Below are 288358 nucleotides of genomic sequence, written 5' to 3' on the forward strand. Positions count from 1 at the left end.
TTTTTAGCGATACCATCTGTCGCTCTCTTTTAGCGAGACCGTCTCCTAACGTAAAATTATTTCTCTTTAGCATGAATGGTTCTTTCTACAATACAAACGAAAGATCATATTTATAGACATAATCCCTATTTACTCTGAATTCCATCCTAAATTCATTTAATAGCCATGCTAAATTAAAGAGACTTATTTTAACCAAAACCAAAAACGGACTGTAGAGGCTATACAAGATCCCCTACCCAAGATGGCGACCGCAATTTTAATTCAGACGGCGCCAGGCACGGGTCGAAGGAAACGGGAGGATGCTACTGCAACAACCTAAATATGCAGGTAATCCGCTGCACTTCCATTCCTATCACTGAAAGTAGATATAAATTAAGAAAGTATGATGCGTATCATATTGCACATACTCTAAAAGAAATAAGATCCTTCGGCTAAAAGTAATACACACGTATATCTACGTCTCTCTATCCCCTGTAGTACCATCCGAGTTACTAATCTACGCGGATGAATACGAGAACTCTATCAAAAAAGAACAATTTCGGGCACCAGATACAACTGCCCCTAGTAATACACGAGTCAAAGACAACTTCTAACAAGAAAAGGTAAGCTAATTAAGAAGCTAACAGAGAATCCACCACAAACATCAGATAGAAGGATAATTGAAAAGTCTATGCTTAATTCAACTCCACCTATGGTTCTCCTCCAGGCCTCTCTCCGAGATCGGCCATCTTAAACACTACTGTTGCCCTCCCTCTCTGCATAAGAAAGACGACTTTTTTGCGGAGTATCAATCCTAATTACAAGGAACGACCACTAAAGAATTAAAGCCTCATGAGAAGAGGTAAGCCTCACTTGTTACTACCTTTGTGCACTGCAGTTTCTAGGAGTAGTGCTCCCATGTCAGTGTGCCGAATCTAAAACGCAAATTACTTTTGCAGGTCGTAACGTAACTCATCATTGAGTTAAGAATAGACCTAGGAGACCACCATCCTGCTTTACTCAGGAATCCAGTCTCCCCAAGAACCACTCGCCCTGACAAGACTAGGTAAATAATTAACCTAGCCATGTCTGATAAAATGAAATTATCTGAGAATCTTAAGGATTAATTATACCTCCCTTTCTCTTGTTTTCTGTTTCATATCAACAGTCGCAGAAAGAACATTGAAATTTGTTATGCAACACCATCAACAGGATTGACTATCTAACGATATATGCATTAAAACACTTTCTCTTGATGTTTTTACTGTAATTAAAGATCTAGATTCAGTGACACCACTCCTGAAGAAAGTTCCAAGAAAGATCAGAGAACTGAAACATGTCGAGTTTTTTCCATCTAGTTTATCATCTACTAGCTTGATGAAATAACCGCTCCATAATAGGGCCAGATGATCAGTGCAAGATAGTAATTCACCCTCTGCATAGATCAATATATCCATCAACAGCTACTAGATATTTGTTATCAAATGATATAAATTGATGTGTCACGACTATATTGTCTGTTTTTAGACAGCATATGAATGTTTTAGTGTACCAAATGAATGGGATTGACCCATCATTTTTTAAATCTGAAATGTATTTTTCTAATATTATTGAATATTAAAAGATTACTTTAAATGTACCACTTACATATCGATTTAATGAATAATGACTGTAAACTGTTGATATGAGCTAACTACCTCTTCTGTTTTGCAATATTGACCAATCCCCAATAAAAGGTAGAGCTACTACCAAGGTAGTACTATTGGGATTCCCCCTATAGATGTATATCACTTTTTTTTGGTCCACCAAATTCAGAGATCAGAGATGAAGTCAAGGATTTACCTCCAGCATTAATCTGGAGACAGATCAACCAAGTTACTTCCAAAAACATTCGGATTTAACAAGGCACAAGTAAAGCTCATGGTAAATTTGCTAAAAACCCCATGGAATACTTCAGAAATGGGGATTAACACCACCATACCACAACTCATGATATGGTGCAAAATCCACCATACTGAGTGGTGGTAACTGTAATTGAGTTTGTCAGTTTTAAAAAAAAAAAATCTTGAAATGACCACCAAACTTGTAGTAAGGCCCTATAAAACTTTAAAAAAGACAGTCAACGCCACATGATGTGGACAAAAAGTTGCTGGTGTAACGGTACCACGGTCCGCGGTTTTCTAGATTCAATGATTACATATACACGTATCATAAGTCTAATGTTAAATAAAATCCTCTAACTTGGTATTACGGTTAAAGAAGTTTGGTCTATTAGATTGATCATTTAGTATTTTTTGTTGTAGATTTGTAATGCACACATCCCGAGGAAATGCATCTGGGCGCACATGAAACCGTCAATTCAAGCGACATATAGAACAACTAAGCAAAGATGTATGTTTCAAAGTTTTTCCTGAAAAAGGTTAGTGAGACAGAATTATGCAAGTCAGGGGGAAGCGAGTTCCAGAGCCGTGGACCCATTGAGGAAAAACGTCAGTCGCCCCATAAGGTCGACCTGGAGGGAGGAACTGACAACACGCCTTGTCCCTAGGATCAAAGGGAAAGGGTGTTGCAATATTGCATGATTTGGGCAGTCAGGTAGCATGGGAAAAGGCGATGGATGCACTTAAACATGCACTTAAACACCATGCAAAGTACCTTGAACAGTATTCTCTGATGTACCAGGAGCCAATGAAGGCTCTGCCGATAGTGAGAGAATGAAGATTTCCTAGGTAAGGTGAACATTTGTCTGGCCACTGAATTCTGGGCAATGTAATCACTCCAATTGATATTTAGGAATGCCCAGAAGTAAGGCATTACAGTAATCTAGCCTCGAGTTAGTAAGTGCACTGACTACCATGGGACGATCAACGATTGCGATTAGAGGCAACAAAGGCTTTAAAAGTGTTAATTGAAAAAATACTGCTTTGACACTTCTATTCTTGTTGGTTGACATGAAGATTACAGCTTAGGTCAAATTGCCAGATGCATCCCAAGTTCTTAATTTTCAAGGAAAATGTGACCCGAGCTCCAAAGAGAGCTGGACATGGGACCGATTTTCAGTAGATTGGCTAAATGTTTACTAGAATCAAAAATGATAGCTTCTGTTTTTATAGGATTCAATTGAAATTTATGTTCAAGCATCCAATTTTTTATATGATTGCCACAGTCTAAGACATGCGTAATTGCTTCAGCTGGTTGATAACCCCAGACATATATTTGAGTGCTGTCTGTATATGAGTAGATTTGGAGTTGGTAATGAGAAAAGATGCTCAAAAGAGGATGAATATAAACATTAAACAGCAGTGGAGAAAGGTAGGAGCCCTGGGGCACCCCACATTGAACAGGTAAGGAATCTGATGCAAAGGCACTGAGTTTGACATGCTGGGTACTATTGGATAGAAAGGAGTGGAACCATTTCAATGTATCATTCGACACCAAGGCGACCAATGATAATCTAGAGACAGGAATGTCGAAGTTCACTTTGTAGCATGCTGCCGATAGGTCCAACATGACAAGCATGCTGACCTCATCTTCATCAGTGGCCTTTAGTAGGTCATCCCAGTTGGTAACAAGCACCGATTCAGTACCATGACTTTGTCTGGATCCCGATTGCTAGGTTTCAGGAATGTGATGTGTTTCTAGGAAGTTTTGAAACTGTGAAGTAACAACACATTCCAATATTTTGGCTAGCCAAAAAAGGCCTGCTAGTGGACGATAATTGGCCAGCTTGTATGACATAGAGATGGCTTCTTCAAGATTGGAGTAATAAACAATTTATTTTAGTGCTAAAGGAACATGACCCTGAGACAGAGAGCTCAGGGCATGTATCTTGGCTAGGTATATTCTAGATCTTTTACTAGTTAGATAGCAATATATCATAATTTGCTTATACAATTTATATTCACAATTGTGTTGAATCAGAAATTGTGAAAGACCTGGAGTGTGCAAAAGTGGAGGACAGACAACCCCTAGTTGGTAAGGAGCAATGAGGTGTAGTTGTTCTAGTCTCTTCAGCTTCTTCATGGTTCAATTTTTCAATTCAAGGTGAGATTAGATGTTTCAGAAAGATTACGTCCATGTGGCATGATGGAACCAATCTAATGATCATTCACCCTACTCATAAATTGTGTGTTTTTAATGTCCCACTTTACTGTACATTTCTAACCCGTTAAATCCTTTGATCCATTAATCATTTATTAACATTTTGTATATAGTTTATATATATATATCTGTTGCAATTCCAAATAAGACAAATAAGACACAAATAAAACGTAAATAGGATTTAAGTAAGACGATTCATATTACTAATAAAAAATGCTCATTTCAATGTAAAAATAGTACGATTAACATATTTTGTATAAGGGGTTAAGGGGCTAAGGATGCGGCTGTTGTTGGGCATGTGTGGGAGCCAAGCAACGATGAGGGCGCTAGGACCCAGGAAACCTAAACATCTGCCACTGAAAGGGCTGCCTCCCAAGCCCTTGTCAAAGCCCACACTAAGGGTGCACATGTTGTTGGCCTTGTGCAGGAGACAAGTTGGGGCGAAGGAGCTAGGACCCAGGAAACATCAACACCTGCCATTGAAAAGGGCCGCTTCCCAAGCCCTTGGGAAAGCCCGTGCTAAGGGCGCGGCTGTTATTAAGCGTTGTTTGCTGGAGTAAGCACAGCATGTGGAGAACTGAAAGTGATCATCTGTCCTCTCTCTGCTTGAGCTGGTGATATATCCTGACATTAAATATACATAATTGTGATGGAACAAATTTTCCGACAAGTGGTACACGCGGCTTGTAAAGTCTCTGAGATCAGTCCAGAGTAGCGGGGGTGTCAGACTAAGGTCACCCCTTGAGCTATTGTGCGTGCCCTGCCTGGATGTCTTCAAGATCACCATTGTGATCGTGTTTGCATTTGTATTTGACCGCTTGCAAACCCGGGATCTGCTGCTCTGCTTGTTTTAATTGGTTTGTGACGTGTGGCCCTGAATGCAATCTGCCCAGGACTGGGAATAACAAGCCTGTTGCACATCTTGATAATAGGCGAGTGGGGAGTAAGCCCTTGGCTGCCGCCGGCTGCCACTTGTGCCCTGGACGTACTTGACTTTCGTGCATCATTTATTTTATGACAGATTGCTGTTGGTCACCATTACCACTATTTTCTTTCAGAATGCTTTTCAGGCAAGCTCCACAAGGGGACAAGGAAAAGCCCAGTGCGGTTACACTCATTTAATACTTTATTTGGAAGCAGCTAGTGAAGACTGTATACTACACATTACGGACAGAGCACTGCTGCTCTGCCTCAATAATTTGTCGTAATTTTAACTGGAGCGTTTGTCCAACCTAATTGATGGTCATTGGTAATTTAATGATGCTTCAATACCTTTGTAATCTTAACCTTGTTCTGAACTTGTGCTACAGCTCATTGGAGTTTGCATACTGGATCTACATGTATGTATTTGCCTTGATGTACAAAGGTAAAAGTGAGGTTTTATATATGTTTTAATGTATTGGCTGTAGCTTCCATCTTTGAACCTAAGACTTGAACTTTATAGCTTATTTAAGGTTCACTCTCGCCTCTCTTTCCCCCCTGCAAGCTACCTTAGTTATAGTAATATTTGTCTATTTGTAACCAGGGTGTGAAGAGTAGGTGTATTTTAAGATGGCCATGATGAAGGCAAATACTAGCTTTTGTGTCAGGGCACATGACTAAGAAAAAGACTAATGATTTCGTGAAGCTAATGTTATCACAGGTGAAATAGCAGATCTGTTATCTGACTTAAATGCACCTAAAAGTAAATGTAACCATGATGCAAACGTTTCTCTAGAGAGAAAGGCTGCATCTAACAGCCCTGTTTTATTCAACCAGGAGGCCATGTTGAATTCAGGATTATGCCCCCTATAGAGACTGCAAAGTTCTCGAAAGGGAAAATACAAAGGACGAACATAAGTACGAGTAGGGACAAGGGTAAAGGAATAAACCTGCATGATACTTCATTGGATAAATATGAAATAAACAGGCCAGTAGTTCAAGAAGGGGGGTCAAATACAGCACCTGTAGTGTTACATCAGGTGGCTATTCAGAATGGCCATGTTCAAAAGGAGGCAGGATTTTGGCACTGGCCAGCTTCATGTAATATTGCTTTTTTTTGGGGGGGGTTCCGTGCCCCAACCTCCCCAGAATCCCAAAACACACCCTAACCTAACCCTAGCCCTAACCCTTGGCCCACCCCTTACCCTAATTCTAACCCTTGCCCTACCCCTTACACTAAACCTAACCCTAAATATAACCCTTGCCCTACCCCTTACCCTACATCTAACCCTTGCCCTACCAAATACCCTAACCCTAATTTTAAATTTAAAAAATCCATCGAATTTCCATCGAATTTTATTCAATGAAAATGCATTTCGATGAAAAGTATTTTCATTGAATAAAATGCCATGAAAAGGTCTTATATGCCTTGGATTTCGATGAAAAGTCCAGATATCGAAGCAAACACACAGTCTACAATTGACCTAACTGACAGGCGAATAACACAGGCTAACGAAATTAACCTTGGAGATAATCATACAGATAACACAAGTGGCCCCACAATGTGTAAGTCTAATATAGAGCAAATGATACATGGAAGGTTATTAAAGGGGAATGCCCTAGATTGTACCCAGTCCTGAAAATGGGATGCAATCCTACACAAATTCGTTTTTTTAAAGGTGATGGTCCTAGAGATTTACAGGGATATGAATGTGTTACATGAGAGCATTTCACTGGTGGAAATTAATAGGAATAGAAGTGACGCTTAAGACAATCATAGAGTAAATAACATCTCCAAAAAGACAAACATAATAGATAATTCAGCCAACAACAACATGATAAGGAGGTTAGAACTGATGAGGGTAGCACACGGAAGACTTACCCTGATTCAGCTAATGGTAATAGAATAGAAGGGTCTAGGCTTACACCACCTGGGCACTTATCCCCACACAATCCTGGCCTTCCTAATAATAATGTACATTCTGATCCAAGGAGGGCAATTATACATCACAATAAAAGACAGCAGGTCTGATTCAGAAGGCCGTTTTAAATGGGAATGCCCCACTATAAAAGGCTTTGTAAATCGGGGCCAGCCTTATGGAGAAAATAGACTCCATAGTGTTTTCAATACCGATTTACGTGGAGTAATCAAGGTCTTGCGCAATGTATTTTGAACAAGAATGGAATCCCATGCTGGGGGGTGATACATTTACCAGTATAGAGTGCTGAAACTAGCGGCACATGGGAAAGTATTCCCGTCCAGACAAATTAATGTATATTTTGAATTAGACACATTAGAGGTTGTCTCTCAATTATACATGAACATATTATAAATTGTAAAAGAATCGTCTTCCCCTTGCAGCCTCAAGAAGATTATATACAAATTGAGCTAAAAGATCAAAAACTTGACCAAGGTCTCTATTCAATTGAATACAACACTTTTTCATCATCAGCTACTGGCAATATTGTGAGACTTTCACCACCATTTAGATCAGGTGTTCGTTGTCAGGTAGTTCCTGATATCAGTCACATTTCTAATCATAGGTCTAATCCATGCAACACCATTGCTTCATGTACCTATAGAAATAATTTAGGGAACAATGATTCACAATACTAGCAGGATAAGACTCAGCATCCCGTGGGGATTGGTAATGCTCACTCAGCCTCAACAGAACAACAGACCTGGGCGAGGTTGATGGACTATCTGCCCCAGGGAGCAGCCTCATAAACCATGGGAGAGAGTCTATAGACTCTATAACCCTATTTGGCAAGCCCACACATAAGGTAGCTCCCCCGATAGGGCTTAATAATTCACTAGCTCTGCGTATTATATAATAGAACATAGCGGGAGTGAGCAAAAACCTGGCCGGCAAAGAATTGAATGTTTATGTAAGGAACCATCATATAATTTCTTTACAAGAAATATGGGCATTTAATACAGCCCCCTTCACGGCTTTGATACCAATTCTATACCTATGGTGCAAGGTAAAAGGGGTAGACGGAGTGGAGGTTTTCTAACTTGGGTAGACTCTTCTATTAATTGCAAAAAGCGTCCAATACAGGAAAGCCTGATGTACAAAAGTTACAGCTTGAAGGTGCCTCTGGTCCACTCACTATGCTATTGAATATATATAATTGTACATATGTTGAAAGAAGCATGAAGGCAATGAATGTGATCATGAAAAGGATAGCAGTGGCAATGAATAAATCAAAGGGACTGCTGCATGTTATACTAATGAGGGACTTTAACGCGCAAATTGAACCATTAATACTACTTGAAGGAGTAATGGAGGAGGAATATCTAGCATTTGGAATCCCGTAACTTAAAGCCCCACCCCGTAAAAGAACTCAGAAATATGCGTTGGAGATAGCTAGGGATTTATTTTGCTCAGGAATGCTGGCATGCAACGGTAGGTGATGTAATGATCAGCCAGCCAAACCCACATTTGCCATACAGAGCAGACTACATTCTTTTTTTTTGTCAAATCTAACATTGGCACCACATAGTGTCCTTCAGTGCAGTCAAACAGCACACGAGTGATCATCAGCTCCTTAGCGCTTAACTAAGGTTGGAAGGAGGCCCCAGATGAAGTGATAGGAAATGCACGACGTACTTTAAAACAGACAGAATTTTAGGGAAATGAACGTCCATCCAAATTGTATGTAGATGTACTAGAACCTCTAGAGCACTTGATAGCACTTGGCATTGCAGATTATAGGGAAACATTATCATTGTTTCATGCCGACGACATGGTTCTAATCGCTTGCACCCCTAGAGCCCTACAAAGTCTGGTGGATGTTTACACCCACTTTATGGTTTCACATGGGCTTTCTGTTAATTCAAAAAAATCTGCAGTCATGGCATGTAAGAGCTCGGGAGACAGACACCTTAAAATGCGCAAGATATGGAGTGGAGGTAAACCCATTCCGAGGGTCACTAGTTTTGACTACCTGGGAATTTGTTTTAAGGAGAATTGGCGAGGGTTGGGCCATGTTGATAAGCAGTGTCTGAGGATGAGGCAGGCCCTTGGGCATCTGTCACGCTTTCAACATAACTGTGTGAGGCGCCCAATTAAACTTCTCTTAGAAGTATACAAGGCTAAAAAAAACTGCTACTAACTACGGGGTTGCACTGTGGGTCATGGAAAGGATCCACAAAATTGAAAACGTGGAGAATGCCTTCTTTAAAAAACTTCTTGGATTGCCGGAGTCTGCCTCAAACTATGGGACACATTTGGAACTAGGATGCCCCCATATTGCTGATGAGTGGTTATTGGCTCCGGTCTCGCATTGGTTGGCATTATGGGCAAATCAGAAAGCAGTTCTCTCACATAAGATTTCAAGAGCCCTCCTAAGCAGCTCAGCAGTAAAGAAAATCCCATGGCTTAGGTATATTCAGAAATGCATCAGACAGTTAAACGGCGCCAACCTAGTTTGCCCACCAAACACCTTGACCCCATGTATGGTCAGGGCACAAAAGCAACTGTTCAAAACCATTTTGGTGGCAAATAGGGAGTCTGCTGCCTTACGCATTGTTGCAAACAGAGGCATATTGTGTATGCAACAACAGATGCTATTCAGCCATATCTAATCCATAGTGATAATCCTGTAGACCGCTGGGCTTTGACTCGAGCACGGTTTGATTGCTTATGGTTAGGGGCACAAACTAAAAGCTGAACAGATAGTGTGCAATCTACAGCTTGCCCCTTTTGTCAGTGGCCGGCGGAGGATCCCCTACACTTTTTATTGTTCTGCCCACATTATATAGACTTAAGACAGAGAACACTTTTGCCACTACTCAGATCGGCCGGCATGTTTCAGGCTAAGCCTGCCTTATGTTATTTGCTGTCGGCAGCTACGATTCCAGTGGCCTGGGGTATGGTGGATTATTTGAGACGGGCCTGGTATCAGAGATCCAAAACCGTGGCACAGAATTTGATTGAGCTCTGAAATTTTTATCGTAATGAATTGTTTGGCTGCTCTCTGTGGATATTACCTGATTTACACACATGCACATTTTAAATCTGTTTGTATTGTTTGTAAATGTATACTCTAGATATTTTTAATACGTTGAATTGACTTTTGTAATGTATGCATTTTTTATTCTGTTGATGGTTTATGGATAATTCGTTTCCGAATAAACTTTTATGATGATGATTATCGATTGTCAGGGGAATGTCAAGTCTGCACACAACCAAACCAAGAAAAGTGGTACCTAAAAAGGCACTATAAAAGGTATGAATCAGAAGGTAGCAGGAAAAAGAGGGGACTAGTGACCACATTAAAGACAGGAAGGGAAAATTAACTATTGAAACTTCAATCCTTGATGAAAGATTATAAAACCCTAATTGCCAATAAGAAAAAGGACTATGCTAAGAACAATTGAGAGACACTCCTCCAGGCAGCCATAGACAAAGATAACATAATATTTTGGAAAATCATCACTAACGGGAGGGTGAAAGCCAGGAACATGCTACATTGTGCCAGGAGCATGCTACATTGTGCCATAACAGAAAATACCTGGGTGGAACCTTTTAAGGCTCTCTATCAAGTTACCAATACTGGCAAAAGTGAACAGTTCAGGATGGGCCACATGGAAAACTATTCTTCATTCCTAACTTTCTCATTGGAGGAAGTACATGTGGCTATTTTAAATCAAAAAAGGGGAAAAGGTCCGGGGCCGGAAAAAGATTCCGGTGGATATCTATAGAACTGAAAGAGATATCTGGGCCCCCAGACTGTCACCTGCTTAACAGTGTCACTATACTAGGGGAATTCCCAAACCCATGCAAACTGTAGGACAATTTCTTTGCAGGACTCCACCAGGAAAACATATGCAAGGGCAGTATTGCAACACCTGCTACAGTGGGTGGCGGCGGAGAACATTATAAGTCACCATCAGGCTGGATTTAAACAGGTATTGGGAACAATTGACAAGAGTTTCTGTCTTTTTATCCTAGTACAAAAATATGCCATTCCCAGAAAAATAAACATCTATGTTGTATCTGTAGATTTATAGACAGCATTTGATGGGGTATCTAGGCCCAGACCATGGGAAAGTTTAGTCGAGTCAAAGAACCCTGCATTGTTAAACACCATTTTATCGGTTTACAATGAGAATAAGTCAGTTGTTAGGGGAACCGTGAGGGTGACACTACTGCCACTTTTGATATTAATAGAGGGGTTAGACAGGGGTAAGTGCTGGTGCAGACACTATTTTATTTTTGATAAATACATTTGTCACCCAACTGTCTCTAACTGCTACTGATGAACCCAGAATGGGAACTGATAAGATACCCATCCTGCTAAATGCAGATGGTGCAATTCTAATTTCAATGTCTCCAATTGGCTTAAAGAAGAAAGTTAACATATTTTATGACAATTGCAATAAACATTGAGAAAGCAAATAGAATGATTTTTAGACCCAATTGAAGAACAGAAATGCCTACATTGAATATTTCCATTGAAGGAAGTGCAATCACCCATGTGGATAAAGGAAGTTTTCTCCTGGCTATCTTGCTTCAATAGTTTAAATAATCTTGTTGACACTGTGTTAGTGCGATACAAGTTTCGCTTTAATTGGTAATAGTGTTGGATTGTTTCTCATATTACAATGATAAGTGTAAATTACACTAAGGGCAATTGTGCCCCTTGTTTGTCAGCCGACACGTGTTTCGACACAAAGGGTCTTTATCAAGGCTATTGTCAAAGTTCTTGAGCCCCCTGTTGGGTCCTGGTACTAAGTTGGTACTGTCTTGTTGGCAGACCTGGCTCCTGTTGGGCCCTGTTTGATGCAGTTATTCTGGTCCGTTGCGGAGGAGAACACGTGTCGGCTGACAAGCAAGGCACAACAAGATCATTTATACTATTGAAGCAAGATAGCCAGGAGAAAACTTCCTTTATCTACTTGACAACCTAGGGTACTGGCTAAACCCTTACTACTCCTGTGATCTTGCCACACCAGATCAACTTCTTAGACTCAACAATAGCGGAGCATAGCACAGGCTGCCTCCACATCTAGAGCCAAACCAGACCCTATCACCCATGTGGATAGTTTCACTACTTGGACGTTGAGTTCACAAGTGATTGCACATGGACAACCCACCATGAAAAAGCCAATGTCTAATATGTTAGAGGATGTAACGCAATAACCTTCTTTCATTCGAGCTGTGGAGGCAGTGCTTTTACTGCAGCTCTTGAAGTGTATGATAAGCGAATTGAGCCAGCAATCTTATATGGCACACAGATGTGGGGTTCCCAACATCCTCCAAGACTGGCTGCAGCAGAGCAAACCTTTTTAAAATGGGCATTGCGCCTCCCATCCGACTCTTCTAGGCAATATGTTGCTAAATGAACTTGGCCAAAAATGTATGAAGGATAAGGTATTAATAAGAATCACACTCTACTGGGTTTGACTTTGGTCATCACCACATTTGCAGATAGCCATCCCATGGTGTAGCCATGTTAAACAGACATTTAGAAACGTAGGTCTCATGGATTTCTGGTCCAAGAGAGATCATATAGTTGGGAATACAAAAACCATCATAAAAGGGGCACGCTAGGAAAAGACCTTAACAGAGCTGTTAACCAGAAGTACAAACTCGAGGTGGAAGTATGAATATGGGTCCCACAAACCTACCCTGGGGAAAGAAACATATGCAGATTTTATTGACCATTCTTATGTTAGGCCTTTGTACATGAAATTCCAATTTGGAATCCTGATGAGAACAACTCTTTTGAATAAATGGATCTTGAGACCTGTGATCTCTGTTTAATATACTCAAGAACCCAAGGAATCCTTGGCACATTTTGTATTCTCCTGTACTGGTTATGACTGATTAAGATAATTTTATCTAAAACCCTTATTAAGAGAGAGGAACATCAGGACAGTAAGCAATGCAATTGTTCTTTGCAAATACACTGTGGATGACTTAGTCATGGCAAGGGTAAACAAGTACATCCATAAAGGAGAGAAGTACTTAAATGCCCAGAAATATACCACTAGGGAAAACAATATAAATGTTCATTTAATGTAAATACCATTTAAGTGGCTGTTTAGGAAGTCTTTCTTAATGCTTGCGAATTTATTCTAAATACTCAATGCGTAAATGTAGCTCTCAGTGAATTTTGCATTTCAATTATACTGTGTAGTGGTGTATTATTAATACTCAGTAAGCAAATGTATTAAGATCGAAAGACAGAGATTCATAAATGTAATTTTGCAGGTTGCCTGTTCATATGATGATGTTTTAAACTAAATTTGAATGTATTCTTATTGTTTTATTGTGAAATATTTATATTCTTGCATTTGCTGTAAGACTTACTGTCGAATAAAGCAAAGTAAAGTCAAAGTAAAAACTATAAGTGGTTAATTAAATTAATTTATTGAATTCCACCATAGAATTCATAACAATATTGTCAAGCTGTACAAATCTGAACAATGTATCAGTTGCTAAATCTTGCCCAGCACGGTTTGAATATGTAACACAGCAGTGATGATTAAAGATTTGTGTCTTCCTTTTAATATCCCTTCACAAAAGCAGGAGGTTTGGACGGTGTCTACATCATGAACACATTTACAGAAATAATAGACTTGAATGTATGCCAAATTATTATACTCTACAACTAGGTGCTTCAGGGACACTACCTTTCCTGCTTTTTTGCAAAAGTGACAAGACCTAACTATAAGGTCTGACTTACTTCTAGCCTGTAGCAGCTCCTTTGTTGGTATAAGGTTGAACCCTAGCCCTATGAAGAAAGTTCTGCAAATGTATATTTGGTGATTGGGTTAAATAACAAGATAACAGGTTCAATTTCTTTTCATCATAGCATAATTGATGAAACAACTTATATTTAAAGTATTGATCCAGTACTCCAGGAAATACCATGTCCTCATGGATAGGGGTTTGGGGATTGGTAATTAGGTCTTCTTTAGTTGCACGTATCCTATCCAGAGTAGTGGAGCAGTGCCAAATCCAAAATTAAGGATCAGGCAAGAGCTGTGCCTTGCCAACATAAATACCTCTAAATATAGAGAATTAGGCTCAGGTGTTAGGATCTTGGCATAAAGGGTCAAAGTTTTACATTCTACCATTGTCTAAATTGAGGTAAGAGCCAATTCAGATCTGATTGCAGCAATGCAGACACTTTGTGGTAACTTCAATACATGGCACCAGACTTTTCCCTCAACTTTGTCCCAGGAAATGTTGACGTCTTTAAATTCTGCTCCATGCGCCAGAGCAGGAATACACTTTGCCATATAAAATGTTATGACGGGTAAATATTAGAATTTTCTATATTTCCAATTTAAGTTGCCCACCTGTGCCACAAAGACTTCAGCTTGTGAGAACACCACTTGAATGACAGTATTTTTATTTTATTTGAAAGCCAATGTATTTCCACATGCCACCTTCCTCAATTCATTATTGTTAAAGTACCATTTGAACAAATCAAGGTTTCCCCTTTTTATGTAATCAGATTTATTTGGGGGGGGTCATTTCAAGGTACAAGTCCTCAATGTAGTCAGCAAAGTGATTAATTCAGAGTTGCAACCCAGTCAGGGTCTGATCTATCAGATTTTTTGGGGTGATTAATTTCAAGGTCTAGGTCCTTAATGTAGTCGGTAAGGTTATTGAGTGCCGCAACCCAACCGGGCGCTGATCTAATAAAATAAAATCATCAGCTTAAGCAAGATGTTGAATTTGCAATGTGCCCAAATGAGGAGGGACATGTTTTGTGTGTTTAATGTTGCTGGGGACATCTGCCATACATAAATTCAAAAAGACTGGGGCTAGAACACAACCTTGGTTCAGGCCTTTGTCTGTCTGGATGGTGGCAGTTAGAGCGCCTTCGCTGTACAATCTAATTTGGACCTGATTCGAAGACATAGCTGCGTTAATTTATCTAACAGGTGAGCAGGACATCCCCAGGCTTTCAGTCTGGTCCACAATTTTCCTCGGTTGACCTTGTCAAAGGCCATGGTTAGATCGATTAGGGCCATAGAAAGCAGTTTTTTAATCCAATATTACATGTTTTTTTTGTTAATAAGTAGGCAATTAGGCCATTTAAGGAGGTGCCCAACCTTTCCCTGAAATATGAATATTTCCTGTCTAGAATTTCAAAATCTTTTAGCCATGTTTCTAATTTGCCTAATATAATTGATGTCAACGTTTTGCTGGAAACATCCAGTAATGATATGATATGATATGATATGATATGGTATTTGTAACGCGCCTATACACAAGTGTTTCAAGGCGCGACGAGGCAGGGAGGGAGGGAAACAAGGGGAAGACAGACAAACGATCCTACTAGGCCAGGTGTCATTCAGATCGCGCAAGTGCAGAGGTAAGGGGAAAAGGAGAAAGTGCAGGGGGAGGAGGTGGGGGGGAAGTGCAGTACAAGGTAAGTAGCGTAATAAAATAATAAATAATAAATAAAAGGGCCAGCTGGTGGCAAGTGCGAGGTAAGTGCAGAGCAAGTGCTGGGAAGGGGGCTGTAGGGATACAGTGACAGTCCCACAGTGCAGGGGGAGCCAGGGAGGCAGTGCAAGTGGAGAGTGGCTGGGCCCTGGACCGAGGTCACTGAGAGTGGCCCAGATGCAGGTTTAGTGCAGAATTCAGTGGGGAGTTAAGCAGGTTTAGCAGGGGAGAGGGAGAGAGAAGGCAGAAGCGAAGAGGAAGGTTTTGAGGTGCTTCCGGAACCGGAGATGGTTCTCCTCGAGTTTCAGGGAGGCAGGAAGGCTGTTCCAGAGGGAGGACCCTGCTGCGGAGAGAGATCTACCCCCAGCTTGTTGCTTAGAGAAGCGGCTGACCATGAGGGAGTTGGAGACGGATGAGCGAAGGGCTCGTGAAGGAAGATATTTAGGAAGAGAGAGTTGAAGGTATTTAGGCCCCAAGCCCCAGAAGGCCTTGTGGACAATGCAGAGGGTTTTGAACTTAATCCTCGCAGCCACTGGGAGCCAGTGAAGAGATTTCAGTCCTGGAGAGATACGGTCCCTGGGCTTGAGGCCAAGGACAAGTCTCGCAGTTCTGTTCTGGATAAGTTAATCAATAGTTACTGGGAGTGATATTGTCCTTCTTGTGGATGGGTACGATGTGAGCCATCTGCCAAGTGGACTGAATGTGTTTCGTACAGATGATGCATTCAATTAATTGAAATAGAATATGAGCCCACATCTCTGGCTCACCTATTAAAGTGAGGTTGGATAACCTGTCCAGAGCTGAGATTCTCAAATTCTTAACTTTAGTGATTAGATTAATAATATCTTCTTGTTCAAAAGTAAGAAACCAGTCAGTGTTGCTATGTACGTAATTTGAATGTGGCACTTTTCCCAGGCTCTTAGTATATTTCCCAAAAGCATATATCTTGTTTGGTGATAAGTACTTGTAACATGTATTCAGATTCTCACTGGAATAAAGTGTATGTATAATATGTAACCCAATGTTTGTACTCTTGCTTTATTTGTTGCTGTTTTGTAGCTTGTCTAAACCAAAGAAAGTTCTTTGACAGCATCTCAGGTTTTGCCTGAGTTCTTTTATTTATGGTTTAAGAGTGCATCATACATATGAGGTTGGTTGTGTTAACCTACCAGTTAAAAGTGGGTTTAGGTTGATCTGCTAGGCTTAAGTCTGTCAACTTGCTGGATTGGATACTTGGTAACTCCTTGTTGGCAGTGGGAAAGGCAGATTCTATTCTGTAAATGTTGTATCCTAGCTGTCCCAGATCTGGTGCTTATTCCTAGACAATAGACAAAATTATGTTCGAGGAGAACTGTATGTGGACCAGATCAGTTCAATCATCCTTGGGGAAGATCTCTAGGTCAATATCTTTGGATGTAATTTGTCTAAGACATGGAATCTCATGAAAAATTGAAAGAAATGTCTGCCGTTTTAAAATGGTGAAGATTTGGTTGTAAATATGCTTTCCAACCCAATTACAGATGGGGATGAATAGACTGGACAAACGTCTTGTCGTAATTTCATAGTACATTTAGTAGCTGTGTCCGTCTTGACAAGCAATGTGCTTTTTTTATTCAAAAGGGTGAAAGTGCTCACAAGGTCTTCTTGAATGTTGTTAATCTTCAAAGGCGACACATGTTTTCCTTCTGAGGTACGATAGTGCAAAGTGGTAGAAACCGGTAGCACGAGTGATGGTTCCAATAATTGCAGGCATTCCTCTTCCTCCTATATTGAGTATGTAGAAAAATCTGACATGTTTAACACCTCCTCTTGTGCATGATCCTCCTCTGAATTGCATTTCATCAAGGCACCTTTGGATCCTCAGGAACAGCCGGGTGTGTATTCCGGGTTTCCTTTTTTGTCTCTGTGTCTCTTCCAGAGGTCCACCAACTTAGGCAGCTCGATTTTCAAAGGGTCAGAAGACAACTGAATGGTATTGCATGGCTCATGTTTCTGACTTTTCAGAGGAGATTGATGGCAGAGCAGAATTAGCTTACATAAGAGGGTGCTAGAGAGCCGTCCAAGATGGCTGCTCACTAGAGAGCTCTGCACCGATCCCGAGAATGATCCTGATAAAATAGCTTCATTCTCCCCCGAATCCCCCCCATCGGTCTCGATATCATACCCCAAGTCTCTAACATCTGGCGGATACCAATTTCATCGCCGTCCGCCATTATCCTGGTCAACGCACCGGTGGCAGGGGCGAGGACGTGGTGGCGCGGTGCTTCGGCGGCGGGGTGTTCGACCATCCAGCGTCATCCTCACCCGAGCGACCACCCCCGGATTCAATCAGGGAGCGGGCTGCCGGGCGGGGTGAGCGGCGCCCGGGCCCCCTGGAGGTGGTGCCCACGGCAGGCCAGAAAGCCACGGCCCGAGAACAGCAGGGGCGGCTAAGAACCCACCCGGCCCACCTGCGCCATCGGCCTTCTGGTCGGTCGGGGCGCTGCCGCTCGCCTCCAGCCTACAGAGCCCTCCAGACCCAGCCAGAGAGAGAAGGAACGTATCTGAACACACCAACGGCACCAGGTAGGAGAGACGCCCCCCGGCCTCGGCCGCCCCGCCCCGGGTCTCATCCCCGGCCTACAGATCCCCACACAGCTGCCCCACCCTGCGGGAGAGATGTTCCACAGGCCTCCGACTCCTTGAAATACTAACGGCCCCAACCACAGCCCCATCTCCAGCGAACGATCAGGCAAGAGGCCCACGCGGCTGCTCCATCTACACGGCCCAGGCCCCACCATCTCCAAAACGCCCCGCCGGCGGGGGCCCCGAACGCGGTCAAGCGACCAAAGAACATAGCGGGAAAACTCACCGCTGGGGCCCACACCGCACTGCGACAACTCCTCGGCAGCGGCGACCTCGTGGAAGGCCTCTGCTGTTATTCTGAAACCCGACAATGGGACACGACGACCACAGCGCCACACAACTGTCACCCAAGCCAGACGAGCGGGCCCTTCGCCGCTACACCCAACAAAGTCGGGAATCCATACCAGCATGGGCAAAACTGACAAATTGCAGCGAAAATTGATGTTTGAAACCGAGGCCATACCTAAAACTCCCAAGCGGTTGAATCGAGAGATAGCGCCATCACCAACCTCTCGACATACGAGAAATACTGCTCGATCTCAAAACAGGCATAGGCAACCTCGATGCCAAAATTGACACCCTCTCATCCAAAGTCGACCAAACACAACACCGCCTTGACAAACACGGCGAGAGGCTTGACACCGTTGAACAGAGGGTCTCCGATCTAGAAGACAACACCATGTCCCTGTCCTCCAAAGTGTCATCATTAGAGCACCAAGTAAAAGAAATTGTCGCCAAAAACAAAGACTCAGAAGGGCGCAGCCGCTGCAACAACATTAGACTGGTGGGGATCAGAGAGCAACAAAATCCTGCAAAAATGGAAGACTTCGTGGAACGACTATGCAAAGAAATCTTTTGGAACAACCACCTTCTCACCACTACTTGTGGTTGAAAGAGCTCACAGGATCCCAACCAACCGCCCAATTCCAGGAACGGTACCTCACCCCATGATCGCCAAACTGCTGAATTTCAGAGACCGCGATCTAATACTCAGGTTGGCCAGGGACAAAGGCGACATTCAATTTGATGGCGACAAAATTCAAATCTTCCCCAATTTTTCACCAGCGGTGCAGGCGTCCCGAAGAGCCTTTGATGGAGTTAAACATCGCCTCCGAGAGGAGCAAATTCAATATTCAATGCTTTTCCCAGACAAATTACGCATCCTCCATGCTGAAAAAACGCAATTCTTCACGTCACCAGAAGAAGCCAACATCTTTCTTGATAATATTGGATGTCGACCATTACGTGAAATGCCTAGACCACGAGGGAGAGTGAGGAATGGGGGCGATCCGCCCTGAAAAGCACCCCACATTCATCTTGATTTAGGAGATCGGGAAATGAGCAAAAGTCAGTTATATACACCTCGGGATGGGTGTTCTTGGAGGAAAAAAGGGGAGATGGGACACAAGTTGGGGAAAGTGTTCCCAGAAGAAACAAGCTAAGAGTTTTAGACGTGCACCGACTGGGGCCAAAACCAGCCTCACCCGAACCCAACCGAGAACAATGTCTCCACCTCGGACATACAAATATCTTTCTCGGATCAACATGCACTCCAAAAAAGCGGCCTTAAGTACTCAAAACCACCAAACAGTGATAGAGCAGCAGAAACAACGCAGCAACTCTAAGCAAATTCAAACTAGCTAAATGGAACATTAAAGGAGGCAACCAGCCCTCCAAAACCAGGAAGTTGCTACACTACCTCAGACGTCACAACGTTGATGTGGCTCTCATACAAGAGACGCATCTATGACTGAACTCAGAAAACCACTGGGCGAAAACGTGGGGATGCCACAGATACTTCGCCTCGTTTTCATCATTCGCAAGGGGCGTCGCCATACTCATCAGCAAATCAACAAACTTCAGACTAATTCGGACCCAGAGCGACTCCGAAGGGAGAACACTGCTCGTCCACGGAACCATAGACGGGGAAGAAATAATCATGATCAACTCCTACGGCCCCATCATCGATGGTTCCAACAATTTCGACTGGGTCCAGACCCACATTGCATCAAACAGGGAAGCCACAATAATATGGGGTGGCGATCTGAACACCCCGCTCGATCCTCGTACAGACAAAACACACAAAACAACCACCCCTCGCTCCAAGGCGAGTATGCAAATATCCAAAATATGCAAAGCACACGATCTAATCGACATATGGAGGAGCAAACACTGTTACTCTCAAGAGTTCACCTTTTACTCCTGGGTACACAAATCCAGCTCGAGACTTGATTATATCTTAGTGTCGGCACATAGCAGACTCCAATGGGGCGAATGCCAAATCCTACCCAGGTCCATCTCAGACCACTCAGCGGTCACCTTAGTCTGCACGACATCTCAGAGCGACTTCACCAGGTCCCAATGGAGATTCAAGCCCAGAGCCCTCCAAGATCAACTCTTTGCCGAAGAACTGCGTTCCGAACTGAGCGCATTTCTTGAGACAAACCAAAGCACGGTAGCTTCGCTGGGAACACTCTGGGAGACACTGAAATGTTTTATCAGAGGAGTGTGCCTAACAAAAGAAAATGGAATCCTAACGAGGCTAAGGGAAGAACTAAACACATGCGAAAATAGCCTCAAAACACTTGAGCAATGAGCTACAGTAACAAATACTCCCGGCTTGCTGGCCGCTCTCAAGGCAGAATTGGAATCCTTCAGATCACTAGCAGTTAGAGAAGCCAAATTCCTAGCAAGCCACCACAAAATCCGCCAGTATGGCGAGGGGCAACGACCCGGTGCGTTAGTTGCAAGACTAATCACTGCAGAACGAAAACCCACGACAGTTGAGGCGGTGCATACTGGAAACATCCCACAAATTTTACCAAAACCTATATAACTCCAATTATTCCAGGGAGCCCGCCGAAATAATAGAATACCTAAATACAACTGAACTATATTGGACGAGTGCCGAGCTACGCGAGCCGTTGAATGCACCCATCACCTCAGCGGAGATCCTAGAAGTCATTAAAGAATTACCAAGCACCAAAACCCCAGGACCGGATGGCCTAACAGGTGAATTTTCCAAATTTTCCACAGACATTCTTGCCCCCCTCCTGCTCCAGGTCTTCGAAGAAGCCATAGCCAAAGACCAACTTCCACCAACTCTTTACACGGTGAATATCATTCTCCTACACAAAACAGGTAAACCCAAGGATGATTGCGCCTCCTACAGGCCCATATCGCTAATTAATCTGGATAACAACATTTTTGCAAACATCCTGACTAGGAGGTTGATGCCACTCATGCCCGCAATGGTTCTGGCGGATCAAGCAGGATTCGTTCCAGGTAGAAATGCATCATTCGGCCTCAGAAGAATGTTTGGAGTGATGGAGGCCCTCAACCCAGACAACCAAGCGGTAGCAGTACTTCTCGACGCCGAGAAGGTGTTTGATTCTGTGGAATGGCCCTTCCTATTTGCAATATTAGAACGAATGGGCCTCGGCAAACGATTCATCCAAATGATAGGCCTTCTCTACAAATACCCGACATCTAAAATCAAAGTCGGAAACAAATGCTCCTCCGAAATCCTCTTACGCAGAGGGGCCAGACAGGGCTGCCCACTGTCAGCATTGCTCTTCGCCCTGGTCATGGAACCCCTTGCGTCCGACCTAAGGCTTTATCATCTGCACAGAGGTCTTGCCTTCGGCCCACACAAAATGGTGGTTTCACTTGGCTCCAACGACATAGCACTCTTCCTCCGCGACCCGTATGACAACCTGAATCCGGTGATGTGAGCAGTCCTTAAATTTGGCAACTTTTCAGGACTAAAAATCAATAATGCAAAATCGATAATTTTCCCTCTCACAGAATCAACCAAAGAATTTCAGGACGACTTCGGCTTTCACTGGAAATACTCGAAGGTCCGATATCTGGGGATCCTCATGGCCACAACCAGCACCGACATCATGCAAGACAACTACGAGAAGACACTTGACACTATCCAAACAAAAGTGAACAGACGGAAAATGCTTCCCCTCACACTTTGGGGCAGAGTGTCCCTAGCGAAAATGGTGATCTTCCCTAAATTACTCTATCTCTTTACAAACAACCCCCTACTACTCACGCAAAAATTCTTACAGCGAATCAAGTCCATTCTTCTTGACCTTATCTGGGCTGGCAAGGTTGCCCGAATAGCACACAGCACTATGATCCTGTCCATAATGCAAGGCGGACTGGCTTTACCCGATATAGAAAGTTACTACTGGGCGGCGCAAGCACAGTTCCTGAGCCATTGGTATGCAACACACTTCATCCGGCCACATGTGCAAATCGAAAGAGCTCTGGCAACACCCTATCTTCTCCGTGCAGTCATACTTAACGAACCATCGACACCATTAACGCCAATGAACACAATGGTCACGACGCACACGATTTGGAAAAAAATCGCCAAAAGAAATGGAATCCAAACCAGATATTCTCCCCTCCTTCCGGTGAGAAGTATTCCAGGGATACCATAACATCTGAAAAGGTTTTCCAGCTCTGGACCAAGAAACTGCAAATCCATTCATTGGGTGACCTGTTTCCAAACGGTTTGTTCCTCTCGATTCAGGAAGCTCGAGACAAAGGTGCAAACAACGCCCTCGACGTTTTCATGTACTACCGAACTCGACACGCCATGCAGTCCAGCTTTGCCACGTTCCCGCTCCAACCACCGACCTGGCCACTGCTCCACCGAGTGATTCAAACCCAAGGTGATGGCCGCCTGGTGTCAAATATCTACAAAGCCTAACAGAAAAACTCACTCACTGCTGAAAAGCCCGAACAAGGTGGGAAAGAGCTCTAAACACTACGATACTCGACGAAGACTGGTCATACATACTACGACTCACAAAGAAAGTGGCAATAAACACAAGATATAAACAAATTCATAAACAAATTCACTTCAACTTTGTCCATCAGGTCTACCACACTCCAGCAAGACTTCACGCCCAGAGGACGACAATATCCACCTATTTCTCTCGCTGTGGGCACTCGGAAGCCGACTTTGTCCACCTGGCATGGTCGTGCCCCGAAATAGGAGCGTTCTGGACAGCAGTCCTAGAGAAAATCTCAGCTATAATTGGAGTGCAACTAGAACCTGACCCAACACTGACCATGCTGGGTCTAACCAACCAACTACCAGAACATACCAGAAAACTGGCGAACCTACTTTTAGTCCTGGCACGCAGACAAATAGCTTGCAACTGGGGCAGAGGACCGCCACCAAAACTAAAGCAATGGCTCCAAGATGTCACCTACTGTCAAGCGACTGAAACAAACTACTTACGAACTCTGCCCCTCCACGCACGCCCTCCCGATATCTGGGGCCTCTACATTGCATACCTGTTAAATGCAGATGACGACTCGAGTTTGCAGTCTTCACCTCCAATACAAAACTGCTACGAACAACCAGACACTTCAACAGCATAGCAGCCATGAGTGCCGAACAACAACAACACTAGAACTGATATGAAACTGAACCCGACATTAAGCGGGGATCGTTCTGAGCGAGGGAGGGTGATAAAGGGTCTTGTGACCGGTGAACGGTCTTGTAATGTCTCACTATTTCATTGTTGTAAAATTAATAAAGCAAGTTACAAAAAAAAAGAATTAGCTTCCATAAGTGAAAGGTTTAGTTTGTGCATGGAATATTTCTGATGATTTGACTTTTTTTTACTTCTTTCCCATAGACTTCTTCTGTATCATAGGTTTGTTCTGTTCAATTTATAACGGAACCTCGATTACTGCGGTTGAGGCACAATTTCTCCAAACATCTTGTAACAAGTTCATCAGTTCAGTGCCCTTTGGCAGATGCGTGGATGAACAGAGGTCTTGTTGATTGTGGGACATTGGTACGTTGACCATTGTTTCACTAAGGTTGACTGTTGCCTGGAATTTTAGGTCATTGTTAGATCTTGTTTGTGGACAAATGTATCCTTTCAGAATTATGTTTGTATAACTTCACCAAGGAGTTTAACACAAAGTTGACTGAAAAAACCATAGCTTGGGTAATTGTTTGAGTGTCAACCAAATGTTCCTGTATCGTGGTTGAAGTTAAGGGTGTAGCTGAAGGGTAGTAGGCATAAGAGGATACAGCAAGGGATTAGTATCATTAGTTACAAAATATAGATGAAGATCTGGCCAATGGGTGCACAGAATCAGACAAGGCTTTAATCGTGGATAAGGAAATGTCACTTTCCAAAGGCTTTGGAACCTCTTGAGAAGGTAGTGAGGGCCCCACCTGTAGACAGATGGTCAGAGACAACTAGCCCTCTGCAATCTAAAGATTTACTTATGCTAGGGAGAGTAATTCCCTATCAGTAGGTGATTTCGGGGAATCTGCAACAGCCTGTAAACTTTCTGGGATTTTGATGTGGGTTTTTTGTTTGGGAGTGGTTGATTTGTGTGAGTGAAGGCTAGTGGGTTGTACGACTTCCGAAAATGTGTCAGACAGTACAGGAGAAGTGCTGCTGCAGGCTTGCTTCACAGCTCATATGCAGTAGAAGCTATCAAGTAGGAAAAACAAATGCATGACTCCAGAGATTGGAGAGCGTTGTGTTCCATTTCCAACCCCTTGGCAGTTGGTTATCAGCCCTTTCTCACAGTGCTAGCATCAGTTTATGTTGGTCTCAGCTCAGCAGCGGCTCTCTGCAATATGTCAAATGAACAGCAGTGTGCAGCCTTAACTGGGGCACCTAACTCCAGCTGCGACTGTGATAAATGTGAGGCAGTCACTGTCACTCTGTGAGAGTACTTATCACTCCCAGGTCATATTTTAAGTGCTGCATTCAGCTGACATCAAGACAATGGATGCTGTAGACAGACAACAAGGGCCTGATTCACAGAGCGTTTTCCAATGGGATAGCGTCATTCTAAAATACTTCTGCAAATCAGGCCCCAAGTCTCTAACTGTGGTAACTGTGAGGCGCTCACTGGCACTCTGAGTGACTCAATCATTTGTTTTGCCATTGTGTTAAGATGCAAAATTGAATCCCACAGGATACTGTGTGTGTTTCTTCTGGATAATCCTTGCACATTTCTGTATCATTTTCCCAACTGCACTGCCTATGCGTGTATGATTGCAAAGACATGTCTGATCATAGATTGTATATATGCTTACTAATGAATCCATTCATTAATATACAATTTCGCAATTCATGCTTCCTCGGAATAGCAGCTCATTTTGTCCATAAGAAGATTGCAGACAGAACAGTTTTTAAAGGTGAATACACATTCTACTCAATTTTTTAACTTCTTGAGCCTTCTGTTCCTTTTGGTACATGGTAATACTCTGTGTAGAATATTCAATGTTTCAGATGGAACAGGATTACTTCTTGAGGGAAAAATTGATTTTCAAGCTTTAGATGTTACTGTTATGCAGTTTTTAACATATATTTGGTTTCACCTGCACACACATGTAATCTCCAGATTGAGCAAATGTAGGTTAAGAAGATCAAGGCACGATTGAAAGTCATCTAATACGTCATCTATATTAAGCATTTGCCTGGTTTCTAGGCAGTCTGGTGGCTCTGAAAGGGATGGGTGGGTTAGGATATGAGAAAGGGGTTGGAGAGAGAAGGAATATTCAAGGAAGCTTTTATATTGTTTTGATGCCTGCAGCTTGGAAGTACCCCAAGTGATGCATTCAGGTCCGTTTCTAGGTGTCTTGTGTTGAAAACATCAATGTGTGTGTATGCACCTGCTTGAGGATGCATTGGCCAAGACTGTGATATGTAAATTAATTCAGCTGTTTGATATCTGTTTGATGGATTAATCACTTGTCATGTACAAGTGGCTCAGTTGGTGTCAGAATAGTGTGTTTGAGCCTAGATGCTAAGCATGTAAGTGTGGAGTGGTTAGTGGAGGACTTCATTCGTCGAGTGTGCCCAGGGAGACAAGGGAGTTGGTGTGTATCTTAGCCATATACTTGCATGAGCTGAATAAGAGTGTCATTCACCACTCTGACTCATGTTTGGTTCCACCATTCAACAAACAGGTTCACCTATACTGGAGCAAGTTATGAACCCATGGTCATTCTTGAATTTGGCGGAAACTAATTCCTTTATGCCTGAACACGGGGTCACATTAGTGCAGGTCACTACTTTGCAAGTCATTTTTTCTCTAGGGTGCTGATGGCCTCATACTCATTGCCTTCCACTTCTGCCTCTCTGGTCTAATATCGCAGTTCTGATCCCCCTTGTCCCTCTCCTTCATGGCCCAGCCCATTCTACCTTTTCTGTCCTTTTCTTTCACACTCGTCCTTGCCATTCCTCTGAGCAAGTCCCATGCGCCAACTGCAGCAGAGATCACTTTCCAATGTATCCTCTTATTTCCCTCTGTTTGGTACCCTGCTACCCATGACTTTGTATTCCCATCCCACCATCCCTATCTGGCATGTTACAGTCTCCCCCTCTGCCGTCTTTTCAATGGGCCTGCTCCACTCCCATTCATTGCAACAGAGGCATGGTTCATTTTACCACAAAGTGGTGTCAGCGGCATAATGACAAACTCCCGAAATACATTGTGTTCCAGGCAAATGTTAATTATTTAAAAAATCATAGGTGTATGTTTTAAATTTCCTTTTGCTTGTGTCCAGAAAGGTCTTTAGTGCATTATTACCATCCTCATGTTTTATAGAAGTATATAATGAGTTACTATCTATTGTGGTGAGAATGTCATTGTTGTCCCATAGTAAATGACTCAGTGCCTCATTCCGAGGTTGCGGCATGGTTACCTCCTTACCGCATATCAGGTCCGGGTTCCTCAAATGAGGACTTACCGGGCCATTTCAACCTTGGAGGACCCGGTAATTCCTCATTCGAGGAACCAGGACCCGGTACATCCCCATTCCCATTGGAGCCCCCATAGGGCTCAATGGGAATGGGGAGGGAGCTAACAACAGGCCCATTAAAAACAGGCCCGTTGTTGGCTCACTGGTCTGCTAGCGGGACCCGCTAAGGGCACCTGGCTTTACCAGGTGCCCTTTGTGGGTCCCGCGAGCAGACTCGTAATAGGCTGGTAAGGGGTTAACAGCGACGGCACCATTACCGGCGCCGTTAACCCCTTACCGCCCACCTCATAATGAGGCCCTCAATCTTGCAAAGCCCTCTTTCATATCTTGTAATTAAGTTGGCAATGTTTCCACATAAGGGATCATGGTCACAAAAAAGCTTGTGGACTCACAATGGGTCTGCCTGTATGAGAAATCATTTTTTTAAATCAAAGTGCATGTGGTTGACACAAAAACCGTTTACACAAAAAACATTAAATTATACTATTAGTTAAAAATAAAATGTTTAAGTAATTAAATAAATCAATGTTTTATGCACTTTTGATAGAGTATAAAGCAGTGTACCACAAGAGATTGTAATTTTTAGATATTCCTTCTTTTCATAGTCAATCACTCCTCGATATCACATTGAAAGAGGCAACTTTCCACCTAAAGGACGAATTGGAACAAATAGAGACTGACCCAAAACAGGGAGTCCAACAAAAAGAGTTATTTGAAAAGGAAATGTTGCATTCTCAAGAGAAAAAACATGTACATTCTAGTGTAATTGAAGCTTGCCATTCCTATAGCAAAACACTGGAAGCTAATCAGGTAGCATGTGTGATCTGAGAGAACAATTAGTCCATTATAAGCAGAAAATGATTACTGAAATGGAAAAAAATTAAAGTTATGCCAGGAAGTAAGAGGCCATAAAATGGGCTTACAACCACTCAGCAGACAACTACACGAGACAGCTGCTTTAGGCAGGGGGGACTATCCACTTCTGCAAAAGAACTCATTCAACGTGACTAAAATATCCCATCAACACTAATCAATGTGCACGTTTATCATGCTATGTTCTTCATTTGATCTCAGCAGTGCCTCCAACTTGTTGGGGTAATTTCCCGGTAGTCGGCAGGGCTGTCCGCAGACCTCTGGTGTTGGGGAGGCCCCAACTCCTCCCGCGTCCCAAAGGAGTATGAGACACACACAAGAGCAAAAGGAGTTACGCTGTTTATTGCACAGAAAGGCACAAGTTCTCGGATCACAGGAACCCAGGAAGCGTCTCAACCGTGGTGGGCTTGCAGGCCCTTTTTCTAGCTGTATGACACGGCTACGTGCGTCACCTGGGAAAACTGCCCCCAAAACATAACGCTATCTCGGGTTGACTCCCCGAGTGGTAGAGTCAGTGTAGGCCCATATAGAGGAAAATGTTATTGGTAGAGAAAGGGTCAGGTGGTACGCTTGGGTCGTCCCTAATAGTTGCTAAATGAAAGTTGTTACCAGGAGAAAATTGGTGATTGGCTAAACTATAGTAGCATCAGTGGTTATCCCCTTGTATTCTGATTGGTTCACCCGCGAGCCCCCAACCCTGAGACCATCGCCGTTCCCAGCTCACGGTGTACCTGGTGCTGGCAACAATGTATGACTATGTGTCAGTGGCGGACAATGGACAGGTCTGACTATGGGCTGTTGGGTGTCCCTTTCCCATTGCTGTCGGTGTCTAATTTGTCACTTCATTGTTGCAGTCTGTGTCCCAGACATGAGACCCCAGAGCTTCTCTGGTCCTTGGGGCATGGCATCGTATTAGGTCAGCCTGGTCACATGTGGTGAGACCATGAGTGGAGCAGAATTACGAGTATTTGATTTGTATTTCGGCTCTGAGGAGCGTTTAGCAGAAGCTGATGTAACCTTGGCGCGGGGAGCGCGGCGTGTAGATTGTAACTTCGTGGCCTTGGCTGTGGGCTCTCATCAGGGTTCGTTCTGCATGATCAGCGTCTTGCAGCCTCGTCTGAGCTGCTCCGGCTTGGGGACTCTGGTTTGCGGCCTAGTTCATGGGTGGCGGTATACAGTCCGTAATACGTGGGTTGCAGGGCGACATGGGTTCTTATGCATTAGTCCATATATAGGGCTACATCTTCATACCTTTAGTAGCGAGGAAGCATCTGCAAGCATGTACACAAGCTCGTCTGGCGTTTTGCGTTTCTGCTGTGCTGTAGTTGGCCTATGTGAAAAATAACAATGATGCATATGTGAGTGTGAGTGGTCCTCTACATCATAGTACTGAGTATGTTCTTTGCATGGGTTGGTGTGTGTCTGATCCATGTGTTTGGTGACAAGTGTGTTTTTGTCTGCTGGCTATGTCGTCATGGCATCTCTAACGATGGCGATGTTGGTGGATGATGTCCAATCGAGTTGCTCCATATGGTCAGTGTCAGCTCCACCCGAGGTCCCAGCCCGAGGTTGGGATGACGTGCAGTCTGCCTGGGTGTGTGGGGCATGGCCATGGTGGATCTTGACATCCGGGGCAGCAGTAGGCTGGTCGAACTCCTTACGCGCCAATTGCTTAGGTCGGAAACAGCAAGGAAGGAAACATTTCTTCAATTTTTTTAATGTTCAGCAAATTCTACCAATTTGGCAAAAGATGTGTGTAATTTTATTCTTTTTTAAATGTATTATATCATAATTTCCTTATGCCTGTGCTATTCCTCCAGGGATTTAGCACAATGTGCAGCATTTCACACAGGGAAATATCAGATGATTATCATATTTTGTTTGATAGAGAAAGTAATAATGAAGACCTGATTCTACTGGTGTGATTTGATCACCTCATAAACACAATTAGTACGAGGAAACAAACGCACCAATTGGTGCAATTGCGAGCCTTAACTCATGGTAAACCCACTCACGTCCCTGTGTGTCCCTCGCTCCAGTCTTCATTATCCTTTTTGTTTTCTTTCAGGCCACCATGGAAAGGGAGAAGGCACCAAATGTAGTCCCTTCTCCCTGTTCCATGGTAGCCATTTGTTCTGTTTACTTTTTTTTCCAATGTACTTGAATGGCCACCATTGTAGGGGAAAAGGGGCTATGTGCAGTTTCTTCTCCCCTTCCATGGCAGCCATTTTCTTTGTTTGCTATGGCTGCGGTAATGGACTGCAGTCAAGGGGCATATTGCCATTGGTACCCCGGCCTGTAAGACCAAGGTTCTAATGTTTTTTTTTTTTCCCGGCTGCGAGGCGTGTTGCTTTTCACAGCCGAAAAAAAAAGTAAAACAACTATAAAAAATGGCAGCTGCAGAAAAACATAGTCCGTTTTCTCTTTCCGAGTCAGCCATTTTTTATAGTTGTCTTACTTTTTTTCCAGCTGCTAAAAGCAACACGTCTCGCAGCTGGGAAATAAAACAAAAAAACATTAGAACATTAGTATCCTGGTCTTAAGGGCCGGGGTACTAATTGCATATGCCCATTGATAGCGGGCCATTACTGCATAAGTAATGACCCTGCGGCCTTTGTTAAGGCCCTCACACTGTAACTATGGGCCCCGGGGGCATTACCTTATGCAGTAATGGCTGCTGTCCCAGGGCATATTTCCTAAATCAATTCAAAACTTGTGAAAGCCAAAAATCTGAAAATTAAACAAAAGTCATCCATTGGAATTTGCCAGGAAACATCAAAGCATTCTGCAGAAATGTTCGCTCTGGTATACATTTCTGAAGTGTAGGAAAAGCTAAACGTAGGGTTAATGTATATAGAAGATGGTATACCGGGCTGGAAGGATAGCTCAGGGGCAACACATTTGCGTTGGAAACAAGACAACACATAATGTAATATGTAATAACCAAGATATAAAAGATGAATGGATTAATGAATTCATGAAGTAAATAATGGTAAAATAGATCACCTGCTTTTCGATGTATGTAGAAACTGCACTCACAGGTTTGAATCCCAGGAGGGATATCCCAGCCTATCAGCCCTCAGTGGCCGGTACATTGAATACCAAAAAGGTATTTAAAAAGTCCTGCTTTCTTGATTTGTAACTGATTCATGAGTGGTATGTCTTCAATCACCAACAATAAATAATGTGTTAAATACTAAAGTTCTAAAATCAATCAAAAGACACAAAGTGCACTAAAAAGTTAATAAAAAACTTTCCATTGAGAGACAATATTATAGAAGACTCCGAAGTTATAACTACTTATAACTAAGGTAATTGTTTGTAGTATGAACAGTAAAACCTAGTTACTCTGACGCTCCCAAGAGAAATTCATCACACTTTTGAAAATCTAACAATCCATTCATTTTCTGACAGTTTTAGGGACATAAAACAAGAGAAATGTACAGAATGAAACACTGACAAGAGATGTAAAGAACTCAGCAAAAAAAGTGCACGTGAGGAAATATGCTGTCAAAGGGCATCATTACCAGCTTGGCAGTAATGTGGTGCACTATAGCCAAACCTGATACTGTTATTGCCACTTGGTCCAGTGAGGTTTCCGTAGAACTACAAGTGGTGGTAAATCCCCATCACACATTCTGCCGGATTTACCAGCAGCGGAATTACTGCACAGCAAATGCACCTTTTTTGGAGATAATGTGGTGGGTTAACCTCCAGCAACGAGCTGAAGATGATTCAACAATTCTGGTCCAAATACTGGTGGATTTACTGCACAGTGGTAGATCCACCAAAACCTAAATTGTGGTGGTGCAGGAAAAACTGTGGTAAGTCTGTTACTTCCAAAAACAGTCACCACCACTTTTTTCCTGCATTGTCAAACTTGTAAAAAGGCCCTTTTAAAGTGCGGCAACTGAACCAAAAACTTGATATGACAAGTTTGTCACAGCTGATGATAGGCTATATCATTTATAGACACAGACATGCACACTGACGTTTTGGAGAAAAGGCAGAGACAATGCTGACAAATTTTAAGATTGCATGAATGCTAACAATGAGACATTGGCAAAGTTACGTTATGCTGATACATATTGTGCACTGCTGCCATTTCCATGTAATCCACCTGCTCATACTCTCAAAGTAATGCAGGATCAAAGAGAACCCATCACTTAAATATGCACTGGATACCTCAGTCCAAGTGGGTGTGCATTGTTCACATTTGTGGTTACTGGCTCTGAAGCGCCATATCCAATCTGTTCATATTTTAATGTGATACTGTAATATTGATTTGGAATTCTAAATGAGCCCTTTTCTTTAAACACTTATTTCCTCTTTATTTTATGCTTTTTCAAGTGTTCAGAGTAATTCCATATATGCAAACCTCACTAAGTGGGCTGAAGAGGGTGGAGGAAAGTAATGGGTGCTATACATGTGTATGCATGAACAGACAATGGCAAGCATAAGGTGGAAAGGTTTGGCTGCAGCGTATGCAGACACATGCCTTACGGTGTGCAACTAGGGGATTGGGGTATCGTCCCGGGAGGACAGCTCAATGGCAACTTGTTCTCCTTGTAAGCAAGATGACACGAAGCAACAAAGGTTCGATCCCGGGTCTACGCTTATAAATACGCAACTAAGAATAGAAAAAAAAACAATTACACAACTAAAAAACAATTCCTGTAACAGCGCCTCGATGCCCACGAGCTGTGTGAGGGCTTTAAAAATGCAAACAATAAATGAATAAATAAATGAAAAATAAAATAAACTATATGTGGCCAAGTCTGCAAATTTCCTTCTAAGAAGATGTCTATTCCACCCCTCGGATGCATGCCATTGTCGATACAGGATCAGTGTACATCTAATAGCCCCTTGATAATTTTTTGTAAGTGTTTTGGCAGAACTTAGTTTTGCAGATGGCTGACAAATCCAGAATTTGGAGTTGGGTAAATAAACATAATGTAACCTCAGCTTTGTAGATAATGTAAACAGCGTTTTCTGTGATATGCTGGGGCAACAAAAAAAAAAAACTCTGAGCATCTGATGGGCCTTTGCTATTATTAGGACTCCCCTACATCATTGAAGAACATAAACTTTCATTAATATTAAGAACGGTTTGTTAGTTTTCTTTGAGAACATTTGTGCACATTTTTCAATGAAGACCAACGGATTCAACTTCACAAATGAGCTTTTATAATGGCAAACCCACCATGACTGTAACGAAAGATGACCCTCGATTATACTCACAAGTTGTCTGCGTTCCCTTACGTACAAAAATGTCTTATGATTGTCTGATAAGGATCTTATCAGAATGTTATGCGATCATACATGGATCTTACTTCAAACTAATAAGATTCATAAGAATTCAATAAGTATTTTGGTGTCATTTAAGTTCCTATTAAATTGTTATTTTTGTTCTGAAAGTCCCATTAGTTTCGCACAAGTTTAAGGCATTTTTGTATGGGGTGCCTATTGAACACTAAGCCTTGGCAAGGGGATCCAGGCTGTAAAGTTTGGCCAGCTAGATTACCCTCTCTATATAAGGACCTTGCTTCTGGGGGTCTTCAACATTCACTGGGAATCTTTCAAGAGGGAAGAGTTTGATGCCGCCGCTTGAGGTTTGGGAGCTGAATGGTTTTACTTTAGGCAGGGCTTTAAGGGATTTATTTTATTGGTGAATTTATGCCCTATGAACAGAATCAAATTGTATGTGTTTCTTTCTGCAAATATCCTTTAAATTAATTAAGCAAAAAACCCAGATGTTCAGAATCATTACTGAGTCAGGTAATGTCCTAGGGCTGAGTTTGCTTGAACATTAATGTTAGCCCTGGGGCATTTCCAACTTAGTTAATGCCCGCCAGTCTGAGATGTTTCTTGTTATTAGCAACCCGGAATACTTTCCTGGGATGCTAACAGTAGCTTTTTTTTAAGTTGAGAAAAGGCATGGTGTTTCTCAACTTCAAAAAAATGCAAAACAAGATGGCTGCTTGGTGTTTCTGGTGCCGGCAAAGGAAATGGAATCTGTACGTAAGTGGTGTGGGAGCTGGAAGGGGGAGGGGTTGAGGGAGGTGGCAATTGTAGGTGGGGAATGGGGGAGGGGCACATGAAGCATTCACCTGCATCTGGGCATTGAAGATGGAAGCCTGCTTCTTCTGAGGAGGCTCAGAACACAGTATGTACCATAATGTAAAGCCCCCCGTTCCAAGTTTCCTGATTGGCTGGAAGACCTTCCTCCCCCCCCCCCCCGGCTGAGGTGCTAATTACGCATATTTCATAGAATGGCAGATTAGGTAATCCTTGCTAGGGTTTTGGCATATTCTTTGAAACAGATTTTACTTTGTCTTCCAGGCCCATAATATCTTGCTGCATATTTTGTGCTGGGGCAGTTCACATGAGGGCCCACAGATGATGTTACCATAATAAGTGACGTGACCACATGCATGTCTTTTAAATGTATTACACTACTTTAAGGGAAAAGGGAACATAGTTTGCAGCCTATTCTGGAAAATAAATGTGCAGGGCCTTCCTAAATGCTCATGCATTTGCGTGTGTGGTTGTGTGAAGCAATACACCACCTGCCTGGATTTAGGAGGAATTTGCTCTGGGTCGGCCTGATCGAACCTACACCGACACATCACTTGCTTTAGTGTAATAGCTCACATGATCATATGCATTTCTTTCCTTATTACCGCACCTGAAAGGTAAAGCAAAATGTTTTTGGGGTGTACAAGAAAAACATGTTTTTCCTTACCGCTTATGCAATGACATTAGTGGCAGAATGATTTGGTGCCTATGTGAAGGAGGAATTAGCACTGGGGAGGTTTCATTTTGAATTTTCAACAGTTGAAACCACATGCAAGATCACACAGCACAGCACTGCACTGCCAATAGAATCAGGACTGTCTGCGTGAGTTGTATAAGGCAATACGCAGCTCCAAGTAAAATACCCAGTGCTTAAAGTGGGCCGGGGCCTGCCGGGGCCGGGCCCCGGCAGTCTCCAAAAAGTGGGACTGAGCCGGGGCCCTGCCGGGGCCCCCGTCCAACCGCAACATTGGCGGAATGCATTATCCCGTCGCGGCCGCAGCCGCGACGGGAGATGCGCCTGCCATGAAGTCAGGCGAGCTGACAGAAGTGGCAGCCAGCCACAGCGACGCTGTGACTGGCTGCCACTTCTGTCAGTCATAGTAACTGCCTTTGGTGACCCCTCGCGCGAGAGGTCACCAGAGGCAGTTACTGTCCCTTCGTTTCCCCAGGTCGCCGAGGCGTCTTTAACCCTCAGCGAACCTGGGGATTCCTCGACGTTTATAAAAGATGGCTTTGAAAGTACACATTTCAAGCCATCTTTTATAAAGCTTTGTCGACGGACAATTTTGTCCGTAGTCAAAGCTTTATAAAAGATGGCTTGAATTGTGTACTTTCAAAGCCATCTTTTATAAACCCGAAATCTTTAAGAAAAAAGATGGCCTGAAAACTAGGCAAACCGTAGGGTATGCACACAAATATATGTTAATGTTATATATTTGTGTGCGTACCTTACTATGGTTTGTGTACTTTGCAAGCCATCTTTTATAAACGTAGAAATATGTTACATATCTCTATGTTTAGAAAAGATGGCTTGCATAGTACACAAACCATAGTAAGGTACGCACACAAATATATAACATTTATATATATTTGTGTGTATACCCTACGATTTGCCTTCTTTTTAAGCCACGCCCCTTCCACAAGCCACGCCCCCAAATGAGGGCCCCCCCTCGATTTCTTACCCCACTTAAAGCCCTGAAAATACCCTGAATGCAAGTGGCAAATGTGGTAGGGGAAGAGGAAGGAATGGAAATGCTGCATGGTTTACAATTGACCCTCTGCCACTGATATTATTAGGGATGGGCAGCAGAATACACAGTGTCATTTGGCAGACAGATGCAGCAGCATGTCTACAGTGGCTACAATCACATGGATGGCTATTAGTCCTTCTAATCTCATCATTGTCTTGGCTGTATGTGAAACCTCACTTTTGCCCGCTCATCTCATCTTCCTTATTATCTAAGGCTAGCATAAATTGGAATACTTCCCATCCTCACATGTTGAAACAGACCATGATGCATGCCTTCATTTTACAGGAGTTTGGTATGGTGCCATCAGTGTATCTGTTTCAGAAGGGCATGTGATTATGGGGTGGGTGGTTGGAGTTGTAGCTGTTTACAGTGGGTCAGGGGCCATGGTCAATGGCCCATATTAGAGGTGCAGAACATGCGCAGTCTGGCAGGCCCACTTTATCTACATCCACAGACTCATTAATCAAATGAGTAAATCAAATGCAATCCAACAGGGATCCAAACTCATAATTATGATGTAATTCAAACACACGCACATTTCAAACATTAAAGAGATACACATCAGATGGCTTTTTCAGTGATATATTAGCATCCTCAATAAAACAGTATTTTCAAACTTTCAGAGAGAGAATGTATTCAGACAAATCAGAAGAAATTCAACACACACATTCACGATAAAGCGCTGTCCATCTCAATTAACACAAAGTGGAAAATTATAGTGATAGAAGAAATATTCGCCAACTTCTTTCATGCTCCTGATGCCTTTCAGATATTCAGAAATATCCTTTTTCAAAGGTAACTAACGCTGTCCTCCTCTAATCAAATAAATTCCCATATTATCCATAATGTTCTCATTAGAAATCATGCATCCATCACACAAATCACAAAGACCAACCTTCAATTAACAAATATTTCATTCAAGTACAACAATACCTGTGAACAAATAAGAAAGTTAATGTCAGGTTCTAAATCACACAGAACCCCCTCTACCATTGTTGTCCTAGCAAATACAAAGAACTTAAACGAAACGAAAAAAACAAAAACACTCACTGCACCAAGTCAAAAACTTTTTTTTAAATGTATTTATTAGCATACAGTGTAAATACATACAAACTTTTACTATACAAATCTACCGCTTTTCTAATCACAGAGAAGCCATCATCCTAAGAGTTATTTCATTGTCCATTTACCTTAACTCTTTGGCCTGGCTGTGAATATAGTCCTCAGTTACATAAAGTTTGCAAAATGTTTCCTTTATCACATTCCTATATGGCTTCCAGTTTTTATTAGCATTATTTCCAAGAAGCTGCCCAACAATCTAGTTATCTTTTGGTTTGGTTTATCATGTAGTGCTTCCCACCATAATTTAGAATCCAATCCACACACTGGTACTAACACCTCATGTAGTAACTTTATTCTTTCCGATGTTAGTTCTTCACAGAATAAAGCTAAATTGCGCAAAGTTTCCTCTTCTTTATGACGTAAGCGACAGATGCCATCTTTAACCATTCCATATTTTAATCATTTCTCCTTTGTTCACAAGATGTTAAGTTTAAAATGCAATATCAGGTCTCTATGCCGAGGATTAGCACTCTTGTTCAAATACGTTGACAGAATTCCAGCACAATTTGTTATTTTTGTTGTCGGATTATGTCTTTTAGACAATGCTCGAGTTTACTCTGACTGCGACCAATCAACTGAAAATAGCAACTTTTTTACTCCCTTCAGTTTTTCACACAGACTGCATATAGTAGACGCTATATTAAACAGGATCTCGTGGCATTTATTTCTCCATTCCTCCAATGGCCAGAAAGCTGTTTTTCCCATTTCTGCCTTCAATATTTTATATTGCGAGGGACAGTCAGGTCATTCTATTTTCTTATATGTTGATAGAGCTTTCCATACAACGTGTACATGAAGAGAACGAAGACCCAGCTCATGTCTGATCACACTCATAGGTACCGCATTGGGTAGACTTAGGGTTCGCCGCCAGAATCTTGCCTCAAGACTATCCCAGGTTTCCCATGGTATTCTTAACCCGGTGTTCACCTGCATGCTTTATTGAGGGCGTTACTTTAGCCTTATAGAATTCCATCAATGGTTTTGCTGTAAATTTGCAGTATTTCTTTTTCATTAACAGAGCTTGGGCAATCAACCTGGTCCATCTTTACTTGTAAGTGCTCTATCCATGGCTTATCCCCCTAGTCGGCACTGATTATGGCTCCCAAGTATTTGGTACTTTCTTTTACTGGTATGGGGATTTCTCCCAGGCAATATTTGAAAGTTTTTTTTTGCCTTTGCTTGTGGTTTTTTTATAACCAGAATCTCCGATTTTTCAGCATTTTTTGTTTATTGCTGTTGACATATTTTTCTAGTTCATTAAGTTTTCTTTGTAATCCTATTGCTGTCAAATCTAGCAGGATTACATTGTCTGCATACAACAGATGACCAATGGCATTACCGGCTAGTCTTGATGAGCAGGATCTAAGTGGCTGCAAATTATCTCCCATATCTAGTATGTAAAAGTTATATAATATGGCTGCCAAGGGGCACCCTTGTTTAAGACCTTTAGGTGTACTTAACAGCTCACTGAGAGCACCCTTTGGTCTAGGTGAAACTGTATACTCGTCCCAGTATAAAGTGCCTTGATGGCTACTATGAGATCAGCTGAACATCCTTTGTCGTGCATTTTTTTACCATAGAATTTGGCGATCAACTCGGTCAAAAGTTGTTGCCATTTCAGTACAGGCTGTGTAGAGCTTTTGATTTTTCATCACAGTCTTCATTTTAAGTAGATTTCTTAGTAACAAATTCAATACACAATTTACTCTCTCGACGAAGCCCGCTTGCCTGATGTCTATGATTCCACTCTCTATCAGCCACTCTTTGAATCTCTTCAATATGATGCCCGCATATAGTTTTCCCAGCACATCCAGTACCGATATGGGGCGATAATTTTCTGTTTTTTTTCTATCGTCCCGCTTATAAACAGGTATTGCTATTGCCTTTTTCCAGGATTCTGGGACCGGCATGTTTTGTTTATTTTTGTAAACAAGGAAAAACGCATGTCTGCCCACAGCTCTGGTGCTTGTTTTAGCATTAGGTTCGTCAGGCCATCTGGGCCCGGGGCTAGCGATGTACTAGCCCTATTAATTAGGGCCAATATTTCCTGTTTCTCAAAAGATATTTTCCATGAGTTTCCTTCGGAATCCACATACTTCTCAGAGTTATTTTTCTGCCCATATATGTTGCGGAAATACTCTAGCCATTGGGCTTCATTAATTGGATTCATTTGTTCAGAACCTTGCAAACTTAAGTTCTTGTTTATTAAAAGCCAAAAATATTTTGAGTTTTTGTTATTCAGTGCCATGACCATTTGTCCAGAGTACTTTAGATATAAATTTGCCTGATGTAATTTTACCCAGTGTTGATAGTTTCTTTTTAATTCTTTTCTCATCATTATTGCTTCAAGGACCTTCATTCCCCTGATTATCCTCAGATATTTTGCTAATTTCTGTTTCTTTTTAACAAGCTCCTCATTGTAATAATGCAATCTTGTCACTTTGGTCGATCCATTCTGCCGACTTGACACTCTAAAAACTGACAAGCAACTCTCATATTCCACACTAAAGTGTGATGACATATGCCACGTAGCTATGGCATTCTCTAGTAATGGTAACTTTTGCGCAGTCAGTTTTAGGCGATTCAAACCCTTGTTAGAAACAACCAGGTGAGATCATATTTTTTTGGTTTTGCTACCTTGCTGTTGACTGTTTAATGTTCTACATTTGAGAAGTAGTATACTATGGTCGCTCTTTGATGATGGAACTATCAATAATGACATTATTGAATTATGTGTTTCCAAGTCCACAAAGAAGTAGTCCAAAGTTGCAGTGGCATTATAATAGGACCATGTTTTAGCTCCTTGCAAATCACCTGGTACTGTACCATTTACTATATGCAGGTCTCTGGATTTCATCTCTGTCATCCATCTTTTTGTTCTATTCTTTTGTTGTTTCTTATGTGATGTGCTGGTAGGTCTTCTCCTCTTATCTTCGTGCAACATTCTATATTCAAGTCACCACATAGTATTATCTGAGGCATGATGAATTCCGCTCTCAGCTCATCGATGTTCACTGTTACGTGCTCCAGAAAATTATCTCCATCTTTTGCTTTGATATTCCAGCACAAGTGAAAGAATATTCGGGTTTTATTAACTTTGAATCCCAGTTGTTCTTCTTGGATTATAGTTATCTGTATAAGTGGTGATGGTGTTATCACACGCACAACTTTGTCCCTCAAGTTGTTTTTTATTAAAGTCAATAAGCCCGCTGATGGTCTCCCTTTTTGTCCTTTGTAAGCTTTATTTAAGAAGCTGGTGCAAACACTTTTACAAACTGATAAGTGTACGTCATCTCTTACACTCTATATATTTTGAAAGGTAACTTGCAAGGAGTAATGATTACATATATATATATATATATATATATACATAAGAAAATAAATCTTTGTTTAAGCATTCATCCATAACAGCAGTTTTTGCAACAGACAATTAATTATATGGCAGCGTTTGAGGCGCAGCTAATATCAGCAATGGTTGGCGTGCGTATCCACCGCTTCGGCAACACTTGTCATTGCACAGCACATGTAATCATGTCTATATTGGGTACCCTGTGTTACTGCGGCTTATATATAGACCAATAGTATTTCGTGCACTTTTCCTGGCCGCATAGCTGCGACTACCAGGCATTTTGATTGAAACTGTCACAGAAACAACAAGTGTTGTCGGGGGAATGGGAGAGGGGAGGGGAGGTGAAGAGGACATTAGGAGAGTGGGGGGTGCTGGCAGAGTTGTTGGGTGTACTTGGTGAGGGCCTGGGAGTGTAGGAAATCATTTATTATTATTCACAGTTTTTCCGAATAGCTGCGGTTATAAATAAAACAGCTCCATGGGTTGTAACTATACCTCCATGTATACAGCGAGCGGGCAGTCGCACAAAGACACGTTAACATGTCTCGACAGCTCATCGGCTGCTGTACTAAACATGGTTATATGAATAGCCCAGTGTATAGAGCCATACCTTTTCTGTGCAATAATTATATTATTTTGTGGATGTAAAAGCACCTATTTTGACTTGTGGATCTGATTGTATGCCTGCAGGTTTACCCTTGTCTTATTTGAAATGTTAAAGGTTAGCAAGGTTTGTTTCTTTGTTAGTAAAAAATGTGCATGTATCCGCAGCTTCAAGACAATGTTTATAGCTGTGTCTGAGTAGCATAGCCACGGCTATCAAAGATGGCTGGGGGAAAAAAGTTGTCTATGTGTTTCAGTGTTTGTAATTGTTTGGTGTTACTGTTGTACTTGTGTACATGTCTGTGATAGGCTGCAGTGAAAATGATCTAGTGCTCTTTTTGCGGTATTTTGATCGAACAACTCACACTGTGCAAATGCTGAGTGTGTGGCTGATGTGAAAGTGTCAGTAAATATATACATATTTAAAGGTTCATTTGCAGTGTTGTGTGTCGGCTATATTAACCACTGCTTTTCAATGCCATTTATTGTCGCTATGTTTCACATGCACACATCAAGTGACAGTTAATTGTAGCATATATGTGTTTAGAAAGTGCATTCTTTTAAAGTTTATAGAATTTGCAAAATGTTACTGCTGCCTTTTTGTTGTTTTGAAAAGAGGTCTGTTTGATCATTTGAAAACATTTCTGTTTTTTTCCTTATCCTGCAGTCTATGTTATTGTATGGTTATCCATAAGAGAAAATAGATTGCATTTCTTTCTTTCACCATAGGGTGGCCGGAGGGGGTGCAGGGAAGAGGAGTAAAGCTCGTAGAGAGGGAGGAAAGGGAAAATGCAAGTTAATAAGGAAGACGATTAGAATGAAAAGACAGTGGGGAGGGCAAGAGAATGGGGAGAGTTTCAATTTCAGGATGAGAGTAGGAAAATGCAGCAAAGCAGGGTCAACCCTCAAGTAGCAGGGAGCACAAGCAGGACTACCAGTACACAACAGTTGAGAGACAAGAACAGGCAGTATTAGGTATAAGTAATGTCAGGTAGGAAGCAGGCATATTGGGAAGGCAAAATATAAAAGGTAGGAAGCTACAGCAGCAAGCATTAGGTGAAAACAAATATACAAGAGCAGAGCAGGCAGAGGCAAGAACAGGGTGAAGAGAGACAAAGGGAGTAGGCCTGAGCAGAAACATATGCTGCCTATGGCAGAGGACGGAACCGGAGGGTGCTGAGCAGCTGTATGATATGTGAGGCTGATATCAGTCAGTTAGGGGACCAGGCAACTGTCTGAGAGGTGTTGGAGAGAGTGAAACTGGAGGCAGTGTTAGCAAGTCAGAGTGGAGGAATACGGGTCCATCAAATAAATGAGGTCTTTTCAACGGTAGAAGAAAGCCCAGTTAAGAGGGTGGTGGAACAGAATTGGAATGAGGGGGGAGTCCGTGGGATGGGCAAGAGATTGGGAATGCCTCAACACAGGGACTAGGAGGGAAACACCAGGTATTTGTTACCAGTAGACAGTGGCAACAACAACAAGGAGCACAATCGTTAAAGCCAATCCTTGAAGCGAGGAGCCACATTAAGAAAGCAGCAACGGGAAGGCAAAAAAGGTCCGTTTTTAAGCAAATAACTTACTGCACAAATATTACATGACACTCAAGAGCTCAGACCCATGGATATAACACTGCGGACTAGCCGATTCACAAGTACAGAATACACGTTGCAAGAGTATTCAACAATGAGGGCAGAGTCCAGGTAGGCCAAGGCATGTAATGGCAACAAAGTGAAAAGAATATGTGCAGATAGGTAGACTGCAGTGGCAAGAGAAATGTCATTGTTTTTGAAGGTGTAGGTGTCACACAAGAGCAGCCTGGTTGATGGAGTCAGAGGTATTTGATTCAGAGAAAACTGCTCTGGCATAAGGTTGAAGCAGAAAAGGTGGAACAGAATTGGAATGAGGGGGGAGTCCGTGGGATGGGCAAGAGATTGGGAATGCCTCAACACAGGTACTAGGAGGGAAACACCAGGTATTTGTTACCAGTAGACAGTGGCAACAACAACAAGGAGCACAATCGTTAAAGCCAATCCTTGAAGCGAGGAGCCACATTAAGAAAGCAGCAGCGGGAAGGCAAAAAAGGTAAGTGTTTAAGCAAATAACTTACTGCACAAATATTACATGACACTCAAGAGCTCAGCCCCATGGATATAACACTGCGGACTAGCCGATTCACAAGTACAGAATACACGTTGCAAGAGTATTCAACAATGAGGGCAGAGTCCAGGTAGGCCAAGGCATGGAATGGCAACAAAGTGAAAAGAATATGTGCAGATAGGTAGGCTGCAGTGGCAAGAGAAATGTCATTGTTTTTGAAGGTGTAGGTGTCACACAAGAGCAGCCTGGTTGATGGAGTCACAGGTATTTGATTCAGAGAAAACTGCTCTGGCTTAAGGTTGAAGCAGAAAAGAGAGACTCTGGTAGTATAGATGGCATGCGGGATAGGGATTCAGGGCTAAGCGAAAAGTAAGGGAGTGGCTCGATGACAAGACAAGGACAGCCTGGCTCAAGATAGGGTGAGAAGCCGTGCAGGCCAGAGCCAGGAGAAGGAATGAGGGCAAGGAATGGAGCAGCAAGGATCGGCTGTTAGAAGACAACAGGGCCAAGGGGGAGGCTTTGTGGTCGTGCCGTAGGAAAGGACAAGGCAAGTGTGTGGCGGCAGCACTTACCATGCAGGTATTGTTGTCGCTGGTTCTGTGAACAAAACACATGGTGGAAGGCTTGATCGAGGCCGGCAAGGTGGAAGGCAAGGCAGAGGGAGGAGGGAAAAGGGGGTTGGTGGCACAGCATTCTGGCCACAGCCAGACAGGCCAGACAGGGAAGAAGGCCTTTGTGTTGGGCCTCAGTAGGGGCCGGCTTCACCTGCCATCTTCCATAGGTGGAGTTTAACAAGGCATCAGGACACCAATCGAGTGAATCTGGAGGCAGGCAATCAGGGTTGCCTGCCTGGGTTAAACATAAATGGCAAAGGTGGGGGCCATTTTAAAGGGATTAAAGACCCAAGCCACGATGTTAGAAGGTGGTAGTGGCCACAAGCCCAGCAGGGTTTACTTTGGTGCTGTATCTGCTCCTTTACATAGCCAGATGTACACACAGGGCATGATTGTTGCTGCACCCGTTTCTGTGCTGATGGTGGTGGGAGCGAGGCCTCCAAGCCCCTAAACTGAGGAACACAACTAGGCCAGACAAGGAAGAGGGCCTTGGTGTTGGGCCATAGTCGGTGCCGGCTCCCATAGGTGGTGTTTAACAAGGGATCAGTCGCCCAATTGAGTGAATGTTGAGGCGGGCAGTTAGGGTTGCCAGCCTAGGTGAAACAAACACAGCATCAGTTGCTGTGCTGATGGTGGTGGGAGCGAGGCCTCTGAGCCGCTTAGCTGAGTTTAGTAGTTTAGTAGACAAACGTGTACTCATAAAGAACATAGGAATGGTCTCAGCTGTTGTTATGTAAAAGATACCCAAAATGTTTTTCAAGGTGGGAATTGCTGATAGAAAAAGAGGCAAACTATAGTCCTTGGCAGCACAATGTCAGCTCAAATATAAAAGTTGCATCATGGGGTTTGTTCTGCCTGCTCTCTTTTAGATTAAGTGTAGGGCTTTTAAACATTCCCTTAAATATAAAAGAGGTTGTAAGCATGACCTATTTAAATGCAAGCTTTTATCATACCGAATAGTTGTAATCTCCAGTCTAGGCTTCTTTGAAATAGAATGGTTGCAGCATGGCCTTTAGCACTGTTAAACGTGCCTTTCTGGTAAGGGGTTAGGAAAGTGTTAAATACTTTTCAGGTTGAAATCTTGGGAGTTTGGTGGGCTAGAAGAGCAAGATAATTTATCACACAGAGAATAGGGACATTGTGACCAGTAGTATTACAGCCATCTTCATTCTTTATGCTGTTATTCATTGATGTTCCTTTTATGGCTGTTTTAGAAGAGTATTTATGTATGTAGTAATTATATTTGTTGGTTTACAGCATTGCTGAATTATGCAAACCAAGTGATGTGAAGAACGTGCTAGGATGAAAGTTTGTTTGAACAGAAGCAATATTTTGCTGAATTATATTTGTTACTGAGAAATCTTATTCTTAGTGACATTTTACATAAACATAAAGAATAAACTCGCACAATGCAAACTGTTCTGTACTTTCTTGTGGCTGCTTCTCTTCAGCATCTTTCTTCAGTATTTCCTCATCTGTGGGATAATTTTCTTTTAGCCAGTCCATGTAGATGTCCATTGTGGGATGAGAGTAATAAACACTGTCTGTCACCTCACCTGTTACAATGTACAATGGAGAACATTACCTGAAGAAAGAGGTGGGATTCTCTGCATTTACTTTCTGATTGGTTCTTTATTGTTTCTATAGTGGGGAGCTGGCAATATGATTTTAAGTACCTCAGCTGCTCTTTAGCTATTAGACTTATAAAACAGTGTCCTTTTTTGAGTGGTGTGTATAGGTAGCAATAATACTGGTGATTATATTGCCTCATTATCTTAATTAGCTACTCATCTAGAGCTAATTAGCATATTTTAATATTACATGAAAGCCCTTTGAACATGTTGTTGTTTTTGGAGATCTTCGACAGTTAACACCAGTCAAAGGCCAACCCATATTCAGAATTTTAGGTTACAAAGAATCCTGTATCACCCATGGCAGCACAGGTAACGCTAATCTATGGCACCAGTTTTAATACAAATAACTTGTTCAAAACATGCATAAGGATAAAAATTCAGCATATGCGTACATTCTAAAGAGCATAACAATTGGTGTATTTCTGAACATGCAAAATCATCTATAAAAAGTAGACTGTTAAATGAACTGTATGGACAAAAAATATCAGGGCCTGATATAATCCAAAACTTAAAGAGAAGAACATCACAATGCATGTGTTTATTGGCATCCCTGGCAAACTGTGCCAATTTAATGACAAAATGTTCAGAAAGGATATTGCAGCCATAGTCCACATCAGCTGCAAAGAAAAATGAGAAGTGTGTGCCATGACACTCCCTGTGTGTTAAGAAGCAACAGCAGGTTTCAATATCCTAGAAAAATCTGTATCAAACACAGCTGCAATGGAAAAGGTATTAACACTTTGTCTAAACTGCAGAGTAATACTAAGATGCAACCGTGACACAGAGCAAACTTCAGTTCATGGAGCCATTAAATATTTAGAATTTGATTATGCAAAACTAGGCTTGTAGTTACCTAAGTGCTTAGTGTAGGTGGTGTACCAATGAACAAAGTAAATACTATTTAATGTGTGTACAAATATTTATTTTGAGATATTTGAGATAAGTGAGTGGATGTTTTTTTGTCTCTTCAATGAGAAGTTTTCCTCTACACAATGATTAATATGTACAACCTTAATTGGTTGAATACTAGGAATACATTCAGCATTCAAATAGCACTACTATAAAAAAAAAACTACACTAGTTGTTTATTTCTATTATGAAATGTATTGCAGTGTCTTTTACAGATGTACAATTGATTCAACAGAGAAGGTGAGGCATTTATAAACATTCATAGAGAAATAAGGTAAACCAGCTTAACTTCGCACCCCCTGTTGCGCAGCATATGACCACTAATTACTTGTTCTATCAGATCACAGTTGACATCACAGATCACATCACTGATACTATCACTGGTGACAGCAATAATTACATTGTATATGACAGATTACATTGATAAAAGTTTTACATATTACAACATTTATAAGTTATCTCATAAACACTTTGATTTTCATAATAACAATTTAGCCCGTTGGCCTGGACAATGCAAAGGCTGTGGTCACTGGCCATCACTGGTGATTGATTGGTGTTGTAAAATATATAGTGAGCATGGTGTTAAGCCATACCTAGTGTTCCATTACTGTTTTACAATATACACTGTGCTAGGTTGAAAGCCATAGCCACTGGCCATAGCTAAGGCCATGACTAGTGGCCATTAATATTTTCGGATGTATAGACTAATGACTGGTTAGTGTTGTAAAATATACAGGCGGCACAGACATAGACCATGTCTAGTGGCACGTTAGGATTTTAAAATATGTAGTGGGCATAGCCAAAGGATTTAGTCAATAGCAATGGTCAAAGGCCATGACTAGTGGCCGATTTGCATTTTAGAATAAACAGTGGGCACGGCAAAAGGCTGTGGAACTGGACAGTATTGTGCTGAAGGCCATGGCTAGTGGCTGGTTTGTGTATATAATATACAGTATACATGGCTGAAGGCTGTAGCCACTGGTGAAAGCCAAAGGCTATGATTGGTGGCCTATTAGTGTTTTGAAATATACTATGGGCACAGCCAAAGGCCGTGACTGACGCCCATTAATGTGTTAAAATATATTTGGCTATGTACACTGAAAATGGCTGAGGGCCATGCTTAGTGCCGGTTACTGTTGTAATGTAATTAGTGATGTCATTAGTGGTTATCTGTGATGTCATTATTGTGGTTGTAAACTGCGCAACAGGGGGTGTGAAGTTAAGGTTGCTTTAGTTAAACTTTAGGGGTTTTGTTGTGTTAAGTTCTCACCTTAACATCCCTGCACTGCAACTAAAGTTTTTTCCCTTGATATATATATGAGTGTGATTGTATGGTTGATGTATATGAATGAGTTGAATGGCGGGTTGGTGAAAGGATGGATTGGGGAATTTGGATGAATTGGTGCATTGCACAGGCACTCAGAGGTCTGTCTGCAGACATCCTCCTCTGCGTGCCCTGCAGCATTATGTGACAGTGCATTAAATTGGTGAGAGATGGGTTATTAGCTGTGTTACTGCCCCTGGTAAAACACAGAAGAGACAAATGTGGTGAGGAAGTAGAAGCTCCCACTGCAGATGTGTGCCAAGCAGTTCACGGACATTCTGCCTGTCGTTTGTTGAAAATAATTGACTTTCGGGGAGTGCATGGAACCAAAAATAGCAAAGCAACAATGTTCATAAGCGCCTCCGCATGAGATAACCAAGCAAGTCTAGCTAGTGAACTCCATATTCCCTGGGGGGATTGTGGCAAATCTCCTGCAGGATCAATTTGGGAAAAATGTGGGGGGAGAACTGTTTTCCATATATAGTTAACACAACGCAAGTTCACTAAGAGGTTGTGTTGGTGAACCAATTAAATATGTAATGCATACATTATGTGTGTGTTATTGTTAGTAACAGTGAATGGGTATGTGTGCTAGTTTGTGGAGGACTTTGTGTATGTTTGGGCAATTCTGTGTTCGTGCATGAGTGTGAAAGTGTGTGTAGGTGAGTGCCCATGCAGACATTGAGTGTGTGTGTGTTTTTTTTTGCGTGTAGGAATCAAAATAAACAATTGATGAACCAGGGCTAAAATCACCTTCTGGATATCAGGGATCATCCAGTAAGCAGTAGCTACTTCTCGTGATCAAAGACCTACTACATATCATGCCACAAATATAAAATCGAGATCCAATCTATGACTTTATGAACATAATAAATTGTTCATTATTCTTTAAATGTCTTTGAGTTGTGCCCTAACGCTCCTTCATAGCCATTTCTACAAACACAGAGTTAAGTTCTCACCTTAACATCCCTGCACTGCAACTAAAGTTTTTTCCCTGGATATATATATGAGTGTGATTGTACGGTTGATGTATATGAATGAGTTGAATGGCGGGTTGGTGAAAGGATGGATTGGGGAATTTGGATGAATTGGTGCATTGCACAGGCACTCAGAAGTCTGTCTGCAGACATCCTCCTCTGCGTGCCCTGCAGCATTATGTGACAGTGCATTAAATTGGTGAGAGATGGGTTATTAGCATGTGTTACTGCCCCTGGTAAAACACAGAAGAGACAAATATGGTGAGGAAGTAGAGGCTCCCACTGCAGGTGTGTGCCCAGCAGTTCACTGACATGCTGCCTGCCGTTTGTTGAAAATAATTGACTTTCAGGGAGTGCATGGAACCAAAAATAGCAAAGCAACAATGTTCATAACTGCCTTCTCATGAGATAACCAAGCAAGTCTAGCTAGTGAACTCCATATTCCGTGTGGGGATTGTGGCGAATCTCCTGCAGGAAAAATTTGGGGAAAATGTGGGGGGAAAACTGCATTTTCCAGAACAGTTCTCCAAATATAGTTAACACGACGTAAGTTCATCAAGAGGTTGTGTTGGTGAACCAATTAAATATGTCATGCATACATTACGTGTGTGTTGTTATTGTTAGTAACAGTGAATGGGTATGTGTGCTAGTTTGTAGAGGACTTTGTGTATGTTTGGGCAATTCTGTGTTCGTGCATGAGTGTGCAAGTGTGTGTAGGTGAGTGCCCATGCAGACATTGAGTGTGTGTGTTTTTTTTGCGTGTAGGAATCAAAATAAACAATTGATGAACCAGGGCTAAAATCACCTTCTGGATATCAGGGGACATCCAGTAAGCAGTAGCTACTTCTCGTGATCAAAGACCTACTACATATCATGCCACAAATATAAAATCGAGATCCAATCTATGACTTTATGAACATAATAAATTGTTCACTTTGAGTTGTGCCTTAACGCTCCTTCATAGCCATTTCTACAAACACAGAGTAAAGCCGTATGTGAACGCTGGTTTGGAACCATTTAGACTGCTGGGGAGCTCCTGGTAGCTGTTGATCTCAAGATAACCGGGCTCATCTACAAGCAGGAGATAAACATCTACCAGCTTTCAACAATTTTGAATCGTAAGAGTGTATGTTTTTGTATTGAGATTTATATTTTGTGTACATAGGAGTATATTTGCATATGAGTGTATGAGTGTTTGTGCATACGCTTGGCAGAATTTCACATTTTCTGGACCTCAAAAGGCGGTGCAAAAGACAGGCATATACATGTTATGCCTGACTAGCTCCACCTCAATAAAACACAGGGTTGTATGCCAGCATGGCATTATCAAATGAAGGCAGACCCATCAGTTCAATTTAAACTTTTAAAAATAAATTAGGTCCACTATGTGTACAAGTGTGTTTTTATATGTTCATACTTGTGAGTTAACCTGTATGTATAAATAGGCATTATTGTATGTGTGTGACATATACTCCACTAGGTGACCTGAATGTTGGTGTTACAATGCATTCTCACGATATACCATTTCCTTTCTTCATGCTTGCTCCATCTTCGAAAACAAACCTTGACATTTTATTGCAGGCGTACTATCAAGGTATTCCTATAACATCTAGCATGTTTTAGCACATGCTAAAAGCAGGAAGATTCCACAGGAAACCATTGTAAATGCCTCTGTCTAACATAACCTGTGGAAGGCATTTACGAACTATGAAGTGCAAAATGGGGTTACAGAGATTTCAATCGTTTAACACTTGCTCTGCACATGGTAATGAAAATGATGAAAATTGCGTGGAGGGGACTATTTAACATTAAACTGCAATTGTAAGCAGTTCCTTCTGTGCAATTTTGATTTTTTGTGTACAAGTGTTCGTTTATGTATGTATATGAATAGGGAGGGCCTGCATCTGTAAATAGGTGCTTGTGTGCACATTTGACATATGCGCCATAAGGTGGCTATCACATTGGTGCTAGAACGCATTCGCAAAGTTCTGGTGGCATTTGTTAATCACTCGCTCCTTTCAGTGATTCAAGATTAGTGATGCTGGTCAGTTTCTACTGTGGGGGGGGACTACATATCTCCCTGAACATCCAAGCATAGCACAGCTGCCCTAAAGAATTTAGGAGCATTCGGGGTGTTGAGGGCTTCTTGCTTTCATAATGGGTTAACAGGGTGTATTTTATACCACAATTGTTGGGAAAATGGGGTGAAACGCAAAACAATCAAAAAGGGAAACAATCAATGTACAATTATTTCTTTATGGTGGTAACACATGAAATAGATGTCAGGTCATCAAAATTACGCAGAAGCATTTTATAACATTTTCATGATGCCTTTGTTCACGATATATAGCAGCATTGACAAAGCAAGTCAATTTCATGATGCTAATCCAACAGCCCTTCATCTGACCTCTTAGAGGTCACTATAGTGGAATTATTGAGCATACCTCGTTCCTAGCAACCAAAATTAATGAAACGTTGCAGTGATTTTCTTTTCTACACTTTGTTTGAGATTGTATATTTTTCTGTCCTTATTCCAATGTTATCGAGATTTGTGTTACAGGAGTACATGTAATGTTAAAATATGCACTAATGATGTCTTTGCACACTGTACACACTTTGAAGATTGAGCTTTTCTATATATGCTACCCTTTATGTATGCCGATGTAACAATGATTTGTACTGAGCAAACAATGACAAAATAATTATTTTAAAAAAACAATTTACCAGCCCAACTAATAAAAGCTGTGTAAATTGTACCAAAACACTGTCAGTGAATGTTCATGTTGACAACAGCAGATAAAAAGGAACCTTGCTCAGGAGATGAATGGAATGACTAATGAAAGCCCTCTATAGAGAAATGGTTACACAAATTAAAGAATAACTCACATAAACTAATGTGAGCTACCAAATATATGTGGCAGGACGCCCCCAATGTTTCATCGTCCCACAGTATTGTGGGATGTATTTACCCATGCATCCGAGCACTACCTCAAAACTGTGCAGTACTGACCTGGAAAACATCATGATGGCCAGAGCTTCCCAGAAAATGCACAGGGAAATGCATGAAGAATAGGCTGCCACTCATTTTTACCGATGTTATGGGCACAGAAGGACACTGCCTAAAACCACCATTGGACTACCCACACAGTAGTCTGAAACCATTGGGAATGGCAATGCTGATTGCCAAAAGCAAACCCATAACTGTTGGGAATTCATTTTCTTAAATCCCAAAAAGGGGTGCAGTACCAGTACTCACCACTATCAGAAAGCCGGCGTTTTAAAACCACCAGATTTTACTTTTTGTAGAAAACTGAATAAATGAACCCAAAACAGGCCAAAGAAAGACTTACTGAGAGGTGGATACAATGTAAAGTTATATTCTGAAGTGACTTGAAGGTTTATAACAAGACTGGCTGCGCTGTGGATTTCAGCAGTTTAAGTAAATTTGGACTGAAAGACACTAAAAAAAATCTAAATGTTTAAATTGACTGAGTGACCTACTTTTGAGTGTCACATAGGTTGCAATTGTTTAAATGTCATAGTTTTAAACTTAGAATCAGCCTTCTAGCTGCATATGTGAAAATGTTTAGTTTTATTTGAATGCAGAAACTGGGGAACAGAAATGACAGCTTAAAGAGATTCCAATTTGCCTGGCAACTACCCCCATCAGGAGTGAAACTTGAGTCACAGCTGTGTTCCCAGGCCTAGCTGCCCTTTTGCTGCTCACACCAAAAGGGATATGACACTTCCCTGATTGAATTACCTGGGCTCTGCAGGAAATTGAACAAAGCCCTGTCCTGACTCAGGCAAATGTTTTATTGCAGATGTCGTAAAACAGCTTCCTCTTGGCAGAAGCTGGGAGTGGCAGGGTCTCTGAGCTTGGCAGAAACTGGAAAGACTGGTTTCTGTACCATGTGACCTGAAAAGACACACCTCTATAGCCAGAATATGGTTTTAGAAAAAGATGAATAACTCATAGTACGGACATGTGAAAATTTTATAAATGACACCATAATTCTTGTGATTTTTCTGCCCACATTTTAAGAGGTTTTTCGAACCGGTGGCATGTTCAGGGGGGTTTTAGCGGAAAAGAGGATATTACTCAAAATGTGTGCATGTGAAAAATCTGACACTTCATCAATTAATGTCCATACTCCTTGCGCACATGTGTGTAAATTTGGGGTAATGTCCGGAATTGCAAACCAGTTAAAAAGTGCAAAATATTGCCATTTCTGAATGCATCTCCCAGGAAGAGCAGAGTTTGAACAGGAGATACCTCCTGTGATATGTGAGGGGTGCATATGATTTTAAAACAATATGTACCTCTGCAAATATGTATTTGGTTCAAATCTAGATTTGTGTGTAAATTGACAGGAGGAGTGGACTTTCTGCAGGCTGTAAAATGACATCACTCTGACACAACTTAGCTCCCCCAATCAAGTGAGAAATGGAAGTTTGACCAATTAGAAGCTGAGAGAGAGGTAGGGTCAGTGATGCTAGAACACACCCACATTCTAAACACATAAAAGCAGAGAGACAGGACAGATAGGGACATTCATTTCCATCTGCAGCGGGACGCTCTGCCGGAAAATCCATACTTTACCTCCATCAATCTCCAGAGAAAGCTGTGCAGAAAGATCCAGACTTTAAATCCCTCAATCTTCAGAATCCAGAGAGAGAGCAGACCCAGATCACTGTGAAGTGCAGAGACCAGAGTCCCGTCTAAAACCTGACCAGATCCATGGCGAGGCCCATTTCACTCAAGAATATAGTGTGAGTACCTAGAAACTGTGCAGAACCAATCTCCTAGTTAAAATAATATAATTCAATCTAGTTTAATCTAAGTAGAACTGTCTCCTAACTGTCACCTGTCATTTGCATAGCTGTCACCTGTCATTTTCTAGTTGCAAGCTGCACTTGTCTTTTTGAACTTTAAAATTTCAAATCTGAAAAACGACCTTTATTTAATCGCTCATATCTCCGTGACCGTTTGTGCTAGAGACTTGCATCTGGAAGCTGAGATCCTAGGCTTTCCTAGGACCCCAAAATGATAGTGATAGTCCTTGTAGTTCCTCTGTAATCGCGCCAGACGCATCCGCGAATTTTGCCGCGATTTGAAAATTTCTCCACTTGCAAAAAGATAGCTGCTTTTGCTTTCCTCTGAAAAAAAATCGTTTGCCTCATAAAAACTATCCCTGCATCACTGCTAGAGTGAGCCTGAGCTAATATTAACTTGATTTCACTCACCCTGAACCTCTAAAGGGAATTAAAAGCATTTTAGCATATTATTTTCTTCATTTCCAGCACATTTAAAAGCATTTTGCCTGTGTTTTCAACTTCTGTAGTCTAAGTTGCTGGGTGAACTGAATTACATTTGAATTGCATTTCTGAGAACTGTGTGCTTCCTTCCATTTCCTTGCATTGCATAAAAGGGGGGGGTGAATTGCCAGAGAAAAGTGATTACATTGTTTTGTTGAAATCATATTGAGTATTTTCTATACTGCATTTCATTCATTCAACCTTGCATTTCCTTGAACCCTATAAAACATTCTCTTCCACATTATTCTTCTGTCCCTATTTACCAGTGTGCTATCTTATCCATTTCATGTCAACTCCTTAGTGATTATAAAGAAGTGTGCTAGTGCCAGATTCTCCGTTGTTAATCTTTATCATATCAGATTAAGTGTGATATTCAATTATTAATTTATTATAAAGTGTGATAGATATATATTGCTTTACTTCTCAAATAAACCTTTTAATTTGCAAAACAGAACTACTTCTTCGCTCAGTGGGGTCAGGAGGATTCCAAGAAAGGGGTGTTATATAGGGGTAGTCATCCAGAACGCATGAACTGGACATAAAGATATATCAATAAGGGTTTTCATTCAGTATTCTAGACTAGGCGTTGACTTGGCTGTAGTGCTGAATTGAATCCTCTTACAGTATATGTTAGCATAAGCACTGTAAATATGTTTCATGATGCAGAACACAAACTAAATGCCATCACTTTCATGAATTTGGGTCAAAATATATACTGACATTGCCATAGTTGATTACTTTCATTTAGCTATACCCAGAATACATGCCACAATATGTAGGGTAACTCACTTTCATGAAACTGCACCCAAGATATATGCCAACATTTCCAGGGAAAATCATATTTTCATAAACTGTGCTATGATACATGCCAGCATTGCCAATATGAATCACATTCCTGATGTTGCACCCACAATACATGCCAGCATGGTCATTGTATATAACTTTGATGCGGCTCTTGCAGTGTCCTGCCCTGCAAAACAAGCACATTCACTATTCAGTGCTTGCAGAGACACTTTCACTCAGTCACATTGACAAACATATACACACACACTCACACACATATAAACCGTTTCAAACAAACTCTTTTACAAACACACACATTTCATAACATTCAAAGTACACTGGCATGCATGCATACAAACTGTTTAGAGTTATGTTTGTATATGATCCAATGCTTCAGGCTTCTTTCTTGCTTGCCTGTCTGGCAAGGCAGCATGCTGGATTCACCATCACAACAGCAAGCAGAGTTGTGGAAAGAAGAACCTGAGTGGCAGCAAAGCAAAAGCTATAAGTATTTTTCGATGTGTGCAAAAAAAGGAAACCATAGCGTACACATATTACTGGACCATTAGAAATAATAATTACATATGAGGAACCTGTATAGGTAAGCATGTTGACCTTAGCAGTGTGTTTTGCAATGTTGAGTCACACATCATTTGCCCTGTAGTTCCCCTTAATTACGTTTCGTTCCTTACATACCTAGTAGTTATTTCAAATTGGCCAAATCTATGTGTAAACTATTATTTACACACATAGACAATGTCCAATGTATATAGTTAAACGACTTCCATGCAGCCTGTCAGATGGAAGTCTGAACAGTGTTGAAGAGTTTGTGAGGAGGAAGAGTATGGGCAGTTTGAATTTTGCTTGATGGTAAATTCAACCTAGGACAAGATAAAGGAACAGATTCACAAAAATTGGGCATCTAAAAATACCTCGGAGTGCACGTTTTTTTGATGACTGATTTTTGGAAATTAGAACACCACTTTATTTATGAATGTGATGTGCACATTTTCTGGCGAGCTCTGCACCTATACAAATAATGCGCAACCTAACCATCTTGCATATTTTAGTGCCGGTGCACATTTCATAGTCACATGCCCATTTAAAGGCCTGTCATTGTGACGTGTCTAAAAAACATTTTAAAAAGAAAATACCCTTGTATCCAGGGTGCAACCGCTATGCCTATTCTAGAGCAATGCAGAGGGATGTTCAACCTTTGCTTACATTTTAGACATGCATTTTCGATTGAGGTAGCCCGCGAGACAAGGGCGCGGGTGTTGGGCTCCCGCCTCTGCATACTGTTGCATTTTTGCCCAGGAGTGCCTGTGGTCTCCCAGCGTACCGTTTAACAAGGAAAGTGGGGAGGATTCCGAACAGCTAAGGTGAGGAGAAGCGATAGGGCGGGTGGTCCATTTAAACTGCCTGTACTAATGTTGAGGGACAATCCCTGTCTCTACCCATTATTCAACCACGTCAACAACAACTGCAATGGACTGCATGGTTGTCCCCCCACTCCATCCACTCAAAGCTTCCCGATGTTCAACCAAACAAAGAGGAATATCTTAACTGTTAAAAGGAAAATCTTGGCGCTGCCTCTTGCTCCAGGTGCCTATCAGTTAATAAAAGCAATTAACCATTTTGTGGGCAGTACTATGGATGTTATGGGGTATAATGCGACTGATCTACATGAAGAGGTCAAACATTGCACCATCTTGGAGGAGCTAGCAAGTCAAGGAGACCCCGACTATTGTATGGTGAACACAGTGGATTATGAGCCAGCTCTTGTTACCTTTATAGCCACAGGATCCGATTGTGCTTTAGCTCGAAACCCTCTTACTTCTCCTAGCCCGAGGGAGTTGTGGACCCAAACTGGTTAATGGTTGGGCGCAAACGATTGTGTACCAAAGGATGCAGTGCCTGGTTCCCTGTTGAAGTGGGAGCAGGGGGCAGGGGTCTCGCCACTCAGGACCACCCCACCCACTCCATAAACAAGTGAGACCAAAGCCCCTAACAACGAGGCGCAGGGCATGTGTGCCGAAAAGGGTCACCAGTCGAAAGCCAAATTCTTCTCCATACCAGCCCTTTAGAATACTGGTCTTCCACACCACATCCCTGGCTAAAGTCAGTGAGTATCCCCCAGTGGCCTGCAAATGCAACCTGGTCCTAACTGTACTGGCAGGCACAAAGAAGCTGCTATTGTCCATTCTGGAAAATTGTCAGGGAGGCAGAGCTATGGGGGAGCGACAACTAAGCATGGAGGACTTTACAAGGCCCCCCGAGCCAGTTTCTGTGAAACCTCATAGCATCCAGTGAACTGATTCAAAACCAAAGGAAATTACTGTTGCCAGTATTTCTCTGCCAGAGAAAGGGCCCTTGCTGCAGGCCGAGCCCTCCAATCACCCTGAAATCTCCAACCAGCAGCACAAGCTTGTTCATTCTTTTCTGTGGGCTGTGCATGGGCAGGCAGATTGGGGTTCGAGAAGTACATCATGGGGTGGCAATCAAGGTGGAAGTACAGGCCATGCAGCAATAATATAGGACTCTACAATATTAGTTCTAGGGGTTTCAGTTCTCACAAAACTCGAGTGCAGACGTACAATCAGACAAACTTTTTTTCACAGAATATAGATATAGATAATATAAATTGGATACATGTTAACTAGGATTCCCTTAGTTTATATATATATATATATATACATATATATCAGTGAAAAAACTTTGTTAAAGGGACGTTATGGTTCCAAGTAAAACCGAAAAAACCCTTGAAATTCGCCTGTTATGGTAAGCTAAGCAACCATAACTCGCGCCACCACCGTGCACTGCTAACACTAACACCCAGGACATCAAAGATGACATCACAAATGTTTCAGTTTTTTATTTTTTTAAAAACAATGTAGGTGTCCGCGGACAGCGCGGGTGTTCTGGAATGTTCGTAAATAAACGAAAATGGAGGTTTCCTGAAGAACACTATACCTGTCCGTGGTGTTCGCTAGCAAGTTGAAACTGTTCTAAGAACACACGCGGTGTCCTGAAATGTTTGTAATTAAACGAAAATGGAGGTGTCCTAAAGAACACTATACCTGTCCATACTGTTCACTAGCAAGTTGAAAATGTTCTAAGAACACACGCGGTGTCCTGAAATGTTCGTAATTAAACGAAAATGGAGGTGTCCTGAAGAACACTATACCTGTCCGTACTGTTCGCTAGCAAGTTGAAACTGTTCTAGAACACACGCAATGTCCTGAAATGTTCGTAAATAAACTAAAATGGAGGTGTTCTGAAGAACACTATATCTGTCCATGGTGTTCGCTAGCAAGTTGAAACTGTTCTAAGAACACACGCGGTGTCCTGAAATGTTCGTAATTAAACGGAAATGGAGGTGTCCTAAAGAACACTATACCTGTCCGTACTGTTCGCTAGCAAGTTGAAACTGTTCTAAGAACCCAATTGGTGTCCTGAAATGTTCGTAATTAAACGAAAATGGAGGTGTCCTAAAGAACACTATACCTGTCCGTACTGTTCGCTAGCAAGTTGAAACTGTTCTAAGAACCCAATTGGTGTTCTAAAATGTTCGTAATTGAACGAAAATGGAGGTGCCCTAAAGAACACTATACCTGTCTGTACTGTTCGTTAGCAAGTTGAAACTGTTCTAAGAACACAATTGATGTCCTGAAATGTTCGTAATCAAACGAAAATGGAAGTGGCCTAAAGAACACTGTATCTGCCCATAGTATTCGCTAGCAAGTTTAAACTGTTCTAGAACACACGCGATGTCCAGAAATGTTCGTTTGATGTGTGACGCACTTTTAATTAATTCAGGACCCGAACAGTGTCCGTAGAACATCAACGCGCATGCGCAAACCAATGTCCGTGCATTTGGTGTCCTGCAGACAGGAGCTTCCTTCGCGGACATGTTCGCGAAGGGATCATGTTACCGCACCAACGCTAATCGCGTGTTCTGAATGCGGACACTGTTCGTGTCCCCGAACAAATTAAAAGTACATTTTCAAGTAATCCACAATATTTTTCCATAAAAACTCATCATGGCACAAGTCCCACATAGTAATCCTGAGTTTCTACATACCTTTTGAAACTTTTTGAACCCTTTTTTGTGTTTGATCTGTCCGCGGACAGCGCGCCTGTCCGCAAACCGCATACAAGCACCCCTATAAAAGACCATGCCCTAGATCTTATTCTCATTGTGTTTCTGGCTATTGTTGAGAGCACAGCTTTTTCTCCTGCAACTTGCAGATTACACCATCGAGATGGCATACCTGGCTGCAGTACTGCCACCTGGTGCTGCACCTACTTAAGCACCACCCCCACCCCCTCCACCACCACCACCTTCCCAAGGGCCTGAAGAGGGGAACAGGAGTGAGGATGCAGAGAAGGAAGAAGAGGATGATGAGAATGAGGTAGAGGAAATCCCTACTACCCACACGAGGCTTGAGTCTTGGGTGTGGCGGTTGTTTACCATTCATGGAAATGGTCCTAAGGCTCATGCGAACCGTGTCACCTGCAATGAGTGCAAAATGATACTCAGTCACGGGAGGCACGGTTCGTACAGCTTTGGGACCACGACCACGAAGCGACACCTGAGGTCATTTCACTCTGGGGCTATTCGCAAGGTTGTACCTTGCGAAGAACGTAGTAGGATGATTTCCTCTACTTCATCCTCTGTTTCTGATCCTGTCACCACAAGGACCACCTCTGTGGGACAGCCTCTTCCTCAAGCTGCCTCACAGGCCATACAGAATACTGATGACCCTTACCTTTCGAGGGTCACAGTTGTATGTATGTACTGTGACACAGTACTCTGCAGGGGGGAGCGACTTCGCAGTGCTTTTGAGACTATCGTCTCAGAGCATGAGAAGACCTGCTCAGTACCCAAATAAAACCCACTCTACATCTTCCTCTCTCAGCTCGCCCTTTCTTATCCTGTGGTTGGTGTCCCCCTTTTACCCTCCTTTCCCCTCCTCTCCTAGTGTGTTGTGTCTAAAAAACCAAAAAAAATACAAAATTACAAAAATAAAAAAAAAATAAGGCTCTTTTCAGAGCCACCTTTCACAGTTAAAAAATAGAAGTGAAAAGCAGGGCTCTTTGTATTTTTGAGAAGTCTGCGGACAGTTCGCGGACATCAAAAAAATTGGGTTGATACCCTATCATAACCATTGCAATTTTCTCTGGTAGGAAGTGGTGGCTCTTAAAAGAGCCTTTGGGAGGTGTTTGTATGTCAAAAATTATAAATACTTAACACCTACTTCAAAATGGTTGCTGTAAATCTAAAAAACGTCGTAATGCATTTTGTATATTTGTCAAAAAAATTCTGATTGCCAGCATAAGAAAGATGGACTCCATCTCTGCGAAAAATGTATGTACTACGAAACATAATAAGAAAGGCACAAACAGCCTTATTAACATTACGCCTTGCTTTTTCCATTTTCCATTTGTGGACCAAATGAAGAAGAATGAAGCCACATTTGTCTCTGTGCAATCCGTGAAAATATTACTTGAGAATTAGGAAACATGTCCATGACCTTCCCAAGTCCTTCCTTCATAGAACATTGCAAATAAATTCCAGACACATGTCCTAAACTGTTCCCTCCACAATCAATTACAATTATGTCTGGATGTTGCTCTGTCTCCAAAGTAGCACAAAGAGGTAGCAAGCCCAACCACTTCATTCCATGTACTCCATGCCAGTGTACTTCCACATGTGGAAATCCAAGATCTACAGCTACTCCACAGCTTTCTGCATGCACCTTCAACCAATGTATCCATGAATCTCCCAAAATCCAAACAATCTGTTTTCTGAAACACACAGCCATAGCTATCTGTTTTTCTCTCAGCAAAAAGAGTATCTGAGAAACTCTCTCCTGGCACAACACACCCACTAAACTTTCCTGGCCAATCCCTTTCAGTGCTCATTGTCATGTGCATTACTTCTGAACCCAAAAATCCCCGGATGTAACACTGGATGTCCGCGAACTACCGCCATGTCCGTGGACATATCGTAACATGAACAGTCCTTCTACCATTTCCACTTCACTTTCTATGCCATTCCCTCATTGGATGTAGCTAAGAAGTCCCATGACCATCCACCAATCACATTCAAGACCTCTACATCTAACTGCATCATCATAGATCAGCACTGCAAATGTACAGTGAATCTCTATGAGTACAAGTGTCATATCATTGGCAAGCACCATCTACAACAAATACTGTACAAGTCTCCAAGATTTCTACGTGCAGCTCCATGCATATCCAAATGCATGAACACAAACTACAGGTATGCATATTTTCTGCACAATACATGAACACATTTTCAAACTGACTTAATATTTTTGTTTTAATTCTTTATTTATTCAATTACTTTAATTTAATCATAACATTGAGGCACTATTACCTGGAAGAGCTTGCTTACAGAAATAGTGGTATTCAGTGGTACATTAAGAATTTCACAAACATAGTAAAGATATTTTGTTTGCTAAAGTTTGTCATTACAATAACATTTCTACATTAAGAACATATCATATGTATTGAACTTGTACGTATCTTATGTAAATAAGATAGTTTTAATGGTTTTGAGGAAAGCGCTGAGGATTTGAATTAAAAAAATCAATGTCTAAATTAAAAACAGTGCTATATACAAACAAAATTACTAATTTGTTTCTTTTACAATTACAGTGAAGACCATTCTCCTGAAAAGAAGCAACCGAATTTGGAGAACAAAGAACTAAGAATTAACCTGTTCATTTTAGAAAAAAAGTAAGTAGAATATCACAATAATATTTGTATTATTACTGATACACACTGTAAAGTTAATTCATGCTATTTCTGTGCCTAAAAATAGACATTGTGCACCATTCTGTCCAAAAAATCCCATGTCTAAACAACGATTTACAGACAGAATGGCCTACAAATTCCTATTTTTGGACACACAAATTACCCAACTCAACCGCTACAATTTGGATATTATAGAACAAAAAACTGTTTTAATTGTATACATTAGATTTACTATTTGTACTTCTTCACACCACTAGCTTACTTTTTTCTGTCATCTGAACCCCAGTTTAGTAGCATATAAATTCAAGAATACCCATCCCTACTAGTTGTAGTTCCCAATGCACAATCACACACCATTACATACATCTTTAAAATCTTACTCAAACACTCATGGACACAGCACACATAAATTGCAGAACACCCCAACCCATACCTTCTTTATTTTTTTCAACAGACCCTAAAGAATGCCTATCAAAAGTAAAGTCGTAGAAAGCAAAGCAGAAGTAGAGCAAATGAAAATAAAAGTGTCCAACATAGCATCCATATCTAGCGCAATTTGTAAAAGAAGTTGAAAACAAACAGCTAATACAGTCATTTAGTGAAACAAAAGAAGTGTCAAGTGGAAAAACTTTGCCTCCTCTATCAAAATATAAAACAAACCAGAAAACAATTAACAAAAAATCAGCTATCACTACAGATTAAAAAACTGCTTCTATAAATCTTGATAAAGTTCAAAGTAAGCATACCAAGAAAAGTATTTTAGCCAAAATGTTCCATCACAGAGTCCTTCAAAATCTTATAAAAATAGGAGAGAAAACAGGTTCAAGCCTTAAAACCTATCGTAGGAAATTAATCTTAGAAGCATTGATAGATAGTGCAATTCTTCTCAAAAGAAAGTTATTTATTTTAGTGTTAAACAAAATGAAACCACTAACAAAACTAATAACTAAATTACAAAAAAGACTTCTCAATAAATCAAATGTCAACAGAAAGAACTTCTTAAGTATCTGCGGAGGTGAATGGAATCACACTACGAGCACAGAACCATACTTTAATGAAGAAGCGTACAAACAAAAGCAAACAAATACAATTGCCATAGATAGCATTGGTCGAGGTTATGAAAAAGTGAATAATACCATAATAGAACAAGAAGTACTCCTTACAAAAATATGCCCCCTCCATTCATCAGAATCAGAACATCTAGTGTACAAATGACCATGCACGTCAATGTGTAACATTCCCAAACAATTTTTCAAGTCTTTACGCCACTTCCTCAATCAATATGTAAAAAGCAAAGACAAAATCAAAATTAAACTACTGCAAAATATGGATACCTGTCCAATGCGCAAGTACACAGGACTACAAGGACATTCATTGGCCTGCATTACAGGACCTACTTGTAAAACCACCTTCCATGATATCAAAAGGATATCAACACATCATTCAACTATAAGAAATCTAGTTTATAAACTGTACTATGCTAAAAGTCCTGCTTTAGCACTAGCCAATTTAAATAACATTCTTCTACATGGTACAGCAAAAGACCTACTTGAAGAAATTGACTATATCCAGAAAAAATATTTTGGAAATGAAAGCCATTTACAGAATGAAATGGCTTTAAACCAAATTAGCAACAATTCTACACATGGCAACCTTTTACTAAATACATACAAAAAAGAAATACTAAAAGTTAAAAGTACATCAGCTGAAGTACCAAACCATGTGTGTGTATGTTGCCGCAGAACTTTTTTATAAAAGTAACACAAAAACTGTAGACCTACCATACAAAATAGAAGACACGAAGATTTCTAAATGGTTTGAATTAGCTCTCTACCTTGTAGCAGAAAACAAATACGAAATAACTGACCCCTTAATACTTTGCAGTTACTGCACTACAAAACTTGACAACAACCAAACTCCATCACGTGCTATCACAAATAATTTGGAATTATACGCACTACCAAAACCCCTACAACAACTTAATTTATATGAGAGCATCATAATTCAAACAGTGCACCCATTTCAAGCAATAATACGCCTTCAACCAAAAACAGCAAAATTACCTCCCTCTGAATTGGTAAAAGGCATTCGTGGAAAAGTAGTTTATTTACCATTAAATCTAAAAGAAAATGTGCATACTCTAGGAGTGCAACGTCCAATGCAGCAATCTTTAATTATATTAGTAAATGGAGTACCTACAAAAGACAAAAAAATATGGCAACAGCTGGTAGATTTATATAAAGTTAGACAAACCTTCCAATATCTTAAAGAGAATAATGAATATTACAAAGAAATTAATATTGAAGAAAACCTGAAAGATACAACTGAAATAATTCAAGAAACACAAGAAGCTGGTCAATTTGAGCTACTAGATCCTGCTACAATATCAAATACTTTAGACCATTATACAATTAATCCTTTGCACTGTAATGACACCGTACAAGATGTACTGGAAACTTACCAAATGCGTCAAACAAAAGGATCACCAATCAGCATATGGGAAAAAAGTATAGAAGCACGTGCTTTTCCTCTACTCTTTCCTACTGGCAAAGGAGGAAGGTACGATGATAGACCTATTCAAATATCAGCTTCAGAATACCGCTCATTACGGATGTATTCTGAAGACCCCAGATTTAGACAAAATGTGGAATACATATTCCACCTACTCTTTGAAAGTGAACTAGCAACATTATGTTACGGAGATGCACACATATTAAAATCAGGATCACACTTTCAAAATATGACAGCTACACAATTATTACAAAAAGTTCAACAAAAGGATGAGGTTTTACAATCAAATATAACACATCTATTACCAAATATGCGTGGTACTAAAGAGTACTGGTTTCAATGTCATGGAGATGTACGTTGTATGATCAGAAACCTTGGCCCACCCACTTGGTTTGTTACATTAAGTTGTGCAGAATATGCATGGGAGGATTTACATGATTTCCTACGCATATCAAATAAAAACAAAACAAACATAGATATACTAACACCAGGAGAACTTTGTTCTTTGGATCCTGTTAATGTTTCAAGATAGTTTCACCATCGCTTCATTGCTATGATACATTTTATTTGTAATAAAACTGTTCCTCCCCTTTTGGAGAAAAGAATACCAAGCCAGAGGAGCCCCACATATCCACATGCTTTTATGGATTAACAATGCTCCTAAATTTGGTCAAGACAGTGATGCCACTGTTTTACAGTTTATTGAAAAATATGTCACTTCCATCAGAATCCACAAATAGTGATCTTCATCCACAAACTTTACAATTTCAAAGACATAAATGTGGCAAATATTGTCATCGCAAATACAAAAACAAAGGGAAATACTGCACCAAATGCCCATTTGGATTCCCTAGACCAGTTACAAATACAGGTCAAGTGAACAACCTCATGTCTTCAGTTAGACAGAGTGTTAAAGGTAAGTCACCTAAAAATGCATATTACATAAAAAGAAAAGAAGAAGAAAAATATATCAATGATTACAATGCAATCATTGCCCACTTATGGAATGTAAACATAGATGTGCAGTACATTGCAGACAATTCTACTGCAGTTGCACGGTATGTCACAACACACTTGACCAAAGCAGAAAAAACAGAGCTCCAAGACCTCTGGAATGACCTGTCATCAGATAAAACAGTGTCTCAGAATTTATACAGCTTGGGCATAAAAATGCTCTCCCATAAACAATGTGGATAATATGAAGCAGCTGATCATTTAACTGGTACTGCATTTTATGGTAAATCTGAAAATATAGTATGGCTAAGTCTTGGTCCAGCTAAATCTAGAAAAAGAGTTCTAAAATCCTACGAAGATATAGAAACAATAGCTAAACGTGATCCCAACAGCCAAGACATTTTAAAAAACAATGTATTGGACACATACTACCCAAACAGAAGTACTACTTTGGAAACCATGTGTATATACCACATAGCCCAAAACTACACATACAAAAATAATATAAAACCTTATGAAAAAAGGTAAATAGAGAGTGGCAAACTGTGAAGGCAGCTTAGTTTAACTCACTAAACCAAATTTAATTAATCATATCAAATTGTCATTGAAGACTCCTCAACATAAGGAAGTATATTACAAGCTACAACTCTTTAAACCATGGAGAAAAGAAGAAGAAATACTAGAAAACTATGACTCATATGAAGATGCTTTCAACGCAAATGAAAGCACTATAACTGATGTAAACTTTACACAATACAAAACATTGTTGCACAATGAACAGCAACATGAAGAAGAACTGCAGGCCCAACTAGATAAAGACACTCCTGACAGTAGTCAACCTTCTGTAACAGGAAGCCAAGAACCACTGGGAGAACCACTAATAATAAATGAGGCAGAATTAGCTATGATAGAAGTAGAAAACACCATTTGTCAGTATGAAGATAAAGAAGACTTAACTGTACTACAATCAAAACTATACAACGAACAACGTAGCATTTTTGAAGAAGTAACAAAACAAATTGCACATGGTGTACAACATGAAAATAAAGAACGTTCCTGCCATAATTATAAACCTATACTACTGTACGTCAGTGGTGAAGCTGGTTTTGGCAAAACATTCCTAATCAAAATCATCAGTAAGTTCCTACAACAATTGACAAACAACAAACTGTCTGCTGTTGTCACTGCCCCCACAGGTTTAGCTGCCTACAACATTGGTGGTGTCACGTTACACCGATTACTACTATTGCCAGTAGAACACCAGAACAAAATAGACTATTACAAACATTCTGCAGAAGCTGCAATGGAACTACGCAGAGTATTGAAACACATGAAGATGCCACTAATAGATGAAGTGAGCATTGTCTCCAACCTAATGTTGGCTTTGATTCATCTCAGATTACAAGAAGTACTCAAAACAAACTATGAAGAATTCTTTGCAGGAACACACATTATTGTTTTCGGAGATCTTCTTCAATTGACACCAGTAAAAGGTGAGCCTATTTTTAAAACATTTGTACACAAACTCTGCCGTAAAACTGTTGGCAGCATTGGAATTGTCAACCTTTGGCAACCTTTCCAATACAGAGAAGTAACAGTAAACATGCAGCAATCTGCAGATCTCACTTATGCCAACATCTTAAAAAGTATCAGAGTTGGTATACTTTCTAAAGAAGCAGAAGCAATATTGAAAAGCCGACAAATTCATGCACTTTATGGTGATAATGCATGTGCTACAGTTGTTATGGAACAATTAGCCCACAAAAATGTCAATTGTATGGCCTTAATGGAAACTCTTGCAAGCTGTTTAAAATTCAATGAAATAATGTTAAGTAAAGAAATGCAACCAATAATGGAAATTAGCGCCACAGACAAACTAGATGTACATGGTATGGCACTACCCATGTGTGACCAAGCCACAACAAGACTAAATAGTTTACAAAAATCAATCTCAAACACAGCAGGTTTGGAAAAGATATTAAAATTATCCTTAAATTGCAGAGCAATGCTTAAACGTAACCTTGATATGGACCAAGGAGTAGTTAATGGAGCACTGGGTACAGTTGTTGGCTTTCAAACATACCCACTTGACAACAAAATTCAGTTTGTCAACATTCTCTTTGACAAACTTTCAGAAGTAAAAAGGATAGGACGCTCAAGAGCTCGATTCCTTCTCTTCAAAGACATGTATGTACGCAGAGAACAATTAACTCTAACTCTTGCATAAGCAGTCACCATTCATAAATCACAAGGTCTTACCCTAGACAAAGCAATGATAGACATTGGTAACACAGTCTTTAAAGAAGGCATGAGCTACGTAGCACTATCACGCTTACGTACACTTGACGGTCTATTTCTTATCAACTTTGATGCAAGTAAAGTAAACGCTGATATTCCTTGCATTTTAGAATACAATAGACTTCGCTCACTATACACCCCCATCTAAACACATATTCTGTACCACAAAAAGTAAAACGTTCTAAAAGAAAACTAAATCAAACAGAAATGCAACAGGATGTCACTGCTAATCCTCCAAAGAGAGTAAAAGAAACTAAAACTTCATCAAGTACCGCAAACATAAAAGAACCCATTAGGGAAAGTAAACCAGGTACTTCATCAAAGAAGGAAGACAAACAAAAAAAAATCAATCAGATACAGAACTACCTGGTCCATTTAAACTCTCAAATATAGTTGGAGTAAGTTGCTACGCAAACGTGTCAATTAATATTCTATTTCAATTGCCACCAATTGTTGACAACATTTACTTACACAGTACAGACCAATTGTGTTTGCAAATGTTAGTACTTCACAGAAATGCAACAAACAATCCTGATAACACGTATAGTGTTTATGGAATAAGACAACAATTGGACTACTGTGCTGGAATGGTTAAATTCATTATAAACTCACAGGAAGATCCACAAGAATTTCTAATCTACTACAAGTACTGGAAAATAAAAACATACCTATAAATGAAATCTTCCAGATTTCATACATGTGGAAACATACATGCACTCTCTGCAACAATGTGACACGAGAAGAAATCCCCAATGAACGCTTCATATATATAACAATACCTAATTGTGAATCCATTCCATTTCAGCAACTTGTACAAAATGCAAACCATGGTAGATTATGTACTACCAGCAATTTGGATAATCGCTCCACGTTATTAATACAAACACATAGTAAATACGTAATACTAATGCTTCTACGTTACAATGCAGATGGTACCAAAAACAACTGCAAGCTGACTGGATTCACACATGGTCAACTATCACTTGGGAAGAAAACCTTTACAACATTAGGTATAATCTACCACGCAGGAGCCACAACCAATTCAGGGCACTGCACTGCATATATAAAAAAGAAATATGGATGGTTTGAATGTAATGATAGTACCATTACTCCAAAGCAGAGATTACCAGCAAATCTTACAAACGCTTATTTAATGTTCTTAAAACCAAAATTTGATAACTAAACTGTACTTAAACCTTAAGTAAACTTGTAGTAAAAAAATATAAACTGTTAAAATATTCCAAAAGCTATCTAACTGCCCAAAGATTCTACAACAACTAATCAGATAAATGAATACCACTAAATTAGAGCAAAAAATACGCCAATTGGTATCTAACTGTCCCAAAATGTAACAATATCCAAACAGATAAATCAATACCACTAAAATCTATCAAAAAATAGACAGTTAGAATGCCCCTACTGGTATCTAACTGCTCCAAAATACTACAATATCCAAACAAATAATATGTTACTGCTCCAAAAAACTGCAACAAGCCAATGTATAAAGCATTAGCCAGAAACAACAAGTGAACACTGAAATAAAACAAGCAAATAAACTATAGCATAATAGAAAAAGGTTTTTTTTAATCCAACATGGATTTTTTTTTCTCCCACAGACCCAATGATTTTATCAACAAACACAGAAACTGAGCAAATTGCGCAGTACTCTGGTTTGTAATCTACTAAATATGAGGGTCCATAAAAAAAAACAAATGTTGTCATTACAAAATACTAATACTAACATGCTATTTCCTTTTATCGCAGAAATGAACAAGAAATACATGTACTCCAGTTACTAAACCAAACAGTAAGTACATTATAATAAGTACAACCATTGCAGCATATCACACTCATGGTGGCTTATAACTTTGTTCCTTATAAATTTGTTTTTGACTCAAAGTTATAAGCAACTATGAGTGTGATATGTTGCGGTGGTTGTGGGCAGGGCATAGAGTCTTGGGTGCAGGGCCAAATGGCCATGCACCCAAGACTCTATGCCCTGCCCACAACCACCGCAGCATATCTTACCCATAGAGTCAAACATTTCAACTATGGAAACTTTTAATGTCCGTGGACATTATGAGTGTTCTTAGAACACATTCAACTTGCCAGCGAACATTACGGACAGCGTCTTCGAGGCACCCCCTACGAACATTTCAGGACACCGCGACAGTTCTTAGAACACTTTCAACTTGACAACGAACAATACGGACAGCATCCTTAGAACAACCCCATTTTGTTTATTTGCGAACATTTCAGGACATCACAAGTGTTCTTAGAACACAATCGACTTGACAAAGAACACTACGGACAGCGTCCTCAGAACACCCCCATTTTGCTTATTTGTGAACATTTCAGGACATCACGAGTGTTCTTAGAAAACATTCAACTTGCCAGAGAACAATACGGACAGCTCTTCAGGACACCCCCTACGAACATTTCAGGACACCGCAAGTGTCACTTTAAACTTGACAACGAACAATACGGACAGCGTCCTCAGGACACCCCCATTTTGTTTATTTTTGAACATTTCAGGACACCGCGAATGTTCTTAGAACATATTCAACTTGCCATCAAACAATATGGACAGCGTCCTCAGGACACCCCCATTTTGTTTATTTATGAACGTGTCATGACACTACGGGTGTTCTTAGAACACATTCAACTTGCCAGTGAACAATACAGACAGTGTCTTCAGGAAACCCCTACGAACATTTCAGGACACCGCAAGTGTTCTTAGAACACTTTAAACTTGACAACGAACAATACGGACAACATCCTCAGGACACCCCCATTTTGTTTATTTGCGAACATTTCAGTACACCGCGAGTGTTCTTAGACCACATTCAACTTGCCAGAGAACAATACAGACAGCGTCTTCAGGACACCCCCTATGAACATTTCAGGACACCGTGAGTGTTCTTAGAACAGTTTCAGCTTGCTTGCGAACAAAACGGACACTTATTGCGTCCTCAGAACACCCCCCATTTAGTTTATTTAGAACATTTCAGAACAGCTGTTTTGTCCGCTGACAAATTGAACACAACAAGAGTGTCTACCATTTAAAAAAACGCAACATTTAACCTATCTCATACTCTCCCACCCACCCCAAACACTCTTACACACCAGCACACTCTACTAAATACAAATTATAAACCAAGTTTCACCGCTCTGTCCGCGGACGTCCGCGAATCCAAGATTGCGGGCGCTACCGAAAATCTGACATGCACGCTCTGCGTCGTCCAATCAGCGAACACGTCGCATGTCATGTAACATAGAACATACTAAACCCCCTACCTGCGCTAGTGGTTCTGATGTTCGTGGAACATGCACATGTTCGCGGACGGACTCGATCAACATGAACGCTATCCAAAACCTCAGGGGTATCTTACACTGTTGTATCATGCAATAAAAACACTGAACATGTTCAAAAAGCAGAACATAAATACATTTCATTCAATAATAAATAATAAGTGGAAACTGTATATGTAAGACACCAACCGTCCAATTACGTAGCATATGCAACATAATGGAATATACAAAAACAACATAAATATGCTTCCAACAGAATTACCTCACAGAAACTGCACAGCAAAAATCAACAGCACACCTACGCAGCAGTGACATCAAAACCTAGCAAGAAACAACTGAGTACACTACATTTATTTTATATATTTATAAACTTTCTGTATTAAGTACACTAAAACTAATATTTTTTTTTACACAGAAATGTCTAGTACTTTGAAATGGCTGGAAGAACATTTTCCTCGGGAGGAAATGAGTGAAAACAGTGATACTAATGGTAGACACTACACTTCTCTATATAAACCAATTAATAACCATTACTTTATATGTATTTAACACATTTTTTTTAACAGACCATACCGATAAAATAATACAGAAACAGAGACCTTAGAAAATCATCTGCAGCGAATGGAGCAAAAAATGGATCTATTAAAGGAATAGTGCACTCAGAAATATTATTGTCCCGAGGGTTCGGGCATGTATCTTTAAGCATACGTTGATCGCTCATACAAACATTTCCTATGCATCTTACCGTAGTTTTCCTCTTTTTTACACATGCAAAATCAGGCAGCAGGGCGTGCCCATCTTGTGATAATCTTATCCGTTGCTGCATCGCCCAAGGTGGAATGCCCTGGTGGCACTCATTCATATGCCCCGTCCCTGAGGCTGACATCACCAAACCAATTGATATTCTCCGCCTATCTCCAGGACGGTACTGGGCAGCGTAGCCAAACGTGCCCAGATTTCACCTACGTGTTAACGTTAGTTGACGCAGAACCCGGAATATCAACACATATCATTTCACAACACTACACGTCCCAATTTTGGATATAAAACTATACTTTTAAAGGAAATAGCAAAACTGTACAATTTGTAAAGTACATTTATTTCACAATAAACGCTCCGAGAACATCCGGAGATTGCCATATTCAAGCAAATGGGCAATTTTTTTCTTTGTTCTCAATCCACAAATGTTTATCGTGAGTCATGCAGTGTTCCTTTTGGGTATAAGAAGCGCATTGGACACACCGTGAATTGCAAGGCTTGGGCATCATCTTGGTGCTAGGCCACCGTAAACTATGTCAGGTTGCTCCTTAACACTGATACCTCGTAAGAGCATATCAGCCCATGGCAATTATCCCAAAAAAGCATCATTAGGATCTAGCCATTCAAATGTATCTGCCAGTTAAAAAAAACTGTCATTTGGTATCTGGAATTGATGACAATCGCAGAAAGGCAGGAATTAGCTGTTTGAAAACCATAACAGAAATGTGTCTCAGTAGCCGATCTTTATTACAATTTATCATGTTACCAGTAAATTCGCCCCATGTTAAAATTAATGAGGAACACAGATGTGAAACAATGTGAACACAGAGAAAACAACGTGGAAAGTAGTCTACAATTTGCTTCAGAGGTTAGTGCTATGAAGTATGTGCAGCGCGAAATGGGATGCGAAGGCTAACGCTACAATCAGGGAGCAAGCTAAGTGCAAGAAGAACAATATACAGAATTTTAATTGAATATTAGCATTGAATTAGGCGTTTGTGGAACCTGGGGGAACCCAGTGGTGGACTATATGCATCTCGATGTGAGACTGCCCATGTGCCCGGAACAAAGATAGGCACACACAGGTTGTATTTGCGTGTCGTTGCAATATGCCACAAACAACAACCGAGTACAATGTAAGCCAGAAATAACGGTCAGCGAATGATAAGTTGACTCGTTGGTCTATGAAATCGTCAAAAGTAAAACTTACATAATATTGGCAATTTTCATTCTCTCTGCGTAATGCAGAGACACCATTCAGGTCAACAAATTTCATAAAATTAAATTACATGTTCCTTTGTCCAGTTTTGGAATGGTGAACCTTATCATATTTATGATATGATATGATAAGATATGATATGGCATTTGTAACGCGCCTATACACAAGTGTTTCAAGGCGCGACGAGGCAGGGAGGGGGGAACAAGGGGAAGACAGACAACGATCCTACTAGGCCAGGTGTCATTCAGACCGTGCAAGTGCAGGGGTAGGGGGGAGGGAAAAAGTGCAAGGGGAAGGGGGGGGAGTGCAGTACAAATAAGTAGAATAGAAATAAAATAATAAATAAATAGGGCCAGCTGGTGGCAAGTGCAAGGTAAGTGCAGACAAGTGCTAGGGGGGGGGCTGTAGTGAGACAGTCCCGCAGTGCAGGGGTTGCCAGGGAGGCAGTGCAAGTTAAGAGTGACTGGGCCCAGGACCGGGGTCGGTGAGAGTGGCCCAGTTGCAGAATCAGTGCAGTTTTGGTGAAGAATTTAGCAGGGGAGAGGGAGAGAGAAAGCAGAAGTGAAAAGGAAGGTTTTGAGGTGCTTCAGGAACCGGAGATGCTTCTCCTCAAGTTTCAGGGAAGCAGGAAGGCTGTATCAGAGGGAGGCCCCTGCCGCGGAGAGAGATCTACCCCCAGCTCATTGCTTCGAGAAGCGGTTGACCCTGAGGGAGTTGGAGACGGATGAGCGTAGGGCTCGGGAAGGAAGATATTTAGGAAGAGAGAGTTGAAGGTATTTAGGCCCAGGCCCCAGAAGGCCTTGTGGACAATGCAGAGGGTTTTGAACTTAATCCTCGCAGCCACTGGGAGCCAGTGTAGAGATTTCAGTCCTGGAGAGATACAGTCCCTGGGCTTGAGGCCAAGGACAAGTCTCGCAGTTCTGTTCTGGATGAGTTGCAGAGGGCGGAGAGTGGAGGCAGGCAGATTAAGATAGAGGCTGTTACAGTAGTCCAGCTTCGAGAGAACCAGGGCTCGGGAGACAGTGAGCTTCTGGGGGAAGGAGAGGAAGGGAAGAATACCTCTGAGGAGGTGCAGCTGGGTTGCCTCCTTGCTGGCATCGTCGTTCTGCTTTCCCTTTGCACCCTTCTTCCCTTTAGCAGGAGCTTTTTCCTTTGCTGGCGCTACTTTCTTCTGTTTCGGTTCCGCTTTTGGTGGGGCGGGTTTAGACGATAGTCGTGCAGACCTCCTCTTGGGCTCATCCTTGGCAGCATCTGAATCATTGGCCTTTCGCTTGGCCATCCTGGCAGGTCTTGGTGCGGTTTGTAACAGTATTTGACAGTATTATCCCCCTCCCTTCATTAATTCCTTTCAAAACCTTCTCTTTTTTTCAAGGTTGAAAAACAATTGAACCTTAAACTGTGTACGATGCGTGGGTTTGCTCATCTCATCAGCAAAAATTCAAAGCCACTGACCTTCACTCAGAATGGGAGCCAATAGCCCTTCAGACCATAGAGGCATTAGAAATATTTTTGAAAAACATATGAATTGTTTGCTACCATCCACCAATGGTGCGTGAAATTTCTATTGATTTACTTTTTTCCTCTGGAGAACTTTGCACTCTCCCAGTGACTCCACCAGCCAGCCCACACCACCTGTCAGCTAAGCCCATCTCCTCTTCACACAGCAAATCACGTAAACATTTTTTGCAAGGAGTACGTCTCGAGCCCTGACAAAATGTGCTCGTATGAGAATGTCCCAGCAAGCACTGCTGCAACCCCTTCCGGCCAGCCTGCAGTACCATGAACCCATGACCGCAGTTATATATTAGAGGCCTATAAGTTACACACGTGTGTTTGTACTATCCCACTTTGGATCACTAGCGAGGTGAAGTGTGTGGGGCTCTTGCCCCCTTACAAATACAGACACACAGTAAATATGTAATAGTAATACTTTTACGTTATAATGCAGGTGGTACCAAAAACAACTGCAAACTAACTGGATTCACACATTGTCAAGTATCATTTGGTAAGAAAACCTTCACAACAATAGGCATAATGTACCATGCAGGAGCCACAACCAATGCAGGTCACTACACTGCATATATAAAAAAGGATTGTGTGTGGTACACTTTCGGGACCAAGCCGCTACTCCTGCCGCAAATTTGGTGAAAATCCGTCCAGCGGTTTGGGCTGTAGGCGCGACAGAAATGTTTTCTCCATTCAGTATATGGGAAAAAAGAATATTTGGGACCCCCCCAATAACTTTGCCCCCCCTGAACCAACCTCACCAATCTTTGCAAAAACATTCAGAGTGGGCATATACTTTTTTTTGCAAAGTTTGGTGAGAATTCGTCCAGGGGGAGCAAAGGTCTAAGCTGCCCAAAAAGTGCTCTTCCTATGGGTTTAGCAATTTAACAATAACTGCATAGCCTCTACCGCAGGCCATGTAATATATATATATATATATATTCAGTAAAAAAAACTTTCTTAAAGGGACGTTATGGTTAAGTTGCGCTACTAAAAACCTATGAAATTCAGTGAAAAAACTTTGTTAAAGGGACGTTATGGTTCAAAGTAAAACCGAAAAACCCCTGAAATTCGGCAGTTATGGTAAGATAAGCAACCATAACTCGCGCCGCCACCGTGCACTGCTAACACTAACACCCAGGACATCAAAACTGAACTATTGTCCCATATTGCCCTAGGTAGTAATCCAGAAAAAATTACTTGGAAGGATCTTCATTACGGCTTGAACCAAGCGTTCCAAATCAGCCAACAAAGTAGGGGCACTGACGTTACCCAAATGGAAAGCACAATAGTGCAAAACTACCACATGCGGACTGTTCATCATGGCCATATCCTCACAAACTTGTACAATTCCCTGTACATTGCAATCAGGCACAGTGCTCCACACCACCGCCACTCCTTTCACATCAAGGTTCTTTGCAACATGCCTGCATTCAGCGTACTGCTGTAAACCATGCACAAACATATCTCCGAGCACCAACACCCTAACTTTCTCCACTTCTGCCATCTTCACCACACACAGTCTCTTTCAACACAAATCCACAACCTCGACATCTGATTGGCTGATCCATACAGTCTTCTTTCCATGTTGGATTTCCTGGAAAAACCCGGATGTAGCACGCCCTGTCCACGAACAGCCGCGGTGTCCGCGGACGGCGTCCACTTTACTCTCTGTGCCATTCCCTCATTGCATAGAGCTAAGCAATCACACAATATGAATAACGTCCTCAGAAAACCCCCATTTTGTGAATTTTTGAACATTTCAGGACAATTATCATTTCATTATTCAACATATTAACATTACAAATATTATACTTTCATCTTGTTCTCTGCACACAATGCTATGTTTCTCCATTAGTAGATCAGTATACTAGATAGAATCCCATAATACAATGCTATTTATATCAATGCATCGTTCAAAGCACTAATAACGGTATGATATTTATTGCAATATCCTTGACACTTTTTTCGCAACATAATAATAAAAATCCCTAGTACACAAATTCCATGAAAATTACATACACATGTGATGTCATCAGTAATTTCATCAATGACATTTGCGATGTCATATTTGATGTCATGGGTGTTAGTCTTAGCAGTGCACGGTGGTGGCGCGAGTTATTTTTCATAGCTTACCATAACTTGCGATTTTCAGGGGTCTTTCGGCTGTACTTAAAACCATAACGTCCCTTAAACAAACTTTTTTTAATATCACGCAAACAATATACAAACATGGCGTGCAAAAACCAACTTCTCACAGATGGCTTTACACAGAATGTTGCAAAGTAAGAATTTATGCTCGTTCACAGTGAAGGTCAGCTCCTTCCATTTTTTTCTCGGGCCCCGGAAAGGCTCACGAAGCAGACTATAAGGTTGTATTGTGTTTTGACCTTGACAGACAGAGATTGTGATGAAAGACTTCTCTTGAAGGAGTGTTGCTAAAACGTAAGAGAAGATAAGGATGAAATTTCTGAAACGAAACCACTTTTATATATTATATTGCGAAAGATCGTTCGCACATGCGGAGTCGTATTTTGGGACTGCACTACTCGTAGACAATGGACATTGCAATTGTACTGTAAGTAACCCTTTAGATTATTTTATACCAAATATAATTACAATAGCGTAGCATTAAAGACCACTCAAGTTGAACTTGTTCATTGAAAGTGACATAATGTTTTCTACCGCGCACTATCACCGCCTAATTGATCCCCTGTTGTTTAGAGGGCTCTGAAAAAGGCAGATGACACAGGGTGGGTTAATAGAAATAATTTAACCGGTCTATAGGCGGTCAAGTGCTCTACTCGCTGTGCCACTTCGCTGTAGCCTGTCAAATGGCACAGCGAGTACAACGCTCGCTTTGACATCCGTGCCCAGCTTGCTAACGCAAGTTCGAATCCCGGCAAGGCCAAACTCAGCCTTTCATCCTTCCGTGGTCGATAAATGAGCACCACACACTGTGGTTAATAATAAGCACCACTTAGATACCTCACGGTTCTTAGCGCTATATGAATGGGAAAATATTATTATTTTATTATTAACATACTCCGTTGCACTACCTTCGATAGCAAATAGTTTCACGGCCTAATAAATAAAATGATGATTTTTAATGAAGATCGGCTGGTGAAACTAATTTATGTTTTTTAAAACAGGTATGTGGCCCCATTTTGCCTATGTCACGATTTACAGACTCCAGCGGATGGGGTCTTCAACTGCCAGGTGCAGGTCCAAATATGCAACTTCATGACCCTCACCATTTTATGGGACAATCGCCAAGGACCAATATGCCCTTGCACATTACTAGTGGCTACAAACAACATACCAACCAATAGGGTGGTCTAATGGCTCATTTTTGGAGCAACCTTCCGATCATCAGAGCGACCATTTACTGCTTTTATCATAAACCAACAGCCTATCTACCGCAAAGGAACAATGCGTGGCTCCAAATAAACTTTTGCTGATCGACAGCAGAGACAATAGCAAATCGCTGAATATTCGCTAAACTTTTCATGTGAAATAAATGTACTTTACCAAATGTACAATCCTGCTGTTTACTTTTAAACCACAGTTTCATATTCCGAATTGTGGCGCACTGTGTTGTGACATAATATGTGTAGTCTTGAGGGTTCTGTGTAAAGTCACTTAGGACTGGAGAGGACTGAGCGCGTTTGATGACGCACCCTGTAACGTCACGGAGAGAGGCGGGGAATAAGAATGCTTTGATAATATCAGGCTTAGGGGCGGGAGATATGATTTAGTGTCACAAAAGCAAGTCAGCCAGGTCAATAGCACCAGTCATGGGATTATCACATAATATCGGCGCACACCAGCCGGATTTATCGTTTCTTTAGTGGGCAAAAAGTCGGTTGACGCCCATAGGAATTAGTACTATTAGCAGACAAAAGGAGTGGTCTTAAAACACTTTCACCCTGACAACGAACAATACAAACAACGTTCTCAGAACACCCCCATTTTGTGTAATTGCAACCATTTCGGGACACCGCGAGTGTTCTTAGAACACATTCAACTAGACAGATTACAATATGGACAGCGTCCTGAGGACACCCCCAGTTTGTGTATTTATGAACAATTAAGTACACCGCAAGTGTTCATAGCTCATTTTTACCTTCCTTGCGAACAAAAATGACACATACTCCGTCCTCTAAACACCCCACCATTTAGTTTATTTACAAAATGTCAGAACAGCCGTGTTCTCCGCGGACAAATCGAACGCAACATAAACGTCTAGCACATGAAAAAAACAAAACATTGAACCTATCTCATGCTCCCCCACCCTCCCCAAACACTCTTACACACCAACACAGGGCACTAAATACAATTTTTTATCCACGTTTCACCGTGCTGTACGCAGTCGACGGCGAATACAATATGGCGGGGCGCCACAGAAAATCTGATGCGCTCCACGCCCCTCGCCGTCCAATCAGCGAACACGTCACATGTCTGCAGACATGACGCAAGGCCATGGGCCAATCAGGGTGCTGTCCGCGGAGCGAACAGGGAAGTCCGTCTGCGAAGCGAACACAGATATCACTAATTTTTTTGTCTTACATTTTGGTCATTTTTTTAAAAACTACTGGACGGAATTACACCAAATTTGCAAAAGCACGCTTTCGGGACCAGGCCACCGCTCCTGCTGCAAATTTGGTGTAAATCCGTCCAGCGGTTCGGGCTGTAGCCGTGCGCAAAGTTTTTTCCCATTCAGTCTATGGGAAAAAAAAAGTTTTGGGACCCCCCTATAACTTTTCCGCCCCCTCGACGAATCCTCACCAAACTTTGCAAAAAAATTCAGAGTGGGTCATATACTTTTTTTGCAAAGATTGGTGAGGATTAGTCCAGGGGGAGCGAAGTTATAAGTCGCCCAAAAAGTGTTCTTCCTATGGAAACACTAACTTAACCATAACTACATGGCCACTACTGTGGCCATGTAATGTATATATATATATATATATACATATACATATATATATATATATATATATGTTTATATATATGTATATATTTATATATTTATATATTCTGACTCAACTAATCATAGGGAATTAAATAAAAAAACATCAAGGTATGTATAATTTTACTCCGCCATGTTTACAAAACACATAATAGTTAGGAGCATGCATTTTATTACCCACATTCCTAATTTTACCCTCCACCAGCATGCCAACTCTCAAATTCGGAACATTTTCAGATCAGACACAAACTCATATTAGATGGCCATTACAGTTCCCTGAGTCGCAAGGTGGATGAATCAATGAATCACCAAAATTGCCTGGAAACTACCTAAAAAATGACATGTCAGTTAAGGAATTACGACTTATGGTTGCTGAGAAAAAGCCCTAAATGATAAAAGTCCTTTTACATTCATAGCAATTCTTTGGGATATATAAATTGGAGTCCCTCTGTCTTCAGTGCCATTTGCATCTCTGGGCCAGCCTGTGACCAGAGTTTTTTTATTAGTGTCTAGAAGTTGGTTGTTTGAATTCAGCATTTGGTCTTTATTGCAGGCCCTGTTTTCACACCTCCCCCTACATTCCAGATATGCACCAGCCAAGGGATTTGTCCTACAGAGACAACAAGTCTAAATAAAGTTGGTTTCCCAACACCCCTCAGACAGGACTCATTTTATTGCAGTTATGAACAGTTGGGAGGCACAAACCAGGCTTTTAGTCAGGGAGTTCTTTGTGACGTTTGCCCAGCAACAAGCCAAAATGATCTGCCTTGGGCCTAAATTAAATCTTCATGGCAAAAAAGTTGGATTTTTTTATCAGATGTTTGCTGGTATTTGAAGCAAAATATATATTACTTGATGTCACCGTGTGCGTGTGCGAATGTATGCGCCAGCCGCGTGCGCTAAAATCGATTTCCGCGCACAGGGTATTCATGGATTTTAGCCTCCAAAACCAGCCGTGGCGCATAGTGGTGCAGCGACCCTGCAGCAGTGCCAGTTACACTCCCAAGAACGCCCGTAGCGCAAGGAAAAGCCATCAAAATCCCCAATCCAGCGCAAAGGGCTGCGCTAACCCTGGACCAGTTTACAGGGCTGCCAAACAGCAAACGCCAAGCGGGGAACGTGTAAAACTGGGGTTCGCGTGAACTTTCACACAAGATTGGAACAGGGTACGTGTATTACGGTGTTCGCGGGAAGTTTCACACGCGAAAGGGCTTGTGCGAGTGGGGTACGTGTATAACTGGGGTTCGTGGGAAGTTTCACATGCAATTTCAGCAGGGTACGTGTATTATGGGGGTTCGCGGGAAGTCTCACATGCGATTGGATCCGGGTACGTGTATTTCGGGGGTGCGCGGGAAGTCTCACACGCGAAAGGGCCTGTGCGAGTGGGGTACGTGTATAACTGGGGTTTGTGGGAAGTTTCACACGCGATTTCAGCAGGGTACGTGTATTACGGGGATCCGCGGGAAGTCTCACACGCGATTGGATCCGGGTACGTGTATTTCAGGGGTGCATGGGAAGTTTCACATGGGAAAGGGCCTGTGCGAGTGGGGTACATGTATTCCTGGGGTTCGCGTGAAGTTTCACACACGAAAGGGCCCTGTGCATGTGGGGTACATGTATTCCTGGGATTCGCGTGAAGTTTTACACGTGAAAGGGCAACGTCCATGCGTGATACGTCACAGAGGCGCTTACGCGCTAAGGGCCTTTCCTCCAATTACACGCTGACTTGCACATTTTTCACGTGCCAAATCACTCCGTATCAAGCTGGCCACGCATACACACGGAAGACCACGCTCCTGCCCTTTAGGCCATTTTCCTGACCCCAGAGCCCCGAGCACGATCCCACCTGCCATCTGCTGCTGCCTGACTGTCTGCTGCCCACGTACCCTGCTATTTGTTGCCTGCACATCAGCCATCTGCAGATACCATCGCTCCACAGCCCAACCCAAGGACCCAGTTGCCCACCCACTCCTGCCTCTGGGGTTGCCATGTCGGGCACATCTCCATCTGGTACCACTGGCAACCCCCAGCCAGAGAGGCAGAGGGCCACCAGCTTCACTGCCACCGAAGTTGGTGTCCTAGAGGAGCATGTCCTGGGGCATTATGATGCCCTCTTTGGAACATCACGCGCCAACAAGGAAGGACGGGAGAGGATCTGGGACGATGTAGTGGTTGCCATTAACGCGGAGGGGGTGGCAAACCGCGACATCAAGCACGTCAAGAAGCGCTGGAAGGACTTCAGGTCCAGAACCCTCCACAAGGCCCGGCGCCTTGTGGAGGGGGGCCAGGCATGCATGAGTAACATCCAGATGAGGGTTTTGGAACGCGTAGGCCCAGCACTCCACGCCCAGATCCTTCGGAGGCAGACCCGTCTGGAGTTGAGCGGTAAGTGGCCAAGCATTGCTGTGTGAGACAGGGCATGTTGCAGTGTGCTGGTAGTCTGATGCTTGCCTGTATGTGTGACATAGGCCATGTATGGATGTGTGTGTGCAGGGACATCATGGTCATGCATGTGAGACCAGTTATGTGTGAACCACATGGTTGGTGCATGTGTTGTAATGCAACATGGTGAGCTCTATGCGGAATGCACACATGAAAGCATGGCTGTCTCTGTTCCTGGACATGAAGGAGGGGGTGAGGAATGGGTGTTGATGTCATGTACATGTATGGTGCACATGTGTGTGTGTGTGCCTGAGAGGTGTGTGTGACTTTAAAACGCCATGGATGCATGTGACTTTGAAGGCAACATCTTTGTTTACAGGGGCACTTCTACATGGATGTTGATGTTCATTGCAGGCGCCGGGACTGTTTCTGCATGTGTGTTGTGTGCATTCACCCATGTGTTGTGGAATAACAGGATGGAAGTGGCATTTGACAGTGCCACTCATGTGTTATTGCTTCCTGTCTAGGGTATTTTGTACTGTACCCTGATGCTTGTGTTCTATGTCTCCCTCTACTCAGCGTCAAGTGAAGAAGAGGGCGAAGACGGCACTGTGGAGCCGAGCGGCGGGGATGCCTCCACTGGGCGACGACGCAATGCCCAGCCACCCTCCCAGGAATTACCATCATCTGGGACCGAGGGGGCTGGTGCTGTGTCTGCCACAACGGCTGTGGTGGAAGGGCCGGGTGAGCCCCCACAGGGGCTTCCAATGGCCGAAGATGGTGTGGAGACATCCAAGTTGGTGGTCTCCACAGAGGAGGAGGAGCCTGTTACTGAGCCGCCCATGGGGCCTGGTGGGGGTAGTACCACTGGTGCAAGTGGTGCAGTCCAGGGCCAGGGTCAGGAGGCAGCACAGGTCACCGCAGAGGGGCCTGTGCATGTCCCTGTCTTTGACCCTGTGACTGCACCAGCATGCACCAGCAGGGAGTCCCTGTCCCAGGCCCGTCCGCAGGTAGGGGAGAGTGCCATGTCATCTGCCTCTCCACTACCTGCGGACAAGGGGTCCCACGATCGTATGAGCTCCTACATGTGTCGCGCACTCTGGCAGACCTCTCCTCCTCTGTGGAGACTATGCGCCAGTCGTTCTCCACACCGTCTTCCAGCCCAGATTCCACCAAGGCCCCATGTGGTCCTGGCCCGACCAACACAGCCAGCTTGGTGGAGCTCACATCCCTGCCACAGTCGGGAGTCGGCGGCCCAGCAAGGGTGGACACCACAACTGGAGACCAGGTGATGGAGGATGTGCAGGCACCATCAGACACAGCACATGGACAGCAGCAGCAGGAGCAGGATCTAGGTGGGAGCAATGATGACTCGGGGCCATCAACATCAGAGGGGCAGGCATCGGCCAGAGGGCAGGAGGACCCAGGACTGGAAGTGTCTTCTATGTTGCAGCGGTTAGGCCATGCTATAGATGCAGAGCGGCAGCGGGCAGAAGAGGCACGGCTCACGATGGTCAGGGCGGAGAACTCCATGAGGAGGGCCCTGAGGCGGGCCGAGTGCCTCGAGGCAATTCGCAGGGAGTTGGAGGAGAACATGTCGTCATCCATGCGAACCATCGGGGCCATGGAAGAGGACCGCCTCATTGAGCAGGAGTTTGATGATGCCCTGGCCCGGGACATCCAAAAGTGAGCCGTCGGACTAGCCCGCTGCCCTTGTAAATAGTTTTTAGAGATAGGTTTCCTTTTTGTTTTCCTTTTATTTGCGGTCAATGGACAATGCCACCAAAATTTGTATATAGTTATATTTTTAGGTAGTTAGTTAGGTAGGTTTCATTTGTTTGGTTGGGATCATGGACCCTTTACATCCTTGGACAATCGATTGTATATAGTTTCATCATGTATTCAATGGAGATTTTTTTTTACATTTCCTTTGGATTTGCGTTGTTGGAGGGTGACTTTGGACTGTTTTTCTTTCAAATTCTTTTGGATTGGTTATCATTTTCATTCAATCATCTTTTTCACATGCTTTTCATTTCATGTTTCATATTTTGGTATGCTTTCATTTCATTTTTTATTTCATGTACATAATACATTTTCATTTTTTAGTTCCATGTGTGGGATTCGCTCATTGGGTTGATGCATGTGAAAATGTGGGTTTACACAAGCAATGCCAACCAGTGTATGTGTGTGACGGACATGTGTTGATGTACATAGTTAACTTATGGTTTTTGTCATGAGATCAGCATTTCACTGCTGGGGCGTGGGGGTCCCGGGGTGTCGGAATCGAAATAATATTATACCTCCTATCGCATTGTTTGAATGTGTGTTGGCCTACGCAAAATTGTCTAAAACGTGTAAATAGATTATGCGGCAAGGTCTTGACCTTAATGTATTGTGTAAATCGCCATCTTGGATTTAGCCGCCATTTTAGGTTCTCTTGTAGTGTGGAAGTCACCCTGAACATCAAAATGGAGGCCGAATGACATTTCGAGTGGGATTCTGGCCGTTGTGACACCCGCACACATGAATAAGTAATATGCCTGCAGGCCACTTGTTGGGGTCGCGAACTGAGACCTTGTCCTATCCCTGACCTATGTGTAAATGAACAACTGTATCAGCGGAACTGATCAAAATGCATACATTATGGGATCGACCTGGCAACGAACTCTAGGCCTGGTTCTAAGAATGGTTAACCCGCGAGGGGGTTGGCCAGAGCTGGATAAAAAGTATAAAAACCTGAGTATCCCAATGTACGGTCTCTCACACTAACACAGCGAACTACCGTTGATAGTTCGTTCTGTTACTCTGAGGGCCGAATAGCTATCTGTTTGTCAATTGACTTTTGGTAATTGTTGTATCTTTTGAATAAAGCGCTTTGTATGTTCTTTGTAACCTGTGTTGGTGTGTTTCCTTTGGGCTTCCCGGCCTAATATCAATTTTTCTGTTTCCACAGTTGGCGCCCGAATAGGGACCCTTAAGATTGATGCCGGATCATTGAAGGTTGACGCAGACTATCGAACCGGGATCGGACGGTGTGATTCTGTGGGCCCGACCGATCGAGACGCGATACCTCGGCAGCGCTGCACGATCCGATCCTTGGACGATAGTCGTGTGGTCTGACACGGCATCTTGACGAGGGTCCAATTTTGAGGCGGGCAGATTTGCCGAAACCACCAAACACAAGGTAAAATTCGTTAGGTAAGTTCTTTGGTAAACCGTACAGTCCTCCTTAGGATTGGTCAGGTGCAGTCGTGACCCGGCTCTTAATTTAACCCTGACAATTTGAATTTGGCGTATTGTATCTGCAGACACAATTATTGACCAGGTAACACCAATTTTTTGTGAAATGCCTGGGAAATTGTCTAGCTGCTTTAGGGCTCTGTTCCGCAGCGATCGACAATCCTTGGAATTTAGTCGCCCGGCACCACAGGAGGGGTCGCCGGCGTGTACTATGTACTGTAAGTATGGCATTGGAAGTATAGTATTTAATGATATTTGGCACAGACAGACCAGGCATGCCTCCGAATTTCAGTGGCCAATCAACGGTAGTTTAGAGATCCCCCGTATTGAATACTTAGAATCGATCTTGTTAAAGAAAAAGGCTAGAACAGCAGCCTTTGATGTGTTACAGAATTGGAAGAAAGAAGCATTACAGCAGCTTAAAAGTAGGGATAAACATGCACGTCGTCATAAAACAAACGCTGAAAAAGCATTATTATATGATAAAGAAAAGCGGTCAGAATCAGTTAAAAATATGGATAGAGTCTTTTCACTCGGGATCCAGAAAATGTACCCCTCTAAAGATTTCCATGTTTCTGAGGAATTTATTGAGAAGTTATTAAATGAACGCAGGCCTGATGCTTCAGCGCCACCTCTGTATGCTCCTATTTTGGGCGCTCTGCCCATTCCTGCTGTTGCTCCTGTTGTTATTCCTGTTCCCCCTATACAACCTATTGTTCCTAGTCCTTTGGTTGTTGTTCCTCCGCCTATCGCACCGCCCCTTCCCTCTGCACCGATAGTTGCACCTTTATTAAATTTACCTATACCTCCGCTCCCGAGTGGTCCCGTATTGACTGAAGTCGATCCAGGTGCAGGATCAAAGATTGTGACTCGTAGTAATGTTTTTTCAGATAAGAAACAGGAATTGTTTGCATGGACTTAGCATTACATGGAGAAAGGTGATCAAGTTAATGTTTTTTCCACATTATCTAATTTGAATAGTTTTCCCGAGAAAAATGTTTTTATCGAAGGTTTGGGGACTCATTTGTGTGTGATGTGGGGTAGATTACAAAATTCGGATCTTCCACATGGAGTGAGAGATCTGAATGCTTTGGCACTTTCAAGGGACACGGAGCAGAGGGTATATGGACATGTTGAAAAATTGTTTGAGTTTAGGAAAGATTTTGAAAAATCGCGAGATGAGGACGACGAAGATGATAGAATATATGTACAGACACGGTTCCTTCCATGCCGTAGAGCGGCACCTGAGGAAGTACGAATTTGTACCAAAGATGCGGTTCGATGGATCTCGGATTCATCGATACCGCCAGACGAAGTGTATGGCACATATAGTCACTATACAGTAGAAATGCAAAGAAAGGTAATTCAGGTGATGGTACAGCACCTGCAAAAGGAATGTGTAAGGAAGAGGGTTAATTGCCCCATAGAATTATTGGGGATTTGTAAAAGGGCTTTTTCGCCCGACACTTCTACAGCTGCCTTAGCGCTCGACCTGGCTCTATTGCTTAGTAAGCGGCCGGAGGTACCTATATCTCAGTTGCCTATGAGATGAGAGAGGTTCCTCCGACCTTTGTCCCAAAAGTTGAGATCCCCGCCAACGCTGGGACTGGTGCCCCCACTGTGGATATCCCTGCACATTATGTATCGCAATTTGTTCATGTCCCTTTTTCACGACAGGAAGTGAACACAATTAGACAATCAGTTCCCGATATCAGGAAAAACCTGACTGGGTTTTACAAAGAAATAGAGTCCGTTTTACAGTCCTCTGTGTTCACCTTGAGTGACATTGACTTGTTATTCCCTGTACTCCTACCCGTAGATGTATGGAAACAGGTTCGGACAATAGACGATGTGCCGGGGTTGGGAGATACGTGGGCTAATATGATTAGAATTGATGGAGAAAGGCCAGCTGGTGAGAAACCACCACAGGTAATACTTACTTTGCCTGATAGAATTGTTGCAAAACTAAAAACTATAATTCCAGAGAAAAGGATTATTTGGGACAAGCTTACGGCCTGTGTCCAAGGGAAAACTGAAGGCGCCACCGAATTTTTTAATAGATTCGAGCAGGTATTTTCTGACTTCAGTGGACAGGATTTAGGTACAGAGTCGGGGAAGAGGTTGTTCGTGGACAAATTTGTACGTGGATTGTTACCTGACATCCAGTCACAGATTATGTCCTCCGAGAGCGTTTGGCAGGCAAAATCACAATCTGAGGTTTTGCACATGGCTCAGTATTATGAGAACTGTGTTAATAATGAGAAGGAAAAAATTGAAAAGAGAAAGGGAGATTTGAAAACCAAAGTATTATTACAGCAAATTGTTAGAAACCCCAGAGGAGGCACGATGCAGACTAGAGGTCAGTACGTCCCAAAAGGAAATGCTCCTTTGAGTCCTGTGAATATTAATCAATGTGCTTATTGCCGCCAGGAAGGTCATTGGCGAGCACAGTGCCCTGTCCTTCGCCAGAGGTCAAGCAGTGCGTTTGGGGGTATGGGTGGACGACCTAGGGGCCGCCCTGGAGCAGGGGGGCCTGATAGAGGTCAGCTCTTACAAGATCCACAGCAGCCTTTTTCACGGGAAAATCAGACCTCGAGTATGGACTCCAGAAACATATTTGATCACCCTTCTGTTGCCTACCTTTCTGAAGAGCTTCCTTCTGACGAGGCTCTGTTCCATTAGGATTGCCCGAAGCAGGGTTTGGAACGTTCACCTATTCCCGTTAATCAGAAAGGCCCCTACGTTGAATTATTAGTAGGGAATAGGAAACACCAGTTTTTGATTGACAATGGAGCACAGAAGTGCTTCATTGATCATTCTCGGGTTCCAAACATCCCACTGTCAGGGCAAACAAATGTTTCCGTAGGGTTTTCTGGTGTACCAACTGTCTGTCCGGTTTCTGCACCGGTATCCGTTTCTTTGGGTCCCTTCACGGACCATTGTCCTTTTCTTCTCACTTCGAACTGTGGAGAGAATTTGCTGGGGTTGAATTTGTTAAAGAAATTGAAAGCAGTAATTCATTGTTCTTCGGATGGAGTACGGCTAACGGTTTCACCACAGCAACTTCCTAATTCTCAGTTCTTGATTCGACCTTTACCTTCCGAGTTCAGCATTGTCCCGGAATGTTTGTGGGCGGTGGACGACAATGATGTCGGAGTGTTACAGATTGAGCCCGTTAAAAATAGTTCTGAAACATGGGGTGAAACTGCCACTCATCCCGCAGTATAAAATATCAGTCGAAGGCGAACGTGCTTTGAAATGCATTGTCTCCGATTTTGTACATCGTGGGGTGATCGAGGAGATTACAGGTAGTTTGTGTAACAGTCCGATCTTACCCGTATATAAGAAAGGCGACAATGCAATTCCATACCGGTTCATAATTGATCTTCGTGCTATTAACCGAGTGGTCGCCCCACAATTTCCAATTGTGCCTGATGTGACGATCATATTGACAATGATCCCTGCTACGGCTACGCACTTCAGCGTTGTGGATCTAAAAAACACCTTCTTTAGTATTCCTATACATAAAGAAAGCAGATATCTGTTTGCGTTCACCTTGGGGGGACGCTCATTTACATTTACAAGGGCACCCCAAGGGTATACTGAAAGTCCCAGCATATATAGTAGAGCTTTGAAAGAGCAGCTCGACACCCTTGAATTGCCACCGACTTGCACGCTGCTTCAATATGTTGACGATTTGCTTTTGGCTGCAGACTCTGAGAGTGCCTGTAAAGAAGGCACTGTACTGTTGCTTGTTCATCTAGCTAAAAATGGTCACAAAGCTTCGCTAAAAAAATGTCAATATTGTTGTCAGGAGGTTGCCTATCTAGGCTACCTCCTGTCAAAGGAGGGGAGAAGATTGACACCTGAAAGAATACAACACATTTCTGGCATGTCTGTTCCAAATACACAGAAGGAAGTCAGAGCCCTGATAAGTATGGCTTCTTACTGTAGGTTGTGGATCCCGAATTTCGCACTAGTGATAAAACCGATGTTGGCTTTGATGAAGAAGGGCATTTCTCTGCCACTGCCATGGGGATCGGAACATCAACGATCATTTGAGCTTCTCAAAACCGCGCTATGTTCGGCACCGGTTCTGGGTACTCCAAATTATGACAAGGCCTTTGTGCTGTTTGTGCATGAATGTGATGGATGTGCTTTGGCTTTGTTAACACAGGAACACGGAGGGAAGAATAGGCCGTGCGGCTACTACTCCTCCGCCCTTGATCCTGTCGCATGCGCTTTGCCAAGATGTTTGCGCGCTGTCGCTGCTGCTGCCGCGTCTGTAAAACAGAGTGAGGGAATGGTCCTAGGCCATGATTTGATTTTGATGGTACCTCACTCTGTTGATATTCTATTGAACAAAACCCAAACGCAACACCTCACCTCTGCACGGTTAACAAGGTATGAACTAATTCTGTTTGCCCCTCATATTCAAATTAAGAGGTGTTGTGTTCTTAATCCAGCTGAACTCTTACCTTTCCCGCAAAATACTGTTTGCGGTGACGAAGAATTACATGACTGCCTGTATACCACTGAACAAGAAACGAAGGGCAGGATAGATCTCATAGATACTCCTTTGGGTAATGCAGAAGGGGAGCTGTTTTGCGATGGCTCCTGCTTCAAACTCTCGAATGGTACATCTACAGCTGCTTATGCAGTTACTACATTGAGCAAAGTTGTTGAAACTAAGAGAATTTCGCATAACTCTGCGCAGGCCGCAGAGATTATAGCGTTGACCCGAGCTTGTGAACTTTCCCAAGGGCGAAGAGTAAATATCCGTGCTAAGGTCTGTGGCCGTTTGTCCGGCTATAAAATCCGCAAAAGCGTTCCCTTTGCCCACATCATCTATAACTTTCTGATGTGCTGCACATTTTATGATCGCTAACTGTTTAGGGAGTGAAAGTGCCGAAAGTAATTGCACTTTCAAGGGGCCATGCTGGATCTTTCCGACCAGAGCTTTCCAAAGTTGTGAGCCACCCCAAATGCGTACTGACTATCACCCCCACCCCCCAGCAGTACAGGGCACCTGCCAGCAGGCCCCCACTCATGTCCCCTTGCACCCCCACGCTCCAGCAGTGCAGGGCACCTGCCAGCAGGCCCACACTCATGTCCCACTCATGTCCCCCTGCATCCCCACCAGTGCAGGGCACCTGCCAGCAGGCTCCCACTCATGTCCCCCTGCTCCCCCACCCCCCCAGAAGTGCAGGGCACCTGCCAGCACGCCCCCACTCATGTCCCACTCATGTCCCCCGGCACCCCCACCCCCCCAGCAGTGAAATGCTGATCTCATGACACAAACCATAAGTCAACTATGTAAATCAACACATGTCCGTCACACACATACACTGGTTGGCATTGCTTGTGTAAACCCACATTTTCACATGCATCAACCCAATGAGCGAATCCCACACATGGAACTAAAAAATGAAAATGTATAATGTACATGAAATAAAAAATGAAATGAAAGCATACCAAAATATGAAACATGAAATGAAAATCATGTGAAAAAGATGATTGAATGAAAATGATAACCAATCCAAAAAAATTTGAAAGAAATACAGTCCAAAGTCACCCTCCAACGACGCAAATCCAAATGAAATGTAAAAAAAAAATCTCTATTGCTTCATGTTCATAATAAAAAAAAAGAGAAATCAATCCATAGTCCAACTATTTACAATCCATTGTCTGGAAAAAATAAATCCATTGCTTCATGTCCATAATGCAAAAAAAAAAAAAAAAAATGAATACATGATGAAACTATATACAATCCATTGTCCAAGGATGTAAAGGGTCCATGATCCCAACCAAACAAATGAAACCTACCTAACTACCTAAAAATATAACTATACACAAATTTGGGTGCCATTGTCCTTTGACCACAAATAAAAGGAAAACGAAAAGGAAACCTAACTCTAAAAACTATTTACAAGGGCAGCGGGCTAGTCCGACGGCTCACTTTTGGATGTCCCGGGCCAGGGCATCATCGAACGCCTGCTCAATGTCCTGGAGGTGGTCCTCTCCCATGGCTTCTCTTCCAACTCCCTGCGAATTGCCTCGAGGCACTCGGCCTGCCTCAGGGCCCTCTGCATGGAGTTCTCTGCCCTGACCATCGTGAGCCGTGCCTCTTCTGCCCGCTGCCGCTCCGCATCTATAGCATGGCCTAACCGCTGCCTCATGGAAGACACTTCCAGTCCTGGGTCCTCCTGCCCTCTGGCCGATGCCTGACCCTCCGATGACAAAGGCCCCGAGCCATGATGGCTCCCACATTGTTGCTGCTGCTGCTGTGCCTCTGCCTGTGCCCTGGCTCTTGCTGCCTGCACATCCTCCTCCAGCTGGGGTGCAGTTGTTGAGGTGGCCACCCCTGCTGGACGTCCGACTCCCGACTGCGGCAGGGATGTGTCCTCCACCAGCCTGGCCGCAGGGTCAGAGGCAGCTCTACAGGGTACCCAGGTGATACATGGGTCGGAAGATGGCATGGAGGATGACTGGGGCATAAGGGGTTCAGATGAGGAGGGGGTCGGAACAAGGTCCAGAAAACGGAGGAATCCGGCCCTGGTGAGCTGTCCCAGTAGGTCAAGGCGGTCAAAAAGCCATTCGAGAAGACGTGCAGTCTCCTCATGAAAAGACAGCAGGTCAGCTCGCATGGCCCGTTGACGCAAAGCCACCCCACCCAGGACAGGCTCAACCCGGTCCCGGATAGCCACGTCCGCAGGGAGAGGAAGGCCAGTTGTTGTAAGCGGATCCCCTCCATGAAAACGGGTCTGGACGTAGGCATCCCTGCTGGTGCGGGATGATGCAGTCACAGGATTGGGGACAGGATTACACACAGGCACCTCCACGGTGGCCTGTGCTGCCTCCTGTACCTGCCCCTGCACTGCACCACTAGCACCATTGGAATCCCCACGTCCAGACCTCGTGTCTGTCCCTTGCACAGCCTCCTCCTCCACCAAACCCCCCACCAACCTGGATGACTCCGTGCCATCTTCCTCCATCGCACCCTGTGGGGTCTCAGCTGCCCCTTCTGCTGCCGAGGAGTCCAACTCTGACCTCCGCGTCTTGGACCTTCCCTCGGCAGCTGCAGCCTGGGACGCGGCACCGGACTCCTCACTCCCCGACAAGATGACAACCTGGGAGGGGAGCCGGGCCTTGCGTCTCCGGCTGACGGGATGATCCCTGCCGCTGTTCTCCACAGCAACCTCTCCACCCTCTTCTTCAGTTGACGCTGCAGACAGGGAGAGATAAAACACAGGCATCAGGGCACTGTACAATGGAGTGATACACACATGACAGTTGCACATGAGTGGCAATGTTTAACTACAGACACGCATCACACTCCACGACACACATGTCATTTTAACTCGCACACATGAACATTTCAACAGCAATATTGCACCAGGCAGCACCATCCATACACATACAACAGCATGAACAGCCAAATGTGAGCCTGACATCACATGAAACACAAGGAGTGCACTAGACATGCACACATGCCACCACACTTACATGCATGTCTACATCTCCTCCAACTGTTGCAGTGATGAGATCGCCATACATGTCACATCTGCCATTCATCCTTCTACATATCAGTGTCACGTGCATCCATGTTGCATCACAGTTGCACACTTGTCAGATACACATACATGCACATGTACACAGTGCAGATACATGCATTATGAACCAGCATCCATGCCACTACCATGCCAATGTACATACACAGAAATTCAAACATGTGTGCTCCCACACCTGCATTTGCCCAGCATGCTTACCAACACATACACCATCAATGTTTCTCACAACTGAGAGGACTCACATGTGGCAGCCTCACGCCCATGTTCATACACATCCCTACATGGCCCTACATAAACACATATGCAACCTGCACACTACTGGCACACCACGACACGCACAGCGTACTATCAACATGCATGTACACTTACCGCTCGACTCCAGACGGGTCTGCCTCTCAAGGATCTGGACGTAGAGCACTGGGCATATGCGTTCCAAGACCCTCATTTGATGGTTTGACAGCTGGCCCCAGCGCTCCTTTGCATCCGCTGCCTTAGCGAGGCGCCGAGCCTTGTTGAGGGTCCTGGACCTGAAGTCCTCCCAGCGCTTCTTGACATGATGTAAGTCACGGACTGCCACCCCCTCTGCGTTGATGGCAGTCACGATGTCTATCCAGATCCTGGTCTTTCCTTCATTGTCGGAGCGCGAACTTCCTTCTATTGCTACGTGTAGGATGCCATTTCCTTGTACGTGCTTTTCGTGGAGAGCGAATGGGTGAAATCTGTACTTTTTGTCGGTTCACACGCAATTACTTCACAGCGTTTCTAGTTCGTACTCTCTGTTACCTCTGACAGCTCTTTTCTGAATTTTTGTTGGGCCTGTTTCCTCAAACAGAGTTCACTTCTCCTTTTATCCTGTCTCCTCAAACAGCGTACAATTCTTCTTTTGGTGGGGGTGTTGCCAACGCGCATACGCGCATATTTTTCACGTTCTTTTTCCAGGCAGACGGTGAGTTTCGCACGTACTTAGCAACTGTGCTTGCCCCGTGTGTCGCGTTCCCCTTCAGAGGTCATTGTAGGCTGCGTGTATTACACATACGCTTAGTTTTGTGTTTCTGGGTGCCACAGCGTAGTGCAGGTTAATTTTTTCACGCACGTGGTCTATGAAGGGTTGCATGCACGTTAATTTTTGATTTTGGGCTGCCTGTGCGTTGCGTGACCCGTCATCTTCCCCAGGGGTCACAGACAGCCTTGTTAGAGCACTAGGGTACGGATTGCATCTGGTATCCTACCCCTTTGACCCCCAATTGCCCAGGACAATAGTTTACTGCAACTCCCATACACACAAAAACATCAGTGCCATGGTTGGGAGGCGACCAAGCGGTAAGGGAGGCAAAGGTGGCCGACCCTCAAAAGGTGGGCGTGGTGGGCACGGTAGGGGACGTGGCCGGGATTTGCAGGGTGCCCCTATACCCCCATGTGTGGAGAAACAATCAGGGATACCCATGCCCTCCCCATGGTTGAGGGAAACGTGGCTGACACCATCCAAGCTCAGCCCCTGTTGGACCAGCCCATTGTGGCACCTGACCTGGCACAGGATGACTCCGTGGCTGACTTCCAGGTCAGCAAGTCTAGACCACGTGTGGCGGTGCAAGTTGTTGTCACCAAGCCACGTGGATCTGGGGCAGCTATGTCATCTGCTGCCCCAAGTATGCAGGGTGGGGAGGCTGCAGGGGCAGCTGCAGCTCCATCCGCCCCAGCTACGACTCTCCCAGCCAGGACAGTGTCAGTCCTGGTCCATTCAAACTGACGTTCCCCCTGCCAACATTACCCTGCAACCAATGCCTGCATCAAGACCTATGGTCATTGTGCATACCCACACTCCTACTACCCAGTCCACCGGTGATTCTGCCCCTACTGACCAGACCGGTGTAAGCCACTCTGGCTCTGCTCCACCTTTAAAGAAGAGGAAGAAGGTGCTCTGGTACGACAGGCTGAGACCCCAGACACGGCTACACACTCCGGTACCTCAAGGAAGCCTTGCTTTAATGATCCGGAACTTGATGCACTTGTGGCCTATGTGTCGGCACATAGCCACGAAATGGTGGTGACTGCAGGGTGCAAGACCACACCTGGTCAACGTAAGGCACACTGGCAGACCATCGCCGACCGCATAAGTGCCCTTGGATTTGTGAGGCGCACAGCTGATTATTGCTACAAGCGGTGGAATGACCTGAAACGCAGAGCAAAGAACAAGCTGGCCTCAAATCATGCCGCTACTCTGGTGACTTGCAGTGGGTCTCCACAAGAGGACAACAAACTCACTGAACATGAGTCCGTTGCTGGGGCCTTCGTCACAGAGGAACAGATCCAAGGTGTGGGAGGACTACCTGATTATGATGCATTGTCCGGTGAGTGCCCATGCATGTGTGGTAATGCACGTGTATGTTGTTTGGGTGACGGGTTCTTATTGAGTGCCAGGTGAGGGTGTGTGTGTCTGAGTGGTATGAGTCACCCATGTGCTTCATCTAAAACATTCAGCGGCCTTGTATTTGGGTGTGACAGTATCCCTTCTGCCCACAGTAGTAATTTTGCGCAACATTACGGCAGTTGCCCTAGAAGTGGCATCTTCCAACAACATTGTTTGTATTTTTCAGTGTTCGTTCAGGCTGATTGTTTCAATTCTGCCACGTTTGCTACGCATTCCTCATTCCTATTGTCACATTTGTGACATGCTTCTGTCATTGATGAACCCCACATTGGCCCACATGTGTTACCCTGTTAGGTGAATGATTTGACCATTCAGGCTGATTGAGTATTGGCCTGATCACAGACATTTTTGGGGCCTGTTTGAATGTGAAACAACATGATAGTTGTTTCCTGTCATGTTGAAGTGCACAACCATTGATGTGTGTATTGGCCTGCAATTACTGTATTTTTGTACACTGTATGTGTTGCAGTGTGTGGCACATGCCTATTTTGGAACACTATGTAGCATTTTTCATCTCATCATGTCCATCTCACATGGATGGCTGACAGTATTCATTCACTGACATGTGGATGTACTTGTGTAATGTACCATGGCTATTGTACATGCCATCTGTGTGATGGCATGTGTCATGTGTGTGTATTGGACATGCCACTCACAGGCCAATGTGTGATGGCAGTGCTACCCAGCATGCAGCAAATGTGTTGCTCTTCCATCTTGGTGTCATCAGTGTCTGCCTTTTGCCTCCCCTTCCAACGCAGTGACAGTGCATGCATGGGAGGGTTATAGTCATGTGGGACATGTGTAAATCATGTACTGGTTCTGTAGCTTGTCAGGCCTATTTGTGTGCTATGTTGCTAATGCCTGTTTCCATTTTTTGTCTTTAATGTTTTTGCAGGGGATGACACACTTGATGCTGTTGAGGTTGAGGAGATGGTGCAGACCCAGGAGGAATCTCAGGCACGACCGGGCACCAGTGGGGGACGTGGTGTGGTGGTGGGTGAGAACCCAATCTTGCTGCAGACCATTCTGTCGAGGGGTGCCTCTGGGTGCACCTCCCCAGACCTCTATTCAGGTGCTGATTCGGATGATGAGACCTATGTGCCGTCGCAGGTAAGTGTTTCTGGCAGGGATTCTGTTCTGTCCAACCCACCTGCACCAGGGGTAGAACCCTCTATGGGGATGTCAGTGTTGGTAAGTCCGCCTTTGGTGGTTATGGATGCAGGGCCACACTCCACAACATCTGATCCTGTTCCTGGGCCAGCAGATCAGAGGGGGGATGCAGTCCTGCAGCCTCAGGCAGTGCCGGCACTGCAAGGCGCAGATCGCCTTGCCCCAAACAGGTGTGGTGCCCGCCACCGCGGTGGCCATACGCCACCAGGCAATACCGCATGGCAACAATCCATGTACGGTATGGCAACCCAACAGGCAGCATCAGTTGAGATGATGGCTCAAGCAATGGAGAGGATGGCCACTTCCATTGTCCCCCCTGAAAGGCAGATGGAGCAACTACAGCAGGCAACAGACTCCATTTGCCAATCACACAGGGAGGACATGTTGGCATACAACAAGGACAGACGGACGGCACTGGAGATTCTATGCCAATCGATATCAATAGAGTCCCAGGGCCACAGGGAAGCCCTGAGGGTAGGACTCCATCACCTCAGGGAGACTCTTGTTGCCCTTGAGGCTTCCACTAACTTGAGGACAGAACAGCAGCTGGAGCGGCTCACACGTTTGCTCTCAGCTGAGATGCAGGCAACTCGGGAGGAGATCCGGGCATCACGTCAGGTGCTGCATGGAGATCTCCGCACTATAATCCTCCAGAATGAGACCTTCCACACCCGCATGCTTGCTGCCATGGAGGACCAGACCAGGGCTTTGCATGGGCTGCCTCCCATAGCACCACCACCTCCTGTGGCAGCAGCAGAGGGTGATGAGAGTGATAGCAGCAGTTCTCCCACAATGGCATAGCCGTGCAGGCCATGAGCCCATGGAGGTGTTTTTTTTTTCCAACATCCACAGAGGTGGCTGTTGGTGCGCACCCTGTCCTCGGTCCTCCTGGGTGGCCTCCCCCCTCCCCTGCCCCCACAAGGCCATTTTTGATTTTTGATTTTTTTGTTTACATTGTGTTGCCTTGTGTGGCTCCCGTGGACATCCACTGTATTCCAGCTGGGCACATGCAAGCTTGTCCTGAGTTTGGGTTAGATGCTTGGGTTTGTGAGACACACACCTCTCCTGCTTCCTGTTTCCATGGGCTTGCAAAGGGTGTGCCCAAGTGACAGTGACTTACACAGTGACGTTGGACTCCCATGAGCTGTGTGGGCAGTCTGTAGTCAATACTGTGTATACATTCCTAGTGGATATTGTTGTTGTATTGTACACTGCATGGTGTATTGATATGTGCTTGTGCATCCATGTCTTCCTCCGAATTTGCAGATTCATTCCTCATGTCTTCACAAGGACGTCTACTTTGGAGATGGAGTTCATGTTGTAAGCAGTGCACTTACACATTTGCGTGGCAGCAGCACTGTACAGTTGGAAGTGGTCGATGTGCTGGCATAATCAGGTTGTAAGACTATCACTACTTTAACTTAGTACTGCCATGTTTATGCTATGTTTGAGGTTGTGTAGCTGCATTGTATTGTTGGTAAGTATTTGGTCATGTGTGTTGTTAGTTCTACATTACTGGGAGCATTTTGTGTGTGGGCAGTTTCCATTAGGGACACTGTACTTTGACACTTGTGTCATGTTTTGGGGATTGCTTTGTTTGCTCTCACATAGCATGACATGCCATGGTGTGTTGGGTGGCGGTGCTGGGGAGGGGTTGGGTGACATGGCACTGTTGTCATGTTGTATTTTGCAAGGGGGTAATTAATTTAGCAGCATAGAAGTGTGTCTTTTGATGACACAGCATTGGTGGTGTTTGTGTAGGTAGGGATGCACACAATGTAACACCTCCAGGTGACCAATCTCAGGCTGGTATGGTTGTGACAGTTGACTGTCCCTTATGTCATCATCATTGATTGTCAGATGGTATGTGCCAGGGCTGTGTGCACTCCACAGGTGTGTGATTTTAGGTGAAGTAATTAGCCACCAGCTGCATATGGGCTGCCTCACCCCATGCCCTTTCCCCTCCCATGCACAGCGGCCGTGCATGTGCTTGGGGATGTGGGGGCACCACCATGTCCACGGGCAGGCCCCGGCGTGTTGCAACGTTGTGCAGGACACATGCTGCCACTATGATCCTGCACACTACTGGGGAAGCGTATAACAGCTGCCCGCCAGAACGGCCAAGGGAGCGAAAGCGTGACTTGAGCACTCCGAATTTGTGCTCCACTATGCCCCGGGTTGCAATGTGGGCTGTGTTGTATCTTACCTCGGGTGGCGTGGTGGGGTTCCGAATTGGCGTCATCATGTGGGTGCTCAGAGGGTAGGCACTGTCCCCTGGGGATGTGGTGATGGGTATCATTAGTGGGGTTGTGACATTGCTCTGTATCTGACATGCATGCATGTGCACCGAGCAGCCATGTATCGCCATGCCGACCAGCTTCTAGGTCCCGGTTTAGGGTTGACATTCTGTAAATGAAACTGTCGTGGGTGGACCCTGGATAGTTGGCATATACTGAGGTGATGATTCCCTTGGCATCACATACTACCTGGACGTTGATGGAATGCCAGTGCTTCCGGTTTCGGTAGATGTGCTCAGTTGCCCTGGGAGGATGTAGAGCCACATGGGTTCAATCAATGGCACCTAGCAGTTTGGGGAATTGTGCCACCCCGTAAAAATCCTGGACGGCAGCCTGCCTTTCTGCAGGTGTTCTGGGCAGGTATATGTGCCTGCGGACTGATGAGCATGCAGTCATGATGGCCAAGACCTGGTGTAGGCAGCGTGACTGCGTGTCCTGTGACACCCCCCCCCCCACTATAGAAGTTGTCCGCTGAAATGATCCAGTGGCCAAGAAGTGCAGTACATTGAGGACCTTATGAAGTGGGCTGATTGCTTGGGAGCACAGGGTGGGTGATGTGAGGTCATCCTCCCACTCACTGACCAGGTTGAGTATTATGTGAGGTGGAAACCCGTACCTCCCATACACCTGGTCATCAGGCATCCCAAAAAGGCTGGTCCTGGGTGTAAAAATTCTGGGCCTGACTATCCTCCTCCTCCTCCTGCGGTATCCCACGACCGCTGCTGCTAGGAACATTATATTCATCCTGGCGTCTGAGCTTGTTTGTTGTTTGCGCACACTTTTATGCTGCGCGGATCCACGTACGCCTGCTTTCTGCTGGCGTACGTGTTTCCAGATTAGCGTGTCTTTTTTGGCGCACGGATTAGCCCCGTTCGATTCCATGAATACATGTTTTGAACGTGCGTGTGGGCGTTCCACGCCTTTGCCTCCTGTACTTCCGCCGTGACGCCCACATTTTCACGAGTTGTTCCCCATTCTGCGTGTTACGCCCCCTGTTCCTCCTACTTTTGTTGTGTGCGCCGCACTATGTGCGATTTCGCTGTGCGCGTAGCACACGCTGTTTGGAGATGTGTGCGTCAGCGTGCGCCATGCAGAATTTTGGTGCACATCCTGGGGTTTCTACGCTTACGGACTTGACATGAACACATGAATCGCTGTGCGCGGGTTTCGCTGCAATTTTCGCACTGGCACTGCGATTCGCACACTTCCGCACGTTTGCGCCGAAAATTTCAGCGCACATTAATTCCATGAATCGGCCTGCAAGTCTCTTCCATGACATGTTATGGCAGGGCAAATTGGTTCTCATATCTTGCTTTAAACTGTAAACACACTTGCAAAACAGTTTTGGTGTCAGTGTTTGAAAATCTTGTTTTTCATGTGAAAGGACCTTTGAATTACTTCTGCCACTGTGAATTAAAATGTTGTTTTTCCTTCTGCAATGACAGGCCTTATTCACATGGCCCATCCTCATGCTACTTTCAGGAACCCCACAGTCTGCCTTAATGGGTCTGTTTTTTAGTATGAAGGCTGGCAGGTCATTCTTCCAGTGGACCTTTTATTTCTGTTAGCTCGGGCCTTTGATTACACCCCACAAAGCAGACTAAGCTATCTTTCCTTATGTCTGTTAATTCATCTTGTCAATCTTGTCCTTGAAATGTCTTGTTCTAGTTTCAAAATATGTCATTACTGGTGTTCACATCATTCTGTAAATGCCCAAACAAATGGGGTTTACTGTACTTTATAGTAAGACATGTTTAAAATAGCTATCTCACCAGCACATCTCAACCCAATTTTGGTGGAAATGTATCTCAATACACACCTGATAAAACATTCTATTATGCTATCATTTTGCCACTCGGTAGACCCTTGTTACTCAATAAGGGTCAGAGTGCCTGTACCTGCATTGTTTGTCCAGAAAACACCTGTGCATTGGTTGTGATGCAGATGTAGTTTCAGGAACATAGAGATTAAGGTGCTCATCGTTCCCTGTGATGTTGGTGGGCATAAGGTTGAGCATCAGACTCGTATACGTGCCACTGATTGGGAACGAGGGTTTAATTCTGGTAAACTACCCTTTAACTGGGTGCATCCTTCAATCAACTGCACACCAGGTTTCAATCTGCTCCATCTATATGTTGTCACCTTAGACATTCTTATTTATTTCTTTTTTACTGTTTTTCTTTATTTCCTGCAATGTAGCAGCCCTACATGTGTAAAGTCATGTCTTAAAGTATTTCACTTATTCCTTTTTTTTCTAAATTGAATGGCTTTTCTTTGGTATACCCAACTTCTGCAACCTACTAGGATGTAAGCAAAGAACTGCAGTGATTATGTACAGTATGCATAACATTTAACACCTGAGCTTTCATCTGACTAGTTGCACTTCACTCATGTTGCTCTGCTATGCGGGCACAACAACTGAGTATGGCTGGGTATTTGCATTTTTGGTAGTTGAGATTAACTGGAAGAGGCCTAAATTGCTTCAACACTTGTTATGTAGAGAGTACTAAAAGTGCTACAATACACAGTGCACATCTGCATTTGGGCACAGCACTGGAGAATCATGGACAAACAGTGACTCATCTGCACCCACTGCCTCAAATCCTGCCTTTCTCAGTGAACAACTTACGCCATAACTGGGAGAACACTTTAAGTACCTTAAGAACCCTACTCGTTCACACCAGAGTGACTGTAGTATTCAGGACATCAATCAAGTGCACTTTACACTGCCCCTTCATTTCATACTCCAGGCTGATTTTCTGTGGACTATGTAGCAAGAAACATCATTTGTAGCACCCATAAAATAATGTGCACATGTTAACATAGACTGTTTCATGGCACATGGCTGACGGAACACACAACTACTGACACCAGAATAAATATAAAGCGGTGTATTAAACAAAAGTAAAGCATAAGACTTGGGCACGAGAACTGGTTCCGGATGGCTTTAACCAAGCTCATTTGGGAAACATTGTCCTCAGGATTATAAATGGAGGACAACAAACACAAAGATATTTGTAAAGTTCCAGCAAGGAAGTTCTCCTGTTTAAGTTGTTCTGGCATTCTGTCTTTTTCACATCTTTTGGAGAATGCAAGGCCTCCCTGCCTCGCTTGCGACTTTAGGGCATTCTCCCTTTCCCAAGAGTTTTGAAAGTCCTCCCCTTCCTGCACGCTCTCCTCTCTGTCTCCCCCTCACTGTAAGACACCCATTTTCTAGGGCTCATAGAGCTCCTCTCCCTCACTGAAGTGGATCCCACTTTTGAGGTTTAAGGGGGCTCTGCTCCTCCTCACTGGAATACAACCCTCTTCTGGAATCCAGGGGATTCTGCCCTCCTCACTAAAGCAGAAAAAGTAAATTTCTTTTACAACCACAAGGAACTCATCCAAGATCCTATGTTAAGGGCTCCATGGACACAGGCATGAATCATTTACTGGAAGGACTAGAATGTCAATTCAATGAGAACATGTTGGGGCATGTGACATCACATCCCATACACAAACATTCCACTTTGTGAGGCACTTGACATTATTTTGAAAATAATTTACACACATTTACACTGAATTTATAGTAGAACTTTTAAATATTGCCCTATGTACCAGTTATTTAATCTTCAGCAATGAAATATTACTTCAGACGAAGGGCATGGCAATGGGTGAGGCTTTTGCCCACAGCCATTTGTGGAAGTTCGAAAAGATATATTGATAATACATTTTTCATTTGGAATGGTAACTTTGAACACTTGGACGGTTTTATCAATTGGCTTAATGATCTGAACTCCAATCTGGAGTTTGCCTTTACTTCAAATAAGGATAGTTTTCCATTTTCTGGACCTATTAATTGCCAACAAAGAGGGGCATTTATAGCCAAATCTTTTTTTGTAAACTGGTGCAGTGTAACTTGATATTGTTGTATTCCAGTTACTATCCAAAGTCATTATGAGACAATCTTCCATACAGTCAGTTTATCTGCATTATGAGGAACAGTACATTCAAAGACGATTACTACTCACATGCAAATGCACTAATCAATAGACTCAGACAAAGGGACTAACCCATTTAATTATTGAAACGCTTTGCAAAAGGGGAGTGGCACACTAACCGGGTGCACTTACTTAAGCCGAGACAAAAGAACACCAGTAGTTACAGGATTGTTTGTATACCAAACAAATAAAGACAGTTGTTAAGAAACACTGGAATCTGGTTAAGTCTACTAGATATTTGCCACTGCCCCACCTCTTTGCCATTAGAAGGGGTTGAAACATTAGGGACAGATTAGACAATACTAGATTTTGAGTAGACAACACGACTCAAGCAGATACTACTATAATTGAATGCTGTAATATACAGAGGTCTTCTATTGTGTGACACTTTCCTTGTGGCTATTGTGCCATGTGCTGTTTCACGAAGAAAAGCACAGCAATTGCACATATTGACTTGCATTGGGCATTAAGCAATGTTATCTATTAGAACTGTAAGAGGTTTATAAATATCATTCGCTGTCCTTGCTTGAAGGCATATATTGGCATGAATACCTGCAAAGTTTCTATCTGGAATCCTAATCCTATATCAAACATTTTCAATCAAACACTTTCAACCCCCTTGGTTCAACTCTTTGTTGAGCATAACCACTCATATTGTGAATTGTAATGGTCAGTCATAGACGCATTGAAACAGAAAAGACATGATTATTCCATGAAAAAATAGACTTTACAAGCTGGAGAAGACCTTCATTGGCAGACATTGCTAGGATGAACTATTTGGTTTCGAAATATGACTCATGGTATTTCATAAGCAGTTCAGCTCATGCCGAGTTGGGACCTCTAACATGGTCACTGCTGCAGCCCAGAACAAGCTCTAATTACACAGTTAGCAGCCTAGTAAGTCATTACTTTCAATACCATAGATACTGCAGCCGAAGATGAAAAGACTTGTACAGTCTAGTTGTTGCCCAACATGGCCACTGACGTAGCACCACTTGTTAAGACCTGCAGGGTTTCGATGATTCCTAACAGATATACATTTGGAGATACAGTACTTTAACCTTACGTTGATTAGCATCCGAAGCGCCTTGGAGAGCATAGTCATGTACGCAAACCTTTGTATGTAGCGGGAAAGGCACAATTTTCAGGTGCCATGAAAGCAATTATTTTGTTTATGACAGGCTATAGACAGGCACAATATGTTAGTCTGTTTGCTTCTTTAAGAATAATTGTAAAATGCACTGAAAAGGAATGTCGATTTTTATTGCAGGTCATGAAAACACATGCATTAATCAAACACCATTTTTAGGCATGATAACTAATGAGCGAAAACAGAGAATGACTACAAAACACACCATATTGTCATTAGATTGAGATGCTGTGAGGTGTCAGAAATAAATGTCTGACACAAAGTTGTCATGTTTTTTGGTTAAAGACTTTTAATAAACTATAAGGGTTGGGACAGTGCCTCTCTAGCCCTGCTAGGAATTTCCTATCTAAAAACCAAAATCTAAGGAACAGTCAGGAAGTTAGAAATTAAAAGCTGTCCTTGTGTCCAAAAGTTCTATCCACACCGACACACTAAAACAAAAACAACAAAGTGATAAGGGAAATGTCTTCAACCAGATATTCGCAAAAATGTGTTCATAAATAGAATAGCTCCAACTCAAATGTTCTTCAAGGTGGAAAAACCTTCACTTCAGATGGTGATTCGCTTCGCCTGTATTTTACATTGCTTAGACAATGCCTTTGTGTCTAACTATTCCTTATGTCTTTTCTTCGCCCACAATACTTCTGTTCGATTAAAAGTGCTTTATCCTTATCAGTCTTTCTTTAACACAAGATTCATCTTGTTTCAAAGCATTGTCACTCTCAACTGCCAGGTAGACTCTCCAGCCAGGACTTCTCTGATTCTTCCAAATCCTTGGTATAATCTCCTGCCAGGACTTGTTTTGCATCTTCAATTGCCTGGTGTGTTTCTCTTTGCCAGGACTTTTCCCTTGCAATGTCACCTGCCTGGTATTTACTGGCAGGACTTCACTTGAATATTGTCAAATGCCTGCTGGGCTTGTGTCTCATGCTTCATAGTTTCTCTTTAATTTCACATTTTTTTATTTTTTTTATTGTTTAATCAAAATAAGATTTTTACAATATATCTGTCACATTGCATTTAATGTCCTTATCTTAACATCTGAATATTCATTCGTATCATCTGGGCTTGTCGTTTTGCTTCGGCCATAGTCAGCTTGTTGCATCGCTATTGAGTTTGAATAGATCATTCACAATGAACTCTAATATTTTTGCTGTGATTATTTGCCAGCTCGTTCTGTCACCCCCAATAAGCCTGCACCACCAGGTTTGCTCTTCCATCAGTAAGTCATCATGTAATTCGAGCGCGAAGTAACTTTTTCTTATAGTGCATGTCGCCGGGCAGCTCGTCAGGAGATGACAAATGGTTTCTTGCGTTGGAGGCATGGTGTTTTGGCAAAAACGACAATTTGCTGATGCAGATAGACCTCTTATATGCAGGATTTCATTAGTTGGCAAGAGATTTAACCGCGCTCTTAGGATTAGATTTCGTGCCTGTTTGTTCGGAAATCTCTTTAAGAAGCTTTGTAACTCATTTAATTTCCTTGTGTTACCTGGCAGATGGGAGGTGAGTCTTAAAGTGGCAGCTGTTTCGGTGTCCAGGAGCTGGATGTTTTCTTTTTGCCATGTTGTGAGCAATTCGGAGTTGCCTGTGTCCATCTCACGTTTTATCATGTTGTACAGCTCATTGCCGTCTACCATTCTACATTTTCTGTAGAGCAGTAAAGCGTTGCAGTTGACCGTGCATAGCATAGACTGTAGGCTCAACTCACGTCTTATCGCTACACCTGAAGTTGAACTCGGCAGATTCAGCACTTCTTTCCAAAAGGACGCTTCCAATTTGGGCCAGATGTTTTTAGGGATGGTCGGCATGGCCTCGGCGCAGTATGTCATCGCAGGCACCACCTTCATTTTGTAAAAATTAATGGTTGGATGTAAGGAGAATTTTCCAAACTTGCGATCGATTGTTTTGGCTTGTGCAGCTAGTTTCTTGATCTTAGTGAACAACGTGGCTTGCATGTATAGTTCGCCTTTTGTACTGTCAAGATGTACTCCCAGGTATTTGAAGGACTGCACCGTCTCAATTTTTGAGCCTCCAAAGGACCATTTAAGTTTTTGAGTTTTCTTTTTCTTGCTCTGCATTATCAGTACCTTTGTTTTGCTCTTGTTAATTTCCAGGAAGTTTTTTCTTGTGTACTCTTGTAGACTATTGAGTTGACGTTGGAGGCCTATTGGTGTTTGGTCGAATAGGGTGAGATCATCCACGTAAAGAAGTCGTTCTGTTATCGTATTTCCGATTCTTGGAGGAAAAGCGTGCGTAGTAGTTTTGTGCATTTGTAAGTCGCCTATGTAGGCTAGGAACAAGGCTGATGCTAAAGGGCATCCCTGCTTGACTCCTCGGGTAGTTGGAATTTTGTTGGACAGCTCACCATCGCGGCTTAGACGAACTCTCATTGAGGTGTTATGATGCAAAGCTTGGATCGGTGCTAGTATGTCTTCAGGACAATTCCACCCTCTTAATTTCTTCCAGAGGTGGGATCTTTCAATGCGGTCAAACGCTTGCGTGAAGTCAATAAATACGACAAATAGCCGTTGGTTGAGTTGCAATGCTCTACTTTTTAAAATGCTGAACGTAAGATGTTACCCGCTGTTCCAGCGTTTTTTTTAAAGCCCGATTGTAGATGATCATTGCATTTGGCTGATGCCGCCCAGGATTGAAATTTCTTTAACAGAAGTGATCCGAAGACTTTGCCAATGCAGTCGAGCAAAGCTATAGGACGAAAGTTTGCAGGGTCCTTTATGTCTCCTTTTTTATAGATGGGAATTATGGTCGCTGTGGTCCATGATTGAGGCACCGAACTTGACACTACACAGCGTTGAAAGATTTCGCTGATAAAATTAGCCCATTCGATGGGATGAGCTTTAAGCTCGAAGTTGCTGATCCCGTCCGGGCCAGGCGCTCGTGAGTTTTTAATCTTTTTGATGATTTCTAAGATTTCTTCTTTGTCTGATAAGTTGATCCACTTTACTGGGTGAAGCTGGTCCTCCTCTACACATGTTGTTATAACAGATTTAAACACTTCTGCAAAGTGTGCTTCCCAAGTGGATTGTGAGATGTTGCTAGTTATTGTATTTTCCACTGAGTGTTCAGCTGTTTTGAGTAAGGACCAGAAATCTCTTGCATTGTTCGTTATTAGTGCTTTGGTGATGTTTTCTGCATCTAGCTGGTAGAGGTTGTGTCGATGTGAATGTACCGAGGCTTTGTACTCAGATTTTAGGTTTCTTTGTGTCACAAGGCCGTCAACGTTTGTTTGGATTTTGCTTGCAATCCTCATGGCTCTTCTGAACTCTCATCTTCTAGCCACTAAATCGCTGTTATATGTGTGTTTTTTGGTGGCACTAGTGGTCTTCGTACCTGTTCTTATATGCGTATATGCCTTTAACTTAGTGTAGTTTCTGTTGGCTGTACTTTGCCTTTGTATCTTTGTGTTAACTCTTTGATTGCATCTGTACTTAGTTTGAGTCGAGTGCCTCTGGCGTTGTTCTCAATGCCCAAGGCTACTCCAATGGTCTTAACAGGTTGAAATGACCAGCTGGCCTCCAAGGGATTGTGGTCACTGGCTAAGGTATGGCGTACATTGAAGAAGGTGGTAATGCTTAGCAGTGGTTTGGAGACAAAGATGTAATCGATTGTTCCACTCGAATCTGCACGTTCCCAAGTGGGTATTCTGTTAGGTTGATGGAACGCGCTGTCAAGGTTGTACAATTCACGCGAATGCATCAGGTCTAGCCAGGCTTTGCCTCGCTGTTCTGCTGCTGAAGACTGTTTTTTGTGACCAGAGCTTTTTTGAGGGTTGCAGACTACATTTAAATCTCTGCAAATCAGTAGGGAGGACGCTAACAGATTAGTTAGAGCGTCATCAATTACCTGTTCACACATTGTTATGAATCTGTTTTCCCCAATTCCAGCAGGGTTCCAGTATGCGTTGATGATGATTATAGTGTAATCTGTTTGTTTGGCATTGGTCATCTGTTTCCATGTGACAGTTACTGCCAAGAGGGATGAATTTGCAATCAAGGTAGTGTCAATGGAGAGGCCGCAACCTGTGCGGCAGACGATTAAAAGACCAGATGTTGGCCGTCCTAGAAGGCCCTTTTCTGCTGGTGCCAAAATTATTTGGTATCCCTCTATGGTCGGGGGGCTTGTTAGCCAGGTCTCTTGTAGACATATGATGTCATATTTGCCTAGATTGATTTCACCTGGAATTGTTAGGTGCGAATGCCCTCTTGTATTCCATGAACATAATTTCACTTAGTTGTGCAGGTGTTCTTTTTCAAATGTTGCTGTAGGGCTGAGATCCCTATTGTCGGATTGCTATTTTTTCCGATGTGTTGCAAGAGCCTTTGGTAACCAAGCCCAGATCCCTTGTTTATTTTCCGTTGGAGGGCTAATGCACCTTTCCGTAGGGTTATTTTGCACTGTTTGAGAAATGCCTCTTTTTGTTTCACCGATTTTGATCGTTGAATTTGATTCCCTGTCTAAGCCTTGTTCACTTTTGCGAGTTGGCTTCTTATGTTTTTCGATCTTCAAAATTTTGGTGTTGTTCAATCGTTGGTCCTCTGAGTTGTTGTCAGGTTCTGGGACTTTGCGTTGGTCTTTTGCGGCATACTTCCTATCGTGGCTTTGAGCGAGATTGTTTCGCTCGTTTCTGTCATGCGTATTTGTACGTGAAATGTGGGAGTCGTGAGTCCTACTTGTTCTTTGAGCTTTGCTGGTACTACATCCCTGGTTACTTATTGTTTCAATGTTGAAACTGAGCCTGTAAATTTCATTCTCGCTATCATGAATTTGCCTATATATGGTTGAAGAAGCGATATATATCAGCGTTACAGCTTTACGCCTGTCATGCCATGGTTCCACGATAAGCAGATCTTCTGATTTTATGTGCTTCAGTTTATGGGTCTGCTGTAATATCACCAGCACTGTTCTTCTATTTAGCGTGAGTTCCTCCTTGTTTCTGTTTCTTTGTGCCATTTGTACTGTCCACTTTGCCTCTATGCGCTTTGCATTTTGTCATTTGTAGATGTCTGTTCTTGATCTGTAGTGGACTTTTTTCCCACTTAAATCCGCTTCATCTTTGGCCCTTGTGTGAGTGTTGTGTCTACTTCCTCGTGTGCCCACTTCATGCATGTTTTTTTTTCTTTGGACTTGAGCAGTCTGCTTGAGACTCGTGAGTTTTTATTTCTGGTACATTTTGTTGCTTGTCTCTTCGTCCATGTTCTTTCTTGCCCTTACTTATAAGATGTTGAGTATTTTTGGCGCTTCGACATTGCTCTTCCGTTTCCAGCTGTTTTCCTTGACTCTGCGTAGGCACCTTCTTATCTGTTTGTTGCAGCCATTTGTATGATAAACGATTTCGTTTCTCTTCAAGCGTCTCGAAATCTTGTTCAGGCTGCCTCTTGTTATTGTTTTCTTGGTCTGCTGATGTGATGTCACTATCTGAGAACAATGCTGTCTTCTTGTGAGTTAAGCTAAATACAGTCGCAGAGTCATGCACTACGTCATTGTCCGAATACACAATGATATTCATTAGGTTCGCATCTTGTAGAAAGTCTGCTGTTGATTTAGGTGAAGCCAGTGTAGGCTGTTTAGTGTCAAAATGGGTAATTTTAGTGGTTTTAGTGTTAGAGGTTGTGCTGTTAAATATGGTACTGGTTTGTCGAACTTGTGTTTGTTTGTTACTCGGTTTTGTCCTCTGATCAAGGTTCTCAGGAGGCATGTTGTTCGTACATGGCAGAGGTCCTTTATTCCTTGCATTAACTTTGTCAAAGATAAAGTACGCTGCTTCAGGGGCTTTGGTGCTAGCCTTAGTAGTTGTGGTTGTTTTATCCACGACGAGTACCACCGTAGAAGTGTCTTGATTGGCGACTGTGATGCCTGTAGATTCTACTTCAATTCCTGAGTTCTTCGCATTTTGGTCTATAGTGGATTTTGTAGTAAGGTTCGTGGTTAAGTCAATGATGTCGGTTGTTTGTGAACCTGAATTTCTAGTAGCTGCGCTGGTGGCTAACTTGCAGTCGTGTCCTGGTTTCGCAGATAATTTTGTGATAATTCTTTCAATTAGGCTGTTCGCCAGATTATCCAATTTGTTATCATGTGCATTATGCTCATTTTTTGCTGCAATAAATGCTTCAATGTAGGTGACTTTCGTCAGGATCATGGCTATCATAGTTTGGTGATCTTTTGTGGTCTCGTTAAGCGTTTCATAAAGTTTGCAGAATGGATTTAAGGCAATCGTGATGGCAGACATAACACTCAACAGGTCTGTTTTTTTTATGGAGTTCCGAAATAGTTGGCCCAGAGTATGACGCATGGCCTTCTCCTGCGGCCTGATAAAGGTCACTGGATCTTCATGTTGGCGTTTGACATAAGTTGAATGTACTGTTTGGCGTATAAGTGGGATTTAAGCCAGATTGCTGGGTGGCATTTCTCCTTTTATCTAGCTTTTTCGCCTGTTCTTTATCTGTGTCCTCTCGGGGCGCATCGATCAGGGGTTTAATGAGGTTAGATGGTTTCAGAAAACTTTGTTCCACTTTACGCCGCTGTGTTGGAGACGTCAGGTCACTGTGTACAACTTCCCGAACACAGGATTTTTTCTTGTGTTGTTTGTCGTGTGGTGGCAAGGGTTGATCTTGCTGTGAGGAGCTCAGTTCTTCGGTGCTGTCCGTCAGCCGACTTTCCTCTAAGACTGGGCCTGGGATGATTGCATCTTCCGTTGATTCTGGCCGCCCCTCTTTAAAGCTTTCCTTGTTGAAGACGGTGGTGGTTTTAATGTTTTCTATTGAATTTAGTGCGCTCTCAATATGCAGCGGGCAAGGGCTAATTTCCTCGATGGTTACGATATCGGATTTTTCAGCAGAGGAAGAAACTACGAGTACTTTTGCCGGAGTCGGACACGGCGCCACCAGGGGGGATTTTTGCAGAACAGCCATCAAGCTCTGCTTGACAGATCTTTCGTCGTCTATTTTACGGTATTTGGAGCATGATAAATTTTCCTTGACAGCGGCGAGCATTTCATCGTCAGAGATTTCTCTGAAAACTTTGTTTTTTGTTGTTAGATGTGTTTTGAAGAAGTCAGTTAAGATCTGCATTGTGGTTGGTTTCGTTTGTGCTGCATGACTTGATGCAGCTGTCCACCTGACATTTTTTCTTGTTTGTGAAGCTGATCATTTTTGGCCACTGTTTTTGTTTTGGCAGAGGCCATGTTTTTTCTTGTTGGATTTTCTCGCTCTTATTGCCTGCCCGCTGTTTTGTCTCGGTCTCTTTTTGGAGTTAGGCATTGTAGAGCCCTCTAAAGGTATTGGATCTGTCACTCATAGAGCGGGTACAATACAATTATTTAGCTCTTCTAGACTTTCCGCTGCGGCGTGGATCTGTGCCGTTATACTTTGCACTGAGGATTGCTCCGCCCCCTCCTTTCCAGAAGCCAACTTCTCTCCAACTACAGGCGCACTAAAGCTCGCACAATTCTGTGCCAGGGCCGCACCCACAACTGAACCCCCGTCCTCGGAGGGGGAGCCACCTGAGCTCTGCTCCCGGACTCTCTGTGGCCGCCCGCCATCCGGCACAACGCCTACTGCTTTGTCACGCTCCGCCCTCCCTCCGGCCGGCGTGAGCGAGACGATTGCTGAGGCAACGTGTCGCAGCGGCTGGGGCTCCACAACGGTGTCACTGCAATGGGGTGGCACATGAGTGCTGCATGCAAGCGTCCTCGCCCGCACCCCAGATCCTCCAGGTAAATGGAGAGGACACAACGAGGGGCCTAAGTTAGTGTGTGGGCCAACGTTCAAGTCTGCCAATTTCTCATTGACATTCAACTGGTTGATGGTACGTACTGTTTTGCTGCTGGTTGCAGCACTACACTTGTGGCTTGTTATAGAAATGTTCCTGCCATTCGCGGCAGTGGAGGTGCTTTTACCTCCATCGTTTTTAGGGCGTGAGCTTCTAAGGCAGCGCCCATCCTCTTCTTCTAGCCCCGCAATGTCTGCCAAAGTTCTAAGTTGTTGTTTAGCAGCCATTGTTTCGAATCTAGTGGGCTAATGCAATTGTTACACAAATGTCAGGCAGCTTACGTGTGTTATTTTTACTCTCACCGCTTACCGTAATGACTTGCGTGACTTTAGATGGTCGGAGTAGGCGTTGCCATGCGGTAGTTTATGAGGCAATCTCCTTCGCCCTCCGTTACTCGGTGGTCTTCACTGAACAGTCTGTTCTCTGCACACAGAGCGGGAAGTGGCCTGCTTGCAATGTGTTGCTTAGCGCTCCCCAGCGAAAACAGCAAACACACTCTGCTCACTCCGTAATACCACCAATAGCTCACAGTGATAAATGATGTAAATAAGAGCTTGCGAGATCAAAGGAACCTTTTCCCGCAGTCTCCCGTGAATCCGAAGCCAATATATATGATGATTAGATAGAGCACAGCTTCTTACCGTGGTCAGTCGCAGTCCAATGTTGGCATTAGGATGTTAAAGGTTGGGCTCCTGCTCCGCACCTCCGCACAACAGCAAAACAGCAGCTATGAACGGCGTTCGCCCTTTTGCGTTCGGGCTTTTTAATTTCACTTTTACATATATCCTCTTTGGCTTGGTATTTCTGTTATAGGCTTCCCTCCACATCTGCAATCCATACGATCATATGATATTGGGGTATTGTTTGGCTCTCTGCCCTTGTAACTTGCAAACACAATTCTGCTTCTTCTTGCCTCGGTAGTTTTATAATATCCAGTTTCTCATTGGCACGGTCACTGAAGTCCCCAGGGTCCCCACCTGGTCTGGTCTGACTCACTGGTTCTTCACAACATATTTGGTTCCTTTTACGCTTATAAGGCATTCCTCTGCCACCTGCTGCACACTCAGGGCCATTCTGACATCTCTCTGGCTTTTTCCGCAAGGCTTCGCTTCTGCACACCTGTCCCTGGTCAGGCTTCGATAGGGACAACACTGTCTCTGTGAGCTGCTGAACGTCAGTAAATCTTCCAGTGTCTCCACAGACTTTTCTGCCCACCCAGCATGGCTTCCATTCTCCGTGGTTGAGCTTCTCAGCCTAGTCGCACCGGCTCATGTCTCCAGCATTCACTTGCCTCTCTGGGAGATCCAACACCTTCACCTGTGTCCCTGCTTACAGTTTAGTTGCCAATTTTAACGGTCCTACAAAACTGTGGTTTTCCCAAACAACTAGTACATTCAATGGGCTTGAAGCCCTCACTGCTTTGCATCGATTCCTTTATCTTCCTCTTCCCAGTATTTAGGTGATTATGGGAATCGAAGTCCATAGTTGTTACTTGATGCATGATGCTTGGAAAGTTTTGTTTAATGATTTCATACGACAAATCAGTTCTTCTTGAAGGGAAACTAGAACAAGAAAAGGTTCTCTTGGAGCTTTTATCCCTTAAGTCATAAATGGGATCTTGGAAAAAATAGTGTTGGAAAAAGGTTTCTCCACCTTCCCTGAGGGGTGGAACACAGAAATAACAATGTATCAATAAGGTATTGGGCATATGGGTGTTTTCTCCATGGGCAAATGGTGGATATTGCATCAAAGAAAGAAAGGTAGCCCAATGTTAGGGACACTCCCATCCACTGCACACTATTAAGCTGAAAAACAGTCAATACTTTGAGAAAAGTTAAAACAGGATAATGACTTTAACATCTACTTTTCTCCCAAATTGTAGAAATTCAATTAGGAATAGAGTTGTTCAAGAACCAATTCTGACAACAATGTACTATCTGAAATTTGAAGATATATCAAAAGTGAGAGGAAATCAAACCCATACATTTGATAGGTCCATCGTGCTTCGGATAGGTAGATCCCTTTCTACAGGAGCTTACTTTATATAATCTATTGAATGAGAAGTACATGAAAGTAGTTACATAAGGTAGGTATAGTAATGTATGTGACCTTGTATGAGAAAATAAATTGACTTTTAGAAAAAGAGTTTAAGGTATCTGGCTAGTTCAACAATTCGAGTAGTAGAAATCCTCCTCTATAAGGGAAATTAAATGGATATCAGAATTCAAAAATGTGTCACAATTTAAAAAAATGTAAAATTGCAAGAAGATCCCAAAGATGGGCAGTAAATATGTACCTTAAAATACAAATAGGGTGTCTCCAGTGGATATGGGTTAGACATTCAATTGAGAGCTGAAATATTAGGGAAACCAGCATCAGAGTGATATCTGGAGCACACAAGCAAATTCTTGGACTACATGTGGTCTAATCAAAGTAACATACCTTAGTAAAGCAGAGTGGCGCCACCAGGTTGCGGAACACACAATCCTCTCTTGACTGTCAATTATTTGTGATATGACTCCCCCTAGTCATTTCCCCCTGCATCAATGGTCAACTTGACTGTTTTTCCAATTACAAACCTGCCCTAATGTGCTGTGTTGAAAATCCCTTTCTTAATCTGCTTAATGGTCTCGTCACATTCTCTGCTAGATGCATATTTAATGGATATACGTTAAAATGCTGCAGCTGAAAAGTCTGCATTCAATAAATCCAAAGCCGACAAAGTTACAAAATGAAAGAAACGCACGTACACAATACACAGTGCTTTCATGGAGCACCCGGCCTTACCTTAAAAGTACCCACTACCACGTATCCCTGGAACCCCACTTATCTGATCCTCCGCTTCCTCACTCCCATACTTTGATGCTCCCGTCTCTCTGTGGTGGAAGCTTCCCAATCCTGAAGTGGGCTGGGACTTCTGCCATAGGGTCCTTTTTATTCTTTATTATTTTCTTTTTTTGTAATGGTGATGCCATCCTCTTGCCTGAAGAGGAGGACACCCCCACAGCCCCTGAATCCCATTATACTGAACACAGGGAGAGGGGACACCCCTGCATCCCCCATTCTGTATAATGGATTCAACATTTTCTTACATGCTGAATGCTCACACAATGCACATTTGGCATTTGTTTTTCAACATTTTGTGGGATTTGCATTTAATTTCCTCGTTCAAAAACATTCACATAGGGTGTGTGATATCACTAAATCTGTTTGAATGTGTTATAGTACTCAACTAGCCTGATATGATGGCATCCTTTTTTGAGGGTTGTATGAATTCGTAATTGCTATCATGGTAACACGGTTAGCCCTGCAGCCCTTATCACTTATTACATGACACAGATAATCAACTTCTTCCTTCCTGGTTAGCCTCAAACTTTAACCCCATTTCTCTCAACCTGTTTAAAATGGTGTGTAACTTGATGTCATGTTCATTTCCCCCCCTTCCCATGCACCAATATGTCATTGTGGTATACAAATGCCTTTGAGGATCTGCACCTGTTAACTAAGGGGTCTCCCTGGATGTGCTAATGCTCCCTCATTTCCCTGAATCCCTGAAAGGCACTCCAGAACCTGTTCCAGGTTTTGTATCTCTAGACCTGAGGCATCGTCAGAGATGTAGACCTGGATGCCCCATTTCTTTGGGGTGCAGTATTTTGTTATTAGTTGCTGCCTTTGGAGGTTGGGAATAGTACAGGGCTGGTGCTGTCAGTCCTACTCAAAGGCGGACCAGGGACTGAATGTGATGGTTGCACTGTGACTTTGTCACACTATGTTTTTCAACAACATTTGTACAGGAGAAGTCAACTCCTACAACTTGTAGAGCAATATCTTTGCTGACCCATCCCAATGTCTCCATGGAAATTATATGTTATCAATAATGAATGTACTAAAATAAAAACGTAAAGCTCACCTTCTTTTATGGTTCTATATGGGTCATAGCGCGCAGTGTGTTTTGTTCTTGTCTTCCCGTTGCTGTTCCTGCACATTTCCATCAGCCATAAAGAGTTCCTGGTTCAATCAAGAGAGCCTGAAACTTGCAGGACTGGCACTACCCATGAGCATCTTTGTAATGGTGAATGGATTGGGCTGCCCAAGGTGTCACCTATTCCTCAAAAGACACTCTTTATTGGCAAAATCCAAGTAAGCCACCCAAACCAAGCTGTTCCACACAAATCAGCTCTAAAGTGCGAAAGAAGTCAGGTTTGCTGATAAATGATCACATATTTGTTCTATTTCATCACTGTTGTAGAGAGAAAAGAATCAAATTCATAGAACGTGTATTAAAATACGCATATCACATATTTATTGACACACTATTGCGACCATTCCAGACCACTTGTAACACGTGTTTTACTATGGGCTATTGTCATGTAGCAAATATGTGTAAGTACTTCAAACCACAATTTACTGATGCAATTGATTAGCTCAGTCATGCTCAAGGGTTTATAAACCAACTTCAAATGTCGCTTGGGGAGAATCCACAGCATTTCAATTGTATGAAGGTCTGGAGCTTCGGAGGAGCCTGGACTCCTTGATGGTCTTGGAAAGCAATGCATCCTGCAGCCAATCAAGTTTTGGATGATTATCCTGTATTTTCCTGAGATTTGTGGTTTCTGGGGATTAGGGAAAGGGACAATGTGCTCTTTGGTGAAGTATGTCACAATTATCCCTTTAAAGACAAGATACACTCCCTTTTGACATGCCATATTGTTTAGACATTCAAGCATGAAAGGAATATTTTCTGTGCCACCTGACTTCAGTGCGTTTACCCAACAAATAATGTTAACCTTAGGAGGCAAACAAGCAGCTTTCCTTACATTATGTGCAGTGTTAATAAGGATTGGTTATGCACAGGGCATACATGAAAAATGTTGGGCAAGTAATAGGGTCCTGGTGCACATAGTGGGTGGACCGCTTCGTGGTGTAAAAACAGCCTTGCTATTTGTGCAGTGCTGATCTGATATGAATTGTTTGTGAAGAGTGCAATCATTTTGTGTTCTTTTATGTCCTAGGCTGTCACATATAGTTTGTGTTCTGATAAAAATGAACCCGGTGTGTGGGGAGGCTTGCTTAATGTTCGGTAGTTTGGAAACACTGGATACACACAGGACAGAATCGCAGGGCAACTGCAACATTGGACTAACGTAGCAGTCTCCCATCTCCAACCCAGAGATCACTGTGCATGCTAGTTGATTCAATTGATAACCTGAATCATGTAATCAAAATCCCATGCTGGGAGGACAGCAGTGGTTTGGGGTAGGAAACAGTTCTCTCAACATCTACCTTAATTACAGAGTAAACAATTGCACAAAGGTATCTAAAAGTGCAGCAAAAAATACAACAAAGCAAAGTGAAAGTAAATGTTGGTGTTCAGAACTATGCAGAAACCACACAAGAGAATTGACTTCTCATACAGAACCATATGATGAGTCAATTCCAATGAGGAAGAAAGGGGGGGTAAAAATCTCAGAACAATCCTTCCTAACTAGAAACGGTTGGCATTTGTGGGCACTCACACTTACTTCAGCATAGAGTATTGCACCCAACTGCATCACCACACACACTACAGCGCTTCTTCATCCTGGTGTTCAAATATCCTTTTAGTTGGGTGCACTTCCCACAGCGTGATAATATATGGTAGACTATGTGCAGGAATCCCAGAGCGGGATGAGCCATTTATGGATTTTTACAATTGAATACTCTGCTTGGCTCTTTCTCTGTGCCAATGATTTTACATAGTATGTGTCATGATGCCTGCCCCCGGGAAGCCAGTTCAGGCCCAGCAACCCCGGAAGCAGGCATCATGCCATTTGGAGCACCATGGGCGCCAGGCTCATTACAGAAAACCTACCTAATGCAGACCATGCTGCATACTTACCTGGTGCAGACCATGCTGCACGAAGCCACAAGCCAAATGGGGCTTAGGAGGGACTATTTTACCTAAGGGACTACTTTCTTCTTGGGTGGGGGCTGTGGAAGAATACTTACCTGGGACTTCTACCTACGCTATTTAAACCATGCCCAGACAGCCGCACGTGTTTCGCGTTATTCTGCATTCAGCAGCGTAACGCTCACCGTGCCTCCAGCAGCTTCCAGTCTTCAGCCACGCCCGCTTCAGTCCTGGACCACCTGGAAACGAAAAGAAAAAAGGAGAAGAGGTTCAAACTTGAAACCTTACCTGAATTCTTGATCCATCGCACCGTCGATCTTGAAGAAGGAGTCATCGCACGTGCGCCGTCACGCACCTCGTAGCGCCGCGCTGAACTCACCATCCAGTGCAGCTTTTCCTCACTCCATCGCAAACTCTGCATTTCCAAACCGCTCTCCGATATCTAAGGGGACAAGAAAAGCCAGGTGAGCACGGGAATGCAAAAGGGCAATACAAGCTACCCCCAAAGACTTACCGGTTTACCACAGGGGGGTACTCACCTCATCTCAGGTCGGCGCAGTTAACTCTGCATCACTGCCGCAACCCGGCCCCTAAGGGGAAACCACTGGACATTACAAGCTACCCCTCAAAGACTTACCTGATTTACCGCAGGGGGGTACTCACCTCATCTCGGGTCGGCGCAGTTAACTCTGCATCATTGCTGTACCCCGGCCCCTAAAGGGAAAAACACTATAGACTTACCGACTCTCACCAACTGCCATTTGGACTCTTCGTGGTGGTTAAGCCGGCAACCTACAAGGAATCGGAAAGAGTGAAGATCAGACAATTGAACTCTTACAAACTATTGGATTCTAGAGTCAATACTGGAACTCACCAATTCCTCCACGCCAGTGAAGTAACTGGTCGTCTACGCGCCCCTGCGCTCGATGCAGGATGGAGAGCTCATCTTTCCAAACCATCAGGTGAGAATAAGAGGGAACATCGGGAGTGGTCAGTGGGCAGACAAGGGGAGTGGAAGGTGGGTTAACGCTCAAATTACGGGAGGTTAATTCCCTTTCTCCTTTGCAGAAAGATATTCAAACGAGCCGACAAACAAAGTTAAGTGGGGCTGTCCAGTCAGTCATCTCGGCTCTACGTGGCACCAGGCCAGTCCAGATCGACGTCCCCGTGGGAATCAGGTGAGCGTAACAGAATGCAGGACAGAAAAAGTGGGTTCCAAGTACGATTATTTTATGTGGCGAACAAGAAGGAGTCGGACGTGAGTTGGACATTTCCATATTCTTTTATTTAACCAAAATAATAAAAGATCTATCTTGCCCTATGACTATGTTTTTTTTTTTTTTTTGTTGGGAACTAGTAAACAAAGAGACAACAAAAAAGGCCAGTTATAAGAAGGCTTTTGAGAGTCATGCCCAGCTCCCGCTTGTTTATTATTCGTATTCCAGTGAGGATGAAGTGGGCCTGGGAACTTTAAGTGATCACCCATCTTATTGGCTTACCAGAGATGACTGATCACTTAATATCTTTGGTTCGATGGGGGCCCCCTAAGGCGTCTGTCCCCTGAGCCCCAAACATTAGTAAAATCACCCATTGGCACATGTATTCACATTTTCTGAACCTACCCCTTAATGTATTACATTTTAAAGCCCACTGTAGTACTAACACGTGATGTGATCGCCGCTGATGTTCGGTAGCTGTGTATTATGTAATCAGTTGCACAGTGCTGAATAAAATGGACATGACCTTACAAATACGCAAGTATATTTTGGTAATCTCCCCCCTCCGCCCACTTGATTTTAGGTGGCTATGTTGATGAGCTATGTACATGACGCCCATGCCAGCACGGTCTGCCTTTGACCGAGCATCGTTCGTCACACCTGACCTTCTGTCAAGCTGCAGGAAGTTTATTTCCTTAGGATTTTTCCCGGGGTGTAGAGTTAGCCCAATGGCCTACGCAAATCCTGAGACACACAGGTGTCCCACAAAGCTGCTGAAAGAAAGTTATGAAAAAAAGGTGTTTTCCGCTACGAAGGCCCTTTGGACTTCCACGTGTGAACAATGAAAGCAACACGGCAGACTCCAGCAGGATTTATGCAGTGAAAAAATGTCCGTGTGTTGGTTTATTTATTGAAATCGACTCCTCGTATCATTTCCTTTGCCTCTTTCCTGTAACTGTTTTTCTACAATGTACATGCAACCTGCGATTTATTTTCGTTCCCCTCCTTAAGTTTCCTATTAGCGCTCCCTGGGGCCGCATCACTGGTCAGAAAATGCCTGCTCTGCGAGCGCACGGGTTGCATTTGATTTTCGTTTGAGCTTCTCCTTGTTTTAACGTTTTGGAACATATGTGCTTCGTGCTTGATAAGTGGGCAGCTTTATGCCGTAACAACCATGGTTTTATTTGTACCTGCTTACAACATGTCACCGTTTTGAACATTTGAATGCCCGTTTCGGTGTCAGTTTGTTGTTTTGGAAAATGTGCGATTGCATTTAGACTGTTGTCGACTCAATGCTAGTATGTATGGACGGCAACGTGCACAGGGACCTCACATGCGTAGCCTGATGTAGCAGACGGTTACAAGTTGGCGCCCCAAAACAAATGCAAATTCCAAAAAAACAATGTCGAATGTTGGTTTTGACACTTACAATTCACGATGCCTTCATTGGGTCTTGCAGGGACATGCATTGGCACTCTTCCGTGGCTATGCATTCAAAGACACCTTCTTGGCTGGGGCTGGACAGCCGCTCAGTATTTTAAATGGAAGGGGTACGCTCCTGATGTCATTAGTGGGAGAGCAGTCTCATGCACCTGTCCCTAAATCAGTGGTATTCAAACTTGTTGATTGTGAACCCCCGTACAATATTGTTGTTGAGCTCCCCCGTTCGTTAAAATAGTGTTGCCTGACCATCCCAGACACCATAACTTCTTCCCCATTCCTACTCCCCTCCCCCTGTAATCGCATCTTCCTCCCCCACCCGACCTCCCTTACTTCATCCATCTTTCCTTCCCCTGATCTATAACTCTTACATTATCCATGGTAAATTGTTCTGTTTACTGTTTTTGATGGTTTGTTTCATATCTTGTAACTTCATGCTTTTATTAGCCTATGTATTCTTGTTGTTGAAATGTAAAGCGCTTTGGCATAACGCGCTATATAAACTTAATAAGTACAAATACAAATACCATAACTGCTTATATTTTCTATTGAAAGCAGTCACCATACTCCCTTGTTGATGACCCTTGTGACACCCCTCAACCCCCCGCCTCACCGGCCATTCTTCGAGCCCCCCTAGGGCGGCAAGCACCACAGTATAAAAATCACTGCCCTAAATACAGAACTCCATTTCGGAAGCCTGATCCACTAACTGACAGGTTGCTGTTCTATTGTAGACACATAGATATAGACAGGCCGGCTGTCTCTGGCTGGCCCCTTTCTCTGTATTTGCTGCTTGGTCAAATTAAGAGCACACATATAAGCAGCCTCATCAGTAATCATAATGTTATGTTATGTTATGTTACTGTGCATTTATATAGTGCCTTATGTACCATTGGTATGGTCTCAAGGAGCTGGTAGGTTGAACGCCCTCAGGAACCGAAGTTCATGTCAGTAGGGAGAATAGAGAGAGTCAAGAGGTGCGTATGACCACCGGATATGTGTGCAGCTGGTGTGGCATTCGTGTGATAGCTGCTTCTTAGCGGTAGGTGTGGAGGTTGAGGGATCAGGACTATGTGTTCGTTCTGGCAGGTTGTTATCCAGACTGATTTTGGCTGCGTTAGGCCTGAGGACAAACGCCTAGGCTGGAGGGTGTGTAACCAGCAGTGTTTAGTTAGAGTGATGGGGAGTATGTGGCAAATAATGGTATGAGAACAGCTATACCGAATGGTGTCATAGTATCGCTGTGTTCTATTTGAGTGGTGGTGTAAAGAAGAGAGTAAGCGTGGAGATGAGAATATGGTAGTTTAATTAGGTGCTTGAGATCGAGCCCACTCCAATAGTTCCATGTATTCCGTCTGTTCCAAGTACTCCGACTGTTCCACGTAGTCCGACAGTTTCAAGCACTCCAAACTGTTCCTTTCAATGCTCTTTTAAACGTGCTATGCTCTCCAAACCATTCCATGTAGGTCACGCCATTCTATGCGCTCCAATCTGTTACATGCATTCCAATCAGTTTCATGCACTCTAATCCGTTCCATGCACTCGCATCCATTCCATGCACTCGTCGCATCTGTTTCATGCACTCCACTTCATTTCAAGCACTCCAACCCGGAACAAGCACTTCAACCGTTTAATGTACTCCAACCAATTTATGCACTGCTCCTTCATTCGTTCTAGCCACGTTATCCTTTCTTCATGCATCATCCATCCACATACGTCGTCTTCACACGTTCATCCACTTAGCTGGTTCCACCTATTTCACACGTTTCACCCACTTTACTCATTTCACCCACTTCACTGGTTCCACCCACTTCACCGGTTCAGAACACATCACCTGTTCATCCACCTATTTCATCCATTCAACCATTTCACCTGTTCCACCCACTTCACCTATTCTGCATCAGTTCACCCGTTGTATCCACATACATCAGCCGTTCCTTCCACATACCTCACCCGTTCCATCCACATACCTCACCCGTTCCATCCACGTGCTTCATTTGCTCCATCCACATGCTTCACCTGCTCCATACACATACTTCATCCACTCCATACACATGCTTCATCCGTTCTATCCACATACTTCACCCTTTCCATCTACATACTTCACCCTTTCCGTCCACCCTGTTCATCCGTTCCACCCAGTTCATCCGTTCCACCCGGTTCATCCGTTCCATCCACTTCATTCGTTCCACCCAGATCATCCGTTCCACCCAGTTCATCCGTTCCACCCAGTTCACCTGTTCCAATCACATACTTCGCAGGTTCCAACCTCATACTCCTTCCGTTCCAACATTTTTCATTTGATCCATCCACTTCGCCCGTTCCATCCACATGCTTCCATCGACCCTACTTTTGTCCACATACTTCATCCATTCCTTCCTCATACATTACCCGTCTCGTCCATATATAACACCCGTTCTTCCAGATCCATCCTCCGTTCCTACCACCCACTTTACCTGTTTCTTCGCTGTACGACACCCATTCCTTCCAACCCCTTCACCCGTTCCCTCCAGCCACTTCACTCATTCCATCCTCATACATCATCCGTTTGCTCCACACTCGACACCCGCTCCGCACTCGACACCCGCTCCGCATTTGACACCGGCTCCGCTCTCTACACCCGCTCCTCGCTCCGCATTCTACACCCACTCCGCAATCTACACCCGCAGCATACCCTACATCCGCTCAACACACTACATCGGCTCAACACCACCGCACCATCCATCTGCTCAACACCCTAGATCTGCTGAACACCCTACATCTGCTCCACACCTTCACGCCCTACATCTCCTCAACACCCTACATCCGCTCTATTCTATTATCCGCTCACACCCTACATCCGCACCACAACCTATATCTGCACCATGCTCTTATCCACTCTATGCCCTCATCCGCTCTATGCACTCATCTGCTCTACGCACTCATCTGCTCTATGCACTCATCCGCTCTACGCACTCATCCGCAATGCACACTCATCCGCTATGTGCACTCATCGCTATACGCAATCATCTGCTCAGCGCACTCATCCGCTTTACGCGCTTCATCCCACTCCACAGACTTCATCCGCTCCACTCACTTCGTTCATTCATTCTGCATTATCGGTTCAGCCTATGTCACTTGTCGCACGTTCCGTGCTCGCCATCTGTCCCATGCACGACCCCTGTCTCATGTACTTGGATCATCTACTCTTTAGTCAACTATATCAACTTTATTTCTCATGTACACATTGATCCTCTTGTCCATAACATTTATTTCGTCCATTTCATTAATTTCATCCACTTTACTGCACTCGTACAACTTATTCTTTGTATCTACTTTGCAGGTTTGATATATATATATATTTTTTATTTTTTTATACTCATTCTATTTTGTTTGTCCTTTTTAGCTAACCAATAGAGGTTATTAGTTTCCAATTTCTCGCTCGGATCATGATGCTGCATTGTTATTTATGCTCAAGCATTTGGCAAAGTCATTGCGGTGCTGTTATCAAGTTTGAGTTAGTTTGAGTTTGAGGTCGGTTTTTAGGGGAGGAGCCAAGTTTTCAGTAATTTGCGACAATAGGTCTTCAGTCAGTCGGATGTGGGGTGGGAGTGCGTTCCACAACGTGGGAGCCAAGGCTGAGAATGATGATCCGCATAGCCTGACTGAGTTTGTTTTTGGTGTGACTGGGAGGCCATCTGAGCTTGATCTTAGAGTACGTGCAGGGTGATAGGGTTTTAGTTATTTCTTGAAGATATTGAGGTCCGGTTTTATGCAATGCTCAGTGAGAAATGCATAAGGTTTTGAAAGTCACCCTTTGGGCAACCGGAAGCCAGTGCAGAGTTTTGAGGGCTGGGGTGATGTGGTCTCTTGGACCAAGCGCTAGTAGTAGTTTGGCTGCAGCGTTTTGTGCTCTTTGTAGTTTAGTCAGTTGGTATGCGTGGACTCCGAGATAGAGTGGGTTAGCATAGTCCAGTCTTGATATTACAATTGATTGGGCCACAGAGAGTCTGTTGGGAAAGGAGAGGTATGGGAAAATGCATCTAAGAGTTTTAAAGTGGTAGTGGCAGGACTTTGAGACATTGTTGACTTGGCGCGAGAGTGTTAGGTCAGAGTCTAGGGTGCAACCAAGGTTTTTTATAGAATTGGAGGGGGTCGGTGAGTTGCTCATGGCAGATGGCCAGGGTAGTGGGTGTGGAAGAAGTTTGGTGTTGCCACATACCATGATTTCGGTTTTGGAGGGGTTTAGCAGGAGGTGGTTTGTGGTCATCCAGAGCTCTATGTCGAGGAGGCAGGAAGCAAGGTCAGGTTGGCAGTTGGATTTTGAGTTCAGGAGTTTTAGAATTAGTTGAGTGTCATCAGCGTAGTTGTAGCACAGGATGTTGTGTGAATGAATTACTCGTGGGAGGGTGGACATGTAGAGGTTGAACAGGAGGGCTGATAGGAACTCCTGTGTTGGCTGGTCGGGCTTGGGAGGAGTAGGTGGAGAGTAGGGTTATTTGGTTCCTATTTTTGAGGAAGTATGCTATCCATTTGAGAGCAGTTCCACAAATTCCTAGGGAGTGGAGGCGGTCAAGGAGGATTGAGTGGTTAATTTTGTCGAAGGCGGCAGATAGGTCAAGAAGGATTAATGCGGCGCATCCGGCAGAGTCTGCAGTGTTTTTAAGGTCATCCCAGAGAGAGGTTAGGGTGGTTTCAGTTCCGTGTCAGGCTCTGAAACCTGATTGAGCGGGGTCTAGGAGATTGTTGGTTTCGACAAAAGCATTTAGTTGGGAGTAGGCGGTTCAGTCGATGAGTTTGGCAAGGAACCTTGTGTTTGAGGTTTGAGATGGGGCAGTAGTTTTTGGGCTCGAGAGGGTTGAGGGAAGGTTCTTTTATTAGAGGTTTGACATGAACCATTTTGAATGTGTCGGGAAAAATTCCAGAGGCAAGGGAGTCATTTATGATGTTTCTTGCGTGTTCTCCTGTGCAGGTAGATGTGAAAATTTCTTTCAGGGTTGTGGCTGGGCAAGGGTCCAGCGGAGAGCCGGATGGTTTGCGGGCAGAGAGAAGTCTGAGAAATTGGTCAGCTGATATTGGACTAAAGGAGTCGAACGTTGGTTGGGTAGTGGTCGCAGGCGGTGGAATGGCCTGTATAGAGCGTGGGTTGCCTTGTGGGTGTAAGAGAGCTAGTTTGTTGGTTAGAGCGTTTGTTATTTCGAGAGCTGTGGTGTAAATGTGGAGAGAGAGTGAGTCGCACAGCGATTGTGAGGCGGTCGGGGCAGTGGTGGTGCATGATGGTTTGGTGAATTCGGTGATGATTTTGTGAAGTTCTTTGCTGGGGTTTTTACAGTTTAGGATTCGGGAGTTGTAATGAACTTTTTTTGCTTTTCAGATTTTGGCCTTGTACTGATGAAGGTGCCGGGCTAAGGTGGATCTGCTCTGGGGAGTTTTGTCTTTCCGCCATTTGCGTTCTAGGTATTTATATAGTTGTTTACTGGTCTTCAATTCAGATGTGAATCATCTAGGAAAGAGGCCACGGCGGGCTGATTGTTTGCAAGAGGGTGTGAGCCGCATTAGTGAGGTGTTGAGCCATGAGTCAAAGGGGTTGGGGGTTAGTTGATTATTGAGTAGGCAGGTAGGCGGGGGAGACTGGAGGAGTGCGTCGGCTAGGTCAGGAAGGATTATTGTGACAGAGTACCCATATTTGCACATGTGCACAGTACCCATGAAGGTCAAAGAACAGGCCTGATTACAAAGCAGCACAGACACTTCTCTGCACTTCGAACAACACATGTGTTCACCTGGTTCTAAAATGTGTGGAATAGAATAATGATACAAAGGGCATTGAATCTACCTAGACACCATACTGGAAGTGTCTCACAGCCCCCCTCCCCGCATTCCAATAGTGAAGTAAAACAAATACAACTGGTAACAATTGTTAGTCAACTGCTTGTTTTCTGTTCTGTTTTGCTCGCATGCTAACTTTATCAATTCGATCTATGTGCACACTTACTGCATGTTTCTGCCACTAGTGGCTGTACAAATGTATTGGAAAAATATTTGCCCTGGCAATAATTGAATTGCACATGCACATTTGTGGTTTGCAAATGCCCAACTGTACCTTAACTCTGCTCCTGATGATCTGGGTTCTTATCACTCAGTTAAAGCTAGACAGCTGGGGAGAGATAAACTGAGTCTGCTTTTATGTCAATGCTGATAACAAAAAGGAACATATCACATTCAGTTATGGAATTCCCCTAGGAACAGTTTCATCAATGTTTCTGTTACCTTTTGTGAATTAAATAGCAGCCACTGTTTCCTTGCCTTGGACTTCCAGACCTATTGGCCCATAACAGTTGATATAAAAACCTAAGAAGGTCATGGACTGACCTGTTGTGTTTTCTTACAATCACTGTGTAGACACCTTGTCCTGAGTATTCATACATAGAAGTATCAGTATGTCTCAGCCTCTACAATGTTTGTGATAACAAAGCCACATGTTTATAAAGAGTCAATAAAGGTAGCCACATTCCTGGCACAGTAGTAGAACACTGCACTTTGGAAAGACTGTGTCAAAATTATGAAGGACATCTGTGAAAGGCTGGCTTTAGTGCATTATTGCACCTAGATGGATTGATTATTAAGTAGAAACATACTGATGTTACATCTGATAACGTAATGTCAGTTTGCTCTCGGTGGCTATTCACACTGATTAAACTAATCACACTAATTACATAAATGCATATGAGGCCTGATTAACAAAGCATTTTTCAATAGGATGCACCCATTCAAACATGCTTTGTGAAGCAGAGTCATGGTCTTCAGATGTACTCCTATGAAACCACCAGGAAACATTTTCTGTGATTCCATAATGCCTTCATAAATGTTTCTTCACATTTTGCACTCAGAACATCTGCTAGAAGTATACATGGGACCTGCAACCTGTGGCTCTTGTTAGACATATTTTGGGGTTATATGTTTTACTTTGTGGTATTTGTTTTACTATGGTGGTATTTGGTGGTATTTTTATAGTGGCGAGACTGATTTCAGAATACTGCCTAACAATTATTTTTACCAGGGTCACTAACAACAAACAAAATACTGGACTTGATACACTCTGGATAGATAGTTCATGCCATCCTGTGGTACCTTATGTATAATACCACACTACACCCTTTTGGCTGAGTTTCAATAAATTTAAAGCATGCAATTGAAATAATACACATTCATTCAATCTCACTAGATAAACAACTCATGGCAGCTACTTTACTTTGAGATATTTCTTACCACACATCTGCCTCTCCCTAAGCATGTCAAATTAATGGGATTGAATGCGAAATACATAAAATGGGACTAAATTACTTTTTGAATCTGTTTTTTATCATAAAATAGAATTATGAAACTCACACAGAATGACACTTATGCCCACATTGTACTTTACAGTGCAAGTCCATTTCTTCTTGCAATAGCTTTCACCATTTTATCTGTAAAAAAGCCCTGTCAATTGTCCTTCGCCTCGTGAAACTTGGCAAGTCAAATACACTTAAAAAAAATGGCAAATATAAACACATTATTATATGCACATTAAAAATAGAATCTCTAATTCAGCACCTACAATGAAGTGAACTACTTAACCTATGCTACCTGGTGTCATTCACATCACCAGCTCCTCACTTAACTTCATTATTTATTTGGCGGTATTCCTGACTCAGTTTGGCAGGGAAATCTTCTGTCTTTCTGCCTTCCTCACACAGGGTCAATCCAGATAAGAACAGCTTCAGCATCAGACAGAAAATCCCACTAATAATCACACTATCTGCCTCTGTGTGCTTTCCTCATTATACTAGCTGCATTGTGCTTCCTGCTCCAAAACCAAGTTATGTTTTGGCAGAATGGAACTTCACATGTTTCAGCTACCACACAGCGCAAATCCAGCCTGCATGTCTAAAGTCATTTTGTCTTTCCATTTTCAGAGCATCATGCATTTTCATCAGTCTGCATTCAGCTAATTTCATCATTGACTCATGTGCACTAAATGTTATTATGGGATTCAGTTACATGTTGACTGGGGTTGGGTTAATTAGTAGGTTAGGTTATGTTAGTATTATATTCAGTGCAGCTCAATCTATGTTCCTTGGCATCTATTTAATTCTGCGGGAGACTCACACTCTTGAGCCCAGTTATAGGTTTCACACCATAGGCCCCAGTTGAAGTTCAAACCCATGCTAACATGTGAATGCTACAATGGCGAGGCTAAATGTTAAAATTCTGAGTCCATACTCCTACACTCTCCAGATAATTTGAACTGCGACTCCCATGATTCCTCACCATTGACTATTCTGGCTGATGGAAGTTTTAGTTCAAAAATTCTTGTGAGCCAAATGTGCAGATCCATGTGAGTTTATGCAGTTACCATCTGTCTTTACCATTGAGCTTACCATTTGTAGCCATTATACTTAATGCTAATTTTCCACTGAAATGTATTTTCTTTTTTGAGCAGCAGACGTATGAAGGTATTGGCACCATCCTCCCTCATTGTCACTGCCTCAGCTGCCATTGTTCATTGCATGGATGTTAGCATTGTCCTGTTCTGGAGCTCCTATTTTCTGTTAATGTACCATTAGTTTGCAGTGTTCGAACTGAAAGAAATACTCAGGATGGTGCGTGATACATATTTTCTTAATCATCACAGCCTATATTTCCTGTGAAGGGTTTTGACCCATGCTGAATCAATAGACTGGGTAGATGTGGGGATGAGCTGTCGCCGCCCATCATTCCATCCCAGAGTCCAGGAGAACCGCGCAGTTGTGCGCATACTAAAAGCGCCAGGGGTGAAAGGTGGTGCCAAAGGAAAAATAGCAGCACCTGTCAGAGCAAAAGCGCTTTTAAATCACCTCTGTTTCTTTGAGTGCAAGCTCCAAATGTCCATTCCAAACATTGCAAGATAGCTAATACCGGAGACCTTTGTTCAAAAAATCAGTTTTACTGATGTCAAAAATTTGCTGGAATCATGGGCACAAGACCACTCTAAAGATTCAGCCTTCTTGTGGGGGGGGTTCCACATAACCACTCAAATGTAAGGATGACCATCAAAACAATAGCAAAAATCTCCTGTCAAATTCAAGACAACTCAAAAATGGATGCAATACCGGTACTCACCACTATCAGAAAGCCGGCGTTTTAAAACCACCAGACTTTTGTGTAAAACTGAACAGATGAACCCAAACCAGGCCAAGGAAAGACTTGCTGAGAGGTGGATACAATGTAAAACTATATTCTGAAATGACTTGAAGGAAGTAATTATTTAATGTATATGTAAAAATTGTAAGTTTGATTTAAACTGGGAACTAAAGTGACATTTAGCTGAATTCTGCCTGACAACTACCCCCGACAGGAGAACCCTGCTCAGCCACTCTTCCCAGACTTAGCTGCATCCTGCTGCCCCCACCAAAAGGAGATGACACCTCTCTGATTAGATTAGGGGAGGGGCACCTGCAGAAGGTTGAACAAAGCACTGTCCTGGGCTCATGCAAATGTTATATTGGTGGGGTCGCAAAATAGCTTCCTCTTGGGAGAAGTGGGAGGAGAAGTGCCTCTGGGAGCCACCTGAGCTGGAGGCGGGGACAGACAGAAGCTTCCCCCATGTGCTTTGGAACCTAAACCACACCCACCTGGGCCAGAGTATAATTTAAAAAAAAGATGGATAATTCATAGTACGGATTTATCAGAATTATATAAGTAATATCATTATTCTTGTGATTTTTCTGTGCACGGTTTAAGAGGTGTTAGGACCCTGTGGTGTATTCTGGGGGGTTGCTAGCGGAAAATAGGGTCTTACTCCAAATGTCTGCATGTTACAAAATCTGACATTCATCAATTAATGTCCATACTCCTTGCGCACATTTGTGTAATATTGGTAAACCGCCAAAAAGCGCAAAATGTTGTCATTTTTGAATTCAAGCCCCCAGGAAGATCAGAGGCGGACAAGCATGGACCATAAGGAATATATAATGTGTACATGTAATTTCAACAAATTGTGTATCGAGGAAATATGTATTTGAATCAAATATAGATTTGTGGGCAAATTGACCAGGGGAGGATCCTCTGACCCATAAACAGACCTCATCATGATGACAATCCATTTCCTTCCCCCAATCATGGGAGAGGGGAGAATTGGGCCAATGACAAGTAGAGAGGGGCAGGCTTAGCTAGGCCCAGGCACACACCCATTTTCAAAACACATAAAAAGGGCCACTGAAACCCAGTGGGATTCACTTTCCACTTTCTTGCGGGACGCTTTGCCGGGAGACTCCAGACTTCAAATCCATCAACCTCCAGAGACCAGAGATCCAGAGAGACCAGAGATCCAGAGAGACCAGAGATCCAGAGAGACCAGAACTGTGCAGTGCTGAGAGCAGAACCAGAGACCAGACCGCTGTGAGCAGAACCGCCAGAAGTCCCGTCCAACCTGACCAGACCTTGACGGCTTATTTCAAAAATATAGTGTGAGTACTCACTGTGCCAAAACCAATCTTAGTTTAAAATAATCTAATCCAAACTATTTTAGCCTATTAGAACTGCCTCCTAGAATCGTGTCATTCTGTCATCTTTAAAACTGAGAACTGTGTGCTCCTCTTTCCATCTCCTTATATTGCAAAAAGGAGGGGGGGTGAATTGCCAGAGAAAAAGTGATTATCTTATCTTTTGCTAAAATCATATCAAGTTATTTCTGTACTGCATTTTATTCCTCATTGCATTTCCTTGGAACCATCAAGCATTTTCAGCTACCTCGTCCTCTATACTACTCCTAAGTGATATATATCTTGTTAATTTTTCAAATAAACCTTTTAATTTGCAAAACAAACCTACTTCTTGGCTCAGTGGGGTCAGAGGGATTCTAAGAGGGGGTGTTATACAAGGGTTGTCATCCAGAGTACTGAACTGGACATAAAAATACATCAATAAGGGTTTTCCTCCGCATCCCAGACTAGGCATTGACTTAGCTGTAGTGTTGATTGAATGTCGCTTACAAAGTGGGGGCTCGGAGCCGAGATATTCTGGGTTAGATTTACCACTTGTGCAGCTTAATACAGTGTGCCAAGTGACCGGATACACATATCTGGTTAGATCACCACGCTGTGTTACGCTGTAAAGCACTCCTCAAAGGAACGCTCTAAGGAAAAGGTTTGTTTTGCAAAACAAAATACAAACTTCTGTAAGTCAGGAAGGAACTCAATTTCCAGAATGACGACACTGGTAGACATCAAAATAGCTAGAGAGCACTTCTTACATAAGCTATTTGTGAGAGGTGAGTGGACTCATCAGGACCAAATGGTCTGGTTGCAGGCAATCGTGCAGCAGGTCACTGAAACAGGGTCGGATATGTGGAGAGATCAGGGTCCCTTACATGTGGCCCTGAGTGAACTATATATGGCTTCTAAGGCCAAAGATGAACACAATAAGATTGCCAGGATAGCGGCATATTTGTATCTATATATGGGAGCCATGCAGGACAAATGTGCTGAAGGCCAAGATCTGGCAAATAGGCAACAGATGGTGTTAGAAAGGGCCCAATCTGACCTGGCCTCTTCTGAGCAGAGGCTGCAGAGGAGCCAGGAGTCAGAAAATGAGAGTAGACAATACATCATTAAAATGAAGGAGGATATGGATATCCTGCAACAGGAAAAGGCTGACCAGGATACCAGATTTCTGGCCTTGCAGAAGGAGTACCAAGAAGGTTTGGACTCCCTACTACAGAGCCAGAAAAAGCTGGAGCAACAACTGGACTTCAACAGGGCATGCACAGAGCAGGTAGCCACCCTGAAAATTCGATTAGACAGAGAGAAAGAGGAAAGCAATAAATTGATTCTGAAAGACCTGGATACCCAGGCAGAGTTTGATCAGGAGCGCCAGAAAGCTGGTGCCTTCCAAAGGCAAAGGGACGACCTGGCAGCACAGATGCAGGATCTTAGTCAGGAAAGGGTACCTTAGGCCAGGAAGTCTGCCACTTAAAAAGGAAAATGGAAGAAAATCACCTGGCCCTCCAGGGACTGGGTGACCTCCAAAAAGAACACCAGAACTTGTTAGAGTACACCAGGAGGGTGGAGGATGCTCTGGCAAGAAAGGAGCAGGCCAATAGGGACACAGCTCAGGAGGTAACCCTCCTGCAGCAAAGACTGGCCCAGTACTCCAGGACCAATCAGGAGGCACAGAGAGAGAATGAGGCTCTCTGCCAGCACAATGATAGGCTCCAGCAACAGATAGCGATGCAGGAGAGACTGATAGAGTCTAGTAAGGCCTTAACTGAGGAACTGAAAGCGCAGGCTCTTGCATTGCAACAGGGCTCAGGGGCGGATAGAGATGAGGTTTGTTGGGAAAGAGAAACTCCTGAGCATAACCTCAGGAGCCGTAGTGCCAGAGGCCTTCACCTCTACCAGTCCCTGGACTCTGCCACCCCCATGCTCCCTGGCGCACATGAGCACCGGGCCACAGGGATGGCAGATTACTATCCAGCTAAAAGTATGGGGCTCATAGGCCAGTACCACCCAAGAATGGAGGGGCGGGCATCCGGGTATGGGCACCCAAGCGCAGTGCAATTTAGTGGGGAACCCCAGGAGAGTAGGCCCATTAAGGGCATCCTGAAAACCTCTGCCCAGTTAGGTCAGTGGGGGGGTACCCATCAAATCCTGGCAGCAAGGAGGGATCTGAAGACTCCTCTGAGCGTCACAGGATACAGGAGACCAGGTTCCCACATTCTGACAGCCATTCCCAGGCTCGCAGAATCCGGGAAAACCTGGAAGATCAGACGGGCACCTCTGGGAGCAGTACTTCTGAGTCAGAGGATAAATGGACCAGGGTTACCCGAACCAAAAAGGTCAATAAGGCAAAAAGGGCCTTGCTTAAGGACCCATTGAAACAAATAAAGGCAATAAGGAGTGTCATCACGCCTTATCATAAGAACGCCAAGTATTCTGTTTGGGAACACTTGGAGCTCTATGAGCAAATGATGGAGACTTTCCATTTGAAGGACAGCAGTAGCTGCATCCAGTACGTCAAATGGACATTCTCCCCAGAATACTCCAGTTTCTTTGCAGGGCTGGAAGACCAAAACCATTCAAGATGGTCCACGTATAGGACGGCCATCTTGAAACATTTTTCTGTTCACAGAAATCCTCAAGAGGCTCGCAAGGCAGCCTACAATTTGCAATGTGGGGAGGATCAGGCCCCACAAGAATTCGTGCAAGAATTGAAGCGTGCCCTTGCGCAGACCACCAGAAGGGTGCGCACGGACAGCAGAGAATTTGTCAATACTTTTTTCCATGCCTTGCCCAAATACATCATGACCCAGCTAGTGAGAGATTTTCACGAGAAGAGGTCACTAGACTGGGTCATTGAACAGGCTACCCGGATCTATGAGGTGCAGAAGCCCATAGAAAATAAAAATAATGCGCAGAAAAACACCAAAACCAACAGCACCCCTGCTGCTGCCAAGGTGGCAGAGGTAAAGGTTGCCCCCGTTTTAGATTTGGAGATGGTGGGGCCTAAAAACCTGCCTGTACCAAATAACTCTAACACCAGAAGGCCCTCGGGCCAGTCACAGACAGGGAGTCAAGGAGGTAGTACCACAAATGGGGTCCCTCGCTCCCCTGATTATGTAAGACCCCGCTACAAGGGAAACCGACCCATCCTGTGTTATGTGTGGACTCCTCCAGCCCAAGGGGGGGATCCAGCCAAGCACCTGACCCAGGGAACTTCCCTCCTAACGTCCCCCAGGAGGGCAGAAATTCACCAAATCCTGGGCAGAACTTTTTACCCAGGTATCCACCCAATTTCCAGCCCCAAAATCATCCATCCTTCTTTCCCCAATTCCCTGAGCCCAGACAACCTAATCTGGGAGAGGGGAGGCCAAGGGTGGAGGGGTACCCGAATCTTCCCAATCCGGGGTATTACCAGAGAAGGGATAGCTACTCTTCCCGGGATCAGCCCAGGGGAGAGAATATAGAGCCCTGTATCAGCCTGAGCGGGTTTCACAACTTGAGCGCAAGGTCCAAAATATGGCACGAGATCTGGGTCACATACTGAGGGCTCAACAGAACCCTCAGATGAGCATGCCACCGCAGAATGCCCCAAACTCTGGACCTGGTGCTCCAGAACAATGACGGGGGCAGAACCCCGATAACACACCGGTTCCCAGGGAGGAAGCACAAGGGTAAGGGGAGTGTAAAGCTTTGGAGGAAGCTTCCTTCCCAACTTGTAAACAGCCCCTGGAAAACCAGGAACCGGAAACAAAATCTCCTGCCCCTGAAAGCCTGCCTCCCAAGGAGCAGAGAGGAGGTAGGAGAAACAAAGGACCCAAACAGACCCACTTTGTGGAGGAGGTACAGGTCTTTCAATTTGTTGGAGAGGGATCCTCAGAGGATCCTGGGAAAAGGATCTTCTCCTTCAGAGATGGGGGAACTCCTCCCAAGGAAAAATGGGTCCCAAGAGATTCCAATCCAGGCTGGGTAGATGTGGGGATTGAGCTGTCACCGCCCATCATCCTATCCCAGAACCAACAAAACCAAAAACCCCTGGTTCAAACCCATCCTGGTGACTGCCTCCAAAAAGGCTGGGGCGGCCCAGAACCGGAACCAGGGGAACCTAAAACCGAATCAACAGACTGGGTAGATGTGGGGATTGAGCTGCCGCCGCCCATCATTCTACCCCAGAACCAACATTACCAAAATCCCATGGGTCAAACCCATCCTGATGACTGCCTCCAAAAAGGGGGGGCAGCCCAGAACCCGAAACCATTTCCAGTTGCCAACTTTTTCTTTCAGATTCCCAAGGCTCTCCATAGAATTCTGCCCAAATCTCTTCGCTAGCAATGTCCAAAACCAGGAAATTAGCCCACCAGATGTCCAAAAATGTGCATTATCTGTGCCATCTTGAGGAGAAGGAGGGAAGATATTATGCCCCGGTACAAGTACAGGGGCAGGGTACAATTTTGGCACTGGTGGACACTGGATCCCAAGCTACCCTTCTGTCCAAAAGGGCCTTTGATAAACTAAATGCAGGAAGGGGGGAGAATTACCGTATTCCTCTCACCTCTCTTCCTGGACAACTGCAGAACTTTTACGGGAAGGAAATTCCTGGCGAGGGGACTGCAGATTTGGACGTCAAAATTGGGCGACACAAGGTGAAACACCCGGTCATAGTAGTGACTCCAGAGGGCACCCCTTGTATACTAGGGAATGACCTCCTGAGAAGGTTGTCACCCCTAATAGATTGCGTAAACAAGGTCCTCTGGACCCAGACTAGCCGACCAATAAAATTAAAACAGAGTGTCAACCATGTTAGTTTAAATGGCACCTGCCACATGGTTGAACAAAAATCTGACCAAGTAGAATTTCACCTCCAGAACAACCAAATTCCAGATGTGACAGTAATAGCAGTAGGACAACAGACTGGTGATGGGGGGTCCTCTCTATTTCTGAAAATCAACCTTCCTTCCAGTTTAAGGTGGTATTCCACACTGGAAGGAAATACTCTGAAATTCTTTACCAATCCACAATCAGACACTCCCACTCCTATAGTCCAGAAAGATGTGAAATCAGCTCAGAGCCTGGCTGATATTCAGCAAATTGGAGACCAGTTGTTCATCCCTTTTCAGTTAAATGATGGGAAGGACTCTGTTCTCGCTCGATTGGGTGTGAACAACGGTAAGAGCTTCATCAGCGAAGCCATGTTCCGCCAACTCCCAAAAGATGCAGCCATTCCCACATTCAAACTGATAGACGAATGGGAAATGGATCTGGAAACACCCAATTCCAAACATCTCCTGCCAAGCAGGTGTATGCTCAAAATCTCCATTGGCAGCAAGAGCATAGTCCATAATTGTTGGGTCGTGCGAGACGTCACTGCCGCCTTTTACTTAGGCAGTGACATTCTCAATCGCTTTGCCATTAGTTTGGACCTAATAAACTTCAAAGCTTGGTCCCGATTAGCGGATAATCCCATGGGCTTTGATGATCAAGAAAAAGCATTAAGGTCAGCTCAATTGCTACCTTATGCAGTTTAAATTCAGCTTAAAGAGGAAGTCACCATCCCAGAAAGAACCCGACAATTCTCCCTGGAAGTGAAAGTTAAAAGAGGACAAAAATGGCAAAACACTGATGCTTATATTCATCTAAATGCTTCTCTCCAACAGCATGGGTTAGGGGTAAACCCAACACCATTAGTCAACATAGAACATGACACCATTCCAATAGAGGTGGATAACAGCGACTTACAGAGTATTACTCTAGCTGCAGGCACCACTATTGGAATGGCGGTTGATGACCGACATTTCTCCATTGATTTAGCAAATGAATTGTTAGGACAAATCCCCAAGGACTGTTTTGACAGTGACAGTGATGACAATACAACACTAGACAGGATTTTCACCCAGCATGGGGGGAACTTCCTGGTGTACACTTCTTGCCCTTATGGTAAGGAAGATGTGACTTGTGACTTCAGAGGGGACGAGGTGATTTTCCAGGTCCATGAGGGCTGCCTTTCTCACCTGAAGCCTCCAGTCCAAATCAGCACTCTGACCAGGGACTTCTCCACCCAGCTGGAGGAGGCTGCTGAGATAGCCAAACCAGAAGTCTTTCCAGGCTTCAGGCAGATGGTGGAAGAGAGAGTCAACCTAGCTGATGCCTGTGTGACTCTGGAACAGAAGCAAAAGTTGAAACACGTTTTCTTGGATTTCCAAGATCTCTTTGCGGTAGACTCATATGACTGTGGTCGCACCGACATCCACACAACAACAATTCCCACGGACCCTGGCATGACTCCAGTGTTTGTGAAGCAATATCGCTTGCCTCTCGCCTCCATGGAGTCCCTTACTGAAATAATTTGAACCTTGAGTCCCGGGGAATAATCCGTCCAGTCCACAGCACTTTCAATAATCCGGTGCTTGGAATATTGAAGCCAAACGGCCAGTGGAGACTCTGCGCCGACCTTAGGGAGCTCAACAAACGGGTCCATACTTCCCGATGGCCTCTGCCCTACATTTACCAAGGGATGGCCTAGATCCGGGGGTCACAGGTGTTCACTGCAATAGGCCTCACCAATGGATACTGGACCGTGCCTGTCAGTAGGGAGGACCAATACAAACTGGCTTTTACCTTTGGGGGCCAGCAGTACACATGGACCCGGACTACCTTCAGATACCTCAACTCCGGCAATGAATTCAACATTTTCCTACATAAGGCCATGCCCAACCTGGGTGCGAGGGGTAACCTGGCTTATGTAGATGATGTCCTCATCAAAAGTTCATCTGTGGAAGAACACATAGCAGAGATCCGTTATGTTCTGACACAGTTGAGGGCCGCCGGAGCAAAACATTCCTTTCAGAAAGCACAGTGGTGTAGAACCCGTGTTAATTTCTTGGGGCATGAGATTACTCCTCAGGGTCTCTGTCCCCAACAAAAGAAAGAGGAAGCACTTCAGAAACGGAAGGATCCCACAACTCTGCGGGAACTAAGGAGCCTCCTTGGACTGACTAATTACAGCAGAAAGTTCATTGAAGGCTATGCAGAGATAACTAGACCCCTGATTCATCTCTTGAAGGGGGGGTCAAGTGGGAATGGGGTCCAGAACAATCCGAGGCAGTAAGACAACTCGAAAGAAGCCTCTCAGAAGCGCCTTGCCTAGATTACCCTGTCAGAAACAAGGAGTTTTTCCTGGGGACAGAGTTCTCTAATACGTGCTTGACGGCAGTATTATACCAAAAGCATGACAAGGTCAATAAAGTAATCTCCTATGCGAGCAAAACTTTATCCTCTGTGGAGGAAAAATTCAACAATTGTGAGAAGGCACTTCTGACAACGGTGTGGGCATTGAAGAATTACCGCCCGTTCATCCAGGGGGAACACATCATAGTGGAGACTCCACACCAGCCTCTGCAATACCTCCAAAGTGACAGAATCCGGGCAGGAAATGTGAGTAATTCCTGTATTACATCCTGGATTCTGTCAATGCAAGGCTTTCCTGTAGAGGTCAGATATGGCCAAAACAAGAAGAGTACCCTCGCGCAAGGTCTGGCTGACTTGCATGATTGTGCCAGAGAAAACTGTCTCGAGGACGAAAGTCTAAAAATCAAGGACAACATGGAAGCATACCTTAATTCCCCACACTAAGTCTTTGAAGAAGACAAGTGTGAGGGAATGCCCACTGCCTATGTGGATGGATGCTCGTACCATGTTGAGAACAACGGGGAAAAAGAACTGGTGGCCGGCGTAGGGAACGCATGGGTGAACGAGTCCCCAGAACCCTCCGCTGGATACAAAATTGGTCCCCGAAGTAGTCAGGTGGCAGAATTGATGGCTAAACTAGGAGTGAGTATCTAGAACTTTCCAGAACCCATCGCTTAGTTTAAAGTAATCTTATTCAAACCATTTCAACCTGTCCAGAACTGCATAGAAATCATGTGTCCATTCTGTGATTTCAAAGCTGCAAAAGTGTCATCTGTCATTCTGAAATCCTGACTTCATTTCTGAAAATCTACCTCCACAAAAACTTCCCTATCTTTTGAACCGTATGTCCTAGAAGCGAGATTTAACTGTCATCTTAAAGCTAAGAACCTAAGCTTTTCAACAGACGCAAATATTTTTTGCTATTGTAATATTACCCAATACTGATCACTGTTCATATTCCTAAGTGTGCTATCAAATATTAATTTATTCATAAAAGTGTGATATATATATTGTTTAATTTTTCCAATAAACCTTTTAATTTGCAAAACAAACCTACTTCTTGGCTCAGTGAGGTCAGGGGGATTCAAAGAGAGAGCCGTTATATAAGGGTTCATCATCCAGATTTAAGAACTTGACATCAAAATATATGAATAAGGGCTTCTGTTGGGCATACCAGACTAGGCATTGATTTAGTTGGATTGCTGGATTGAAGTCTCTTACAATCTCTTTGCTTTTTTCAAACAAATCTTAAGCTCTACCTCCTTTCCTCTCTTGCTTCTTAAACAAAAAAAAAGAACAAATTGTTTCTCTTCCTTTCTCTCTGTTGATGTATCCTGCATTCATTTATATCATTCTTGATCTATTGTTTTTTAAATTCTTTTATTGTTCAGCACCTTTGTCAAAAGGCACTTTATAAACTTAAAAATATATATAAATACAAATACACACATGGTTTCAAAATGTTAATTCATCCTACAGATTCCTTATATCGGACAAGGAAAACCACCAATAATCCTGCCATGACTGAGTTCAACACTAAGAAGATGACCGCAGAGCTCGAAACTACTCACACTTTCTCTGTAGACTTCAGGCAAAATTCTCAACTCTGGTGGATACTTGATACCAAGCTGTTCTCCTTTCCAAAACAACTACTTTATTTAGGAAGCGGGGAGTCACCAAATTCCCATCATATCTCTTCGCCCATAGCTCCAAAAGATTGATGGGAATGATATTTCTGTCGAAGGGACTGCAGATCTAGAAATAAAAAATGGGTGACATTGTTTGGAAAACCTAGTGATTGTCATGATGCCAGAGGGCACAGCTTGTTTACTGGGGAATGATTTCCTTCCAAGGTTATCTCCTTTGATCGACTGCGTGAACCAGGCCCTCTGGACCCAGACTAATCAGCCTATCAAACTCAAGTGAATTACAAATTATGTACGCTTAAATGGCACATGCCATTTAATTGAGGGATGTAACAATCAAGTGGAATTCCACTTCCAAAACAACCAAGACCCAGAAATCACCACCATCTCTGTAGGAGAACACACTGTCAATGGGAACTCTTCTCAACTATTGAAAATCAGCATTCCTCCCAGGTTCAAGTGGTATTCCACACTGGAAGGGAACACTTTGAATTTGTGTACCAGTCGAAAGTCAGAAGAAACGCCAAATCCCTTGAAAGAGGAAGATGAAAAACCAACTCAAAGTCTGACCGACATTCAGAAAAAGGGCAAACACTTATTTTTCCCCATTTAGATAAATGAGGGGGAGGTGCCAGCACTCACCAGAGTTTGTTTGAGTGATCGGAAAAGCTTCCTCTGCAATGGACTATTCAGGCAACTCCAAAAAGACCAGACCATTCCCACATTCAAATTGATTGATAAATGGGAAGCAGATCTGGAAACACCAAATTCTAAGCATTTCCTGCCTAGCAGGTGTATGCTAAGAATTTCCATTAGTGATAGAACTATAGAACATAATTGTTGGGTCAATAGAGATGTTCCTTCTATGTTTTATAAGGGTAATGGCATTCCCTGTTGATTCACAATTAGCCTAGATCTCATTAACAACAAAGCATGGTCCTGACTGGGGGTTAACCCCATAGGCTTTGACAATCCTGAGTGGGCATTTCGGTCAGCTCACGTGCTGCCCTGTGTGTTTTGATGTTCAAGTGTGAGAAGAGGTCACCATCCCAGGACAGGTGCGACAGTTCATGATTCCCCTCAAAACTAAGAGAGAACAGAACTTAAAACATACATACGCTTATATAACTTTGAATTATCACCTCCAACAACAAAGTATCTATTTATATTCAACACCCCTAGTGAATCTAGAAGATGACACCATTCGAATATTGGTCCATAACAGCAAATCTCAAAGTATCACTTTGAGCGAAGGCACCTCTATTGGAATGGCAGTTATTCATAGTAACCCTGTTCTATTGATTTAGGGAATGAAATTATAGGACACATTCTTAACAACTGTTTCTCCCTCAGCGACGGTATCCCTCCAGAAAATATTTTGACCCACCATGGGTGGGGGGATTTCTTGGTGTACTCTTCATGCCCTTATGCGGTAGAAGAGGTAACCTGTGACATCAAGAAGGATGAGGTGGTGTTCAGAGTCAACCACAACTACCTCAAATCCATGGAACCTCATGTCCAGGTAAACACCATAAAAATAGATATCTCCACCAAGCTGGAGGATTCTGCTGTGATTTCAAAGCCCGAGGTCTTTCCAGGTTTCAGACAGATGGTTAAGGAGTGGATCATTCTAGCTGATGCCTCTGAGAATCAAAAGCAATACAGCTGCTGAATCAGGTATTCCTGGACTTCCAGGATATCTTTTGGATTCTTATGACTGTGGACGTACATGTCTTCATTCAACCACCGTTCAACCACCATAGTCACAGACCCAGCGATGGCTCTAGTATTTGTGAAACAATAACGGTCGCATCCAAGGGGTCACTCACCAAGATTATCGAGAATTTGGAATCCTGTGGGCTAATTCATCTGTTCCACAGTAACTTTAACAACCCGTTACTGGCAAAGCTAAGACCAGATGGGCAATGGAGACACTGTGCAGACCTGAGGGAGTTAAACAAACAGGTCCACATGTCAAGATAGCCTCTTCCCTACATCGATCAGGGTCTGGCGCAGATCCAAGGGTCTAAAGTGTACATTGCCTTGCTTTAACAAACAGCTACTGGATGGTACCCGTGAGTAGGGAAGACCAGTACAAGCTTGCCTTTACCTTTGGGGGCAGCTATATACATGGACCTCAACACCCTTTGGATATATACATTTCAGAAATGAGTTCAATATATTCCTTCATAAGGCCATGATGACTTGAGTGAAAGGGGAAACCTGGCCTATGTAGATAATGTATTGATAAAGAGCTCAACACTGGAAGAACATATCACAGAAATTCCCTATATTCTGGTCCAGTTGCAGGAAGCCGGAGCAAAGTTTTCCTTTCAGAAGCCACAATGGTGTAAGATCAGATTGACCATTTAGCGCACAAAATCATGCCTGAGATTCTCAAACCCCAGGCGAAGAAAGTGGATGTGTTGTTAAACAAAGACCCTACCACTCTGCGAGAATTGAGAAGCCTTCTTGGACTCACTAATTACAATTCACATTTCATTGAAGACTACGCAGAGGTCACTCTGTTAAACTGTATTCATATAATACTGTCTTGTTATGAATATTGGCCTAAACCCATTCACCTTGGACGGAAAACCGCATTTGAAATGCTCCGATTTCTAATCAACTTCGCCGCCATTTTAAGAACCATCCGGCATTTTAATTTTAACTCTTGCTTTATGTCCTAAAATGGTGGATTGTATTTTCAACTGCAGCCGAGCTGAACGACCTTTGAGTTACGTCAACATTTAGGCTGACCAAGAGCAGACTGTTTGTTCTGTGCAAAGAAACCTTGTGACTCGTATGAACTGCAATCCAAGTGTTGTCTGTGCTCATCCTCATATAAACAATGGAACAATGTAGATCAAACTCAAACTGTGTGCTTTGGTTATAACATATTGTGTTCTTAATTGAAACTAGTATGAGCCGGAGACCCAACACTGCCATTGTATCCTTATGGACAAGCAAACTTGTTACATATGTTAGACAATATTGCTATTTTTGTCATATGAACTGGGCACAAACCCTAGCATGTAAATTACTAGTTTGGAGAGGGGCTGGAAAATAATTGGAAAAATATATAAAAGAACCCGCATTAAGATGTCCAGCACTCTCACCCCTCACTGTGTCTGCAGGTACACACTGCAAGGTGTTGGGAGCCAGATAGCTATCTGTTTTGCTGTGAATTCTGTACAGAAATAAAGATATTTGTATCTTTTGACACGTGATTGACGTATTTCATTTTGTGGTACTAAGCCTCGATATTTCTTTGGTCTTTCAATTCAGCCCCTGGTCAATTCATTAACGGCTGGAGTCAAGTTGAAATGGGGTGTGGAACAATCTGAAGCAGTTAAACAACTGAAAAGAAGCCTTTCTCGAGCTCCTTGTTTGCCTTATCTCATTAAGAATAAGGAGTTTGTCTCAGAGACTGGGTTTTAAGATACTTGGCAAACAGCAGTATTGTACCAAAAGGTCAACAAGGTCAACAAAGTTATCTGTTACGCAAGCAAAATGTTGTCCTCTGCGGAGGAAAAATTCAACGATTGTGAAAAGGCACTCCGGGAAACGGTATGGGCATTGAAAAATTACCACCCGTTTATCAAGGGGGAGAACATCATCATAGAGACTCCTCACCAACCCTTGCAGTACTTACAAAGTGACAGGATCAGGGCTGGAAATTTCCAGAATTACTTCCTGGATTCTGTCCACACAAGGCTTTCTTTTGGAGGTCAGGTATGGCCAAAGCAAGAAGAGTCCTCTAGCGCAGGAATTGGAGGACATTCATGATTGTGCTCAATAAAATGGTCTCGAGGATGGAAGTCTAATAACCAAAGACAACATGGAGGCATACCTAACTCCCCCACACAAGGACTATGAAGAAGACTCTTGTCACGGGATACCCACAGTGTATGTGGATGGGTGCTCTTACCATTGGGATCCCTGTGTGAATAATACCCTGGAGCCCTCTGCTGGTTACAAAATAGGACCCCAAAGTTGTCGGGTGGCAGAGTGGATGGCCATTCATCAAGCCAGCCTCACTGCGGGCAACCACCAACTCAAAGAACTGGTGATCATCACTGACTGACTATGTGAGGAATGGCTTTGTGGAACACCTGATCAACTGGAAAAATAGAGGCATGCTTTGTGTTAGCAATAAACCCTTAGCATAATCTGATCCACTCCATTGATGATCTGGTGACCTCTAATGAGATTACCATATATTCAAAAAAGATTACGGGTCATTCCAAAATAGATGGTCCGGATAAGACTGGGAACAACCTGGCTGACCCGTTGGCTAAAACTAGAGCTCCCGAGGGGGATTCATAGATACAGAATCCTTGCTGGGTGAAGTCCAAGTTTCAGTCGTGACCAGGTCTCAAACTCATGCCAACAGTGAACTCTCAACTGCTCAGTGGAGTAAAGATATGTTGGATGCAGATTTGATCACTGCACAAAAAGAGGACCTGATTATTGGAATATTTTATCAACACATTGAAGACCGAGTGAGTTTTCCTCTAACGGAACCGGATTACACCAGAAAAGAGGATCTCCGGGTGTTGATGAAATTTTCCAAAATGTTCCGAATCGAAGACAGTTTGTTGGTAGGGAGATCCCTATCTGGATGTGACCAATGGGTGATTCCCACCTCATTCCGGAGCCTGATGTTAAATTATTCCCATGATGTGGGCACTGCCAGTCACAGGGGTTTACAAAAGACATTAGAAATCTTGGGAGAGGCTGCATACCGGCCACATGTGGGCTAGGTCCCTAACTTATATCTACAGGGGTGTCTGGTGTGTGTACAATTTCAGCAAAATTCCCCCGCAAACAGAGCTCCCCTAAAAAAATGGGGAATGACACTGTCTTGGTCATATTTGCAAGTCTATTTCATCGGGACAGTGATTCGCTCCTCTCAAGGAAACAAGTACAAATTGACTGTTATCTGATTGTTTACAAAGTGTGTAGAATGTCTTCCTGACTCGAATTGTAAGGCAGAGACAACTGCTGCGCTAATGATCAAGCACATATTCTCTCATTTCGGTCTCGCGCAAAGGATTCAGTCGGACCGAGGAAGTCATTTTACCATCTGTGATGTCATCATTGTGATCATAGGCTGTGCAACAGGGGGCACACAGTTAAGGTGGCTTTAGCTGAATTTCAGGGGTTTTGTTGCTTTAAGTTCTCACCTTACCATTCGTGCAACTAAAGTTTTTTCCTTGAATTTCAAGGGTTTTGTTATTCCATAGATGTTTTCTGCACATGGCGAGTGGCCAGGGCGTTTAGCCAGGGTGTTTGTCCATGGCCAGTGGGAACACACTATCAGACCACAAGCCGGCGGGCACGGTCAGTCTATATTTGAAAATACTTGCAAACCATCGCTCAGAGATTTTCACCAATCACAAGCTGATTTTTCCCTGTTTTGACAGGGGTATTGTTATGTAGAAAAGATTGCAGGCTTTGAAAACTCACAATGTTTTTAGGCAATGTGCAGTGATATTAAATTATTTGCCAAGGATCACACAATTTGGTTAAGCAGCATGCTATAAGCCCCTTGTTTTATGGCCGGTCTCTTGGTGACTGTCGTGATATATCACACGACCCCAACTAATCGCATTTAACCAGCACAGAATAGGGAAACAAATGACTGGTACTTTTGCCCCATAGCAAAAATCAAATGCTGGACCCATGAATATACACATAGGAAGTGAACATATATCTTAACGTGAAATATACAAATGTAGTTCAATTGATGTTCCCCTTAGCAGAAAGTGTGCAAGACAAAATAGCAATGGACTTTTTAAAAAAGTAATGAACACCAGAAAAATAACGTGAGAGAGGAAATGTTCAAATAAATATGCTGGCAAAGTATGAAAGGTTTTTGTAGTATCTCTAGGCACAGCCATTCAGTGGTCCACATCTGCATTACTGATACTGACGTAGGGTGGAACCTCAAAAGTTTTAAAATGTGCTAAAACGTGAGAGGTCATCTATTGAGAATGAAGAAGTCCAAACAACCTGCTTAATGGTAGGGTGCTGACTCAGAAAGTTCAGCAATCACATTTTAGTTCACTGTGCCTTATCAGAGGAAAAATATACTTTTGACTAAAATTCATATCCTGCTTCTTGTAACTGCTTTGTGAAGTAGCCCGAGTAATGCTGATGTATCTCTGACTTAATCTTCTCTTTCCTGGATTTATTCCAGGAGTGTGTCCGATTTACTCCCAGTAACTTCTTTGAACTGATAATCTCTCACCCGGAGTAAGCCAAGAGAATGTCCAGTAACTTTATTTTCCTTGTAAATCAACATCTATCCTGAAAATGTTGTATCAATGTAACATTAATGCTGGTGACCTTTTCCAGAAAACACATCCCATTGAAATGCAGACTGTGGCATTTCATTGCTAGTTCTCCGTTGCTTGGGCTTAAGCCATGCCATTTTGAGTTTTGCATTGCAGTGTGACTGCACACACATCTAAAACTGACCTGTGCATAATGTCGCTATGCAGAGTTGTTTTGTGCAATTTATGTTACAGCTATGCTGCTGGTAGATTGCACCTATAATTAGCAATCACACCTGGCACAAGGTTTAGTAAAAGGAATAGGACATACGATTTTGCCCATCCATACCAGAAATATGTTAAGCCTGGCTCAGAGGCTACAACAGGAGCTTGTGAAATTCCATAAAGAACTCACAGATTTACTCCTACAGCATGCCTCTCTAAGTCATTGAAACAGGACCAGCACCCATACGTATCAATGCCAAAGGTTTGCAACCTTTGACTCTTGTAAAGAAAGACATGACCCAAAACCTGTATGACAAAAATAATCCAAAAGGTCAAACAACAACTGCAACACTTTGCAAGTAAAAACTATGTTTAATTATATGCAAAGGTCTCAGGCGGTCATGTATACATGAACTGACACAGAGCTCGTCACACCCCAAGAAGTTACAGGTTATATAGCGGAAAAACCGCATATTAGCATACATAGGTTATAATGTCATCCCATCTCCCTCATCGTTAGCACCTATAGAACATGCACATACCCCCTATAGTCCCTGGATGGATTGGCCACACCTTATCTAAACCCCTTCCCATAACCATGTGGCCCACTGCAGCATCAACATTGAATCCTGGTACATGATTGGCAAACAGGTATATTGATAGATAAATAAATCTTGACCTTCATGTGATGTGCACCCCTCTGGCCCAGGTATGTTCGAAGTAAGACTGGCAAGGCCAACTCTGCTTTGATAAGACAATGGGCCTTCTCATTATACCAGATGCCGCAGTGCACACAAGCTGCACCCTCAAACTTGTACTGAATGTACTGGCATCACCTCTGTTCCTTCTATCCCAAATCACAGTATGTTCCAGACACAGCTCCCCCCTTATTTTGTATTTGTTTTTATTAAGTTTATATAGCACTTTACGCCAAAGCGCTTTACAATACAACAACAAGAATCTCCTTCAGACCCCAGGTGTCCAGTAATGATGTGACGAGGGCACCACTCTTGAGCTTGAATTTCAGGTATGTATTTGCTTTGGTAATGCATCTACTTGTAATTCAAATGGGATGACCACTTCTTGGGTGAGGGCATTAGTGATCTAAATTTTCGCCTGGCCTATTGGCATCACATAAACTTGTGCCCTGTTCTCATGAATGTGTCCTTCCCCACAGCTAATATTTCATTCCCATCACCTTCAGGCTCTGCAGCTGGATACAATTAGCATTGATCTTTGCAACGAGGGTGCCTCTGACCTCGGCTTCTCTTTTAGGGAATGGAAAAGGGATTTGTCTTGGGACTGAGCTAAACAAAGCTCCACATCAGAGCATTTATACTGTTCATTGTGTACTAGGCCTTAAAATCCAATATGGTGGTAATCTTGCCATGTCGATCCACTGACTTTGCTTCTACCACAATACCTTCTCTGACTCCATCTTCCAACTACGTCAGCTCTCTTCTCAGGGAGCCTTGACACACTTGTGTATAGGCACGTTATAAATGCCATATCATATCATATCATATTATTCTCGAACCTCACTAAAAATTTAACTGTGTGTACTACTTCTAAACACAGGGCCTATAACACACTTCCTTATCTATAACCTCTGCAACTGCAACCTTAATACATTTGTTGCTCATTCTGTGTTGCTATATGGTGTATCTATCAGGTGTCAAAACTAACTGCAAGACATACATGCGCCTTCTGAAATACAAAACACATCCTGCTCACACTGGGGCCCTTACTAATAGGTTTTTCTCAGCGTGAATCCTTTGGCGCTGTATGTGCATCCCAACATTCTCCAGATGTTTCTGGACTCAATCACCCTGGGATCGCTACGCCCTTCAGTCGTAGGGAGTGTAGCCAATGTTAAGGGATCATGGGAGTTGTATTGCAAAATATATGTAGAGCCATAGTTTTCCGACCCCTGTGCCCAGCATCCAACTCAATTTGGGTTTATTTAATTGTGGGAGAGTTTGGATCTCTTCTGCCATAAATATGACCACCGATATTAATTAACTTCCACCCATCATTTTTCCTCCTTTGATCCCTGAGTACTGACCCTGTGAAGCAACGGTCAAGTTAGGTGTGGTGGCTTACATCAATAAAGAAATAGCACTTCCAAAATAAAACCATGGAATTCCTTTGACAGCCATTGCAAAGAGCAAACCAGCATGCCCTATGCATTATACAAGTGAATGTAATCTAACGTCCTCTAATCACATCCATCATTCTCGATGCTATGCACACATTTGGAAAGTAATGACACAGCTAAAGAACACAGTTATTAAGTAAATCAAAGGTGATCGATAATAATCAATAGCTTTCTCACAGTGAGTATCTTTCCGGTGACACCAATGGATGGCATCATCTTTTCGCTATCAATGTGAAATGCACCACATGATCATGTATGGCAGTAATTGTAATTTGGCCCTAAAACGCCTTTCGAACATGCATTGCCTAAATTGGGAAATCATATTTTGCTCTGTTCCTGTTTTTTTTCAGTTTTTAAATGTAGAAGTATTGTTTTATGCATTGGATCCCTCTTTAGTAAACATATATCAATATTTAATCTGAGTGATATATATTCGTTTATTTCCAATGAGTGTGCAGAGTCAGAAGGATTGCCAAATGTGTGTTTAATTACACCAAGGTAAGGTCTAATAAGGTTGGCGTCCTTACCAGGGTACAGTCAACTCTCCCTTGCAGATTACTCACTAAAGCAACATTAATTAAATCAATCCAGAACACAAAAAAACGCCTCGTTGATTGAACTTTTCCAGGTCATCTAATGGTGCCTCGCAGCCAAAGGAAGTGGGCTGAGCAAGTTGCAGCTTTCTTCTTTCATTAATTCCAAAGGCAAAGAGGAAGTGACTAATGATGACTAATGAACAATTAGGGAAAGTTGATCGCACAGCTTCAGGTGTTTGATCCTCCAGTGAGGTGTTCAAATATTGAGCTCTTTGTGTCTTCGGAATTCTTGCTGCCATAGTTTTGCAGAGCTCTGTAATTACACTGAAGATGTGAACGTGAAAGGCGACCTGGTTTCTTTCCTGCATTAACAGGAAGTCTGATTGCCATGTTAGCCTGGAGGAGTACAGTCGGATGAAGGTTTGATTGTGTTGTAAAATTTGTACTGCGGTGGGCCTCTGTCGGCGGTGGCTTCTCTGTCTCAACTAACACAGTTTACAAAATCAACAGTTGTCTTCCTGATCATTCTTCCCACTGGACAGGTTGAACACTTGAGGAATGCTGGCTGACACTTAAAACAAACAGTGGCAAAGTCAATAAATAGTGCTTTGTAAATGGAGAGGGTAACACATTTTATTTTTCTTGTGGGGGCTAAACCAACAATGTCTTGTCATCTACATCGTAAAAGTGAAACGTGTTGGCTTTGCCAATGTTTGTTTCCACTTGTCTTTAGCACAATGAACATTATTATGACACTTCCTGCATTTGGCACGGGTGTTCGGATCTGGTTGGATAGCCTGCCTCCCAGATTCAGTGAACTTTCATGGTTGAGAGCTAAGGTTACAGCCAAAAAAAAAAAAAAAAAAACTTTTAATATGGTTTTCCTACGTAAAGAGTAATGTAAACCAAACACAGTCCTGGCTCAGTAATATGTTATGTGCACTATCGCACACGGAACGCTCGTTTAGTTGCGTAGTGCATCCTTTAACACACAATTTAACAGGGTGCTCTTGGTCTCTGTGGTACACAGAAGGCGTAATGTTCTCGCTGTGTCACACTGAACTGTAGTTCTCTTCCTAATTGTCAAGCAAAAGAATCTCAGGGCCTGATTTGCAAAAATGTTTTCAATAGGACTTTCTCATTCAAAAACATCTCTGTGAATCAGGCCCTGAGTATCTTTCACTAATCAGGCTGGCTGTCTCAGGCAGACTCTCGCTCGCACATCGGGCTTTATTTTCTCATCATTTGAAAAATGCACATTATGCTTCCTCTCCCTTATCTAGCAATACCTAGCCCACAAAAACAGTCTCTAACTCTCTCTCTGCATCTGTCTCTCTCTCTCTCTCTCTCTCTCTCTCACACACACACACATAGACATGCCTCACTCTCTCACTCAAACAAACCTGTCTCTCACAGCATGCCCTGAAGAGCCATTCCACTATTGCACTAGCCACTGGTTCCTCGCTCTTTCTGTGACGCACCATTAGGAAGGACAGGACATGCACATTATGTAAAATTCCTTATCATTTGCCAGTTTTCTCCAATCGCTTAAAATATTCATTGACGGAATACACTAATGTTAGTAATTAAAGGTAACATTTCATGACATTCTTTCGCACTTTGAGAGTAAATCCGGTACCCTCCGCTGCCTGTCTTTACACGCACACACCAGGCTCTCTTTCTCACATAATCAATTGTATCTCTCTATGTGACACTTGTGAGGACTTGATACAATCTGTAAGTTATCACACACTCACACAAGCACTCACCAGTGTAGGATCTGGATAATGACCTCAGGCATGGTAGGCAGTACTTTCTGGTTTGAATCGACTCCCCCACTCGGGTTTTCTGGTGCAGGCACTAGTAAGAGCGCACAAGTCTATAATATGCTATTTGAACTGTCCATCTCCAGTGGTCTGAAGGATGTCCCCGGGGAGAGTGGGGAGGGGGTGGGGTGTAGACTCTTTCAAAAGGGATTAAGATGACTATTTTTAATATAAAAAAGGATTCCAGTGACTGCTTTTAATCTTTATATATAAAGCAGAATGTATGTATTTGTGTGTGTATGATTGTCCGGCTATACAAATCCACACCTTTGAACCCACATCTACCAAATTTTGCATGGATTCCTCATTTGTCTGGGGCAAGATGGTAGTTTATGTTTGGATGCAAAAAATTCACCCCGTACATACCCTCATTTACTGATGCTCACCACGATTCACTACAGTAGGTACTAGAAGGAGGCAACAGTTGGAAAAGTGTCTGAAGCAAAATGTTCAATGTGTTGGTTATTCCTTTGAAATGTATTACTAATGTATAAAGTTTGAAAGTATTTATTAAATCATTTTTAAAGGGAATTAAAACAAAATATTTTTATTTTTTTATCACGCCACTGCAAATATGGGAAATCGTGGCGCTGTTACATATGAAACATTAATCTGGTTACAAAGGAAGGCCGGTAATGATTACAGGCAATTTGTTTTACAGGCACATATTTAGTTACATAAACTGGCAGTACAGACAGCAGAACGTTAAGGTACAGTTAATGTCCGTGGGGGGTGAGCGTGGATAGATTATGTGAAAAGTGTGGTTTTAAGGGATTTACGAAAGGAGTACAGAGAGGGTTCAGCTCTGAGAGAGTTGAGGAGGACATTCCAGAACTTGGGTGCTATGTGTGGGAAGCCAATTCCTCCAGCTTTGGCTCTTCTTATGTTAGGTACTTGTAGTTGGTTGTCAAGATGGCTTCTTTTGGGACGGAGGGAAGATTTCCTGGTTATGGTTTCTGATAGATAAGAAGGTGCAGTGTGATTCATGCATTTGTGTGTGAGGGTGAGTATTTTGAAATTAATTCTTTCCTTGACTGGGAGCCAGTGAGCATTTCTTCGGGCCTGTGATACATGGTCAAATTTGGGGATGTGCAGTGCAGCACAGAGCGCATTGTTTTGCACGATTTGGAGCTTGTTTAGGTTTTTGGATGATGTGCCAGCTAGAAGGACGTTGCAATAATCTAGTCTGGCTCCTATGGTGGCTCTAGCGATGGAGAGGCAGTTAGGAGTGGTAAGGTACGGTTTTATGGCATAGATGAGTTTGGTGGTCAGTGCGGATGGAGAGTCTAGCATCTAAGTAGACTCCTAGGGGCTTCACGTGGAGACAGGAATGTTAATGTTGTCAATGGTCATGTGAGAGTAGTCGTGGCTGAGCTTAGATAGCGCTTCGCTGGGAGCTAAGATGATGATCTCTGTTTTGTCGCCGTTAAGGCAAAGACCATTTATCGCCATCCAGGTTTGGATTGTGGTGTAGATGTTGAGGAGAGCTTCTGTGTCTTGGACATAGTCTCCAGTGACGGGGAGGAGAACTTGTGTGTCATCGGCATAGTTTGTGTAAGCTATGCCGAGAAAGTCCAGTAAGTCAAAGAGGGGTTTAGTGAAAAGGTTGTAGAGGATCGGTGCAGTGCATGACCCTTGTGGGACTCCACAGCTTATGGTGGTGGGGGAGCGCTGGCCTGGTTAGAGTACACTTTCATGGCTCTACCTTCTAGAAATGATGTGATCCAAGCAGTTTCTTTGTGGGAGAAGTGGGATGCGTTGAATAAGTGGGATGTGAGGATGCCATGGTCCACTCGGTCAAATTCTGCGGAGAGATCGAGTAGTAGAAGGAGAGCAGGTTTGCCTGTGTCCATTATTTTGGTGATTTGATTCTTTAAATCTAGGAGGGCAGTTTCGGTCCCATGGCCTTTGCGGAATCCCGAATGTCTTCTGCCTAGAATAGCATGGGTTTCCAGGTATTGCTGGATTTGATTATGGGCGGCTTTATCTAGGATTTTGAGGAGGAAGGGTACGGTGGTGATGGGGCAATAGTTTTTGGGGGAGGAGGGATCTAGAGAGGGTTTTTTAGGAGCGGGCGCACCCAGGCTTCTTTTAGGCATTGTGGTATGGTCCCGGAGGAGAAAGAGGCATTGATGAAAGCTGTGATGATAGGGCTAAGTGCTTCTGTGCACTCTTTGATGATGGTGGGTGGGCATATATCCCCTTTGCGTGTGAAGGGTTTGATATTTTTGAGTAGGCTGTAGACTTCTAGCTCTGAGACTTCTCTAAAACAAAGAGGGGTATTTGCGGGAGAGGGTTGTGATGGGGGAGTGATGGGGGCAAGGGGAGGGTGTGGAGGGCTTTATGTTGGGATGCTATTTTGTCTTGGAGCGTTTTAACTTTGTTAAGGAGGGCTGTCTGGATGTCTCTGTACCATGCTTCATCCTTGATGATTTTGTCAGGGCTGGATTCGGGAGTGGTGAGTTCTTTGAATATAGAGAATATTTCTCTAGATTTGGAGCTAGCTTTGGTAATTCTCTGATTATAGGATTCGGATTTGGCTTGGAAAATCGAATTTTTGTAGGTCTGTGAGATTTCTTTGAACTCGTTGAGGGAGGATTGGTTGGGTGTTAGTTGCCAGTTGGATAGGGCTTTTTGTTTCTTGGTGCGCAGAGCAGTGAGTTTTTCTGAAAACCAGGAGTTGGAGTGCATGGATTTTTTTTCTTTTTTATCTTCCAATGGGTCAATTGACTGAATGGCTTGTGTGAGGATATTGTTATAGACGTTAGCGAGAGAGGTGGGGTCTTGGTGAAAATGATGCTTAAGTTCAGGGGTATCAAGAAGAGGAGCGAGGTTGGTAGCACTGAGTTTTTTGGAGTTTCTGACTTTAGTGGGGGGGCTTGAGTAAGGATATTATGTGTGTGGAAGGGTGTGGTTGGAATGGAGAGTTTGATGAGATTGTGATCCGTCCAGGGAAGGGCTAAGATGGAGGTGATGGCTGATGAGCAGTTATGATGTGCTATCTAGTTGATTGTCCGACCTTTGCAGTGAGTTGGTCTAGTGCTTTTGTGTTTGAACCACAGGTGAGAGAGATCTTTGGCTAGGTGTGCGGCAGCCTTATCCTTGGGGCCATTTAATCCAAGGTTAACGTCACCAAGTCGAATGGTTTTAGTGGAGCTTTTCAGGTTGCTACCTAGGATTTGGAGGAGTTGCTTTTGGTAGTCTGGGGGAGAGCCTGGTGGTCTGTATGTGACTATGAAATTAATGGTGCAGTCAGGGGAGAGAGCTAGTTTAGCAGAGAGAAGGACTGCGTTGTTGTCCCATTGTTGGTTACACAGCCTAATGGGAAGGGAGGTTTTATAGATGAGGGTGACGCCCCCACCTTTAGAGGTTTTGCGGTCTTGTCTAAGGATGGTGTAATCCTGAAGGTAGGCGAGGTGTATGGATGGGTTGGATGCTTCATGAAGCCATGTTTTGGAGATGGCTAGTATGTCTAGTTTGTGGGTGATGATGAGGTCATTAATCTCAATAGCATGGGCATAGATGGAGCGAGCATTAATAAGTGCGCATTTTAGGAAAAGATTGGCTGGTGATGGATCATGAGCATTGGTGTTCGGGGTCACCGAGGTGGTGGGTGCGCGTGTGTGTGAGGGAGGATTGGGTGTGGGTGTGGGAGCGGGGTGATGGGGGATGTGTGCGTGGACAGGTAGGTGTGCGTGTGAGAATGTTGTGTGGGTGCGAGAGATAAGCTTGTGGTTCCTGCTGTGAGTGGATGGTGGAGAGCTCCGGAGAGAGGAGGCTGGTTTAGTGCAGGTTCTTAGTCTGAACTGCCTCAAGTGGTGTCCAGGCGGGTTAGAGATGCAGTAGTTAAGTGTGTTGTGTAGTGTTGTGGATGATGCAAAGTGCATGTCTGGTGGTGGTGTGAGGTCTGGGCGTTCAGGGAGCAAGCTGCGGGTGGCCCAGAGAGAGAGAGAGTAATGAGGAAAATGGAGAAAAGGGAGAAGAGGGGTATAGGCGCTGTAAGGTGGGTAGCTGAGGAATGCATTTGTAAACAAGTACTGTATAGGGCTTGTGTAGGACTTGTTGGGCGAGTTCACTAGTATATTATCAGTGGAGCAATCAGTTCCCTAGTATAGTACCAGTGGAGCAATCTGACCACAACATTGTTACAAAAGGAATTTGTTTGCATAGACAAATGTGACACATTAGACCCCACAGGCATGAACAAAGGATTTTACCTTGGGGATTTTCTGTGAAATGGATCACCTAATAAATAATTGATTGTCTGTCTTCGTTTAACAATGTGCATTTTGATGAAATGGTAAGAGAACACCACAGTGTAAAGATAGACAAATCAATACGTTTAGAATGTGGTCTGCACACCACCTTATTGCCAGATTGTCAGCATGATAAGTGGGTTCTTATACAACTGGATTAACAATATATTGTATAGCTATACATTTATTTTAATCAAATAGAATATTTTTCATACATCTTGCTAGACAATTTTGTATGATTCGGAATCTGTATGGCGTAACCATTGAAATCTCTTTATTAACAGGTTGAAGATCTATACTTGGAATATCAGGTCTGAATACATTTGTTAATAGTAGAGAAACACTGGTATATCCATCGAGGGAGCCTGGTATCTCTGTGGTATCAATGCGTTTACCTCTGCTTTAGGCGGAGTTGTACGCCTTTTAGCCTTTTTCCATTGCCATTGCATTACAGGAAGGTGACACTGTCTAGAGCCATGGGTATGAACTTTGCGTAGTGATCTAATCATGCACTTGCGTGATAGCGTCATATATTACGCTTTATATAATAACGGCCATTTTGAAACAAGTCATTTCAAAATGGCCGTTATTATATAAAGCGTAATATATGACGCTATCACGCAAGTGCATGATTAAACCTGCTAGCGTTTTTGAGTCAACACACAATTTGCTGGAAACTTTAACAATTGTAAGTCTTTCTGACCATGTATTTTTCAGATTCGAGGTTCCAACTGCCCTTTGACTCAGAAATAGTGAGATACTACTTGATGGTGCATAGTTAGTTTGTACATGTTTTTTATTTACTATTGCAGTTTGGGCTACTCACGTGAACTATTATTACAAGCAAACCTTGTGCTACCTTAACAACTGAACTCCATGTTATATGACAGTGGATGTAAGCCCCTTTCTCATAGTACAAAAAATCTTTTTTTAAACACCCTGGCCATAGCCAAACTACTCAGAGAAATGGAGACTGTTGATGCCTGGAGACTACTCAATGATAACACGCGAGACTACACCCATTATTCTTCAGTCCACAAAGGATTTTCAAGAATAGATCTCATACTAATCTCTGGAATCATATTCCCCTGCCTCAGCAAAGCAGAAATCCACACTGAGATGATATCGGATCACACCCCAGTCTCGACTACTCTGTCTATTTCAGGACAAAAGCACCCAGTCCAAAGACATTGGAAGATCAATGACTCACTATTATTAGACATTTGTATCAGAACAGAAATCGAAGAAACCATCTCTAACTACTTCCAAGAAAACACGACCGAGGACTCCCCCATCAATATCATCTGGGATGCCATGAAAGCTGTGGTCAGAGGTGCGCTAATCAGCGCAGGAACAGAACAGAGAAGAATCTCAAATATCATTTCGGCCAAACTGGAGGACAAAGTAAAACATCTGGACAATGAACTGAAACGACACTACTCCAGTAAATCAGAAAGAGAGCTGAGGAAAGCGAAAACGGCACTGGAGATGCACTGCGCCGATCGCACAGCCAAATCTCTAGCGTTTACTAGGCAATTTTACTACAGTAGAAGTAATAAGGCAAAAAAAATGGTAGCGCAAAAACTAAAAAAGATCCGCTCCCGGAACAACATCCTGAGTCTAAAGGGGGAAGACGGCCGTCTGCACTACACTGAGGCAGGAAAACTCAAAGTATTACTCAAGCACCATAACTCTATCATGGCAGGGGATCCCACCACACTGGATAATCTTCCAGAATACCTGCGCACTACACCCTCCACTGACCCTTCCCAGCTGGAAGCTTTAGAATCCCATATCACGAGCGAAGAAATCATGGAAGTAATTAAAAACCTAAGAACACCGCACCGGGCCCTGACGGCCTATTAGCGAACTTCTATAAAAAAATTGCCAGAATTTTAGCACCACACATGGCCTCCCTTTTCAATTCTTTCCTACTCTCGAAATCAGTCACCGGCTTAATGGCAGAATCACTTACGGTGTTGCTGCACAAACCCAGGAAAGACCCTAAAATGGCCACCTCATACCGCCCAATCTCACTCCTCAATAACGACAGCAAAATCTTTGCCAAAATACTGGCTACCAGGCTGGGCCCTATCCTACCATCCTTGATCGATCGTGATCAAACGGGCTTTATACCAGGGATAGCGACCCATGATAACATCAGAAGAACGATAAATATCATCGAGAGCGCCCATAGACTACAACTGGGAATGGCGGTCATCTCCTTGGATGTCCACAAAGCCTTCGATTTGGTTGACTGGGGATATATTCGGGCTGTTCTCAAACACCTCGGCTTCGGTCCAAACTTCATCACTTGGGCAATGGCCAACTATCAGTCCCCCACCACGCAATTATGAATCAATGGCTCTAGGTCTGAGACAATCCACATATCCAGAGGCACTAGACAGGGCTGTCCACTCTCACCCCTTATATTCGTTCTATCCATGGAGCCCTTCGCAGCTAAAATCAGACAAAATCCGAGAATAAAAGGGGTATTCGTGGGAGATCAGGAATACAAAAAGCATTATATGCTGATGATGTGTTAGTAACCGCATCCAATCTTGCAGAATCCTTGGGTGCCCTATGGGAGGAGATCACGGCATTCGGGAGGCTATCTGGGTTCAGGGTTAATCTCCATAAATCCACCGACCCTCGCAGTCAACCTATCTAAACAGGAAAGGGCTTCACTCAACCTCCTCATGCCGATCCCATGGTCTTCAGGCCCAATCACTTACCTAGGGGTCCAGATTCCCAATGACCCGCGATACTTATACTCCAGCAATTTCCCGAGCCTGATCAGAGAGCTCCAGGAGGATCTGAAAAGATGGAAACCGCAGGAGATCTCCTGGTTCGGTCGAATTACTGCTGTCAAAATGAACCTACTACCTAGATGGCTATATCACTGCACAGCACTAGCAACCCAGATCCCCGGCCCAGCACTAATGGCGCTACAAAAGAAAATCCAAGAATTCGTATGGGGGGGAAGAAGCCCCGCATCAACAAACGCATAATGATGAGGGGGAGAGCGCAGGGGGAGTTGGGAGGCCCTGACTTGGCTAGATACACCATGGCGGCGCAGCTATCCCACGCATTCGCCTGGGACCTAGAATCAAACCCACCGAAATGGACGAATATCGAGGAAGCCTGGTGCCCTGTCCCACCCCCTGCCCTACCACATCTGCCCAACCTACCAGCCCCATCCACAAGCAGCCCACTAACCGCAACCAGCACTACCACTAGACGCTGGAAGGCCGCGGCCCGCAGATGGGGAATCCGTTGCTCTCTGGGTCCCCTCACCCCCATCTGGTTGAACCCAGACTTTTCTCCAGGCTTGTCCCCGCAGAACTTCCATGCATGGAGGGAGGGCGGCCTACAAACAACCGGTGACTTCATCGAGGCAGGTACGCCCATCACATTTGAGATATGCAAAATTAAATTCGGGATGAATGAGCGAGAGAGATTCCGCTACGCTCAAATCCGACATTGGCTATCTCATAGAGAGACTAGAGAGAAATGCTCCAGAGAACTAACAGCATTGGAATTATCCCTCACAACCCCAACTATCAAAGGCAGAACCTCGACTCTTTACCGACTCCTAGATAGGGCTGACCCATCCACAAAAGAAATGTACATGCTTGAATGGGAAAAGGACCTGGGCAGGGAAATCGATATCGAAAACTGGGGGAAAATCTGAACTAGGCTGCACATAAGTTCGCAATGCATCACAAACAGGGAGGGGGGCTACAAACTTTGCTACAGGTACTATATAATCCCTGCTCAAGTCAACAAGGCCAACCCGAACATCTCTGGTTCATGCTGGCGCGGGTGTGCGACGCTAGGCTCCCTATTTCACATGGTCTGGTCCTGCCCGAAAGCCGAGCGATACTGGTATGAAATAATTAAACACATCAAAGACATCTCTGGCCTATCCATTCCCTGGGACCCTGGAATTACCTTACTGGGCGATACTGGCGAGGGCGCTCTCCCACTCTCGGGCCGCATCCCCCGGATGTGCTCTCACCTCCTGCTAGCGGCGAAAATCGCTATGGCCAGGGTTTGGAAAGATAAAGATCGGCCCTCAGTGGCGCTCTGGTGGGCGAAATGCTGGGACATAGCGGTCGCAGAAAAAATCACTGCAATCCGTTCCGGCTCTCTGAACAGAGCCTTATATATATGGGACCCATTCATGGACTATGCCGCCAGATATCTGGCCCTCACCAGAAGGCCCCAATTAACCAGATGGCTGCAAATGACCCCACTACACTAATCACCAATTAGGGCCCACCAAAACCCCCCCTTGGCTATCCTGAACATTTCGGCCCTCGAATATGATCACTCACCGCACCTAACAAGAGACATTGGCATGCTCCTTGATCAAGATTGTTGTTCTGTTGTTTTGATTCATGATATAATGATGTAATGCTTACCTATGAAAACCCAATAAAATGTTGTTATGAAAAAAAAATGTTCTTCTCTAAGAAGATGTTGATTCCTTGTTTTGAATTTTTCTTCTACCAATTGAAGGGTGACATATGTATGCATCGGATATAAGAGTTCAGTGATCTATTAGAGGAACATTTATTCGGCACCTTTTCCATAGGTAAGGCTGCCATCCATAAATCTTTTTTTTATAACTGATGGATAGTTTGATTTTGGTTTTTAGAATATTCTCTTCTATGTGTGTCTTCACAGTATTTGAGCTTCACTTAAATGTGACACAAGTAATAGAGAAGGTACGATGGGGACTTGATTTGGTCCATAAGGAAGAAATGAAAACTCTCCAATAATCCAGGTGAATAATTACCTATTATCATGGGAGACTGTAAAAGAATGTATTATGTAATATATAATATAATATATCATGAGATTCATTCACTATATATATGTGAACTTACTTTGTAGAACAGGAAGCTAGAACTGTTTAGGAACAGGAAGATAGAACTGTTTAGGAAAACATTGACAAATGATCTCACTTTGCTCCTGTCGAAGGGATAACCCAAAACGCGTTGAGCTTTAACATATTCTTGTTATCACAACACATTTGTTTTCATACATTTTTCTTCCTTTGAATTGTCTTTGAACATAACATCTCATCTAATACTTGAATTGTATAAACGTCCTCACAGACATGAACACTGAATTAATTTCCTTGTGCCAGAGTGGACGCACTCTACCCTGCACCCTAAGTCAAGATAATAGTCAGAGAGATCTGTATGAAATTCATTAACGTAGGAGTGCACAATTGGTGGACTGTCTATTGCAGTCCATTTCCAGCACTGCTATTGCAGGATCTGAATCACAATCTCACATAGCAGGTAGTACTTGTAGTGCAGGTTCATGTGTGGTCTCATCACTCAGGTGCCTGGTCCTGCTTACTAAGAGCAGTGCATGCATTAATAAGTGATCTGCAAACACATAGAACAATGAGATGTGCTGTCTGTGCTAGTGGGGAAGGAATGTGGCAATGAATTAGAGTAGATTCTTTATACTATGCTGTGCTAATGTATGCTACCTCCATGGCATTTCAAACCTCCTCCCTGAGGAAATGTCGCCTAAGTAACTCAAAAGAAAAGGCCCAGGTATTTTCTTACAGAATCAAAACGGGATACCTGCCACTAGATCAGTGCCCATTTTGAATGGTGTGGCTGCTGAAGGTGAATTATAATCGGGCACAGGACAACACCCATATTTAGCTCAATCCGTGATTGGCCATAATGCCTGCTTATAGGATCGGTGTCAAAAGAGACACACCAGTATAATATGATGGTCCTGACCTACCATTCAGAACACACGTGAGTCAACAAGCAGCAGCAGCTCCGCTAGCGGGATCCCTACCTATTTCCGATGCCCAGGAGTGCCCATAATGCCAACATCAGCTGCAACAGTAGCATCCCCAGACAATGTCTTACAGAACCCTCGCAGCTGCGTGGAGTACAGTGAGAGTGAGAAGGCAGCGGGTACTGCTGTGGAACCCTGTACCCATCAGGCCCCTCTGCTGGCACCAAAATCTTCAGCAAAAGATGCACTAGGAGGAACAGATGCCCCGCGCCAAAACGCGTGATGCCCTGAAGACATTCCACCAGGTCATCAGAGGTGATTGAGTGAAATGCACGACAAAGGATGAAAAACACACACACTGTGGAATGCACCTCCAAATAAGAAAGAACATCAGTCTAACAAGCAGTACGGAAACCATACAGTCCTTTTAATGCAACATTCAGCAAATCTCTTGAACCGTTCCATTCTCACCTCCCCATTTTCTGCTGCTGTAACAGAGCATTTCCCATTAACTGGTTATGACTGATGGAGCAGCTGACGGTGTCAGGGCTCTTACAAGTATGTATTTTCATAACCTGTGACAGTGAGCAAAGCCTACTCTGGCCAGACCTCGTTGAAGCACTCTTTGAAAGGCAGTGGTAAGAGAACGGACTCCTCATTCACACGTCTAATTTGTTCAGCTATAGAGTGAGGACACACCTCATTCCAACATTCTGTTTCACTTCCTCTATCCATTGGGCAATCTGAGACGCAGGTAGCCTTGGATCCTTGCATGCCCATCTGTTGTTGAGCACAGCATGTTTCATAGCAGTGACAACCCACAGTATTCATTCCCCACCGCCTCATGGCAATTACACAGAGAGATGACACCAGCTTTTTATTACATTACTCAGAGTTCATTTTCAGGTGATCAATACTCAATCAACAATAATGATTCAGATGAATGGTTGCTGAATATCAGCAATGACACTCCATGTATTGCGTTCGTGTGAAAGGTTCACTTCTGGGCAAATTCGTTCTGGGAGAACAGGTCACTTACAAATGGATTACCTGTGGGGTAACAACATTCTTTCTGACCTGGTCTGCTTCATTTTCAGTAAGTGCTTAGACTGCCCTCTCTTCTGGTGATCCGGGGTAGTCACATTAATCCTGAGGCCAGCTGTCATGGCTCTGCCCCAGGATATGTGGGGGCAGCACCTCTTATTTTGTTGCAGTGGCTGCTTCTTATGTAGAGATCACCCTATAACACTGCCTCGTCGTTCTTCCTCAGCTGCAACTTCTGAGGGAAACAACATGTTCGTCATGAAATATATCACAATATGACTCAAAATGCAGGGAATGGGTGGTAAGGGTCCAAAAGTTATGGCCCGCTAAAGAGGTCGGGTGCAGCTTCTCCCACCCTTAAAAGGGGACCCAGAATGGGAGGGGCTTTGGTGTTCTGATGGAAGGCAAGAATGGACTGCTGCCTAGGGGTCCCTGCTAAGGTGCTCATTCCCCCTAGTCTTCCCCCTGCTGGAGAAATGGGATGCCTGCAATTCCACTACATGAGCATTGTTTTGAGATGTTTTCATGGTTTAGCTGCGGCTTATATCTCTTCCTTTTTCTTTGCCATTCTCCCTATCACTGTCTTTCCTCATCTCTCTTCTTACCAGCCATCCCCACCCCCTTGCGCTCTGTCACACTTCTGTTTCTACTCCGCCATTGCTCCTCAACCTTGGCATACCCTTCACTATTTCATATGCTCTTCCAGTGCCTCTACTCTTACCTCCTTCTTATCTTTGCTTAAACTCATTCAGCCTCATTACAAGTTTGCAGGTCCAGAAACAAAGGTGTCGGTAAACTTGCCGGCACTGTTGTTTCTGAACCGGCAAACTACGAGTTCTGCAGGCAGGTGCCGTCCCCACTGCCAGGTCAGATGTGGCGGGCGGAAAGGCACCCGCTCAAAGACTTCAACGGTAGCACCTGCACCATTACGAATGGTGCCGGTGCTACCGTCTTCCCATTCCCAGTCCTATGGGACTCAATGGGAATGGGAAGTAGCTTTTTCCGATGCCTGGCTTCAGGGACCGCCAGGGCTGTAATGCCCCGGTGGTGCCCCATAGCCAGGCACCGGAATAAATACACAACTGTGGCGCAGCCTGCCATCTTTACCAGCACGGCCACCACCGGAGTTGTAATGAGGCCCATTATCTTATTACATCTAATCGTTAACATGTAATAATTTGTGGATTTACCCCATTTTTCTTGTGTTCTTCGATTGCTCCTACTGTCGTCATTGTGGATACACTCAATACAATAATTCAATTTATATGAAAAAGGAAAAGTTCTTTTACGGGGCATATTACATCGGGACTCCTGGGATTCTGCTTACCCCATCTAGAAACAGACTTCAATGTTCATTCTTTCAAAACTATTGGCTCTTGGAGGTCCCAAAGGAAGATTGAGAGTTTCTCAATTACAGCCAAAGTCATAGCAACGAGGGCAGCATCCAATCATCAGATATTTAAAATATGTAAGTAAAGCACACAATGAAGGAACCTGATCACATCCATCTGGAAATCAAGGTTACATCTAAGGAGACAGGGGCACATAAAATCACCTGACTAATCAATATGTTAGAAACTGAAAGAACAACATAAAACTGAAAGTAAGGTGAAGAGTCTGATCAGATAGCTCAGTAAATTAAAGCGTTGTTGCTAAGATATGAATTCAGATTTCATGTCTGATGTCTGAATTTCATAATGGCTGACACAGCCCTTCATTCTTCCCAGGTCGCAAATTCAAGTATGATTTATTTATTTATTTATTCATTTATTACATTTGTTACACGCCCAGACCTTTAGGTATCACGGCGAGGTTACAGCACAAATTTAGCATATTACACACAATAATTCACATATTACACAGAGCATTTATTAAAAAACATGATTACATTTAGTTATGCACAAGTGGAGGTACCGTTGTGTACAGACGGTACTGGTTACATACAAAATATTTAAACCCGCTCAAAACCTATGTCCTTTCTACTATTTAAATAGCCAAGTTTTGAGTGATTTTTTTAATCCAGTGAGGGAGCCTTCTTCTTTAATGCTGTTGGGGAGGGAGTTCCAATGTTTGGGGGCTAAATACCAGAAGCTGCTGCTTCCTGCTTTGGTATTCTTGTATCGGGGTACCTTTAGAAGACGGAGGTTATTGGACCTTAGTATTCTAGTGAAGACTTTTTTTTGAATGGCAGTGTTTAAGTACTTAGGAGCTGAGTCCTGTTGGCATTTGTAGGTTATGCAGAGTGTCTTAAATACGATTTTTTCTGCAACAGGAAGCCAGTGGTGGTCTTTCCTGATCTTAGATATGTGGTCTGATTTCCTGATGCCTAGAGCTGCTCTTAGGGCTTTATTTTGTATCAGTTGTAATTTTTTTTTTTAATTAGATTTAGAGGTACCTAATAGTAAAACATTACAATAGTTGAGTCGCGAGAGAATCAGTGCTCTAGCCAGGGTAAAGCAATTGGTAGGGGTGAGGAGTTGTCTATTAGTGAAATTAATTTAGCTGTGTATGCTGTGGTGGACGAGAGATTACTGATATGTTTAGTCATAGAAAGATTGGCATCCAAGTAAACTTCTAGAGTTTTTACTTGTTTTGAGACTGGTATGGTGGTACCATCGATGTTGATGGATACATAGTCAGGGTGGAGGGTGCTAATGTTAGATTGAGAGCCCACTATCAAAATGTTGGTCTTCTCATCATTGAGACAAAGGCTATTTAGAGCCATCCAGTTTTGGATGATAGCATAGATTTTATTGATGAGTGAGGTGTCTTGGGTGTAGTTGCCTGAGAGTGGAATGAGGATCTGGGTGGCATCCGCAAAGTTGATGTAGATGACACCCATATCGACTAAGTCTGAGAATAGGAGCTTAGTGTATGCACTGTAAAGTGTGGGTGAAAGGCAGGAGCCTTGTGGCACTCCAATGGGTATGGGGATGGGGTCAGCTGCTTCCTTTCTTATAGTGACTCTAGAAGTTCGGTCAGCTGGGAAGGATTTAATCCACCTGGTTGCATCCGTGGAAAAATTTAAGTCATTAGCTAGGGTAGGACAGAGTTTATCATGATCCACTATGTCGAACGCAGCAAAAAGGTCTAATAGCAGGAGAATACATAGTTTGCCTGAGTCTCTAATGGTGTCCATTTGGATTTTAAGGTCCAGTAGAGCCGTTTCGGTGCTGTGGTTTGGCCTAAATCTGGATTGTCTTGAACCAAGAAGTTGGTTATTTTCTAAATGGGTTTTTACCTGATTATAAGCTATTTTGTCAATGATTTGGAGTAGAAAGGGAACTGTTGTTATTGGCCGGTAACTTGTAGGTACAGTTGGGTCTAGAGGAGGCTTCTTGAGCAACGGGGTGACCCAAGCTTCTTTGATACTAGCTGGGACCAGACTAGATATAAATGAGGCATTAATGAAGTTAGTAATAATGGGTGTGAGAGCAGGGGCGCAGGACTTAACTATGTGGGCTGGGACGGTGTCTCCTTTGCAATTGGAAGCTTTAAGTTTGGAAATAGTTTTGCAAACTATGTCTTGGGAGACTGGAATGAAGGCGAATGGTGGGCTGGTGTTGGTGATGGGGTTAAGCAAGAGTTTGTCATTAGTTGGTTTGCATGCTAGCAAATCCTTTTTGGTGGTGATTTTTGTTTGCAGCAATTTAATTTTGGTTGCTAGAGCATCTTGTATGGTAGTTCGCCATTCTTTGCTTGGTGTAGAGTGGTCGGTAATGGGGGTTGGGTTTTCCAATTCTCTGAGGAGGAGAATAGCTCTTTGGAGTCCAAGGCTGCGTTGTTGATCCATGTATTATAGGCATTTTCTTTGGTTGAAATAATAGCTAACTTATAGTTTTTATTAGCCAGTAAGAAGGCGTTTTTAGAATCAAGTGTTGGATTTTTTCTATAGACATGTTCCAGGGCGTGTTTCTTTCTTCTTAAATCAACAAGGTCATCATTAAACCAGAAACATGACCGTTTATCGGTGCGTTTCGTTTTGGTAGTAAGGGGAGCTATCGCATTGATAGTGGAGGGCAGACTGTTTTTGTAAATGTCCGCTAGGAGACAGGGCTTGTCACTGGTGATTGATGATGCGTGTAGGGCTGTACTCAATATAGGGCTAGTGTTGTCTGGTGTGAGCTTATAAAGATTTCTAGCTTCGTAGGTGTGAGTAGATTTTTGTTTAGTGGGGTGCGGTTCCTCAGATATAATGGTGAATTGAATGTTAAGATGATCTGACCAGCTGAGTGGAGATATGGAATCAATAGCAATGGTGGAGTTATGCGTTAGGATCCAATCTGAGTAGGGGTGTTAATATATTGTGTAAAGCTCATGTCCTTGAGAGCTGAGTGAAGGGCTTTTGCTTTAGTGTCGCGACTATCATTGAATCCTAGATTTATGTCTCCAAGGATGATACACTTGGTATTGGTTTGATAAGTGGGGTGAGCAAGAGAGGTATATTCATTTCTGGATGATTATTAGAGCTGGGTGTTCTTTAGATGACAACGAGGTTGATAGTGGTTTTATCGTTGATAGCTAGCTTGGTTAGAAGTAGTTTGTAACCATCAACACGTTCAATGGGGCATGATCTCAGTTGGAGATTAGTTTTGGCCATAATGGCGACTCTGCCTCCATGGCAGTGAGTCCTGTGTACTCTAAAAATGGTATATTCATCTGGGATAGCAAGTGACAGCAGTGGGCCTGAGGCTTGGTGCAGTCAGGATTCAGTAATGACAAGGAGATCAAGGTGAGAATCAAGTATAAAATTGTGAATTTCTGTTGCGTGTGCTCCCAAGGAGCGGGCATTAATGTGTGCCATTTTGAGGTTGGTAATGGGTTTTTGTTGAGGGATAGTTATTTGGGTGGTTGGCATAGGGCTTAGGGCACAAGGTGGGGCAGGGTTGTTTGGGTACGATTTTAGGCAACTGGAGGCTGAGGGAGCCTGAGGTGTAGGTCTGTCTATGTGAGATAGGATGTGCCGTGGTTTCATGACCATGCCAATGAGTGCGGGATCTTAGCCGGAGGCATCTGGTCTCTCCCAAAATGGGGTAGGAGAGATGGTTTCCAGTAATTGGATGGCTTTGCGTGATCTCTGAGGCAGGTAGCTTGGTGTGAAGGTAGCTAGGGTAAGTAGTGTTGTTGAAGCTAGTGGTGCAGTGGTGAGTGGTGACTGCTGGAAATGGTGGTGTTGTGGGTAAGAAGGGCGTGGGACACATGATTGGAAAGTGCGACGGACAAGCCAGTTTAGACAATCCATTAAGCTACAAAAAGGTTCCCAAGACAAGGCATTCTATTTTGAACAATACAGAAAGGAAACATGATGGTAGTTAACCAAAGTTGCATGTTAAGTATAAGTTGCAGCATTAGTACCATGACTATCATACTATAGCTAATTCTACAACAGTAAGCTCAGGTAGTCACTTTGTGTAAATTACCCATGAAATTGGGTAATTGGGTGTAAATACCCATGAAATTGGGTATTAGTCAAATGTGTTACAGCTCCATGTGCACATAGTTGGTTTAGGAAAGGAGTGATGTTTGTGGTTTACTTTAAACATGGGTAGGTTGGGTAAAGGTAGGAGTAAGAAAGGCAGGCAAGATGGGTTCAAAACATCAGATAGGTGTTTGGCCTTGCCAGGAAGAAATGCTGATGGTAGAACAGGAGCTTGCAAAAATGTGAATTCACACACAAGAATAGGTGCCATTATTTGGTGGTAGGAGCACCACCATCACCTCAAACGTCAGGTCACAAACAATATCACCTAAAAACCTGGCTCTTTTACCACATTTATGTGTGCAAGACCAAAAACAATATTCCAAGCCAAGTTATGGTCTACGGGAGTGAAATAGGGTGAAGGTCCAATTTTAGCCGCACAACACAATGACTTATACTCATCATCCCCTCAAGAACGAATTACTCTTCCTAATGGGGAGTAACAAATGGTTGTAGTAAATATACGTCAATCAATTTCCCAGAAAAAGATGGAAGGCATGCAGGAGAAGTGGAATCTACATATACTCCATTAAGCTTATGTGCACTACAGTAACACAAGAGCTAAGTAACACCTTTGAATACTTGAAAGTCGGTGCTTCTTGAACTCAAATTCCTCATTCATTGCATCATTGGAGGATTGAAACTTGAATTTCAATTCCTTAAAAAAACTCCTTGCCCTAGTTATACTTCTCCACACGCTTGTCCTCATATATTTGTTCTATTTAGAATGAGAAATGAGACATCAAACTGGCCGTGAAATTTCTGGATACAGTGGGGTTTCCGACTTCCCACCCACACTCCTATCTTCAACACTAGTTACTCAGTTCCTAAATCTTGTCATTTCCTACAACACTGAAACTGCCAGCAGGTGGTAAATCTGACCACCTGCTCTTACTAAATAGTTCTCACTCTCCACATTGTTAAATGCCAATAATTGTACCTGCAGAATGTTTCAGGGGACAAAATTGGCACACATACATGTGGCACATGGCACATCAAAAAACATATATCGGGGGATTTTGCAGGACCTGTCTGTACCCATGAAATGAATTCAAAATCAAAAGAAACTGCTTTAATATCGTCTCACAAAATAACCTCTGCTCTGCAGGAGCACAAGGGAGTGTAGTAGTGAAACCAATTGCTCAGCGCTCACTCTTCTCAAACCAAGAGTGATCCCAATCATAAAGCTAAAACAGAAACAGTTAAGAGAAATACCTACTTTGCCATTTGAGGCAAGAGGGATGTGAACGTGATTAAGTAGCAACCCACGCAGCAAAGCACAGCAGTCTAAAATAAAGGGAATATCCAAGGAAGGTTATATACAAATATGTATGTTTTTATTGTAATGTAATGTAAAGAGATGTATAGAGCGCAAGACCACGGCCAAAAAAAGGCATCTGGGCTCTAGCCAAACCAGTAAGAGGGGAGAAAAAGAACACTACAGAGCAAAGAAGAAACACAGACCACTTAAATCAAAAAACTAAAAAGTCGTGAATGCTCTGCAAAATCGAAGATGGTCAGGGAGAGAATGTGTCCCCAAATGGGAGAGAATTCCAAAGAACTGGGGCCAGCACAGGAAAAAGAACGTCCTCCTGCTCGAACTTTGTGAAACCGAGGGATTTCCAGTAAATTGGCTGATGTGGACCATAAGGAGCGCACAGGCCGATACAGGGCCATTTTAGATTGTAGAAAAAAGGGCCCAGTGTGAAAGAAAGCACAATGAACCATACACAGTGTGTTAAACATAATGTGACGCTTAACTGGGAGCCAATGGAGTTTGGCCAACAATTGTGAGGTCGAAGATCAAAATAGGGCCTTTAGCGCCACAAGTGCAGCAGCATTTTGCAGAACTTGTGGACCAAAAAATCAGGTTGTCCCACATAGATCCCATTGGGGTAATCTAGAGCACCTGCAATGGAAGCAGTAACTATGGATGCCCAAAGCTGTAAAGGCACAAAGGGAAGTACCTTCGTCAGAAGTCGCAGTTTGTAAAATCCTGCCTTACACACTGCCGCAATCTATGCCTCTCTATGGCCTGAGGGCAAAAACTTCACCCCTAGTCTCTTAATCGAGAGGCTAGGGGAGGGGCATGGTCTCAGTGAGTCAGGCCCAAAATCACAATGCCATGGGGCATGTGACTCGGCTGGTAGGGGGGCAGCCACCATAAACTCTGGTTTGTTGCCATTGAGTTTCAGCCAATTTTGAAGTGTCCAATGGTCGATCTCTCTAAAGCAGGATCTAAGCCTAATAGGGGGATCAGACACTGAAGTGTTCAGTTTGAAGACCAATTGAGTTTCATCGGTGTAGGTATGAAAATGAACCCCAAACGACTCATTTAAAGTAGCCAGAGGACTCAGGTATAAATTAAGTGAAGAGCCCTGTGGCACCCTGCACTGACTTGCATAGGCAGAGCAAGAAGGCCTGAGAGGGACACAGTTTGTATACAGTCCCTCAGAAAGGAAGAAAAGCAGGCCAAACTGGGCCAGAAAATCCTGCATGTTCCAGACGTTGGAGGTGGATAGTGTTATCAATGGTATAAAACGCAGCAGAGAAGTCAAGGAGAATCAATGCTCCAAACTCCCTGCGGTCTTGGGCCAAAGCAAATTCATCCATAATCGAGACCATGGGCCTCATTCCGAGTTGGGCGGTGAGGGTTAACGGTCACCGGTAAGGAGACTGGTTCCGTTAAACCCTTACTGCCCAATTCCGAGGTCCCTTAGCGGGAGCGGCAAAGAACGTGTGGTCTGACCTCACATCCTTTGCGGGTCCCGCTAAGGGACCAGGGCGCTAATAAAATAATTAGCACCTTCCCATTCCCTATGGGGGCTCAAATGGGAATGGGGAATGGTTGGTTGAATGGAGACTTACTCGGTCCGCACAGGTCGGAATGTCCCGGTAAGTCCCCATTCAACCAGACCGGACCCGGACCTGGTTTTGGAGGCAGCCATGGCGCTAATAGCACCATGGCTACCTCCAAACTCGGAATAAGGCCCCATGACTGATTCAGTACCCCTAAGTGGTCTAAGATCAGACTGCAACGGGTGCAGCCTCTCTTACTCTCCAAAATCCTGGAGAGCTGAGGAGGAATAATATCTTCCATCAGTTTCATCACTACCGGGAGAAGAGAGATTGGGTGGTAGTTAGCGGGTGACAAAGAGGCCAATGAAGGCTTCTTGAGTAAAGGAACAACTATTGCATGTTTCAGAGGAGCCACAATAATCACACACTCAAAATAAATTTGGAACACTGCAGTAAATAGTGAGATTGCATCTACAGGCAATGATTGCACTACCTTCAAAGGAATAGAGTCAGACGATGAGGAACATTTAAGTTTACACAAGGCCAACCAGGTGATCTCATCCAAGATACGATCAAAGCAGGAGACCCTTTCACCACTAGGAAGGGATTGAGGGCAGAACTTAACAGAGCCTAGTCCAGCCGACATAATCAATGTTCTAATCTTTACAATTCTTTCAGCGAAAAAGAGACTAATAGCATCAAAGGGAGCTTGAGAGTGAGAAGGGTCAAACCGGGCAGGAAATGTTTCCAAAAGCTCCTTTGTCACTCTAAACAATTCCCGTGAGGCGCAGGAAGATACATGTGACATTATTTATAATGCTGGCCTCATTACACAGAAATCGACTTTGTCTCTGTTCTAGGTGAGGCCAGATGATCGCGTTTCAGTAAATTGCCTCTCATGTACAATCGTCTGAGCCTCAAAGCCAACACTCCCAGCAAAGTGTTGATGCTATGATACATACAGTGGGGTCCAACAATGCCAAACAGTTATTAATATGTCCAGGTTATCTGACGTGGAAAATGAGGGGACTAATACACAGTGAAATATTGTGCATAAGCGTGGCATAAAGGGAGAGTCTTGTGAAGGGTTACAAGTATTGATGGGTGTTTATAGTCTAGGTTTTGATGGACCAAGAGAAGATTTGGATGACATTAAGGTAGCAGCGCTAGAAATGATTGGTTAAAGCATGATATTAAGCAACAATAGATGAGAAAATTATCTGGAATTAGCTGAGAATATTCTGTAGTTTTTGATGTAGTTACAATTCCTATACTTTGAAAATGAATGTATATATGTAGGTTGGTATTACTGAAGTATGTATGTTTCTAAGTTCAGATGAAATGGAATATTAGGTATTCCTGACAATTATATTGAAATATGGTTATGAAATAGAACTATTCATAATTTATGTGGAGGGGGTAGGGCAGAGTTCTCTCTACAAAGAGTACAGAAGGAAGATACACGTGGGTTGGAAGTGACAAAACCAAGTGGTTTTATGTTTTGTTTTTGTGGTTGTTTGTTGGCTGTCTGTGCGTTTCTATGTTTCTTCACAGTGTGAGTTTTGAGCAGTTCAAACATGGCAAATTCTTGTAAAAATGGCTTGAAGATAGTCTCCTCGAATGGTAATGGTGCAAATTGTCCAAACAAAAGAAAAATGATTGTAAACAGGTTAAACAAGTTGGGGGCAGATATAGACCTACTGCAGGAAACGCATCTACTGGAAACAGAGGCAGATAAACGGAAACAGGGATTGGTAGGAAGGTTTTTTGCTCTGCATTTACCTTAAGCTCTAGAACAGTATGTACACTGATTAGGAAAAACTTGTCAATGTCCGAAATGACATGTAACAAGGACAATGAAGGGAGAATTGTGTCATTATGAATGTACACAATGTTTCATATTGTATTTGCAACATGTATGCACCAAATGGAGGGATGGCACATTCTATGGTTCACAGAAGTTCTTCAGAATTACAAGATCCCATAGGAATATGCTCTTTGAATCAGGCCCTGTGTCTCTCTCGCACAGTTTGTACAGAATGTGAATCAACCTAACCTCATAGTGGGAGGAGATTTTAATATCACACTTGACCCAATGCTGGATAAAAGTGTAAGCACTGTGAGTAATGAGAGTACAATGAAATGAAAGGCCATGGCAGATTTTATGGGAGAGTGCAGACTACAAGATATGTGTATTGAAGTAATCCTCTAGACCGACAATAAACATTTAATTCTGGTTGTCATAAAAAGTACTCATGAATAGATCTGCTCCTGACTTCTGGTTTATGCACAGAGAATTACAAAGAATTACCAAGAGTGGAATACTATTCTGATCTTTGACCATGCCCCACTTTCGCTTAAAATGTCATTATCATTTCCACTAACTAAGACAAGTGACTGGAAAATGAACATCATGCTACTCAATGACATAGAGATACTTGACAAGATAGTGAAAGAAGCAAGGTTTTTTGTGGAGAAAAATTGGACTGAAGATGTAGTGGTGGAATATGTATGGGAGGCATTCAAATGCTACATGAGGGGCACGCTGATTGGCCTTTCAAGTAAAAAGAAGAAAGAAAGGGAGATGGAAGCGAAGAAACTGGGAGAAGAAATTGAAGAACAATGATACATTATACAGTGGATTCTTGCTCTGTTCTTGAATTTAAGAAAAGGAAGCTGGAGAAATTACTTACAGAAAAGGGTTTAAAACAAGATACAACTATTATGACGGAGGAGAAAAACGTGATCATCTTCAAGTTATGGAAAATGAAAAATCAATTAGCGCAATTTAAGGCATGAGCGGAGTTATAACATTTGAGCCAACTCAGATCAACAGAGAGTTCAGAGAATACTGTACAAAACTATACTCATCTGATGTACATATGAACCCTGATGTCATGAAGCAGTATATTGAAAGCTGTAATTTAAAAAGACTAAAGCCGGAGGGTAGATCGAGTTTGGAGGAGGATCTGAACATAGATGAACTTAAAAGAGCCGCATGCCACCTGAACACAGGGAAATGTCTGGGCTTTGACAGTCTACCAACTGAATTATACAAGATTATGCCGGATGAAGTATATGCCCTGATGTTGGCCATGTTGCACTCCTACCTGAACAACGGCTTACTTCCTCCAAACACCAGACACGCCACCATTTCATTATTTCTGGAGCAAGGCAAGCCTTCAATGAATCTGAGTAGCTCCAAACCAATAAGTCTGATTAACACTGATAATAAGATCTTCACAAAGACCTTGGCAACGAGACTTGAGAACCTGTTACCTGAGATCATCGGCCAAGAACATGCAGGTTTTGTTAAAAAGAGACATGCATCCGAGAACATGTGCAGATTGATACTAACCCTGTAAGAAAGCAGGAAATTACCAACAGAGGTGGCAGCATTATCACTGGATGCTGAGAAAGCGTTTGATCGCATTGAATGGGAATACCTCATGGTCACTTTAGAAGGTTTTGGATTGGGAGAAAACATAATTAGGTAGATACAACTGTTGTACTCAAGACGGACAGCAAGTTTGAATACAGATGGACTTTCCTCAGAAAGAGTTGAACTAGGAATAGGAACAAGACAGGGATGTCCACTCTCCCCCCTGCTATTGGCGCTTGCAGTGGAACTATTAGCAGCAAAGATCAGATGAGATCCCTTGATCAGATGGGGTTCATTTTGGAGAGATGTCACAAAAACTTTGGCTATATGCGGACAATATGCTACTTGTGCTACAAAGTATAGACACATTGTTCTCGGCAACCATGAGTAAAATCAACATCTTCCATGAGTACTCCAGATACAAGATAAACGGGTCAAAATGCTGTCAACATCTAAGTAAATATGGCTTCAGCTGGTGCCCGGAGAACATGCAATACCTGGGAATTTGGTTGAAAAAGGAAGTGGATCGTATGATGGATGTTAATTTGTATCACGTTATTGAAAACCTGAAAAATGACTTGCGTAGATAGATGAATTGAGCTTGAGCCTATGGTGGAGAGCTTGATGTAGTCATTCTTGTGGGATGGGAAACAACCTCGCCTAAAGCAATGGAAATTACAAATATCGACTGAGAATGGTGGATTGGCGGTCCCGGATTTTGCAACCTACCACCTGGAATTTGGAGCAAGAAATTTGCTTTCATTCATTGACAACTCATCGGATGTTTGGAGGCAGACAGAAACTTGCAGGTGTGCACCATTGGCACCCATAGTGATACTAACCTCAGAAGATGCAAATGGATGCAAATCGTATGTGCCAATGAAATTCTTGAAGGAATGTTGGAAAGGCCTTATAAAGCAAAGCAATAAAGAAGTCTCCTGCTCTAGTAATTCATTGTTGTGGCTAAATCCTGATATTAAGTTACATGGGAAAACATTGTTTTGGCCCAACTGCTTTTTGAGCGGTATCCAATGGCTGGGCAATCTTTTTGAAGATAGAAAATGGATCACTTTTACCTTGTTGTAAAATAGAGAAGGCTCAGCCTCTGAGGAGAAGCACTACTGGTGTTGTGTGAGCTGAATGTGCTGTGAGCATGTCACTTTCGCACCACTGTTTTTAAGTGTTTACTGCTCTTGTGCATCCAAGTCTTAGGTGCACTTCTGCAATATGTGTGTTGCAATGAAACACATGTGCCAACATAGGTGGGACATATGTCAACTGAAGTCTGCAGAGTACACCAATTTGTTAAGACGGTCTCAAAAAGTCCAAAACATACTCAGAGGAACTGGAGTCAGTCCAAGCCAGACTCAAATGAAGAAGTAGACAAGATGTGTGACAGAATCCAGCTTTATTATCATTCAAATAAAGCAGGGACTGCATACAAGCATTACAATCTCATCACTCTCACATTTCAAACTCTTGCATGCTAGTTGTGATTAAATGTTGTGTCATCAATGTTGTCACCCAATATTATCAGGTTACAAAACCTACAGGGAATGAGGATAGGTTAGTGGGATTGACTACATATAGACTCTATAGATGTTAATCTGTCCATTGGGTTACAACTACCTAATGGCTCCACCTAGAACCACCTCTATAAGAATACATCACCCATACAACAAGTGATTGGTTGGCATACTACTTCACTGGGCCAACATAACACTAGGGATTACAATAGGTTAGATCCTTGCTAACCAACCATGGACACTTGACAGGTCGTCAAGATATGAGCCAGACAAGTAGTAGGGAGAGAGAGGCCCATTGACTGTCCTTTGTTCAATTAAAGAAGTTACCACCCTTTATTGCTTGGCCATGAACAGGGGCAATCTCTTAATACTTGGCCTTGTGTGATGTCTTGTGTCTGCAGGCAAGTATAGGGAGTACATGCAGGTGTCCTATGTTTGAGGCTTCTAATGAATAGACAGTGTTTTCCAATTATGAGTCAAGTCCTGGGAGACTGTGTATGAAATAGAATGTTCTCCTGTTTATTGAGATTTTAGCTAATATTACTGTGTGTGTTGTGTGTTCTGTCCTTTTGGCTTACTGTGTTACTACGTCTGGCTAACAAAGAATTGATATATTTGTATACAGCTTTAATTACTCTGGGAATATCTTGCTTGTGTCGCGGGAACTGCTATCTCGTGCCTTTGTTCCACCGTACCCATCCTCCCTATTTCATTCTAACCTTTCTACTAATTGCCAACTACTGTCTGAGCATTGTACAGATCTGTATTTCTGTGGAATCAGTGTTTTGAGTTCTCTCAAAGTCTTGAGGTCTTTATTTGAAAGCCTGCTGTGGCTTCCATTTTTTAGAAAATGGCTGCCCAATTACACTTGTGTTTCGATGTTAGTACACTATATTTGCGTATCGTTCATGTTACAGTCAATGTATACATCGGTCATGTTAGTGTTCTTCATGTCCTGTGGATGCTATGTTAATATTCTTAATATATATCTGCATATTTTATCTATTGTACATGTTCATCATGTGGTGTGCAAACGTGCTTCGTGTCTAATGTAATACTGTTACACCATGAGTTTGACTGCTTTTGCCATATTCTGCTTAAATTATCTCTATGTCCTACTGTACCTGCCTGGGATAAGGGCGGTATAGTTACCTCAGTGAGTAGCGTTTCTCACCAGTGTGATATTGGGCTGGGGCAGGGGGAGAAACCATAGATGATGTATTCATCTGCCTCCCAACTTTCCCCCTTCTGTTTGAGTCCTCGATTACACTCATCCTTCTGCTCTCCCCTCAACAGGGTTCTTTGGGTATCCATATTTTACTCACTCCCCTCAAGCTACGTCCATGTCTCACATGCCCATCTGGACTCCAGGTCATGTAGCAGCACTCCCCATTGCAATCACAATATACCCAGTGCTCAGTGTAATTGTGAGGGTCCTGAGGATATATACATTTTGACCTGAGAGGTGAAATAGGGCTCTGCATGGTCTGGGAGTGAGGGAGGTAATTTATTTATTTATTTATTGTTTGCTTGTTAGGCGCTTATACAGCAAATAAATTCTGTTTCAAAGCACCCACATGGCAACAGGGAGGAAAGATCGGATTGCAATACATTTAAAATATAAAATAAAATACAGTGGGTGAAGAGACGGCCAAACCTACTATGCCTTGTGAGTATTCAGAATGTGCAAGTGCAGCAAGGAAGAGGGAAGTGGGTAGCTGCTGAGGTGTTCATGCTCTAGGGTGAGCCACAGATGAAGTGCATTATAGCATTAGTGCTATGCGTCCAGGAGCTGCATTGGGTGGAAAAGTGTGAGTCTTCAATGTGGCAGGTGTGTTGAGGCAAGTGCCTAGGTAGACAGAAGCTGGGGAGACTTGGAGTGAGTGGTCAGGGACCAAGAGGATGCATTAAGGTCCAAGACACCAATGCCAGCAACTGTGAGATCAGCATAGGGGAAGAAGGGAAGGAGGAGGAAAATTGGAAAGCCTTGAGGTGCTTTCAGAACTTAAGATGGTCCTGCTGACGACACAGAGGAAGGAGGAGGCTGTTCCATAGGAGGGATCCAGCTGAGGAAAGCAAACACCCTCCTGCTCTCTGTTTGGTGAAATGCTTTACACACAAAGAGTTGGTGCCAGAGGAATGTAGAGGTCTAGAAGGAGAGTATTTTGTAAGAGAGAGTTGCAGATAGTGTGGATGCTGGCCCCAGACAGTCTTGTGGATGATCCAGAGGGATTTGAATTTGATCTGTGCAACACCCAGGAGCCAATGGAGACTTTTTAGGGAAGGGGAGATGCAGTCCCTGGGCTTAAGGCCAAGGATACGTCTTGCTGCTCTATTCTGGATTAGCTCAAGGGGTCATGAAGTGGAATAAGATTTCCGTAGTCAAGGATAGAGAGAACCAGGGCTCTGGAAACATTGAGTTTCTGGGGAAAGTGAGAAAATGGCAATTCCTTTGAGAAGGAACAGTTGAAAGTGGGACTTCTTGGCAATGTCCTGAGTGTGAAGGAGGAAGGAGAGAGAGGAGCCAAAGATGACTCCAAGGTTTCTGGCTTCAGAAGAAGGAGCAGGGAGAGAGTTCAGGGTGAGAGGCCAGATAGAAGGGAAGACGGAGGGGGTGGAGCTCCCAATCGTAAGGATCTCAGTTTTGCTGGCATTGAGGCAGTGATCATTGGAAGTGCACCATGACTGGATGGCAGATAGGCAGTCAGAGATGAAGGAAGGAGCCAGTGAGTCAGCAAGATGTCTGAGAAAGAGTTGTGTGTCTTCTGCAAAGCATTGGAAGTTGGGGAAGAAGAGAGGAGATGAGGAGTGCCAGCTGAGCAAGGTAGATGTTAAAGAGCCAGGGGGAGAGGATGGACCCCTGGAGGACAGCATGGGAGCAGAAGGAAGTAGGAGAGGAGAAGGTGCCCAAGATGACTTGGGAAGAGTGGTCAGCTAGGAAAGAGGTGAGTCAGTACAGTGCCCATCCTGAGATACCAATGGTATCATGGAGCCTGTGTATGAGGATGTAATGGTTGACAGTGTTGAAGGCAGAGGAGAGCTCAAGTATGATGAGGACAGCAGGGGAATTGGAGTCCAGGGATGCAAGCAGTTCTTTACAGGTGATCAGAAGAGCAGTTTCCATGCCTCTGAATGCTCAGAATCCAGATTGATGATTGTGAAGACTACCAACAAGTTCAATGTGCAAGTTGTGTTGGAGCAAGGCCAGCTTCTCCAGCAGTTTACCCAGGAAGTGGTGATTAAAATAGGGCTGTAGTTGGATGGAGAGGTAGGGTCTGCTGATGGTCTTTTCAGGAGTGGACAGACAAGTGAGTGCTTGAAGGAGGAGAGGAAAGAATATGTGGTGAAACAGTGGTTACAGAAGTCAGCGAGTGCTGGGGCAAGAGAGACAATGTTTTTCTTGATGGTTCTTGATGAGCCGAGGGTAGCCTGTTTGGAAGAAGCCTTCATAGAGCGGACAACTCTGGTAACTTCTTCGGGTGTGACAGGGGTGAAGGAGGAGAAGGCGGAGGGAGGAGGGTTTGTTTGTTTGTTTATTTTATTTATATAGCGCTCCAGACCCATAGGTAAGAGGGCGCTTTTTGACAGGTTACAGAAACAATATGCATGTATTATACAGTTGTACATTTGTGCAATTTTAGACAAGTTACAGAAACAATATATATATCATTAGCAGTTATACATTTGTGCCATATGTAAAGTATATACAGTTTGCATTGTTATAGTTAGAGTGGGGCAGTGTCGTCAGGTGTAAGAAAAGGAAATGGTAGAGTTAATTTTTCTCCAGTAACCAGACAATGACTTGTTTCCTGAAGGGTTGAAATGATTTGGTTGATTTAATGTTAAGTGTTAAGGTATTCCATAGTTGAGAGGCCAGGGCTGTGAAGATAGAACCTTCAGCTCTTTTTAAAGTAAATCTGGGCACTGTAAGGCATAGCGTGTTGGGCGATCTGGTAACCCTAGTAGCCGATTTTAAGGTGAATTTGTTGATGAGATAAGGTGGGGCTAGGTGGTTTAAGGCTTTGTAGGTAAGGCATATAGTTTTTAGGTCAATATTTTGTTGTATAGAGAGTCATTTACAGGATATTCTAGAGGTGGAGATGTGCTCTCGCCTGGGGATGTGCTGCTCGTAGCGTGTTATTTTGGAGTACCTGTAGTTTGTTGATTACGGATTGGTTGCCACCTAGGTAGAGGCTGTTGCAATAGTCCAGTTTGGACTATATGAGAGCCCTAGCCAGCGTGAGACAGCTGTTGGTGGATAGAAAAGGCTTGCAAGCCCTGATCAATTTCCCAGTGTAGGCAGTGGCTGAGGCAGTCATATTGACTTGTTTGGCAAGGTTAGTATTACCGTCAAGATAAAAGCCAAGGGTTTTCACATTTTTGACAATGGGAATTGTGTTACCGTCAAAGATGATGTTGTTGTAGTTAGGACTGAGTTTATGCAGATTGTTGGGAGATCCGACAAGGAGAAGCTCAGTCTTCTCATCATTTAGGCAGAGGCCATGTGTGGCCATCCATGCCTGAATGATGGAGAAGATTTCATTTATCCTGAGGACATCAACACTGTAGTTCCCTGAGATGGTGAGGAGTATCTGGGTGTCAACTGTGTAGTTGGTGTAGGTGACACCTAGATGGTCCAATATGTCAAAGAGGGGCTTTGTAAAAATGTTTTACAGCGTGGGGGAAACACAAGAGCCTTGTGGCACATCACAGGTAATAGGGATGGGTTCTGCTGCTGCTGTTGATGAAAAAACATGCATGGTTCTGTTAGCCAGGAAGGATTGAATCCACATGACAGCAGAGGAGGAGAAGTGCGCTGCAGATGAGAGGTGGTTACAGAGTATTTTATGGTCGACCAGGTCGAAGGCCGCTGAGAGGTCTAGAAGGGGTAGGATGACAGCATTACCTTTATCTTTAATATCATTAATCTGTCTTTTGAGGTCAACAAGGGCAGTTTCTGTTCCGGGTTGAGGTCGAAAGCCAGATTGACATATTCCTAATAGTTGGTTGGTCTCTAGATAATCCAGAATTTGCAGGTAGGCAATTCGGTCAAGGATTATCAGCAGAAAAGGAACCGTAGTGATGGGTCTGTAATTGGTGGGAATGGCCGGGTCAAGTGATTGTTTTTTTAGCAGTGGAGAACCCATTATTGTTTTAGGTTACTAGGTACTGAATTAGTGGAGAAGGATAGATTTATAAGTTTAGAGATGAAGGGGGAAAGATCTCTAGCTGCATCTTTAATGACCTGGGAAGGGCAGCTGTCCCCTTTGCAGTTTGATGGTTTTAAGGAAGTCATGATTTTCTGGACTTCTGGTATGGTTACCTTTTTTAACATGAAGCCAGTGTAAGTGTTAGTAGGAGGTGGTGTATTTGGACTGGAGGGATTACTACTAGAGAGTTGTTGTCGTTTGTCCTCAATTTTAGTTTGGAGCCCTGTGATTGTGTTGGCAAGGGCATTCTGGATACTAGTGCACCAGGGTTTGTCTTTCACACAAGTATCCATAGGTGGGTTCGGATTTTCTAATTCCTTTAGAATAGTGAAGAGTTCTTTAGCACAGGAACTTGCCTGGCTTATTCTAATATTATAGGTGTCCTTCTTGGTCCGGATTATCTCTTTTTTGTAAAGGGAGGGGAGAGTCATGGGATTAGTTTTATTTTCAGTTGATGGGGACGTTTTCCAGAGGGTTTTGAACTTGGATTTCTTTGTTCTCAGTATTTTGAGTTCAGGTGTGTACCAAGAATTCAGGTGAGCTCTAGGTTTACCTTTTCGCAGCTTTAGAGGGCCGATGGTGTCAATGGCGTTGGTCATGGCGTCATTGTATGTGTTGACCAGTAAGTCGAGGTCAGCCGTGGTTGGGAGTGTATTTAGAGTAGGGAGGACCAGGGGTATTAGGGTTTCCACAGTAATGTTGCGCTTATTTCTGGTTGGACAAGCTGGTGCGTGGGGGCATTGTTTGAGATTAGGGTTTCTAATGTTAATATCAAGTGGTATGAGGTAGTGGTCAGTCCATGTGAGAGGTTGGAGGGTATTGTATGTGACATTGCAATTGAGGGCTGCAACCCAAACAATGATTCTACCTTTCTGATGAGTAGGTAGCGAGCTGAGTTGGGTGAAGTCGTGCTCAGCTAGAGCATTGGTCAAGGAGGATGCAGGGATGTCATTAGGGTCATTATATCCTAAGTTAAAGTCACCAAGAATGATAATTTGTGCTGAGGGTTTAGAGTTTTCGGCTATTAAAGAGGTGACGTCTTCCTCAAAGGTACCAGGAGGACCTGGGGGTCTGTATATTAAATGGATGGTAATCGTACTCTTGAGGGTGGTTTGGAGTTTGACAGTGAGGTGTCCGTTGATTTAAGTGGGCGGAGGTAACTGATCTGAGGTCTAATGAGGATTTAAATATAATTGCTACACCTCCTCCGCGAGCATTAGGCCTGTCAGCTCTGAGGATGGAGTATTTGTCAGGGACAGCTAGGGTTATGTAGGTTCCTGCTGCCTCTTGTAACCACGTTTCTTTTAAGGCAAGGAAGTCAAGGTTTTCTGTTAGCATGATCTGGTCAAGAGAGGCAAGGGTGTGTGGGAATGGTTCAGTGGGTCTGTAACAAGGGTGATCAGGATGTCCTGAGTTCTGGTGGTAACGTGAGTGGCCAGAGTGTTGCAGATTGCCTGAGAGGGAAGAGGGGAGGAAGAGACTGCGGAAGGGTTGGCTAGCTCCCTGCAGATTTTGAAAAGTTCAGCCATGTTATTGGATGCACCAGATACCCATGCTGAATGTGGGACCTTTTCCTGGCACGGATGGAGAGTCTGTATTGGCTTAGGAGCTGGCGGCAGGCCAGTTTGTCAGAGGGTGAACGTGAGGTTTGTCACTTCTATTCTGCTGCTCTGAACTTTAATTTCAGGGCTACAAGTTCCAAGTAATAAGAGGTGTTACACTTAGAGGCAGGTTTCAGGTGGATCCTCATGACTGGGTCAAGGATGTCTAGAGTATTGGTGATGGATGGCTGAGTGAAGGTTGATGAGAACTGAGTTGGTGGTAGAGTCTGTGGTAGGAGAAAGTGGGGATGAAGGTGGAAGCAAAGGCAGCAGCTGACACTTGTTTCATTGGGCGGATGTTAAAGAATGAGATTGGCAGGGCTTTTGAGGGTGCGGTAGGAGGGCCGAAGGGACCCAGGTGGGAGGAGAGGAGAGAATGGTAGAATGGTCTGAACAAGAGAGAGGGGTGACCAGAGGGAGAGCGTGAGAGATGTCTGAGTGGATTAAGGCGTCCAGGGTGTGTCCAACCAAGTGGGTAGGGCTGGAGGGGAGAATGGAGAGGGAAAGAGATGCGCAGAGGCCAATGAAAAGAGTGAATGCTGAGACAGTGGAGTCCAATTGGATGTTGAAGTCAGCCAAAATGAGGAGGTTAGAGGTGGGTAAAAGTAAGGAGGAGCAGGAACAATCCCATTGAAAGAGGAACATGGTGGTAGCATCTGGGGGCCGGTAAATGGTAGCAATGGTCAGAGTGGAGGAGGGAGAAATGACCAACTTGAAAACCAGGCTCTCAAAGGAAGAACAGAGTTGGGTGGGTATGATGGAAGAATGAACCCACTCAGGATAGATTAAGGCTTCCCCACTGCCAGCACAGTGAGGTTGAGGCTTGGAAATGACCTTGAAGCCGTCAGGCAGGAGGTAGTCAAAAGCAGTGACTGAACCAAGTCTCAGTGAGAGTGAGAATGTCAAGGTCAGTGTCTTCAAGAAGGAGGCAGATGTCAGCAGAGTGTTTGTTGGCTGAGCGGGCATTAAGAGTTGCCAGGTGGAGGAGGTCCTTGTCTTTGAAGGTTTTCTGAGGAGTACAAGGGCGTGGTACTCCAGTCAGAGGGAGAGGGACTGTGAGAGTGGCGGGGGGAGAGGCAGCAGAAGGAAGGATGTTGATGAGGGAATGCAGGATCTGGTCCAAGAGAAGAAGGTTGGGTTGAGGACCCTGAACCAGGGTAGTGGCAGTGTGGTAGGCATTAACGATGCAACGCGAGAATGAGAAGACAGCCAAGAGGACTTCACAATTGACGCCACCATTAATGGGAGAGGAAGTGAAAGGGGAGAGAGTAAAGATGAGATGAGGAGTCCATAGATCTGGAGAGGGACAGAGAAAAGGATATATCTGTGAAGACCTCTCTGGAGATTGCGCTGACATAAGTGCCTGCGATGGGTAGGCCAGGGTTTGCGTGCAGGATGTCATTTTTGTGCTTTTTCATTCCAGACCTAGTGAGAGAAGGGGGTAGGAGATAGAGTAGCAATTAGAGAAGATAGGAGAGATTGTGAGTGCCATTAGAATGGCATAGGGAAGTTGAAAGGAGAAGGGTCACTGCACAGTTCTGGCCTAATCTCACAGGTGGCATAGTAGTAGCAAGGGAGAACACAAGCAATGCAATTTGAGCACATGATGGAAAAGGCACAAATACAGTGAAATTAGGGTGCAGGATTTTAAAATACACACACCCAAATGCGAAAATCAAAACACGGCACAGAATGCAATGCATCAGTGGGGTGCCAGATGTTAAAGCACACACACCCAAATACAAAAAATCAAAACAGGGCACCAAATGCAATGCAGCAGTGGGGTTCCAGATGTTAAAGCACACACACCCAAATTTGAAAATCAAAACAGAGCACAGGATGCAATGCAGCAGTCGGGTGCAAGATGTTAAAGCACACACACCCAAATACGAAAAATCAAAATTGTAGTGATAAATCATCCTTGCGCTAATATATATATTTTCTGAAGAAAGGCAAGTGTTGCAGCGGACAAAGATCAGACAGAGGCGCCTCTAGACTGTTGGCTGTACCGTTGGTATCTCACATCTTCATAGCCTCCCTTAGTGTTACGAAATCCTTGTTTGTAATCTTCAACAGTGCATGTCTCATTTGAAATCTTGACTCGTTTGAGAAAAATTGACCTTCACTAAAACCTTCATAACTCCTGAACCGCATTTCTCGCGCGCTGAACATTTTGCCACAATTCTGCATTTGGCTCAATTTCATCCCATATAATATAGCTATTTCTTGCATCTAACCTATGAATTCGGTTTCCTATCTGTTCGTTATCCTACCACCATTGCTAGTGTTTACCTGAAGCTATCCAAAGCGGCTCCCACTAGTTCTGAATCCTAGTTAGAGAATTAAATCAATTTTTAGCATTTTTCCCGTTCATTACAAGCCACATTCAAAAGCATTTGACCTGTTTTAAAACCATTCTTGTTTCTCTCTAAAGCTTGCTGGGGGAATTGGGATTGAAACTGCATTGTTGATTGTATATTCCTGAAACCTGCGTTCCCCCATTCCATCTCTTTATCTTGCATATTAGGGGTGGATTGAGTAATATCAGTGGGAAAGAGTGATTATGCTGCATTGATTGAATTCATGAAAGTTTTATTTCTGTGTGCATTAATCTCCTATCATTGCATTTCATTGAACCCACATTAAGTTTTATCCTATGCTACATTATTCTTTTCATCCAGACTCCTATTGATTAAAGAGATTGTTGAGTACTGTAATATTACCCAGCGCTAGATATTGTTCATAATTCATAAAAGTGTGATATATATATTGTTCAATCCTTCAAATAAATCTTTTGACTTTGCAAAACAACTTTCTTCTTGGTTCAGTGAGACCAGGGGGATTCAAAGAGAGGGGCGTGATAGAAGGGTACATCGTTCAGAAATAAAATAACTTTTGACATAAAAATATATAATTAAGGGTTCCAGCTGGGCATCTCATGCTAGGCGTTGACTTAGTTGGAGTGCTGGGTTGAAACCACTTCCACCACCTCTTCCTCCATTTCTGTACACAGTTCTGTCAAGGCGGCTATTGGTCCCATTTTCCTCATTGTGGACAGGTATATATGTGTGCAGCAAGAATGTCAAATTGTTGTCCACACGCCCCCCTCCATAGCCATTATCAGATCGAGAACGTATGTTTTCTGCAGGGTCATGTGCTTTATTGCTCTCAGCTCTCCCATTATGGCAATAAAGCCTTTTACAGTCATATTTATGGTCTGCAAAAATTCCCATCAGGTTATTTGCAACAGTTTGGCATTCATATTGGCCTGCAACCCTGAGGAAGAGAGCGGGATGTAAAGAACCTCTCTGTCCTGCTGAACAATTTATGCTCATCTATTATGTCATCATCCGCCTTGGCCATTTTTGCCAAATTTTATTTATCTTTTTTGTGCATTTAAGTGTGAGGGACCTCATATTCCTTATGTGCACATTCATACTGGGGAAACAGCACTTCACTTTGTGTCCCTTCCAAAGCTGGTGCAGTCATCACCAAAAGGGAGCATAGGCCTCCCCAATTGGGGGGGAAGTTGCCTAGGGAAGTTGCATTTAGGCTTTTGAAGCACAGGCCCAATGTTGGTTCATTAATAGGCAGAACGTCTTGCAAGAGATACGTAGCACATTGACAGGGGCTGCAGGTACTGAACAAAGGGAAAAGCACAGAAATTATTTTGGGGCTTGCAAAACATGTCTAAGCAATATAGTAAGTACCTACAGAAATGTAAAGAATTAGTAACATGTGAATAGGTGTTATAAATTACAAAAAAAAGTGTTAATAGATTTTTGGAATGGGCGTTCATGCAGAACAAAAAGAGGTCATGGGCAACAGCACGCTTATCTGCACTAGTGTATTTTGTCAAGCTGGCAGGGGGTCCACTGAAAAATTACGCACTAAAAGGTTGGACCAGGTTTGAAGGAAGGAAGCCAGATACAAGACACCCCTTGAATTTTTGCAAATTATTACAGCTTTTGGATGGCTTGTATGAAACATGTAATAGTGGGTAAGATGTGGTCCCGTTTAGGACTGCTTTTGCACTGGCCTACTTTGGGGCATTTAGGATGGGAGAGTTAGTCGCCAGGAATACAAATCGGCGGGCGATGGGCTAGCCAAAGAAGACATAAGCAGGGGAAAAGATAGTATGACTTTTTTCTTAAGGAAGACAGACCAACAAGGAAAAGGGAGATGAATAAATATTTATTGCATATATGAATATAAACATTGCCCAGTATGTATTACAAAGCTATTCCTTCATGAACGCCCAAAGCTGTGGAGACAGCTGCTGATCCACAAGGACGGCAGGGTCTCAGCACGCTTCCATTTCAGGCGGTTTTAATAAAGGCAATTAATCAGGCAATCTAGAACCCAGCAGAGATTGTGTCCCACACCTTCCAAATAGGGACCACAACATCGGCATGGCTCAGGGCCTTGGGGCTCAAGGGAGTGAAGCAGATAGGGGGGGGGGGTGGAGATCTGAGAGCTATATACAATATATAAAACAAGATCTGATTTAACATAGCACGTTATTTCCAGCAGGTACTGGAACTTTTTGGTCTGCTTGGATTGTGGGTCATTCATTTGTGATGCGGGAAGGCAGATGTCTGGAAGACATACAGCAAGGCCTTCATTTTCAAAAAGACCATCACCGCCTGGTGGGGGACAACAAGCAGGCTATGGAAGAACATTCATGACAGGCTTTCGGATTTCATTGGGAAGGAAACAATTGCTTCAGGGCATATGTGAGTCACTGGGCAGCATAGAACACTGGTGGAGGGACACAGAAACCCTGCTATCAGAGATAGTGCCCAGAGGGCATTGGCGGGGAGCCATCTCCAGAAAGGCGGTGGAGATATCCAGGAGGAAGCTGAAAAAGGCCCGAGCAAGATTGTGCAAGCACACAGGTTTAACTTTCATTAGACATTGGGAGTTATCCTTAATCAATCCTGATGTATTCCAACAGGACGGCATACATTTATCAAACAAGGGCATTGAGCTTTTTTCCAATAACATTTTCAAGGCATTAACTGAGAGGGGATGTATTTAAGGGGACTTTTGGGGGAACCTGAGCAGTCTTAAGACCCAGTTTGGTGTGGCGGCACGGGTCAGGTTGGAGGAATCCTGACATGAGAAATTTGGGGCACCAGATATAACAAATATAAACTATAAGGCTTATGAAGTAAACGTCCTGCTTGCAAACACAAAAGTGGATTTGGGGTTTGTAAGGAGAGCTCAGCCCAAGTGGGGAGAATACTGGTCTGGTCTGGCGAAGAGCTCTGGGCAAAATGGAAGAGGCTGGCGAAGAAAAACGGGCATCAGCCTTCCTGGCAGCCAGATGCCCAAAAGACACCTGGAGTTTCTTTTTTACTGGTTGTATGTTTTTTTATTAGTAAATAATAAAGCCTACACGACCGATGTTTTATTCCACTAAAGCATGGGTACAGAGTTGTTATTTCCAGCTCGTTAGTTTTCCATTTTCAATCGCATTGCATATCTACTCATCTTATCAGAGCTGGTGTACACCCCAGCTGTTTAAAAGTTCTCCAGTCACTGCTTTTATAGAGTAATTCATCTCCCATTGCGACTATTCTTGCTCAATATGAGCTCCACATAGCTTTTAAGTATGTGTTCAAGCAGCATATGTACTTGATTCAAAGTTCACCTTTTTTCAAAATGCTAAAAGATTACCTTTACTAAAAACATAAACTGAAGTTGGAGTTAACAGAGCTTCCATGTCAATCCCAAATTTATCCATTTTTATAAGGATGAGGGTTGTCTTTTTTTTAACTCTGAAAATGCAAATCGATTATGAGCCAAAGGTGAAGTAAAACGTGAATTCTGCTTCCTGGCTAGAGCCATGCCAGACCTGCTTAAACAAGTTATGAAATTCAGCTGGGTCGACAAGTAATGAAATTCAGCCAGGTCTGGAGGAAAATCCTTTGTTTGCTGTTTTCAGGCCACTTTCTGATAAAGGGTAATAAATCTACTCAAGTACCAGGTTTTTTAAATTAACGATTCTTACTGGTGAGGTGTGTCCTTTATGACTTTTTAACCGCTATGTTTGCTGTTGACCTCTGCAGGTTTTTATTGCGGAAAGGGCCAAACGTAAAAGCACTATCAGATTCCCAACTCTCCCTTTTAATAACATCGCTTCGACAATTAATTCTCTAATGTTCTTTTGGATGAAAGCTTTGCATTGCAAACAATTTGCATTTTTAAGCAGAACATTGTAGATAGCACAACCTATTGCATTTTGTGTACATTTATTTTGCCTTTGTTCTTTGTTAATGGGAGGTTCGGATGCACACACTGGTACACATTAACAAACACTGAAGAGAAGAAGATGGGGGCAGGGATCACATTGCCCTTATCATCGCTGTGCATGCCTATTTGTAAGGAAATAATTATGAGGTATAGGAGGGACTGAATGTGGGTGCATTAGACCCACAACCAAACAACATTTATACCTAAGTATCGAACGCATTCCCTACACCTAGGAGTGCACCGGCTCCCTCCACCCATGTCGCATGCAGTGGCTAGGTTCGGGACAGACCACAGCCCCCGCAGAAAGTCCATTTGCAGGGATAGGTCGTAAAGATCCTGTAACTACAAAAATAATGTTTAGATGTCCACCTTCGATTGCAAAGCATGAGTATTTCTTTTTAGGGTAGATCAATGCTGGCAGTGTGACAAATCAACTTCCGCGGCAAAAGTGGTCCGGGGATGAACATTGGTTTCTAAACCACCAATCAACACCACACCTCTAGTACACCAGAAGGGATCGGAACAGGTTGGAATGCAAGTAAATTATCAGACTCCATGTCCAATTTTGGTAACGTGGATGGAACAGCATGCTTATCTAAGGTTGTGGATTGTTGGTTAGTTACAACACCGTAAAAATACAATTATTACCCAATGATAAAAGGGACTGTCAAGTCAAGGTGGTATAACAATATATACTTTATTATTACTACAACAGATAATTTTAGCACACTAGAAATATGATCCACACTGTACAGAAACACAGAGGACAGACAGTATCACAAAGGAAAGGTATGCACTCTGGATACTGACAGGAGAGTAGTTGGTAAAGTAATCAGTTTTACTGTTCAAGATCATATGGTTTCAGCACCAAGGGGGCAAAGGCTTGTATCTGTCTCTAGGGTTCTTTGGAGAAGGACCAGGGATGGGGGTGCAAAACCACAATGTACCTGGTGCTGAAGAAGTTCTTGGTTCTCGACAGTGTTGAGGCAGTTCCAGGGCGCTTTGCAACCATTGAGACAGAGTAAGTGGCTGGAGACAGCTGCAGGTAGCATGCGGCAGGCAGTTCGGCAAGCAAGGCTGGGCGGACATGTGCAGGCTTACCGGCGCAGCAACTCGTGCCATGAATTGTTGTCTCTATGCTGGTTGGCATATCTGGAATGACGGTTGAGATGTCTCAGACGGCTCTGGTGACTGCTGTATGACAACAGTCAGCGGTTAAGCCGGATGCGGTTTGAGGAATTGACTGCCTCAAAAAAGATGGGCGCTGGATGATGCTTGAGTGGCACTCCTCTTAGCTTCTTCACAGGACTTGAGTCCTTCCAAGGCGGATGGCCCAAAGCTCAGGAGGATGTTAGCAGGCAACTGCCTAGTCCTTTGTCCAGAGACTCTGGTACTTCCTACCTAGGGATCTTGCTGTCAGAACCCAGCAGGACACACTTTGTGCTGGCTGGGTACCAGTTCTGGAGCTGCTGGACGGGTCCTCTGAGTCTGGTATCTTCCTCTGTTCCCTGGACGAAGTTTAGGAGAAGGATCTTTCTTCTCTCTTGGAACTTTCTTTACTGGTGGAAGATGTAAGTGTGATGCTGGAAATGCATTGGAGGTACAGGGCCTCCTTGTCCTTGTCCTGTAGTCCTTTTTCATTTGTGTTCTGTATTGTGTTCTGCCCAGGAGTCCATATGGGACTCCTGGCAGTGCAGCTCTTTCTGTTTTTGGTTTGGTGTACAGACCCATGGGGTATCCTTATGGCACCCATGGGTGAGGTTGCAACATTGTGCTCCTAGTGTATGTTTTTGGGCACCTGTGTGTGGCCCACAGAGCAGGGTATGGGCTGGTGGCAGCTCCATGCTGAATTTGACAGGTGCTCTGAGTATCCTCCATTTTGCGGTATCCAGGCCCTGCCATTGGAATCAGTTGATTCCTGATAGGAAACAAGATGTCCCCTGTGGCCTCCTGCTTTCTATTGCCTGTTACTTTGTTTTCCCAAAGTCCTGGGAAGCCCTGACTCTGTCCCTTCCCGCTGACTGGCTGTTGGGTGGAACTACCATATATGGTGTTGTTGTGAAGTCCAGGCCAAACTGCCTGGAGCCTGCCCAGACTGTATGTTGTGGGTACACCCTGTGGGTGGGACCTTGGTGAATGGAGTGTGTGACAAAAACGCACTCTGTGTTGTGGATGTCTAGTATATGATGTTTGACACAATGACTGAGACAGCCCTGCACGAAACTGGTATGAATGCAGTGTGGAGTGTTGAATGGCTGGGTACTTGTCCCAATACACATACATTGTTTTGAGTGTCTGGAGAGAAGTGAATGGCCTGAATGCACTATGCACCTGATTGGATGCCTGCCTGCATGAATGCCCTTCTGACCGATTGGTTGCCTGAGTGTGACCCAGCAGAATGAATGGGAGATCGACTAGTATATCTGGGGGCCTCTCACTGCTAGAATTTGTGTTCAGAAGCTGAAGAGAAACTGGAGTTGAAACTGAAGCTTAACCTTGAAACCCTTCTGGAAGAGAAGTCTTGATGCTGCTCTACTTCATCAATCTGAAAGCTGCTGTGTCTCCAAGGACTGACCTAGAGAGGACCTGGTAAGGCTCCATCTTCCCGAGCTACGAGCGACCATCGTGCACCAGCTGAATCTTTGCCAAAGCTCCCTGGTGGACAGACCTATGACAGGCTGCCGACCGGAGACGGGGACCGCCACGGAATCACAAGGAGAAGTGCCTGGACACTGTTGTCCATCATCGTCGACGACCGCCATCACCGACTGGAGCCGCCGTGCTACCTTTGCCTAAGTAACATTTGATCCAAGGACCCTCTTGCTTGCACCATCGACCGATTTGCCCCGCTGGAGAAAGTCGAGGCCGCCGACGCGCCGAGAAGCATCCGATGGTGGGATTCCCGCCACCTGACGACCATAGTGACGCCGGACGACTCGATGCCCTTGCTGGGCCACATTCCTTCACAATCTCTTTGCGGTCCTGAACTATTGTCATCAAGGTGCCCCGCATGCCTCTTCCTTGCTGGATGGCAATGCTCCGTCGTCACCGAGCACCGCTAGGAACGTCGTCATTCACCCCTTTTTCCTTGTGGGATGTCGACGATCCGTGGCTCTTGCCTTAAAGGGAGCCGCTCAAGAAGGATCCGTCGATGACCCGACGACAAACTCTGCTATTCCAGGTACATTGGGGTTGTAGAACTATTTTAGAAGGAAATAAGACTCTGTTGAACAATATATGGACTGGGTTTGTACAATATATCTTTATTTACAGGTTGCCCAGCTGGGGGGATCGCCACACAGAATTGTGCCTAGTTGGTATGGGTCAATATTCTGCCAATTGTTCTAACCAACTGCTTTCCTTCTATATCTATTGTTGGTTACTTTTATTCCTTGATCTGTGTGACATTTGACCAGAGTATAGTTGATGCACTTTAATGAGATCTGATAGTAATTGTGGTACCTCTTTAGAACTGTATATATTTCCCATTGTAGATTTTCTGAGCACAGAGTGAGTTAGTGAGTTATTGTGATAGTGTACATAACCTTGAATATTAATTATATATAGTCTGTGTTTTAACTAATACAGTGTGTGGACATTCCTTTGTGGGGGCTTGGGGACTACACTGTACTTAAGAACCAGTCTGCATCACCTCCTGAGAAGCTAGGCCTTGATTGCTCATCCATTGCTACCTTATAGAGAATCTTGGCTGGTGTCCTCTTTGCCTCTCCTCTGCCATATAGAGAGAAGGAGTACAGGCACCCCCCTCCAGTCTGTACAGTAACGTAGACTGTACCTTCAGCTCGTGTCCAAATTAGTCCTTCTTCTTACTCCTTGTGAAGTCTTCAGATGATCTGATCAGTGAGGAGCTCAGCCCTCTTTTAACGCCAAATGGGCCCCAATGATTGGTGTAGGCTAAGCCCACCTTAATGAACCAATCCTGGGTCCCACCAGCAATCTTCACTGATGCTTCAGGTCAGAACCAGAGAGCTTGGCAAAAGACAGGGAAGGATGACAACAGATACTTGTAAGTTCCAACCATCTTACTGTCTGCTGTACATCAAAGTGTCTCCCTAATTAACTGAGCCCTATGCATTGCTTAGTCACAACATGGGCCTCCTTTGAAGTAGGGGGTTGCAGGCAGACTTTCGTCTCCTACAATTCACATTCTTCCCTGCTCTGAAAGGATTGGTTCCAGACAGGACATTCATTGCCCTTTCATACCAAGTAGGGGTTTTAGTACCAAGTTGAAACACTGCATTAAAGAGAGGTGTTGGTCTCTGGTCTCCATTGTTAGTTCCTGCACACAGGCCTTCCCTGAGGCCTGCTAATTAATATTCTACAGTATTTGCCACCACCAGCAAGGTGTAACAATGGAGATGCTAATCCATGCGGTCTGAAATTCTAATCAGGCTGCCCACGGCCAGAAGCTTATGATGTACCCACAGCTGTCAAGTGCCAGCTACACCTGACAGGGGAGGGCTGCGCTGGTAAACTGTGTCCTCCAGGTGCACATGACTAATTTTTTACTGTGCATTAAGTGTGGAAAATATGTGCAGGAACGGCCCCACATATTTTCCAGAGGTTCATCTCCCATCATTTGTTCATTTAAATAACTAAAATATAAAAATATATAAAAAGCCCAGGCGAGCGCACTCTCACTGTGTGGATGGTCAGATTCCTCAAAGGCAGACCCCTGTTAGCATTGTGCTTTCCACTATGCCTGGCCAACATGGGAGACAGGGCACAGGAGGAAAATACACAGGGATGATGCACCGCAAAGCTCATTCTGCACAGTGAGTGGAGATGTGTTATATTGTGTGGCAGCTTCTTCCATAGCACAGTCCTGACCGTGAGTCAAATGATTCACAAAAGTGAATCTGCCCACACAGTTCTTTGTGTGGGCAGAATCGCCTGTGTGAATTTGCCTTCTCGCAGGGCGCTGTGGTTTTCCCCATTTGCGCATGTAGAGGGCACACAGAAGAATAGAAAATATGTTTTGCGTGTGCTTTACTACCTGTGTTTCTTAAGTACAATATCTGTTATGACATTAATGAAGGAGTCGCCAGCAAAGCACATTACATAAGGGGAGAATGTATTAACTGAAGCCTATATTCTGAAAGTTATGTTAGGCACTAACAGGAGATCCGGTTGTTGTAGGGCATGAGGAGAAAGATACAGCACTACTTACTTTTCAGCATGCTCTGTGAACATGATGGATCAAATCAATTATATAAACCTGTTATCTTAAAGCATTTCCCTTACTGCAGTGTTGTGCCTCTGGGAGTTCTTGATCGGTAAACTGTCCCTGATTTGGGGAGAAGCAACCCCTGTCACCACAATCTAGAGCTCATACAAGTTCAAAATATCGGAATGTCTCCTGGTTACTACGCTTTCCATTGCTTCATCCTCATGGAATACTGCTCCGACAACAATGGAGCTATCAGTCAGTGAGCATGAACTGGGGTAAACTGGGCCTCTCTGTTCATCTGCACGCAGACTTCAGTTTTGCCCAGATACCCATTGAGCAATGGTACTTTTTAAAGCGTTTTAAAATGTACCTATTTTCATGGTTGTACCTGTTTAGAATATCTATGAAGGCGAGATGGAAGTAGTATATTTTTCTCTAACACGTTTAAATGTTTTTTATTTGTAACACAAATAACAGAGCAAGAGACATGTGATTTAGCAAAGGAAATTCTGGGTGAAAATATACATGAGGTGAGGCTACACTAACCCATTCCTTAAAAGGCACAGCCATAGTGGGCCCTTTCAGGAATATGGCTTTCATGCTCTGCCAGGAGGGTGGAAATGGCCTTTAATATTTGAATAGCTTGCCAGCCCAAGTAAAGGCAGGCCCGAGCTTCCTTAACTCGGGGTGCGGGACTTTAAAGGCCATTTCCGCCCTCCTGGCAGGGAAAGAAAGGCATTCGCACTCCGAGGGTTGCCTGGGGTGCAAATGACTTTCTCAAATTTTCATCAGGCGATCCACGCTGCCAGCGCAGTTGATCTCCCAATGAAACCTAGAAGGGAAGCATAGTGAAGTCATGATTACATAGCCATGGGGATTATGTCAGGATACAAGTATACATGGAATTGAGGACCTGCTGATGCTTAGCAGAGTGAACTCATGATTAAGTAGGTGAGTGGATCATGTCGGGATACAAATATACATGGAAGTGAGGCTGCATTGATGCTCATGATTACATAGCATAGTGGATTATGTCAAGATATGAGTATACATGGGAATGAAGACGCAGTGATGCTTAGCAGAGATAAGTCATGATTAGATATCACAGTGGATTAGTCAGGATGCATGCATACATGGAACGGAGTATGCCTTTATGTGGTTCCATGTCATTTCATGGTGTGATGTTTTTTAGAGTTTTATTTTTTTACCACAGGTTCTTTTACGAAAAAACTAATTGATATAAATTTATTTTTATTTTTGAGGGGATCCTCCCCCAAACACCCCATCACTTAAATGTTTTTATATATTCCCGAACACCCCAAAAAAATGCGATGAGTTTTTGTCGGCAAAGAATATGTGGTAAATAACCCTGCGAAAAAACATCCCGATGAAAGGACGTTGTACCCTTTATGTTTAGCAGAGTGAAGTCATGATTGCGTAGCATAGTGGATTATGTTGGGATGAAAATATACATGGAAGTCATGGAAGTGAGGATGCATTGATGCTCAGAGGAACAAGGGCGTGATTACATAGCATCGTAGATTTTTTCAAGACACATGTATATAGATTCAATGAGGCATAGTGTCAGGCCACCAGGTAGTAGAGCAGAGCAGAGCAAAGTTATGTTTTAGGTTGATGGTGGCTGGTCATTTAGTAGGATTAGTTACGAGTCATGGTTACTTGGATAGGGGAAGGCATTGCACGAACACTTTGAAGATTGTAAGTCCTTCACTGAATTTGTGATGTCTATTTTGGTGATGTGTATGTTTTTTTTTTTACAACCTATTTAATTAAAAATGCTCCGAGGACGCCAAGCAATATTTCATTGTCCATCAAATGGGTGTGAAATGACCATGCAGCGAATAGGTAACATAAAACTTCTCTTAATTAAAAACATAAAATTACTTTCGAATACATCTAAATCCAAATTTGTTATCCAATACTGTTATTTTTAGACGAATGTCTCCCTGACATGGTCCAAAGCGCCACGATTTATATGTAAGATAATTATTTTAAAATACACAATGAAATCGACTTACCATCTGGATTCCAAGTCCAGAAAAAAATAGCAGCTGCTACTTTTCCTTGTAACTTTAACATTTTAGGTGAACAAAACAGTGAAAGGGAAAAGAAAACAATTCACTAGACAAGGATTCCGATAGGATAGTGCAGCAGAAAGTCGCAGGCCTGACCCCATTGTGTCTGGGTTTATGTGTACTGGTCCATGGGAAATGAGGTATTTCCTTTCCTGCTTGTGCCGTGTTTTAGGAGTCTGGGATTCGGTGACCTTTCGGTCACTGGGGTAGGATCTGAACAGCTTCTGATAAATCTATCGTGGGAGTCCAACTCCTTAATTAACCCCATGTGCCGGATACATTGCTTAAAACGTGCTAATGAGAAAGGAAACACAATATTGAATATATTTAAGGCGCACAGAATTATATTGCAATCGTTGCGGATTGCAAACGTGCATCATGTTTAGATATTCAGTAATATTTCAAAATGACCGACGAACAAAACTCATACTGTACGTTAACATTTGTGTTTTGCTTTTTCATAGGTTTGTTGTTTCGGTGCAACTAAATTATGTTTCCATCCGAGAAATAAGATGTTACATTTCTGTATATCTAAATGCAGTGCCGTTAAGGCTTTTCTGACACATCAGTGTAGGATTATTAAAAATGGCATTAATTAAAACAAAAAATAAGTGAGCACTCCAAAACGAACACATGAGCGGAAAATACATAGATAACAAGTAAACTAGAAAAGGAGAAGTGTAGTCATTTTGAGAAGACCTGTGATGCATATATATTTCTAGTAGGTAAATGTCAGAATATAGTTTTAAATGAGGGCGTCAGAAAAAAATCAGGAAAGTGTACAAACGAGTCCACTATTATCTTTAAGGAATATGATGATGTGGCACACATGTGATGGGCGGCAAGTGCTTTTAAGGCAATGGCTGACCGAAGCTTACAGACATGTATAATGATGCCAAATTGTTGACTAAGGTCTTTGGCTAAAGAATGTTTGCTCCACCACTTTGTCAGTTTGTTTAAGTACTCAAAGTAAGATAACATTGTTTGTACCTGGTGGTCTCCAACCCCTTCTCTTCACATCACCCATTGTCCCTATGCTCCCAGCGTGAGGTTAGGGTCTGTCATGGGTCCTCGGTGGCCACATAGAGTCAAGGCACCTGTTCTAAAACCAGAAAACTAAGAGATATTTCTTTCCAGCCCAAACTACAGACAATGCATTAAAAAAGTAAACAACTTTGAGCACAGCATTATCACTGCTCCTGTTGACATCATATTCCCTTATCAATAGTCTCAGCATACACGTTTTGTTTTGAATTCCGCTTTCACCCACCATACTTGCTATATGTCTCTCCAGTAACTCAAATGCCAAGACTATAATGTAGCATATCGTCAACATACATGACCTCGGCACTAAACATGATTTTCTTGTTCTGTCCACTCACTAATACTTGGCTCACAAATACATCACCATTCACAATTGCCTGACAACTATGAAATGTTCTTCAGAATTTGGAAGTCGATAACAGGGATGTTGTGTTCGACCTTGAAGTTGTCTCAGTAAAGAAGAAACTGACCTGTGCTATAAGGCATTCGAACGTTATTGGATCAATCATGTGTTTAGCCTACTCATTTATTTATGCAATGTTCTAATAACACCACGCACTGTTCATGCCTCCTTCAGGATTGATCTTCACAATGTCCAGCCTTTTTTTGACAATAATTTCTCTGTACGATACTCGCTTAAATACCTGCAACTAAATATTGGTAAACACAATGGGCAGTCTTGACTTCATGGAACTGTTTCATAGCCTACACGTGAACTTGCTGCGGTTATCACCTGCTGTTTCATCAGACCCAAAACCTTCTCAACTAAGGTCATCAACCACTCTCCAGGTCTGAACAGGCCCTCATTAACTATGCTTACTGAAAGGTTGTGCTAGCTCAAACACACCTTGCGCATCACGAAAATATAGCACTATTTCAACTGAAAAGTCATAGAATCACCGAAACCAGAGCTATGATGAATAAGTGGATCTTCCAAAAACCACCCAATGCAAATGCTTCTCAGTGACATCAAGACATTTATCAAAAAGATGAAGATATTCAAGGCTGCATTCTGATGCCAGTCCTGACACATCCAATAGCGACCTTGCATAAGACCCTGCATCCCAGAGCCAGGATATTCCCCTTCCTGAACAGGAAGCAACCAACATTGTTATCGCTCTGAAATCCGGCCCCCACTGCTGATATTTGTAAAGGCAATCAAGTTGTTGTGCCTGCCCTAGACCGTTCATCACAAAACCCTGTCCTGCCATATTTATTCAAAAGGAGGCCCACAGAAACTCTCACATACATCTATTTTAAAGTCCTGAAAAACATTCAAGGTATACCATGAGACTCTGGCAAATCGAAATTCAATCTGATGCCTAAAATTCTAAAACATCAGCAATATGTTGACTGCCATCTCCCCATCTGGAAAAACATGGTCTTCTCAGTATGTTTTGCACCTGGCTTAGCAAAGAAACAGCCCTAATCAATGCAGGTGAAGAGCTCCACCTGTCGAGAAATCCAGGCAAGACGTCTACCCTGATCCCACTCCACCAATGATCTGCTTCTGATACCATAGAACAGAGAGTGCAGTCTTCTTTGAATCACCATGGTCTTTAGTGTCAGAGTAATTGCACTGCAATAGTGTGCATCTTTCTTTTTTTATCAGCATCCTTAATGGCTACAATCAATGTATACATGGATCGACTGTAGCAGTATTCTCAGGTACATAGAGTTTGTTTTATTTGAAACCTACATTCTAACTTCAGTAGAAAACTGGCCTGTCATGCCTTTTGCCCGCACCCCAAAGGTTTCAGTAAACAGTCATATCCTCATTACACATGCCACTGTGTTAGTAAAATTGGTAAAAATAAATTGTGTATCAATCCTGTTACAGAATGCACAAGTAATCATATTGTGTTCAACTATTACATTGAAAGTGTCAATGATTGCATATTGCAGCCCGCCCACAGGGATCTTGCTGGTGCATTGAGATGAGAAATAAGTTGAATGCATGATATGGAATCTGCAGGCAAAGATGGTGTTCTGACAGGTCATGTACAAATCTGTGAATCAGAAAAGTGATCTGCTGTTCTGGAGCGAGATGGTGGTACAAATGTGCCCTTTGCCTGCAGTTGGGAGGTGATGGGAAGATTCCCTGCCACCTTTTCCTTTTGTCAAACATGCAGATGATGCTGTCATGTGGACCACGGGGCAAGAAGGTACTCAAACAGGAACCTGAATTGTCTAAAAAGCCACTTTTCATACATATGTGACAGATGGCAAAATAAGCTTGTAGATGTTCTGATATAAAATGACTTTGCATTCCTGATTTGTTGGGAGTGTTCTCCTCCCACTTGGGGCCTATTTACAGCGTATACCCTACTGTTGATCGGACTGACTGCAAAGTTATACTTCAACTAACATGCATTCTCTGTGTTTTGGCCTTCTCTTATGTCTACAAAATGCAAATCAAATGGTGTCATCAGTTCTTTGGTCTTTACTATGGCAAGTAAATACATGTGGAATACTCAGTGTTTTGGCATTTTCCTTCAATTAAAAAACGCACATGGAGTTCTCAGTGCTTTGAACTTCTCCTATGCCTACAACATCCATGTCATCTTCTCAGTGTTTGGCAATCTCCTAATCCTATCAAATGCATGTGGAATTCTCAGTGCTCTGGGATGCACATTGGTTACACAGTGATATGGCATTCTCCACTGCCTACAAAATGCATGTGGTGTTCTCAGTGGTTTGAATTTATGCTCAGACTACAAAGTGTTGGTGGGCATTCTTGCTTTGCCCTTCCCTCCTACCTACAAAATGTACTTGGAGTTCTCACTTCATTGGCTTTCACCTATATCAATACAGGTATGGGGGTTCCTAGTGCTTTGGCCTTCTCAGTGTTGTAGAAAGTCTGTGCTCTGAATGGCAAAGCCCACACTCACTTTCACAGGGCTCAATCCAGCTAACACTGACTGAGATCAGACTGTGCACATAGTATGCATCTGCATGCCACATTTCTCTGCCTCACTTGTTCAGTCCAAATGGTACTGCACCCTGAATTCTGCTGGTAGTGGTGGTAGAGTTGCTCTGCTAGTCGATGTCACCACTGGGTCAGGCTGTGCTGGGCAGGGGATAGGGTGTTGGGGAGATACTTGTGCTGGCACACAGGCAAAGTGAATGAAGAATGCTTTATAAAGCATGTACGGTGATGAACTGGGATATAAAATTGTGAGGAATTGCTATCTGGCAAGGGTGTAGAAGCCCTGGCTTTTATGATTTGTATTAGCATGTAAAATGATGCAGGTAATTCCATTTCAGGCAGTGAGAAAATGGCAGGTTCTATGTCCCTTCCTGGTTACTGTGGGCTTTTGTATTTTCTTCTATTTTGAATGTATTACATGACTTTTAATTTCCCCACTATTATATTTCCAAAGAATTGGGTGACTTATTTTTTCCCAAATGCATTTTCCTCTGCGTCACCTGCAATGTGTGGAGGGGGTTATGGACCTAAGCTATGATCCCTCCAAGGACCAGTTTTAATTGTTATTCAGCTGCAGCCTGGGACTGGCCCCTTTCAACTCTTCCTCCCACTTGTCCCCATCCAATGATTTCTATCTCCCCTTTGTCCTGGCACAAAGCCTCTCTGAGCCCTGCAAAACGAGTTCCACTTGTTGTGTCCATCATGGTGGTGAGCTCTGGAAAACCACCTGTAAATTCCTGCCCTCTACAAAGTCAAAAGGCTAGCCCCTGACCTCTTGCATCCTTTCTGTGAGCCTCCTCCATTCCCCAGTCCTACAATTAATCTCCCTTTGGGGCCCCAACTGCCCAGCACTGTATAATTTTCAACTCCCCTGACCTGGGAATCACACAGAATCTAGTCTCCCCTATTGTGGGAATGGGTGGGTGCAGGCTCTAGAAGCACATTTATCCTCCACCCTTAATTACCTGAAAATGTGTACCCAGCTCTGCATTCCATCTCCCCTGGAAACCACACAAAAACATGTCCATGACAACAGCCAAATAAACCTAACATGTGTTGTTCCTTGGTATGGGGCAGGCCCTGGAGTTTGCGGGAGCTACAGCTTTATATAAGCCTGTGCCGAGAGGACTGGGAGTCTCATTTTTGGCTGCTGGAGGTGTGTGCTGACCTTGAGGGTTAAGGCCAGAGAGGTCCCCTATCTAAGTTTCTAAGGTACCCTTGTTTCCCTTGTTCCCAGTGTACCCTTCATGTTCTCGCTTTTCCTCAAAATGTTCTACTTCTCTCTGGCCTGCTTCCTCCTGGTATTTTTTTCTCTCTCTCTCTCTCTCTCTCTCTCTCTCTCTCTCTCTCTCTCTCTCTCTCTCTCTCTCTCTCCTCTGTCTCTCTCTCTTTCTCTTGCTCTCTCCCTCTCTCTCTCTCTCTCTTTCTTTATCTCTTTCTTTTTTGATTTCTCTCTCTCTCTCTCTCTCTCTCTCTGTCTCTCTGTCTCTCTCTCTCTCTCTCTCTTTTCCCCTCACGTGCCCCTGTGTGTGCTCTCTCACTGGGCAGCCCCTCTCTCACTGGGTGCACCCTCTCTCTCACTTCCTTTCTCTTTCTGTCCTCTCTCTCCCCACCCTCTGTCTCTACCAGCTCCCTTCTCCCTTTTCACATCCAATCCTTCCCTTTGGGTGCCTGCCCCCCTGCATCCAAGAGTACTCACCAGGCCCACTGGATCCATGCTAGTGGGTGTGCCTAGCTAGTATGCCTGCTATCAATGCCCTGCATGGGGCCTGCAGTGCTCACCTTCTTGCTAACCATTTCTTATATGTATTTTTGCATTTCTATATGAAATATTCCATGGTTTCAAATGGGTCACCAGACTTCTGTAATTGTCTGATGGAGCTATGTAATTTTCGTTTTTTTCTTGTACTCCTTTGTCGTACAGGTTTTTGTGTTTATATGTGTGTACTACCACTCTCGCGGTACCCACAGATCACACTCACTACTTACAAAAAAATGATCTATGGTTGATGCTTTGTTTTTCATGGGAAAGGTACAATTTCCCGGGCAATCCTGCACAGTTCTGCCATTTAGCATGGTGAGCCCCCATTCATGAAGGAACACTACCCACTACCCACATCCCCAAGAGGATTCCTCCCCTTAGCGTCTCCCCCTACCTTTGATCACACTCACAGGGGACACTGACTTGAACTCTCCACACCTGCCTGCATCTCTACAATGTGCATTTAGATCACCTCCAATAATTACAAGATCATTTACCTTTGTGGGCAGCCAGTCAAAACATACTTTGTCAATTGTTTCAAATGCAGATTCCAGGTTTCCAAGACGGGGGAGGACATATATGTTGACCAGACGCATGGTTAAACAAGTGTTCCCTCTTCCCACCTCCACCTCAATCGCCAAGACGCTGTCTGAGTCAGCAGCAGGTGAATCCTCTCCACTAGAAGGTTTTGCCTTACACCAATAAGTAGGCAGGCCATACAGGTGGCCCAGGAGCCCTTTTCTGCCAACCTCTGCTATACCATGTATCCCTCTAAATGTATGGGCTTGGTTAACCATGTCTCCTGCATCATACTTGCACAGTAAGTTTATCGAGTCGTTTTGGACCAAAAAGTGGTTTTGTCCATGGTATTCCAGAATTCATAGTTCATGTGCTTTTTGTCAGATTTTTCATCAGGAATTGTTTAAACCACTCCCAGCCCTTTGCGTCTCCTGTTATTGCTGGCTTTGGCTGATCCACGCCCGACCCCTGGGGTACACCCAACACTCCACTTTTTAGAGCCTGGGCAAAGAATTGGTGGCTACCTGTTTCCTGAGAGGTAGGTGTAGTGGACAATCCACCTTATAGACCACCATCTCCATGGATTCCTGGTGAAGTCTGATTAAGGAGGTTACTTCTGATAACAGGCAGTGCACTTGCACATAGTTTCCACCCTCAGATGCCACTGGTTCAACAAAACTAAAGTCAGCCGATAATAGAACTCGTAGTGCTAGTACCTGATTGCAGATTGAAATGTCAGCGGGCCGTGCCACAAGGTGAATATTTTTTCCTCCAATTTCGACGGCCTCCACCCCCCATGGGTTCACTTGTTGCGGGTTCCGGCATCAAGACATGCTTTCCCTGGAGCAGTGCAGGCTCTCAATGGTTTGCTTTATCCAAAGGGAGTTTTGTCGTTGCCGGATTACTGGTGAGTGCGGTGTCTGAAATAGATGTTCAGGTAATGTTTACAGCAGGTTCAACATTATTTTGGCCTTTGCCCATTAACCAACTTGTTAGAGTTCCGGCTGATCTCCATAGCCGCTTTTGTTTACGGGTGGTTTTCCTTTGTACTTTCCTTGTATTCCATGCTTCAGGAGAGACAATAGTGGAATTAAGCGCCGTGGGAGATAGGATCTTAATTAGGAGTGGGCATATAGTCTTTTCAGTCATAGGGTTCCGTGCTTGTGCATGTTTTGCCAGTCTGCGTTCCTTCCTTGTTCTGTAACTTGAGGCTTCAGGCAGGACTTCCTCCATTCAAATTGATGCATCACTCTGCCCTCTGTTTCCCTGCCTTGACAGGGTTTGGGTGGCAGGTGAATGGGGGTCCGACTGAATGGCCCTACAACAGCCTGTTGGAGGATTTTAATTACCCCACATTTTTGTCCTTGCATTTGCCCTCCCCTGTTTTTGTCCTCCATCGAATATTACCCCCACACAATTTCAGCAGTATCTTTACTGCGAAGTGCACCACGTCCGTGGATGATTTGTTCATGTTGGCTTGGCCAGACATGTTGTAATCAATATTAGTGCTCGGGTCTGCGTCCTCATGCAGCGAGGTGCGAATAAGTCTGGGGATGCCGAGAGTCGATGCCTCTCGTTTTGCAAGGGCAACGATGCAGGGGGGAGTGGGTGCATCTGGGCTGTCTCTGTCCTAAGTTCCGTGGAATGTTCCTCTCCGTTTGATTGACAGTAACAATCTCCTCCACACTTGTCCCAGTAGCAGCCTACCGAGAGTAACACAGTGCTAACAATGAATTGTTGTCAATGTCTCTGAAATCATAGTTAGAGGCATTCAGAATGGCTCCTCCCTCTAGGTTTACAGGGGGTATAGTAGACGCCTTCACTCCTTTTTCGGGCTGATAGTAGTCAGTGATTTTTGCTTCCATGACTATACATGTACTACCTTCGCTTAGCGGTCCCTCCCCCGCGGAAGAGACTTATTTTTCAATAACTAAGATATTTCTCATGCGGGCCACTGCATGCATTACTATTTTGGCATACTGCTTTCCCTTTCTGGGGTTTCTGGTGCATAGTTTTGTTTCTGCTTTGCCTGGCACCATGTTAAGAATGTTGGAACAAACAACTTTCGCTTCCGCCATCTAAAAGGTAATTCCCCAGGAATTTAACAATTTAGCAACCACGACGCCAAGTCAACGCTGCTTGCTGCCCTCCATGGCGAGAAAGTTTACAACTGAGATTTCTTTTGACAAGGCAGAGGACAGTTTAAAAGGTATGAAATGGTGCAAACATCTTACAGAGTCAGCCTGCACCACTCACCAGAATTTTGCACTGCCAAATTTGAGTTTGGGGTTGTTGCATTGCCGAAGAGGCCACCGAGCACTGGGGAGCAACTGTCCTCGGTCTGCAGACAGCTCAATTTAATGCTGATTTTCACTGCCAATTTTGCAGTGGCTTTCCAATTTCGTAGAGTCTCAGGTAGAAAGCATGAGCTCCACAATGCTGACAGCAAGCAAGGTAAGACCTTGATTAGAATCCAGCAGTAACTGCAGACTGCTCACTTTAATGCTCCTCAGATAATCACACCCTCTGGCAAGCGGAAGAAGTCCCACATCAAGTCGCCGTACATAATATCGCCAGGAAAAGGTTGTGGCGATATTATATGGGTGACGATATATATGGGGATAGGGGCAGCCAAAAAAAAAAAAAAGGGTTTGGGGGTTTCGGGGGTTTCGGGGGTGTCCGCCGCATGTTCCATGCAATAATGTCCCCACAAAAAAACGGGCATTTTTCGGCGATATTTTTGCATGGCGATATTTTTGTGGGGACATTATTACATGGAACCGGCAGCAATCACCAATGGGGTGATAATTGCAATGGGAATGTGAGCAATGCACTGGGTTTAACCTTCTAGTGGAACATATACACAGCACAGCGAAATAGGAGCACTTTTTGGTTTAGGAGAGATAGCACCCAAGTTAGGATTTCCCCCTGCAATGTTGCCTCAATCCACAAATAATCAATTCAGGAATGAGAAACAGGAAACAGAATTCAAATCTGACCTTCCCTTCCCAAATAAGAGAAATAATGTATTTCGAAACCGTTGTAATGTTATAAAATGACACTTGGAAATGGACAAATATATAATCAATGGGCCTCATTACAAGTACTCCGGTCCGGAATTAACACTGCCGGTAAAACCATACCGGCACCGTTTGCATGTCCGCGCAATCATGACCCGCGGCCCCGGTAATAGCAACACCCTAAACCGCCACCGCGGAAATAGGGTTCCCCTTAATTCCGCCTGCACGGAAACCCCACCGTTACCGGCAACACGAAACACCGTGAGCATCACAACTAGCGCGGACACGGAAATACCGGGAAAAAAATTGCGGAAATACCGTGATCACGGTGGCGGAACCGCCGCCACCGCGAACATGGCGTTATACACTGCCGGCTGAACTGAATCAGGGCACAGGTGCACCAAATCAGCCCAGCTGGACCTAGCAGGCCACTGGGAGCCTACAAAAGGGCCACACCCAGCCCAACACAACACAGAACCATGCAGGCAGCAGGGCTAGTAGCACTGGGACTGGGCCTACTCAACCAACAGGCAGTACTGCACATGGTGGCAGCAATGGTGCAGAGGAGGAGGCGTAGGCGGAGGAGGCGCAGGCGGCAACCAGCCAACCCTGCAGCTATGGCAAACCCCATTGCCCAGCCAGCCCGACCCCGCCGCCAGCCACCAATACCACGCATCAGGGCCTCACCCTGGAACCTCACCCCAGGACAGATCCACACCCTATACCGGCTGGACCGTGCAACAATCATGCACATCACCGCCATGATTGAGGACAACATCAGCAGCCTAATTGACACCCCCACCGCCATCCCCCCCCTCTTGAAGGTTGTCTCAGTTCTGCATTTCCTTGGCACTGGCACCTATCAACACACGGTTGGTGAGCTGCACGGCATATCACAACCGTGTTTCTCAAAGGTCCTGGTACAGGTACTGGATGCCCTGTTGCGCCATGTGTCGGAACACATAGCCCTACCCCGCACCCTCCCCGAGGTCATTGCCACCAAGTTGGCCTTCCATGCCATGGCAGGCATGCCAAATTGCATAGGCGCAGTTGACTGCACCCACGTCGAGCTGACAGTACCACATGCAATTGAGGCGGTGTTCCGCAATAGGAAACAGTATCACTCCTTGAATGTCCAGATGGTTTGTGATGCCATGCAACTGATTACACACTGCTGCGCACGTTTCCCAGGCTCATCACATGACTCAATGGTACTGCGGAATTCCACGTTGCCACGGTACATGGAACGCTATGCCGGACAAAGCACATGGCTATTGGGTGAGTACAGCTGACGATGCTACAACCCTGTCGGAGTGGTGTGTGTGTGTCCAGGCAATGAGCATTGTGAGTGTGCCGCTGTGACCGCACATGCATCACCCCCCTTCCATCTACCAAATACACTGCGGATGCCAAACATCATGAAGGAAGACATGACAGGGCACCACAATGTGCCCGTGCACACGCTGCCACAGCCAATCCCGTCACTGTCCCATGAACCCTGTGCCACTGCAGACACCCACCTTCAATTGAAACACTGCCCCAAAAAGCACGAGAGGCGTGCAAATGATACGACGAGTATTTACTACTTCCGTACAGTGGAGTCACTCTGCCATGTGTGGACAGCACTGCACCATGACATGCACACAATCAAATGTCACCCGCAGGGCACAGCAAACATGCAAGTTAATGTGTAGGCCCATATGCAGTCAGCGACATTCCTCCTGATGGCCAAAACATACCTCCAGACACTGCATGGTTCATATGCATGAATGAATGATGATACAAGAATGCACAGCAGCAGATGAGGACATGATGCCACAAACACTGACATGTTCCCCCATCTACATCCCATGTAGGTGATGCGGGATATGCACTCACGCCATGGTTGATGACACCTGTACGGAGACCAAGGAACAGGCATGAAGAGGCATACAATAGGGCACATATCCGCACACGTGGAATGATTGAGAGGACATTTGGACTGCTGAAGGCCCGTTTCCGCTGTCTGAGCAGATCTGGCGGATCACTGCTGTACAGCCCAGTGAAGACGGGCAAAATCACGCTGGTATGTGCCATGCTGCACAATATATGCCTGCGCAGGAACATCCCAATGCCACCAGACGCAGATGAGGAAGATGGGGATGGGGATGGGGATGGGGATGGGGATGGAGATGGGGATGGAGATGGAGATGGGGATGGGATGGCACCGCCTCCCCCTGGGGGTGCACATGATGGCCAGAGAGCACGGGATGCCCTGATTCGCATTTACTTTTGAGTCACAGCACATTCACAGTAATGCACAAACATGTTGACGACAATGAATTAATAGTTGCACTGTAAAAAAAATGATCAATGTCCACACATGTATGTGTTGATTTGAAATGGTGATGTATTGATGTAATCACAACAGGGAAGAAGGTGCATTGGTTAGGGAAGCTGTACACCCGGGGCCACCCACCACCCAAACGTGCCCACCCCCACCCAGAGCCCATTGTCCAAACCCCCAAAACTACCTACCCCACCACCCAAACGTGACCACCCCTCTCACACCCTTGTAGTCCACATGTGTCCTGCACTGCCCCACACACATGCCATCACTTCCGTGTGCGCTTCTGTGCAACCTTGCCCAAGGGACCCGTTAGCCTACTTGAGCGCCTCCTTGGACTGGCAGTGGTGGAGCTGGATGGGGTGGTAGTGTTTGATTGGCCAGAATCAGGGATTGAGGGCATCCGTGCCAGATTTGCCTGTTGGCCAACCAACATGGCCTCCACAAGCCTGGAGGTGTGGTCATTGCCCTCCCGCACATGGCGTGCAAGGGTCACTATGGTGCTCGCAAAGCGTCCTATGGACCTCGACAGGCGACGCACTGAGGCGCTGTAGCTCTCCCTCTGCAGCCTGGATTCCTCTAGCTGCCTCTCCACCAGCTGGGTGAGGGTAGCCTGCTGGTCCTCCATCCGCTGCATGCGGGCATTCAGTTCGGCCATGGATGGGGTGGGCGACCTCATGGGACTCCCCAGTGAAGTGGGGCTGAACCCCAGCTCATGGAAGGAGCCCAGGTCTTCCAATGTGGGCATCTCCCCCTGTGGCCCCGTTTCCGAGTGCTCTTGCGGGGCACTGTTATCACTGCAGGCCGCCCCCTCTGCAGTGCTGCTGCCTTCGGTGTTGTGTTGGGTGGCCATGATAGGTTCCTGTGGCACCTGTCTGGACTCAGCCAGTGTGGAGATGGTGGGGATGTTGGTGGTGGTGTGCTGCACATCTGTAGTGGCTGGTAATGTGGCCAGAGGTGCAGAACTGCCGGCAGCATCCTCCTGTGTGGTGGCGGTGGCTAGTGTACTTGCCGATGCTGATTGGCTGGCCTGTTGTGCAGTATCACTGTCACTTGAAACGGCTGTGGGGACACAAAGGGCATGCAATTAGTGTTGTTGTGGTGGCAGATGGGTGCATCACATGCGTCATTAAGATTGTACATTGAATAGTGTTGGTCACATGCATCTGATTGCTGGTGTCTGCATTCAGTGATATTGGTTGCCATACGGATCATAATGGGTCCTTTGGCCCACACATGCACTGCCTGGGGGGGGGGGTTGTTAATGGGTCCTTTGGCCCACACATGCACTGCCTGGGGGGGGGGTTGTTAATGGGTCCTTTGGCCCACACATGCACTGCCTGGGGGGGGGGATTGTTCATGGGTCCTTTGGCCCAGTACTCACAACTGCATATTTACATGTGGCATTCATGTTTGGGCACTTACCGGCATCTGCAGGTGGGCTCACTCCTGCCTCAGCCTGCCCAATCCCATGGATTCCCTCTAGGTGGAGGACGCTGCTGCAACGCTCCTCCCATGCTTGCAGCCTCAGTGGGGAAGGGGGTCCTCCGCCTGTCCCACTGCTGCGTTGGCGGTGCGTGGAAATGAGGTTGCGTACCCTCAGCCTCAGGTCGTCCCAACGCTTGTGGCAGTCCTTCACGCTCCTCACTGCCACGCCCACAGCGGTGCACTTGCGTGCAGCTTCGGCCCACACCTCCTTCCTCCGCTGCTGTGTGGCACGCCGTTGGTCGGCGCTGAACAGCATCTCAGCATTGTCCACAATGTGCTCCACCAAGACGGTTAGCTCCGCCTCGCTGAAGCGCTGTTTGCGCTGCCTCTGAGCAGGAATCCTGGCAGACATGCTTGTGGTCCCTTTTGGCTTCTCAGAGTCAGGATTGTGCTTGTGCTGGCTCTGGATGGCAATGGATTGTGCTTTTATATGATGGCCGCCTCTCTGTTTCCTGTTTTGGCGATCATGGTATTTCCGGTTCCGTGTCCGTGGCGGCGGAGGCGGAAACGGGTTTTGCGCCACTTGTGGCTTCGTTATTTCCATTTCCGTGGGGTATTCCGTGACGGCGGTAACAACGTTTCCGAGTCCGTGTGGTGCGCGCGACCGACAGCGTGTAATCGGGCGGTTTTTCCGCACCCTTGCGGACACGGAAACGTTTTTACCGCCATCACGGATTTTGCACGGTCCCGGACTGGCAGGTTGTAATGAGGCCCAATGTGTATTAAAAACGTTGAAGGAAATATAATTACTCACTAAAGCAACAATGCAAAGACACTAACAATCACAAAGAATGGATTACCAAAGGCATACAGTTCGAAAATGAGTAGAAAGTTTAAAACAGATTGCAGCAAAATGACACGTTGGAATCTTTGCAATTTTTCAATACCCGCCTGAAATTACTGAAATGGTTTTTAGTAAAAACTGGTGAAATACACTGATTTGGAGCCTTTGGTTGGGATACAGAGGCACATCACAGGAAAATATGGAAGTGAAATTAAGTCTCTAGCTGGTAAATTGGGTGAGTTATGCAAGATATAAAAAGGTGCGCTTTGAGTAAAATGGAGCTGAGAAATACGAAAGGAAATCAGTTGTGACAAGACCAGTTTTACTTTACACTAGAGTATTCAGGCTAGTCCAGCAAAGATGGACACAGTAAGAGCCAGTAACTCATGACTTCAACCCTGTAACCCCAGCACCCAACCCTGGCGGAAACCAATCCGATCACTCGTAATATGACTAATGGTTTAGGATGACACAAGACAAAATTACTAAAGAGAAGGCTCTAGCACTAGAAATCAAGGGCAAGGTTGCAGGGATAATTCTGACAGTTTGAACAAGTTATCAGGATAAGGATAGGATGACGTAGAGAGTAGGATAAGGACAAATGCAAGACAAGCTAGGCTGTGGGTTTCAATGGGGTGGGAATTATACTCACAGTCCACTTTTTAGTTTTGGGATTTTTGGACCGTCAACAGCTCTGGTCACTACACGGCAGTGTGCCTGGCAAACAGCTGGGCAGTTCTGGTCACCGGATGGCACTTCTGGACTGGGAATTCTGGTCACCGGATACTAAAGATCTGCTGGATGGCAGAATTGGAGCGAGCATGCAGCTAGGGGGCAGCAAGCCACTTTGATTCAGGAAGCTTCCCAAAAACACCACAGCTTTCCCCTTTGGTTATTTGGGAATTTTAGTGGGATTTCAGAAATGAGGCCTTGATGGGAATAGGATCAACACTGCTTGGGTTTTGCAGTGGGCCCTGGAGTGGGGTCAGCAATGCTTTGGCCTGGTAGTTGGGATCTGGAATCTGGAGGGATGGAACAGCAATCCAGCACAGGAACGTCAGGAAGAGTCTGCCTAGAGTCTTGCCAGGGACTCTTATTTATAATGCATAGTGACATCATAGACTATATTGCTATTCCAGGTTAGCTAAGCCTGCCTATAAACAACTGGATTGGACAATCAATGTTGGTTGCCTCCCCTGGGATGTGTCTCAGTTCAGGAGGTTGCATTTTATGATATAAATATACTTCCCACAGACCTTTTTTTCAAAAATCTGTCATACCAGAAATTACACATTTGTACAGTTGTGGAACCTTAATAAATGACATTATAAGGTTGCATATTTTATGTACAGCACTGCCGTCCAATCCTGCAATCTGTGAGACATTGTTTTGTCCTTTTAATCATTTTTGGTTATTTTCAGTATGAAATATTCAGCCTAAAATTCTATAACTTTAGACACATGTGTGGATTATTATCAGGTAAGTCAGTATTAAAATTTGCATTTGGAACATGGACACTTTTCTTGTAATCTGCAATACTATGTAACTTCTGTTCCCCATGCAATACTATGTAACTTCTGTTCCCCATGCGGCAATGAAGTCTATGACGTCTTGAATGAAAGCCCATAAAATCACATTTAAACTGCCAACATTTTACATTTTTCCAAAGTCCGGCTGCAGAGATAAAACTCTTTACATTTTTTATTAATACATGGTCTTTGGGAGCAAATGGCAATCCTTTGTCTGTCACTGGACCATTTTCTTTTTTTTTCAGCTGCCACCAACTGTAATTTCCTTCAGAGCAAGGTGGGGGTTTCAGCTTGATTGATGGTTTATTGCCCCTATCCACTTCACACTTTGATGTCCCAGAATTTCTATTGAAAGAGGCCCCTGCCCAGACTGAAGTCTGATTAGTATGTGAAGCTTCTATGTCCTGGTTAGTGACAGTTTTCCAACCTAGCAATTATCACTTTCATGTCCTGCAATTTTATGTTGTGGCTCCCTTCCTGGGGGAAGTTTTAACTCTGCCAACAGGAAGAACTTGTTGTTGGGAGCTTGCAACTCCAGCCTAGGTGTTTCAAAGCCTTTAATTCCTTATTTTGGGTCCTGAACTAAAACAAATCTGTGGAATAAAATAGCCCATGTATGTATTTTCACCAGCCACAAACCCCTTGACATTGCTAGGTAATGGCAGGCTTTCCTTCAACAGTTTACTTTTTAAACAGGCATTTTTCTCTTTTAGATTTGCAAAAGCCCATTTTTACACATGTGTTGAAAACTGATAGCATTTCCTTTCAAATTCAATGTTGCCATCTGACTTCCCAATATTGCCTCACAGCCATAGTTATTTTCTTCTGGGCAGTAGTTTATTTGAAGCACAGATGCATTGAAACTGACATGGCTAAGATAGCTGGAGTCTCTTTTGAACTACTGAGCTTTGTTATATTTGTAAAGAAATGAATGTGTTTTCCTGTTGATTTCTCTCAGAGTTGGTTTGACAGGGCCTGTCATTCAGAAATTATGCCTGGTTTTGCTGAGGCACAATGAGATACTGGGCATGGCAGGGCCTTAATAATCACAGTGATTAAAGGAAGGACAGATGGAAATAGCATCAGAAGCATACATTTTCTTAAGGTGAAAAAATGTCCTTTTCAGTGGGGATTTTGGGGTTTTCAGCAAAGCAGTGCTGCCATTTCACTCCATTTATTTTATACAGGTAAGAACACACTGGCATGCTCTTTCAGTGTGTCCCCTTATTTCATTCTGCCCAATGTATGCTTGGCAAGAAGGTGCAGCCATCTTTTTGTTGCTGCAAAAATGCAATTTTGAGGTCCTGTTGCGCACAGGAGCCAGCACAGCCAACTTGCTGTTTCTGCGCACATTCAACTTGGTGATGTGGGGAAATACTGTTGAGTGGGTCAATATATCCCACATATCCCACATATCCCCCCGACTTCTTCTTCGATTCCAAATTGAGGGAGAATCGGGCAAACAGGATTTCTACATGGGACAAAGCAGGATCAGTCAGGTATGAGTCCTTCTTCCATCAGAGAATGGTGCGTCCCGATCCTCTCACGGTTTCTAGTTGGAGTGTGGTACGACACCCCCAGCTTTCTCTTGGATCTTCCTTTATGGTGTTGAGCGACAATCCCGGACTTCCTTCGGTTTCTACTTTCCAGGTCTCCGAGGAGGTCCTCGTTGGTATGAAGGTGCAACCAGTACAAATCTATGAAAGAGAACACAAACCGGTTACTATAATTTCCCACTAACTGCCCTCCAATCGGGTTGACAGCAGTGGGATACGCAGGCCTTCAATGATGACAATTGATAATGAAGAAAAATACTACCTGTTACATAATTATACCAAAATCTCTATCTGTTCCCTTCTGGTTCTTCTTTTTCTTATTCTCATGTTTCAGATGTCTCCTCTATTTGATTCTCTCTGGGCTCTTCAATTTCTTGCAAAGTGTGCATAGGTTGACAGCTCGTTAGCTGATTAATATGGACCCATTTCTCTTCTGTCAATTCGCCTTTGGGGATGCAGATTCTGTAGGGGACAGGTGAAAGGTTATCTACAATTTCAAAAGGTCCTCGCTAGCTCGGTAAAAATGTACGCTCTTTGGTCTGGTTCTTTTGGAAATTGTACAAGTAGACCCTGTCTCCTACTTGGTATTCCTTTTTGGTCGTTTTTAGATCATACAGAGTCTTCATGCCCTCTGCAGATCTTACATGCAAAAGCATGTCAAAGGTGTTTTCTTAGATTCTCAACATACTCATGAGTTGTGGAGGCATTGATCATGCCTGCTCTTGTATTCTATAGAGCAGATGCTGAGGTAGTGCCATCCTTAGTCCAGTCATCAGCTCAAATGGAGATATCTTTGTTGCAGAAGAAGGTGTAGATCTGATGGCCATCAGGACAAGCGTTAATCGGATGTCCCAACTTGGCCCAGAATCTGCCACAACTTTTTTAGGATGCTCAAAGTGGTTTTATTGTACCTCTCAACTCCACCACTAGAGGAATGCTGGTATGCAATATGAAGTTTCCTTTTTACCCCAAGTATCTCCCACATCTTTGTAATCACTTCACTGGTGAAGTGACTACCCCGGTCCGACTGAATCCCAAAACACGAGAAGATGTGATTGATCATCAAGGCAGCTGCTGTTTCGTCCTTGCAATTTGGGTCTGAGAGACATTCCACCCATTTGGTAAACAAGCATGTTATGGTTAACATGTACTTGTTCCCCCTAGAGGAGCGAATTACGGGCCCGATGAAATCTACTTGCAAATCTGACCAAGGCAGTGTCATCCCCCTCTTCTGGAGTGGAGCTCGGTGTGTGAGTGACGTTGGATGAAATTGTGCACACACAAGACACCCCTTCAATTATTGGTTGAGGTCCTGCCCCATGTGTGGCCAGTATGCAACCTCTCGCAAGATTTCTAAAGTAGTGTGAAAACCCTGATGACTGACTTGGCCATGTCATGGGTGTGATTTAACATGAGGCTTCAGAATGAGGTAGGGACCACCCACTGGTCACAGCCAGATATGGATTTCCTTACCACCAAACCATCTTGGATTCAGAACATTTTTGTACATTTCATCAACACACTGAGGTCTGTCCCAATGTATTCGCTATCCGCCAGGGGAAAGTTCTCAGGGTCCTCAATGTGTTGATAGAATTTACCAATAATCAGATCCCTTTTTGTGCCGTGATTAAATCAGCATATGGGGTCTCTTTACTCCACTGGGCAGTTGAGAGTTCATTGTGAGCATTTGTCTGGGACCTAGTGATAGCAGTGACCTGGATTCCCCCAACAGGGACTCGAACTCAAGGAGATTCCCCTGGATGGCTCCAGTTTTGGCCAACTGATCAGCTAGGTTGTTTCAAGTTTTGTCTGGTCCCTCTGTTCTGGAATGACCCTTGATCTTCTTCCAATAGATGGTCATCCATCTAGAAGTGACCAGATCATCAATATTTTGGATAAGCTTGTGGTTTGTTGTTAACACATAGCATGCCTCTGTTTTTCCAATTTGCCTGGTGCTCCACGAACCAGTTCCAGACATAATCTGAATCAGTGATTATGACCAGTTCGTGGAGTTGGTGTTGGACGGCAGAGAGGATGCCTTGATGACCTGCACCAACTCTGACACCTGACTACTAGGGCACTGATTTGGTATCCAGACTTTGTGCGGGGAATTTAGGTACATCTCCATGTTGTCCTGGATTTTAAGACTTTCGTCTTTTCTCTGGCACAAACATGCAAGTCAGCCAGACCTTGCACGAGGGGACTCTTCTTGTTTTGGCCATATCTGACCTGCACAGGAAAGCCTTGCATTGACCAAATCCAATAAGTAATTTGGGAATTACTCACATGTCTGGCCAGGATTCTGTCACTTTGAAGATATTGCAGAGGCTGGTGTGGAGTTTCCACTATGATGTGTTTCCCCTGGATGAACGTGTGGTAATTTCTCAATGCCCACATCATTGCCAGGAGTGCCTTCTCACAACTGTTACAGTTTTTCCTCCAGAGAGGATAAAGTATTGCTTGCATAGGAGATACCTTTGTTGACCTTGTCATGTTTTGATATAATACTGCTGTCAAGCATGTATTCGAGAACCCTGTCTTCAAGAAGAACTCCTTGTGTTTGACAGGGTAAGCTAGACAAGGCGCTTGTGAGAGACTTCTTTTGAGTTGCTTTACTGCCTCGTCTTGTTCTGGACCCCACTCCCATTTGACCCCTCTTCAACAGATGGATCAGGGGTCTTGTGATCTCTGCGTAATCTTCAATGAACTTCCTACTGTAATTAGTCAGTCCAAGGAGGCTTCTTAGCTCACACAGAGTCATGGGGTCTTTCAGTTTTAGGGGTGCTTCCACTTTCTTCTCCTGGGGACAGAGACCCTCAGGAGTTATCTCATACCCCAAGAAGTTCACACGGGTTCTACACCACTGTGCCTTTTGGAAGGATAGTTTTGCTTGGCAACCCTCAATGTGTTAGAACATAACGGATTTCCGCTTTGTGTTCCTCCACAGTTGAGCTTTTTATCATGACATCATCCACAAAGGCCAGGTTACCCCATTCACCCAAATCAGGCGCGGTTATGTAAGAAGATGTTGAATTCATTGCCAGAGTTCATGTATCCGAAGAGAGTCCGGGTCCATGTGTATCGCCGCCCCCCGAAGGTAAAGGCCAGCTTGTATTGGTCCTCCCTACTGACAGGCACAGTCCGGTACCCATTGGTCAGGTCAATGGCAGTGTATACCTTTTACCCCTGGAAGAAACTTAACCCAGCATTTGGGGAATTACTGCCCTCCTGGGGGAAGTTAGGAGGGCAGTACTTACCTGATTGGACCCCCCCTTGGGCTGGGGGAGTACATACATACCCCAGGATTGGTCAGTTGCCCTTGTATCAGGGGCTGATATAATCAGGGGAGTTAGGGGTCCCATGGTGGGATTACCTTCCTGACTGCCACCTGTTTGTGATTGGCCTGAAAGCCTTCTGAGTTTTTGATTTTGCTGATTTTTTGCAGGTATGTTTTTAGCTCCCCCACCTATAGGTCTAAAATGGGGGCAACCTCCTCCTCCGCCTCCTTAGCAGAAGCAGGGGTGTTGGCTGGTTTGGGGTTGTTGTTCAAATTTTTATTCTTGCAGATTTTCAGACCTCATAAATGCAGGTCGCCTGCTCTATAACCCAGTCCAGAGCTCTTTTTTCATGGAAATCCCTCACCAGCTGGGTCATGATATACTTTGGGAGTGCATGAAAGAAGGTAGTTATGAACTCCCTGCTATCTGTGCGCACCCTCCTAGTAGTTTGTGCGAAGGCGCATTTTTAGCTCCTGCACAAATTCTCATGGGGCCTGATCTTCCCCGCACTGCAAATTGTAGAATGCTTTGCGAGCCTCGTGGGGGTTTCTGTGGGCGGAAAAGTGTTTCAAGATAGCTGCCCTGTAGGAGGACTATCTTGAATGATTCTGGTCCTCCAGTCCAGCAAAGAAGCTGGAGTACTCAGGGGAGAATGTCCATTTTACATACTCTATGTAGTTTGGGTTGTCTTTCAGATGAAAAGTGTCCATAATCTGCTCATAGAGTTCCAAGTGTTCCCAAACAGAATATTTTGCGTTTTTTTGGTAGGGGGTTATGACACTCCTAAGGGCCTTAATCTGCCTAATGGGGTCTTTTGTCATAACTCTCTTGAGTTCATTCGCCTTCTTTGGCTTAGTCACCCAAGTCCATTCGCCCTCAGACTCAGAGGCGCTACTACTTGAGGTCCCCTCATGATCATCTAGGCACCTGATTCTGTGAGCTTGAGAGTGGCTTGCAGAATGGTAGGGCCTAGATTCTCTATTACTGTGGTGCTCAGGAGAGTAGTCGTCTGACTCTTCCCTGCTCCCAGGGTTGGCAGAGTATCCCCCAACTGCCCTAATTGGTAGAGGTCTTCAGGATGCACTTTTGGGCCATATTTCATTTGGTTTTTCATCAAATTGAACCAACTGGTCCCTTGGAAAGTAATATTTCTGTGGATCTAAGTCCCTGACTCTCCCCTTATATGAGACTTCCTTGTCAGAGACATCATCCTTAATGTTTGGGTATCTATACAGGGACGCCCGTCCATCCATTTCTGGGGGGCACGACCTGTCAGTTCTATCATGCTTGATCTATGAAATTCTGATGGCCTCATGGTTTCCGGCTCATGTGAACCGTCAGCCATGAAGTCAGCAGTGTATAATGTGTTAAATTGGTTTGAGTCCCTTAGTACAGAGGTCCTTGTGCTATGATCAGGGGTTGCCCTGTCCCTCTCTACCTGTTCAGGGTCCCTCCAGTTAGGATTAAATTTAGCACCCTCTTTCTCTAACCTTGCTAGTTTCTCCTTCTCAGCCCCCACTTCTCGATAATAAGCGCAGATCTTAGCCTTTTGCTCAGCTATGAAGGCTTTACTGGCCTCTTGCGCTGCCACTTGTTTGTGGAGCTCATCATTCTTATCACAGAGAGCCCCGTTGTCTCTCTGGGCTTCCTGCATGGTTTAAGAATAATGAGACCATTTCTGTTGCAGGAGACTCACCTCCTGAGTTTGTGCACCTTTGGTTTGGGTGTTCTCTTCCAGAGCACCTTCTACCCGCCTGGCGTGCTCAGTAGATTCCCATACTCTGTTTTGAGTTCATTTAGTTTCTGGAGGGCTAACTCACTTCCCTGTAACTCTATTTTTAATTTTCTTACTTCCTGGCCTAAAGCGTCTTTCTCCTATTTCAGGGTGTCCCTCTGTTCAGCCAGTTCATCCCTTTGCTTCTTGATGCTATTGGATTTCTGCCGCTCTTGATCAAATTCTGCTTGAGAGTGAAGGTCTCATAATTAATTTATTATTTTCCTCTTTCAATTTATCTATCTGTTCTTGTAGGGTAACTATCTGCTCTGCGCAGGTACTATTATAATTTATTTATTGATTTAACTTCTGTTGACTCTCTTGAAGAGAGTCAACCTTTTCCCTACACTCCTCTTTCAATGCCTTTAATTGGGTCTCTTGATCTGCATTATTTTGCTGTTGAAGAGCCAAATCTTCTTTTAATATTATGACATAATTTTCAGATTCTACCTCCAACCCTGGCTCGTCTGTAATGTTTGTTCTGCTAAATCTAGATCAGTCTGGATTTGATTTAATAGTTCAAATTGATTCTGTGCAAGAGTCGTGTTTTCCTCATGCCTTTCCCACATCACTCCCATGTGGAGATATGTATAGGCCGTGATTCTGGCAATTTTGATTTTCTCCTCTTTAATCTTTTGGGTCATATATAATTCAGTCAAAGCTTGGTGTAATAGGCCACCATCCTGCCACATGTCCAGGTTTATGGTGGTGACCTGTTGCGTTATTTCTTGTAGCCAGACTTTTTCATCCTGTTCTGGCCACTCACCTCTGACAAATAGCTTGTGCAGAAAGTGCTCCCTAGTCAAATTGATTTCTACTACGGTCAGTTTGGACATGTTCTTTCTTTCTTTAATAATTTATTTGTTTATGTAAGGGTAACCTGTATTCTATTGCTTTTCTGTCTATTTTGGGGTTGATTTTAGTTTTACTTTTAGACACAGGCCTGGTACTTAGAGTATTTGTTTTGTGAAGGCGCTTGTACAGTGTAACCCAGTATTCCCACCACACAAAGTATCACTACATTGCAGGTTAGTCTGCTGTGTTAGACTGTCACACGTAGCAACTAAACTCAATCCCGGACTCAAGCCCCCAAATTTGTTAAGGATTGCAATCAGACAACACACACCTTGGTCTCAGCCTAGTATGCAGCGCACGACTGAAATGCTTATCTCTTTATTATATGGATTTAATATTGATATGGTACACCACTCATATAACACCCCCTTTTCAAATACCCCGGTTTCCAATGAACCATGAACCAGGCTGGTTGGTAAAATACAATATTTATTAATTTATTTTAAAATTTAAATCATACATTTTTTAATATGGGGTAGCAATCACCAATAGGGTGATAATTACAATGAGAATGTGAGCAATGCACTGGGTTTAACCTTCTAGTGGAACATATACAGAGCACAGCGAGATAGGAACACTTTTTGGTTTAGAAGAGATAGCACCCAAATTAGGTTTAACCCCTGCAATGTTCCCTTAACCCACAAACAATCAATTCTGAGTGGATAAACAGAAGCAGCAGGTAATCAGGAATAATAAACAGGAAATATAATTCAAAAATGACCTTCCCTCCCCAAATAAGAGAGAAAAACGTATTTCAAACCCCTCACATTGTTATGAAATGACACTTGAAAGTGAACAAATAAATAATGAATGTGTATTAAAAACCTTGAAGCAAATATAATTCCTCACTAAATCAACAATGCAAAGACAGTAACAATCACAAAGAATGGATTGCCAAAGGCATACAGTTTGAAAATGAGTGGAAATTTTAAAACAGATTGCAGCAAAATGACACGGTGGAAACATTGCAATTTTTCAATTCCCGCCTGAAATTACCCAAACGGTTTTTAGTAAAAACGGATGAAATACACTGATTTGGACTGATTGTTGGTTGGGATATAGAGGTATATCACAGGAACAATATGGAAGTATTAAGTCTCTAGCTGATAAATTGGGTGAGTTATGCAAGATATAAAAAGGTGAGCTTTGAGTAAAATGGAGCTGTGAAATAAGAAAGGAAATCAGTTGTGACAAGACCAGTTTTACTTTACACTAGAGTATTCAGGCTAGTCCACCAAAGATGGACACAGTAAGAGCCAGTAATTTGTGACTTCAACCCCGTCTCCCCAGTGCCCAACCCTGGCGGAAACCAGTCCGATCACTCAACATAGGAATAATGATTTAGGATTACACAAGACAAGATTACTAAAGAGATGGCGCTGGCACTAGCAATCAAGGGCAAGGTCGCAGGTATAATTCTGACAGTTTTAACAAGTTATCAGCATAAGGATAGGATGACTTAGAGAGTAGGATAAGGAGAAATGCAAGACAAGATAGGCTGTGGGTTTCTATGGTGTTGCGATTATACTCACAGTCCATTTTTTAGTTTTGGGATTTTTGGACCGTCAACGGTTCTGGTCACTACACGTCCGCGTGCCTGGTAAAGAGCTGCGCAGTTCTGGTCACCGGATGGCACTTCTGGACTGGCAATTCTGGTCACCAGGTACTAAAGATCTGCTGGATGGCAGGATTGCAGCGAGCATGTAGTTATGGGGCAGCAAGCCACTCTGATTCAGGATGCTTCTCAAAAACACCACAGCTTTCCCCTTTGGTTATTCGGGAATTTTAGTGGGATTTCAGAATTGAGCCCTTGCTGGGAATAGGCTCAGCACTGCTTGGGTTTTGCAGTGGGCCCTGGAGTAGGGTCAGCAATGCTTTGGAGTGGTAGTTGGGATCTGGAATCTGGATGGATGGAACAGGAACGCAGCCAGGAACGTCAGGAAGAGTGTGTCTGGAGTCTTGACAGGGACTCTTATTTATAATGCATAGTGACATCATAGACTATATTGCTGGGCCGGCTTAGCTAAACCTGCCTTTAAACAACTGGATTGGACAATCAATGTTAGTTGCCTCCCCTGGGATGTGACTCAGTTCAGGAGGTTGCATTTTATGATGTAAAAAGACTTCCCACACACTTTTTTGACAAAAATCTGTCATACCAGAAATTACACATTTGTACAGTTGTGGCACCTTAATAAATGATATAATCAGGTTACATATTTTAAGTACAGCACAGCCGTCCAATCCTGCAATCTGTGAGACATTGTTTTGTCCTTTTAATAATTTCTGGTTATTTTCAGTATGAAATATTTGGCCTAAAATTCTGTAACTTTAGACACATGTGTGGATTATCATCAGGTATGTGTCATGATCTCTGCTTCCAAAAGGTCAGGGTTTTCCCAACTCCCTTGGAAGCAGATCCATAACCCAGGTTCCGAGTGCCAACCAGTCCCAATTGGGACCTTTTGGACCCAGTCCTGGCGCCAGTGGCACCAGGCTCATAAATATGCCCAGTCCCAGTGCTGGAAGCGCCGGGCTCATAATGCTTGGGTGGATTTACCTGCAGCAGCCCATGCTGCTTACTTGCCTGCCAGTTGGGCCTCTGATCCGCTTCTGTTTGGAACTACTGGAAAGCAGGAACTCTTTTCTTACCTAGGCGTGGCTGTGGAAAGAGACACCTAAGCACTACAGGAGGCTATTTAAACCACACCCGATGGATGAATCTTGCTTTGCGTTATTCTGCATCCTCTGCAGCAGAACGCTCATCGTGTCTTCTGCATCTGATCCTGGGCCTAAGGAAAAAGGCTTACCATCCTGAATCCAGTCTTCAGCAACACCTATAAAGACAAGAAAGAACAGGTTAGCATTACGGTCTTCAGTGACAGCTCTTCACTTACCTGGTCCATCGGCTGTCACCAACGCCTCGCGCTGCATTCCGGCATCTGAAAGACAAAGGCTTACCTACTCTTCGTGCGCTCCGGAGGTCTTCACACTGCATTCCGGCATCTGAAAGACAAAAGCTTACCAACTCTTCGCACGCTCCGGAGGCCTTCGGCGCTGCATCCCGCATCTGAAAGACAAAACAAGGTGCGTTTAAAGACATTGGGGAACTTTAATACTCACGTGCCATTACTCCTTTCCACATCTAACCCAGTGGGTATTCCGGCACCCTGCAGCCGCTCCGAACTTGTACCTGCAAAATAAAAAGACAGTTAGAGCGCATCATGAAGCAGTCAACAAGCGCTTACTTACGTGCTTCCAGGCGCTTCTATTCATCACACGGGCTCCATCTTCAACTCACTTCAGCCCGTCATCCGCCATCGCCGGAACCCTGCAAAACAAGAAACATCATTACTAAAGACTTTAAAGACATTAGAATTACTCGAAACTTACCGTTCGTGCAGTAAACGACGGACAGCAGTCCTCTGAAGTCAAGAGACCTGCTCCCTTTATCCAGTGAAGAAACTGGTTACAGCACCCTGCCCCGAGGCAGATGGAGAGCAAGGCGTTCACTTACCTAAGGTGAGAGCGTTAACCTTTGGGGTTCTACAGGAGAAGAGAAAGGGAAGAAGAGAGAGACATTCAATAACCCAGTTCCTTAATCCCATATTTTCTATCTGCAGACATCTTACCCTTCGAGTCAGACATACAGTGCACAGAGGTCCAGCCCAAAGAGCCAGCCGTGTGTTACACATCACCTTTGAAGATACGGTATACGCCCAGTCAAGACCGGCGCCTCTACGGGAATCAGGTGAGCGTTACAGAACGCAAAGCCTACCACAAAACTCCCGTCCAGGCGCTATGGAAACCTCGGATACTGACCAGCTAGCCCAGTTACTTGGGGAACTAACGGCAGAAGTGCATGCAGCCCATCAGGAAACGAACGCTCTAAGAAGGGAACTGATTATTTCCAAGGAGCGAACAGATGATCTCGCTAGACAATTGCTACAGTCACAAGCTGGACAGACCCTGTTACCCGCATCTGGGGGAAATCTTCCTTCTACATCCTCTATGAATCCAGTGCAGATCAACCTACCTGGGAATGTACCTCTGGCTCCGCCCGAACGATTTTCTGGTGACCCAAAGAGGTTTGCAGTATTTATCAATCAGTGCCGGTTGCATTTCTTATGCCGGCCAGCAGCCTTTCCAACTGATCAAGCTAAAGTAGCTTTCGTGCTTTCGTACCTTAGTGGCAATGCGGCAGACTGGTCGATCCCTCTAGTAAATCAAGATGATCCGGTCCTCCATGATTTTCAAGCTTTTCAGCTCAGTATGGAAAAACTGTTCGCAAGACATTCACAGGGGCAGGCCTTGGACAATGAGCTTCTTTCTTTGCGACAAGGTAATCAAGACCTTTTGGCTTATATTGCGTCTTTCAACAGACTGATAGTGGAAACTCAATGGCCTGAGGACAAAAGGATTACGCTGTTTTATAGAGGTCTACGTGGAGAGCTCAAAGATGTGTTAGCCCAAGTAGTGAATCCCCCACAAGATTGTTCGGACTATATAGACTTAGTCGTTCAAATAGATCACAGACTGCAGAACAGGAAGGCCGATCGTTCCAAGTTTGATGCTCGAGTATTCTCCAAACCGCCAACTCCTTCCAAAGGAGTAGACTCCGGGGAACCCATGCAAATAGGGGGTCTGAAAGGTCCTCTAACACAAAAGGAGCGGGAATGGAGAAAACAGTTGCAATTATGCCTCTATTGCGGAAACTCAGGGCACTTTCTTCGAGACTGTCCGGTGAAACCTGACAAGAAGGCAGTAGGAGCTGCAGTTACCAAAGTTACAAACTCTGAGCAGGGAAACAACCTCGCCCGACAAGAATAGAGGTCCTCTTGCCGAGCGTGAAAACCAGTTCCGTGACCTCGCATTTCGTGATACCTATGGTCCTCATTAGCCCTGATAATCCGGATCGATTACATGCAATTGAAGCTTACGTCGACAGCGGTGCTATCGGCATTTATGTGGATCATGAAATGGTTTTGAGGATGAATCTAACTCTTTGTCCCAAGGCTGTAAAGGACGTCATTACTACGGTGCATGGTACGGAGATAGCCTCCGGGCCAGTAACGCATACCACTCAAGAGGTGACGCTAGTAAGTCAAGATGGACACCATGAGAAGATCGTGTTCGATGTGATCAAGGCCCCTCAGTTTCAGATTATTCTAGGAATACCTTGGTTAGAGAAACACAATCCTCTGATCGATTGGCGAGCAAGAACGGTCCAGTTTCCAGAATGTGTCTCTACTTGTCACCCTCCACCTGGTGTTGCACTGGCAGCAATTTCTTCAGAGACTCCCCAGTTACCTCCCGAATACCTAGAATACCAAGATGTTTTCCGGAAGGATCAGGCTAACTCTCTACCTCCTCATAGGTCTTATGACTGCCAGATAGACCTGATACCTGGATCTACTCCTCCTTGTAGTAGAATGTATGCCCTCACCGAGCCTGAGAACCTTCACCTTCGACAATACCTGGATCAATACCTGGCAAATGGGTTTATTCGTCCTTCCAAGTCCCCTGCTTCTTCAGCTTTGTTCTTCGTTCCAAAAAAGGAAGGAGACCTTAGAACTTGTATAGATTATCGCTCCCTGAACCAGATCACCGTTCAGAATAGATATCCGTTACCTTTGATCCCTGAACTCCTGGACCAAGTCAGAAAAGCATGCATATATACAAAGCTGGATCTTAGAGGAGCTTACCACTTGGTACGAGTAAAAGAGGGCGATGAATGGAAGACGGCCTTCCGAACCAAGTATGGGCTATTTGAATATCAGGTCATGCCCTTCGGACTTTGCAATGCCCCGGCCGCCTTTCAATATTTTATGAACGATGTCCTCAGAGAGCTCATAGATGTGTGTGTTGTTGTTTACATTGACAACATCCTCGTTTATTCTTCATCGGAATCTGAACATCGGAAACACGTGAAAATGGTCCTCGAAAGATTGCGTCAACACAAACTTTTCGCTAAGTTGGAAAAATGTGTTTTCAATGTGACTGAAGTTGAATTCTTGGGATTCATATTATCACCTGGCGGAGTGCGTATGGATTCAAAGAAGGTCGATGCAGTTCTCAAATGGCCATCACCATGCTCCATAAAAGGTGTGCAAAGCATGTTAGGCTTCGCTAACTCTTACCGCAGGTTTATCCCCGAATTCTCTCGAATAGTCCAGCCCATCACTGCCTTGTTAAAGAAAAACAAACGTTTTGAATGGTCTACAGAGGCGGAACAAGCTTTCCAGGATTTGAAGACTAAATTTATCTCTGCACCAATCTTAAAACACCCTTGCCCCGAACTCCCCTACATCGTGGAAACTGATGCTTCAAGCCTTGCCATGGGGGCAGTTCTATCACAAAAGGACCCGGTAACCAATCAGTTGCATCCCGTGGCATTTTGGTCCCGCAAATTCTCGCCTCCTGAAATCAATTACACGATTACTGACAAGGAACTTCTGGCTATCAAGTCTGCCTTTAAGGCTTGGCGGCATTATCTGCTGGGGGCCCGACACACCGTTACTGTGATTACGGATCACCGAGACCTGCAATATTTGAAAACCGCAAAAGCCCAATCCTCTAGACAACTCCTTTGGGCATTATTCTTTGCCGAGTTTGACTTCATAATTACCTATCGACCTGGTACAAAGAACGGTAAAGCTGATGCCCTTTCTCGGATGGGAGTGGAAGAACACTTGATCAACCCTAAACCTGTACCAATCATTCCCGAACAAAGAATTCTGGGTGTAATCGCCACAGAATCCATAGAGGAAGTTAAGGATAAAGCCAGGCAACTTGTAACTCCAGCAGACATACAGAATTGGCATCTGCAGGGAAAGGACTTTGCAGTAAAGGACAACTTATTGTATTTCCAAGAACGATTATACCTACCCAGCACATATTTACAGAAAAAAGTAATCTCTTGTTATCACGATTCTTTAATGGAAGGACATCCCGGTATGGCCAAGACCTCAGAAAAGATCAAGCGCTACTTCTGGTGGCCGTCTTGGAAAAAAGATATCAGAGACTTTATAATGTCCTGTGGAGTATGCGCCCAAAACAAGAGTCAAAAGGAAAGACCAGCAGGCCTCCTACGCCCTATTGACATCCCACCTCGCCCTTGGCATACGCTTTCTGTGGACTTCATCACCGATCTACCTCCATGCTCCGGATACAATACGATTCTAGTAATCGTGGACTTATTCTCCAAGATGGCGCATTTCATTCCGATCAAAGGCTTGCCAACAGCAGCAACTCTGGCCCGAGAATTTCTCGAAAACATCGTCCGACTGCACGGTTTTCCTTCGGTTCTAATTTCGGATCGAGGCAGTCAATTTATTTCTCATTTTTGGCGAAGTTGCTGTCGGTCGGCTCAAATTGATGTGAGACTATCGACCAGTCACCACCCTCAGACCGACGGACAAACCGAGAGGACCAATCAAACTCTGGAACAGTATTTACGCTGCATGCTGCAACAAACTGAAAAAACTTGGAAAGACATCCTTTGGATAGCCGAATATACCTACAATAACTCTGTCCATTCGGGAACTGGGAAAACCCCGTTTTTTCTTTTGTACGGCAGTCACCCTCGAACCTCGGAGTTGGATCCCCTCCAAGATCTTGAAACACCAGCAGTAGACTACCTGCATTCTACAATCACCCAAGCCTTTAAGGAAGCTGTTTCTCACCTTCAAAGGGCTAAAGAACAATACAAGAAAGGAGCAGATCAACATCGGAAGGAAGCCCCTCAATATCAAGTAGGGGATCAAGTCTGGTTATCCATCAAATATCTACCTCTAAAAGGGCCACGCACATTCAACCCAAGATACCTTGGTCCCTATTCCATCACTACCATAGTAAACCCAGTAGCGGTCAAGTTAGACTTGCCCCCGCACATGAAGATACATCCGGTCTTCCACGTCTCTCTATTAAAACCCGTGCAACCTCAAACCCGACTAACTAAATCTCCAAAACCTATCCTAGTTGATGGAGAACTCGAGTTTGAAGTCAAAAGCATTCTGGACTCCAAGATCTCCAAATCTAAACTATTTTACCTAATTGACTGGAAAGGCTACGGCCCCCAAGAGAGATCCTGGGAACCTGCTGAATATGTCCACGCTCCTCGCCTAATCAAAAGATTTCACTGAACATTTCCTGACAAGCCAAAACCCCCGGAGAAGCCCGGTTTGGGAGGGGCCTTGAGGGGGGGTACTGTCATGATCTCTGCTTCCAAAAGGTCAGGGTTTTCCCAACTCCCTTGGAAGCAGATCCATAACCCAGGTTCCGAGTGCCAACCAGTCCCAATTGGGACCTTTTGGACCCAGTCCTGGCGCCAGTGGCACCAGGCTCATAAATATGCCCAGTCCCAGTGCTGGAAGCGCCGGGATCATAATGCTTGGGTGGATTTACCTGCAGCAGACCATGCTGCTTACTTGCCTGCCAGTTGAGCCTCTGATCCGCTTCTGTTTGGAACTACTTTTCCTGTTGGGTGGGGCAGGAGCCACTCCCTAGATTCAGAACACTGGAACTCTTCTGGAAAGCAGGAACTCTTTTTTTACCTAGGCGTGGCTGTGGAAGGAGACACCTAAGCACTACAGGAGGCTATTTAAACCACACCCGATGGATGAATCTTGCTTTGTGTTATTCTGCATCCTCTGCAGCAGAACGCTCATCGTGTCTTCTGCATCTGATCCTGGGCCTAAGGAAAAAGGCTTACCATCCTGAATCCAGTCTTCAGCAACACCTATAAAGACAAGAAAGAACAGGTTAGCATTACGGTCTTCAGTGACAGCTCTTCACTTACCTGGTCCATTGGCTGTCACCAACGCCTCGTGCTGCATTCCGGCATCTGAAAGACAAAGGCTTACCTACTCTTCGTGCGCTCCGGAGGTCTTCACACTGCATTCCGGCATCTGAAAGACAAAAGCTTACCAACTCTTCGCACGCTCCGGAGGCCTTTGGCGCTGCATCCCGCATCTGAAAGACAAAACAAGGTGCGTTTAAAGACATTGGGGAACTTTAATACTCACGTGCCATTACTCCTTTCCACATCTAACCCAGTGGGTATTCCGGCACCCTGCAGCCGCTCCGAACTTGTACCTGCAAAATAAAAAGACAGTTAGAGCGCATCGTGAAGCAGGCAACAAGCGCTTACTTACGTGCTTCCAGGCGCTTCTATTCATCACACGGGCTCCATCTTCAACTCACTTCAGCCCATCATCCGCCATCGCCGGAACCCTGCAAAACAAGAAACATCATTACTAAAGACTTTAAAGACATTAGAATTACTCGAAACTTACCGTTCGTGCAGTAAACGACAGACAGCAGTCCTCTGAAGTCAAGAGGCCTGCTCCCTTTATCCAGTGAAGAAACTGGTTACAGCACCCTGCCCCGAGGCAGATGGAGAGCACGGTGTTCACTTACCTAAGGTGAGAGCGTTAACCTTTGGGGTTCTACAGGAGAAGAGAAAGGGAAGAAGAGAGAGACATTCAATAACCCAGTTCCTTAATCCCATATTTTCTATCTGCAGACATCTTACCCTTCGAGTCAGACATACAGTGCACAGAGGTCCAGCCCAAAGAGCCAGCCGTGTGTTACACATCACCTTTGAAGATACGGTATACGCCCAGTCAAGACCGGCGCCTCTACGGGAATCAGGTGAGCGTTACAGTATGTCAGTATTAAAATGTGCATTTGGAACATGGATTCTATTCTTGCAATCCGCAATACTTTGTAACTTCTGTTCCCCATGCAACAATGAAGTCTATGACTGCTGCAGAGATAAAAGTCTTTACATTTTTATTAATACATGGGCCCTCATTAGGACTCCGGCGCTAAACCATGGTGCTATTAGCACCATGGTCCATACCGGAGTCTGCCATGGAGAAAGGGGGAATTACCACCCCACTCCAAGGTTGGTGGGGCGGTAATTCCCCCTTTCTCCATGGCCCTTCCCCATTCCCATTTTTGCCCCTTAGGGAAAGGGGAAGGCGGCAATTACGGTACCGCAAATTGCGGTACCGTAATTGCCATCAAGGTCCCTTTGCGGGTCCCTACTTTAATGGTTGGCCCAGACCAGCTGTTCAGGTCGGGTCCTGCAAAGGGACCTCGCAGTAAGGCGCTAAGGGGTTAAGGACACCGCAGCCTTTTACGGCGCCGTTAACCCCTTAGCGCCAGGGTCGCAATGACCCCCATGGTCTTTGGGAACAAATGGCAATCCTTTGTCTGTCAATGGACAATTTTTTTTTCAGCTGCCACAGTTAGGCAGAATCATATGCAGTACCCTTTGGGAACACCACACACAATTAAGACTACAAGTGACAGCACAAATTCACCTTTGGTACAAGACTGTACTACATAGTAAAGTGGTAGCGATGGCTGAGCAGCCAGACATATCTCACGCATTAAGTGAGCAGTTTCAGAAGTTACACAAATGACAGTAATTACTATGGTTCAAACAAACACTGACTCAAGATTTCTGAGTAAAAGAATATACATTTCTTTACACATCATTTGTAAAACAGAACACTAAAGTAAAGCAGCGTAAAATCACAATCTTGATATACTACACAACACCAAATAAATTCTGGACAAGTTAAGCTCAAAATGAAGTGTGAGCAAAATGGCACTCCCTATAATTTAAAATGGAAGGAAATATAAGGTTATTCACAATTAAGCAGCACCAACAAGTAAGTTGGCAGGGCAATCTAGAAAAGGCTTACTACAATGAGGATTCAAATCAATAGGCCTGGGCCAATGTCTATGGTTCAGAGTCTTTGCAGAGGATCACATAGTTCAGAGTAGTTTGCAGTTAAGTTTTTGCCAAGAGTTCGGAACAAAGTTGGTCGGAAGAAAAGTTACTTTAAATAGTAGAGAAGGACAAGCCCTCAGATTGGCGAAAGATTTAAAACACTTTCACTGCGGTCGGATGGAAAAAACAACCGGGTTTGAACATTACCTTAATAGAAGAAGAATGCTCTAGATGAGGTAGAATTTCCTGGCATATCCTGCAGCCTCACGGTTCCTGAGGCGTCTGTCGGACTGACATGAAGTAGGAAGACTGGAGGGTCCTGCACTGCCCAGGGATGACACCAGCAGCAGAGCAAAGCGACGAATAAAAGATGCGCTCCTTAAAACCCAAGCAGGGTCCGGTCCTCCTGGCTATCCGGTTCAATGTAGCTGTGCACAGCAAATTGGACCAGAGGAGAGAGGCCTGGCTTGGATTTTGGCGAACTGGTTGGTCCCACCAGCTCAAGGGAAGAAGATTCCTTGCAGATCTTCTCTGTCGTCAGAGTTTGGAGATTCAGACCCGCAGCAGGGCTTCACCGGGAGGTTCAGTCATGGTAATGGTCCTCTTCTTTGAGCTTCTCTTCGGTTCTCTCAATCCAGTGGCGACTCTACCTTCCAGTCCCAGAGACCTGCTTTTTATGCAGTTTTCCCCCATTCACACAGCTTGGCTGTCAATCACACAGCAGGGTGGCTGTCCTGGCGGGACAGCCGCCTAGCCAATCAAACAGCAGTGAGACTTGGGTCTCCAAGGAGACCCTGTGCAGGGGGCCTAAAACCCCTCCCTCACATTCAGCCCACCCAGACTCTCAGGCGCCTAAGGATGGCTTCTGAGCCGAACCCCGCCAAAGGACTGTGAACAAAGGAACCAAACCTGGTTTAGCGCGCAGAATAAAACACGAGAAAGACCTTTACAAAAAGAAATGGTGAATAAACCCAGCCGGAACCAAATAAAAGTAAATGGGGTCCAGCAGATTTAAATTCGAGGCTACTAACTTAGCCTAAAACAGTACCAAGGCTATTTTCATAGTCCACGGTACAAAAATACAGTAGATACCACTGCCACCAGACAAATCTTAAAGAAAGGGGAATGAAATAATGTTCCATGAGAGACAGAAAAAGAGGGATAACTATTAATCCTTTCCAGGACTCTATGTAAGATAGTTTGTACTGGGTCTGTGAAAAAATACTAATAAAGTCAATGGCAACTTTATATGTTCTGGGGGACAGTAGTCAGCCTCAGAAAATGGAGTTTAGAGTGGGAAGTCTGAAAAAGACAAACCTGTGTCACTGAACTAAAGGTGCTGTGTGACACATAGTAAAAGGATGATGCCTATGGAGTAGCTGAGACTCCATAGTCTATGAACACAAAAATGTAAAACACACAGCAAAACACATGTAAGAGTGGCAAAAAGGCTCATGCTCTTACCAGGTGAAAAAAATAAATCCTAGAAATCCAGCAAAGCTGTTGAGGAAGTTAGTAGGTAAGGGAAATTAGCCATTCTGGAGAATTCTCCCTAACACTCACCCTCCCAGACTAAGGGACAGGAGGATTTAATCCACTCCTGGATGAATCTCTTCACTCTAGTCGGTTATAAACATCATACAGAGACCATCAGCATTTTTGTGGTTACATCCTGACCTGTGCTCAATGGTGAAATCAAACGCTTGCAGGCAGATTGACCATCTTAGTAGTTGTGGGTCTTCCCCTGTCATTTACATTAACCATTTCAAGGGTTGGTGGTCTGTCTGAATCCCAAAAGTAGATCCATGCAAGTATGGTCTAAACTTCTTCAGAGACCACACAATGGCAAAACATTCACGCTCTATGGTTGCCCACCTTGTTTCCGGTTCCTTCAGTTTCCTACTGATGAAGCAAGTAGGGTGCTCCCTACCTTTCTCATCCAGTTGAACAAGGACTGCACCTATACCTGTATTGGATGCATCTGTCTGCAGAATGAAGGGTTGGTGATCATCGGGAGCTCTTAGGACTGGAGCTAGACAAAGGGATGTATTCAGGTTTTCAAAGGCTTGAGTGCACTCCTCATTCCATCTAACCTTTTTAGGGAATTTCGGAGAGGAGACTACATTCAAAGGGGAAGCTATGGTCCCATAGTTCTCAATGAAATTCTTGCAGTACCCAGTGAGACCTAGGAAGGCTCTCACTTGGGTTTGAATAGTAGGGGTGGCCTAGTTTTCTACAGCTTGTAATTTGCTAGGCAATGGTCTTATTTCACCTCCCACTACCTCATGACCAAGGTAGATGACTTTGCTCTGACCAATTTGACATTTGCTTGCCTTTATGGTCAGATGGGCCTGCTCAAGATCCTGCAAAACATATCCTAAGTGATCAATATGTTCTTTCCAAGTAGGGCTGAACACTGCAATATCCTCCATCCCATTCAGAACTTGATTGAGCATCCTTTGGAATGTGACTGGTGCATTCTTTAATCCAAAAGGCATAACCTTAAACTGGTAGAGGCCCGCTGGGGTTGAAAATGCAGTTTTTTCCTTGGCATGGTCTGTCATGGCTATTTGCCAATAGCCTGACGTCAGGTCAAATGTACTGAGATACTTAGCTGCACCAATTTTATACACCAGTTCATCTGTCCTTGGTAAAGGATGGGCATCGGTCTTAGTGACTGCATTTAGAGCTCTATAGTCCACACAGAATCTCAGCTCTGTGGATCCTGCCTTAGGTACTTGAACAACTGGACTAGACCATGGACTTGTAGAGGGCTCTATAACCCCGAGATCAAGCATCTTGTTGACCTCCTCATTTATGTGGGATTTTACAGGTTCTGACAATCTGTAACCTCTGCTTTTCACAGGTGAACAGTCACCAGTGAGAATATCATTCTGGCACCAAGGGGTCAAGCCTGGTGAAAGTGAAAACAGGGAGGCAAACTGATTTAACAGAAACTTGCACTCACCATGTTGTTCAGATATCAGATTAGAAGAGCGTAGATGTTCTCATCTAAAGGTTGGCCTCTGAGAAGGTCAGGTAGAGGTTCACTCTCCTCCTCATCTCTAGCTGAAGCCAAAAGCAAAGCTCCCACTTCTGGTCTCGAGGCATATGCCTTCAAAAGGTTGGTGTGAAAGACTCTGGGAGCCTCCTTAGGTCTACCTAAGTCCACCAGATAGTTCACCTCTCCAAGTTTCCCCACAACCTTGAAGGGTCCTATCCATTTGTCATGCAAGGCCCTCTACGTTGTTGGCACCATAACTAGTACAAGCTGGTCTTGAGTAAACACGACCATGCTGGCGTTCTGGTCATGCCAATGTTTGACCAGAGCCTGACCTGCGTTTAAGTTATCACTAGCTTCTGCCATCATGTGTGACATTCTTCTCCGGAGACCTATCACATAGTCAGTCACTCTGACTGGCTTGGAGGAAGGAGCACTCTCCAACCCCACCTTAATCAGGGCCAATGAACCTCTGACTGGATGGCCATAGAGAAGTTCAAAGGGACTGATCCAACTCCCTCCTGAGGGACTTCTCTATAAGTAAAAGAAAAGGAATGGCAGTAGAAGGTTGCACTTTCTTTTAAGGGATTCCTCTAAAGCACCTATCATGCTCTTCATAGTACAATTAAACCTCTCTACCAGTCCATTTGTCTGTGGATGGTAGGCTGTAGGGAACTTGTAAGTGACACCACAGTTTTTCCACATGGCTTGCGTGTAGTGGGACATACAATTGTATCCCCTGTCGGATATCACTTTGTTAGGAAACCCTACTCTGGTAAAAATACCAAGTAGAGCCTTAGCCACAGCCTGAGCCGTAACAGTCCTCATAGGTATTGCTTCAGGATACCTAGTAGCATGGTCTACTACAACCAGGATAAACCTGTTTCCGGATGATGCAGGAGGGTCAAGGGGACCAACAATGTCGATGCCCACCCTCTGAAATGAAACTCCCACCACTGGGAGAGGCACAAAGGGTGCCACATTCTTGGCTCCACTCTTGCCAGAGGTTTGGCAAGTGTGACAGCTCCTACAGAATTTGTCAACTTCTGAACCCATTTTAGGCCAGTAGAAGTATAGGCAGACCCTTTCCTTGGTCTTTTTGAAACTCAAATGACCAGCCAACGGTATCTCATGAGCCAACTGTAGGAACTGGAGTCTGTTTTCTAGGGGCACTACAAGTCTTTTGTAGTTCCCAGGGATAGACTCAGTCGATTCACTGTAGAAGAGGCCATCTTCCCAGTGCAACCTATGCATCCCACCTTCTTGCCCATCAAGCTGCGAAGCTGCCTGCTGTCGAAGACCTTCAGGAGTAGGACACTCTCTTTGTCCTCTGCTGAAGTCTGCCCTGTTGGGTCCACCTTCTGCCAGTAAAGACTGCAGCTCAGGATGTTCAACAGGGTCCATATCTCCAACTAAAGTTATTTCTTCTTCCAGATCTCACTCTTCAAAGACTGGATCAACCACACAGGGTTGTACCTCACACTCAGCCTCAGCAGGTGGAGGAGTCACAGGTGTGACATTGGACAATCTTGGGGATGTCCTTGTTGGAAGCACAGGGGTGCTATCTGCTTTCTTCTTGGAGGTCTTGTGTTTCCCTTTTACCTCTTTCTTTCCTGAAATAGCAGTTAGTAAGACCTGTGGACTGGGAGTGATAGTTTCCTCTACCAACTTCTCTGGAGAGCCTCTCAAGGTCCTCTCCCTTCCAGGCCTAGTGAGTTCCTGTCTCCTTTTACTGGGAGGCATAGGGGTGCTAGACACAACTCCAAGAGTTTTAAGGTCATTACCCAACAGGACTCTCCCAGGCACTTCACATTGCACAATAACAGGTATTTTGACAGTCATATCATTACACTGGATGTGAGCTGGTAACTGGGGAAGCATGTACACAGGGACTCCAGCTAACTGGTTAGGCATTTGGTTGCCTTAGCAACATCCTCTACCTTGAAAAATGTTTCATCAACCACAGTTATGCTGGATCCAGTGTCTCTGATGGCAGGGGTCTCCTGGCCATTCAGAAGAACACTAACTTTATAATGCTCTTTTGTATTATCTGGGATGGAACTATAGACATCTAAATTCTGTTGTTCTCACAAGCCCAGGGACACTAAAGAAACACTAGCTGAGACTCTCATGGGTTCATCAGCTAGTAGGTGAATGTTTTCACTTGCCATAAGTACTTCTTCCTCTGGGGAGAAGGCTAAGGAGACAGTGTGGACCCCTGAAGGTTTACCCTTACATCTGGGATCCCCTTTCACATTGTCAGTTGAACCACAAACATAACATTTCCCAAATGTTTTGATGAATGGGGGCTTGTTCTGACCTCCATCTGGTTTGGGTCCAGATTGTACACTAGCCTGATTTGGTTTCCCTTGTGGTTTACCCTTATGTTGCTGTTTTTGGGGCCCTCTTTTGGATTGGACATATTAGAATGCTCCTTGTTATCTTTCTTTGTCTGCTTTCCCTGGTCCTTCTTCCGAGTTGCCCCAGAATCCTTGTGAGTAGCCCTGTTTGCAACCCACAAGTCAGCAGCCTTAGCTAACTTCTTGGGATCTATCTCCTTGGAGTCAGCAAAGTCCTGTCTGAGCTCAGCAGAGCAGGCATCATAAATTGACTCCAACATAACAAGATTTTGAATATCTTCATAAGAGCTTACTCTGTAACCCTTAATCTAACCATCTAAGTTTTTCAAACATTCACATACCCAGGTAGCACAAGGGGTACCATCATGCTTCTTGAGGGTCCTAAACCTCTTAAGGTACTGGGAAGGGGTCTTCCCAAATCTAACAATTAAAGCTCGCGTCACACACTCATAATCCATCCTATTTACCTCCCCAACACCATCACAACATCAGATGCAACAGTGGGTAGCCTAGAGAAGAGCAAAGGAAGCAACTTATTCTCTGTAATGTCTTGAATCCCATGGTTATATTCAAACATTGCCAACAAATCCAAAACATCAAGCTTAGTCTCATACATACTGACAATTTCTTTAGGCATACAGGGTCTCTAAGCATTTTCCAAAGACAACATTTTCATTTCTAAGTCATGATTCAACTCCATTTCTCTGACCTTAAGTTCTTGATGCTTTTGTTCAGTTTGAGCATTTGTACGTTTGAATTCCAATTCAAGCCTCATCTTTTCTAGAGCAATGAATTCAGGACTGAGTGTAGGAACTGTAGGGGGCCCAGTGGACAAAGGTTGAGGTTGATGAGCAGGTAGAGGAGCAGTAAGGCCTATATTGTGAGACACATCTAACTCATCCATTATAAGAGACACATTATCATCCTCATCATTTTCCACATTTGCTGGAGGGTTAGGTATTTCAGACCCACTCTCCAGACTTTGTTTCTCTAACAACCTTTCAATTAATTCTGACTTTTTGCCTTTAACAGAGAGATTCCTATCTCTACACAGATTTTCAGATAAATCAACAGTATAACTAAGGAGGGTCTCCTGTCTGTAGCTTTCCATATCAGACATGATTAGAATTGTTTTTGGTGATGGTTAGTTTATCCAAGGTAATAGCAGCACTCTAAGTGCAATCACTATACTTGACCCTCACCGCTGTGCACCAGTGTTAGGCAGAATCATATGCAGTACCATTTGGGAACCCCACACACAGTTAAGACTACAAGTGACAATACATATTCACCTTTGGTACAAGCCTGTACTACACAGTAAAGTGGTAGCGATGGCTGAGCAGCCAGACTTATCTCAAGAGTAAAACTGAGCAGTATCAGAAGTTACACAAAGGACAGTAATTAGTATGGTTCAAACAAACACTGGCTCAAGGTTTCTGAGTAAAAGAATATATATGTATTTACACACCATTTGTAAAACAGATCACTAAAGTAAAGCAGCAGAAAATCACAATCTTAATATACTACCCAACACCCAATGAATTCTGCACATGTTAAGCTCAAAATGATGTGTGAGCAAAATGGCACTCCAGCTATTTAAAAGCGAGGGAAAGACAAGGTTATTCACAATTAAGCAGCACCAACAAGTAAGTAGGCAGGGCAATCTAAAAAAGGCTTACTACAATGAAGATTCAAATCAATAGGCCTGGGCCAATGTCTATGGTTCAGAGTCTTTGCAGAGGATCACACAGTTCATAGTAGTTTGCGGTTAAGTCTTTGCCAAGAGTTCGAACCGAAGTTGGTCAGAAGAAAAGTTACTTTAAAGAGTAGAGAAGGACAAGCCCTCGGATTGGCAAAAGATTTAAAACATTTTCACCGCGGTCAGACAGAACAAATGACTGGATTTGAACAGTACCTTAATAGAAGAAGAATGCAAAAGTTACTGGCAGATCCTGGCACAACCTGCAGGCTCACGGATCCTGAAGCGACTGTCGGACTGACACGAAGGAGGAAGACTGGAGGGTCCTGCACTGCCCAGGGAAGAAACCAGCAGCAGAGCAAAGCGACAAATAAAAGGTGCGCTCCTTAAAACCCAAGCAGGGTCCGGTCCTCCTGGTTATCCAGTTCACTGTAGCTGTGCACAGCACATTTTTTTTCAAATTTAGTTTTTATTGACAATCGGCAGAAATAAGGTCGGGCCGAACATCCGACCCGATCAGCAAATAACATCAGAAAAAAAAAAAACACATTGTCGGTAACATTTTCAATTACATTTTTCTTAACTTCTTTTCCCGAATCCCCCCCTCCCATCCCACCCCCCCAAACAATTAACAAGCAAAGTTTAGTGGTGTTACAAGTATATGAAATTTCAGGAAGTACAAATGCGAGCCATTCAGTTATTAAGAGTAGCACTGGGAACAGTGGGGTTCATATGAAAGGTAGGTGAGCGGAAGCTAGGCCAGGTCTAAGAGGGGCGAGTGAGGGCCCGCCATTTATCTACAATTACACAGGTCTGCGTGACCAACAGTAGAGCGGAGACACAACACTCCTCCCAGGTTCTCCAGTTGTTGGTGGGCACAGAGTGGGTCCAGTTCGTGCAACTCAACCATTCAACCCTCAAACATGTATACAGCTTGGAAGTGAAAAACAGGCGGTGTTAGCCGCAATGGTTAACTCAGCAGAGTGCGGTGGGATGAGTGTTACTAAGAGTCAACGGATCAGGCGCACTCTGTTATGAGCCTGTACAATGCCCCTTCTATAAGCGCATGGAGACACAATCATCGTGCAGAAGGACTGCCATCCATTCTTGTACAAAATCTGTCATGGTATCATTTGCTATTGCTGTAAGCTTTTCGTACGAGAATATCATCCTAAGCTTATGAAGCCATTCTTCCTTGGAGGGGGCCTGGCCGCTCTTCCATTTTTGGGCAAGGGCCAGCCTTCCAGCTCGCAGCATGGCACCAATGACTTTGGGGTAAAGATTTGTTTCCGTCTCCGGCAAGGGGATACCCAGCAAGACTTCTAGTGGGTGCAAGGATGGACCGAACCCCTCAATATCTTTGATCCAGCTAAGTAGTTCCGACCAGTAAACCTGTATAATAGGACATCCCCACCACATGTGAAACCAGGTTCCCCTTTGGTGGCAACCCCTGGGGCAGAAAGGAGATACGTCTCGGAACATTTTGGACAGCAGGGATGGAGGGCGATGCCAGGAATGAAGAATTTTGAAGCTGTGTTCCATGGCAGCCGTGTATAGAGAGCCCACGAAAATACCTTTAAAAACGGCCCTCCAGGTATGGTCATCCAAGGGCATCCCCAGTCTCTTCTCCCATATGCGTTTAAAGGGTTGTCTGCCCTCTAGGTCGGACGTTATCAAGACCATATAAAATTTGGACAGCGCACCCTTACGTGATGTACTCTTGGCCAGGATGGATTCAAATGGGGTGAGGGGGCGGCTCAGCTGTTCGGACCACCGGGGTTGGGACAAAATCCCCTTCAATCGTAAGTATTCAAAAATCGTGAGGGGCTTATCTACCAGGGCCTCAAGCAAGCTGCCATATTCTATGAAGCCCTCCTCTCGTGTCAGCTGGGAGACTCTTTCCAAGCCCAAGTCGGACCAGGCCTGTGTGTCGCGGAAGCCTCTTGTGTCTAGGTCGATAGGGGGCCCCCAGAGTGAGGATAGCGGGGAAGGCCAGGTGGTTAGGGGCTTGTTGGCCCTGCTAGGTTTCCATAGCACCCACAGGGCTGCCAAGGTGGGGTGCATTTTTAGCTGGAGTGGGAGAACCTTAGGAGAGGCCCAAAAATAATCTCTAACCTTTTTCGGGTGGGCATGGATGTCTTCTATGTACGTCCAGTATGTGCCCATGTCATCTCGCATGTGTTCCAACATCACCCTGAGCTGGGCTGCCTTATAATAGAGTCGGAAGTCGGGGAGGCCAAAACCACCATGTGTCTTTGGGAGGGTTAAGGTGGAGGATTTGATTCTAGGTCTCTTACCATTCCAAATAAAATGAAGGACACGGGACTGCAGTGTTTCAAAGAAAGTCTCGGGTATCACAACAGGAAGTGCTGCGAAGAGGTAGAGGAGGCGGGGCAGGACATTCATCTTGATTGTGACCATGCGACCCAGCCAGGAAAGCGTGAGGGGAGCCCATCTAGTAAGGTCGCTGCTGATACGGGTAAGGATCCCTGGGAAGTTGCACTGGAATAGCTGTGACAGGTCTCTGGGGATGGTAGTGCCCAGATACCTCGTGGATTCTCTTTCAATTCTGACCCCTAGAATATCGGAGTTGCTTCCGACATCCAGGTCACTCTGGCCGATGGGCATGATGCTTGATTTGGAAGTGTTTATCCTCAACCCGGAGAAAGAGCCAAAGGTGTGTATAAGGTCGAACAATCGGGGTAGGGATATCTGGATATTGCTTAGGTAGCCCAGGATGTCGTCTGCAAATAGAGAGAGTTTGAAGTCGCACTCCCCACATCGTATACCCGTGATTTCTGGGTCGTTCCTGACCGCTATAGCTAGAGGTTCCATTGCCAAGGCATACAATAAGGGTGACAAGGGGCATCCCTGCCGGGTGCCCCTGGTGAGGGAAAAGGGCTCCGAGGTGCCTCCGTTAACTAACACTCTCGCTGTGGGGCTGTTGTAGAGTGCTGCTACCCACCCACAAAAATTGTCCCCCAAGCCCATCTTCCGGAGGACCTTGCCCATGTAGGGCCACTCGACCCGGTCGAATGCCTTTTCTGAGTCGAGTGAAAGGAGGTACCCTTCCACTCCCTGCCTGGATGTCTCGTGCATGAGGTCGAGGGTTTTCCTTATGTTATCGGACCCCTGGAACCCCGGGATGAAGCCCACCTGGTCTCCGTGCACTAGGGTGGGGAGGAGTTTTGCCAGCCTATTCGCTAGGAGCTTGGCCAGTATCTTAACATCCGTGTTAAGAAGAGATATGGGGCGGTAAGATTGGCATTGCGCGGGATCCTTGCCCTCCTTAGGCAGAACTACAATCATAGCTGACATCATTGTGGAGGGGAGGGTGCCTTGGTCTAGCGCGGCATTGAACATCTTGGCCATGAATGGAGCGAGTACTGATCTATAGGTCTTATAAAACTTGACTGTGAAGCCATCATCTCCCGGGGCGGTGCCGCTCTTTAAAGAGGATATAGTGTCGATTATCTCCTCTGGAGAGATGGGGTGTTCTAGTGCCTCGGCTTTCTCAGGGAGAAGGCCCGGTATGGGGAGAGAGTCCAGGAATTGGTCGATGTCTTTCCCATTCCCAGTATATTCTGAACTGTACAATTTTTCATAGTATAACCTAAATTGCTCTGCGATCTTGGCGTCCCTCGCGGTAAGGTTCCCTTCCGTGGTGCGAACCGAATTGACCCTCCTACTATTCCTGAGTTCCCGAAGTCTCCAGGCCAATATCTTGTCCGCCTTTTCCCCCTTTTCCATGTATTTTTGTTTCAAAAAAGAAAGCTTCCTTTCCGTTTGTCCCACTTGAAGGTCGGCTAGCTTAGCTCGCAACCCCTGCAATTCCTCCCATTGCCCAGGGAACATCTGCGTTTTCAGTTTTCCCCCTGGTTGGATGGCCGCTATCTTGCCTTTCAGCTGTTTCTCCTCCTGCTCCCTTACCCTCTTCCTTCTGGACCCAATACTTATGAGTGTGCCTCTAATGGTTGCTTTAAATGCCTCCCATACTCCCATGGTGCCTACCTCTCCATTGTCGTTCAGGGCGAAGTAATCTTCTATGGCTACCAGGATGGTTTGGCGTATCTCCCTATCTTGTAAGAGGAGGTCATTGCACTTCCATCGGGTTTCAGCTACCGGGGCGGGGGGGAGGCCAATCTTTATCGTCACCATATCGTGGTCTGTCCAAGGGACAGTCTCTACCCCTGAGCTTGTGACCTCTCCCTGCAACGATGAGTCCACCAGGATGTAATCTATGCATGAAAAAGCATCGTGAGGCTTGGAGTAGAAAGTGTAGTCGGGGTTCCGGCCCTGTACAGTGACATGTGTATCGCACAACCCCAGCACCCCATTCACTTCCTGAAAGGCCTTCGCCAACTTCCTATGGTGACGGATGTTGGGGCAGGGATTTGCAGACTTCCTGTCCCGCTCGGGGCAAAGCACCATATTAAAGTCCCCCCCACCAATAGGGTGCCCTCGGAGAATGCCAATATTGTTCCTCTCATACCCTCCCAGAAGGTGTCTTGTGCTTCATTCGGGGTGTATATGCAGACCAGGGTGAACAAGCGGCCCCGCACCTCCCCTTTCACCATGAGATACCGACCCTCTGGGTCTGCTTTCGAGGCTTTAAACCTAAAGTGGGCCCCAGGGGCTACCAACAGGGCAACTCCCCGCTTCTTCGTTTGTGAAGAGGCCGTGAACAAATGCTCTATGGTTTTGGCCTTGAGCTTAGGCTCTTTACCTCGAACCCAATGAGTCTCTTGTACAAAGAGGAAATGAAGACGTAACTTCGCAAACTCCCTTAGGATCAAGGACCTCTTTGTAGGCGAGTTGAGCCCACGGACATTTAGTGACCCCACTGTTAAGGATAGGAGTGGATCATCCATGAAAAAAGATGTCAAGGCTCATAACTCCCTTCCCTGAATCGCAAGCGTCACAGTTCCCACAATGTCTTTGCCGCCCACAACAGGCTCGGAGGAGCCCCCGGGGCGCACGAGTAACCCAAAAACTTAGCGCGCAACAGCAGTAACCCCAACACCCCAACCCCCCCTCGTCCCACCCCCCTCCCGCCTCCCCCCTGATCGCCTGGTTGATTCGTGACATTGTCAGGACAATCCAAACCAGGCCACCGGTGTCTCCCCCCTCCGGGCTCATATACTTCTTTTAACTTATGATTCGAGCCCCCCCTATCCCCGGTTACAATACAATTCACAGACTACTACATCCCCTTCTGTTCACCTAGTCAAGTGTCACTTGCTTCGTGAGGCACCAGCGGCTCGTTTCCACCGTTCAAGGGAGCTGGAGACGTTGGGGCCACTCTCCTGTACTTTCTTTGGCCTCGGACTCTGCGCCTTTCCTTCGGTGCTTTGTTCCCTTTCGGACCTGTCGGGGGTCGCACACAGTTCTGGTCCTCCGTTTCCATACTTGGATTGTCTAATAGTTCGCCCGACACTCTCTGGATATCGTCTTCCGTGATCAATGCGTACTTGTAGCCCTCGAATTCAAAGGAGAGTGAAAAAGGATACCCCCACCTATACCTGACTCCCCTGGACTGGAGCATCTTCGTCAGGGGAGCACAGAGTCGGCGTCTCGCGAGGGTAAAGGCCGACAAATCCTGATATATCGAGATCCGTGCTCCTTCCCACTCCACCGGCCCCTTCTTGCGAGCTAATTCGATGATCCTGTCTTTTTCCGAGAAGTAGTGAAAGCGGACTAACACCGATCTGGGGCCTCTGGATGGTGCCCCTGCTCTGTGGGCTCTGTCGATGGTGGGTTCGCTGGTGTTAGCCCCTTCAAATAAGATTCCTATTACCACATTAACGGCCTTGATAATGTCTGCCTGCGTTTCGCCGACGCGTTCTGGGAAGCCCAGGAAACGTATGTTGCAACGACGTTCTCTATTCTCCAAATCGTCCATTTTTAGGGCGCATTTTTCTTCCCTTCTCTCGAGCTCCGACAAGCGCATGTCAAATTGGGTTTCAACGACGTCGGCTGAGGCTGTGTTGGATTCCAGTGCCTGGACCCTATCGTCCAAGTTATCCACCTTTTTGTCTAGGGTGTCTAATCGTAATGTAATGTCCGCTCTGAAGCCCTTAATTTCTTCCAATAGGGCTGCCATACCTCTGGTGACTGAGTTTGCGTCCATCGGTTCCTGTTGCACCTGGGCCGCCATTACGGGGGGCGTGCGATGAAACTTCTGCAAGGATTCCCTCCAGTTCATAGGCCTTAGCCCCAGTAGGCCCGGGATGCGAATCGCGGTGCTAGAGGCAGCCTCGGAGGTTAAAGCGGCGACTCCGTTCCGCGAGGGACTGGGGGCCAAAGAGCTTCCCTCTGTAGATGGTGGGGGAACTATTCAGGCCAGGCCTTATTACGTAGGTGATAGCCTCCCGTGTCTCGTGCTCTCCGGGCCAAGGGTTTAGCGGAGGTTCCACCCGCGTTGATCCTTTCCGTTGTTACGTTTGGGGGTGTGGGGGGCTCACCTCTTGTGCCCCGAAGGGGCTCACCGGGGTCCGCCTGCTCCTGCGGGTGAATCCCTGCTCCTCTCGGTGCGGGCCCTGTCTTGGCCGCCCGTCGTGCTATGCGCCTGTCCTCTTCTCCAAGGAGCGAGCCGCGGGTCACCTTCACCAGAAAGACCCGGGCGGGGGGAGGAATCCGCTGGCAAGGGGCGCCTAGGCCTAGTTCAGGCTGCGCTCAGGCCCGGGCTCGTCATAGATTTCCGTGGAGCTGCGGCGCCGCTGGGAGGAGGGGCTTCCGTCCCGCAGGGAAGTAAGTGCTCAGAAGTTCGGACTGGTTCCACCTACGAAGCTCAAATTTGGGCTGGGGGTGCCCGACACCTTCCTACAGGATTGGGTGGTGTCGGTTTCTCACTCCTGGGGCGTCGGGGGGGGCTCAGGTCCCGCGATCTGTGCCCTGTCGAGGAGACGAGCGGAGATGCGTCAGTCCATCTCTGCGCCCCCTGGTGGATCGTGCACAGCAAATTTAACCAGAGAGGGGAGGCCTGGCTTGGAGTTTGGCAAACTGGTTGGTCGCACCAGCTCAAAGGAAGAAGATTCCTTGCAGATCTTCACTGATGTTGACGTTTGGAGATTCAGACCTGCAGCAGGGCTTCACCGGGAGGTTCAGTCGTGGTAGTGGTCCTCTTCTTTCAGCTTCTCTTCGGTTCTCTCGATCCAGTGGCGTATCTGCCTTCCAGTCCCAGAAAGCTTTTTATGCAGTTTTCCCCCATTCAAACAGCCTGGCTGTCAATCACACAGCAGTGTGGCTGTCCTGGTGGGACAGCCACCAAGCCAATCAAACAGGAGTGTGACTTGGGTCTCCAAGAAGGCCCTGTGCAGGGGGCCTAAAACCCCTCCCTCACATTCAGCCCTTCCAGACTCTCAGGTGCCTAAGGAGGGCTTCTGAGCAGAAGCCCACCAAAGGACGGCAAACAAAGGAACCAAACCTGGTTTGGCATGTAGAGTAAAACACTAGTCCGCGGTAGAAAAAATACCGTAGATACCACTGCCACCAGCCAAATCTTAAAGAAAGGGGAACGAAATAATGTTCCATGTGAGACAGACAAAAAGGGATGACTATTAACCCTTTTCATTAATCTATGTAAGATAGTTTGTACTGGGTCTGTGAAAAAAGACTGATAAAGTCAATGGCAACTTTACATGTTCTGGGTGACAGTACTCAGCCTCAGAAAATGGAGTTTAGAGTCGGAAGTCTGAAAAAGACAACCCTGTGTCACTGCACTAAAGGTGCTGTGTGCCACACAGTAAAAAGATGATGCCTATGGAGTAGGTGAGACTCCATAGTCTATGAACACAAAAATGTAAAACACACAGCAAAACACATGTAAGAGTGGGAAAAAAGGCTCACACTCTTACCAGGTGGAAAAAATATACCCTAGAAATCCAGCAAAGCTGCTGAGGGACTCAGTAGGTAAGGGAAATTAGCCATTCTGAAGAATTCTCCCTAACAGCCACCCACTGCCATTTCCTTCAAAGCAAGGTGGGGGTTTCAGCTTGATTGAAGGTTTATTGCCCCGTATTCACTTCACTCTTTGATGTCCCAGAATTTCTATTGAAAGAGGCCCCTGCCCAGTGTGAAGTCTGATTAGTATGTGAAGCTTCTTTGTCCTGGTTAGTCACAGTTTTCCAACCTAGCAATTATCACTTTTGTGTCCTGGAAATGTATGGTGTGGCTTCCTTCCTAGGGGGAAGCTTTATCTCTGCCAACAGGAAGAACTTGTTTTGGGGAGCTTGCAACTCCAGCCCAGGCGGTTTAAAGCGTGTATTTCCTTATTATGGGTCCTGAATTAAAACAGACCTTTGAAATAAAATGGCCCATGTATGTGTTTTCACCAGCCACAAACCCCTTCACATTGCTAGGTAATAGCAGGCTTTCCTTCAACAGTTAACTTTTTAAATGGGCATTTTTCTCTTTTATTTTTGCAAAAGCCTATTTTTACACGTGTTGAAAACTGCTAGCATTTCCTTTCAAATTCGATTTTGCCATCTAACTTCCCAGTATTGCCTTGCAGCCATAGTTATTTTCTTCTGGGCAGTAGTTTATTTGAAGCACAGATGCATTGAAACTGACATGGCTCATATAGCTGGAGTCTCTTTTGAACTACTGAGCTTTGATACATTTGTAAATAAATGAACGTGTTTTCCCATGCAAGTAAAAGTGAAGTTCCTTGTTGATTTCTCTCAGAGTTGGTTTGACAGGGCCTGTCATTCAGAAATCATGCCCGGTTTTGCTGAGACACAATGAGATACTGGGAATGTCAGGGCCTAATTAATCACAGTGATTTAAGGAAGGACAGATGGAAATAGCGGATGCAGCATACATTTTTTTTAAGGTGAAAAATTGTCCTTTTCAATGGGGATTTTGGGGTTTTAAGCAAAGCAGTGCTGCCTTTTCACTCCATTTCTATTGTACAGGTAAGAACACACTGGCACGCTCTTTCAGTGTGTCCCCTTGTTCCATCCGGTCCAAAGTATTCTTGGCAAGAAGGTGCAGCCATCTTTTAGTTGCTGCAAAAATGTAGTTTTGAGGTCCTAGTGCACACAGGAGCCAGTGCAGCCATCTTGCTGTTTCTGCGAACATTCAATTTGGTGATGTGGGGAAATACTGTTCAGTGGGTCAATATATCCCACAACATGGAATAAGGATAAAACTAAAAGCTCAGAAGGAAGACTAGTAAACACATGCATATAGACTAAGGGGGATACAACATGAAACAAGAAACATGAAACCACTGCTAGCAACTAACAAACTCCACCAAAACACTCTTAGATATGTCAAAAGCACTCTGAAATGACAACAGAACCAGAAATGTGTGAACCTGTCTGGTCCACTTCTAACATGACAGCCAAACAAAAACAACAAAGGAAGCAGGAAGCAAGCTGGGAATTTTAAAGAATCTACAACCAGTTTTTGAACAGCTCAGGGCCTTTGATTGGCTAGTTAAGCTCCCCTGTCAAGTCTCAGACCTCATAATTGGGCATTGGGCCTAACAGAACACTTTGAAGACCCATGACAGTTTTTAACACTGAAGAAATCCCCTGGGAATCCAGTGAATTGCACTGTGCCCTCTCAGAAAAGCACAAATGTCCAACGGAGCACATTTTGGGAAGTTCAAGCACTTCTTGTTCAAATGGTCTGATCCTTGGAAGGTTGTTTTTCCCTACCATTGCCAGAAAAAAAACAATGAATTACATGATATATTTACTGACACAAATTGCGTACCGTTATCTAACAAGACCCTTCAAACTGGAGGTTTTTCCTTCACTTTCTGTTGTTGGGAAATGAGTGTGCTATTAAGACACACACCTTCACCACCAAAACAAAAACACCCCAAACTATAGGCACTCTACCAACTCTCCACAACAGACAGGACACACATAAAATAGACATACAACCACCCACCAAACACCATACAAATGTTGATCAACTAAAAATATACCAGCACACAGTGACTGTTTTTTCCAAACGGAAGCCACCAACAGCACATCCACGCTCTCTTGTGATTTTTCCACTCAATCCGCGCAACTAACCGATTCCAACCACCTTCCTTTTCATATCGGCCTGGGCACCTGGAGACCATGAAAATGGCAGATGTGCATTGTGTAAATCACAAGAACATACCATATTAAGTGAGAGATTTGAAAAGCTTAATCTCTATAGAAAACCCTTTCTTGCATGGGTTATGTGACTAGTCAGAATAGATTGATATTGCTGATGGCACCCACATGCAGCTTCAGGCTTTGCCACATGCAATACTAAAGAGGTAAATTAAGGTAATTGGCACTGCAGTGCTACTCAGATGAGTTATATAATATCTTCATTTAATTGTACATGTGCTACAAGAGTTCATATATTATTTATGTATTTACTTATCAAGCACCAGAGCCCACAGGCATCCGGTTGTCACGCATAAAACAGGACAAACAAACAACAACAAAAACAAGGCAATGGGATCCAAGTGACATCAGAGGAGGTCAAATCAATGCAAAGTCAGATTCTTATATTGTTAATACTTCTGAAACAACAAGTCTTTGAGACACTTCCTTAACACTGAAAGCTAGATGAAAGCTGAATATGCAATGGCAAATCATTCCAAAGATTAGGACTGAGAGAATAGAAGGATTTCCCCTTGCCCCCTGCTCTACGAACTCTGGAATATACAGGAATCAGAACTTCTCCATTAGTGGTGCTGATTACAGACCTCCATTTGAATGTTCCCATTAGAGGATCCTTGGGGGAGAACCTGTACAGTATGATGCCTGCCTTCCCAGACTGCAAGGCAATGAGGCCCATATGACACTTGTCATTAACATTTGTAATATCAGTGAACACTTGATGCGTGCTTTGTGTTTTGTATTGGAGTGTGCCATGTTCAATCTAATTTTCTCCTAATTTTCTCCTGCTCATTGCAGAACGGGATCGTTCCTATTGTGCATCATGCAGTTGTGTATTCAACTCCAAGTGTTAGGTCAAGAATCACAGACATGTAATGGAACCACAGGCTAACTGGTACACAGCATTTTTACTTCAACAATCGGATGGAAAAAAGACTTAAAGGAATAGTTGCAGAATCTATATACAAGTAGCATTGAGAATTGCCTGTTAGGGGAGCATTTAATCGTTAGTCTGCCTTGATAAAGACTGGATGGTCAATACACGTGTTGGCAGGAATTGTAGAATCGACTAAAGTATCTATGGTCTCTTCTAGGAATTGTAAAGTTTTCTTGACTTGGATAGTGATTGGTCATGTGCATTACATGCGCAATATTACCCATCCCCAGGTAGAAGAATGTTTTACTTATGCCTGTAAAGCCAAAAACGTTATTTCTATTAGCACTTATGTGCTCATTGCCTCATAGAGCTCCGGAGGGGGCAATATTGCTTGGCATAATGTCCTTTCTCAATGTATGGCCTTCCGCTTGTCATAATTGTTCTACAGTGATTTAGTATGTCTTTTTAATGATGACATGACTTCGTGTGGGCAAAACCAGTAAAGTGGCAAGAACAAATTGGACATGCATAAAAACAAGTGAATACATTCTGCAAGTGTGCAGTAGGGTTTATGCATTGGCGGGAAATATTGAACCCAGAGCTCCCGAGGATACGCAGGTGAGCGTTCTAACCTTTGGTCCATAATCAATCTAGCAATTTTAGTACCTGAACGTGCCTGTGTCCCTCATGTTAGTAGCATCGCTGTCTCCACCGCCAACAAATAATGGAAAGAAACCTTCAATTCCTTAGTTGAGGCTTTAAGACTGATGACCAAGTATCGCCTGCTTAATGAGCAAATTCAGATGACATAATGGGGGAGAGGGGCCAGGTGAACAGCGCTAGCCACACACTTAGGGTTGCTATCGATGAAAATTGACGGCATTGAGTTTACTTTAAAATAATGTCACCACATACTGGAGAGGTCAGTGGGGAAAATCTGTAAGAAAAAAAAAACATACCAAAATATTTAGTAGATTTATTAATAAAAAAACATGTGAAGTAAAACATGATCTTTCTTATTTATATGAAATCTTCCTAAGGGACATTCAACATGTTCTGTACCATGATTAAACTCTGCATCACTGATGCATGCCTTTAAAATCTTTTTTTAGGCTTCTGAACAATCTGACCATAAATGCATCTGAATAGACTGGCATTTCTATGCTGCATACCTGTGCACTGGTATAACCTGCCCCACAAACTCATGGATCTCCTAAGAATATCCTCTTTCCTGGTGATCATTGCAGGAGGGGCTAGTTCACAATAAAGATGTGAGCATCTTCAATCTCAGAGGGAATGCTGATTATGGGATGAGGTTCTCCACTGTTTACTGCTCGACTCTGGCCAGCATGCAGTAAAAGCTTGTATGCTACTTTATACGAGCAATATCTTTAAAGTAGACATTATTCATTTTCTTGCAGAAATATTGCATTTATCCAGTGGTGGGTGGTGAATTTCTTAACTGGAGGTGTGTAAATATTTCTGCCACATATGCCCTAGCTACCGAGTGTAGTAAGGGAGCCCAAACCAATCAAGGGGTGTTCGGGTGGTTCTCCCCCCGAGAAATTCTTTCAAACAATGAATTACAATTGTGCATTTTAGATCACACTTTTCACAAAAAAATGGGCAAAAAGCAAGTTTGCAGTTGGTTTTTTGTAGGGTAACTCCAATAGATGCAAGTCACCAATAGCGCAGAGGAGCATTTCTCCAACACATTTTCATGATGTCTTTGCAAACAATTTGTGCCAGTATAAAACATTTTCAAACTGGCTGTGCCCATACATTTCCAGGCTGACTGCATCATTATACCCTTGTATTAACAAATAAGAACATATTTGTGTGACCTTTGCACATAATGCCAGCAATGATACTATGAGAAAACATGTCCATGTTTGTTCTTCCAATATATGGCAATATCTCGACATAAGAACATACTCCAGTTGGCTTTATCATTAAAAATGTCAGCCAGAGTATGAAAACATATACAAACAGGCTGCACTAAAATGCCAGTCGAGCTACATAATAACACGTATCATGCTAGCTTTACCAAAGAGTCCCAATACAAAATATCATACCACAATAAAAAATGGCTAAACTGACTTAATTTAAATGCCGGACTAATTACATATTAGCATGTATCATGCTTGCTTTATCAAAGATGCTCAATACAAAATGTCATGCCACAGAAAGAATGATACCACTGATCATTCTTGCTTTGCCAAATATGCCCAATACAACATGTCATCCCACAATAAGAAATTACTAGACTGGCTACACATTAACACTTATCATGCTTCCTTTATCAAAGATGCTCATTACAAAATGTCATGCAACAGAAAGAGTAATACCACTGATCATGCTTGCTTTATCAAAGATGCCCAATACAAAATGTCATGCCACAGTACGAAATGGCTAGACAGGTTGCACACACATTTCAGTCTGGTTTCATAATAACACCTATCATGCTTGCTTTACCAAAGATCCCAATACAAAAAGTCATACCACAATTAAAGAAATAAATGGCTAAACAGGCTGCATTTAAATGCCAGGCTAATTACACATTGACACTTATGCCCAATACAAAATGTCAAGCCACAGAAAGAATTATACCTGTAATCATGCATGCTTTATAAAAGCTGCCCAATACAAATGTCATACCAAAATAAGCAATGGCTGGACTGGCTGCATTAAAATGCCAGTCTAGCTACATACTAACACTTATCATGCTTGCTTTATCAGCCATGCCCAGTAAAAAATGCCATGCCTGCCCCATGGTGCACCAGCGCTTTTCAATCAGACATAATCACATTAATCATAAATGTGATTATGTGTGAGTGTGAGGTGTGGTGGTGCCCATGGGGCAGATGCGTGTCAGGCACTGGGGTCCGGGGTACAGCCATAGCATTTTTTACTGGGCATGGATGCCCAGGAAAAACAAACATGTCTGTGCCCTGGGACCTGAGGGCCTCAAATGCACACATCAATTGTGTGAATGTGAGGTGCTGGTGGGCCCAGCCATGGCCCTTTTTACTGGGCATCTATGATAGATGCCCATTAATAAATCATAGATGCCCATTAATAAATATCGTGCCTTCCCCTGGGCACTCCAGAATCTCACGTGCACAGATTATCAATGATGTCTACATGTGAGGCATTGAGGGGCTAAAGGGTCTGGCATGGCATTGCATGTGAGGTGCTAGGCTAGGAATCCCAGTGGATTGGGCTGGCATTCTTTACTGGGCGTACCCAGTAAGAAATGCCATGCCTGCCCCCTGGGCCTCAGTGCCTCAAACACACATGATGAATGTGATTGTGTGTATGCGTGTGGTGCTGGGGGCGCAAGTGGTCAGGCATTGTATTTTCTACTAGACATCTGTGATCGATGTCCAGTAAAATAATATCATCCCTGTCACCTGGGCCCCACAGCACTTAACACATGCACACAATCAAAGTTATTATGTGTGTATTCAAGGCACTGGGGGGCACAGAGGGCACGCATGGTATTTTTTACCCAACATCTATTGTAAATGTCTAATAGAAAATGTCATACAACAATGTCGTTTTAAAATAGGGGCATGTTATATGGAAAGAAGGACATGATGCAGTTTGCAGTCTGTGCTTGTAGCAACTTACAAACATCTTCTGTGCTTTTTGTTTAGTTGTTTGTAGTTCATTTCATCATGATTGCATTTTGCATGATGATTATTAGAAAGCTGAGGCATATGAGCCTGTTTACAACCCTTTGCTCCATGTGAAACCGAGAAAAGAAATGGGGTGTCAGGCAGGAGTGGTCTATAGTAGGAATCTATATTATTAATAGTGAGACAGAAAGCTATATATGCATGTACAAATGGGTATAGAATATGTTTAAAGGGTGGGTATAGGGTTAGGTTAAGGTCTGCCTATGCCAATGCATGATCTAATACAGAAGGCCTGCAACCCAAATCTGAACTATTCAGCCATCCAACACCTGCCCAGGTAAAGATCATGATGCACCTGCAGTCAGTATAATTGAAACACTGCCCACATTCCATCTGTGCAGGTCTCCATCATGGCCTTTTACTTGAGAACTAAGAATAGAGGACTTGGTACATAAATAGCCACACAACAGAGAGATATGCGTCGAACATTAGGGAGTGTCACATGATGTTAGGAAGATGTTCATGTAACATGAAGGAGATTTGTATGCACGCATCAGCGATATTTCTGAAAGAATGCAAGCTATATCTACAAGTGAGCATTAAGGAGATTTTGGAAAAATGTCAGGGAGATTTGAAGACAATGGGCCTCATTCCGAGTGTGGCAGTCTGGAAATAAGGTTTGACCTGCCGGGCGCAATGGCCCCAGGAGACAGAGCTGTCATGGATGTACCGGCAACAATAGCAATGGTGCCAATGCTTCCGTGTCCCTATTCCCAAATGGGGCTTAAACTTTCCACCACCTGATCAGGCGGCGGAAACAGTGTTACGAGTTCAGCGGCCACCCACCGCTGAAATCACAATGAGGCCCTATGTAAGGGGATTTTGCCAAGAACATTAGAGCGATTTAGAGGGAGCACCATGGAACTTTGTGAAATATTTTGGAGTAAACATCAGTAAAACTTGCAGGCAACATTGAGGAAATGTAACCACTTGGTGTAGCACAGGCAGGACATACAATCATTTTCTGTGTGATTCATGCTAATAATATAGGTTCTTAGCATTTAGACCTATTTTCACACAGGTATGCACTTTGTTGAACTGCATCCTCAAGTACTGAAATAATCCCATGGGACTCTTCACCATGAAAGCTGTGAACTGCCATTACGGTTGCATATAGCGCTAAACATGCAAATACCCCAATGAAGCATCACAATGTGACATCCAAAGAGCCCTGTACAGGTACAGATATACATCACATATAACTGTCTCCACCTGGGTTTGACATTCTCTTACAAGTGTCCAGTATGCTTACATTGGGAATCTTCAATGAATTCTTACTTTTTGCAGGAGCTGCCCTGTAACCAAAAATATGATCGGTTGAAGGTTTAGAATACATCTGAACCACTGGCACCGCTCTGTGCAAATTTACGCACCATCTTGTTTAGCCCACCTTCGCCATTGCAAAAGGCGTCCAGCCATATGCAAATCAGTAAGGTACTGCCACCAATGGGAGCAGCCCAGCCAAAACTGCTAAGCCAAGCCCCCTCTGCACAGAAACAGAAGCAACCCCAGGCATCTTTCGGCCTTTTTGGGCCTCGATCCTGAGGTGCGGCTTGCTTCTCTCTGGGTGAACAACGGTCTGGCCAAGCTCTTTCTCACACAGGGAGACAAACATTAACCCAAAAAGTGATGGGTGGAAGGTTATAAATGAATCTCGACCACTGGCACTGCTACGGGCAAACTATCGAACACACCACTGTATTTTAGCCTCTCTGTGCTACACGGCCAACATGTCTAACATACATGTATAACATGCACAGCAATTGTTTGTAGCATCATCTTCTGAGTACATTGCAGGAATAACCATCCCTATGCCCAATCGACATACACCTAAATGTATGTAACTCCAACCCTTAAAATTGCACTGAGGCTGAACTCTGCTGGGGGGCTTTCCCCACACAACCTGGGTGGATTTGAGGAGCAAACTGCTAGAGCACTGGTATCCATGGCACCGGTCACTGCACACTCTATGCATCTCATAGCCTAACTCAGCACACACTAACCCCCAGTGACAAGCTCACAGTCTGAGCTTGCAACATCCTTTCAACCACTCATTAGGCCCTCTATTAGGGACATGTAAACAATCTGCATCAGAAACACCACCCCTCCAAACACCAGACTTTGATTTGTCAGATAAAAGAGCTGTCTCATCAGAAAATGGGTCACCCCTACGTTTATCCAACAGGAAAGGAACACCTACCTCTATTGTAAGGGGAACAATGACAATAAACGAACCAGTAGGTAGGCGGCCTAGCCCCACCAGGCACATGTGCATCAAATGATGGCACTGTGGTGCACATGCACCCTTGAGCGGGCTAGGTCGCCTACCCACTTGCTTGTTGATTGTGAGATAAAAGAACTGTGCAGTGACTTCTTTTTTGACATGGATGTTTTAGATTGAACTCATACAGATGACAGATGTGTGAAACTTTACAATTGACATTGGCATTCGAAGATCGACTTCTCCTTGCTGTCCAGCATTTTATTAGATGTTCTGAAACCCTTACAGGTGTCCCCTTTAATAAGCAGACTCTACACCCATATGGTACCCCCAACCACATGACTGTCTTATTTTTATAATTAAACTCTTTATTTACATTTGTAAAGTTTACAACATTAAGTAATGAACAAAATCCACTATGTTACATTTAAAAGTAAACCCTCCACCCCTACACCTCCTCAGCAACAACGTAATTAACTTATCAACTCACATAAGAGATCCTAAAGAATCATTTATAAAATATAACAGAAAATACAGTAACATTATGCAAGCCAATAATAAAATGTAACGTCTCTAAACATGAGTAAAGTAACACAAAGAACTAAAAAAATACACTCCACACACACACAAACAGTGCACACTGCACACTACACAGTCATCCCAAAATGTACACCACTGATTCAACTTTACTCAGTGTGAAATAACCCCCTACGTACCATATAAATTGTTGAAGGGCATCCGTAGCTTCAAATAAAGGTCTACCCAATCCTGTTCACAAAACAACAATTATTTCAAAGTCTTGTAGAATCTGGACATCATGAAAACAATTTTCCACCAAAGGCTTTTTCATGGCCTTCCACAATATCTGGAGTTGCTTTGTCGTTCATCAACACAAGTTTATCAATCCATTGTCCATATCCTTTAGCAATCACACATCTTCCCCCGCCAGAAGTAGATGAACCTGAAGAGGCATCCTCTGAAAGCTTATACTCAATATCGTGTCCATTCTATCCAACACCTCCTTTCAGAAAGTCTTTGATCTAGGGCATTCCCACAACATAGGCAATAAAGTGCCCCTTCCTACACCACAACCCCGTCACCTATTGTTACCCACCAAATCCAAACTATGCATATGCACTGGAGTCCAATATAAGCGTTGAAGATCGCAATGACCACTCATCTCGTTCAAGTGGCTTCGCTGGCTCAGCAAGTTGTTTTTCAACAAGAGCCACCATGCCACAGCTCACTATCAAAACACTATCTTGCTTATAACACACACCTTGAAAAGGACCCATGTTGGGTCAAAACACGTGTCGGCTTATGTGTGTAATGAAATCACCCTAATGCACTAAGTGACAAGACTTCTCATGTATTGCTTGAGAGGTTTATTTTATTTCAACTATACAGATTAGCAACATTTCTGACCCAGCGCCTGGTTGACTCTGGTTCTTACCCAAAACCTTATTGTGAACATCCACATTGCCATGGGGCATGATCATTGTATTCCCTCACAATCACACTGATCATCACTGGATTATTTGTGCAAGCAAATACCAGACACGATCTCTGCAGAATAGTGGGAGAAGAACTGAATGTGTGCAGTGAAGAAACCCAGGCAGATACCAGATTTCTCCACACTTCATTGCACACATGCAGTGATTTACTGATCCATCACCGCGCTGTCTGGAGACAGATCAATATTGCAACAAAAGAGCCTAAGCCCAGACCACAAATAAAGGTTTTCCCTTGATTAGTCCACTGCAAAATAAATGAACCTGTTTCAGTGACACAGGATAAATACTGACGATGTTCATAGAGGTATGAGCATGTTCCCACAGGATACATACTGATGATATTCATAGAGGTATGAGCATGTTCACACAGGATACATACTGACGATATTCATAGAGGTGTGAGAATGTTCACACACATTACATACTGATGATGTTCATAGAGGCATAAGCATGTTCACACAGGATACATACTGACGATATTCATAGAGGTGTGAGAATGTTCACACAGGATACTTACTGACGATATTCATAGAGATGTGAGCATGTTCACACAGGATACATACTGACAATATTCATAGAAGTATGAGCATGTTCACACAGGATACATACTGACGATATTCATAGAGGTGTGATGTTCACACAGGATACATACTGATGATGTTCATAGAGGTATGAGCATGTTCACACAGGATACATACTAACGATATTCATAGAGGTGTGAGAATGTGAACACAGGATACTTACTGATGATATTCATAGAGATATGAGCATGTTAACACAGGATAAATACTGATGATGTTCATAGAGGTGTGAGAATGTTCACACAGGATACATACTGACGATGTTCATAGAGGTGTGAGAATGTTCACACAGGATACATACTGACGATGTTCATAGAGGTGTGAGAATGTTCACACAGGATACATACTGACGATGTTCATAGAGGTATGAGAATGTTCACACAGGATACATACTGATGATGTTCATAGAGGTGTGAGAATGTTCACACAGGATACATACTGATGATGTTCATAGAGGTGTGAGAATGTTTGCACAGGATACATAGTGACGATGTTCATAGAGGTGTGAGAATGTTCACACAGGGTACATACTTATGATGTTCATAGATGTATGAGCATGTTCACACAGTATACATACTGACAATATTCATAGAGGTATGAGCATGAGGTGTGAGAATGTTCACACAGGATACATACTGACGATGTTCATAGATGTATGAGCATGTTCACACAGGATACATACTGACGATATTCATAGAGGTATTAGCATGTTCACACAGGATACATACTGACGATATTCATAGAGGCGCGAGAATGTTCACACAGGATACATGCCGGCGATGTTCATGGAGTTGTGAGCCTGTTCACACAGGATAAATGCCTGCGATGTTCATGGAGTTGTGAGCATGTTCACACAGAATACATGCCGGCGATGTTCATAGAGTTCTTGTGCCACTGCCAGCCCTTTGCCTCCAGGGTGTATATATCACTAAAGTTTCCTAATAATACATTCATAGTAATGCCTTCGTTTGTATTTTGTCACAGCACTATATTTGGTATTTGGCATCACCCACGTGCTTCTCGTGTCCTAATCAATATTTGATTCTTATTAAATGTGTTTTTTATTGATATCTCATAAAGGGCAGGCGTTTTTTAAATGCAAATCTCGGGGTCAAAGGCCATCCTGAATAGCTCAGTAAATCAGGTTTCTGCCAGTTATTTTTATTTGAAAAATCGGAATGTTATGTTCCTCCATGAGACTTCCTCTACCATCAATACGAACAAGCAGTACCAGATGGAGAAACAGGAAGTTTCTCCATTGTTTAGCGTTATAGTTATTCCCCATTTTGGAGTCCCATTGAATTCCAGTGGGGTTAGGCAAAATGACCACACTCAGTCACCATTGTAAGTGAAGGCGATACCTACACATGCGACCGTGCAGATTTCTGTTATATGGGTGATACATTCCATAATTGTGCAAAGTAGTAAAACAAGTGGTATTTTAAAATACCACATTCTCTTTCACTTCTAAAAGCAACGTCGTAATGGAACATTTACTATCACCTCATCTGAATAGAGCAAGGGCACATAGATTGCATTACCGCTCCCCCCCCTTTTCCTCTAAGACATGCTTTACACAGCCCTGTTGACTTCTGGCCAGTGAAGGTATGGTCACATTTCACTAGTTTTTATTTCACTTCACTGGTTTCCCGTTCACATGCACACATTTTAAAATATCTATTACATTACCGTTTCTACCGGCAAACCCATCTATCTGGCTAATAAGCTGTGGATTTTCAAGGGCATGTACAGCATAAAAAGTTAGTACGTTCCTGATGTGAACATTCCGAAATGTCGTCATGCTTCATTCTCCACTCAAGCATTCACGGCGAAGGCCTGAGGGCAAAGAATTCCCTCTCCATCCCCATGCGTCTTCTTCCATCACAAGGCAGTGAACATGTTATCCCTGAGACAGCATGTCATGGTTTGTCTACCAGTTGTTTTGAATGTTGAATGCTATCTGATCTTGTCATGTATTGCTCGTTTTGTAATATTGATGTATTGGTTGCACAGTCAGTTCAGGGAATGTGTTCTTCGCATTTTTAAAATAAAATAAATAAAATAAGAGTGGATATGAGCAACTTCAAAAAATCTGGGTCCACTCCACCAGTGATGGAAGAGGATTGGTCTGGTTCCAGTTATCTGTCTTCTTTTTGGCTATGTCCTCCCTGAGCCTTTTAGTCCTCCATCACCAGGCTTGCAATGAGATAAAAGGCCGATTCCCTTGGAACATTAATTCAATGTGTGTGCTTCTCAATCCCAGAATCCTGCTCAGAAACGTTTTCTTGACATGTATCCCGTTTTGTCATATACCGTTCGGATTCACCACATATGCACACAGAGAGAAAGATCACTGCTCATGGCAATCTCATTAGCTGTATTACCTCTACTGTGGCCAATACATGCATGCAATTACGGGGGGTTACAGAGTCAAGGGTCACTGCGTCCGTGTAGCTGAATGGAGCAGGTATGTACTTTCCAACACCGTCTCATGACGTTTATTTTAATTGCATTCAACCATTAATAACTTGAGGCATTTGAATGTATGAAGGATGTTGAGGCAGCTCAGTCTGTAACAGTGTTTGTGAATAAACCACAAGCGAATCAGACTTTTCCAGCATGCTGGAAACATGACATCAGTGTTAGCCACATTTTCTGTTATGCCTCATACCTCTTGGATCATGGTAATGTCTCCTTTGCATTCCGATATCAGAATATGGGACTAAATGTCCTTTAACTTAATTATTTATTCTTGTATATAGGACTACGTTTGGAAACAATCAAGAAATCTCATGATCATATAGGGGTTTTATTTCGTTGTAATGCATTTTAGGTGAAACCACTAAAACAGCTAAATCTATACATGCATTTAGCCTCACTTTGAAAATATACATTGATCCCAGATGCTATGGCAGCTTCCTCTTTGGGCATGACATACACACAAATGCGATCTATAATGCAAGGGTATAAAAGAGAAATTCTGGAAAATCATAACATTGGCAACAGTGATGTTGTTATAATAACAAAAATATGTTTTCGGAACATGAAACAAAGCCATTAGGGCTGATTTATTTATCATGTGTTTTTTAAATAAAGGGTTTTCCAAGAAAGGCACACTAGAAACCCTATTCAAACACACATATGTATAAGATATTACAATTGTTTAATCTCAAGCAGAGTTGTCCTTAGGCATGGTAATAAGAAAAAAACACATATAAACAATGGTGCTGTAACAAAAATGTGGGCATTTGAAGTATATTTCGTTGTGCTGGTTTCCAGACTGTGGGAAAAATAGACTAATGGCAACCAGAACACCCAGTTCCCAACGGCTATGCCAAGATAGAAAAAGAGGCGTGAACCCTTCTAAGGATTAGTGAAAATGGTTATTCCATTATTTATTAGGTATTTACCTTATAGATGCGTGACTTTTCAATTCCGTTTGTTTTGATGGTCCACATTTTATGAATGGTTCCAGTCTCACCGAATAGAAATCGCATTCTCCTGGTGAGTGATACACTCATATAAATTATTAATATTAAACCATAACAGAGACAAAGCAAGTAAGACAACTCTGTGAGTTAAGTGCTTGCCTTCGAGGGCCGTGAGGAATCTACAAGTTCCATAAAAAATGTGATAGTATTATTATTACACAACATACATTTGATTTCATCCAGCTACTTATTATTTTTGACAGAAAAATAAATAATTCTTCAACATTTGAAGATAAAGTATATACATGTACTCAGCAAAGCCAGAGATCAGATGGGAGTTCTTGTGTAATATGACACTAACAGGCCGATTCATGGAATAATTAGCGCGGCGCAAGTGGCCAAAAACGTGCGATTAGCAGTGGAATAGCGAAAATCGCAGTGCAAGTGCGAAAATCGCACGAAAAGCAGCGCACATCGATTCATGGAAGGCCGTGCGCGAGAAAACCATTGATGTGCGCTAAAAAAGTGCGCGGCGCACGTTGGCGCACAGGCCATCTAACGGCGTGCGCCAGGTCACAGCGAAAATCGCACAGGCCACAGCGAAAATAGCACATAACGCAGCGCACACAACAAAAGTAGGCGGAACATGGGGCGTAACACTCGGAATGGGGAACAACTTGCCAAAATGTGGGCGTCACGGGGGAAGTGCAGGGTGCAAGTGCGCGGACGCCCACACGCTCGCCTACAACACGTATTCATGGAATCTAATAGGGCAAAAAAGCGCACGGTCAAACCAGCGCACAGGCACAAACACAACCGCCACAAGAAAGCAGGCGGTAGCGTCTCAGCGCCTGTAATAAATGTGCGCCAAAAGGTGCGCCAACAAATAGCACCTATATACAGCCATGATGAATGTCCTATACTGTGGCCCTCCAGGACAAATGACGTGCAAAGGGGTACCCACAAACACGGACACCCGCTGACTGAAAAATAACATGTGCGTGTATTCCGGGGTGCACGGGAACTTTCACACGCGATTTGGCTGGGTACGTGGATCTCAATGGTGTGCGGGAAGTCCCACACGGGATTTGGCTGGGTACGTGGATCTCAGGGGTGCGCGGGAAGTCCCACACACGATTTGGCAGGGTACGTGGATTTCAGGGTTGCGCAGGAAGTTCCACACGTGATTTGGCCGGGTATGTGCGCGGGAATTTACACACGCGACTTGGCTGGGTACGTGGATCTCAGGGGTGCGCGGGAAGTCTCACACGCGATTTGGCAGGGTACGTGGATTTCAGGGGTGCGCGGGAAGTTCCACACGTGATTTGGCCGGGTACGTGCGTGGGAATTTACACACGCGACTTGGCTGGGTACGTGGATCTCAGGGGTGCGCGGGAAGTCTCACACGCGATTTGGCAGGGTACGTGTATTTCAGGGGTGCGCGGGAAGTTCCACACGCGATTTGGCCGGGTACGTGCAAGGGAATTCACACATGCGATTTGGCTGGGTACGTGGATCTCAGGGGTGCGCGGGAAGTCTCACACAGGATTTGGCAGGGTACGTGGAATTCAGGGGTGCGCGGGAAGTTCCACACGCGATTTGGCCGGGTACGTGCGCGGGAATTTACACACGCGACTTGGCTGGGTACGTGGATCTCAGGGGTGCGCGGGAAGTCCCACACGCGATTTGGCAGGGTACATGGATTTCAGGGGTGCGCGGGAAGTTCCACACGCGATTTGGCCGGGTACGTGCGCGGAAATTTACACACGCGATTTGGCTGGGTACGTGTATTTCAGGGGTACGCGGGAAATTCTACACGCGATTTGGCTGTGTGCTCCCAGGTATTCCCTGTACATCCTACACGGACACTGCAGGCAGCCGACACCACAGGGGACTACCCTGCACACCTGCTCATGTCACCCAGCACCCCCACCCCCCAGCATCCAGGGGCAGCCTCCAACAGGCCCCGACCCATGTCTCCCACCACCACCACCCCCCTGCCACCATGGGCATCCCCCACCAGGCCCCCACTCATGTCTCCCACCACCCCCATCCCCCAGCAGTGCAGGGGCAGCACCACCAGGCCCCCATTCATGTCCAACACATGTCTCCCACCACCCCCACCCCCCAGCATCCAGGGGCAGCCTCCACCAGGCCCCCACTCATGTCTCCCACCACCCCCACCCTCCAGCCACCATGGGCATCCCCCACCAGGCCCCCACTCATGTCTCCCACCACCCCCACACCCCAGCCACCATGGGCATCCCCCACCAGGCCCCCACTCATGTCTCCCACCCCCCCCACCCCCCCAGCAGTGTGGGGCACCCTCCACCAGGCCACCACCCATGTCTCCCACCACCCCCACCCCCCAGCCACCATGGGCAGCCCCCACCAGGCCCCCACTCATGTCTCCCACCACCCCCACCCCCAGCCACCATGGGCATCCCCCACCAGGCCCCCACTCATGTCTCCCACCACCCCCACCCCCCAGCCACCATGGGCAGCCCCCACCAGGCCCCCACTCATGTCTCCCACCACCCCCACCCTCCCAGCCACCATGGGCAGCCCCCACCAGGCCCCCACTCATGTCTCCCACCACCCCCACCCCCCAGCATCCAGGGGCACCCTCCACCAGGCCCCCACTCATGTCTCCCACCACCCCCACCCCCCAGCCACCATGGGCATCCCCCACCAGGCCACCACCCATGTCTCCCACCACCCCCACCCCCCCAGCCACCATGGGCAGCCCCCACCAGGCACCCACTCATGTCTCCCACCACCCCCACCCCCCAGCAGTGCAGGGGCAGCACCATCAGGCCCCCACTCATGTCCAACTCATGTCTCCCACCACCCCCACCCCCCCAACCACCATGGGCATCCCCCACCAGGCCCTCACTCATGTCTCCCACCACCCCCACCCCCCAGCCACCATGGGCAGCCCCACCAGGCCCCCACTCATGTCTCCCACCACCCCCACCCCCCAGCAGTGTGGGGCACCCTCCACCAGGCCACCACCCATGTCTCCCACCACCCCCACCCCCCCAGCCACCATGGGCAGCCCCCACCAGGCCCCCACTCATGTCTCCCACCACCCCCACCCCCCAGCATCCAGGGGCACCCTCCACCAGGCCCCCACTCATGTCTCCCACCACCCCCAGCCACCATGGGCATCCCCCACCAGGCCCCCACTCATGTCTCCCACCCCCCAGCAGTGCAGGGGCAGCACCACCAGACCCCCACTTATGGCCCCTATCACCCCCAACCCCCAGCCACCATGGGCATCCCCCACCAGACCCCCACTCATGTCTCCCACCCACCCCCACCCCCCAGCCACCATGGGCAGCCCCCACCAGGCCCCCACTCATGTCTCCCACCACCCCACCCCCCAGCAGTGCAGGGGCAGCACCACCAGGCCCCCACTCATGTCCAACTCATGTCTCCCACCACCCCCACCACCCCAGCCACCATGGGCATCCCCCACCAGGCCCCCACTCATGTCTCCCACCACCCCACCCCCCAGCAGTGCAGGGGCAGCACCATCAGGCCCCCACTCATGTCCAACTCATGTCTCCCACCACCCCCACCCCCCCAACCACCATGGGCATCCCACACCAGGCCCTCACTCATGTCTCCCACCACCCCCACCCCCCCAGCCACCATGGGCAGCCCCACCAGGCCCCCACTCATGTCTCCCACCACCCCCACCGCCCCAGCAGTGTGGGGCACCCTCCACCAGGCCACCACCCATGTCTCCCACCACCCCCACCCCCCCAGCCACCATGGGCATCCCCCACCAGGCCCCCACTCATGTCTCCCACCCACCCCCACCCCCCAGCCACCATGGGCAGCCCCCACCAGGCCCCCACTCATGTCTCCCACCACCCCCACCCCCAGCAGTGCAGGGGCAGCCCCCACCAGGCCCCCACTCATGTCTCCCACCACCCCCACCCCCCAGCATCCAGGGGCACCCTCCACCAGGCCCCCACTCATGTCTCCCAACACCCCCACCCCCCAGCCACCATGGACATCCCCCACCAGGCCCCCACTCATATCTCCCACCACCCCCACCCCCCAGCATCCAGGGGCACCCTCCACCAGGCCCCCACTCATGTCTCCCACCACCCCCACCCCCCAGCCACCATGGGCATCCCCCACCAGGCCACCATCCATGTCTCCCACCACCCCCACCCCCCCAGCCACCATGGGCAGCCCCCACCAGGCCCCCACTCATGTCTCCCACCACCCCCACCCCCCAGCAGTGCAGGGGCAGCACCACCAGGCCCCCACCCATGTCTACCACCACCCCCACCCCCCAGCCACCATGGGCATCCCCCACCAGGCCCCCACTCATGTCTCCCACCCACCCCCACCCCCCAGCCACCATGGGCAGCCCCCACCAGGCCCCCACTCATGTCTCCCACCACCCCCTCCCCCAGCATCCAGGGGCACCCTCCACCAGGCCCCCACTCATGTCCCCCTGCACCCAGGTCCTCACAATCCCCAATCATGTGCGTTATGGTCAGCCTCCACAGCCAAAAGGCCCTACCAAGAAACCCATTCACCCACATGGAAATGGAAATTACATGTTACACCCCCAATGTTCATAAAGCAAATGAACCCATGTCGGTCACACACAAAGGTTGTAAATGAATGGGAAAACACCCAACATGACATGCATGAAACCAATGAGATGATACCACACAGTGAAGTATGAAAACAAAATTGTATTTAAAAAAATTGAATGCATATGAAATGAAACAAACTACAATGGCAATGAAAAAAAGATAAGCTGCATGTCCGTCCAAAAAAATCAAAACTACAAATCCAAATCCAAAAAAATGTTGTTCAAAGTCACATTAAAAATAAAATCAATCCGAGAGAGAAAAATAAATGCAAAGACCACTGCTCCATGGAGAATAAATCAAAAATAAAAAAATAAAACAATCCAATGAAGAACTATGTACAAAACATCCAAGGGTCCATGAGCACAACTGAACAAAGGAAACCTACAAAATACCTTAACTAAAATCCAACTATATACAAAAAGTGGAGCAGTGTCCGTCGACTCCAAATCATAAGAAGAAACAAAGGAAACCTAAAACTAAAGAACTATATACAAAGGCGGCGGGCAAGTCCAGTGGCTCACTCCGTGGTGTTCCGGGCCAGGGCATCATCAAAATCCTCGTCTATGTCCCGGAGGCGGTCCTGTTCCATGGCCCTGAGGGTCCGCAGGGACGACGCCATCTGCTCCTCCAACCCCCTGCGGATTGCCTCGAGGCACTCGGCCCGCCTCAGGGCCCTCCGCATGGAGTTCTCCGCCCTGACCATCGTGAGCCGCGCCTCTTCCGCCCGCCGCCGCTCCGCACCTATCTGCTGGCCAACCGCAGCCACACGGAAGACACTTCCTGTCCTGGGTCCTCCTGCTCTCCGGCCGCTGCCTGCCCCTCCGATGTTGATGGCCCCGAGCCATGATGCCTCCCACGTTGACTCTGCTGCTGCCTCCGACGCAACTGCCTCTGCCAGCACGACGGCATCCAGGCTGATGGAATCCACCGACGCCGTCGTGCACGTGCCCTGCCTGATGATGCCGGCACATCCTCCATCTGCTGGGGTACAGTTGCTGTGGTGTCCACCCCTGCTGGACCTCCGACTCCCGACTGTGGCAGGGATGGGATCCCCACCGAGCTGGCTGCATTGGTCAGGGCAGGTCCACAGGGGGCCCTGGTGGCATCTGGGCCGGAAGACGGCAAGGAGAACGACCGGCGTATAGCCTCCACAGAGGAGGAGAGGGCCTCCAGATTGGCCGACACATGCAGGAAACCCCCGAACATGGAAGATCCCAATTGGGCCACGTCGGCACGGTGCTCTTCGTGATGATGTGCCTGCTCCTCCCGGGAAGCACGCACGTCATCACAAATTGCACCCGCGCGCATCGCGACCCCAATCAGGACCTTCTCCATACGGACACGGGTCCCCTCGTCCGCAGGTGGAGGGGAATCAGGTGACATGGACATCCCCTCTACCTGCGGACGGGCCTGGGACTTGGCATCCCTGCTGGTGCATGGTGGTGCACTCACAGGGTCAGGGACAGCGACATGCACAGGCCCCTCCACGGTGACCTATGCTGCCTCCTGCCCCTGCCCCTGGACTGCACCACTTGCACCAGCAGGGATGCCCCCACCAGGCCCCATGTGCGGCTCAGTAGTGGCCTCCTCCTCCTCTGAGGAAACAACCAACCTGGATGGCTCCTCACCGTCTTCCGCCGTAGCAGGCCCCTGTGGGGGCTCACCCACCCCTTCCGCTGCAGCCGTGGGGGCATCCGCACCGCCTTGCTCCACAGAGCCGTCTCCGCCCTCTTGTTCACTAGCCGCTGCGTAGAGGGAGACATAGAACACAAGCATCAGGATACTGTTCATTGGTCCCCTAGACAGGAAGCAATAGCAGATGAGTACCACTGTCAAAGTACACTTCCATCATGTCCCTCCACAACACATGGGTCAGTCCAGGCAAAACACACACAGTAACAGGCATGGTGCATGCCATGGACATTTCCATACATGTCCAATGGACTCTTGAAACATACAATGATATGGAACTCACATGCATCATGGTTCATGCCTATCACATGCACACACTTCACCTCAGTCACATCCATCTGGCCTCATACACCCCAAACACAGCGGATACAAGGGTAACTAGGCTGCATCAGTGAATCTGTGCATTGTCACACACATGTGTCATGCATCCATGGCATTCACAAGTCACAGACACGCAGGTCAGGCACACAGACATGGCTACCATATATGTACCTGGCATCAGCACCCATCCCTCACCCCCACCCATGTCCAGGAACAGAGACTGGCATGCTCTCATGTGTAAAATCTGCATAGGGCTCCCCATTTCGCATTTAAACACATGCAACAACCATGTGGTTCACACATCACTGGTCGCACATGCATTACCATGATGTCCCTGCACACATACATGCATACATGGCCTATGTCACACATACAGGCAAGTATCAGACAACCAGCACACCGCAACATGCCCTGTCTCACACAGCAATGCTTGGACACTTACCACTCAATTCCAGACGGGTCTCCCTCTCAAGGATCTGGGCGTGGAGCGCTGGGCGTACGCATTCCAGGACCCTCATCTGGATGGAACTCATGCGGCCCCGGCCCCCCTCCACGAGGCGCCGGGCCTTCACGAGGGTCCTGGACCTCAAGTCCTCCCAGCGCTTCTTGATCTTCTGGACGTCGCGGGTTGCCACCCCCTCCGCGTTGATAGCAACCACACAGTCGGCCCAGATCCTCTCCCGTCCTTCCTTGCTGGCGGGGGACGATCCAAAGAGGGCATCATACTGCCCCAGGACATGCTCCACCAGGACACCAACTTCGGTGGCAGTGAAGCTGGTGCCCCTCTGGCCTGGGGTTGCCACTGGTGCCAGATGTGGAAGTGCCTGACATGGCAACCCCAGAGGCAGGAGTGGGTGGGCAACTGGGTCCTCGGGCTGGGCTGTGGAGCGATGTTATCCCAGTCCGGAGTCTTCTGTTCCAGCAGGGGTGGACACAGAAACTGGACCCCTGCAGATGGCTGATGTGCAGGCACCAAATGAAGGGCACGGTGGCAGCAGGCAGGCAGCAGCAGCAGATGGCACGTGGGAGGCTGCTCGGGGCACTGGGGGCAGTAATTCGGCCTTCTGGGCAGGAGCGTGGTCTTCCATGTGTTTTCGCGTGGCCAGCTTGATACGGAGTGATTTGGCACGTGAAAATCCTGCACGTCAGCGTGAAATTCGAGGAAAGGCCCTTAGCGCTTAAGCGCGTCAGCACGCATACGCGATTCTATTGGACCAAAGGCCCTCAGCGCGTAAGCGTGTCTGTGACGTGACCCGCACGGGTGTTTCCCTCATAGCACGTGATGACGGAGCACACGTGGAAAGACTGCACGTCAGAGTGTCATCGCGTGTAATTGGACAAAACTGCGCGTACACGCGATTGGCCTATGTACGTGTATTTCAGGGGTGCGCGGGCACTTACACACGCGAGTACATCAGCGCACGTGTATACCGGGGTGCGCGAGAATTTCCACACGCTATTGGCCTGGGTACTGGATTTCACGGGTGCACGGGAAGTTTCACACGCGAGTACATCAACGCACGTGTATATCGGGGTGCGCGGGAATTTCCACACGCTATTGGCCTGGGTACTGGATTTCAGGGGTGCGCGGGAAGTTTCACACTCTCGCCTACAACACACGCAACGAACACGTATGCCAGTAGGAAGCAGGCATACGTCGACCCGCGACGCATAAATTTGCGCGCAAACAAAATAACAAGCTCAGACGCCAGGATGAATATACCGTTCCTAGCAGCAGTGGCCGTGGGCTACCAAAGGAGGAGGAGGAGGATAGTCAGGGCCAGAATATTCACACCCAGAACCAGCCTTTTCGGGATGCCTGATGACCAGGTGTATGGGAGGTACAGGTTTCCACCACACATAATACTGGACCTGGTGAGTGAGTGGGAGGATGACTCACATCACCCACCCTGTGCTCCCAAGCACTCAGCCCCCTGGAGAAGGTCCTCAATGTACTGCACTTCTTAGCCACTGGATCATTTCAGCGGACAAGTGCCATAGTGGGTGGGGTGTCACAGGCCACGCAGTCACGCTGCCTACACCAGGTCTTGAACATCATCACTGCACGCCCATCAGTCCGCAGGCACATATACCTGCCCAGAACACCTGCAGAAAGGCATTCTGCCGCCCTGGATTTTTACGGTGTGGCACGATTCCCCAAAGTGCTAGGTGCCATCGACTGCACCCATGTGGCTCTTCGTCCCCCCAGGGCATCTGAGCACATCTATAGGAACCGCAAGCACTGGCATTCCATCAACGTGCAGGTAGTATGTAATGCCAAGGGAATCAACACCTCAGTATATGCCAACTATCCCGGGTCCACCCACGACAGCTTCATTTACCGAATGTCCACCCTAAGCCGGGACCTAGAAGCTGGGCGGCATGGCGATACATGGCTGCTTGGTGAGTATGAATGCCACTGCACATGCATGCATGTCAGATACTGAGCAAGGTCACAACCCCACCAATGACACCAATCACCACCTCCACAGGGGACAGTGCCTACCCTCTCAGCCCCCACATGATGACGCCAATTCGGAACCCCACCACGCCACCCGAGGTAAGATATAACACAGCCCACATTGCAACCCGGGGCATAGTGGAGCGCACATTCGGAGTGCTTAAGTCACGCTTTCGCTCCCTTGACCGTTCTGGCGGGCAGCTGTTATACGCTCCCCCAGTAGTGTGCAGGATCATAGTGGCAGCATGTGTCCTGCACAACGTTGCAACACGCCTTGGCCTGGCCGTGGACATGGTGGTGGCCCCACATCCCCAACCACATGCACGGCCGCTGCGCATGGGAGGGGAAAGGGCACGGGGGAGGCAGCCCGTACACAGCTAGTGGCTAATTACTTCACATAGAAATCACACCCCTGTGGAGTGCACACTGCCCTGGCACATACCATCTGACAATCAATGATGACTCAACCTGACACTGATCCTGAATGTCTGGAGAATCAACCGTCAAAACCATATCAGCCTGAGATTGTTCACCTGGAAGTGTTACAATGTGTGCATCCCTACCTAAACAGACACCACCAATACAGTTTCGGGAAAAAACACATTCATGCAGCTTAAATGAATACCCACTTGCAAAATGCAACATGAGGACAGTGCCATGTCACCCAACCCATCCCCAGCACCGCCACACGACACACCTTGCCATGTCATGCTATGTGCAGGTAAACAAAGTAATCCCCACAACATGACACAAGTGTCACAATGTACAGTGTCCCTAATTGAAACTCGCGACACCTGAAATGCTCACAGTAATGCAGGACCAACAACACACTTGAGCAGGTATTTAGCAATAACACTTATCAGCTACTGACCCTCAAAACTACCATTAACATGACATTACGAATGTAAGGAATTAGTAGTCTCACCACCTGGAAATGCCTGCACTCCCACCACTTCCAACTGTACAGTGTTGCCGCCATGTAGAGTTGTAGGTGCACTGCTGCCAACATGGACCCCATCTCCAAAGTAGAGGGCCTTGTGTAGACATGAGGAAAGGACCTGCAAATTAGGAAGTAGACACGGATGATGAGTTACACATCAATGCAACATGCAGTGTACAACACAACAGCAATATGCACTAGGAATGTATACACAGTATTGACTAGACTACCCACACATGTAGTGGGAGTCCAATGTCACCATGTACGTCAATGTCACTTGGGCACACCCTTTGCAAGCCCATGGAAACGGGAAGCAGGAGGGGTGTGTGTGACAAAAACCCAAGAATCTGAACCAAATACATGACAAGCCTGCATGTGCCCAGCCACAATGCAGCGTATGCCCACAGGAGCCACAGAGGGCAACACATTGTCCCCAAAAAAATAAAAATAAAGATAAAAAAAAAAAAAAAATCAAAAATGGCCATTAATGGGCCCGGGGGGGTTGGGGAGGCCACCCAGGAGGTCCGAGGACAGGGTGCACACCAAAACCCACCTGTGTGGATCTTGGGAAAAAAAAACACCTCCATGGGCTCATGGCCCACACGGCTACCCTATTGTGGGAGTATCACTGCTGTCGCTATTATCATCCTGTGCAGCTGCACCCAGAGGTGGTTGCACTATGGGAGGCAGCCCACGCAAGGCCCTAGTCTGTTCCTCCATGGCTGCAAGCATGCGGGTGTGGTAGGTCTCGTTCTGGAGGATGATTGTGCGGAGGTCCCCATGCAACAACTCACGGGATGCCCGGACCTCCGCCCTAGTTGCCTGCATCTCAGCTGAGAGCGTATGGGTGAGACGCTCCAGCTGGTGTTCTGTCCTTCGGTTTGTTGAAGCCTCAAGCTCAACAAGAGTCGTCCTGAGGTGAAGGAGCTCCAGCCTCAGGGCTTCCCTGTGGCCCTGGGACTCTATGGAGATGGCTTCCTGCAGTGTCGCCAGTGTCGCCCGCCTGTCCCTGTTGGACGCCAACATGTCCTCCCTGTGTGACTGGCAGATGGAGTCGGTTGCCTGCTGTAGTCGCTCCATCAGCCTTTCGGGGGGGTCAATGGAAGTGGCCACCCTATCCATGGCCTGAGCCATCATCTCTGATGATGCTGCCTGTTGGGTTGCCATACCGTAAATGGATTGCTCCCATGCGGTATTGCCAGGTGGCGTACGGCCACCACGTCGGCGGGCACCACACCTGTCTGGGGCAAGGCGAACTGCATCTTGCTGTGCCGGCACTGCCTGAGGCTGCAGGACTGCATTCCCCCTCTGATCTGCTGGCCCAGGAACAGGATCAGATGTCGCGGAGTGTGACCCTGCATCCGTAACCACCAAAGGCGTAGCTGCCAACACTGACATCCCCATTGAGGGTTCTGACCCTGGTGGAGGTGGGTGGGACAGAACAGAATCCCTCCCAGGAACACTCACCTGCGACGGCACGTAGGTCTCATCATCCGAATCAACACCTGAGTACAGCTCGGGGGAGGTGCAGCCAGAGACACCCCTTGAGAGTATAACCTGCAGCAGTTGTGGGTTCTCACCCACCACCACACCACGTCCCTCACTGGTGGTCGGTCGGCCCTCGGACCCCTCCTGGGTCTGCACCATCTCCACAACCCCAGCAGTATCAGGTGCGTCTTCCCCTGCAAAGACATAAAAGCAAACAAATGGAAACAGGCATTAGCACCATGGCACACAATGAGGGCTGAGAAGCAAGAGAACCAGTACTTGATTGACACATGTCCCACATGACTAAAACCCTCCCATGCATGCACCCTCACTGCGTATGAAGGGCAGGCAAATGGCACACACTGATGACACCAAGATGGAAGATGAACACATTTTCTGCATGCTGCCTGGCAGTGGCATTACACATTGGCCTGTGATTGCCAGGTGAAATACACATGCCATCACACAGATGGCATGTACCATTGCTATTGAGTGAAGATGGAGAGGAGGGCAGCACTTATTCATTCAGTCCAGTTCTCTCATGTAATAGCTTTTCTAATTCAAACAGGTCTGATTTTTCACCTGGAGCTGCCAGTCCAAAATGGTCCGATTGCACAGGGACATGTGTGAACAAATGATATCCAGGTAACAAAGTCACTCCACTTTACCATAGCCATGTCAGACATGTGACTAGAGGACTGAGAAATACCTAGTAAAAGTGGTGGAATGCAAACAATCTGCCTGAATGAACAGAGAAAAATAAGCAACAATGTTGTGGCAAGGTGACACTTCAAGGGCAACTGGCGTGCTGTTGGGCTAGATGTCTACTGTTGGCAGAAGAGATACTGCTATGGCCAAATGCTGCTGCGCAGAATGTATTGCATGAAGCACATGGGTGACCCAAACGACTCAGGCGCACACACCCTCACCTGGCACACAAACAGAAGCCCTCACACACACACCATGCACATGGATGACACACACATACATGTGCACTCACCGGACAATGCCTCATAATCAGGCAGATCTCCCACGCCTTGGATCTGTTCCTCCATGACGTAGGTCCCAGCGACTGACTCATGTGGAGTGAGTTCCATGTCTTCTACTGGAGACCCACCTCCAGTCACTAGAGTTGCGGCATGACTTGAGGCCAGCTTATTCTTTGCCCTGCGCTTTAGGTCATTCCAGCGCTTATAGCAATCATTGGCTGTGCGCCTCACGATTCCAAGGGCACTTACGATGTCCGCAACGGTCTGCCAGTGTGCCTGGCGTTGTGCAGGTGTGGTCTTGGATCCTGCAACAATGACCATCTCGTTATCATGTGCGGACACATACTCGAGAAGTGCATTCAGTTCGGCATCCGTGAAGCTGGGCTTCCTCGACGGGCCGGACTGTGTAGCCGTGTCTGGGGCATCAGCCTGTGCCGGACGAGCACTCTTCCTCTTCCGCTTGGAAGGTGGTGGTGATCCTGAGTGTCCTGTGCCGTTCTGGACACTAGGGGCAGGAGCCCTGGTGGACTCTGTATCAGGAGTGTGGGATTGCACACTCAGCATGGGAGTTGGTGTGGTGCAGGCATTGGCTCAAGTGTAATGGTGTCAGGGGGAATGTCAGCAGGATGGACTAGGACCGACACTGTCCTGGCTGGGTGTGTGAGAGCTGGGGTGGATGGAGCCACAGCTGCCCCTGCAGCCTCTCCACCCTGCCTACTTGGGGCAGCAGATGACCTTGCTGCCCCTGATCCACGTGGCCTGATGAGATCAACGTGCACCAGCACACGTGTCATAGGCCTGCTGACCTGGAAGTCAGCCATGGAGTCAGCCAGGTCTGGTGCCACAATGGGCTGGTCTAACAAGGGCTGAGCATGGATGGTGTCAGCCACATCAGCCTCAACCGGGGGGGGGGGATTATGGGTGCCCTTGACTGGTCCTCCACACATGGGGGGACAGGGTCACCCTGTAAGTAACGACCATGTCCCCTACCGGATCCACCACGGCCACCACTTGTGGCTCGTCCACCTTTGCCACCCTTACGGATTCCTCGCCTGCCAACCATGGCACTGATGTTAATGTGCGTATGGGAGTGGCTGTAAACTATTGTCCTGGGCGATTGGGGGTCAAAGGGGTTGGGTACCAGATGGTAATTGTACCCTAGTGCTCTAGCAAAGCTGAATGTGACCCCTGGGGAAAGATGACGGGTCATGCAATGCACAGGAAGCCCAAAAAAGGGAGATGACGTGAACGCAACCCCTCCTAGACCACGTGTGCCGAAAAAAAAAAACCTGCACTACGCTGTGGCACCCAGTAACACAAGAATGAACGTATGCGTGTCACACGCAGCCTAGAATGACCTCTGAAGGGGTAGGCTACACATGGGGCAGGCACAGATGTTAGATACGTGCGTGACTCACCGTCTGCCAGGAAAAAGAGCGTGAAAAAGAAGCGCGTTTGGTTGGCAACACCCCCGCCAAAAGAAGAATTGTACGCTGTCTGAGGAGACAGGACAACAGTAGAAGGGAACACTGTTTGAGGGAACAGGCCCAGGAAAACCAGAAAAAGAGAAAAAAGAGAAAAAGCTGTCAGAGGTAACAGGGAGTACGAACTTGAAACGCCGTGAAGTAAATCGCGTGTGAACAGACAAGAAGTACAGATTTCACCCACTCACTCTCCACGAAAAGCACGTACAAGGAAATGGTGTTCTACACGTACCTTTTATGCAGGCCCACACGTCCAGAGTCACTTCCGCGTGTACGCGCTAGGGCCATTTCCACCAATTACACGCTTTGTCACTTCCGCATGTACGCGCTATTTCCACCAATTACACGCTTTGTCACTTCCGTGTGTACGCGCTATTTCCACCATTTACACACTTTGTCATTTTCGCGTGTACGCGCTCTTTCCACCAATTACACGCTTTGTCACTTCCGCGTGTATGCGCTGTTTCCACCAATTACACGCTTTGACACTCGGACGTGTCTTTCATTTTTTTAACACGCAACATTTCAAACGTGTGCCATATTCAACATGCACGTGACTTCATAGACCCGCATACGCTGGTGGCCTTTGGGCCAATGAATGTACAGACATGTGCTGACGCGCTAACGCGCTAAGAGGCTTTCCTCGAATTACACACAGACGTGCTGGATTTTCACGTGCAAAATCACTCCGTATCAAGCTGGCCACGCGTTCACACACGGAAGACCACGCTCCTGCCCAGAAGGCCGAATTACTGCCCCCCAGAGCCCTGAGCACGCTCCCACCTGCCATCTGCTGCTGCCTGACTGCCTGCTGCCCACGTGCCCTGCCATTTGCTGCCTGCACATCAGCCAGGGGTGCTGTTGCTGTGACCACCCCTGCTGGAACCGAAGACTCCCGACTGCTTTTCCATCGCCCCACAGCCCAGCCCCAGGACCCAGTTGCCCACCCACTCCTGCCTCTGGGGTTGCCATGTCGGGCACTGCAACATCTGGCACCAGTGGCAACCCCCGGCCAAGGAGGCAGAGGGGCACCAGCTTCACTGCCACCGAAGTTGGTGTCCTGGTGGAGCATGTCCTGGGGCAGTATGATGCCCTCTTTGGAAGGTTGCGCGCCGACAAGGAAGGACGGACTCGGATCTGGATGGACATGGTGACTGCCATCAACGCGGAGGAGGTGGCAGTCCGCGACTACGAACGTGTCAGGAAGTGCTGGGAGGACTTCAGGTTCAGGACCCTCAACAAGGCCTGGCGCCTCCTGAAGGCAGCGGATGCTAAGGGGCGCCGGGGCCACTTGTCGTAAGATCAGATGAGGGTCCTGGAACGCATATACCAAGCGCTCCACGTCCAGGTCCTTGAGAGGCAGACCCGTCTGGAGTCGAGCGGTAAGTGTACATGCATACTGATTGTAAGCTGTGCGTGTGGTGTGCCAGGAGTGTGCAGGTTGAACATGTATTTTTATGTGGGCAAGTAGGGGGGGGGTGTACAGGGCCGTGAGGGTGACACATGCGAGGGGTCTCATGTGTGACACATGGATGGTGCTTGTGTGTGTGGGCTTGCATGGCACAGGATGTGGAGGAATGATTGTCAGGTGTGACATGGATGTCGATCGGAACACTGCGACAGTTGGCAGAGGTGTACACATGCATGCAAGTTTGGTGGTGTGTGTGCATGTGTAGTGTACTCCCTATGTTGCATGAGATGTGTGTATGACCTTTGGCTGCTCATGCTGTTGTATGTGAATGGATGGTGCTGGCTGTTTCAATATGGCTGTGGTATGGCTCATGTGTGCAAGTTGAAATGACATGTGTGTTGGGGATTGTGATGCCATGTCTGAGGTTTACCAATGCCACTCATGTATGACTGTCATGTGTGCATGAGTCCATTGGACAGTGCCCTGATGCCTGTGTTTTCTTTCTCCCTGTCTGCAGCGTCAACTGATGAAGAGGACGGAGAAGGTGCCGTGGAGCACAGCGGCAGGGGTCGCACCACCAGCCGGAGACGCAAGGCCCGGATCCCCTCCCAGGTTCTGATCTCGTCGGGGAGTGAGGAGTCCGGTGCCGTGTCCCAGGCCGCAGCTGCCAAAGGGAGGTTCAAGAGGTGGAGGTTGGAGTTGGACTCCTCGGCAGCAGAAGGGGCAGCTGGGACCCCACAGGGCCCAACGTAGGAAGATGGCACGGAGTCATCCAGGTTGGTGGGGGGTTTGGAGGAGGAGGAGGCCGTGCAAGCGACAGAGGCAGGGTGTGGAGGTCGGGATTCCACTGGTGCTAGTGGTGCAGTGCAGGATCTGGGACAGGAGGCAGCACAGGCCGCCGCGGAGGTGCCTGTGTGCAATCCTGTCCCTGCTCCTGTCACTGCATCATCTTGCACCAGAGGGGATGCCTACCTCCAGACCCGTTCTCAGGGAGGGGATTGGCTAACAACACCTGGCCTTCCTCTCCCTGCGGATGTGGCTATCCTGCACCAGGTTGAGCCTGTCCTGGGTGAGGTGGCGTTGCGTCAACGGGCCATGCGAGCTGACCTGCAGTCTTTTCATGATGAGTCTGCACGTCTTCTTGCATGGCTCGTTGACTGCGTTGACCCACTGGGACAGCTTACCAGGGCTGGATTCCTCCGTTTCCTGGACCTTGTTCCGACCCCCTCCTCCACGGAACCCCCTATGCCCCAGTCGTCCTCCATGCCATCTTCCCACCCATGTGTCACCTGGGTGCCCTGTGGAGCTGCCTCCGACCGTGCGGCCAGGCTGGTGGACAACAGATCCCTGCCACAGTCGGGAGTCGGACGTCCAGCAGGGGTGGCCACATCAACGACTGCACCCCAGCTGGAGGAGGATGTGCAGGCACCATCGGACAGGGCACATGGACAGCAGCAGCTGCAGCAGCAGGAGGCTGTAGGTGGGAGCCACGATAGCTCGGGGCCTTCAACATCGGAGGGGCAGGCATCGGCCGGAGGGCAGGAGGACCCTGGACGGGAAGTGTCTCCCGTGTGGCAGCGGTTGGGCCACGCCATAGATGCGGTGCGGCAGCGGGCAGAAGAGGCGCGGCTCACGATGGTCAGGGCGGAGAACTCCATGCGGAGGGCCCTGAGGCGGGCCGAGTGCCTCGAGGCAATCCGCAGGGAGTTGGAGGTGAACATGTCGGCATCCCTGCGGACCCCCGGGGCCATGGAACAGGACCGCCTCCGGGACATAGACGAGGAGTTCGATGATGCCCTGGCCCGGAACACCACTCAGTGAGCCGCTGGACTGGGCCGCCGCCATTGTATATAGTTATTTAGTGATAGGTTTCCTTTATAGTTTATTTTTATTTGGAGTCGACGGACACTGCTCCACCTTTTGTATATATTTCCATTTTTTTGGTAGGTTTCATTTCTTCTGTTGGGATGATGGACCCTGAATACTTTGTACATAGTTGGACTTTGGATTTGGATATTTTTTTTACTATGGATATTTTTTTCCATGGAGCAATGGTTTTCATTTTCTTTTTTCCCTTCATTTCCTTTTTATGGACTTGAACTTTGGAAGAAATTTTTTAGGATTATCATTTATTGATTTTAATTTGAAAAGGGACAGCCAGCTTAATTTTGTTTTTTTTTACTTGTGTATTTTGTTTCATTTTGATTGCCATTACTGTTGTTATTAATACATTATTTGGATTTTTTGATTCTTCAATGTGTGGTTTCATCTCATTGTTTTCATGAATGTCATGATATGGGTTTTCAGGTTCACTTGCAACCATTGTGTGTGTGTGAGACACGTGTTGATTTACATTGTTTCCATTGGAGTAGTATCATGGGTGCATGTAATACTTGTCTTTGGGCTGTGGTGGCTGGCCATGAGGCCCATGCTTGAGGATTGTCAGGGCCTGTGGGCAGGGGGACATGGGTGGGAGCCTGGTGGGGGCAGCCTATGGTGGCTGGGGGGGTGGGGGTGGTGGGAGACATGGGTGGGGGCCTGGTGGGGGATGCCCATGCACTGCTGGGGGGGTGGGGGGGTGGGAGACATGAGTGGGGGCCTGGTGAAGGCTGCCCATGGTGGCTGGGGGGTGGGGGTGGTGGGAGACATGGGTGGGGGCCGGGTGGGGGATGCCCATGGTGGCTGGGGGGGTGGGGGTGGTGGGAGACATGGGTGGGGGCCTGGTGGAGGCTGCCCCTGCACTGCTGGGGGGGTGGGGGGTGGGAGACATGAGTGGGGGCCTGGTGGAGGCTGCCCATGGTGGCTGGGGGGTGGGGGTGGTGGGAGACATGGGTGGGGGCCTGGTGGGGATGCCCATGGTGGCTGGGGGGTGGGGGTGGTGGGAGACATGGGTGGGGGCCTGGTGGGGGCTGCCCATGGTGGCTGGGGGTGGGGGTGGTGGGAAACATGGGTGGGGGCCTGGTGGGGGATGCCCCTGCACTGCTGGGGGGTGGGGGTGGTGGGAGACATGAGTGGGGGCCTGGTGGAGGCTGCCCATGGTGGCTGGGGGGTGGGGGTGGTGGGAGACATGGGTGGGGGCCTGGTGGGGGGTGCCCCTGCACTGCTGGGGGGGTGGGGGGGTGGGATACATGAGTGGGGGCCTGGTGGAGGCTGCCCATGGTGGCTGGGGGGGTGGGGGTGGTGGGAGACATGGGTGGGGGCCTGGTGGAGGCTGCCCATGGTGGCTGGGGGGTGGGGGTGGTGGGAGACATGGGTGGGGGCCTGGTGGGGGATGCCCCTGCACTGCTGGGGGGGTGGGGGTGGTGGGAGACATGAGTGGGGGCCTGGTGGAGGCTGCCCATGGTGGCTGGGGGGTGGGGGTGGTGGGAGACATGGGTGGGGGCCTGGTGGGGGCCTGGTGGGGGATGCCCCTGCAGTGCTGGGGGGGTGGGGGGGTGGTCGACATGAGTGGGGGCCTGGTGGAGGCTGCCCATGGTGGCTGGGGGGTGGGGGTGGTGGGAGACATGGGTGGGGGCCTGGTGGGGGATGCCCCTGCACTGCTGGGGGGCTGGGGGGGTGGGAGACATGAGTGGGGGCCTGGTGGAGGCTGCCCATGGTGGCTGGGGGGTGGGGGTGGTGGGAGACATGGGTGGGGGCCTGGTGGGGGATGCCCATGGTGGCTGGGGGGGTGGGGGTGGTGGGAGACATGGGTGGGGGCCTGGTGGAGGCTGCCCCTGCACTGCTGGAGGGGGTGGGGGGTGGGAGACATGAGTGGGGGCCTGGTGGAGGCTGCCAATGGTGGCTGGGGGGTGGGGGTGGTGGGAGACATGGGTGGGGGCCTGGTGGGGGATGCCCATGGTGGCTGGGGGGTGGGGGTGGTGGTAGACATGGGTGGGGGACTGGTGGAGGCTGCCCCTGCACTGCTGGGGGGTTGGGGGTGGTGGGAGACATGAGTGGGGGCCTGGTGGAGGCTGCCCATGGTGGCTGGGGGGTGGGGGTGGTGGGAGACATGGGTAGAGGCCAGGTGGGGGATGCCCATGGTGGCTGGGGGGTGGGGGTGGTGGGAGACATGGGTGGGGGCCTGGTGGGGGCTGCCCATGGTGGCTGGGGGGTGGGGGTTGAAGTTAAGAATGGAACAAAAGGCTCCCACCAATCCCCTCTCACCCCTGGCCTGGAGGATCACGGCCCAGGCACCCGCCACGAGAGGAGTTTGCCCATTTACCAGACGACCAAATACCCTGGTACAGGAACATACAGATGTGCCCACCCGCCTGCCCACCAGCCTGCCCTGCCCATGCCGACACCTGCGGCATGGATGGACTCGACTGAACCATCCAGCACTAAATCAACACATCGTTAGAGATGCCATGACGACCTAGCCAATGGTCAGCACACCCATGCAAACATGCACACTGGACACTCCCACACCAATCCACACGAAGAACATACTCAGTACTATGACGTAGGTGACGGACACACCCACGGACGTGCATCTTTATTATTTTTCACATAGGCTTTTCAAAATGCAGAAACGCAAGACGCACAATGAACTCATCTAAAAAGCTTGCTCACGCTTCTCCTAAACCCATGCGCCATAATGAGAAATATAACAAAGACACGATACTGGGGATAAAGCAATATAATACCATAACCTAAAGCGCCTGTGTATCAAACGGCTCCACCTATGCACCAGGCCCAAGTAGGCCGCAAGCAAGAGCTTCCATGAACATTGAATAAGGAAGAGTTCAGTTGCTGACCCTGCAGAATGAGTCCGGCGAAAGCAGACAGTCAAGGGCACAATGTTGCAAACTTGTATGCCGCAAGCCGACGCCAAGGTCACACCTGCAAATTAAGGCAGGCACACAGTGGAAAATGCAATATTAATTGTGCAGAATTCTGCCTCAACCACGGTCCCACCTCACGTGACCAAGCCGAACCTGACAGGGTGCCAGGCCCAGGAGGAGGGAGGCGCCTGGATCCCCCGTTTCAAGACACAGGCAGATACAATTAAGCGACTCAATGGACATCTGCGGCGGTGGGAGTAGTCGGCCTTCCAGCATATGAATAAATCCTCACATTGTCTGCACATACCCATAGTGAAACATTGTTGCAAATGACAGGTGCACCGCGAGCTGGGAACAGCGATGGTCCCAGACTGGGGGGCTCGCGAGTGGACCAATCAGAACATGGGGCTCTTATCACTGACACCATTAACATTGACCAATCCTCAGGGGTCTTCATGTAACAATTTTCATGTATCAAATTGAAGGGACAACCCAAGTATACCACCTGACTAACCCTCGACCACTAATAATGCTCTCTATACGTATGCTATACTAATCCTACCACTCGAGGAACCAATCCAGAGTGGCGATAGGTTTTTTGCTAACTTTCCCAGGTGACACAAGTAGCACGTCATACTAAGGTAAAAAGGGCCTGCGAGCCCCACAATTGAGAGAGAGTGTCAGGACGGACACGTACGATCCTTGATCCATCCCTGCCGTTTTGTTTAATAAACAGCAGAACCACCTTGCTTCTTGCGTGTGTCTCATACTCAATTTTTTGGGATATACGGGAGGAGTTGGGGCCTCCCTGCCCGGAGGTCCGCGGACGGCCCAGCCAACCCCGGGAGAATTTCCCCCCGACAAGTTGGAGGCACTGCTGAGATCTGTTTGAGGTCTGCTTTTTATTTTATTTTTCCGAGTACTCCCGTTGCGAGGAGGCCCAGCGGCGCGGCCGCCTCTGCCGCTGCCCCCTTTTGAGGACTACAGGACCATCGCGGAACTGCGAGAAGACTGGACAGCGCAATCCGGATATTGGCCTTCGGGAGCCGGTTGAGAAGCATCCCGCCCGCGGTTGGCGAGTCTCCAGACGTGATCCAGATGAGGGGAGGTGGCGAGCCGCTTGGAGGGGTGCACGCAGTCGAGCGGCCCCGCATCTAGAGCACTTGGTGAGTATGCCGCGCACAACAAGCAATGTGAAATTGAATACGGGAGGGGGGAGATGTTGCACAAGTGCGCGGCGAAGGTTTGATAATTTAGTGTTGACAATGAAATGAATGGTAGCCGGACGAGTGCGAGAGCAGTCTGCTACGTTACGGGAGAGAAGGGGGCGGAGCACGAAAACATCACGTGCGGCTGCTCGTAGACACTGATTGGCCTAGGTCGCGACCACGTGTAAGGGTGTGTGTGTGCGCGGTTTCCTACGATTTGGTAATTATTGATCAATGAGTAGATGAGGATCCCTATTGATCGAGCAGGAAACTCGATAGATAGATGACGTTTCCATGTAGGCGGTAGCTAACTGGTTGCCCAATACGGAAGATAATTGGCTGGTTAAGCCCTCCTGTCGAGGGGCGTATCACACGCGAGGCGACGCAGAGTGCGCAGTCCGATTATATTGTTGATTACCTTGTTCCAGGCGTGACAGGAAGACAGCTGTTGGGTTAACGGGGGTAGATTGCAAGTGTATTTTGAACTTTAAAAACATATGAAGAACTTACCAGTAGTTTGAAGAGATCGGTGACGTCACCAGTAGGGCTTTCATAGGATATCTCGAGCACAAGGCATCTTTATTTTTGAGAGTGGTGGGGAGGAGAGTTGTGGTAAGGGAGTGGAAACGGAGGTAAGCGGTAATGAGTTGATCGGGGGGAAGGTGAAAAGGGGGACGTGGATGCGCACGGAGAACGCCGGCCACGGCAAGTGTAGAAGAGGGAGGAGGAGCAAGTGAAAGTGGGACGGCTGTATAAGAACATCACAAGGGGCACGCAGCCGCAGGGGGCTATGTGCGCCTCGGTCGCAGGGGGCCGTAAGGGTGTTCTATAAAGGAAGAAAAGAAAGAAAAGAATATACAAATGTAAATGCTATATTTTACTAATTTTCCTTAGCGGACTATCGCAAGTCCCCAAACTTACGGGGCCAGGTAAAGATATAAGGCTGTATATTGTAAACTGTCAGTAAGATAACCGCTACCAAATAGGGGAAGGATAACAAGTGGAGCGCTACTATGTCATACGGGGCAGGACCGGGAGGGTGGGGGAACACCCTCACTACCCCGCTACAACACATATGTAAAACACTGTCACCCCATAGGGAGAAACTGATCAAGTATAGCATAGAATGGACACAGGGGACGGACAACAAAATGACAACACCATGGCCGCCTAATGGTAGCTTCGATCCATATACCCAACATTCACTATTAAACCATCTGCATAACACATACAAGGGGAAGAAGTTGATGCACCATGTGGAGGTGTTTAACTTATGGAGGATGTTCCAAGGGTCCCGACCAGGACCAAACGGAATGTTTATTATGGGGGGAACAACGGAGGAAGAGAAGATTAAGGAGGAAGGAGAGAATGGGGAGAAAGAGAGTGAAGGTACACAGAACACGGGGAACGGAGAAGAGGGAGGAGAGAAGAGTAACAACATAAGCGAAAAGGAAATAAAAAAGGGACAGAACGGCGATATACCCCTAGCGAAGGTAGTGAAAAGGAGGAAGGGGGGTTATATCCTTTAACAGAACTACGAGACATGGTTCAATTAAGGGCGGCTGAGGGGTACTCGAACCCGGCATACAGCCCGCCACCATATACAGCCACAGGTAGCCACACAGGAAGGGAGCAGAGTAGCACGACGGGATCAGCCTGCACGAAAATGCCCACAGGGGAAGGGGGGATTGGCGAGGAACGGATCGCAGGAATAGGACAGGATGAGTGGGTAGCTGCGCAGGTATTATTAAAATTACGAGGCTCATTAACAGAAGAAGAGGAGGAGGTAGTAAGGAAAATGGACGAGGACGACACCAGGAAGAGTGAAAGGAAAGGGGAGGAGGGGAAAAGAAAGGGAGAAGAGCTGTTACGACAGAAGGAAGAGATTTTGGAAAAACGATTAGCAGAATTAAGGGATGAGCAGAATACACTGATCAAGCAGCTCGAGAGAGAGGAAAGAGAGAGAGCACGGAAAAGGAAAGAAAGCAAGGATGAGTTGAACAAAATGAGGGAACGAACCGAGGAGAAAAAGAGAGAAGCAGAAAGGGTGAAGGCAGTAGCGGAAAGGGTATCCAGAGCAGCACTGCGTGGCAAGAAAAGGGAAGAAGAAGAGAAAGAAAAGGAACTGGAAATATGGAGAGAGAGATTTCTATCAGAAACGACAAGGGAATACGAAGAAAGAAGGATGATAGAGGGTATATTAGAGCGGGAAAGAGCGAAATGGGAAAGGAAGAAAGAAGAAGAAAGGATAATGGAAAAGATGAGTATTGAAGTAATGGAGGAATTGAAAAAGAAAAGAGAGGAAATTGGTAGAGAAATAGCGGAGAAAAATGAAGGGGAAAGAGAAGAAAGGAGAGGGGGGAGTGAAGTAAGGAGGTATGTATACAGGGACACAGAAGTAGCAACCACATCAGCACAAAGGGGAGCAATTGGCAAAGAAGACAATTGAGGAACGGATCTAATAGACTTAAAAACAGTAACGATTAGGGGGAAAAAGACAGATTGGGGGTTGCCATTAATGGAGGACTTTTGCAGTGAGGAAGGAGAAGGGATAGAGAAGGAAGGGAGAGACAGTGAAAGGGAAAGCGTAGATAAATTATACATCACCCGGACAAACGGAGAATCACCATGGATCTGCAGGAGAAAGGAAGAACTGGAGGGAAGTGAGGAGGAAGAGCAAGGAATAGCGGAAAGGCAGACACTTGCAGCCACACCGTCACCATCCCGTCCTACATGCTCCACTACCTCACGCTCATTACGTGCAACGCGCCCTTCCCAAACGAACTGACACCCTATGCAGGTAGGCTTAGAGACCTCCCTGGACGCAGGCAGGAGAACGAATACACATGCCCACATTAAATAGAGGAAATGATAAAAGAAAGGGAAGAGAGGGAGGAGAAAAGGTTACGAGCAATGTGGACCCCATTGACGATGTAGAAGACAGGGAAGAAGAGGATGGGTGTACGGATTCGATTGTGTGGGACCCAAAGGGCCAACAAGGACACAACCTAAAGCCACTTCTGGAGAGGGGTGGGGTTAGACCACAATACGTCCCCTGGAAGCATGCAGACAAGGATAATATAAAGTGCAGGCTCCCATCATTAAGTGGAGGTGCGGGTAAATGGATATAGGAAATGGAAAAACACACCGCAGGACAGAAATTGGCAGTGGGGGATGTAAAGGGCCTTCTAATATCAATATTAGGGGATGCAGCGGATGACATCTGGAAGAGAGTGGGCTTCCCAGGGGTCACAATAACAAACACATCACACGATGGGGCACCATTCGCAAACTGCAGACATGCATTATGGCAGGCACTGAGGGTACAGTATCCAGACACATCAGACATAGGAGCAATTACCTCGCGCAAGATGCGTGAGAATGAAGATCCTGTTGATTATATCCAGGAAATTCAAGAGAAGTGGCGCATGGAAACTAGAGAACAATGGGACAAGACACCAGCAATATTCTACCATATACTAGTACAAGGGCTCCCAGAAACAGTTCAGAAACAACTGAAGAAAGTAGTGGGGATGGAAGCAAAAGCATGGCCAGAAATACAACTGACAATAGTGCATCATTGTAGGACATGGCAAGAAAAAATGAAACAAAAGGAAGAGGATAGAAAAACGGAAGAGGCTAAACTAGTACAGAAAAAACTTACTAAATGCACGATGGAAGGTGCACTAATAACTACACCTGCAACAATGACTCAAAGCCCCACACAAGTAGTGGCTGCACAAGATCCCTCCCAAATACAATCATCACAGACTGTAACACAACAGCTGCCGCCACTCCAACCATACACGACTATCATGGGAGGAGGATACTCAACGCCAGGAGCTGGGTATTATAATTACAACAGGAGAAGGGGAGGAATAATGAGAGGGAGAGGATACGGATATAACACACAACAGCAGGTGGGAGGACTTAGAAATTCCTACCCCACCGGGCAACCAGTATACCAGGACAACACAGGAAGCTTTCCATGGCAGAACAGGGAACCACCGGTGTGTTGGATTTGTGGATTAGTAGGGCACATGTCACGCACGTGTAGAGTGAGACCAGGCACACCATCATGGGGTGAACAGGGACAACAAGGGCCCACACAGGAACAGCAGGGCATCCAGCAACAGCAGACATTGCAACAGGGAAATGGACAGCAACAACTAGTAACACAACAACAGCCACAGACATATTCACTGCCACAACAACAGGTAGCGATAACACAACAACCCCAATCACAGCAAGTACAGCAACCTGCACAAATCCAAGACCATAACATAACCTCTACCAATACACACCTACAGCAAACACAACTGGGTAGGGTGACGGTCCTGGGACACAACCCTTACACAGGAAGTGGTCAATCATTATACCCTCAATAGGACAGCCCACAGACGGCCTTGGTGTGTCCTATCCTGTCGGTAACACCTAATAGTGCGGAGGAACCACGCATATAGGTAACGATAGGTGACAAAAAATTATCATTCCTTGTTGACACCGGGGCGACCCGGTCTTGCATAAGGGAAGGTAAATTTAAGATGTCAGGTGAAGCCATGAACACCCAAGGATTCTCTGGGGGTAGGGGGTTGGTTCCCTTTACTGATAACATTCCCTTATCAATAGGGGATTATGACATGTCAGTCCCACTTTTATATTCTAGGGCCTCACCAGTAAATATACTGGGGAAAGAAATAATGAGCAGGTTGAATATGACGATCTTCTTTACGGAGGACGGCATAATTTGCTCCACTCCAGGAATTAACATGCTCACTGCACGACAAATTATGCAAGCATACTGTGGACAGACAGTGATTAGGGCTGAGCCAGTAGATGGTGAACTGTTCCAGTACGGGACAGACATGGCATTTGCATGGATGCCAGGGATAGAAGGAAAGATCTGGAGGAGGCCAGCAGCCTATTTGTTTAGACCAGAAACACCAGCCAATGAACCAGAAGGAAAGGTGATTTCAGTGAACATAGAGAGCATTATAGAAACCGCTGATTACATTGCAGTAATGCCCAAGATAGAGAAGGAAGAGCATGGAGGGCAGTGATAGCACTAGCAGAGGGATGTAGACTCACCCAGGTGTCAGATGAGGAGCTCTTCTCAGAAGAAAAGGAAGAGGGTGAAATGGTGTTTATGATGAGTGTGGAAATATGGCTAAGAGTGACGTACAAACAAGTGGCACAGAAAATTGCAATGGCACTTGAGGCACCCACATCCACCCCAGTTCCCTTCTTTGAGGAGGATATGGCAAAAGTACCCTCATCATTATGGACTACTAGCCCCTATGACGTGGGGTGCATAAAAAGCATAGGGGGAGTAAGAATAAAATTGAAAAAGGGTGCAATACTCCCCAGAGTGAAACAGTACCCACTATCAAAAGAGGCAGATGAGGGCATATATGAAACAATAACGGCCCTTATAAATAATGGCATATTGGTCCCATCAGAATCACCATGCAACACAGCTGTATACCCAGTGTGCAAGGCTAAAGGGGGGTCTTGGCGCTTCATACAAGACCTCAGGCCTTTGAACAACATAGTGGAAGCAGAATACCCCATAGCAGCAAACCCGGCCACAATATTGTGCGGCATTCCAGCAGAGGCATCATGATTTACAGTGATAGACCTCAAAAATGCCTTTTTCTCAATACCCCTGCACCCAGACTCACAGGATCTGACAAGCTACACTTACAGAAACACAAAGTGGAAATACACCAGATTGCCACAAGGGTACTGCGAGTCACCCTCAATCTTCAACAGAGTAATACAGATGGATTTGGGTAACATTGAAGTGGAAAGCACAGTTTGCAGTATGTTGATGACATAATAATTTGCAGCACAAACAAAAGAAGATGCAGAGAGGACTCATTAAAGATGTTGACAATATTGGCTGAAAAAGGTTACAAGGTAGACAAGGAAAAGTTACAGTACTGTCAGGAACAGGTACTTTACATTGGTCAGCTCATATCCCAATATGGAAGAAAGATTGAACCACAAAGGGCACAGGCCATTTCAAAAATGCCATTGCCACAAACAGTGAGGGAACTGCAGCAGTTCCTGGGTCTGTGCAACTACTGTAGAGCATGGGTATTTGATTACAGCTCATACATAGGACGCCTGCTTGAGGCGTTAAAAGAAGCTAACAAAGGGGAGAAAAAGTTGGGGTGGACAATGGAAATGAAAGAGGCTTTTGAGGAACTGAAAGATGCAATATCAACTGCTCCGGTACTGGCCAACCCAGATTATGAACGACAATTCTTTATATTTTCACATTGCGACTCAGCAGTAATGAAAGCAGTGTTGGCTCAAAAAACAAGCATGGGCTACAAACCAGTAGCGTTTTACAGCGGCCACTCGGATCCTGTGATGTTAGGTAATTTCCCTTGCGAACAAGGTCTCGCCGCAGCTGCCTTTGCGGTAGAGAAAGCATCAGCAATCACCATGGGGTGCCCAACCACACTATTTATGGAACATGCACTATTTGCAATATTGAACAAGCCTAAGTCCACACTAACCACGCAGAGGGCGTCAGGTTATGAGATCATGTTATCTAGACCAGAACTATCAATTGTTAGATGCAGCACGGTTAACCCTGCAAGGTTTATAGCAGAAGTAATTGAGGAAGGAGACTATGCACACGATTGTACGCAGACTACTGAAATGTACTCATGTACTAGAAAGGTTGAAGAGAACGCACTAGATGGAGGTGAGCTCTTGTTCATTGATGGGTCATCAACAATTGACCAAAGTGATGGGATAAGGAGAACTGGGGCAGCAGTGGTAAAAATGACGGAGGTACCGCTGTGTGTGGCGATGAAATGCGTACAATTACCACATCATTACTCTGCTCAAGCAGCTGAATTAGTTGCACTGATCTTGGCGTTGAAGGAAAGCTTTGACAAACGAGTGACCATATATTCTGACAGCGCATATGTCACGTCTACAGTCCACTCAGGGTTGTCCAAATGGAGGAGAAGAGGGTTTAGGAGAGCTTACGGCACTCCAGTGCAACATGCTCTCTTGTTGGCTGAACTAATTGAAGTAATAAATGACCCCCAAGAATTAGCCTTGGTCAAATGTACCGCACACACTAATGGAGAAGATCATATCTCAAAAGGGAATGCAGCAGTAGACGCACATGCAAAGTATGCTGCATATTTTGGTGAGATATGGAACCCCCCAGAGTCAGAGAGAGGGAGAGGGAGGGGAATAGCTAAGGAGATGTTGATAAGAGAAGGGTACACCCATCTCCCAGCCACACAGATAATGGAGCTACAAGCGGCTGCACCAATGGCAGAAAAAGAAATATGGGTAAAAAGAGGATGTACAATGTCACCAACTGACGCACTATGGCGCCAGGGTAACACTGGAAAGATGGTAATGCCACTGGCACTATTGAACACCGCCCTGAGCCAACTACACCACCCAGCCCACACAGGCAAGGAAGTCATTGCAGCACGAATTAGGGAAGATTGGTTCTGCCCCGAGTTAAATTCCCATGTGACAAGATTTTATCAGCAATTGTCTCACATGTCAACAGTTCACGGCCGGTCACACGCTGAAGGTGATAAAAGGTACTATACCCCTGCCAGAGGGACCCTTCCTACACATCCATATTGACTATGTTGATATGATCAACGTATGTCAAGGAAATAGGTATATGATTGTAGTAGTATGCCCATTCTCCAGGTGGATTGAGGCAGGGCCCTGCTCACACCCAGATGCATTCAGAGCAGCTAAATTGCTAGTGAGGGAGGTCTTCCCCAGGTGGAATGAAATGTTCCAGCACATCACATCCTTACTGAAATTCAAGCATAAATTTGCATGTGCATATCACCCGCAGGCCAACGGTATATGCAAACGCCTGAATGGCCTACTAAAGGAAACAACAAAGAAGAGTTGGTTGTATTGCCTTCCGCTAGCCCTATTTGAGCTAAGGAATAGACCAGGCTCCGACCACCACCTCCCCCTCACGAGGTGGTGACCGGACGTCAAATGCGCCTTCCTCTGACGCCAACATCAAGAGCATTCACTGATTATGAAAACGCTGCAACTGTTCTTGGTGATGAAATGTACCAATATCTGTCTTCTTTGATTACTAGTGTAGTGTTTGTGTCTCAACAGCTCGAGCGCACGCGGGGCGGGTCTAAGAGTGATCAACAAGAAGACGCAGATAAAGAATTGGAAAAAGAAAAACTGTGCAAAATTGCTAAAGGGCACCACGTACTACTCCGCAATTTCAACAGAAAGTGGAACAGCCCACGCTTCACTGGCCCCCACCTGGTAGAGGAAGTATCAACGAGAGCAGTAAAGCTACAGGACAAACGTGCCTGGAATCACCTACACGACGTAAAGATCTGCAAACTCCAGACCCGCCCTACCGTCACCGACAGGGCCATTGGAAGAACAGCAACAGCGTCACCAACGGAGGAAGAGACTTCTACCACAGCTAACGGCCTAAGTGTCTCCCTACCCTACCACCCCCCAGATTCCCCAGAGACAACTACTGAAATAGAGAAGGGTAATTCCCATACCGCCCACCCCATGGTCACACGATCAAAGAGTAAAGAGACTTCCGCCAGTTGAGCCCTAAACCCTCTGCCTATCGACGTCCCTCCCACTGCAGTAATAACCCAACTGAAGGACATGATCTTGCACACATACACATGTAAACACTTGAATGTTCTCCTTTTTTCTCTCGCACATGCAGGTACCGTGTATTATTGTACTGCTAAGAAAACAGATAACTAACAAGGCTCACTGCCCAGGAATATATGCTACCCTCAGACGATAACTACCCTGAAGAATTATCACACCAATTTGTCTATCACATAAAAAGGCCAAACTACCTGAAAAGGAGGAGGGTACGTGTCTACTACACAGCATTTCTCTTGGCCATAGAACAATCAATGCTCCACCTCCACCCATACTTGCCTGTCCTAAGAGATAGATCGCTTAGATTGTCATGGGAACAGCTCTTCGCCTGGGCACTGAACGACTACTTGATAGGGAGAGCTTGAAAACAACAACTAACACTAATAACAAGCACATTGAGAATTTTCAGGTGGGCAACTTTAACGTTGCAAGAAGTAGCTGCCGGAATGCAGCAAGGTAAGAGCAAAAAAGCCGGTAAGATTAGCCTCTGTAATAAAGATGATAGGGATTTTGATGATCACCGGGTTCTTGGCTGCCTCTGTATGGCAGAACAGTTATGCTATCAATATTTTGGCTGTACCCAAACCTAATATACCCCCACCCCCGGCTGCAACAGGTGTTACGTCAGGTGGTACTAGCAAAATTCCACACAAGGGAAATCGAGTTAAACGCAGCACATACTCAGACAATAAAGGTATTGACAACTACATACAAGATTCAGCACACGTCTCGAACAACATGTGGTACCAACACATGACTCAAATAGGTAAGCAAACAACAGAAGACAGCTGCTATGTCTGCTCATTGATCCCATACGCCATGAGCGCTTCCCAAACTTTCGTTGCCACGGAAATAGATGAAAAGACAGCACGATGTATAATATACCTGGCACTGTTCCAAACGAAAGGGAGATTTCAAGGGAACACGGTGCACCTGGTATGGAAAACACGAGACACATACCCGTACGAAAATAAGTTCCTCAAGGTTTATTTGAGTTACCACAAAGCCAGTTTGCATGCTGAAGCATTCAGATACATAACAAGTGGCCCTGAAAAAGGAGAAACAAAGAAAGTAACACTACAGTACCTACCATGTGATTGGTACGCCA

The sequence above is a fragment of the Ambystoma mexicanum genome, chromosome 10 (genome assembly GCF_040938575.1).
Source record: "Ambystoma mexicanum isolate Mex_15411 chromosome 10, UKY_AmexF1_1, whole genome shotgun sequence".
NCBI lineage: Eukaryota > Metazoa > Chordata > Amphibia > Caudata > Ambystomatidae > Ambystoma > Ambystoma mexicanum.